This window comes from Schistocerca nitens, chromosome 1 (genome assembly GCF_023898315.1).
Source record: "Schistocerca nitens isolate TAMUIC-IGC-003100 chromosome 1, iqSchNite1.1, whole genome shotgun sequence".
NCBI lineage: Eukaryota > Metazoa > Arthropoda > Insecta > Orthoptera > Acrididae > Schistocerca > Schistocerca nitens.
In genome coordinates this window covers 1058639843-1058928200 of record NC_064614.1, presented here as the reverse complement: position 1 = coordinate 1058928200, position 288358 = coordinate 1058639843, and the positions used below count along the sequence as shown (strand labels likewise).

Sequence of the window (288358 nt, the reverse complement as noted above, 5' to 3'; positions counted from 1 at the left end):
ATTTTAGGCTTATGGTTATTTGTTTTGTTTTCTCAAAATTTTGAAAAATTAATTTTTAAATTTAACTTTCAAGCTTGAACACTGCGGCCTTTTGCCTTTAAAGATTATGGTAATATATTTTGAAAATTTCGAAGTTTAATTATGGCCCTCAGCCATTGGTATTGCACCTTGCATATGTTGCTTCTTTAAATTATTTTATTGCTATCTTAATTGGATTTTAAGATTTCTTGTTGTTAAACAATTTAATTGTGGGCCTCAGCCAATTGTGTTGCACCTTGCGTATGTTGTTTTTTGAATTATTTTATTGCTATTGGATTTTTATCTTGTTAAGACTTCTTGTTGTAGGCCTTCAGACGTGAAAGAGTTGCATTCTGTAAAGATTCGGCTATGTGCCGGTTTGGTTGTAAAGGTTATTAAATTACAATAAATGACAATTAGAAGCAGAAACTATCCTCAACCCCTTGGCTCTTTCCACAATCCTATTACCTGTTCTGACCAGCGGGTTTAGCAGGCGTCTCAACATTATTTCAATGGTACAACGGAGTACCGCCACCAATATACGGCGCATTAGCCGTCAACTCGATATTCCGCAAACTCGTGTGTGGCGTATGCTACATTCCGAGGGATTATTCCCCTTTGCATGTGCAGCGCGCCCAACATCTGCAGCCAGGTGACTAAGTAAGCAGAGAATAGTTTTGTGAAGGGTTGGCTGGACACGGAGATGTCGTGCAATGCACCTTCTTTACAGGTGATGTTACATATACATACAATAGTATCATAGACACCCGTAGTTCTCATTCCCGGACGATCAGGAACCCACGCGAAGCTAGGGATACAGCATTACAAGTTAGGTTATCAGTGAACGTCTGGTGTGGTACGACTGATGATTTATTGGGCTTGTGTTCCTGCAAAACAGCACGACAGACGCAGCAGACGCACATTACCTGATAGACATATACCTCCACTTTTGGAAGATATGATATTTGAGTAACGACGGTAAATGAACCTGCAACACGCTGGATCACCGACTCACTGTTTCGGAGACAAGTTTCCCAGCATCTTGTAACGACAACTGTATCTATAATAATTTTTTCCTCTATGAATTTAGATAAGTTAATGTTGGCAGGGTTTTGAACTTCTTTTTCGGCTCGTATAGTGATGTTAAAGAAACTGCGAGTAACTTTTGTAATGAATATTATTATTTATGTTAGATTTCAGAGAATGTGATAATCAAAAGAAAGTGTACTTAATGTTAAAAATATTGTAAAATGTGGAAATTGTAATTTAAACACTTGGTCCATACGTAGGTAATGCATAAGAATATGTGTAATAGAAAACCTGTGGTGAATACCCTACCTGTAGGGGAGCGGGAAAAGGTGGAGGCAGGCGAGCGCGGGAAAACGCACACTGGGCGCGGTTCGGCGCAACGGGCACACAGCAGTCAGTCGGAGGCGAGAGTCAGTAAGAGTCGGAGTGGTAAATTGATCTGAGGAACAAGTACTGTACCGAAGAGGCTACCTAGGAAAAGTGGATTACATTGAGCCTCGGGTACACCGATTCCGACGACTACCTGGCATGGCTATATTCTGAGGCACAATATTGGAAAGATTACGACGCTAAGAAGATGGAAAGTGCCTATGTAGCGTGAGCCTTAGCCGCGCTTGTATGTGTGCCGTGCTGCCCGCTATCTCGCTGCCGTCCAACCGCCGCACCGACTTGCACAGGTCAAACCTTTATTTCATCTTTAGAAGTGTAAATGTGTGGACCAGTGTCGAAACTGTTTCTAATTGTGTAATAATAACGTGAATTTTACCAGAATTGCTTTAACCATGACTTATCCTGATCACTGACCTAGACAGGATCCTTACCTCGTATTGTGCAACCCGAGTATCCTGAACTGAAAGTTTATAATTAGTGCAAATGAGAATTATCAGCAATCAAACTTTTGCTATAAAGAAATGCAATAGTTCTGTGAACTATTGCAAATGTTGGTAGAAGTATAAATAAACTGAAAGATAGTCTTTTGAATTGAGTTATCGATGCTATTTAATTAACTTGAGACAGGACTAATGACAGTTAAATCATTCAGAAGTAAAACAAAAGATGGGTTATCCATTGATTGAGAATTTTGAGTGTTAATTTGACTTTTAGTAATTAACAGTTTCAGTATAACGACCATAACAGTTTCAGGGCCCCCCCCTTTTCTTGATCATTCTTTCAAACCTTGAAATGTGTTGATCAGATTTGACCAGTAAAGTTAAGTTCTACATTAATCCTAAGTGCATTAGTGTTATTTTTCCATTTTAATAGTGACATTGTATGTGGGTTTCAAAACTGCTTATCCTAGGGCAATCTATGCCCGATTTCAGTCTGATTAATATACTAAATGCAGTTCGTAGTAATCATTGCAGTGTGGTGTTGTGTGAATTTAGCTCGTCCAAATTAGTACCAAGATAGAAAGCTTTAGTTCAGTGGATTTTTCCGGTCCAAACTTTGCCATATAACGCATCATTACTACGCGTGACTATGTTTGTACATGTAACAACTTGTACAAGGAAAAACTCACTCATTGCCTAAGTAGGCTGGCGACCGAATTATTAATTATAGGTAGCATCTACTGTGTATACTTCTTGTCCATGCGAACGAGCAATTGTGCTTCACATATGTTTGACGCATCACTGTAGTTATTTACTGATTACAAGTCCGATCTTGCTTCTATTAGGTACACGCGGTCAATATATGTACTAAAATCCTTGTTTATAAGGTGAAGCCCGTGAACTTATTACAGTACAGGCTTTATACAGCTAACGTACGTCCGTTAAAGGGCGGTAGCGTTACACGTGGCGACCGTGACAGGACATCCAGTTGTTGTCGGTTACAAATTAAGGTAAAGATCGAACAGTGGATGTTCAGTGGCACGAATAGCAATAAAAGTTAGTAAAATAAACTACAGTGGGAGTCAAGTATAATAGTGTGGTATAGTTGGCATTTAATATGGACAGGAACGTAGGCATGATAGATGCGCCAAGCGAAATGGAGAATGCGGCTGGCAGTAGCAGGAGTTTACGCGGCCAGATAACAGATGGCGTTAGCGGAAGACAGTTGGCATACATACAGTACCATGAACACGTCAACGAACAGATTGAAATGTCGAGATCGTCTCGAACACAGCAAGGGACAAAACAGGAAGTAGAGGGTGACTTGGTAGATGATAGTGGGTACGTGAACGAATCCACTGACATGTTTGATTCACCACAGATAAAGAAAGAACCGAAAGAAACTTCTGAAGTAGAACCGGAACACACCGATCCTGTAGAACAAAACAGTATAAAAATTTTAAGCATGAACGACTTATTTGAACAATTAACCAAACAAATTGCAGGACAGAGTGAACAACTCAAAACACAGAATGAACAGCTTAAAACGCACGTTGACGAGCAACTTAAAACACAAAATGAGCAGCTTAAAACACACGTTGACGAGCAGCTCAAAACACACGTGGATCGAATTGAAGGACAGGGAATTAAAATTAGTAAACAAATAGAACAGGTAGAACAAAAAGTGGGTAATTTAAATTCTGTGGTAAATACTCTGAAACTTGAAGTTGATACCATTAACAAGAATATGGATACTATGCAGGGGGAAATTGTTAACATTAATAGTAGGTTCGATGTAGAAATTCTCAACATCCAAGAGAAAGTAGAACCTCTGGTTGAAACTAAGGTAGACGAAAAAGTTTTCGGTCTTAAAACTGAGATCGTAAACGAATGTCAGCACGGAATATCACAGTTGGAAAAGGTAGTTTTAGAAACTGAAAGGGATTTAGATAAAAAAGTAATCGGATGTGTTAAAAATTGTGAACAAAATACTACGAAAATTCAAGGCAAAATTTTTGACCTTGAGAACAAAATTAAAGATAGGCCTGGTGTTGTCTGTAATAGCACACCGATTACGAAGCTGTTAGAAGGCGAGGAACGCTTCGATCCAGCCAAAAAACATAACGGGTGGCATCCGTTAGATTTTATCAAAAATTGCGAGAGAATATTTCCTGAGCACCTGTCTGATCAGGAAAAGATAAACGTTGTAATTAGCGCCTTAGCCGGTGATGCTAAGCGCTGGGGAATAAATTTAAATACCGAACGAATGACGTTCGAAGAATTCAGGCAGAAATTTACGGAAGAATATTGGTCCGAACAAAAGCAGGACCACTTATGGCGGGAGTTCATCATGGCCAAACAGCATGATAACAGGGGCAGAAATTCTTTGAAAGATTTCTGCGAGTATTGGTACCGAAAATTGACACATTTAAGAGGCCGAAGGTCAGATTCAGAAATTATCTGGGAGTTATATAAAAAGCTTCCAGAAGATTCAAAGAGGTATGTAGGAAGCAATCATCGTAGCTTCCAAGCATTTCTAGAAAGGGTCGAAGACGAAGACCATTGGCGCGCAAGTCGTGCCAACTATCAAAACTTTGGTAACCATAATAACCGACACAATGACGAACGAAATGACGGCGAAGGATTTCGCGTCAATATGTTGCAAAGAGGTAGGGGCAGAGGTAGAGGAAGAGGAAATTATTCAGGTCGCGGTAGAGGGTATACCGCGCAAAGTAACAACGACGCGGGAAACTAATTTCCGCGAACGTTGCGGGCCAAACGGAAGCGGACGATACATACCGGCCCCGATTTGAAAAAAGATACCGGACCGACCGTAATGTAATGAGACAGGCTAGGGACAGGCACGGAACGCCGCGACGTGTTGTGGCGAAACAAGCGTCAGCTGCGAGCCAGAATGAGTCATTTCTGCCGCACAGAACGCTACATGTTAACAGGCGAGTGGAGTATCAGAGGACAACGGCCCAGCCTAGCAGAACATCTGTTAAGAAAGAAGCCGCTGGAAATACGGCAGCGGTAGATACGAACATAGCCGTCAGGGCTAATGAAAATCTTACGAGTGATACTTCCGTGGCAGAGGAACCGGCAAAGGAAACTGTGAATACACAGATAGGTGCGGTTAGCAGTGTTTGCAATGAAAGAAAAGGCGAGGATGAATTAGCAGAAGTAACTGATTGGCAGGTGCAGATCGACGATCTGTACAAGGGCCTGAAGCAATGTGAGTGGGAGGATTTTAAGAAGGAGTATGAGGCAAAGAAATTAGTTAGTGAAAAAGGAGATAGTAGGGACGTCGATAAGGGGACGTGGCCCGAATTGGAAGAGGAGAGAATAAATAGCGCCGCGCAAAGTACGCGTGCCGCCAATAGGACGCAGATTAAGGGTAGGAAAGATTTGGAGGATGAAATCCTCAGCATTGACGAAGAAATAACTTCTGCTAACAGTCCGCAAATAGTACAAACTGCTACCGAGAGGCACCGTGGAGAAGGGGCAGATGATTACATGAAAGTAATCAAAGTCCACGAGGATTATACCGAATATGAAGTCACAGTGGATGTGAATAAAGCTGAGGATGAGGCCGTATTGCCTAAGGAGGAGGTTGAGTTAAAATCCAAGCCTGACGACAATACAGAGGAGGAACTTAGTGCCTGTCTCAGAAAAGCTTTTATGTTAGAACCTGAAAGCGATCCGGAATGGTCGGATTCCGACGATAGTTCGGATGATGAAAGGTACGCAAATACGGACGGAAATGAATGTACTAACTCTCACTATTGTGCAAAAGTAGCGTACTTAAGTGAATCTGATGTTGAGGGAGAAAGTAGTGGTGATTCTAGTGAAGATGAATTTTTAGGTGTAGACGAAAGTAAATATACTTTTACTGAAAGAGGATATGAGAAGATCAGTGAAAATAAAGGGGATGCAGTTAATGTCGATATTGTACCTAACGATGACAACGTATCAAAACAAAATCCAGACGTTGAAACAGAACAAAGAAAGAAAGAACCACCAGACGACTCAGGGTTTATTTCGCAAAGAGTTCAGGTAATTAATAACTTTGAACTTCCGGAACCCAAGAAACCGCCCGATATATGCGAAGTGAATGTTAAAAGCATATCTTGGGACGATGTTATTGTCGACCCGGATTTGCTCAAGGAAGACAACGGTAATGAAAAACATTCGACGGTTAAACAAACTATAATACCGGTTGAAATTTATAACGTGAAATTGCAAGTACTTCTTGATACTGGGTCTCAGATAAGTGCAATTTCTCAGTCATTTTTCGAACTCATTTGTGATAAGCCTGGGCTAGTAATTATGTCAGTGACAGGTGTAAAAATTGTTGGTGCAACTGGTAAGGCTAGTAAGCCGGTAAAGAACCAGGTTTTGGTTGAATTTAGCATAAAAGGACAAAAATTTGAACATGATTTTTTGGTTGTGCCAGACTTGAGTACTGAAATGATTTTGGGGATAGATTGGTTGGATAAAGAAAAGGTTATCATTGATTGTAGCCAGGGAGTGATCAAAATTAATAGTACATTTAGGAATGTGGAATTAAATTTTGAGGAAAGTGGGAAAGTGTTTGAGTCTGAGATCGATTCTTTGTTGTTGGAAATCGACCAAGGGAATGATGGGTTGACAAACAAGTACGAGGTGTACCATGTCCAGAGAATATTAAATGAGAGTAACGAGCAGGGGCATGAATTTAAGGGGATGGTGGAAAATTTAGAGGGAATATCTCCCGAACAGAAAGCAGAATTGCTTGAAATTTTAGATAATAACAGCCCCGTATTTTCGGACAAACCTGGCCTAGTTAAGGATTTTGAATACCAGATTGAAACCATAGAGCATAAACCTTTTTTCGTAAGACCGTTTTCGATACCCATATCAAAGAGGCAGGCTGTTCAAGTAGAAATAGAGAAAATGATAGAGTGGGGGGTAATCGAACGAAGTAGCAGCGAGTATAATAGTCCCCTTATCATAGTGAACAAAAGGGATGGGGGAGTGAGAGTAGTTATCGACGCCAGGACTTTAAACAAAATTGTAAAGAAGGAAATTGACAGACCTGAAAATCTGGACGAAATGCTCCAAAAATTTTATAACGTGAAATATTTAACCAGTCTGGATATGACAGCCGGATATTGGCAAATCCCATTAAGTAAAGAATCCCGTAAATATACTGCTTTTCTATTTGCCGGGAAATGCTATCAGTATAAAGTAGTGCCGTTCGGGCTTAGCACATCTGTGGCAGTATTTATTAGGGCACTGGACTTTGTGTTAGGGAGAGAACTGAGTTCCCGGCTAACCATTTATGTAGACGATTTACTGATTGCTACAGAAACATGGCAAGAGCATTGCGAGTTATTGCGAAAAGTTTTTGTTGCTCTACAAGCAGGGGGCATGACACTTAAGTGGAAGAAATGTGAATTAGTAAAATCGGAAATAAAGTTTCTGGGGCACATTATTACTACAAACGGCATTGGGAAAGATCCGGAAAAGTTAAGTGCAATATCAGGGTGTCCAGTTCCTAGAAATAGAAAACAATTGAAAGCCTTTTTAGGTTTATGTGGATTCTATAGAAAATTCGTCAAAGGGCAAGTTTTTAACAGTCCTCATTTGAATAATCTACTTAAGAAAAACAGTGCTTTTGTGTGGACTGAAGGGTGTATGAGGGATTTCGAAAAATTAAAATACAAACTTTTGAGTGACAATATTTTGCATCACCCCATACTCTCGGAACCTTTCCATATGAGTACTGACAGCAGTGCGTATGGAATTGGGATAGAAATTTTCCAAGAAATCTGTAATGGCGAAGAAATCGAACACAGGACTATCGCGTTTGCAAGTAGAACTCTAACAAAATACGAGAGAAACTACACAATTTCGGAAAAGGAAGCTTTAACCATTATATGGGAGCTAAAGAAATTTAGAAATTATCTGTGGGGCCATAAGCTTGTCATACATACTGACCACAAAGCTTTAACTTTTCTTAAAGATTGCCGTTTACTAAACGGTAGACTAACTCGTTGGGCGTTATACCTACAACAATTTGATTACGAAATTTATTATGTCAAAGGTACTGAGAATTATGTGGCAGATGCTTTATCTCGATTGCCTAATGGTATGAGTGAAGTGCCAAATGAAAATGGGGAAGAGGGTACTTTTCAGATAAGGTATATGAATGAGGTTTCAGGAAAGAGGAAAATTGAGCAGATATGTAAAAATATGAGATACCATCAGAATGGGGATTCAACCTGGAAATCAGTGAAGGTAAAATTTGACAGTGTACAGTATCCTCAAATTAAGAAGTATTATAAAATTTATAAGGGCATTTTATATAGGAAGAAAGATTTAGTTACTGAGGAATGGAGGGTATGTTGGCCAACCCAGTTTGACACCTATGTCATAGATTATTTTCATTTAGCATTGGGGCATAGTGGGCCAAAGAAATGTCTAGATAAATTGAACAATGTAATAGTGATTACTGGTAGCATGAGTAAGAAGGTAAAGGAACGAATTAAGTCATGCGATGTCTGTCAAAAGGCCAAAGTGCCGAACAAAACTAGTAGGGGACTAATGCAAAGTACGTTGCCTGAAGACACCCTAGACTTATTATCGGTGGATTTATATGGTCCCCTCCCAAAGACTTCGGGAAATTGTGCATATATTTTGGTGATTTTGGAAGTATTTTCAAAATTTGTAAAATTATACTCCTTGAAAAAAGCGACAGCAAAAGCTGTATTTAGTAGGATGGTCGAATACTTCAGGACCATCGGGAAACCCAAAGCAGTACTATCTGACAATGGACCCCAGTTCATATCCAAAATTTGGAAGGAGGGAATGGAGAAAGTTGGTGTGGAGGTTAAATATATTGCCGCTTACCATCCTGCAAGCAACCCGGTTGAAAGGTACATGCGAGAAATCGGGAGATTGTGTAGAACATACTGCAGTCACAATCATAGAGCCTGGGGCAGATTTATATCGGATTTTGAGAATGTCATGAATACATTACATCATGAAACTACAGGGTTTCCACCGGAAGAAATTTTGTTAGACAGAAGTAGTAAAAGTTTAATTGAAGAAAAACTAGAGTTTCCACCTTGTACAAGTTTGGGGTTGGATCAAAAGAAAGAGTTGGTGAAAAAAAAAGGGCAAAGCAAAAAGCTGAAGCTAGATCTAAAAGACACCATAAAAATTTAAAAGTTTCAAAATTTAAAATTGGAGATTATGTTCTTTTAAAAACCCACGAAAAGTCTAGTGAACTAAACCATGAAATTTCAAAATTTAAATATATTTATAATGGACCATATATAATACAGAATATTCCACACGACAATGCTTACTACCTGATTTACCCAAAATCCAAAAGACCTTTAGGTGTAAGAAATATTGTGGACCTGAAACTGTATGTTCCTAGAAATGAGTGAAATAAGAATAATCAGAAAACGACTGGCAATAAATGTGCTGTATCTTATGCTGAACCCAAGTTATTCTAAAAGTAACTAATCTTTGTAAATGTCTGTATACCCTTGAAAGTGTGCTAATGTAGTTATGTAAGTTTCAGATTACCACTTGTACCGTAACTGTAAAAATGTATGGAGAAAGGATAAAGGCTATAAGCCAGATAAAAGATGGGCCTGTCAAAAAGGAAAATGGGCAGTGTATGAACCATGATATGAAGGACTGCCAAATACTAATGAGGGCAGATAAATAGTCGATGGAAAATTGTAAATATGATCCAGAAGAAGTGACAATATGAAGTGAAAAGGACTGCCCAAATCCGCATAATAGGCAGCAAATAGGTGTATTTAAATTTTTTCAATATGTGTGTGTGTACTTTGTTTAGCAAGTAAGGAAATGGACTGCTATTCAAAACAAGCAGCGACAAATTATTTTATAGTGTGTACAAAATATGCAATTGTTTTGTAATTAAATGTTTGTATTCCATAATTTTAAATCATTTCTTTGATAAATTTAGGAAAAATAATTAAATTACTATTTTTGTAATGTTATGATGATAAGTTGGACTGTGCAAAAGGCACTTGAGTAAATGACAAGTAAATGTTTTTGGTATGTTAAAAAATATAGACCTATATAATGTGAGTGAAAGGAAGTAGGTGGTATAAAATTTTGGACATTTACGTAAAAGGATTCAGAACAACTGTATAAATGTAATATTTAGTGTTCCCATTAAATTTACACGTTGTGAAAATTACTGGAAACAGGGGCATGTGTAACGACAACTGTATCTATAATAATTTTTTCCTCTATGAATTTAGATAAGTTAATGTTGGCAGGGTTTTGAACTTCTTTTTCGGCTCGTATAGTGATGTTAAAGAAACTGCGAGTAACTTTTGTAATGAATATTATTATTTATGTTAGATTTCAGAGAATGTGATAATCAAAAGAAAGTGTACTTAATGTTAAAAATATTGTAAAATGTGGAAATTGTAATTTAAACACTTGGTCCATACGTAGGTAATGCATTAGAATATATGTAATAGAAAACCTGTGGTGAATACCCTACCTGTAGGGGAGCGGGAAAAGGTGGAGGCAGGCGAGCGCGGGAAAACGCACACTGGGCGCGGTTCGGCGCAACGGGCACAGTCAGTCAGTCGGAGGCGAGAGTCAGTAAGAGTCGGAGTGGTAAATTGATCTGAGGAACAAGTACTGTACCGAAGAGGCTACCTAGGAAAAGTGGATTACATTGAGCCTCGGGTACACCGATTCCGACGACTACCTGGCATGGCTATATTCTGAGGCACAATATTGGAAAGATTACGACGCTAAGAAGATGGAAAGTGCCTATGTAGCGTGAGCCTTAGCCGCGCTTGTATGTGTGCCGTGCTGCCCGCTATCTCCCTGCCCGCCAACCGCCGCACCGACTTGCACAGGTCAAACCTTTATTTCATCTTTAGAAGTGTAAATGTGTGGACCAGTGTCGAAACTGTTTCTAATTGTGTAATAATAACGTGAGTTTTACCAGAATTGCTTTAGCCATGACTTATCCTGATCACTGACCTAGACAGGATCCTTACCTCGTATTGTGCAACCCGAGTATCCTGAACTGAAAGTTTATAATTAGTGCAAATGAGAATTATCAGCAATCAAACTTTTGCTATAAAGAAATGCAATAGTTCTGTGAACTATTGCAAATGTTGGTAGAAGTATAAATAAATTGAAAGATAGTCTTTTGAATTGAGTTAGTGATGCTATTTAATTAACTCGAGACAGAACTAATGACAGTTAAATTATTCAGAAGTAAAACAAAAGATTAGTTATCCATTGATTGAGAAATTTGAGTGTTAATTTGACTTTTAGTAATTAACAGTTTCAGTATAACGACCATAACAGTTTCAGGGCCCCCCCCCCCTTTTCTTGTTCATTCTTTCAAACCTTGAAATGTGTTGATCAGATTTGACCAGTAAAGTTAAGTTCTACATTAATCCTAAGTGCATTAGTGTTGTTTTTCAATTTTAATAGTGACTTTGTATGTGGGCTTCAAAACTGGGTATCCTAGGGCAATCTATGCCCGATTTCAGTCTGATCAATATACAAAAATGCAGTTTGTAGTAATCATTGATGTGTGGTGTTGTGTGAATTTGTTTCGTCCAAATTAGTACCAAGATAGAAAGCTTTAGTTCAGTGGATTTTTCCGGTCCAAACTTTGCCATATAACGCATCATTACTACGCGTGACTATGTTTGTACATGTAACAACTTGTACAAGGAAAAACTCACTCATTGCCTAAGTAGGCTGGCGACCGAATTATTAATTATAGGTAGCATCTACTGTGTATACTTCTTGTCCATGCGAACGAGCAATTGTGCTTCACATATGTTTGACGCATCACTGTAGTTATTTACTGATTACAAGTCCGATCTTGCTTCTATTAGGTACACGCGGTCAATATATGTACTAAAATCCTTGTTTATAAGGTGAAGCCCGTGAACTTATTACAGTACAGGCTTTATACAGCTAACGTACGTCCGTTAAAGGGCGGTAGCGTTACAATCTGAACAATACTTTTCCTCAACGGTGGATTGGCCATGGTAAACCCACCAGATCACCCGATCTAACACTATTAAATTTCTGTTTATGATGTGTACGCTAAGAAGGTGGATACACGTGAAGAACTTGACGCTCGCATTACCGACGCTACTCTCACATTAAAGCCCACCGAGATGATGTTCGATGTACAACACAACACACCATCCGACGCGTTGACAAGAGCATTATGACGGATGGGGGACTTTTTTAACATCTCATGCAGGGTGGATCAGCCATCTGTCCCGCCATTATTCTGTCGATCAAATTACCTGTACAGCATATCGGTAAGTAATATTCACACTTGTCCTCATAATCATTCATGGATGTGTGTCTTCTTCAACCCGCTCCAGTTCCATAGCGGTCGAAAATCGGATATATGCCCATAGGACTTGTTCAATTTATTTTCACATTATTATGTGACATTCCTCCTGAATTCTCCCGTATTTCTTGGTGTGCTTCCAGTTTTGAAAATATCAAGCACAATTATATGTTCCATCGGGCAGCGACTCACGTTTCCTGGACGTTAATGAATCATTAAAAAAATCACCAGAGTGACAGCTGAGATGTGAAGGCTCATCGTTTGCTCACCAGGGAATTGGGTCGCCATCACTGTTTCTCTCTTCAGGCTATACCCCTCACTGTGACCGAGTTTCAGTGGGATTCTACTGTACACGACCAGAGGCCACAAATAAGATAACGTAAAGCGCGAAGTGAGGACAATACCGCAGCACTAGCAGCCAGTATTGAGGAAGACACAGTGTGTCAGTTTCAAGACGATCTCAACGGTTGCGGTTATCGGAGACATCAACTTCTGAATCTTGCGAAAGGATTTGGCTCTGCATTCAGAGTTGAGTTAACAATCATATACAACCGCTCGCTCGACGCAAAATCCGTACCTAAAGACTGGAAAGTTGCACAGGTCGCACCAATATTCAAGAAAGGTAGCAGGAGTAATCCAGTAAAGTACAGGCCCATATAATTAACGAGATATGCAGCAGGATTTTGGAGCCTATATTGTCTTCGAACATTATGAATTACCTCGAAAAGAACGGTGTATTGACAGAGAGTCAACACGGATTAAGAAAACATCTTTCCTAAATTGATCCCGTACTTCTAGATTTCCAGAACGCTTTCGGCACTGTGTCAGACAAGTGGCTTGTAGTAAAATTGCGTGCCTGTGGAAAATAGAACCAGTTATTTTACCGGATTCATGACTTTCTGTCAGAGAGGCTATAGGTCGTAGCAAATGACGGAAAGTTATCGAGTGAAACAGAAATGATTTCTGGCATTCCCCAAGGTAGTGTTATAGACAATCTGCTGTTCCTTATTTATATAAATGATTTAAGAGACAATCTGAGCACTAGTCTTAGATCTTGATGCTGTCGTTTATCGTCCAGTAAAGTCATCAGAAGATCAAAACAAATTGTAAAACGATTTAGAAAAGTTATATGCATGGTACGAAAGTTGGAAATAGACCCTAAATAATGAAAAGCCTGAAGTTATCCACATGAGTGCCAAAAAGATTGCGTTGAACTACGGCTACACGCTAAATCAGTCAAATCTAAAGGCGGTTAATTCAACTATATACCTAGGAACTACAATTTCGAACAACTTAAATTGGAAAGAACACACAGAAAATGTTTTGGGGAAGGCAAACCAAAGACTGCGTTTAATTGGCAAAACACTTAAAAAATGTAACAGATGTGCTAAAGAGATTGTCTACACTAAGCTTGTCCGTCCTCTAGAGTCACGTGCTATGTGTGGGCGAACATAGTCCTATTGGAAAATTGCGGTCTGTCCGTGACGTACCGTTGTGCCGACACATTTCTGCTGTGATGTGAAGTCACACCCGATGGCTGCTCCCGCCATTAAACCAGCGCCTCTCCAAAATGTTGGAAGAATGAGACCTCTATCAAGGTGGCCGTCATATTCTCCGACGATATCCAGTCATCAGCAGACCATGCTTCAAGAACACGGCACGACTTTAAACGACGCAGTTTGTGTTGTTGTGTTAACTTCAAGCCATGGGACGCTTATTTAGTAGCACATTTGCGGCTAGTCTTCGGCGAAAAGTACGAAATGGCACTAATTATTGCAGGCAGTTCGTTACTTGTTCTCGGATGGCAGGCGAAGACGTGAAGGTGTTAGGATTTGCCTCCCTCACATGCAGTTCAACATGGGGCCAGCCATATCAGAACGCCCCACAAATCTGAACATTGCACGAATCTGCCATCCGGCCGAGTGGAAACTGGTAATAAGGCTCCTTTCAATTCTCTCAGGTGCTGCCTCACACAAGTAGCTGGCTTTCCCTCAGCATGTGAGGCTGTTCACGTTCCTTATCTACCCTACCGAACACGAACAGCACTAACGCGCCCTGGTGGCCGTTCTACCTGTCACAGAGAATTGCAGCTCTAATCATTTACATACCGTGTACGTGTTCGAAGTTACAATGACATCCGTCGCTGTGTTCTGTGTGCTTCATGTTTTTGGCAGATAGCGTAAACATACCGTGATCGGTGTTCGCCGGCTTATGTTGACACGGTAGGAGATCTTTTGACGTACGCGAGTAATTTTTTAACGTGTATAGCTGCCAAATTCTGGTACTGACGTTTTTGTAACGCAACTATATACTTTTATCTGTCGCATTGTGAAGAGACTTCGAAGTGTACCTCAGCGCTGCAGCAGCTGTGAACCTTGATCAATAGTAAAGAGACTACAGCGCCACACACCACCACTGTCCCACTGTCAGGATATAGGAACCCCTCAAGGTGGGTCCTATTGTGAAAAAATAAATAAAATAATTCCTTACATTTCGGGCATGCGGCCTCGCAATTACTACTTCTACAATTGACATTTCGGCCACGCATCGTCCAGACACCCTGTAGCGACTTATTCTCAGGATGAAATTACAACGAAATCCAGACCTTTAGCTGCTTACAACGGGTACAGTTGAAAATGTGTGCGCCCAGATCGGGACTCGAACCCGGGATCTCCTACTTACATGGCAGACGCCCTGTCCGTCTGAGCCATCGAGGACACAGAGGATAGTGCGACTGCAGGGCACGCTCCCCGGGAGACCCACATACCCATCTTACTGTCCACACACTACTACATTTGTAGTGCCCCTGCCCACTATACTCATTACTCGCGGCAGTCAATCTACCGATTCCCGTAAGTGTTCCGCACTGAAGAAGATCATTGGCCTGTAAGCCTTATCTACATGAAGATGGTATACGTTCTTTCGGACAACAAGTAGTGAAAGAAATACAAGTAATATTTTTGAATGTGATGATGATGGAGAGGGTTGTATGGGTGCACGACGGCAAGGTCTTCAGCGCCCGTTCAGTAACAGATTGAGACGGGTGCCAACAAAATACTCAGAACAGTAAGTTAAAACAGAACGTAAAACACAGGTAACAAGGTTGGAAAAATATATGCCTACCCACACCGAAACGTGGGACGAAGCATGCCGTCAGCAGTAAAACATGGACAACACAAGAAGAGAGTGGTAGAGGGAGCTAAAACAATATAGCAGATGGAAGTGGCTGGCTAACCGCAAGGAAAAAGGGAGGAGCCAGCCACTGTGCAATACATTAAAACCTCCAGCATAAAAGTTTAGGCCAGAGTCCAGACACATCACAAAACTTTAAAACCCTAGACACACACGTCTCATCATTAGCTAAAACACGGGGCAGATCCCCATCAACTTGTGCTTCTGCCCTTGTATCACGGTATAAAATGCAGTCTGTTAAAATGTGGCGGACAGAGAGGTACACACCACAAGCATAAACGGGGGATCCTCCCGCCGTAATAGAAAGCTGTGTGTGAGAGGACAGTGCCCGATCCGAAGACGTGTGAGGGCCACCTCTTCCCGCCTGAGCAACCGGCAGGAGGAACGCCACGGCCGAGTTGTTGACTTCGCCAACCGCAGTTTATTGGACGTCACCGCCAGCCATTCTTCCTCCCATAACTCCATGCACTTCTTGTGGTGTGCAGAAATGACAGACTGCAAGGGAATAGGACACTGGACCACATCCTGCTCTGTGCAGGCTTCCTTGGCAGACCGATCGGCCTGTTCACTGCCCCATATTCCTACATGACCAGGCACCCAGAAGAAGGACACCTCCTTACTCCGCCGTTGGAACAAGTACAGTTGGTCATACATCAGCTGGACCATCTCCTCAGTTGGGTACAGAAGCGGTAACATTCAGTCCACCTGTTACCATAGGCATTTCTTGATGTGCGAGTGTTATCAGCCGAAAGTGTCTTCTGCGAATAATGCAGTCCAACAAATCTCATTCTTTCTACATTTCGCCTCAGCAACAACCTCATGGTAACGTGTATTAAAATCTGTTACAGTTTTCCATATAGTGTCTACGATAACTGAAAAGTGATGCGGCATTTCTACACAAAATATTGTTTACCAATGTAGTATCGTTTACCATCCAAGGCATAACCAATTTTCGCTATTTGCACTACTGGGCTGTTGAAAATCTGAGCTGGCTGAAAGAAGCTATAAGCAACATCTCTGTCGTGTGGTGTGGGCTTTTCAGGCGTCGAATCATCGGACCATAACATACGCTGCCCCAGTCGCTGGAAGACAACTCTGGACAACAGGCTATCCATGCGGTACGATGAACGTGCATATACCATCCATTTCGTACAGATAATTACAGGCCTTAACTGAACATATGGAGATCGTCAGATCTGCCTTCGGGAACAGAAAATGGCCTGCCCTCTCACCAGACTCAAATCTCTGGAGTTTTATCTGGGAGGAAAATTATAACAAGAACTCCACAAGGAAGCATATATGCCTCTCAAAGATGAAATGCCGTATAGTAGGGATTAGTCTAGGTATAATTCATTGTGCAAACTGTTTTTCCTTAATCGCTTTATAACTTTTATGGGATTGATTTTATAGTCAGCCAATGGATATTGTCATATCTAATTGGAAGAATGCAGGAAGTTGTTCTCAGTAATTCAACCAATGTCATCGAGAGAAATTATTATGGCTGGGGAGAAATCATGTGTGGAGTTCCTCAAGGCTCAATCTTGAGTCCGTTATTGTTCATCATATATGTAAACAGTTTTTTTTTTGTGTATGTCACTAGAAGTATAATCAATCCAATTATACATACAGAAACGTATGAAATAGTAAACAGTGTTCTTAAAACTATCATTGACTGAATTTCTGCGAATGGTTTCTCTCTCAATTTTAAAAAGACACAGCATATTCTGTTCTGCACACCTAAGGCTACTAACCAATGGTTAGTGTAACACATGGGGAAGAAATAATAAATATGGTGAAACCTTCAAAGTTTTCGGCGACCATATTGATGAAAATATAAACTGGAAAAAGACGCATTTTGGAGCTCCTAAAACAATTTAATTCAGTCACATCTACACATAGAGTCATTGCAAATCTTAGGGAAAGACAAATCTGCAATTTTACATGTTTTGCATTTAGCATTCAACAATGTCATACGGAACAATCTTCTGAGGTGGCTCATCTTCAAGAAAGGAATTCTTCGTAAGAATAATAAGTGGTGCTCACTCACGTCTTGTTGACATATTTTAAGGAGTTAAGCATTTTGACTACTGCTTCACAGTATACTTATTCCCTCGTGAGGTTTGTTGTAAATAATGCACTGCAGTTCAGAAGGAACAATGATGTACATAATTACAGTACCAGAAGAAGGAAAACATGACAGTCATTATGCCACATTAGTGTCCTCGTTATCACAAAAAGGAGTTCACAGTGCTCCAACCAACTCAATTGTACAAAATGTATACTTACAGCAAGATAAAACTGGAAAACAAACTGAAAAAACCTCTTTTTGACAACTCCTATTTCAGATAAGAATTTACATTATTGAAATGTGCAAAGAATGGTTAGTAGAAATTACTAACTCATAATAACTCAGCGATAAAAGTCAAAATTTAGACGACTTAACATGTAATAATAATATGTATGACTCCTACCTGAGTCTCATATTTGCTTGCATTCGGTATAGCAGAGCAGAGATTTGTGGGAAGTCTTCTCCTGTTGGCTGGACAGTGGGCTGCAAAATTTTTATCTTGTTACTTTCTGACCAAGTTCCACAGGTAATATGTTTAAGAAGTCAACTTCCAATGCACATTCCAGCGCCACGGTAAAAGTATAGAGTTCAGTTCAAAAAGTAGTCGTTTTTTGTAATAAAGTAGATCCAAGCGTTAAAAATTACTTGCGTACCTCAGAAAATTTAACGCCTCATAGACGATAACATAACGAAAGCCGCGCTTCGATAAATTTACTCGTTTCTAAAATATTCTCGGTAGTCTATTTTAGCTGATTCGAATTGTACACGCGCTCATTGAACCCACCTCTATGGCTAATGGCTTGCGGATGAATAATGATCGGGATGACTTCCCTGTATCGTCGCTGCCTCGCGGAGTATACGACGCATTGTAAAAGCAGCGTCCATGGCTATCTTCCTTTTCTTCTTTCACTATCACAATACTACTCAAGTACAATGAAGGTGCTACTGGCAGCTATCGTGGGTTTTAACAGCAAAAATGCTAGTCTCGGTGCAGGGCAGTAGATCTTTCCCCAATTCAGTGATGGGATGGTTGTCGTTCACGGTTTTCGCGCCGAGACAATCCTGTATTTAAAAAACTAGAAGTACATCTCCAAACAAGCAAGACCGCTACTGTACAGAAGTTATGGTGACGACCGGTTTCAGTAGAATACGTTGCCATCATTAGATATTCTGCAGAAAATTTTACTGATTCTTGACCAAATGCACCTTATATCTTGTCGTATCACAGAACAATATTTCATGAACATGAGAACAATAGTATATCTGCAAGTGAAGCATAAAATAACTATTACATACAACAACGTACATTTTGCACTGATTATACAAACTCACATTCGCACATTAGCCTGGGTCTTGATCGTGCGCTAACAACCCTAGCTTGTGAGGGTGTGGCTGGCCAAGTAGTCGTTATGGGATGCAGGCAGCTGGAAGGAGCAGGGGAGGACATCGTCTGGTGACAGCACCAACTGCCACTGTCGAAATGGTGAACAAGTCGCGGGACGGTGTCGGGGCCTGATGGTCCTTTGTCCGGATCTGTCTTCTATCGGCATGGCTGGCAAGGGGGTTGGCTGCACTTGTCTGCAGAAAAGGGGGGGGGGGGGCTACTTGAGAACAGTCTCTTGCGAAGAGCAGCTATTATTGTACAATATGGTTCGTGGAAGGAAGCTAGCAACGTCTACGATGTTTGCCGCTGTGCAATCACGCCACTTGTACCTCACACGTTTGGTATCGTGACTACACCAGCAGTAATGTGGTAAGCTGTTTCGTGGAGCTCCTGCCCTTACCATTGCTTCAGAACTCATAACTTGCAACTCTCCTTTTTCGCACTTCACCTGTTATAACCAGATCTCTCTCTCTCTCTCTCTCTCTCCCTCTCTCTCTTTCTCTCTCTCTCTCTCTCTCTCTCACACACACACACACACACACACACACACACTCTTGGGTCTGGGCTAAATTATTGATTGTTTTCTGTGTGCATTTGATGTGTTTCTCTGTTTACTTGCCAGTCCTATAGGACAGGAGGTTGGCTGCTCGACAACTCACTGAAAATTGTGAGAGCTCTAGAAATAGCGTGTAACAATGCTACCTCACATTTCTGTTCCTTTTTTTTTTTGTTTTAGGGTTTCGTGCCTCAATCTGTAGAACGGAACACTTATGGTATCGCTTTGTTATCCGTCTGTCTGTCTGGCTGGCTGTCCGTCTGTCAGTGGGACGTTCAGATGTAGGCCGCACCTTAAGATCTGCGGTCCCTTGCAAATGTACAAATTTCAAGCTTCTAAGTCAAAGCAATCGATACGGCCATTTACGTAAAATTTTTTGATAGAAACTAACACATCAAAACCCATAGAGTGTTCCCGTTGACCTTTAATGGTATTTTTTTATCCATCTGTCTGTTTCTTTGTCCGTCTATTCAGACCCTTTCTCTCTGGAACAGTTGCGAGTATCAAGCTAAAATTTATGTCAAATATTAAGGTCTACTGTTCATTGGTGGCATAAAGATTCTAATCTGAGTCAACGCAGTCAAAAGACATGGCCATTTATGTCACATATTTTGACACTCTACAACTCAGACATGAAAACCTGTAGGGTTCTACCCGTTGACACCTAGTCTCATGAATTTTTTTCAAGAAGCGAAGTTTCATAGTACAAGTAAAGGATAATACCGGAAAATTGTTAACTTGTAATTATATCACACGAAAAAATATTTATTTACCTTTTTTCCGTTTGTCTGTCCGTCTTTTAAGACCCCTTTCTCTCTAGAACAGGTTGGCGTATTAATCTCTATTGTCCCTTGGCGGTGTAGAAAAGCTTCTAAGTCAATACAATCAAAAGATTCGGTCATTTATATCACATATTTTCACAACCGTAAACTCACTCATTAAAATCTATAGGGTACTTCCCGTTGAACCAGAATCATGAAATTCGGCAGGAACCGTTGTTTTACAGTACGAGCAAGAAAATCTGAAAATAGTTAAAGTGTAAAAATAACAATAAAAATATCTTTTCCCGTTTGAACACGTTTTTCAGTCATCATCTGTAAAAAGCATAGTAGAAGAACGTTACTGCATGCAAGCAGTAAATGTTTTAGTATGTGAATAAAAATGATTTATTAAATCTTCTCTCTCTAAATATTCATATTAAGTGCATTGTGCTGCCACCCACTGCCAGGTACTCCATATCAGTGACCAAAGTAATCGTTAGACATCATGAGAGAGCGGAAGAGGGCGCTCTGCTGAACTCACGGATTTCGAAAGTGGTCAGGTGATGGGGGTCACTCGTGTCATAGGTCTGTACGCGAGATTTTTGCACTACTAAACATTCCTAAATCCATTGTTCCGATGTGACAGTAAAGTGGAAACGACCTTGTCTGTTGACTAACAGACCACCGACAGTTGAAGAGTGTCGTAATGTGTAATAGGCAGACATCTATCCATACCATCACACAGAAATTCCAAACTACATCAGGATTCATTGCAAGTACTATGACACTTAGGCGGGAGGTGAGAAAACTTGATTTCATGATCGAGCGGCTGCTCATAAGCCACACATCACGCCGCTAAATTCCAAATGACGCCTTGCTTGGTGTAAGGAGCGTAAACATTGGACTATTGAACAGTGGGAAAACGTTATGTGGAGTGACAAATTACGGTAAGCAATTTGGCGATCAGATGGCAGGGTGTGGGTATGGCGAATGTCTGGTGAACGTCATCTGCGTGCGTGTGTACTGCCAACAGTAAAATTCGGAGGCGGTGGTGTTGTGGTGTGGGCGGAGGGGGGGGGGGGCGAGGCTTGCACCGCCTGTTGTTTTGCGTGGCTCTATCACAGCACTGACCTTCATCGATGTTTTAACCACCTTCTTGCTTCTCACTGTTGAAGGGCAATTCTGGGATGGCGAATGCATCTTTCAACACGATCGAGCACCTGTTCATAATGCACGGCCTGTGGTGGAGTGGTTACACGACAATGACATCCCTGTTATGGAATGGCCTGCACAGTCCTGACCTGAATCCTACAGGACACGTTTGGGATGTTTCGGAACGCCGACTTCGTGCCAGGCCTCACCGACCGACATTGATACCTCTCCTCGTGCATGACTGCGATTCCCCAAGAAACCTTCCAGCACCTGATTGAACGTATGCCTGCGAGAGTGAAAGCTGTCATCAAGGTTAAGGGTGGGCCAACACCATATTGAATTCCAGCATTACCAATGGAGGGCGTCAAGAACATATAAGTCATTTTCAGCCAGGTGTCCGGATACATTTGATGACATAGTGTATAAAACTGAAGCCCCCCGCTCGCTTCTGTTTGTACGACCAGGTTAGTCTGAGGAACTACTGTAGAGATTTCATTCGGTCTTGGAATTCCGGGACCAGTGTCTGGCTTGTATCGATGCAGATAACAGTCAAAAACCGTTGAGACTCTCTATTTCCAGGATGGATGAGGTATATACATACGGAACTAAGTTTATACGGAAACCTCAGTGCGCGAGTCCTACTTGCACTTGGAAATTCTTTTTAATTTCGGTATACTCAAGTTAACTTTGTTTACTGTTTTTCGTTGACTGTAGCTTTCCCTTTACTAATTATTTCATTAACCATACCTGCAGTAGGTTATGAAGGCAGATGCCTTCATAGTCCAGAGACAGGAAGATTAGGAAGTGGGTGATCCTCTCTGCTTGATTGAAAAACAATCTTAGGCAACAAATCATCCATCTTATAGTGAAGGTCAATTATACCATATTACATTCTCCAGTCTTCTGTCATTCTGAAAACATTAACTAGGTGAAAGGAATTACTTGTTGTACAATAAAAGAACAAGATCCCTGGAAATAAGATGAAGACTGTACAGTGGATGATCAAAGAGCTCCCAGCCGATTTCCTTTCGTTGTTGTGCGTTGAGCCGTATTTGGGTGAGCATTGTCATGGACAAGTACAATCCCATATCGGGACCCTCATTTTGAATGGCCGTTCGAAATTCCCTCAGTGCTTCGCAGTAACAGTCAGTGTTGACTTTTTCACTTCTGGCTTGAAGTCAATGAGCAGAAAGCAGTTCCTGTACCAGAACACTGCACGTCACTTTCAGCACACAGTCTCTCTGAACTTGTATTGTATTGAATGTTAATCGGGGGCCCAGAAACGACGGAGAGGCTCCGTCCCCGCCGCAGTGGTCCACAACCCCACGACGACTACCACAGTCCACTTCACCCCTTCCCCGCCCCACACCGAACCACTCTTTCAGGGTTATTATGTGGTTCGGCTCCCAGTGGACCCCCCCTCCCCAGCGAACATCTCACACCAGACAAGTGTAACCCCTATGTTTGCGTGGTAGAGTGATGGGGCGTACGCGTACGTGGAGAACTTGTTTGCGCACCAATCGCCGACATAGGCGAAATAAGGGGAACCAGCCCGCATTCGCCGAGCGAGATGGAAAACCTCCTAAAAACCATCCACAGACTGACCAGCTCACCGGACCTCGACACAATCCGCCGGGCGGATTCGTGCCGGGGACCAGGCGCTCCTTGCCGCCTGGAAAGCCGTGCGTTAGACTGCACAGCTAACCGGGCGGACTGTTGGACCTTAGTCTTCACATACATTGTGACATCAATGGCTCGACTGCCGCTCTTCACCCATGACAATCCTGTCAAGAAACTCGTCGTCGTCAGGAATGTCAATTCTCCTCCTACGCGATTTATGTCTTCTAATGTCAGGTTTTTCGTCACCCATCTAACAGCAAATTTCTTGAACATCAGGTATTCAGTGGCAATTTCTTGGAATAAGGATCGCTATATATGCGGAAAATGGCTGCGAGATACATAAACGTGGAGCCATAGTTCTCTCAAATGTTATTGGTGTTCACTGGGTGTGACTCCCTTCGAGGGTTCAAGAGGGTTGAGCGAGCAGGCGATGGGAAGACCTGTGTCATGGCCAAGGCGTCAATGGCTTCGTCCGAAGAGGCCTCGGAAGGCTCAGTAGTACCGGAAGACCACAGTGTCATCCTTAGCCTGTCAATGAGACGCCATTAAATTAACATCTATTTATTTGTGAGAGTTATACAGTGATTGTCTCCTCCTTGGCGCGGCCCGGTAGCATCTGTGCTATGTCCACGATGCAGGAATGTTCTCTGTGGCGCATCAGTGCCATCCTGGAATCTGTGGTCAAAGCACCTGGTTTTTCCTGCTGTCAGTTCCATAGCTTTGTGCAGGGCAGAGCGATGGTTGGCATATCCTCAAAGCCTAACGGGACTGTGGAGGTCCGCCAAAGGTTCAGTGCTGTCGTTGAATGTAGTTGCACTTAGGCTAGCCCCCAGTAATATGAATACCCTTGATGATGGATGTCGTGTTGATGTGAAGATTGAACTCCAAAAAGCAACATGAATAGCCCAAGGGCAGTCCCTGTACATGGCCTGTAAGGTGATAGAACAGAACAGAGCAGAGCAGAATCGATGCCTTCGAGATGTGGTGCTACCAAAGAATGCTGATAATCAGGTGGGCTGAAAAGTAAGGAGATCTTCACAGAACCGGCGAGGAAAGGAACATATGGAAAACACTGATTAGAAAAAGGGAGAGGAGATCTGTTAAGACATTAGGGGATGACTACCGTGGTATGAGAGGCAACTGTAGAGGACAAAAACTGTAGAGGAAAACAGAGATTGGAATACTTCCAGCAAATAATTGAGGATGTAGGTTGCAATTGCTACTCTAAGATGGAACGGTTGCTACAGGAGAGGAATTGTGGAAGGCTGCATCAATGCACTTATCTGACTACATGAATAAAATAAAAGGTGGAACACACATTACCAAAGAGTGGCGGCATTAGGCATGTGGCTCCCGAGTTGAATAGCTTGCAGTCAGACAGATCAGTTCTTCATCCACAGGATGATCTGTCTGGCTCTCATATTGTCACCTTTTGTGACCAATGGCGATAGCAGCTCATAGAGCTGCCAGGTGGCTACAGCCAGATGGCTATAGACTTGTAGAAAGATACTCCAAACTGGCAGTGGCTAGCAACGATTCATTGTATGCCATCAGGTCATCTTGTAGCTAATGGCGCTGTCCTTTCATCGGTATGAGTGATGCAAACAAAATGACCAGACTCTGTGCCACGAGTGGAAAGAAGGAGAGGGTTATACAGTGGTCATGACCTGATTGCCCTTGTACAGGTGACCTAACGTGTTCTAGCTTTTTGAGCCTGTCAACCTCCTCTGCTGGACTAAAGTTTAGTTTCAGAGCTTTAGTGCATTTATTTCTGCAAGGTTCGCAGCCTGAAAGGCGTTCTTGCTTAGTCTTTAGGTGTAGTTACTCCACACTTCCCCATTAACAGAGTATCATTATGCCTCCTTTGCAATGATGTCACGGTGCTGAACCAAGTGTGCTGTCTCTCACACAGTCTGTGGCAATGTATGCCTTACTTGTTTGTGCTCCAGCACTCGCTAGTGTCTATATTCGTTACTCAACCATTACCTGCCATGCAGGCTGGTTCAACTCAAAACATTTTATTCTTCGCTGTAATAGTGTTGTGCTGGGCAGCAATGTGCTGTTCCACCAGCTCTGCAAAGTCGCCGTTGACAAGGGACAGTCGCCCACAGTCCTCGTCTAAAAGAACCTTCAGAAAATTTCCTGTACCAGCGGAACGTCTTAAGTTTGATCATGAGATTCGGCCTATCCATCTGACATAGCTAACGATAAATTTCGTTTGAAGCTCTAATTTACGCACATGCACTATCTGATAAAGTGAAGCAACCAGAAGGAGAGGAGAGAAAGAAATGAAACTTCATGTTATTTCAGCAATTACAAAATAGAGTAAAATTTACAAATAATTTGGCAGTATGAGCTCACTTATCCATATGATGTTCCACCCCCTTTGGCCTGCTTGCATGCACTGACTCGGTTGTGAAGGAAGTCATAAAACCGTTGTATCCTCTCCTGAGGCAATCCATCCCACAACTACTGTAACCGGTCCTTGACATCTTCAATACTGCCACTGAAACGCAGCTGACAACTTAGCTGGTGAACTTCTACAGAAGACAGATACAGAGATCTTTCTGGCCACGAGAATACCACAACAACATGTAAACAGCTTATAGAGACATGTGTCACGTGTAGATAAGGATTATCCTGTTGAAAAATGGCACCAAGATAACGTCATACAAGACGAAAAACTCGCCGACACAGCATGTCTGTGACTTACCGTTATTCTGTGACAGTTCTCTCAGCCAGTACCAGCGGTGGCCTGATGTTGTACGTGATGGTTTCTCACGCTCAAACATCACAAGTGACACCACCGCGTATCTCTACAAAACACTGGAAGAATAGGACCTCTCTCCAGGATGCCGACATGCTAGCCAGCAATGGCCATCAAAGGGTAGTATAATACCACGATTCATTGCTGAGCGAAACATAGCCGCATTCATCAGCAAATCATGTTTCCCATTCACGGCACCACGCTATATGCAGCCGTTTGTTTTATGGTGTTAACCACAGCCTTTGCACGGAGTGGTAATTTGTTAGCCTGACCATTGGTGTAGGGTGACACAGAATGTCGCAATATGTCTGCCCTCACATTCCCATGCAGTTGAATATCGAGCCACAAATCTGAATACTGCACGACTCGACCACCTGGTCAAAAAGCTAAGACGACCCTTTCGAACTCTGTTATGCGCTATTAAATGTGTCTCAAGCAAGTATGCGTCATCTACATGTCCTTCACAGTAGGGGTTCAACACATGACACGCCCTTGTATATCTTACCAGACCTTGTAATAACACTAAATCCCAAATAAAGCCAATGAATTCTGGTGGCATTCCTACCTACAACAGTGAATTTCAGCTCTATTCCTTTGTATACTTGCTGCATTGTGTACGAGTACCAAGTTACAGATGACTATATCGTATGACTAGTTCACTTTTTTCGTCTGGCAGTGTATGATAGTTGAATCATATTTTGCGCATGCGTTATATTTCAGGCTAAATACGTTTAATTTAAATAAGAAGGGAAATGTAATTTGAGGAAGACTCTCCTAACACCTACTTACACTATGCTTACCTCAAGTACAAGAACATTATGCACAGTCGTATGAGGCGACCTCTGCCGCTGGACGGAGCTCAGCTGTCAGAGAGCTGCCTGCCAGTGCTCACCCTCATAACGGCCCACACTGACGCTATCTCAAGGGCAACCGCGCCAACTCACTGGGCGCTCAGCCACCCCCGTCTCCTCCTCCGCCCTCCCCCACCACCCCCAGCCGTATTCCTTATCGAGATCCCGGGTAACAACTCCCACGCCTTCCTCTGCACTCTCCCCCCACTCCCCGCCCTTCCACCCCCCCCCCCCTCGCCGTCTTCCTTATCGGGATCCCGTGTAACAACTGCCCGCCTGTCCCCCGCCCCCCCCCCCTTTCCCCTAGGCGCCGCCCACTCCAGCGCCTCGTTACAGCACCTATTTCCATATTTGCATATTCATTGGCTAGCTCTCTGCCACCAGCTATTTCTAGTGCCTTTCAGAGCCTTCCGAAGGATCTCCTGGCGCAGTTCCTCCGCGTCGATTCTATGTAATATTGCCATGACAAGTACCCAATTCTCGGAACGCACTCCATTTTCGAACACCAAACAAACTAAGGAATCTCTCATTTCTTACGCAGAAAATGAAATAATTCCCACACTTTTGCAATATTTTGACAAAAATCACGCCGGTCCTTATTGAATTCCTTGCAGAATGTGCTTCTCACAGATTTTTGTAAATAATTGGTTTTTAAATGAAAACCGCCGAACTACATTTGCTTCCATAATACGAAGGTTATTCGGAAAGTAAGGAACCATCGGTCGCGAAATGGAAACCACAGTGAAAATCCGATGAAGTTTTGCACAGGTGTATTGGGCAACGTCTCTAGTAAGCCTGTCGAGCGCGTTACGCCGTTCTTTTTAGTTCTGAACACACAGGAAGCACGTAAAGATACCTAGAATAATAATGTCTACCGCCAAGTACGAGAGCCTAGTGAGAAATTTCGCATGAAGCTATGCAGCCAACATTACACAACTGTCGTGCGGTTTCTTCTTCACGACAATCCTCAGCCGCATTCTGCAGGGGCAATGAAGAAGTTCCTGCATCGTTTTCAATTGTAAATATTTGATTACCCACAATACAGCCCCTAATTGTCTCCCTCTGAGTTTCATCTCTGCTCACATGAACCGCTGGCTGTGAAGACAACATATTGGCACAAGACAACGAGCTGTAGACCAGTGTAGAGAATTGGCGGAAAGCACTGGCGGCTGCCTTCTATAACGAGGGTATTGGAAAGGTGGTACAACGCTACGACAAACGTCTAAGATCTTCGACTATGGAGATAAATAGCTGGGAGTTGTAGCTAACTGTTGCAAATAAAACAGTTTTGATTTTCACTGTGGTTTCCATTTCGCGACCTGTCGTTTCTTACTTTCCGAATAGCCGTCTTATAAGGGAGAAGCACAAAAACAAGGCGCCAAGAAACATTAGGCACATGACACAACATTTCAGTTGGATTTTATTTCACTGGTGACGCGCAGAATCATTGCATACCAACTAGCTGTAACTAATCAGCTAGTTTCGGTTGTAGTCAGTAGGCTTCTGCCAGCTCCAAAGGAGAACTTCCGTTATTGCTCTAAAGCCTCTTTTATACCGCGAAGTGACCGAGCGAGGTGGCGCAGTGGTTAGCACACTGGACTCGCATTCGGGAGGACGACGGTTCAATCCCGTCTCCGGCCATCCTGATTTAGGTTTTCCGTGATTTCCCTAAATCGCTTCAGGCAAATGCCGGAATGATTCCTTTGAAAGGGCACGGCCGATTTCCTTCCCCATCCTTCCCTCACCCGAGCTTGCGCTCCGTCTCTAATGACCTCGTTGTCGACGGGACGTTAAACGCTAATCTCCTCCTCCTCCATACCGCGAAGTACCATTGTCAAACATTTTTTATAAAAGCCCTTTTGCAAAATCTTTGACAATACAATGGATTACTCGTATACAGGGTGGTCCTTTGATCGTGACCGGGCCAAATATCTCACGAAATAAGCGTCAAACAAAAAAACTACAAAGAACGAAACTTGTCTAGCTTGAAGAGGGAAACGAGATGGCGCTATGGTTGGCCCGCTAGATGGCGCTGCCATAGGCCAATGGATATCAACTGTGTTTTATTACATATTCGTGTAGTACGTAAAGAAATATGAATGTTTATTTGGACCACTTTTTTCGCTTTGTGATAGATGGCGCTGTAATAGACACAAACGTTTAAGTACGTGGTATCACGTAACATTCCGTCTGTACGGACGGTATTTGCTTCCTTCTTCCAGCGGTGCCTGAAATATACTCCTAGAGTATTTTTTCCTGCAAAACAAGCTATACGTATACTACGTTCAGTTGGGATTTCTCGTTGCGTTCCAAAGTAATGTTTATATGTCACCCATTCCCTCCCCCCTACCCCGTCGCTATCCCTAGCAGTAGTAGGAGCATCCTAGTCCTTCAGCACTTTCTTCCAGGTAGTAAGTGATCCTCATATCAAGTTAGGCTGAAATTTTGTCGAGACATTCAAGACCCACGCCGAAAACCATACACACGTAATTTTTATATAGTTACGTAGATTGTGCGAAGGTCTACCGTGTTGCAGTCACAACCTCTAATCGTCATGACATATAATCAAAAGTAGTCTGGATTCGTTCTCCATCCACAGGCATCGTAATTTAGTCAGCAGAGCGTCAGCAGTGATTTCTGAGCGACTGACATGAATCAGTTGCCTATCAACTATATTCTAGACATGTTCGTCGTGTCTTTTCCATCTCTGACAACCTAGTTACGAACAGATATGGCTAAATCATATTGCACAGTACTCCTGAGTTTTATGCATTGATCATATTATTGCATCCAGCAAACAATGTTTATCTGTTTCTTGCCGCATATGCTAAGTAGAAATATTCGCATTACAGCCCTCTCAATCATTACGTCGCCGATGTTAACTGTCCCTAAAAGTCTGTGCCTGTTAGTGACGACAATCTCCCATGAATCCCTGCCCCTCGCATCTGCTTGAATCATCTGAGTCTCCCACTCAACACTTTTAAGGTAAAATCTCCTGCTATTAGCAACATATGGGTCGGCAATTCAAGCTCGGTGTTGCCCATGTCTACTCTGAAGCATTCTTCATCTACAGGTTTTGAAACAGGTGGGCTGTAAAAGCATCCGCTTACCGTTTTCATGTATTCAGTGGAGTAGCTACACTATTTATAGCCAAGTTTCTGTGAGAAGATGGTGTCTTCTACACATAGCGCTCACCTGTTTACGTAGGCGCACCTGAAAATACACTATTTATAGCTATGTTTCTGTGAGAAGATAGTGTCTCCTACACATAGCGCTCATCTGTTTACGCAGGCGCACCTGAAAATGTATTAATCTAATTATTAATCTGAGATACTGACATGGAGCTTCTCACTGGCTACAGGAAGGACCGAAAGACGGTGAAGCGTGCAAAATAGGCGCGTTTCCGTATGCACCAAAATTTACGATGGCGGATCTGTATTTGCATTATACGCCTTTATTTTGGTTTCGCTGGACAAGGTACATGAGGTCATAATTTTTTTTACATCCAGAAGTACTGTTGTGGAAGGATTAATAATCCATTGTTCTGCCGCCAGCTTTCAATGATTGTGAATATCAAATCATAGGCCCGAGTATCTAATGTTCTCTAACTCCGACGATATCAAATCTCAAACACCGCGTCTGGCTTCTGAGCACTGACTTTCAGGTCGACTATCACTGATAGGGCTGCGATTTCATCTGCATATGTCACCACAAGACTTCTCCCATCCTAGTTGCCAACTTTCCCATCTCCATTCACTTCTTGAATGATATTTCGAAACACTATTAAACGGTCTTAACGAAAATGCATCACCTTGTCATTAAACAGTAAACTCGCTTTAAATATTTCCCTGTATTTCACCTTTGCTCTTTTCTTTATAGAGCAGCTCTCAACACGACTCTTTCATTTCCTTGGCACCCCACATCCCGTCGGTATTATACAGGCTTAGCCTGTAGGCACTGTGTTGAACTGGACAAAATAACTGCGGACAAAACCGCCTTTTTTTCGGAACACTGTACCTCGACTACCGCCAACTCTCCGCGATTGACGAGTGCGTATCCAAATACGTGTTTCCAAAATGCTTCACATACAGCCCCTATGTTTTATGGCCATTACGGTACACACGTCGCGCGAGCTGAGGGCTATGCACAACCGCTGTTTGCACTTAATTATATGTACAACTGTATTAACATAAGGCATAAGATCTCCGAAGAATTTGGCGATCATTCTGTTCAGCACTTAATCACAACAAAGTCCTCATCACGCTACGATAAAATCCTTATCACACAAACAATTTATTTGACATCATTTAATGCATTTCAGTTCGTTAACCGCCACCAGAATGTGAGATACATCGAGGTAACAAACAAACCGCACATAGTACTTAAGTGAGAATAGAACACTGTAAAGGAAATGTGTTAATAAACACATAAAGTAAGACATTAAGAAGTCCTGTCTGCACAAACAATCTCAGAAAAATGTGACATGTAACTAGGGTGTCCAGCCAGCGCGGTGCACGAATTTTAACTGTCTTTGTGTGTCATAATGTTCAGAAAAGAATGCACAGCGTACTCCAACTTGCAATATGAGATTAAACTCGCCAACAATAACAGTACAGAATTGTAATAAAAATACCACTCTGAATAAGGTGCAGTAAATGAGCTTACCAAGAAACAAAGAAGTAAAGGAAACTTACGTTCAGAAAAAGAGCTCTGAACCAAAGTGCAGGTACAAGTTATGCGTCAAAGAATATTGAAGACAATTGAAGATAAAATACTTAATGTCCATAAAAGACATTGCCCTTCATGAGGATCACGGTTAACGACTTAAACACGTACATTTTTTTCAAACGCGTATTTGCAGTGCCGGGAGTTAATAACGTGGCGACTGCCACTACAAACTTATCGTCGAAAGATAAGCATTGCAACTTTCAGCAAAAGATGGTTACGAAATCGTGCCTACGTAGTGGGGGCTGTGCGTACGCGGGAGACGGCGGAGTGACGTGGTCTCACCTGCCGAGCGGCACCTTGAACGCGACAAGCAGATCGAAGCAGAGCCGGCGCTCGATATTCGCTGCTGTCTTGTTTGTTCAAGTGCTTTGGCCTTCACATTCGGTCACCTCAACTCGGCCGGGGTCATCACGTCTCCTTTATGCCCGCCGAATTACAGAGGTGTGCGACTATGCAGCTCAAGCGGTATACCAGCCAATTCCCTCTCGTGGCTGAATGATAAAAAGATTTACCTAACTTGGTACATACCTTTGCCACACGAGTGTGTGATATTTACAGCTGTCATCCACTATTAAAGCATCACTTGATGCACTAAATGTATTCTTCACATACAATGTTCTGTATTTACAGAAGTACATTTCCATTTAAGACTTTAATATCTCTCTTGAATATCTCTCGATGATGCTCTCCGATTCAGCTGACGTCACGAACTATGGCAGAGCGCTTCCTAGCTCAGCTCTATATTGACCTCCGTGCGAGGGCGCTGCTCTGCTGAGTGAGAGAGGACGCATCTTCTTCAGCCTCTCCCATTCGTTTGTTACAGATTGCAGCGAGACATTTCTAATGTCTGTGGTATCAATGAGCGTTGTCGACTTTTGTGTGGCACCGTGATCTCTGGACGATACCACAGAACTGATATCAGATGGCCGTGAGGCCTTCCACAGCTGACATGTCATGGCAGTAACCTAGTGTGTATTTGATAGTCGGTTGCATGGAACCAGCACAGCAAAATGGGTCGTCATGACATGTGGCAGGAAGCTACTATCGTGTTTGGACGTACTCATAAACACATCTTGAATGCAGTTACCTGACTTGTTGGAGTCAACACGTCCTGTCCACTATGTTTACAACACGACGTAAGAACAGTGCTCATAAGAACATCCTAACCGACAGTGCCTGGACTTCAGTGCCACGCATTGTCGACAGCAATCGGTTTCGAACTCTACATGAATTGTTGCTGCCAGTAGTTGCTGGTCTTTCTCAACCAGTTTCCAAGCGAACGTCGCGAATGGCACTGCATTCAGTGAACATTTAGAGTAGAGTATCTAGCAAAGGCCATTGCTGAGAGTGGCTACAAAGCTGCACGTCTTCAGTTAGCCAAGCAGTACATAAGCCGAACGGTAGTTAACTGAAAGCATGTAGTAGTGTGGTGCGAAGAGTCGCAACTTCGAACACTTTTTTTTTTTTCAAATGAAGCAAAGTGTTGCGTCAACGAACGCCACAATGAGGCGTCTAACCTGCTGTGTGTGATTGTGGGGAAGGGGAGTGGGGGGGGGGGGGTGCATATCGGGCCGAAAGTGGTAGGTGGTTCTGTGATGTCTGTTTTGCTCCCCAACTATGTTAGGTTACTGTGAACATGAATGAGAATGTCACTTCTTTGAACATTCTCAGTGATCAAGTGTTGTCCTTTCTTGTATATACTCATGATGGGTATGATGCGGACACTCTCGACTTCCAAAAAGACAAACGCCGTTTTCACAGGGCTGCATACATACTTTCCTGGTTTCACAAACGCTAATATAACCTATAGCAGCTCGACTGGTCGCTATGTTTTGCCGTTCTTAATTCCATAGAAAGCATCTGGAGCTACGTGGAACAGATGATGTAGCACCCTGGCAATTTGGTAGACCTGGGAACCCGTGCGAAGCCTTCGCACATTCATAGTTTTAAAAAATGAGAGTATTTGGAATAAGTGTAATGCTTGGGATAAGGGAAGTTAAGGGAATGGAGCCAAAACATTTGAAAAATGAATGGAACGACGTGAAACGATAACCATGAATTTGTAATACATGTTTGTAGATACATTTCCAGACACATAATTTAGAACAAAATTCTTTACAGAGCATTATAATACCTCGACGTAAACCATATTTGACGTAATCTTCTTGTGCTTTTAGTTTTTCATTTTCTTTAAGGGATACAAAAACGTTAGTTGATTTAGTTACCCTTCAGAAGGCTACATACAGTTGTCCGTGAGTGAAGATAGGATTTGGTAAATACAATCCTGCTCTTTGAATCGTTTGTCCCTACGACTTATTTATAGTGATTGCAAGTGAAATTTTAATAGTCAACTGTCTTCTTGTCAACTGAAAAGGCTGCTTGGATCAGATGGTGTTAAGTTTATCTGGGGTATTACTACAGTTCTCCCGGTGTCAATCAGCTGATCATTAATTGTCAATTTATTGTTTTTTTTTTTACAACCATGGGTGTTCCATTGCCTAACCCTGTTTAGCGTTCATGTTTATTATCCACACGACAATAGCGTTGTTCTTTAAGTTTACGTGGCGGTGATCCTGACGGATCTAATAAACGTAAGAATTCTATAGGATGTTCCTCGTTTCGGAAAGTATATACGTTTAGGAAAGTCAACCCGTACGACGGACAGAGATATTGAACCACCGCAGTGGTCATGCTTATTATCTATGGCAATGCTGTACGCAAATTATCCAGTTAATAAGTACATTAAATCACGTAAAATGGTATTTGTAATAAGGTAATATGAAAAGGAAGTCTGTTATTCGTTATTAATAATTTAGCTTCGGAAAATATAGGTACGATGGCCTCTTGTCTATGATAGTTAAAGGTTTCCACAAATACTAGGTTTTAGCGCAAATTCGATATGCAGTGTCAGAAGACGGATAAGAAACCTTTTTCATGGCACCTCATTCACACCTGTACGATTGGTGTGCGTTGGGATATTGACAGCGTCTAATAATCAACGGTGTGACATACCAAGTGGTTATAATTCCAGTGTGGGTTGTAATTATCGTCAGCGAAACTTCATACGTATGCTAATGCGTTAATGTGGAACCAATTCACATAGAAAAAAATTAATTCCAAATTTAGATACCAGGTGCAAATCTGGCGCTGTATAGCATCTCTTCGACGTCTCCATTGCCCGTATTGAACAAATTGTTTAAGTGGCAGTTAAAAATAAAATCAAAGTTATGCCTGTCTCACGTGTTCGAACTTTTATGCCCATGTCCCGTTTCTAATTCATTACGTATGGAAACATTTCTATACATCTTGTGTGCATTAACAGCGCCACATTTGTACCTGGTGGCCAAAATTGGAACTAATTTTTCCAGCCTAAATCGGCTGCGCATTAAGTCATTAAAATATCCACCAAGATTCGCTTTCATACGATAATTACAGCCAACAGTGCACCTATATGAGTAGCTCCACTTTAATTATATCCATTTGGTTCCTGACGAATCTAAAGGACTCTGTTCCTTGCCCAAATGAGGACTTTATCTAGGTTAGAGACAGTGTTATTGGTAGCAGTGTGATGTCTCCTGAAGCTGACTGATTTTTTTGTCCATTGTGCTTACATACACACGCCCATACCCACAGAGTAGACTTATTTAACAGCAGCTTATTGCACTGAATACGTGGCACATGTCGTAAGAGTAATGAAAATGTTAATACGGTGCAGAAACGTAGTTCCATCTGCTCAGCAGCACTCGAGGCATGATAGTGCAGGTCAATTTGTGCAGAGTGGGCTTTCGCTTCCCAGTCTGTCTATCCACGTATAAAATTTCTGTTATATTTTCCCCATTAACGTCTTTCCTCTCATAGCGGAAACTTCGTCAAAGCTGCAGATAGGTTCTGCTTTTGCTGTAAGTTCTCTGAAGTTCTAGTCTTTCGGCACAGTTAGGATGGAAAATTCAAATACCCACTTCCATAGCGTTTGGTGGTATCTTCAGGAAATTTTTCTTAGGGCGTAAAAAATATTTACCATCGCAGAAGTAATACCGAAAGCGAAAGTCAGCATTCTACGCTGCTGGGCACTAAAAACACATGGAAGGTTAGCGAACAATGAAATTTTACGTATTTTGCGTATACAATATGTAAGGAAGAATACATTATTAATTTCTAGATGACCTAGGAGTATATTGTGATACATCCAGCGCTAGCCACTTTCGCCGACCCATGCCGCCAGCGGCCCAGGATGAAAAGCGGCGAGACACTAGAGCCATTCTGCAACCACACAGGGCATTGCTGGGAGGGTGCCCTCGCTTCGCTTATGAATGAGGACCTTCCGAAGAGCCTGGCGGACAATGGCAAGTGTGCCAAAAACCGATGGACCCCAGTAGACACAAAAGCGTCAAGAACGTACGACGAGTGGAGGCGGGTGAGTCTTCTGGCTCGCAGAGACCCTTTTTACCTGCCTTAGAAAGGCAGTGCCCCACAGGCACTGGGAAGCAGAGTACTAAAAGAGACAAGAATTCGCAAAGGGAGGCTTGTGAAACTAAAAGACTGCGAGACAAGTCAGCCTGCTTAAAAAATTTCTGGAGCTTGTCGCAGAGATAGCCGTCACAAGGAAGTGTTATGTGGCCGCTTTCACAGCAACTTAGGAATGAAGGAAACAATGTGCGGTCACAGTTGGGAACAGCATTGACAATGAAATCGTGACAAAGAAGCCAGTTCCCGAGTTGCACACCAGCCCATGCAAGACAGAGAATTTCCATCCTGCACTTGAAGATGTGGACATGAAAAGGCTATCAGTCACTGGATAGCATTGCATATTTAGTCCCCCAGTGACAATGTCGAGAGCAGAAAAATTTCGAGGAGTCGTGGAGCTGAGATGATGGAAGAAGGGGTCGGTAAGCAGAGGAACAAGAGCGCTCTTCCATTTGTCACCACCTTCTTCGTGTCACAGGATGTCGGCCTTTTGCCCAGGCCCGCCAGACCACCAGACTTGCGCCAGTCGAAAGTGTGTGTCATATGGTTAAATGAATGGTGCAGCGCTGTGACCCAATGCCAAATACCACAGATGATCATTGGAACCAGGTGAATGCAACATGGATGGCTCTACCATCGGACATCTTTCGTGCTTTACACGCGTCGATACCATCATACAAGGAACAAGTTATCAAGGCCCATGGCGGATTCTGTGCCTACTAGGCAACGAGACACATGCTGAATCAAGGTGACTGAAATGCTAGTCATTTCTGCAGAACATACTAATGTACATCCCTTTAAATGTGAACGTCCTATCACCAGTCATCCAAAGTGTCCCGTTTTTTCTGAATATGAGTCTATGTCGTTACTCTAGGCCGCCAGTCTGGTTTTCCTAAACAATTAACGTCGCAAATTTAAAGAACTGTTTTTTTAGCCTTTGATGGTATCTCCTGCAACAGGATATGAGCCATTATCAAGAAAATTGATACTAAGATCCAAAATATGAGTCAACGAGGAAGTAAATACTGGCCTTAAAAGCAGGCTTTATATTTCTTTTCTTTCCCTCAGTTGCCACTATTAAACACTGGGATGGTTCCTTCCATACGATTGCTACCAATTCCTCCCGATATCGTTGATCAACCGAAATTGTGCTCCGAGTTGAAACGACTTCGATATCGACGAGACGTTAAACTCAAACCTCGAAATCTTTAGTTCACAGATGGGTGTTGTGGCTTTTTCCTGTTTATCACACTTCTCGGATAACTCAGGTTTAGGTATCAGAAAATGGATGTGAAATCCTAGCGAAATAACATATGATGTTCTGTGGCTCTTGGAATTTTCCGGGCCCAAAGAGTATTCCATGAAGTTTCGGGATTGCAGCCGGATGATGTCGACTACTTGCCACGATATTTCGGCTGACAACCATTCAGCCATCTTTAGGTGAGTGTTTTGCACTGGAGATTGCTATTTCACATTGCTAACTTTATATCAAAAATTGTCGTTCATGTAGTGGCTGCCTATGGCCATGCGTCTTCGCGTCAATTTTTTGTATAAAGTTAGCGAAGTGAACTAGCAATCACCAGCGTAAAGCATCTGCAGAATTGCAGCTCAGAGTGAACCTTATTTTCTAATTCTTTACTGAAAATCGTAGATACGAAATTTACTCGTTAGCGTTAGGCTGTAACGTATAGGATTATATTTGTAACTGACTGATTTAGCTTTCAGAACCCGTGAATGTGTGAATTTATACTTCACAGGAATGAAAAGTTGTTCCATAATTACTACACACGTTTCCTGTAAGCCCACGTAGCGTATTACAGAAGTCTGTGTTGAATCACGATAAGAATATAGTTTTCTTCATTGATTGCAGTGTACTGCGTGCCGATTTGTCGATCACATATGAATCTTAACATGATTATTTTTTCATTGTCCTAGGTGAAAAATCGTCTCATATGCTCCGTTCACAAACATATAAAACTTCAGTTTGTACAACGGTAAGTCAAATATAAATCTTAAATATATGATAACAAAGCAAAAAAGGCAAAACTAGCTTGTAATTGGGTATTCTTCCTTCTGAAGTGTACCAGACGTGCAGTAGATTGTCGTGTATGTGTACAAACAGTGACACAGTGAAGATGGTTGCTTCACGAAATACTTGCTTCAGGTAAGGAACGCGTTCTGCTACTCTGTTTAGACGCTGTGAAAGCGAGAAAGACACTGAAATTTACCTCTAAACTAAGGTCTAGTATAACGATGCATGTTTGTCACAGCAGCAAGTTTGTTAATGGACTAGGAAATTTGCAAATAGTTTGAAGTCCATGGTCGATGCTTCTAATCTGAGTTATGCTACGAGCCATTTAATTCCAGGAAATACTGCAGTCATTGAAGATATTATGTCTTTGGAAAACGGCCTAGTGAAAATAGATGGTTCAGCACACCGCAGTGTGTATGATATGCTTAAGATTCGCAAGTAGATGAATATAGAATCCAAACAGCATTTGAACTTCAGCGGCTAGTTGTAGAAGATGACCTCCTTCTAACAAATTTCGCTGGCGAAGGAATCCGACTCCACTCCCAAGAATGGGAGAGCGTGAGATATGTCGCCTTTCTTCATCATCTACCTCAAAGAAATTTTGAGCGTAGTGATCTGCAATAGAGATTAACTTGGCCATTTTAAAGGTAAAAAAGGGGATCGTCAAGCAATACACGACGGGCGGGACCACTGTCAATAATACATCACTCAGATCTCCTAAAACAATCAACGTTGGCCTTTAATCAAATCGAAATGGAGTAGATTACTGCCTGTAGGTCTTCGACTGCTATATGGCAAAGTACGTCCCGATACTGACCTTGCAACAACTGCGGCGATAACACTGAAACTGAGTGTTTTCCAAGTCAATCATACATACCTTACCTTCTCCCAAGTAATTTACATATGTTTTAACCACTCAAAGAAACATAGGAGACCAAGAAGTTGCGAAACGAAGAGGCGCACATTGTTGCACTGACTTCTGAAACAAGTTCTTGTTAACGGGAAAAAGGCAATTTTGTAGTCCGTAGCGTAGAGGAGATTATATCGGATGCAGCTTGCAAGAGATAAATGTATTTTTCATTTGGCTTATACTCATTTTTCAACGAATCTTCTTCCTACACTTGCAACAGCGACTTTATCCTACACCACGATATTCTTTACCTTCCTAGCCAAACGGGACGCAAACATAATGATGTGTATAACAGTTCATCACGTTTTTATGAACAATATAGTCACTATGTAGGAGACACTCTGTTGTTCTAATTATCTTAGCTTTGAAACGGCGGATGAACAACGTATATACAACGATCTCACGTTGCTGATTACGTTCTTTATAGCGACAATGTATAAAGGCTCATGTTTCGATCATAAACACTACGCAGATTATTTCAATACGTTTCGCTTCTTAATAGAAATTTCAGAAGGAATATTACTGACGCTCTATTTGTGTCATATAGCCGTAAACAGACCTCTGAATGATGTATAGATCTTTGGGTGACATACGAGTATAAGAGTACAATCTTTTTTCACTCTTGTGAATTTTAAGCAATCGATTACAAATCAGTGATAACATTTTTCTGTGTGTTTCCAGTAAATGATCACATATAAATGTCTCGAATAGTATAAAGTTGAGAAATGGAAGACTGATATCTCAGCAAGGCGACATCACAAGGACATGGCAAGACGATAGGCGAAATTATGCAGGAGACTGAATATGAAACATTGTCACTTAACGTCGCCTTGCTGACAATTCTTTCATGTTTCGCGATTTTACACGTGTTTTCAGATCTCAGTATAATCATTGATGACCAAAATCGATAACCCATAGATATTTAGTACGCTAATTGATTATAAATAAGGAGATAAATTTCTTATGTGTTTTACATCACACTCAAAAAAAGTATAATAATGACAATAGCAGTTACATTTGATTCTTTGTCCAAGACAGACGATTTGTTGACAGGCTCCACGAGAGTATTACTAGCGAAATTGTCCACAGTATTACAAAATTGTGATGAAGTCATACAGCTAAATAAAGACGTAAAGAAGTGAGGTGAGCGACAGAGTTGTTAGTGCAGGTGCCGGTGGGAGTGTAGAGCGTTACCTGCGCGGCAGCAGCGGCAGGCGGCTCCCCAGCAGCCACAGGCGTCGCTCGGACAGCCAGCGCTCCATGCGGCGGCCGCAGGCACACTGCGAGGCGCCGGCGTCCGACGCCCTCCGCTAGGCAACCCCCACTACTCCGCTGTCGCACGGGCTGACAGTGCGAGGCGCTGTCGACGGCAGCTGCTAGCTGAGACCGAATTTGCTCACCACTCGCTTAACGACATCCCGTCTGTTATGCGTTTAGTATGAGCTCCTAAATGGCCACTGGAGCATATCTCTTGACACTGCGCTGTCTAATACATTTATTTGTTCAATATCGTCGCGTTCAAGTCGGGCTCATCCCGATACACGATATGTTCATGTAACATAAGAACTGTGTTCAAAAAGTAACGGAATTTTGAAGTTTCGCGTGTTTTACTACTACTATTCGGGGGATTGTTTTTGTTGTGTTGGTAAACAAGTATAAAATGTAGCTTTCAGTGTTAGCCATGTTTGATATATTGACTGTGACAGCTGTCAAAAAATTGACTTGTGCTTTGGTAGCCTCAGAGACTATTTTCCGTAAAAATGGATCAGAGAATGTGTATTTCATTTAGCAATAAAAGTGGAATAAAGTGCAGAAAAGTTTTAGAAATGTTAAGTATGGCTTTTAGTGAGTCTTCTATGAGCAAATTATCAGTTTACGAATGACATAAGCATATCGAAGAAGATTGAACATTTCTTGAAAGCGATTGCCAGCAGCTGTCACATATTATTTAAAATAATGATATGCAGCTGTTTGATCGTTTTCTGTTATAATTACTGGTTTCAGTTTACCCCGCCATCGCTGTCTGTATAGATCAAAACAAATCTTGAAATAACTATAAATGCATGAAGTCCAATCAATTACGTGTATGTGGTATAAAATTAGTACTAACAAAGCTCTAATATTAATGATATGTCATAGAATATTATATCAATGTGGCGGTCAATATAATTACGGTTACATCTGAACTACCAAACATTTAAAGAATCAAATTATAACAAGAGGTGGTATGTCCAATTTGAAATATTTATAGCTTATCAGAAAGGTGTCTAACCAAAGATGTTTGTTATGAAGAACAAACCAAACCAAAGATATAACTGACGATTCTTTTTACATTTGGTGTTAAATTAACGTACGAGATGTTACTGTTTTCTTTGCCTTGGTCTGTGCTTCATAAGAAACGTCTGAGGTTGGATACTCTTTGATACGTTTACACTTACCTGAAGATCAATTGTAGCTGTCATTTCAAATCGGACGCAGCACTCCTTATTTAAAGTCATCTTTTTGCTTCCGTAGATGTTTAATAGTTCATATGAAGCAGTAATTTTATGGTCTCCCATTTTGATGTGACATGCTGTGCCACATTATTAATACCTGACTTTTTTTAAGTATTAATTAACACCACCTATGTACAATTGATTGGACTTAAAGCATTTCTAGTTGTGTCAGGATTTGTTTCGATATCATTATTAAATGCGTCCGAATGTAACCAAAAGGCTGTTCTTATTTTCTTGCCTGCCGAACTACAAACACCGGTAAACAGCTATCGGCAAACAAGGAATGTGTTGCATCAGGCAGCATGACCTTCACTTCCTGCACTAAGAATGGAAATCGGTATTGACGGATATGAGCCAATGAGTGCTAACTCAAAATGTGAAGCTGTTGACTGAGTGGTACCGTGATTGTCGCGTGAGAGATTTTTTTTCTAGACACCAGTGAGCTGAATGCACCTTCTTGCTGGACAAACAAAGACATGTTAACATGTTGCAATGTTTTTTGAATAAAATTTATGTATGGGTATTTGTTTGGTTCGATTGTTTTTGGTCCGTTATTTATAAATAATATATTATTGTTCATGGCTCAGTCCGACGAGATCTTACTTGCCACGAAAGGAAATGTCGACCTTTGTCAGGCTGATTTAATTGACATAACTGGATATTCCAAATATAATTTGAGGGATAAATGCGTACAAGGGGAGACAAAAAAGTTCCTGTTTGAGGACTTTGCTGCAACACTATGCAACGTAGTGCGACTCCGATGCAGGTACACAAACACCGACGTGCAGCGAGGGATTGGTGTCTCATGTTAGTATGATATATTGTACGTGTGTCAATGGTATGAATATCAGCTTTGAGTGAAAGCGACTGCACAAAACGCGGATGTAGAAAAAAAAGGCAAAGGAAAAAGCGTACTTCTTTAAAAGAAAGTATTGTTCCGTTATCTCACCAACTTTTAAATATAAGCCGTTTATTTTTTCACGTGGTTGTTAGCATAGCATGCGGCAGGGCGGCTTGTTCTCACATTTTCCTATAAACAACCAGTCCGCCTACCTGGATAGGTTTCATGTTTTCTGCTCCTTCACTCTGCGGTGATACATATTAGTTCAGCCCACATAAGCAGCCTTGACGAAAATTCGACTAAATACCTACCACGCAAATGCCACATAACTCCAGTCCACGGACAGTAACTGAAAGTCTGTAAAACTATAGAGCGTTCGGGATTCTTGCATGACTCGTTTGAAAAATGTCTAAAATTTCCTTTAAGTCGGTTTATTGTCTTTAAAACACGGAAAACGGCTATCAAATCCGTATTTAATATTCCGACATCGATTATGCAATGTTACTGTCTCTATTGCAAGTTCAAAGTGGCTCTGAGCACTATGCGACTTAACTTCTGAGGTCATCAGTCGCCTAGAACTTAGAACTATTTAAACCTAACCAACCTAAGGACATTGCACACATCCATGTCCGAGGCAGGATTCGAACCTGCGACCGGTGCGGTTGCTCGGCTCCAGACTGTAGCGCCTAGAACCGCACGGCCACTCCGGCTATTACAACTTCACATCCGGAAGGAGTCAGAAGATATTTAATCCAACCGGATATTTTTAATGTCGTAAACAGTCACTGACCCATGACTACTTGCGAGTTAAGACACTCAGTCGTTCAGCATTCTTCCTGTAAAGAAGTTCTCACCGTAACGACTCGTAATCTGCACGAAACAGCCCACGCGGTGTTTATGTACGACATGAACTGTTCACACGCGAATATCTCCCCAAATAAACCACTCACAAGGCTCAAAGTTTCACAAAATACTCATTAATATAGTCGCTCTTCGTCAATGACACGAGAACCGATCAATATGGCGATTTTTTTCATTTTGGTACAAACTTGATTTAACGTAGGTGTATACCAGAAGACGGCTCCCGAGTGACTATATCGACACACAGATCTGACACACAAAGCCCTACTCAAATGCGCAGGAAATTCTGAAGTCCTATTGGCTAGTATGTTAAGCAGCTAATCAGATCATCTCGGGCACTTCTATAGTCGTGGTATTTCTACAGTTAGCAATCACGTTACCACAATTAATTAAGAGGAGAAGTTTCGTAATTCCGAAACAGAATACAATTGAATGAAAACAAAATACGATTCTTTTCCACACAATAAATTACTACTAAATTTTATACTAAACGCCCCTTCTGGCAGTTTTTCACAAACTCCAGTTCACTCAGACATACACTATGTGATCAAAAGTATCCTGACACCTGGCTGACAATGACTTACAAGTTCGTGGCGCCTACCATCGGTAATGATGGAATTCAACATGGTGTTGGCCCACCCATAGCCTTCCACTCCCGCAGGCATACGTTCAATCAGGTGCTGGAAGGTTTCTTGGGGAATGGCAGCTCATTCTTCACGGAGTGCTGCAATGAGAAGAGGTACCGATGTCGGTCAGTGAGGCCTGGCACGAAGTCGGCATTCCCAAACATCCCAAAGGTGTTCTGTAGGATTCAGGTCAGAACTCTGTGTAGGCCAGTCCATTACAGGGATGTTATTGTCGTGTAACCACTCCGCCACAGGCCGTGCATTATAAATAGGTGTCGATCGTGTTGAAAGATGCAATCGCCATCACCGAATTGCTCTTCAACAGTGGGAAGCAAGAAGGTGCTTGAAACATCGATGTAGCTCTGTACAGGGATAGTGCCACGCAAAACAAAAGGGGTGCAAGCCCCCTCCATGAAAAACACGACCACACCATAAAACCACCGCCTTCGAATTTTACTGTTAGCACTACACACGCTGTTAGATGACGTTCACTGGGCATTCGCCATACCCACACCCTGTCTTCGGATCGCCACATAGTGTACCATGATTCACCACTCCACACAATGTTTTTCCACAGTTCAATAGTATAATGTTTACACTCCTTACATCAAGCGAAGCGTCGTTTGGCATTTACTGGCGTGATGTGTGGCTTATGAGCAGCCGCTCGACCGTGAAATCCAAGTTTTCTCACCTCCAGCCTAACTGTCATAGTACTTGCAGAGGATCCTGTTGTAGTCTAGAATTTTTGTGTGATGGTCTGGATAGATGTCTGCACATTACACATTACGGCCCTTTTCAACTGCCGGTGGTCAAGAGACGAGGTCGGCCTGGCCGCTTTTGTGCTGTAGTGTCCCTTCACGTTTCCACTTAACTATCACATCCGAAACGGTGGACCTACAGATGTTTAGGAGTGTGGAAATCTCGCGTACAGACGTTTGACACAAGTGACACCCAATCACCTGACGACGTTAGAAGTCCGTGAGTTCCGCGGAGCGCCCCATTCTGCTCTCTCACGACGTCTAATAACTACTGAGGTCGCTGATATGGAGTACCTGGCAGTAGGTCGCAGCACAATATACCTAATATGAAAAACATTTGTCTTTGTGGGTGTTCGGATAATTTTGATCACACAGTATACGTCAGACACTTCCCTATTGCACAATAAGTTTCTCACGCATACGTTTACATAGTTTTAATAAAATATCACATTCTCACTTTGCGTATGTCCTCCATTCACTCTCTCAATCTCTCCAAAACTCTCTCACAACCAAAACACGATTAAATAATAATTTTCCACTGTAATTTTAACTATGTCAAATCTGTGCTAATGAAACTAAAGAAAATTCCAGAAAATTATATTATTTGAGCCTATCCTTTTGGTTGTAGTTTCAGTGGATACTGTAAATAAAAACATTACAGTCCGTAACTGAGTTTCACAATGCCACCACGATTAGCACGGTTATTATATGTTTCAGGTAAAAATTTATTTCTCCGGAAGCACTGAAGTTATTGATTTGAAATTTTAATAGTATGGTTGCGTTATCCATAGAATTTGATGGTACACTAAGAAAGAAAAAGACTATTTTGGGTTGAGAAGTGAAGGGAATTATGTTCAAAGTTCCATTAGATTGATAGCTTCAGCAGAAGCAGAACTGCGTTTTAAAAAAATGTAGCAGTGAATGTACTCCAATTCACGACATTTTATCTACGATGCGCAACGCTTACCGTTATACTACTAGCTGACACATAGTTACAGCCGCTCCAGAAGTGAACACCAAGTCCTCCAGAACTTCCGCATTTCACAGTGCTGTGAGGTAATGGATATGGCCGGATCTAGACTTCTGAGAGACAGACAGTTACAGCTTTTCTTTTGCACTGCACGAAGTTTTCAACAAACGTATAGCGTAATACAGTAGCTCAAGTGGAAATGAATGCTTCCTATTGAAATTTCTGGATCCTACACTGTTGGCAGTAACGTGATTTTATTTCGGTGATTACAAAATAGAGTCGAATGTACTCGTATGCGCTAGGTAGCCAATTCAATTCTATTTCATGTCGATTCGGTCAACCAAGTAAATGAATGTACTGAACATGCTGCAAACCACTACAGAGAGCCTGTGGGTCAGAATTCTCATCCAGTGTGGCGCAACAGCGTTATGATAGAAAAACTGGTCACAGAGAAGAGGATTTGGTGGTCTGTTGGGTTGATGATAGTTTCATATTCTTATGGTCTGGGTTCGATTCCAATTTCTGCTGATGATTTTTGATAGGGAGAGACAGATTCTATTCTCTTCTGGCTACGCCAAGTGAACAAGGTATAATGTCATTATGGGCTGAAATTCACATTAAACATGATATTCCTTCTCTACCAAGAAGACACTAGGTTGAACCACAATAAAGTCAGGAGTGAAGACATGTAGAAACTCTATCACCAGTAACCTTTCTTACACTAGTTATTTATTTCTAGTGACGAAACAAACGCTATGTAGGGTCACAGGACACTTATTCCACCTTTTATTTGAACTTCTGCATGTCGATAGAATTGGTTCTGAACTGGGAATGCAACTCAGACCGCCCTTAACGCGGAATTTGATCCCTTCGTGACAATACAGCTCGACTACAATTTGTTGTTTGCTCAAAACTACAGATTCCTCGACATCTCCACATATTGCGCATGAATGGGTTCGAATCTTGGCACCTCACTAAAGTATTCACTATGTATTGTCAAGCTCTAGCATGATAACACCTATCTGCTGATGGATAATAATTTTGATTTTTAATGTATTTTCATTCTAACGATATCTGATGTTTTTGACTCCCAGTGAGACACAGAACTATTTTAGAGATGTTCAGCCGATGTTATTCTGAGCTGCTGGTGGAGAAAAATTCGGTAGCTAGCGTCTCTTTGTGTGTAATCAACAACGATATGTGTGGGGTTCGATTCCCAGTCAGCACTGAACACATCGTCATATTATTTCTAGTTCAAACATACTCACATGTCGCTGTTTGTGTAACAAACCCATATTTAACGTTCGTTTTCTCTAGAATATAACAGCGAGGTGCAGGGCTGGAGTCGTGAGGAGGAAAAAATTAACGTTTCGTCTCGTCATTTCAGTCAAAACATCTAGCTACTGCCGAGAAAATCCGAAATGTCACAGTTGATTGTGCTTCGATAACAATACGATTAGGTTCTGGGTTCGAATCCCTGTCCAACACAAAGCTTTACCTCAAGGAATTTCAAGTAAGTTACTTGTGAAGAAGCAATATTTAACATCTCTCGTAGTTCATTAACAGGGACAATAGATGCTGGCTAGGAATTCGCGTCCGTTAAAAATATTTACGTTATGTAATTTAAAGTTGATGTTTGCTAACTGATACTGTCTAAAATCGAGGTATATCACTCTCTGTATGCCTAGTCAGGAATGATTGTTAAGTTTCCGTCAGTCACGAAATCTTTGCTTAGTCTGCATGACCTGGGTTTGAATCCATATGCAGAACGAGACGGTTAGTCGTGTCATTTGAAGTTCATACATATTCTCAACTAGCTGCTCGTGAATAACTTAAATTTTTGATGGAATTTTGTGTTAAATAATAAGTACGGTATGTTACTTTGAAGAGGAAGTCCTGAATACGACGAACTTACTACGTGCATTACCTATCTGACGTAATAATGAGAGTGGTGACATCTCAGGTATGTCATTTATTGTAATAAATGTGAGCTTACAAGCCTTAAGGACAGTCTTATCTGTGATAAGGTGTTGCCTGATATTTTTTGTATCGTGGTATTACTTTACATCTTGAGTTTTGCGATACAGTGCAGTGTTTTCTAATGGTGACTTGTTGGAACCATTTTCAATAGTCAAACGACTGTACCGAGGAGCGATTAGAGGACCTGCTAGACAGCTGCGATACGCGGGTTGCATGCGAATCAGGCGAAATGCAAACAGGTCATTCGGATACTTTTGAGCACGACTGTACAAGAAGAAAGACTATGGAGTTCACTACAGAAATCGGAAACAATGATTGCGTCAGAAATGAGTGTTAAAAGATATTCATAGAATTTTATCATTTAGCCAAGCATCGTGGATGAAGTAATACAATGAAATTAATACCCAAAATCCTATGAGGGGCAAGCAATAAGTTTTAAAAAATTTCAAACTGACGAATAATAGTCTGTTTGGTAGAACCATGCAAAGTGTTTGAAAGAGAAGGGACATAGAACTAGCGACAACCTGGGAAGGTAGAGGAGCTGCTACATTGATTGCAAGACACAGTTTCCAAGTGAGTGACATTTTTAGCGAAAATTAAGTTGCTGCTTGAACTGAAAAAGTTTAATGTAGTGTTTGATAAATCCATTTCAGTTGGAATGGCTATTTTGTACATTTCAGAGACCCTTTTTATAGTTACTAAATAAGTTTCGAACAAAGACATAAATTTGGGTTACGCAGACAGCGGTTGCTTAATTTATCATAAACTCCTACTGTTTACAGAGATATCAGAAGTGATATACATACTTGCTTTAATACTTCAGGTTTCCCTGTAAAACAACATTCAACTTCCGAATAAAAATGAGGTAGGATATGGGCTAAAATATATGCACTCAAGACTAAGTCAGGAGACGTAATGTGCAGAGCAAAGGGTGCAAAACAGTATTCTGTTAAGGAGTTAACCATCTATTATTACTGACAATATGTGTTGGATTATAAAATTTAAAAACATTGTTCAGCATATAACACAACCAAAGTTCAATGCAGTTTTTACTGTTAAACAGCACAGGCTAGGTTTATCAGTGCAGGATGATAAACGTTTTGTACATACAGACAAGGTGAATACCTTAGCTTGGGGTCACTAACACCTGAAAAATGATGATAATTATGGTGATGATAACTAATGTGAATACCTTGGCTTGAAGGGGTAACTACCACCTGAAACATGACGATAACTGATTTTGTTATGTATGTATGCGAACTGTAAAATGTGATTTGTAGCTGCTTTTAGTATATGTTTGGAACATGTAAATTGCAACTGATGTGAATACCTTAGTTTGAGGTCATTGCCACCTAAAAAAATGTGAGAAACATTAAATGTTATCTGTAATTATTTTATTGTATGAAAATGAACATTCATATCAAATATGCTTTTATTTATTTCATATGAAAGTTCCTTCTGCATTTAAAGTTGCTCTATCTTATGACACTGAAAGTAATGAAAGAGTAAATTTAGATGGCCCAGAATTTTAGGTGCTCCAGTATTTCTGGTAAATAATACAGATGTGGAGATATAGTACGTTACACTCATTACGTAATTTTTGCTTCTGTGTGCGCATATGTGAAATGAAAATATTGGCATAAGTATTTTTGGTGAAGTGTAAAAACAGAGACAGAGAGAGAGATTAAACGCAGAGGTGTACGAGTATTTCGTTTTGGATGGTTGGGGTCTCTCGTACTGATTGTGCCTTTGTTCCATCATAATGTTCACATCCTTTTAACCAACACGGTTTCACGAGAACTACGTTGTAATTTCTTCAGAGAATTCCGTTTAAGTTTCTCAAGCACTTGTCTCACACTTTCGTGGAGGCTGTATCGACCGGTTAAGATCCTATCAGTGGATCTGTGAAATCGATATCTATTATCATACCTTCTTCATATGGGCTCCAAACAAAGTAACAGTAATACGGAATTGACAGTTCTAGTGCCTTGTGCGTTATTTACGTAAAATGCTCATTCCTTCCTTAACTGCACCCAAAAGGACAACTGCGTTTGGGTGTTTCAAACAACAATATTCTATCCTTCTGACATATATTACAACCAGTCGTAGTACTAATAGTGGATAGTTTTCCTAACATGAAGTAGGTCGGACAATCAGAGTAGTGCAATTTTTGTGCACTATAAACAGAGTTAGTCAGAGGCAATGGCTTGGCGGAGCGTGCTGCTGAAAATAGCTGCCATATCTCTTACATAGGGATCCTTCCAGCACAGTAAGCTGCTACCCAGTCGCTCACAACGTCAGCCTAGATGCCGAGCTGTACGTTGATGGGAGGTCTGCATATTTAGAGAGTGACTGCCGTTGATGGAGAAATAAGTGACACATCGCGGATTGTTGTAATACTCTGTATATCAATCGCTTTTGTAACTTACATGAGCATAGTGTTTTGAAGTTAATATGACAAGTCAGGTCTTGGGTTTCAATCTTAGAGTAACAATTATTTAGGTTGCAATTTCAAGGAGGGGCAGGAAATTGTTTTAACATAGCACAAGTGAACTTTTGTTTAGGGGAGATGAACTGCAATGTCATAGGACTCGGGAAAACCAATGATTTTTGAATTTCCCACCATTTTAAACTTAGAAGTGGATTCTACACTTCGCACAGTCGATCTGACAGCCATACAGGCTATGGCAGTATCCAACAAGTCCACAATTTGGATTCTGACATCACAGAAGCTGTACTAGTATCTTCATGTCCGCCATCTTGGAGCGCCACCTTTACTTGATATAGATGCTGTGCTATTAGCCCCAGATGTACCAGCTCGGATTCTGATGTCTTTGAGACTGCACCAGCATCCCGAGGTCTGGCATCTGTGATCGCTATTTTGGATTATAAAGTCATAGAGTCCGTAACAGTATCACAGGTCCGTTGACTTGGGTTCTGGCGTCATGACAGTATTCCCATGTCCACCATATTGGATTTTCAACCAACAAAACAATGCTCCCTTTTTATTTTTTTTAACATGGCGCCAGTTAGGACAAGCAGCCGACATCCACAGTCACATCATAGGAGTGGGGGGTAAACCATGCCTATTTTGAATTTCCCACTAGTTTTTGAATTTCGCACCAATTTAGGAATTTCCAACCACTTTTTTCGGAGGGCAATTGGTCTATCAGAGCGGTTAGGATGCAATCTGGCAATAATGTACGAAGTCATAAGATCATAGGAGGGAGAGGGGGAGAGGTTGGCGGAAACCTGGCAACAATGCAGCTGTGCCATAAAGCCCCCCGTTATACTACTGGCATGTGACAGTATTGAATGTGATCTGTCTGAGGTGGCAACGTTGAGCTTGGCAGTCCACTTGGTGCTATTAGACAAGTAGACTATGTGCAAGCACCAGGTCTGACCCTCTGTCTACTCTCATCATCCAACGCAAACATGACACCACATTGCACATTCACACACACACACACACACACACACACACACACACACACACACACACACACATTTACATTTATCTACACACTTCAGACACAATTATGACAAACACATTTCACACTTTGAGAAGAAAAGCTGCCATTGTGTGCAAAGGTAAGAAAACCCTTTCCAATTAGGTGGGGTAACTGGCCCTTCAGGATCTCTCAGTCAATAATGTCAAATGAGAGCTCACAGAGAATGATTATAGTGATTATAGTATTTATTACACTACATATCCTGGCAATGATCGTGTTTGTTGACTGTAAGGAGTTAAGCCATTTTTCACATTCCTCTGATTCTTATTGTTATTATTTTCAGTCGTGACATGTCACCTGTACATGATACTCATTAGGTTTCTTTCAGTAGAATTCAAAAGTTATTTCTACAGCTCCGAAATCCACTGTATTTCAATCTTTAATTCTGAATCATACCTCGCCACTACTGGCCTAACCACGAGTGGCCTACTGGGATCATCCGACCGCCCTGTCATTCTCAGTGGAGGATGCAGATAGGAGGGACGTGGGGTCAGCACACCGCTCTCCCGGCCGCTATGAAGGTACTCTTGACCGAAGCCGCTACTATTCGGTCGAGTAGCTCCTCAATTGGCATCACGAGGCTGAGTGCACCCCGAAAAATGGCAACAGCGCATGGCGGCCTGGATGGTCACCCATCCAAGTGCCGACCACCCCCGACAGCGCTTAACTTCGGTGATCGCACGGAAACCGGTGTATCCACTGCGGCAAGGCCGTTGCCGTACAACTGCCATGTAAATGGGTGAATCCACAATCTTGTAACCAGTTGGTGCTGCAGGCAAGGACAGATGTAACGTTTGTGTGGGAACAGCTTTGTGAAATGATCCTCCACAAATGTCACAGCCAATGTTCAGGATGTTCACGTTATGAAATTTACTGGACGTTCTGCTGCCTTTAAGCAGTGCTATTGAGTCTTTGTGGTCTACTTTGGAGAGAAGGGAGCGTCATCCTTCTCCATCACCACTAGCCACTGTTTCGCAGGAAAAATGGCATAAGATTCCCTCAAAAACCATACAGGACCCGTTGTATCCATTTCAAAACACCTGGACGCTGCTTCGAATGCCAACGGCTTCCCTACACCGCATTAGGCGTGGTAATGCGTTGTATTTCTGGTGTTTCCGTATTTTTGCTGGGCTCAAATGGCTCTGAGCACTATGGGACTTAACATTTGAGGTCATCAGTCCCCTAGAACTTAGAACTACTTAAACCTAACTAACCTAAAGATAGCACACACATCCATGCCCGAGGCAAGATTCGAACCTGCGACGGTAGCGGTTGCAAAGTTCCGGACTTAAGCGCCTAGAAGCGCTCGGCCACACCGTCCGGCTCCGTATTTTTGTCTATCCATGTGTGCCTGACCTATTAGATTTTGTGACTAAAAATTAAATGTGTCCGGATCTCAGATATATACGGGATGTTCGAGGAGGTTTACTAATAATTTTACGATAGTACAGACTTATCGAATAAAACGTTCCACATAACATGTTTCCCAGTTTTATTGGTTAGAGGGGTACAGCTTTTAAATTATAACCCAAAACGTATACTCACAGACAATTTTAATCAAAGACAAATGATTAAGTCCGAAGCTGATTTACATGAATTCCACCTCCGACTTCTCTGTAAATGTGAGATGTGGCATGATAGGCAATCGGTTGGTAGGGTCTCTTGTGTTACCTCATCGTCTTCCAGTCACTTCTTTGCCAGACTTGTTTGGAAACGACCTTCCAGCGTTATTGGAAGAGGTTCCTTTGGCTACAAGGGTTTGCTCTACCAGCATAACGGCCTGCACATTGCAGTCGACAGGTGACAAGTCATCTAAACCTAACATGTTCCGGAGTACGGATCCACAGAAATGAGATGAACTGGTCGTTTGGAATATGAATAGTGCTGCCCTTATAAAAGGACGCCAAGACGACCTCACAAGAGCTGCACGCTGTGTTGTAAAGTCTGCGTTGAATGCATTGAAGTCTGAGATGCAATTTCCGATAATCACCTTTGAACTTAATCGTCTGCCTTTGATTAACGCTTTCTGAGAGTATTTGTTGGGGTGATATTCTAACATCTGTAACTCGGTAACCAATAAAAGTTTTATTATTTGGGGAGCAAAATAACTGATGATGGTCGAAGTAGAGAGGATATCAAATGCACACTGTCAATGGCAAGGAAAGCGTTTCTGAAGAAGAGAAATTTGTTAACATCGAGTATAGATTTAAGTGTCAGGAAGTCGTTTCTGAAAGTATTTGAATGGAGTGTAGCCATGTATGGAAGTGAAACGTGAACGATAAATAGTTTGGACAAGAAGAGAATAGAAGTTTTCGAAATGTGGTGCTACAGAAGAATGCTTAAGTTTAGATGGGTAGATCACATAACTAATGAGGAGGTATTGAATAGGATTGGGGAGAAGAAAAGTTTGTGGCGCAATTTGACTGGAAGAAGGGATCGGTTGATAGGAGATGTTTTGAGGCATCAAGGGATCACCAATTTAGTATTGGAGGGCAGCGTGGAGGGTTAAAATCGTACAGGGAGACGCTAAGCAGATTCAGAAGGATGTAGGTTGCAGTAGGTACTGGGAGATAGGATAGAGTAGCATGGAGAGCTGCATCAAACTAGTCACAGGACTGAAGACCACAACAACAACAACAACAACAACAACAACAACAACAACCAATAAAAACGGACTCACGTTAAATTGAAATTTTCATACGAATTATTCTAAACCACCCCTTCCTAAAGTATTTATTAATCTTTCTGAAGCGCCCTCCATCGGGCTTTCACTGAATCTGATGCTCATTTAAATGTTTTAATAGATGATGTTTTTCACAGACAAACCCATCAGCCTGAGAATAGGGAAACTGCAAAGGTATTTTTGGCTGAATGTTACTTTTAATGACTTTACTTGGAGTTTTAAAGGACGGCGATAAACCATAGAAATCTGATGCCATTACGTAGGGCTCCCATAGTATCTCTGAAGAGTTAGTTGGTATAAAGAGTTCAGTAATACCATAATGTCAATAAGAACTACTTCTCGAGTGCATCGTACAGCTACCGCCCCGGTCCAGACACCGTCTAAAGTATACTTACGTTGTCCTCGACGAATGTGACGAAAAGAGTGTGAGGAAAAACTTAACGCCTAACTTTATTAATACTTACGACCGGCAGGAGCGTGAAAAGAGCACTTATTTGGCGGTGCGGGAAAGAATTACGATAAATGGGGGATCAGAATCTACACTTTCTCAAAATAGTTCTCTGAGCTCTGATTGTTTAACAGCATACGACTCACCGCGTTGTCAATACAGGATTGTGTGAGGCGCTTTTAGAATCTGTTAAAATTGATGGCTACGTGGAGCGTTCATAGAGACAAAAATGTAAACGTAATCTCAGGGATTATATTTCGTGTTATCAAATTAAAATATTGCTGCAGGATATCGTTACCGTAGCGAAATTTAATTAAAAGAAACCTTTGAATTAAAGAAAGTATTTCCTTTTTTAAACGGAGTAATCTTTGTTTTGCCGTGAAAGGATCAATGTATGTATTGAACAGAATGTTCTTACTTTTAACTTAAATACGAATAAATTAATTTATGTACTTTCTTTTCTTTACTTATTATGATGAGAGTCTTTTCAAGTGTCCCTTGAGGACGAAACGCAATGAAATTATAATGAAATTATTCCTATGCAAAATGTCGATCGTTCGGCCTTTCTTGTTGTTTATCCAGCTTACTGGAAACTTTGAAAATAATATTTTAACTTCCGCATGAAGGTCACTATACACATGAAAGAAAAATGCACAATTTCATGAATTACCATATATTATTTAAAATTCACAACTTACGATGCGAAATGGCCGCCATAGAGTGCGTTTTCTTCAAGGTTAGCACTGAGAGTGAGTGTAATAACGCTGGTCTTTCTGGTTTCTTGGACCAGTGACTAAAAGAACAATTACATTGTTAAATAGATTCTAGACAGTTATCTCATAAAGTATTTTGCTTCGTTATCATTTCGTTTCATTACAAATTACCGTTCTGACAGTTAATTAAACGCGCATTTTCTGAGGTTTACAATTTTCATTTTACTTTGTTTTGTGTCTGACTTGTCGTCGCACGATTTAATATTTTGTACCGCGTATCATTACAAGGGCCCCCTGGTATTAATGGGCCAAAAACACCCGTGGTTTGCGAACAGTCATACGAACTTTATTATAACACATGTCACTTCTCACATATATATTTTTATAGACACAAGTCACTTTATGTCTCTTTTGTTTTTTACACATATGTATATATTCAGTATATATCACTTTACAGTGGCAGGTAATTTACATTCATTTTGTTACAAATAACAATTACCTTTTTTAAAGGTTTCAACTATTTCTACTACGGGCATTGCTCTATCTTTCGCCCTTACGCTACACGGCGCGTGAGAACAACTTGGTATGACTGAATAGTCCCGGTGAACAATAGCTTTACTCCCCAATTTAGGTTACGAGCGGCGGGAAAAAACTGGGTTAAAAAAAACGTCCGAAGTCTTCAAACTGTTCACACTCCAGCTACTATCAAGTATTGATTGTCAATGATGTTATCATGTTATCATTTGATTACCTTGATCTGCAGACGATCATTTTTACAGTAAACAGTTTTACACAAAATTTACAAGTTACATATTTAAATCATTTCATCGGGCATACATTACAAAAATATGCAATTGATGGTTAATTTTACTAAGTTCGTTCACTCTTCTAGCGCAGCTTTCAATGTACGTCAACTTTACATATGTAACATAGCTTTAGAAGATACATGCAAAACAAAAACTTTTTCACTCATATCTCTCGCAATCAATACTGCAGAATATTTCAATAATTTGGGGTTACAGAATTTTACATAGTTCTCGTAAGAAATTATTACGATGCTCATCGTCGGTTGACTTCGATGTTTGATGCCGCTGAAATGCTGGGCAGATGATCGGGAACTCGCGTCCGGTCGTTGAACGCCGGACAGTTGCGCATCGTCGTCGTAGTAACGGGTCGCACACACCGCGCGCTGATCAGCTGTTGGACGGTCGGCCGGCACCGTCATCGCGCCACCCCGAAGCAAGCATGAAACAAGTCCACCGCGCATCAGCTTTCTTATCATGAAGATATATGAACATATAAGCTGAAAAGACGTTTTGGTTAGTCCACAATCACTCTTCAGCCACACGTGTCTCATTCATGTTGTTTGTGTATGTACTTTGTTTTTGATGTCACTGTTGTTGTTGTTGTTGTTGTTGTTGTTGTTGTCTTCAGTCCTGAGACTGGTTTGATGCAGCTCTCCATGCTACTCTATCCTGTGCAAGCTTCTTCATCACCCAGTACTTACTGCAACCTACATCCTTCTGAATCTGCTTAGTGTATTCATCTCTTGGTCTCCCTCTACGACTTTTACCCTCAGCGCTGCCCTCCAATACTAAATTGGTGATCCCTTGATGCCTCAACACATGTCCTACCAACCGATCCCTTCTTCTTGTCAAGTTGTGCCACAAACTCCTCTTCTCCCAATTCTATTCAAAACCTCCTCATTAGTTATGTGATCTACCCATCTAATCTTCAGCATTCTTCTGTAGCACCACATTTCAAAAGCTTCTATTCTCTTCTTGTCCAAAATGGTTATCGTCCATGTTTCACTTCCATACATGGCTACACTCCATACAAATACTTTCAGAAACGACTTCCTGACACTTAAATCTATACTCAATAATAACAAATTTCTCTTCTTCAGAAACGCTTTCCTTGCCATTGCCAGTCTACATTTTATATCCTCTCTACTTCGACCATCATCAGTTATTTTACTCCCTAAATAGCAAAACTCCTTTACTACTTTAAGTGTCTCATTTCCTAATCTAATCCCCTCAGCATCACCCGATTTAATTTGACTACATTCCATTATCCTCGTTTTGCTTTTGTTGATGTTCATCTTATATCCTCCTTTCAAGACACTGTCCATTCCGTTCAACTGCTCTTCCAAGTCCTTTGCTGTCTCTGACAGAATTACAATGTCATCGGCGAACCTCAAAGTTTTTACTTCTTCTCCATGAATTTTAATACCTACTCCGAATTTTTCTTTTGTTTCCTTTACTGCTTGCTCAATATACAGATTGAATAACATCGGGGAGAGGCTACAACCTGTCTCACTCCTTTCTCAACCACTGCTTCCCTTTCATGCCCCTCGACTCTTATAACTGCCATCTGGTTTCTGTACAAATTGTAAATAGCCTTTCGCTCCCTGTATTTTACCCTGCCACCTTCAGAATTTGAAAGAGAGTATTCCAGTTAACGTTGTCAAAAGCTTTCTCTAAGTCTACAAATGCTAGAAACGTAAGTTTGCCTTTTCTTAATCTTTCTTCTAAGATAAGTCGTAAGGTTAGTATTGCCTCACGTGTTCCAACATTTCTACGGAATCCAAACTGATCTTCCCCGAGGTCGGCTTCTATCAGTTTTTCCATTCGTCTGCAAAGAATTCGAGTTAGTATTTTGCAGCTTTGACATATTAAGCTGATAGTTCGATAATTTTCACATCTGTCAACATCTGCATTCTTTGGGATTGGAATTATTATATTCTTCTTGAAGTCTGAGGGTATTTGGCCTGTCTCATACATCTTGCTCACTAGATGGTAGAGTTTTGTCAGGACTGGCTCTCCCAGGGCCGTCAGTAGCTCTAATAGAATGTTGTCTACTCCCGGGGCCTTGTTTCGACTCAGGTCTTTCAGTGCTCTGTCAAACTCTTCACGCAGTATCGTATCTCCCATTTCATCTTCAACTACATCCTCTTCCATTTCCATAATATTGTCCTGAAGTACATAACCCTTGTATAGACCCTCTATATACTCTTTCCACTTTTCTGCTTTCCCTTCTTTGCTTAGAACTGGGTTTCCATCTGAGCTCTTGATATTCATACAAGTGGTTCTCTTTTCTCCAAAGGTCTCTTTAATTTTCCTGTAGGCAGTATCTATCTTGCCCCTAGTGAGATAAGCCTCTACATCCTTACATTTGTCCTCTAGCCATCCCTGCTTAGCCATTTTGCACTTTCTGTCGATCTCATTTTTGAGACGTTTGTATTCCCTTTTGCCTGCTTCATTTACTGCATTTTTATATTTTCTCCTTTCATCAATTAAATTCAATATTTCTTCTGTTACCCAAGGATTTCTATTAGCCCTCGTCTTTTTACCTATTTGATCCTCTGCTGCCTTCACTACTTCATCCCTCAGAGCTACCCATTCTTCTTCTACTGTATTTCTTTCCCCATTCCTGTCAATTTTTCCCTTATGCTCTCCCTGAAACTCTGTACAACCTCTGGTTCTTTCAGTTTATCCAGGTCCCATCTCCTTAAATTCCCACCTTTTTGCAGTTTCTTCAGTTTTAATCTACAGTTCATAACCAATAGATTGTGGTCAGAGTTCACATCTGCCCCTGGAAATGTCTTACAATTTAAAACCTGGTTCCTAAATCTCTGTCTTACCATTATATAATCTGATACCTTCTAGTATCTCCAGGATTCTTCCATGTATACAACCTTCTTTTATGATTCTTGAACCAAGTGTTAGCTATGATTAAGTTATGCTCTGTGAAAAATTCTACCAGACGGTCACTAGTCCAGCGCTTTACAACATTTAGGATTACGCTTCTACTGCCTCACTGTCTAATAAAGTGCATAGCTCATAGCTTGTCAACACCTCATGTCCCACACGCACTGCATTTCCACTTCCTAGAGCGTTCATACAGTCGTCGTGTTCCGTTAGGATTATGCACGTGATATTTCAACGTTTTGTACATTCCATATAACTATTTTGTACGTGAAACTTCATATTAATGTTTGGACATGTCCACACGCTACGGATTTTGGCCATAAATTTACATACTATTTACAGATTCACTATCGTGTATCACAGTTATTCCTTACTGTGGTCATCCTCACCGCTTTTTACTCCTACACAGTTCGTGGATTTCTCTTTTGTTTGTTAAAAGATTTTGGCCTTTTACTGTCGCTACTTTAGCGTCCAGGACGTTCGACAGTTAAAATGCACTTTTCGCACATGTGAAGAGTCCATTATAAGCACTTTCAGTTTTATATTATGTAGCACACACGGTACATTCCTTACCAAAAAAAAGTCTTTATATTTCGGTAGAATCATTTAGCCAGTGTCCCCTCATGCAGAAAGTTCGACTAATTGGTCACCTAGACTATTCAGTTCAGTATATTAACCATCATAGTTGCTCTCAACACTGATCCATTCCCTAGTGGTTACCTTGCATTCTGACAATAGGATCCGAGCACATTACTCCCAAGTATCTAATGTGTGAAGGATTTATACCTTCCACCGTGATAGAAGTTTAATATCGATACTTATGTTTGACAATCCTGTCATTATGGTTGTTAAAAAATTCTTTGATATTGGTTTATGATTTGCAGGCGCACATTAGTCAACCAGGAACCATGCAAATTGTCTTCATTTCCTTACTCACACTGTGATTTTATGGAATTTATTAATTCACTTTTTGTTGCCATTGTTCATATGCTCTCTCATGTATCGATGCAGACATCCCGCTTTCATTCATAGACACATAAATGTACATATACATAAACATTTAGACACATATTTACAATACACACACAAGAAAAATGCAAGAATAAACCTAAAACTAATGAAATAACCTTACGCTACTGTAACTACTTTAGCCTCGTGATCTTCACTTTCCAACGAATATTCTTATTCATTAGTTTGACATAAAGGGTTTCAAGTCTTTGTGCGGGTAGAGACCACGCACCTTTTGTGTCTCAGAATTTGCCAAAACATAACATCCCCCATGAGGTATGCTAATAATCCGATGTGGATCTGTATACAACAGTTGCCACTTTTTGTTAACCCTTTTTTTACTTGATATTTCTACAAACATCGAGCACTAACCGCATACTCCCATCTGCTTTCATGACTGCGAGCAGAGAGCTGCTACATGGCGACAATGAAGTGTTCTATTATTTGTCATTCAAGCAGTTGTCGAATCGCTTTAGATACGGCTTGCTTTTTACTCCATGGCACGGAATACATGCCGCGGCAAAACGTATCATGCGGTTTAATTTGCATAAGTGCATCCACTTATTATACCAGGTTTCTCGGAGAATACCTGACTACACTCATTCAGTCAGTTCATTCATTTGGTTACGGTCGAGGTAACTCGATTCTGACACCTTTACTTCAATATCTTGTCTTATTTCTTTTGTTTCAGATTCTGTTAAGGCCCCCTGTAGCAGTCATTTTCTACGTGCAGTACCTTTTGGTCAGAGATATCCACCTGAACCTGACTACAGTTATTATTATATGTGGCAGCAGTCTTTATTAGCGCTAGTTCATTAACCCTATTGTAGTTTTTCAAGGTACATGTCGCACGAGGGAGGTCTATCTTTGCGTTCCTCTCATTCAACGTATCCAAACCCGGGATAAAGGATGCCGCTAAGTTTATAATGACCAAGAATGAGCATTTCATAGCTTCTTTTTCTATGTCTAGGACGGCCTGTACCTTATTTTTAATTATTTGCACCCGGCCACGTATGGCCCCACAATTTTACAGTTTTGCATTGGCAAAATTGGCAGTCTCTTAACCTGGCCTACGTGTATATACACTCCTGGAAATTGAAATAAGAACACCGTGAATTCATTGTCCCACGAAGGGGAAACTTTATTGACACATTCCTGGGGTCAGATACATCACATGATCACACTGACAGAACCACAGGCACATAGACACAGGCAACAGAGCATGCACAATGTCGGCACTAGTACAGTCTATATCCACCTTTCGCAGCAATGCAGGCTGCTATTCTCCCATGGAGACGATCGTAGAGATGCTGGATGTAGTCCTGTGGAATGGCTTGCCATGCCATTTCCACCTGGCGCCTCAGTTGGACCAGCGTTCGTGCTGGACTTGCAGACCACGTGAGACGACGCTTCATCCAGTCCCAAACATTCTCAATGGGGGACAGATTCGGAGATCTTGCTGGCCAGGGTAGTTGACTTACACCTTCTAGAGCACGTTGGGTGGCACGGGATACATGCGGACGTGCATTGTCCTGTTGGAACAGCAAGTTCCCTTGCCGGTCTAGGAATGGTAGAATGATGGGTTCGATGACGGTTTGGATGTACCGTGCACTATTCAGTGTCCCCTCGACGATCACCAGTGGTGTACGGCCAGTGTAGGAGATCGCTCCCCACACCATGATGCCGGGTGTTGGCCCTGTGTGCCTCGGTCGTATGCAGTCCTGATTGTGGCGCTCACCTGCACGGTGCCAAACACGCATACGACCATCATTGGCACCAAGGCAGAAGCGACTCTCATCGCTGAAGACGACACGTCTCCATTCGTCCCTCCATTCACGCCTGTCGCGACACCACTGGAGGCGGGCTGCACGATGTTGGGGCGTGAGCGGAAGACGGCCTAACGGTGTGCGGGACCGTAGCCCAGCTTCATGGAGACGGTTGCGAATGGTCCTCGCCGATACCCCAGGAGCAACAGTGTCCCTAATTTGCTGGGAAGTGGCGGTGCGGTCCCCTACGGCACTGCGTAGGATCCTACGGTCTTGGCGTGCATCCGTGCGTCGCTGCGGTCCGGTCCCAGGTCGACGGGCACGTGCACCTTCCGCCGACCACTGGCGACAACATCGATGTACTGTGGAGACCTCACGCCCCACGTGTTGAGCAATTCGGCGGTACGTCCACCCGGCCTCCCGCATGCCCACTATACGCCCTCGCTCAAAGTCCGTCAACTGCACATACGGTTCACGTCCACGCTGTCGTGGCATGCTACCAGTGTTAAAGACTGCGATGGAGCTCCGTATGCCACGGCAAACTGGCTGACACTGACGGCGGCGGTGCACAAATGCTGCGCAGCTAGCGCCATTCGACGGCCAACACCGCGGTTCCTGGTGTGTCCGCTGTGCCGTGCGTGTGATCACTGCTTGTACAGCCCTCTCGCAGTGTCCGGAGCAAGTATGGTGGGTCTGACACACCGGTGTCAATGTGTTCTTTTTTCCATTTCCAGGAGTGTAAAATTCATGATGCATAAGTGAAGCGCTTGCTCCTATATCAATAATCACAGTTACGGGTGTTCCGTTTATCTGAGCCTTAAAAGCAACTTGTACTAACTCAACCTTTTGTTGCTGTGTCTGTCTCGGTTCGGCAGTTAATTCCTCCCTGAGCTTTTCACCTTCATTATACCTCAACATGAATGCTTGTACGCTTTGCCGGCCTTCGCCCTGTGCCATACCGACGCTATGTGGAAGGCTTACGTGGATCGGTAGTGGCTCTTCAACAACTTCCACAATGCGTACTGTGTCACTTTGTTTTTGTTGTCGCTGTTTTGACATATATTGCGGCTGTGGTGTCCAGTGCTGCCGCGTAGATGGCGGCGGCACTGGTATAACATTTATGTTATTCCCTGGCACGTTCTGGTCGGCGGGAGCGTGCTGTGTCTGCCAATTTGCAGGGCCAGATTTGTATATTTTTGTTAGAAAAGGAAGTGTTAAAACTTACTTCGTTCCTCCGTTTCCTATTAAAATTTCCGTTTCCGTTTTTATTGGGGGAACGGTTACTACTTCCATTGTATTTGCAGCCAGCCGAACGACTGCGACTATTTTGTTTGTTGCTACTGTGGGCGGCGTGGTAATCACTTTCTCAATTCTGTCAACCTTTTGTGAGTCTGCTTCCATTCGGGTTTCTTTGCTTATTGTTACTACTGTTCATCCTGGTCTACCATTGCCAAATTCGTTTTGCCTGGTGTCTTCTCGTATTAAATCCAACGAATCTATGGTGGCCATAAATTGTTCGAGTCCGTATCGGGCACATGAGCGAGCTTTTCCCTGATTGAAATTAGTAACTTGCCCTTTAAAATACGCAATTAATCTCTCGAAAGCATGGGTTCATCCCAGTATCGTGTCTTGTATAAATATCTTTCGAAGTATTTCCGAAGATTGCCTTGCCGGGGATTGAACGGCTCCGGGTTATACTCCTGCTTTCTGAGTCGTTCTTGTTCACAAGATGACCAGATGCGAGCTAAAAACATCTTCTCAAAGTCTGAATATATCTACAATTCTCTGCAGCCTCCATTGCCCAGAGAGCTGCATCTCCGTTTATAAAAGAAATCACAAATTGTATTTTCTGTTTCTTCGTCCACGAAAGAAGTAATACATTTCTAAAACTCTTGATAAGTATCACTGGGTGGATTGACTTTCGTTCGTCAGTGAATATTTGGAACTGCCTATGTTTAATAAGCTACTCCTCGTGTTTTACCTGTGCGACAGTGAGCAAAGTTCCCACATCTGTCGCACCAACAATACACCCATAACTGCACGGGCTATACTGCTTGGCACTATTGCAAGCCAACTGCTCACCGTTTGATATATTCACAGGTACGTTTCCGTGCCGGATACTAACATGTAATGGGCTGTCATGTTCCCTACGAGCACTTTCCCTTTCTAAAGCGGAAGTGCGCTGCTGCATCTCACGTAGTTCAGCGTTAAGGGCGTGTTCGAGTCTTGGTTCTCACACTCAACACCTATATTTAATCTTTGTAACACATTCGTTACTTTTTATTCTGTTTTTGTAAATACACTGTCAGCTATTTGATCTAGATTTTTAGCTAGCGATTTCATCTGACCCTCCAGTGCTTGTTGCACTCTGTCGAGTTCGGATACCTTCTCGTCAAGTTTCTGGACTTTCGTTGGAATACCTTTGCTTTGTACTACCAATCCGGAAACTTGTTCCCGCAGACCATCTATTTCTCCATTAAGATGTGAGACGATGACTTTATCTCGTTCATCTAAAATCTGATTTAGTCGACCGACTAAACGTTCATCCAGTTCCACTTCTTTCCTTTCCCTTTCCAAGCGTTCTGTTTTTTCTCTTTCATCCCTCTCTAAGCGTTCTACGGTTCTATAATTTTAACTTGATTAATTATCCATTTTTCATTTTCCGCACGCTCTATTTCTAATATACTCTTCACTTGAGTTATTAGAGCCTCTTCTCTTCCGAGACGCTCCTCTTTTTTCGCGTTTCTCTCTTTCCGTTCTGTCAACTCGATATTTGCTAGAAAATCATGCGTCGATGCTGGCTGTGGTAGCACATCAGCTGTGTCTACAACTGATGTTTTGTTTGAGTCGTCAGCTGAGCTGACGCCTGTCTGCTGTTCCAGCTATTTACCGTTATCAGCAGGCAATATTTCTTCTACATTTCTCTATTCAGTTTCCAAATTGTGGATTGCTGAAACAGATTCGTCATCGATCTCTGTTGTGTCGTCCAGTGCCTAATTTTCTCTCTTCGCGCGTCTTAACCATACTTGTATTAATACTGTTACCCTCAAAAGACACAAAAACACACTGCTTAGTCTAACACAAACAAATACACTGTACACACAATAATACAGTACATCCCAACCAACTCACACTGAAAAACTCAGTCGTAGCACATTGGCAAGAAAAATTAAAATTACTCTTAAATGTAACTTTTAAACGATCTGTAGCCACACAGCTGATCGTGTAGCTTATCACACAAAATATCTACGTCCGTTGAAACAAGTGGTTACACTTGAACTTTAGCACTGTAATCAAACAAACACATTTTAAAATTAATGTAGCCGGTTGCGCTAACCAAAGTACTAAATGTCACACTTTATTTAATCAGTAAGCACTCTGCACGGTCCCCAGTTACCTACTGAGTCATATCCTTACCTTGGCAAGCAATCTCTGTTACTCGTCGTTCCACATAAAGGTTGCGACGTCTATTTTGTACAATAATATTATGGCAGCTGCAGCCTGTCCCAATCCAGCAGCTCGAGTTATTTATTTTCCGTGCTCAGCAATGGATTGTAGTTGTTATAAGTACATGGAACAAAACATTTACAAAATTACATGCTGTCCAAATTTTTATTATATATACATAAACATAAATTGGAACTATTAATTTTTTCAGTAATATTGTGCCGCGTATTGGTGCAGTATGTTAATCTGAATTTGATAATTATAACAGAGATTATGTTTTTATTGACTCTTTAGGTAATGAACTTAAAACATTCATGCATGTCTATACAATGAGCAAAAGTTTACGAATAGTATGTTCGCAGTCTGTGACCTATACTGAGTCAAGACTACCATTTCATAGCGACCTAGGAAAGTTATTAACGGACAGAAACCACATGTGTCGTTGTGACACTTGTCAGACTCTGCACACTTCTACACATGAAAGTTTAATAAAGCTTTATTTTTAATTTAAACCGTTTCCTGTACGCTATCATGAGTTTTTCGGAGATGGCAGTTCACGTTTGGAGAGTCGTCGTACAGGTCTAAAGGTTATGTGTGCTTTGAACAGATGTCTCCAAAAACAGGTTTTAATTTGGATGCAGTTTTGAGAAAAGTCAGTGATTCTTATTTGGCGGTGCGGTTTTCTCAATGCATTTACAGATATCGTCTGTGACACCGAAATCACTGATAAGAGATTTTAGAAGTGATCATAGAACGCTCTTTACGTCACGAAGATAGCCCAGGTTGTGATTCGCTGTATTTCTTACGCTATTTATGACAGCTGGCTGAGTGAGAAAAATGGTTCAAATGGCTCTGAGCACTATGGGACTTAACTTCTGAGGTCATCAGTCCCATAGAACTTAGAATTACTTAAACCTAACTAACCTAAGGACATCACACACATCCATGCCCGAGGCAGGATTCGAACCTGCGACCGCAGCGGTCGCGCGGTTCCAAACTGTAGCGCCTATAATCGCTCGGCCACCCCGGCCGGCGCTGAATAAGACTGATTCAGTTATCACATACGTGGCTAATATATAACAGATGTAGCAGTTACTTCTCTTTAACTGCCCAACCATATTGGGTTATTTGATGCAACAGTTGCTCACAAATACGATTAGAGTAATGGGAGTACCTTCAGTGTGTGGTGAGCAGACGGGGCAATAATTTGTTCTGTGCATAAAAGGCGTTCTTCAGTCAAACGTCCGCTTGCCTTTTACTCTATTCATGCTCACAACACAATCGTCACAATTCCGAAGAACATTGAGGTTATTTGGCGTCGCACATTTATTTGCTCAAATTATTTTAGAACACTACAATGTTCACAATTCAGAACTACTACGTTGTTTCCATTGCGGTGATTAGAACTTTGAAGGTTACGCTAGAACTAAGTTACAGTACCAGTGCAGAACTATTGAAGTGACAAAACCGCTTAGCGATCTCTCACAGTTAGCAGAACTACGTCACGCTACACCGACATGACAGTTAATCACACATGAGACAGTTACGACAGGCACGGACCGTACATCTTCGTTAACTAATTAATATCTGCTCTCCTCGTCTATAATTGGTATATTGCTCTTTGCAAATGACACTGCCTCTACTTTGTTACCACCTAGTCTTCCACCTTTATCCATCTCCACAACCTGTCTCACTCACTGATGATTTAAACTGACGACGAGATTTCATGGGAAAAAGGTCTAACGTCAGATAATGGACTTCATTTCCTGCAAGTTGTAAACGGTGTTAGATGAAAACAAAGAATTAATTTTCGTACCAAGAATTTTTGTCTCTGTAATTATGTGATAATTATTAACCTGTATAAATATGCACCTGATTGGTATTTCAGAGTACATATTGTAACGTAATTACATACCACGTAAAAATTTGAGTATGAAACTTCCTATATTATATTAATAGACCCCTATTAGCTTTTTAATCAGTATATGAATGAACTTATATGGCTGTGCTCGTTCCAAAATAACCCTGAAATCCCTGGAGGAATTTTAACTGAAGTTGGAGCACATACAGGGTGAAAAGTATTTCAACCGACAAACTCTGTGAGGTTGTAGGGGACAACAAAACAAATATTTTTCCCTAATTTCATTTTTTCCTATGAGGAGTATTTAAACCGGTAGAGGAAGATTTCTCTGGTGGCAAATTAATTGAACCAACAAACACTTTTCCATTTTTTTATGATCAAGAGACAACACATTAACACAACCCAATTTCAATTACAGTAGATTTTCAAAAACGCCTCCATTGACACATAAACAAAGGGTACACCGTCGGATCATGTTACGTGTGACACGGGCAAAAACCCCAGGAGTACCCTGAATTGTTCCTGCTGCTGCTACTATCCGGGCAACCAGATCCTCTTCTGATGCAACAGGAGTTGCGTAAACAAGGTTGCTCATCTCTACCCACACAAAAAAGTCCAGAGGGGACATATCTGGGAATCGAGCAGGCCATGGTACAGGACCACCTCTGCCAATTCACGTTTATGGGAACCGTCGGTCCAGGAATCGACGCACACAGCGACTGAAATGTGCCGGCGCCCCGTCATGTTGGAACCACATGCGTGCTCTTGTAGGGAGCGGGACGTCTTCCAGAAATTCTGGGAATGATCTGGCGAGAAAATTGTAATAGTGCCTGCCATTTAATGGCCTAGGTAGCAGATATGACCCAATTAAACAGTCCCCAACAACACCGACCCACACATTAATGAAGAACTGCATTTGATGAGCGCTAGTAACTGGCATGTGGGTTATCCTCACTCCAAACATGCGAATTGTGCATGTTGAAGACTCCATCACACCCGAACGTTGCTTTATCGGTAAACAACACAGAGTATGGAAATGTAGGATGCATTTCACACTGTCCCAGGTACCACTGCGAAACAGTGCTCTGGGTGCATAATCAACTGGTTCCAGGTTGTGGACACGCTATATGTGAAATGGACGTCGCTCCACATGCTGCAGGACAGATTCCTCAAATTGCAGCGTTCATACCGTGCGACGGCGTCCCTGTCCAGGTAATCTGCTAAATGACCCGGTCTCACGCAGACGTTGGTACACAGCAGCAAAGGTCGTATGATGCAGGATACGGCGATGAGGATATTGTTGTTGATAAACCCGCTGTGTAGCTCGTCCGTTGTGGTGCGCTACGTAGTACGCACCAACCATATGAGTGTACTCACTCCAGGTGTATCGCTCCATTAGTAAACAGAGACAATGCACTACTACACTGGTGGACAGCAGTTGCCTACAACCGAAGAGCGTAATACGCCCTCTAATAATTGAAGATTGTAATACGGCCTCTAACAACTGAAGAGTGTAACACCGCCTCCACCGGCTTAAATGATCCTCATACGAAAAAATGACATTAGAGAAACCTCCCAGAGTTTGTCGGTTTAAATACTTTTCACCCTGTATAATTTACAAGCTGCAAAAAAAGTATCTGAGTTTAACAATTTGTGTGGATATGAAATGGAATGAAGAAACAGGCTTAATGACAGGTAAAGCAGGTGTTATACTTCGTTTCATTGGTAAAATACTATGAAAATACATTCAGCGAAGGAGACTGCTTATAAAACTTCTAATCACTAAGTTTCAAGAATAAGTATTCAATGAAGACTCTAGAAATATAACACAGCCCCCACGTCTCAGCCGCGCGGGGTAGCCGCGCGGTTTGGGGCGTCTTGCACCGGTCCACGCGGCTCCCCCCGTTGGACGTTCGAGTCCTCCCTCTGTTATGGGTGTCTGTGTCGTCCTTAGCGAACGTTAGTTTAAGTTAGATTAAACAGTGTGTAAGCTTAGGGACAGATGACCTCAGCAGTTTGGTCCCATAAGTTCTAGCCACAAATTTCCAAATTCCACGTTTTACTGACGTAGCGTCCATGAAAATGTGATTAGGCTAATTTCATAAATGCAGCAAGAAGAAACTTTGGCCAGCCGGGGTGGCGGAGCGGTTCTAGGCGCTACAGTCTGGAACCAAGCGACCGCTACGGTCGCAGATTCGAACCGGCCTCGGGCATGGATGTGTGTGATGTCCTTATGTTAGTTAGGTTTAAGTAGTTCTAAGTTCTAGGGGACTGATGGCCTCAGAAATTAAGTCCCATAGTGCTCAGCGCCAAGAAACTTTCATTTGTAGTAAAATGCGAAATATCATCTCACATGCACTTGACAGTGGTTTGCCTAGGTGTAAATATAGACGTAGATGTCGAATCCAGAGTTTTCGCCATCGCTAGGCTGATTAGTGGTAGTCTTGACTACATTCCATCGATTGGCGTGGGACGGACGATGAGAAGGGGTTGTCATGCAGAATGGCTCGAAATGCAATGTTAATGTCGTATTCAGGGTCACTTGTGTCATTAGGCTGATTGGTGGACGTTGCAATGATGTATAAGCTTAAATACGAGGGCAGTTCAATAAGTAATGCAACATATTTTTTTTCTGAAACAGGGGTTGTTTTATTCAGCATTGAAATACTCCAGGTTATTCCCCAATCTTTTAGCTACACAACACTATTTTTTAACGTAATCTCCATTCAATACTACGGCCATACGCCACCTTGAAATGAGGGCCTGTATGCCTGCACGGTACCATTCCACTGGTCGATGTCGGAGACAACGTCGTACTGCATCAATAACTTCTTCATCATCCGCGTAGTGCGTCCCACGGATTGCGTCCTTCATTGGGCCAAACATATGGAAATCCGACGGTGCGAGATCGGGGCTGTAGGGTGCATGAGGAAGAACAGTCCACTGAAGTTTTGTGAGCTCCTCTCGGGTGCGAAGACTTGTGTGAGGTCTTGCGTTGTCATGAAGAAGGAGAAGTTCGTTCTGATTTTTGTGCCTACGAACACGCTGAAGTCGTTTCTTCAATTTCTGAAGAGTAGCACAATACACTTCAGAGTTGATCGTTTGACCATGGGGAAGGACATCGAACAGAATAACCCCTTCAGCGTCCCAGAAGACTGTAACCATGACTTTACCGGCTGAGGGTATGGCTTTAAACTTTTTCTTGGTAGGGGAGTGGGTGTGGCGACACTCCATTGATTGCCGTTTTGTTTCAGGTTCGAAGTGATGGACCCATGTTTCATCGCCTGTAACAATCTTTGACAAGAAATTGTCACCCTCAGGCACATGACGAGCAAGCAATTCCGCACAGATGGTTCTCCTTTCCTCTTTATGCTGTTCGGTTAGACAACGAGGGACCCAGCGGGAACAAACCTTTGAATATCCCAACTGGTGAACAATTGTGACAACACTACCAACAGAGATGTCAAGTTGAGCACTGAGTTGTATGATGGTGATCCGTCGATCATCTCGAACGAGTGTGTTCGCACGCTCCGCCATTGCAGGAGTCACAGCTGTGCACGGCCGGCCCACACGCGGGAGATCAGACAGTCTTGCTTGACCTTGCGGCGATGATGACACACGCTTTGCCCAACGACTCACCGTGCTTTTGTCCACTGCAAGATCACCGTAGACATTCTGCAAGCGCCTATGAATATCTGAGATGCCCTGGTTTTCCGCCAAAAGAAACTCGATCACTGCCCGTTGTTTGCAACGCACATCCGTTACAGACGCCATTTTAACAGCTCCGTACAGGGCTGCCACCTGTCGGACAATGAAACTATACGAGACGAAGCGGGAATGTTTGAAAATATTCCACAAGAAATTTCCGGTTTTTTCAACCAAAATTGGCCGAGAAAAAAAATGTGTTGCATTACTTATTGAACTGCCCTCGTATTATAGGAAAAAAATTAGGACGTTCTAAGCATCTAAAGAGAGAACTAAAGTTGCAAAAAATAATTCTCCGATGCCTTTATTTTCTGTGAAACAGAGATAAATAAGTAACGCGTTTTAATTAACTAGTTCACTATGAAATTGGAAGGCGTAGTAATGGACAACATATTAGAACTGCATATGAGAAACAGTTGACCTGCTGTAAAATATGTAAAGTTCACTGAATAAAAAATATAAGGGGCGATGACAAAGTTTGCGTTTGAGGACGCTTCTGCAACGTATACGCAACGTAGTGCGACTCCGATGCGGGTATACAAGCACCGACATGTAGGAAAGAGCATTACGAAGTGCATGCGGCAAATGCGGAAACGTGAACTGTGCCGATGTTATTACCTAATGCGTCGAAAGAGGACCAACATGCTACTACTCTTTTCTCGGCAGAAGTCCATTTGAGAGTGAAGAATGTGTATGGGGCAGCACGTCTGTCGAAGACCGCCGCTGTGAAATGGTGCGCCAAGCTTCGACAAAGGGCGCTGCTGCTTCAGACAACACAAATCCCCGTATCACAAAGGTCTCCACTGCTATCTTGTGGGTTCAAATAATGTTTCCCAATTAAGTATACTTGAATACATAGTGTTATGGTAGTTCCAGTGTAATATTTGGACAAGTGATGTTGGATTATCATTTATTTTGTCATAATTTTTTTGTAGTATCATTGCCTGTGGCAATCTAAACCTCAGATTATCAGAGATTTCTTTATTTTTTCACTGTGGAGGCTGGCTTTTCAGGCACCAGAGGTGTTGTCTACGCTTGACTAATCTCATAATACTTGCAGTCTTGGAATATAGAACATGTGACAGTATTGTGGTTCTATTCTTCCCGTTTCACTCATGCGTCTAACTATGCTTCTGTGCACATCAGTTTCTGGCGTATCTCTGTGGCTGTCTTTTTTATCGTTTGCTGTACAGTATCAATATGCATTTCAGCGTGAATGTTCATAATCTTGGGGTGTCTGCTGATCTATGAAGGCGTTTAAAGACTTTATTTTGTGGTATCACATATTGATGCCACCCCACAGGTGTCGTTACGTTGGTACCGGAATTGCAAGTTTCCATTCGACGTCAACAACTGTCGCGGGGGCTCGGGCGGGCCCAATGGTGCGCATCCGCTAAGCCATACCTCCAGCAGCTCTGTATTTCAGGCGCCCTCTGCCGAGACAGTACAGGCAGCGTGGCGCCTCAATCGAGCTCGGAGTCACTTCTCTATGGGACACCACGCAGACGCCGCCTGGTCGTGGCTATGTCTTCACCTCCCTTGCTTCAGTACAGAGAGACTTTTCCTTGTGGACATTGTGATAGTTGGACTCCATTTCTTTTTGCACGAGATGCAATGAGTATTTGTTCATTTGGAGAGATACACGTCAAGTAAATCTTCTATTCGCTGTGTTACTTGTTCACTAATCGTTTTTGCTCCTGTCCAGCTTTCCTACGACGACAGTTACTACACCACTCTGCCCACCTCTCCTTACTGTTGTGTATTAATACAACAGTTGTCTCGATATGTACTTTGGTGGCTAGTCCCCATGCTGAGCTACCGTAAAGGATCGTGGAAAGCATCCTTGTTTTACACAGTCTGAGTTTTGTCTGTTTATTTATCCCAGAGCTGCTAAAAAAGATCATAAACTCTTCTAGTTGTTTGTAAAAGAACAGTTGTTTACCCAAACTGAATCCTAGGTATTTCAAAGACTTGTCGACAAATGTAGGCGTTTCTTGCTGAAGTAAAGTGCTGTTGTTTTCTCCGGTTTCAGCTCGATTTTATTGTCCGCGCACCAAACGCTTGTCACGTCTAGTCGGTTTTGTAGTCTTTCGGATTTTATCTTTGATCTGTCTTCCATTCGTAATAAAAACCGAGTCTTCAGCAAACTGAAATAGATGGACATTTCTTAGTTTGGGCATATCATTAACGTGATACCACCCCACAGTTGTCGTTATGGGAATAAAACCGATCTTTTTGTCAATACTGCGCTGTCAATTTACGTTTCATGTTTCTCGTCTTCTATCAGTCATCAAGTTTTCAAAAAGTTTGCTATTAGTTTCAAAAAATGGTACAAATGGCTCTGAGCAGTATGGGACTTAACATCTGTGGTCATCAGTCCCCTAGAACTTAGAACAACTTAAACCTAACTAACCTAAGGACATCACACACATCCATGCCCGAGGCAGGATTCGAACCTGCGACCGTAGCGGTCACGCAGTTCCAGACTGAAGCGCCTAGAACCGCACGGCCACACCGGCCGGCTATTAGTTTCACACAGCAGACCTGAATACTAGTGTTCTCGTCGATTTTTCTAATGAGTTGTTCCCTCGAGACCCTGTCATAGGCCTTTTCATTGTGTAAAAAAGGAACTGCTGGATTCTGCAGTGTTCAAATTCTTCGTCACTTGCTCTGTCAGTCTAAATAGTTGAAATTAAGATCATTTTTTTATTCAAATTATTCGGGTGGAATAATATGGTCCACTGTCAGTAGTTCGCTTTGTGTGTGCATCTGTGTGTATGTGTGTGTGTGTATGGTTCTCTCGAGTGTTTTACGTAAGTCAATTAAAAGCCAGATCGTCCTTTAGTTCTCTGTGATGTCAGGTCCTTGCCCCCTTTTGGTATCCTTGCGATCTACCAATTCTGAGCAAACTATCTATTTGTTAAGCATCCGATGTAAATTCTTGTAAGGATAACTATAGGTTCGTCAGAAAGGTTCTTCAGGTGTAAGTTAAATATCTGCTCTAGTTTCTCGTTTATTTACTTATCCTTCTTTCGCTATTCAACAAATAGTCTTTCGCACTTTCCTAGACATTGTTATTCTTGGAATTTCAACGTCAGTGCTACCATAATTCTGTCACCGACTTCGCTGGTAGTGAGCTATGTAGTTGATTAAACTGTTACCTTATCAGTGTTGTCTGTTCTTCGAAGGTTGTTATAATCGTCAGTATCTGAGTAGTTTGAATAGGTCTTCTTGGAAGTCTTCTCAGTACGAATGTTTTCACGTCTTCACTGTTCCCTTACTTGGAGCAGAATGATTGACACTGAGGCCGGCCATTACCCGTCTTACATTCGAGGAGTCGTTCCATTATTTGCATTTTTCGCGTCTCTGAACTCTTCGCGTGGCCTCCTGTACCCGTTATTCTGTCTCTTGAACTTGTGTAGTAGCAGTTGAAGAGACTCGTGTTGTTGAGAAGCCTCTATAACGGCGCACGATGAGATGTTGTGGCCAAGATAGACACGAAGCCCACGCCTGCTACAGTAGTACAAGTTTATATGCCAACTAGCTCTGCAGATGACGAAGAAATTGAAGAAATGTATGAGGAGATAAAAGAAATTATTCAGATAGTGAAGGGAGACGAAATTTAATAGTCATGGGTGACTGGAATTCGATAGTAGGAAAAGGAAGAGAAGGAAACGTACTAGGTGAATATGGATTGGGGGGAAGAAATGAAAGACGACGCCGCCTGGTAGAATTTTGCACAGAGCATAACTTAATCATAGCTAACGGTTCAAGAATCACAAAAGAAGGTTGTATACATGGAAGAATCCTGGAGATACTAGAAGGTATCAGATTATATAATGGTAAGACAGAGATTTAGGAACAAGGTTTTAAATTGTAAGACATTTCCAGGGTCAGATGTGGACTCTGAACACAATCTGTTGGTTATGAACTGTAGATTAAAACTGAAGAAACTGCAAAAAGGTGGGAATTTAAGGGGATGGGACCTAAATAAACTGAAAGAACCAGAGGATGTAGAGAGTTTTAGGGAGAGTATAAGGGAAAAATTGACAGGAATGGGGGAAAGAAATACAGTAGAAGAAGAATGGGTAGCTTTGAGGGATGAAGCAGTGAAGGCAGCAGAGGATCAAGTAGGTAAAAAGACGAGGGCTGGTAGAAATCCTTGGGTAACAGAAGAAATATTGAATATAATTGATGAAAGGAGAAAATATAAAAATGCAATAAAAGAAGCAGGCAAAAAGGAATACAAACGTCTCAAAAATGTGATCGACAGGAAGTGCAAAATGGCTAAGCAGGGATGGCTAGAGGACAAATGTAAGGATGAGAGGCTTATCTCACTAGGGGTAAGATAGATACTGCCTACAGGAAAATTAAAGAGACCTTTGGAGAGAAGAGAACCACTTGTATGAATATCAAGAGCTCAGATGGCAACCCAGTTCTAAGCAAAGAAGGGAAGGCAGAAAGGTGGAAGGAGTATATAGAGGGTTTATACAAGGGCGATGTACTTGAGGACAATATTATGGAAATGGAAGAGGATGTAGATGAAGATGAAATGGGAGATACGATACTGCGTGAAGAGTTTGATAGAGCACTGAAAGACCTGAGTCGAAACAAGGCCCCGGGAGTAGACAACATTCCATTAGAAGTACTGATGGCCATGGGAGAGCCAGTCCTTACAAAACTCTACCATCTGGTGAGCAAGATGTATGAGACAGGCGAAATACCCTCAGACTTCAAGAAGAATATAATAATTCCAATCCCAAAGAAAGCAGGTGTTGACAGATGTGAAAATTACCGAACTATCAGTTTAATAAGTCACAGCTGCTAAATACTAACGCGAGTTCTTTAGAGACGAATGGAAAAACTGGTAGAAGCGGACCTCGGGGAAGATCAGTTTGGATTCCGTAGAAATGTTGGAACACGTGAGGCAATACTGACCTTACGGCTCACCTTATGAGAAAGATTAAGGAAAGGCAAACCTACGTTCCTAGCATTTGTAGACTTAGAGAAAGCTTTTGACAATGTTGACTGGAATACTCTCTTTCAAATTCTATAGGTTGCAGGGGAAAAATACAGGGAGAGAAAGGCTATTTACAATTTGTACAGAAACCAGATGGCAGTTATAAGAGTCGAGGGGCATGAAAGGGAAGCAGTGGTTGGGAAAGGAGTGAGACAGGTTGTAGCCTCTCCCCGATGTTATTCAATCTGTATATTGAACAAGTAGTAAAGGAAACAAAAGAATAATTCGGAGTAGGTATTAAAATCCATGGAGAATAAATAAAAACTTTGAGGTTCGCCGATGACATTGTAATTCTGTCAGAGACAGCGAAGGACTTGGAAGAGCAGTTGAAGGGAATGGACAGTGTCATGAAAGGAGGATATTAGATGAACATCAACAAAAGCAAAATGAGGATAATGGAATGTAGTCGGATTAAGTCGGGTGATGCTGTGACGGAATCAGATTAGGAAATGAGACACTTAAAGTAGTAAAGGAGTTTTGCTATTTGGAGAGCAAAATAATTGATGATGGTCGAAGTAGACAGGATATAAAATGTAGACTGGCAATGGCAAGGAAAGCGTTTCTGAAGAAGAGAAATTTGTTATTATTGAGTAAAGATTTAAGTGTCAGGAAATCATTTTTGAAAGTATTTGTATGGAGTGTAGCCATGTATGGAAGTGAAACATGGACGATAAATAGTTCGGACAAGCAGAGAATAGAAGCTTTCGAAATGTGGTGCTACAGAAGAATGCTGAAGATTAGATGGGTAGATCACATAACTAATGAGGATGTATTGAATAGAATTGGGGAGAAGAGGAGTTTGTGGCACAACTTGACTAGAAGAAGGGATCGATTGGTAGGACATGTTCTGAGACATCAAGGGATTACCAATTTAGTATTGGAGGGCAGCGTGGAGGGTAAAAATCGTAGAGGGAGACCAAGAGATGAATACACTAAGCAGATTCAGAAGGATGTAGGTTGTAGTAGGTACTGGGAGATGAAGAAGCTTCCACAGGATAGAGTAGCATGGAGAGCTGCATCAAACCAGTCTCAGGACTGAAGACCAGAACAACAACAGAGATGTTGTGCCCTTTTTGTATTTTTGCGTTAGGTATTCTCTTGAGTGGTCTGGCTCTTCTGGAGTGTGAACTGTAACCATTGGCCTAAAGCAGTTGTTTGAATATCTTGCGAACTGGTCCTAGTTGTCTTTCCTACAGAGACTGTAGGTTTTCTGTCTTTGAGAGAGCACCTAGTGCGGGATTGTGACCGAATGACATCATAAACTGTTTCCAGTTTGGGATCAATTTCAAGTCCTTTAGCTACAGCAATGTCAAGTACATCAGGTTGATGATTAATAGGCCTGGAAATATGAGCTGGTTTAGTAGGCCAGCCGATCAAAAGATTGAGTATTTTTGCGAGTCAAATTTGGCAGACGGTTTCTAAGATAAGCTGTATTAGAGGCAGTACTACTAGTACTAGTTTTATCCATCCAAGGATGAGTTTTACAAGGATACTGAACACGTCATGATTGTTGTTGTTGTGGTCTTCAGTCCTGAGACTGGTTTGATTCAGCTCTCCATGCTACTCTATCCTGTGCAAGCTTCTTCATCTCCCAGTACCTACTGCAACCTACATCCTTCTGAATCTGCTTAGTGTATTCATCTCTTGGTCTCCCTCTACGATTTTTACCCTCCACGCTGCCCTCCAATGCTAAATTTGTGATCCCTTGATGCCTCAAAACATGTCCTACCAACCGATCCCTTCTTCTAGTCAAGTTGTGCCACAAACTTCTCTTCTCCCCAATCCTATTCAATACCTCCTCATTAGTTACGTGATCTACCCACCTTATCTTCAGCATTCTTCTGTAGCACCGCATTTCAAAAGCTTCTAATCTCTTCTTGTCCAAACTGGTTATCGTCCATGTTTCACTTCCATACATGGCTATACTCCATACAAATACTTTCAGAAACGACTTCCTGACACTTAAATCTATACTCGATGTTAACAAATTTCTCTTCTTCAGAAACGCTTTCCTTGCCATTGCCAGTCTACATTTTATATCCTCTCTACTTCGACCACCATCAGTTATTTTACTCCCTAAATAGCAAAACTCCTTTACTACTTTAAGTGTCTCATTTCCTAATCTAATCCCCTCAGCATCACCCGATTTAATTTGACTACATTCCATTATCCTCGTTTTGCTTTTGTTGATATTCATCTTATATCCTCCTTTCAAGACACTGTCCATTCCGTTCAACTGCTCTTCCAAGTCCTTTGCTGTCTCTGACAGAATTACAATGTCATCGGCGAACCTCAAAGTTTTTACTTCTTCTCCATGAATTTTAATACCTACTCCGAATTTTTCTTTTGTTTCCTTTACTGCTTGCTCAATATACAGATTCACTCCTTTCCCAACCACTGCTTCCCTTTCATGCCCCTCGACTCTTATAACTGCCATCTGGTTTCTGTACAAATTGTAAATAGCCTTTCGCTCCCTGTATTTTACCCCTGCCACCTTCAGAATTTGAAAGAGAGTATTCCAGTTAACGTTGTCAAAAGCTTTCTCTAAGTCTACAAATGCTAGAAACGTAGTTTGCCTTTTCTTAATCTTTCTTCTAAGATAAGTCGTAAGGTTAGTATTGCCTCACGTGTTCCAACATTTCTACGGAATCCAAACTGATCTTCCCCGAGGTCTGCTTCTACTAGTTTTTCCATTCGTCTGTAAAGAATTCGAGTTAGTATTTTGCAGCTGTAACTTATTAAACTGATAGTTCGGTAATTTTCACATCTGTCAACACCTGCTTTCTTTGGGATTGGAATTATTATATTCTTCTTGAAGTCTGAGGGTATTTCGCCTGTCTCATACATCTTGCTCACCAGATGGTAGAGTTTTGTAAGGACTGGCTCTCCCAAGGTCATCAGTACTTCTAATGGAATGTTGTCTACTCCCGGGGCCTTGTTTCGACTCAGGTCTTTCAGTGCTCTATCAAACTCTTCACGCAGTATCGTATCTCCCATTTCATCTTCATCTACATCCTCTTCCATTTCCATAATATTGTCCTCAAGTACATCGCCCTTGTATAAACCCTCTATATACTCCTTCCACCTTTCTGCCTTCCCTTCTTTGCTTAGAACTGGGTTGCCATCTGAGCTCTTGATATTCATACAAGTGGTTCTCTTCTCTCCAAAGGTCTCTTTAATTTTCCTGTAGGCAGTATCTATCTTACCCCTAGTGAGATAAGCCTCTACATCCTTACATTTGTCCTCTAGCCATCCCTGCTTAGCCATTTTGCACTTCCTGTCGATCTCATTTTTGAGACGTTTGTATTCCTTTTTGCCTGCTTCATTTACTGCATTTTTATATTTTCTCCTTTCATCAATTAAATTCAATATTTCTTCTGTTACCCAAGGATTTCTATTAGCCCTCGTCTTTTTACCTACTTGATCCTCAGCTGCCTTCACTACTTCATCCCTCAGAGCTACCCATTCTTCTTCTACTGTATTTCTTTCCCCCATTCCTGTCAATTTTTCCCTTATGCTCTCCCTGAAACTCTCTACAACCTCTGGTTCTTTCAGTTTATCCAGGTCCCATCCCCTTAAATTACCACCTTTTTGCAGTTTCTTCAGTTTCAATCTGCAGTTCATAACCAATAGATTGTGGTCAGAATCCACATCTGCCCCTGGAAATGTCTTACATTTTAAAACCTGTTTCCTAAATCTCTGTCTTACCATTATATAATCTATCTGATACATTTTAGTATCTCCAGGATTCTTCCAGGTATACAACCTTCTTTTATGATTCTTGAACCAAGTGTTATACTATGATTAAGTTATGCTCTGTGCAAAATTCTACAAGGCGGCTTCCTCTTTCATTTCTTCCCCCCAATCCTTATTCACCTACTATGTTTCCTTCTCTCCCTTTTCCTACTGACGAATTCCAGTCACCCATGACTATTAAATTTTCGTCTCCCTTCACTACCTGAATAATTTCTTTTATCTCGTCATACATTTCATCAATTTCTTCATCATCTGCAGAGCTAGTTGGCATATAAACTTGTACTACTGTAGTAGGCATGGGCTTTGTGTCTATCTTGGCCACAATAATGCGTTCACTATGCTGTTTGTAGTAGCTAACCCGCACTCCTATTTTTTTATTCATTATTAAACCTACTCCTGCATTACCCCTATTTGATTTTGTATTTATAACCCTGTAATCACCTGACCAAAAGTCTTGTTCCTCCTGCCACCGAACTTCACTAATTCTCACAATATCTAACTTTAACCTATCCATTTCCCTTTTTAAATTTTCTAACCTACCTGCCCGATTAAGGGATCTGACATTCCACGCTCCGATCCGTAGAACGCCAGTTTTCTTTCTCCTGATAACGACGTCATGATATTACAGTTTAAAACATTAAAACGGGCTTAATTCTTATGTGCAGGTATTTACATACTTAGCTATCTACTTTGCCAACAATGGGCGGATAGTCGACCATAACCTTAGAGTAAGAACCATCTAGGAATTTGCTTGAAGTAATTTAGGGAAATCAAGGAAAACCTAAATCACGCTGGCCAAATGAAAATGGAACATCTAACGCAATACAAGACCAGTCTGTTTAAAACAATGCTACCTCATTCGGTTTGTCAGTAGTGCTACACTGTTCATTTACTTCTCACTATCGGCCGAGTGGTTCTAAACGCTTCAGTCCGGAACCGCGCGACTGCTACGGTCGCAGGTTCGAATCCCGCCTGGGCTCTGAGCACTATGGGACTTAACATCTTAGGTCAGCAGTCCCCTAGAACTTAGAACTACTTAAACCTAACTAACCTAAGGACATCACACACATCCATGCCCGAGGCAGGATTCGTACCTGCGACCGTAGCAGTCCCGCGGTTCCGGACTGCAGCGCCTAGAACCGCACGGCCACCGCGGCCAGCAATCCCGCCTGGGGCATGGATGTGTGTGATGTCCTTAGGTTAGTTAGGTTTAAGTAGTTCTAAGTTATATGGGACTGATGACCACATATGTTAAGTCCCATAGTACTTAGAGCCATTTGAACCGTTTGAACTTCTCACTATCGTTCTCTGCAAACACAACACAGGCTACAAATATTAGTTGGTGTTGTAACACTACAGATAAAATCAATACATAGCAGAACCATAGTTTTGATGTTTAGTTTCGTTTGTTTTTGTACTGCAACTGCCCATTTGCTAGTCCGAGAAACACAGTCAGTACCCCGTTGCAATGAGATATTCCTCTCAGTATTCGTATTATACAGTGCGTTGCTTTAGGTGTAAGGTTTCCAAGAAGCTTAGGAACAAAATTAACTTTCGCATGATGCGTCACCGCCAAGTAACATAGCTCCATGAAACGTGGACCATGCATAGAAGTAAATGATACAGTATAGTAAAGAAGGTAACTGAAATAAATATGGAATAATACTAACACAAAAATCACTTTTACTTAAATTAGACTGAAGTAACCGCGATTTATGACGGTCCCTTGAACATTATAAAAGGCGGGACATAGTTCTTGATAGAGTGAATGATCACCACGAGCAGAAGTTCGTGCTCTACAACGCGCGCCGGCCGTTGTGGCCGAGCGGTTCTAGACGATACAGTCTGGAACCGCTCCATGCCTCGGGCATGGATGTGTGTGATGTCCTTAGGTTAGTTAGATTTACGTAGTTCTAAGTTCTAGGGGACTTATGACCTTAGATGTTAAGTCCCATAGTGCTCAGGGCCAGCCAGCCAGTCTACAACGCGCACCCATGCTGGCCACAAGGTTGGTAAGGAGTACTTGTGGTAGGACGTTCTAGCGCGGACGTGCTGCAATACCGAGCGAGGTGGCGCAGTGGTTAGCACACTGGACTCGCATTCAGGAGGACGACGGTTCAATCCCGCGTCCAGCCATCCTGGCTTAGGTTTTCCGTGATTTCCCTAAATCGCTCCAGGCTAATGCCGGGATGGTTCCTTCGGAAGGGCACGGCCGACTTCCTTCCCTAATCCGATGAGACCGATGACCTCGCTGTTTGGTCCCCGCCGGCCGAAGTGGCCGTGCGGTTAAAGGCGCTGCAGTCTGGAGCCGCAAGACCGCTACGGTCGCAGGTTCGAATCCTGCCTCGGGCATGGATGTTTGTGATGTCCTTAGGTTAGTTAGGTTTAACTAGTTCTAAGTTCTAGGGGACTAATAACCTCAGCAGTTGAGTCCCATAGTGCTCAGAGCCATTTTTTGTTTGGTCCCCTCCCCCAAACAACGCAAAAAAAGCGCTGGAATACGTCACTTCAACGCATCCCACACGTGCTCGATGGACTTTTAAGTCGAGGGAACGGGCGGGCCAGTTCATTCGCCGAACATAATCTCGTTCCAAGAGGTCCTTCACCTGTATTGTTCGATGCGGTCGCGTATTGTCATCCATAAAAAATGAAGTCGGGGCCGAGTGCACCGCTGAAGAGACGCACTTGGGGAAGGATAACAGTGTCACAATAACACTGAGCGGTGAGTGTACCGTGTGCAAAGATTTGCAGTTTAGTATGTCCATGCAGTATTATGCTTCGGCACACCACAACACCTGGACCACCAAAACGATTATGTTCGACAGAGTTGTACGTACCCTCATACGGCGAGAGGTGACAATGCGTAATGCATCTAGGAACACTGTGGAACATGGTCGAGGATCGTAATACGCTACGCTGAGGAACTTCTATATTGATGTACGAGGGGCGATTGAAAAGTCGATGCAAAAATAAAAACTACTTACGCGTTTGGGGTAAACCGTTTTTATTTTTCGGTATAGTACCCTTTTAGACTTATACACTTCGTCCAACGCTGTTCTAATTTGTTGATACCTTCCGAATAATAGGAATTGTCCAAATCCGTAAAATAGCTATTAGTTGCTGCAGTCACCTCCTCGTTTGAATAAAATCTTTGTCCCGCCAGCCATTTCTTCAAATTGGGGATCAAATAGTAGTCGATTGAGCCAAGTCTGGAGAATAAGGGGGATGTCAAACGATTTGGTATCCTATTAACATTAATTTTGCGAACACAATTGCTGAGGTGTGTACTGGTGCATTGTCGTGATGGAAAAGGAAATTTTTGCGGTCCATTCACCGGCGTTTTTCTTGCAGTCCGGTTTTCAAACGGTCCAATAACCTTGAATAATATGAACCTGTAATAGTTTTACCCTTTTCCAGATAGTCGATGAGGATTATCCCTTGTGAATCCCAGAAGACAGTCGCCATAAACTTTCCAGCCGAAGGAATGGTCTTCGCCTTTTTTGGCGCAGATTCGCCTTGGTAATCCATTGTTTAATAAGTTCTTTGTTCTCAGGAGTATAGTAATGTATCTATGTTTCATCCACAGTGACGAAACGACGCTTTAAGTCCTGCGGATTATTCCTGAACAGCTGCAAACCATTCTTGCAACACTTCACAGCATTCCGTTTTTGGTCAAGCGTGAGCAATCGCGGAACCCATCTTGCGGATAGCTTTCTCATGTCCAAATGTTTATGCAAAGTATTATGTACCCGTTCATTCGAGATGCCCACAGCACTAGCAATCTCAGGCACCTTAACTCTTCACTCATCCATCACCATATCATGGATTTTATCAGTGATTTCTGGAGTCGTAACCTCCACAGGGCGTCCAGATCGTTCAGCATCTTGTGCACATATGGCCACTCCGAAAATTTTGAAACGGCTTATAAACTGTTCTAATCGAAGGTGCAGAGTCACTGTAATGTTTGTCAAGCTTTTTAGTCTCTGTAGGTGTTTTGCCTTTCATAAAGTAATGTTTAATCACCATATGAAATTCTTTTTCGTCCATTTTTTGACAATCACTCAACTTCCTTGATTCACACGAATGCCAAACACAAAGAAATAGATCAATATGGCTGAAACTTGGTATGCGTTCTTTCCAAATATGCTACTAACTAAACATGACCTCGATACGCGCCGGTGGTGCCATCTCTCAGACATTGCACGGACTTCTCAAAGGCCCTTCGTATTTTGGTTCTGATGTTTCTCTAAAAGTTTAGCTATATTTGAGGTTTGTGTTGGCTCTAGTCTTTCTAGCCTGTCTGATAGGTATGATCGGATCCAATCATTAGTTATGCCTCCTATTCCCTATGATTCTAGCTCACTTGGTAGCATCTTAGATCAACAGCATCAGCAGCATGTGATTTTACTCTTTCTAACCACGTATGCTGCTTCAAAGGTTCTCGGGTATACTGCTGGATTCAATCGTCGAAGGTCTACTATATTTCGGCGGACAAACGTTCCGCCATCATCAGGTGGTGTACATGGAATGAAGTGTCTGCTGCTTGCTGGCCAGCAAGCTCACCTAAATATTGTGGATCTTCGATGATTGAATCCGGCAGAACACCTGAGAGCCTTGGAAGCAGTGTCAATAGCCTTAGAAAGATCTAAGAACACGCCTGTGATACGCTCATTCTTATAGAGAGTATCAAGTATTATTCGTGAGAGTTGTAGGCAGACTGATTCCGTACGTCGAACAGTTTGGAACACAAAATGTGATTTCCTTATGTTTCATTTATTCAAGTATTTATCAACCTTCACCCTGGGTTGTGGTGCATGGCGCCACTGTTTACACAATTTGCGGCTAACCAACAACAGTTTGTTGTATGGGTGCAATGCTGACTACGTCTGAATCGTGCAGGTTTGTTTCATGTCTACTCGTACCTTTATGCATTCTTTGTATCTAACATCATAATTGGCGTCGGATTTGGTGTGTTTGGGTAAGGCTTCTGCGTATACAAGTAGCGAAATCAGCGTCCCTTGTTCTGGGTTTTTGCGTTTGAATTGATGAAATTCTTTGACAATGAATGCTTTCTGCAATTCGTCTTCCTGGATATATTCGACAGGCTCAGTACACGTTAAGTGCTTACGACAACTTTCCTTGCCTTCTTGGTTGCATCATGTATTGGAGAGTGTCATATAACGTACAACTGGGTTCCTAGCAGAGCAGCGAGAAGACATCTGTTTCGTTCCCACTGCCATGAGATCGCTATTACGAAAACGGCGGGATGGTTCAAAATGGTTCAAATGGCTCTGAGCACTATGGGACTTAACATCTGTGGTCATCAGTCCCCTATAACTTAGAACTACTTAAACCTAACTAACCTAAGGACATCACACACAGCCATGCCCGAGGCAGGATTCGAACCTGCGACCGTAGCAGTCGCGCGGTTCCTGACTGAGCGCCTAGAACCGCTAGACCACCGCGGCCGGCTACGGCGGGATGGGGCCTGATCTAATACAGGGCGTTTAACAAATACAGTATATGCCTATGATTTCACAAGACTAAATCTTCTACATGAATAAATTGCACATCGAGAATGAAAGTTTACTTTTGCGCCAGTTGTAAGGTGCCGTTTTTATTTATATTGGCTTTTCCTGTCTGGTTTAAGAATATCGAAAAAAAATAATAATAAGTAATGACAATAGTATGTGATCAGTTTATACAAACTTTGCACGCTTGACAATGGCTTTTTGCGTAAGGTCCGTTCATATTAAGTTTGACCGTGAGTGATTTTTCTGAAAATTTTTCTTTATCGGACTTCGTAGATTTAATAATTCCAAAGCTTTGGTTCGTACTGGACCTTTGATATAATTTGCAACACGGAACCTTTAGCCTTGCCAAGGCGCCGTTTAATTGGAGCAATAGCTTGCAACATAAGTGAAGCACAAGATTAAATAATATCACTGTATCCACAAAATATTATACTAAATTAAATTACATAGACACTTACATTAATTCTGTTGCTGTGTGCATCTATGAGTACGCCTAGTGAGATTGCGTCTCATAGAATAATGGCGTTGTGCCAAATAATTTTCTGCAGCGATGGTAGATATGCATCCGATCAGGACGGCTTCCAGAACAAAAAGGTGCCTTCTTCTCGGCAAGGCAATTGAACTGCGTAATTATTCTAATGTTTCAGCGGTTGCACGCCACAGTCGATACAATCGCTCATAATAATTAATATCTTAAGTAATTCTTTATTTATACTCTGAACTTGTATCTACGTTTTTGCTGTATATCCACGCGCATCCTGCAGATCTGCCTGATACGCGCTGCTACACCCGCAGGACAGGACAGTTAGTTTAAGTTATGGAAAGGGGCCAAAATAAGCGGCTGTCAGTTACACTCAAACACACAACTTTTTATTTGATCAAATATAACAAGAGCCAAGAAAAATTTAAAAAAAAACACAGCTTTAGTTTTGGAACTTAATTAGCGGCTGAATGCGCCGTACAATCTCATGCCTTAAGGGCAAGACCACTTTAATTTATAAACGGCTGAAAGCCCATAACTTAAAGCTCAACCAAAATCAGAAAGTTAAAAGGCAAAGCTTTATCTTAAAACAATTCCTTAATTAGGCTGAAGACCCAAATAATCTAACACTTTAAGAGCAAACAACTTAAATTCAAAATCGGCTGAAGGCCCAACACTTAAGACTAACATTAATTTTAAAAATGCCAAAGGCTTTACGGAAACAGTTCTTTAATTAGGCTGAAGACCCAAACCATCTGACGCCTTAAGGGCAGAACAACCTTAATCTAAAAATCGGCTATAAGCCATACAAGTACAAACAACAAGAAGAAACTAGAAAAGGCAGTACACCCAAGGGTTCTCAGAAGTTCCGATGGTCGGACTGGAATTCAAACACTAACGCTCGCTTAGGTAAGACAGGCAGTCGGGCCAACCATTGTCGATCCGACGACAGCCCAACCGACAGACAATCAACGGACCCACCGACAAGATAACCTCGGCTTCACCCGACCAGCACACAACATGGAGTTGAATTGAACAAAGTAGAAGGTATAGGCGCCCAAAATCAATTATACATTGAGCTGTCAATCTACACACCATGTTGGAAAGCGACAACAAGATGAGGAAAATACACTGCCTGAATTTACGTCAACGGCCAGGGCAGGTAAACAAAACGTTAACGGCCACAAGGCAGAAGATTCCGCTGGTGCACTTCAATTCAAATAACCAAGTACAGTTGAACTCCACCGGATGGTGGCTAAAATTTGCCAACTAAAAACACACGTTGTTGCTCGCAGGAATATCTCAACAGACGACAACGAACTCCAAACGACACAATGTAAACAGTCGTGACTTGCTGGTAGATTAACTCAAAACTCAACTTCCATGTCCAGGATCGCTGAGCCACGAACCTCGTAGCAATGGGAACAGCACCACACACTCCGAAACTGCATAGAGACCGCCAGCGGGCCCGGCCAAACGATGCGCCATGGAGATTTCCTCGCTGCTCCACATCAACCGACCAACTGCCAGGTCCCGAAACGGTGAAAGGATCAAGTATACGTCGGCCGATAAATGATCAACCGAACAACCAAACAACGGTCGTCCCACTCCAATCTCCCTCCGTCGGACAGTTCACGAGTGTCGCCAGCGGCCGGCGAGCACTGGCTGTCGGCGCCTCACCGGCTTCACTTCTACTGCTAATCCGTCTCCAAGTGACTGCCAGACACACGACGACCCGAAAATACTATCGAGCGCTCCAGAGATGGTACGACAGTGCACTTACCGATACGCGCTGCTGCTGCCGCTCACGGGCAAGTAAGGCAAGAAGGTAGTGACGCCAGTAAATGGAATAAGAAAACGAGGCGGCAGTACCGTAATGGAATAAACGCGAACCGTGCACGGTTCGGTGCCTTTAAACGTTCCGTGTGGTTACCTGGAACGGCCGTCTTTGTTCAGGTAGCAATGTGCGTCGAACTGAGAAGCCGATGAAACACAAGCAAAAGGCACTGCATTTCAGTTATAACTGAGCGGCGTGATTTTCGACTAGACTCTGGTGCTGCACCCCATACAGCTCAGAGTTATCGGCGGTGGCACAAGAAGTTTCACGATACTTTTCGGTTACATAAGGATAAACCTACAGATCGCCCAATGCGTGCTCGTTCAAGACGTAGGGCGCATCCAACAAATTTTCGAACGTAGCCCACAGAAATCTAGTAATTGTGCAGCCGAGAACTAGCCATTCCTTATGCGTCTGTCAGCCGTATTTTGCGACGACTTTTGTATTTTAAACCGTACAGAATTAAATTGCGGTAGTTGTCCGTAGTGCAGTTTTGAAAAGTTAGTAAAAATGTTTGTCTTAAAAATAATTGAAAAACTACCACAAGAAATACATAGCCTTGTAAAATCAGATATTTCTTTTGAAAGTAAAATCTTTGTAGTCCTTTGAATAAATTGAAATCCACCCCAAGTCTCTGTCTTCGCTGATGCAGAAGATATCTTGTTACTAGCACTAACAGGAAACGTGGGTGGCTAACTAATGGAATAAGGATATCATGTAGCACAAAATGGGAGTTGTATCAGAACGCTAGAAATAGTCACAATCGAGCTGCAGTAGCCTGCCGGAAATGTTTTTGATGGATTCTGATTGGCCGTTGCTTTGAAACTGCATACTTTTATAATATGGAAGTACAATAATTCTTTAATCACTATTATAACGTTTCCTGTCATTTTATTACAACAAATCGTGTAATAAAAGACGGGTGTTCGAGAGATTTTCAATTTGCTGGTGCTTACAAGCAGAATATATATGTATATGGGCTTCAGGTGAAAGCCAACGTCTCGCGACTCTTCACTGAAGAGAGAGGGCGTCGTGTGACGTAGGTGGCGTTCTTCCATCTCATTGGTGTACTTTCCAACACACGTTCATAATATCTGATATGCTTAAAGCTACAAGCTCAGACTACAGAAAAATACAGCCGCACCCCCCCCCCTCCCCTCCTCCCCCCCCCCCTCCGTCTCTCTCCCGTGTTCATCTAAGTCGTGTGACGGTAAAAAGCCGACTTTCCGTCATTACACACTATGTGAAGTAGAGCCGACATTCACAGTTTTTCTTCTTTATACCTGACTTCAAGCATTAATTTCAAAAATAGAACGACTCTTATTAGTATTACACATGTAGCAGTACAGTTCACTTAGTTTCTCTTAAATTCCCGATGTTAGCGCGCTGATTTTCGTTTTTACACACATCAAAAAAAGTTTAGCATCACCTCGCTTCCTAGAACTCCGGAACCTGTACAGAAAATTGGAATACAGATCAACATAAACGTCATTTCCGCCCTTTTTATTGCTCATGAAAACCACACATTGCATGTAGTACCATCATACAGCGAGACCTTCACAAGTCGTGGTCCAGATTTTGCTATAAGGTCCATTCGGCATGTTGTTGGGCCCATCTGCACCGCGCTGCATGGTGTCGTGGTTGCAAAGATGGACCTCACCGTGGACGTCGGGAGTGAAGCTGCGCATCATGCAGTCTATTGCGCACAGTTTGAGGTAACACGACGTCCTGTGGCTGCACAAAAAGCATTATTCAACATGGTGGCTTTGCTGTCAGGTTTCCTCCGAGCCATAATCCGTAGATAGCGGTCATCCACTGCAGCAGTAGCCCTTTGGCGGCCTGAGCGAAGCATGTCATCGATAGTTCCTGTCTCTCTGTATCTCTTCCATGTCCGAAAAACATCGCTTTGGTTCACTCCGAGACGCCTGGACACTTCCCTTGTTGAGAGCCCTTCCTGGCACGAAGTAACAATGCGGACGCGATGGAACCTCTGTACTGACCGTCTAGGCATGGTTGAACTACAGACAACACAAGCCGTGTACATCATTCCTCGTGGAATGACTAGAACTGATCGGCTGTCGGTCCCCCTCCGTCTAATATGCGCTGTTCATGCATGGTTGCTTATATCTTGGGGCGGTTTTAATGACATCTCTGAACAGTGGAAGCGACTGTGTCTGTGATACAATATCCACAGTCAACGTCTGTCTTCAGGAGTTCTGGGAACCTGGATGATGCAATACTTGTTTTGATGGGTGTAGATATTTTCCTTAATGACGTTTGTTGTCAACAATAAGAGCTTATGCCCAAGAATTAACAGCTTTCACTTAGTTAATACTAGACAGAAATCAAATCTGCATTTAGATCGCACCTCCTGGAGTCTTGTGCAGTATTCTGCTGTATCCAGGTATTAAAAATCTTAGCAGTAATCAACGCACACTCACGTCTCAATTTGAGAGTTCCCTCGTGGCTCACTCCTTCCATTCTGTCGGGGAATTCCTGGAAAAAATTAATCTAATTCTTGTGTGTTGATTACGCTAATATACATTAGTAGACTTTCGTCCGCAAAGAATTCTCAAACATTTTATTTTATTTATTATTTTTTCCTAATGTTAATTTCATGTACACTCGTTTCGTAACTATGGAGATTTGCTTCTCCATTTGGTTCTACGAAAGTAGACGTGTAAAATAAAATAAATAAATCGCATGAATCTTTTTCAAAAATTCTGTGCGTCTTAAGTTTAATTTATGTATACCTTAAATCTTCAGAAAACCTTCAATAATTTGTATAGTATAAGTTTCAGATAGTTGTGTGACAACAGCAGATAAGGGTAACTAGGTTATGGAACAAGTTGGTCATTTGCTAAGGGATGGGAATGGTGAGAGGGGTTTAAATAGTACAAAACCCAACAGTTTTTTTTAATGTAGTTACTGGCCAAGGCGGAGACAGTAGAAATTACATCACAGACATATGTGTATATTTCAGATTTGCACAGGAATGGAGAAGCCTGCAGACACCAGCACGCTATGGGGGCGGCACCCAGCCGCCTAGGGCTGCCTCGATCTCCTGGGCCACAGCCAGACACAGCCGGTCCTGATCCGGTCCCGCGACCACCTGCAAAAGGCACACAAATAATTACCTTCCATGCGCCAGTTTTCGCACCGTTCACAGACCAACATTCATTGTCACTTCCGTTAAAGGCGCGTTGAGCAAATGAGTCATGACGTGTCCATATGCTGGTCGTCTGGCGTCTCAAATCTCTTTGCTAACACACTCAAACACAAAACCTCAGAGGGTATAGGACGAGTGGGTACTGCTCATTACTTGGAAGTTGTTCTCGGGATAGCATGTCTTGTTAGATTCCTGCACAGCATCACACCATTCGGAAATGTGAGAGATAGGTACACTTGAGTCTCTCGCGAATTATAATCACGAAGGAGGCTTAACACGATCTCTGTAACGGCAGTGGCTTCTGGAATAGCTTAGCCATGGAGAGTTACGAAATTATGAAACAACACAAAATTTTTCCTTTCGTCATGGTATGTAGTCAAAGAGGTTCTTAATTTATACCTGTGACTTTACATGTCAGGTTACCTACCAGACTTATCGGAACATTATTAACTGCAAGCTGCAAGACTCGGATGGACCACTTTCGCCAGCCACTGTGGCCGAGCGGTTCTAGGCGCTTCAGTCATCTACATCTACATCTACATCTACTTGGATACTCTGCAAATCACATTTAAGTGCCTGGCAGAGGGTTCATCGAACAACCTTCACAATTCTCTATTATTCCAATCTCGTATAGCGCGCGAAAAGAATGAACATCTATATCTTTCCGTACGAACTCTGATTTCCCTTATTTTATCGTGGTGATCGTTTCTCCCTATGTAGGTCGGTGTCAACAAAATATTTTCTCATTCGGAGGAGAAAGTTGGTGATTGGAATTTCGTGAGAAGATTCCGTCGCAACGAAAAACGCCTTCCTTTTAATGATTTCCAGCCCTAATCCTGTATCATTTCTGTGACACTCTCGCCCATATTTCGAGATAATACAAAACGTGCTGCCTTTCTTTGAACTTTTTCGATGTACTCCGTCAATCCTATCTGGTAATGATCCCACACCGCGCAGCAGTATTCTAAAAGAGGACAGACAAGCGTAAAGCGTAGTGTAGGCAGTCTCTTTAGTAGGTCTGTTACATTTTCTAAGTGCCCTGCCAATAAAGCGCGGCCTTTGGTTAGCCTTCCCCACAATATTTTCTATGTGTTCTTTCCAATTTAAGTTGTTCGTAATTGTAATACCTAGACATTTATTTGAATTTACAGCTTTTAGAATAGACTGATTTATCGTGTAACCGAAGTTTGAGTTCCTTTTAGCACTCATGTGGATGACCTCACACTTTTCGTTATTTAGGGTCAACTGCCACTTTTCGCACCATTCAGATATTTTTTCTAAATCGTCTTGCAGTTTGTTTTGATATTCTGATGACTTTATTAGTCGATAAACGACAGTGTCATCTGGAAACAACCGAAGACGGCTGCTCAGATTGTCTCCCAAATCGTTTATATAGGTAAGGAACAGCAAAGGGCCTATAACACACCTTGGGGAACGCCTGAACACACTTCTGTTTTACTCGATGACTATCCGTCAGTTACTACGAACTGTGACCTCTCTGACAGGAAATCGCAAATCCAGTCACAAAACTGAGACTATATTCCATAAGCACGCAATTTCACTAAGAGTCGCTTGTGTGGTACAGTGTCAAAAGTAGTTCTAAGTCTAGGGGACTGATGACCTCATACGTTAAGGTACGTTAGTTCTGCTTGCCCTTGTTTTGAAATTATATGCACTTTCCCAGTAGCCGTATTCCGTAATTGAGTGTTCATGCCAAGGAGTAAACAGTATATAGCATGATGAGAGAAAAGTTAGGCTACGACGGCAATGTGCGGTAAAGAGTTTGAAAGGGTCCAGTACATCATAAATCAACTGGTTGCCATTAGTATATGGAATTTTTGTACAGCTTATTGGCGACAGATAAATGACAAGTCAGATTCGACTAAGAAAGGTTTCAAAGCTTCCACGCTTTACTTTTGCATTCGCGCCATAGCCAACCATCTGCTAGAGAAGTCTTGACTGTGGCCGAAAAGATTCCAACTAGCGGAAACGAATTACAGACGAATTCCAACTAGCGGAAACGATTACAGACTAACATGGAGACTACACCAGCAAGACATCAATGTCCCTTGCCATCCAGGAACCGCTCCTCCTCCTCCTCCACCTTCTCGGTCAGGGAAGATATCCTCTTCTCTGGCTCCTGCTACGGATGGGGTTCCTTCTCGGAACAGTCCTCCATGGTATTAGGAGATCGGGACGCCTGAGAGACCCACGTTCCGAGGGCCCCAAAGCCGCTTGCTCTCTGTCTGATCCCGACATCGCTACCACCTACTCCCTGACTGATAACCCCTTCCCTCTCCCTCCGAGGTAGCAAAAGAAGCAGCGCAAGTCAAAGGACGAGGCTTCCCCGGCTTCCTGGGGTGCTTCGCCCCCTCCTCCTCATTTCGAATCAGACCCAGTTTTTATGGATGTCGCCCCATCCTCGTCGGTGACGATCATTGACCGAGAGACATGACCTTGCCTCGGCTTCTTTATGTATAACCTGGACGCTCGCCATACGATAATCCAGTGGAATTATAGCGGATATTATTGTTAACTACCGGAAATACAATGCCTTATTTCCTCCTACTCTTTCTGTCTTGCTCTTCAAGAAACGCACTTCCCGGTGACCGCTGTCCAACGTTTCGTGGTTTCCCGGTGTTCTGTCGGAACCGTGCCGGGATAGTGTCTGGAGGGTCTGCACTTTTGTTCGCGCCAATGTCATTAGTGACTGGATCCTCCTTGATACTAATCTGGAAGCAATTGTGGTTAGAGTGGGAACGACTCCGGCTGTTACCGTTTGCAATATCTGCCTCCCTCCAGGTCAGCTACTTCCTTATGTTCAACTGTCTATCTTAATAGAGCAACTCCCGTCCCTGTGTCTCCTCTCGGAGACTTCTATGCACACCACCCCCTGTGGGGGAGTGCAACGTCTATAAGTAGGGGTCTTCTAATTGACCAACTTATTACAGACTTTGATTTGTGTCTCCCCAATGACGGTGCTCCTACCCACTCATGCTCATGGCACCTTTACTGCTATCGATCTCACGATCTCCTCCCCTGCTCTCGTGGCTTCCCGACATTGGTCACCCCATGATGATGACCTTTAGGACAGTGGCCGCTTTCCGGCGATTCTATCGTTCCCCTGCCGCCACCAGGCAGACAGGCACTCACATTGGGCATTCCGCAGGGCCAATCGGCCTTTATATACGTCCGCTGTGCACTTCGACACCTCTCTCTCGAATTGCATTCTTGTGAACGTGCCACTTTTCTTCACGGTGCTGGCACTGCTGTTCCCCTATCCATGGGTCCCCCTCATCGTCGACCGGTACCGTGGTGGATCAACGACGTAGCAGTCGCAGTCCAGCACCACCGACGGGCGCTGCAGCGTATTAGACGGCACCCTTCACAGACCAATCTCCTCGCTTTTAAGCGTCTCCGTGCTAAGGAATGCTGGGAGCTCTGTGTTTCCTGCCTCTTCATCGCAGGTCTGGTCCAAGCTCCGTAGCCTTCTGGGCCACCAACGACGTCAACTGTCCTGGGGCCTTATCCTCCAAGGTGCTCTGTCTACTAATCCATTGGTCCTTGCAGAACACCTCGCGACACATTTCGCGACGGTATTGGCGTCCTCTTCCTATCCTGCTCCCTTTCACCAGCAGAAACGCAGAGTTGAGCAGAGCCCCCTGTATTTCAAACCCCACCAAGCTGAACCCTATAATGAACCGTTAGCTGAACGGGAATTCTTGCAGGCTCTTACCTCTTCACATAACACGGCCTCAGACCCGGGCTCTATCCACAACCAGACGATCCAACACTTGAACGTTAGGCAGAGGCAAATCTACTCAGGTTCTTCAACCGCATTTAGCTCGTAGGTGCCTTCCCCTCGCAATGGCGAGACAGTGTAGTTATCCCCGTGGTCTAGGGGTAGCGTTTTTTATTCATAATCAAAACGTCTTCGGTCCGGGTTCGATCCCCGCCACTGCCTAAATGTTGATAAATAATCAGCATTGGCGGCATAAGAAGTCAGCCTCATTCTGCCAACGGCCTTGTCAAAGAGGGCGGAGGAGCGGATAGAGGTTCAGGGCACTCTCTTGTCCTAGGGGTGGGAAATTGCCCCTAAAGGCGGAAGAATCAGCAATGATCAACGACATGAGGATGCAGAAGGCAATGGAAACCACTGCATTAAAGACACGTAACGTGTATCCACAGGACATGTGGCCTGTATTTGAAGAAGTGTCATGATGATCTCTCCATTGGCAAAAGATTCCGGAATAGTCCCCCATTCGGATCTCCGGGAGGGGACTGCCAAGGGGGAGGTTACCATGAGAAAAAGGTTGAATAATCAACGAAAGGATAACGTTCTACGAGTCGGGGCGTGCAATGTCAGAAGCTTGAACGTGGTAGGGAAACTAGAAAATCTGAAAAGGGAAATGCAAAGGCTCAATCTAGAAATAGTAGGGGTCAGTGAAGTGAAGTAGAAAGGAAGACAAGGATTTCTGGTCAGATGAGTATCGGGTAATATCAACAGCTGCAGAAAATGGTATAACAGGTGTAGGATTCGTTATGAATAGGAAGGTAGGGCAGAGAGTGTGTTACTGTGAACAGTTCAGTGACCGGGTTGTTCTAATCAGAATCGACAGCAGACTAACACCGACAACGATAGTTCAGGTATACATGACGACGTCGCAAGCTGAAGATGAACAGATAGAGAAAGTGTATGAGGATATTGAAAGGGTAATGCAGTATGTATAGGGGGAAGAAAATCTAATAGTCATGGGCGACTGGAATGCAGTTGTAGGGGAAGGAGTAAAAGAAAAGGTTACAGGAGAATATGGGCTTGGGATAAGGAATGAAAGAGGAGAAAGGCGAGTTCTGTAACAAGTTTCAGCTAGTAATAGCAAATACCCTGTTCAAGAATCACAAGAGGAGGAGGTATACTTGAAAAAGGCCGGGAGATACGGGAAGATTTCAATTAGATTACATCGTGGTCAGACAGAGATTCCGAAATCAGATACTGGATTGTAAAGCGTACCCAGGGGCAGATATAGACTCAGATCACAATATAGTAGTCCTGAAGAGTAGGCTCAAGCTCAAGACATTAGTCAGGAAGAATCAATACGCAAAGAAGTGGGATACGGAAGTACTAAGGAATGACGAGATACGTTTGAAGTTCTCTAACGCTATAGATACAGCAATAAGGAATAGCGCAGTAGGCAGAACAGTTGAAGAGGAATGGACATCACTAAAAAGGGCCATCACAGAAGTTGGGAAGGAAAACATAGGTACAAAGAAGGTAGCTGCGAAGAAACCATGGGTAACAGAATAAATACTTCAGTTGGTTGATGAAAGGAGGAAGTACAAACATGTTCCGGGAAAATCAGGAATACAGAAATACAAGTCGCTGAGGAATGAAATAAATAGGAAGTGCAGGGAAGCTAAGACGACATGGCTGCAGGAAAAATGTGAAGACATCGAAAAAGATATGATTGTCGGAAGGACAGACTCAGCATACAGGAAAGTCAAAACAACCTTAGGTGACATTAAAAGCAACGGTGGTAGCAGTAAGAGTGCAACGGGAATTCCACTGTTAAATGCAGAGGAGAGAGCAGATAGGTGGAAAGAATATATTGAAAGCCTCTATGAGGGTGAAGATTTGTCTGATGTGATAGAAGAAGAAACAGGAGTCGATTTAGAAGAGATAGGGGATCCAGTATTAGAATCGGAATTTAAAAGAGCTTTGGAGGACTTACGGTCAAATAAGGCAGAAGGGATAGATAACATTCCATCAGAATTTCTAAAATCATTGGAGGAAGTGGCAACAAAACGGCTATTCACGTTGGTGTGTAGAATATATGAGTCTGGCGACATACCATCTGACTTTCGGAAAAGCATCATCCACACAATACCGAAGACGGCAAGAGCTGACAAGTGCGAGAATTATCGCACAATCAGCTTAACAGCTCATGCATCGAAGCTGCTTACAAGAATAATATACAGAAGAATGGAAAAGAAAATTGAGAATGCGCTAGGTGACGATCAGTTTGGCTTTAGGAAAAGTACAGGGACGAGAGAGGCAATTCTGACGTTACGGCTAATAATGGAAGCAAGACTAAAGAAAAATCAGGACACTTTCATAGGATTTGTCGACCTGGAAAAAGCGTTCGACAATATAAAATGGTGCAAGCTGTTCGAGATTCTGAAAAAAGTAGGGGTAAGCTATAGGGAGAGAAGGGTCATATACAATATGTACAACAACCAAGAGGGAATAATAAGAGTGGACGATCAGGAACAAAGTGCTCGTATTAAGAAGGGTGTAAGGCAAGGCTGTAGCCTTTCGCCCCTACTCTTCAATCTGTACATCGAGGAAGCAATGATGGAAATAAAAGAAAGGTTCAGGAGTGGAATTAAAATACAAGGTGAAAGGATATCAATGATACGATTCGCTGATGACATTGCTATCCTGAGTGAAAGTGAAGAAGAATTAAATGATCTGCTGAACGGAATGAACAGTCTAATGAGTACACAGTATGGTTTGAGAGTAAATCGGAGAAAGACGAAGGTAATGAGAAGTAGTATGAATGAGAACAGCGAGAAACTTAACATCAGGATTGATGGTCACGAAGTCAATGAAGTTAAGGAATTCTGCTACCTAGGCAGTAAAATAACCAATGACGGACGGAGCAAGGAGGACATCAAAAGCAGACTCGCTATGGCAAAAAAGGCATTTCTGGCCAAGAGAAGTCTACTAATATCAAATACCGGCCTTAATTTGAGGAAGAAATTTCTGCGGATGTACGTCTGGAGTACAGCATTGTATGGTAGTGAAACATGGACTGTGGGAAAACCGGAACAGAAGAGAATCGAAGCATTTGAGATGTGGTGCTATAGACGAATGTTGAAAATTAGGTGGACTGGTAAGGTAAGGAATGAGGAGGTTCTATGCAGAATCGGAGAGGAAAGGAATATGTGGAAAACACTGATAAGGAGAAGGGACTGGATGATAGGACATCTGCTAAGACATGAGGGAATGACTTCCATGGTACTAGAGGGAGCTGTAGAGGGCTAAAACTGTAGAGGAAGACAGAGATTGGAATATGTCAAGCAAATAATTGAGGACGTAGGTTGCAAGTGCTACTCTGAGATGAAGAGGTTAGCACAGGAAAGGAATAAGAATTCGTGGCGGGCCGCATCAAACCAGTCAGTAGACTGATGACCAAAAAAAAAAAAAAAAAAAAAAAAAAAGAAGAAGAAGAAGCGCAGGAAGCAGCCAGCAAGTTGAACTGTTCACTATGGCACTCGCTTGTACGTATCGTGTTATCTTAATTCGCCTGAAAAATGTTCAAATGTGTGTGAATTCCTAAGGGACCAAACTGCTTAGGTCGTCGGTCCCTAGCCTTACTACTTAAACTAACTTATGCTAAGAACAACACACACACACACCCATGCCCGAGGAATGACTCGAACCTCCGGCGGGAGGGGCCGCGCAGTTCGTGACATGACGCCTCAAACCGCGCGGCCACTCCGCGCGGTATACGTCTGAAAGAAACTGTTTATAAACATGAGCGTGTGTAGTGCGATAAAGTGTGTAAACAAGAAGTAGACATCACGTTGACTGTTGCACCGTCAGAGGTGACCAAATTTGAAATGCCACGTAATTAATAATTACCAGTAAAAATTGATTAGCCTTATAAGCATAAAACATCATCAACACCGAAAGGAGAAACGATACAACTGTTTGATAGAAACGATGCAACTGTTTGATTAGTCATGAAACCAAACCTGTCCATATACTGCCATAAAGCTCTTGATCCTGCGGCGTGTTTCTGGCCATTTGACAACACAATGTTTTCCTCTACGTCAACTCACTGATACACTGGTTCAGTGCTAGCACACACATGGCTGTGACTCGTTATCTCCGTGTCACTACTACTCCGCTGGGACGTGGCCTCCCCCAGCACACAGAAGGTCAGGGCACATCTGGCACCCCATATTGACATTCGGCGATAACGCTCTCTGGCGGTTCATTCCATTTGGAGTAAGAAGAAACCCTTGAGACGTCTCTGGATTGGAAATTGCTTTACCACTATAGTTAACTAACGATTCTCAAGAGCAAAAAAGGTTAGAACTCCATAATTTTAATGGAATCATTCATATAGCGACTTTTTTATAAAGTCAAGTATGATTTAATTGTCCCACTGACTTGATGAACTTATACGGCTTGGACAAAAATGTGAAAATACCGTGAGAAATGGAGGCTTGAATGTATGTGCTGGTGTTAACCAAGCCTGTAGCCTGCGCTATTGTCACTGACCAAGAACTGCACCTGTGCACTGTTCTCAATTAGTTGAAATTGGCCGCGCGGGATTAGCCGAGAGGTCTCAGGCGCTGCAGTCATGGACTGTGCCGTGCGGTTAAAGGCGCTGCAGTCTGGAACCGCAAGACCTCTACGGTCGCAGGTTCGAATCCTGCCTCGGGCATGGATGTTTGTGATGTCCTTAGGTTAGTTAGGTTTAACTAGTTCTAAGTTCTAGGGGACTAATGACCTCAGCAGTTGAGTCCCATAGTGCTCAGAGCCATTTGAACCATGGACTGTGCGGCTGGTCCCGGCGGAGGTTTGAGTCCTCCCTCGGGCATGGGTGTGTGTGTGTGTGTGTGTGTGTGTGTGTTTGTGTGTGTGTGTGTGTGTGTGTGTGTTTGTGTGTGTGTGTGTGTGTGTGTGTGTGTGTGTGTGTGTTTGTTTGTTCTTGGGATAATTTAGGTTAAGTAGTGTGTAAGCTTAGGGACTGATGACCTTAGCAGTTAAGTACAATAAGATTTTACACACATTTGAACATTTTTTTGTTGAAAGTGTCAGTCGTGGTTTGAACAGTGCTCTGTGTATTTGTGAGTGCATTGCATCGAAGCTAAGCGAAATCGAACGTCGGCGAACCGTTGGTGCTCGTCTGGTGAGTACTGCCATAGCCAGGGTACTTGAAATGTTAGGGGTTACAAGAGGCACCGTGCCGAAGATTTGTATCGGATACAGGGAAAGCGGAAAAATATCATCTGCTAAATCGCAACGTCGGTGTACGTGTGTGCTGAGCGATCGTGCTAGAAAGCCACTGAAAACGAATATGACGAAAAATAAGAGGACGACATCTGCAATGGTCACTGCAGAACTGAATGTCGCACTCGCAAATCCCGTCGTCAGCACGAATTCAACATAAAGGGAGCTCCTTTAGCAGGGAACTGCAGGGCGATTTGGAATTCCAAGCCGGCCGGAGTGGCCGTGCGGTTCTGGGCGCTGCAGTCCGGAGCCGAGCGACTGCTACGGTCGCGGGTTCGAGTCCTGCCTCGGGCATGGATGTGTGTGATGTCCTTGGGTTGGTTGGGTTTGATTAGTTCTAAGTTCTAGGTGACTGATGACCTCAGAGGTTAAGTCGCATAGTACTCAGAGCCATTTTTTTGGAATTCCAAAACCACTCATCACTGATGCAAATGCCTGTAACAGGAAAGCCATGAAAACTGGACTACAAAGCAATTTTTTAATTTAATCGTATGGCTAGGTGCCCCCCGTCGGGCAGGCCGTTCGTCGGGTGCCGGTCTTTCAATTTAACGCCACTTCGGCGACCTGCAGTCGATTAGAATAAAAGGATGATGATGAGGACAGCACAACACCCAGTCCCTGCGCGGAGAAAATTCCCCGACCCAGTTGGGAATCGAACCTGGGCCCTGAGGACTGACAATCCGTCACGCTGAACATTTTTTTAATGTCACAAAAGGAAAATCATATATAAAAAAGAAGGGAAAGAAATATAGGGCTGAAGTGACATCCTCGTCACTTCACTGGGAGTACATCCTATCCCTCGAAACAACGTAAACCTGGGACTCCCCACCGCTTCGGGGGTTATGAAACATGCTGCCTAGAAAGTTCGCAAAATGCGTTTTATATTTAGAGTGGCGTCGGATGATTTCGTGTTGTTCTAGTAGATAATGCTAATAGTCCATGCCCGATATCAAGGTCCGCGAGAGCACGTAGTGCGATGCGTGTCCTCCAATCCATTGGATTGCCGAAGTTTTTTGTGAGGGGAAAAAGACAGCGTCAGGGAAAAATAAAGCGTCCGTCGTGATCGTGGATTCGTCGATTCGTCGGTGCGTCGGAGGAGGGCCATGATGCGTTGCGTCAGCCGCTAAACATCCCTTGCCCCACCGCACTGCAGAGAATGTTCGTCGGCGTCCTGCATGCCACATATAAGGCAGAGCGGGAAATCTACCATGCGAATGTCGTACAATCGTTGGCGGTTGACTGTCTTGCGGTTGATTAGTGTATACCATGACGATCGCGCTGCTGTGGTGAGGAGAGGTGTATGGACAGCTCGCCAAATCTGTCGCGTTTCGTGTTGGGTATTTAAGTTCGACAACATTGCTGCCATGATGACGCCGCAAGTATCGATATGTCTCACGGGTAGTGGGGATTCTTGTAGAAGGTATCTATAACTGAACATAACTAAAATCAACAAAAAATCGCGCGACTTGAGAAAAAGAGGGCGAGATTTTGCCTACCGCCACCGGTGGTTCAAAGGACGTGGGAAGAAGCACATCCAGGATGGCCGACATGATGGCGTGTTGCCGTTGGTTCCAAGTGCGTGGCGTCGCTCGCAGGTATAGAGCTAGAGCAAGGCTTCACAACATACGTGCTCGCGGAGCAAGCTGTGAGCAGCAAGGCGCGAGCACGGAGCAGCGCGAGCACGCTACCCCCACTACCGGACCAGAGCGGAGAGTGGGGAAAGTCACGTGGGGCACACAACAGCTGCCGCCAGTCAATGTAAATCCGCGGCCACCTGCAGGGATATCACTCACGAATTATTACTGCGACAAATGAAACAAATAAAGAAGAATGTACACATGCCACATAATTTTATTAGCTTCGCATTAATTTGTGAACTGTTACACAATAAAAGGTGTCACTGAAGTGTGTGATTCTCGGTTATCTTGTACTTTTTGCCCTTTACAATTGCGTCTATGTTCGGAGTAATTGTTCTTGTGCATTTTAGGCGGAGCGTGCAGTTTAAATTTCGATCAGACAATGCGTTTCTCAGGCGCGTCTTGTTACATTTCATTGCAGAGAACAGTTGTTCACAAACATACGTGGAACCGAACATTGATATTATTGTCGCCACCAGTTTGTGCAAACGAGGAAATCTATCCTGAGGGAAGTGTCTGTAGAATTCCAAAATTTTTTTTATTGTTCTGAAAGTAGTCTCTGTATTCTCTGTCACACTGCAGGTCAATAATTTCTTGCTGCAGCTCAGGACGAATCTCTTAAATATTCGCTGAATATGGAGAGAACAGATCAAAATCACTGTCTAGTGCTGTCGGATCTTGAAAGCGCTGATCAACTAAACTATGTGAGTAACGTTCACAGTCTTTGTGACATCTTGCATGGATGATAATTTAGGAAAATGAGCTAGGTTTCCTGCTTCCAGCTGACTCACCCAAAGTGTCAATTTCATTTTAAAACCTCGTATTCGATCTATGAAATGAGTAATTAGCAGATCTTTACCTTGTAGTAAAATGTTCAAAGCATTCAGATGGCTAGTTAAATCTGCTACGAACGCGAGATCACATTCAAACGTGCGCGCGCATTTCCCCTCCCTCCCTACTCCGCGACCTTGCTCCTGCTCGCGAGCACGTGCCTGAGCAGACGCGAGTACTCGCGCTCAAAACCGGCCAGTTGTTAAGCCCTGAGCTAGAGCCTTGTTCCGCACATCCGTGAGGTTAAGTCCTCCAGAATGGTGTGGGAGAGTTAAAGTTTCGTATTTGATCTTAAACAACATTCCTTGGCTGACATAGTATCCAAAGGCCGCCATTAATCTGTCAGCAACACCATGTGGCATTGGCAGTACCTGTGCCAGGTGCGGCAGTCGCGAGGCCAGGTGAACATTAGTGTAGTCCACCCTTTGGAGCAGGTCGTGCGTTCGGAGTGAATTGTTGCGTATGTGCAGTCGGACGTTCTGGAGGAGACGTCGATAGCTCGCCGCCGCTGATTGCCGTAGCGATCGGGTGAACAACACACCTAAGCATCGCAAGATGTCCACCGTCGTAAACGGACTGTGCAGAGCGTCCAGCCCCCGACCGATGTGCATGATCTTGGTTTTATTCATGTTGACCCTGCTTCCCGCAGCTACTCCATACGTAGTAAGAAGGGTAACCACCTGACTTACTTCGTTCTCCGACCGGACGAGTATCATCAAGTCGTCGGCATATGCACGACACGTGAAGGAGCTCGCACGGAGTCGGACGCCTGTCAGAGTCCGTCTAAGAGTCTGCATCAATGGTTCGAGCGCTATTGTAAACAGTATCATCGACAAGGGACATCCTTGCCTAACTGAGCTGCAGACAGGAATCGTTCCTACCTCCATGCCATTGACTCTCACCGTCGAAGAAGCGCCGCGAAGGAGGCGCGCCGGCCGCGGTGGCCGTGCGGTTCTGGGGCTGCAGTCCGGAACCGTGGGACTGCTACGGTCGCAGGTTCGAATCCTGCCTCGGGCATGGGTGTGTGTGATGTCCTTAGGTTAGTTAGGTTTAAGTAGTTCCAAGTTCTAGGGGACTTATGACCTAAGATGTTGAGTCCCATAGTGCTCAGAGCCATTTGAACCATTTTTTTAAGGAGGCGCTTGTGGACTGTAATAAAATCCTGTGGTATTGAGCATCGTGAGCGGTCTAAATTGATGGGCGCTGACACTCGCTGTCGATTTCGGTATTGGTATGGGCAGTCCCGCCGTGAACTGCGACGGAACGTCCGTGTCAGGGCTCAATAACTCATTATACATCAATACCAACTGGGACATCATTAAATCCGCAAATGCGCGATAAAATTCGAGTGTCAATCCATCTGGCCCAGGGGATTTATGCACCGCACCCTTCGCGAGTGCGCCCCGGATGTCGTCTTCCGTTAGGGGTTACAATAGCGCCTCTGCATCCGGACCATCCGCCTCCGTTTGCATCTGTCGCAAAATTTCTTCTCCTGTCCGATTGTCCGTCGGCGTCCCAGTGAAAAGGAGGCGGTAATGCTCCAGAAACTCAGCAGCAATGTCCTGATGTGACGTCAAGGGCCGACCATCGTCATCATGGAGCACTGTGATTAGGGATCGGCGATTACGCGCATGTCCCTTGGACACATGATGCATGCCAATACGTTCTCCATCGACGTTGTCCAAGCACCGAGCACGGATCGAAAGTCCCTCCAGTCGACGTCTCGTGATCGATAAAATGCTGCCTGAATGCGATGGACTTCCGCTTGACGCTCGGGCGATGGGGCCCTGGAGGACAGGTCGCGGAGCACAAGTGTATCTCGGAGCCATTTCGCTTTTTCCTTGCCATACGTTATGAGAGCTCTTCGTATCGCCGGTTTTGCACACTGCAGCCACCACGAAAGAACCGTACGGTGCAGCGGCAGCCATGTTTCTTCGATCCGCTGGCGACATTCGAGAACCACCAATAAGGATGAATTAAGTTTCCAGGAACTACGACTCCGCCAGACCCGCTGCCGTGGGAGGGTTAACGTGCATAAATATGCAAGGTGATCCGTAAAAGCTGTGGGCCAACGTTCAGCAGCCAACACGTGATCTCTTAATCCGTCAGAAACATAAATCCGATCCAGCCTGCTCGCCGTGTAGCCCTCTCGCTGCCCATGGATCTTTTCCCACGTGTCCATAAGGGCCATGTCCCGGCAGATCGTGTTCAATGCGTGGCAGGAGCTGAAATTAGGAGTTTGATCCTTCGGTGTGAGTACACAGTTGAAATCCCCCCCCCCCCCCTACCAAGATGTGGTCATACCTCCCATGGAGTAGGGGGGCAATCTCCTCCGAGTAGAATCGTGCACGCGCCTGTCGATTGTCAGATCAGGAGGGTGCATAGATGTTGACGATACGAATGCCGTTCACGGTCATAGACAAACCCCGAGCCGAAGGAAGGTAATCGAGATCACACATCGGAATCCCTTCCCGGACTAGTATCGCTGTGCCACGTCCTCCATCTGGAGTCGGCGCTAGGTAAGTGTTGTATCCATGCACGTCGGGAAAAGCAGCATTGCAGGTTTCCTGCATCAGCATAATATCAACGTCTGTGGCGTAAATCATGTCCCGGAGAAGTTGCATCTTTGCAAGCGAACGTGCGGTGTTAATGTTCACTGTGCCCACCTTATATGCTTGGTTCGTTGTCGTTGTCATGCTCGTGTCATGTCATTGAGAACTCCAAGGCCTGTAGTCCACTATTCGTGCTCAGAGGGGGTGCCCGCCAACGGGCTGCCCTCCTTTGTTGTCGTTCCGTGGTGTGCATCCTGTAGGTGAGTGGTCATCATTTGGGGGTGGCAATTCCTGTATGTCTTCGACTGGTTCCGCCCAGTCGCAGTGGTCATCCATCCGAGAAACGTCCTCTGATGTATTTCGACGTGGCTGCCGGGCCATTGGTGTCCCTGACTCCTTCGTCGGCAGCGCTGGGTCAGTCGGTGTCAATGAAGAGGGACCATCTGAAAGGCAGGACATCCGGTCACCATCTGACGGAATCCTGTCAGCGTCCTCTAAAGGCACGTGTTCTGTGTCAGACAGTTCTTCGGCTAGGATACCTTCCGTGTCCCCTAGGCTAGGGGGGGACGTGTCACCCGAACTATGGCGACGCTTTTTGCGACGCTTCGGCGATCGCTGTTTGCGTGCCCTACCCTCTGCTGCCTCACTGTGTTCGTCGATCGTTCGTTGGTCCGTTGCCGGCGCCACTGTCTCGACCTCTACTTCCACGCCGCGTGCTACATGTGAGTTTTCGGAATGTTCCTCCCTCAACTGACGTGACGTGGGTGTAGGGACATTCTCCGAGTCACTTCCATGCTCCCGTAACTCGGTCTGCTCTTGCATAAACACGTCCTTGTCACGCTCCGAACTTGGCAACACCTCCCGGCGGGCCACCGACACGTACGTCATCGGCAGTTGCGTGGGAACTTCTCGCTGTGACGCTTCTCCATGTGGCAGTTGCACGACGCGGCGTTGTATGCACTCCGAGCGGATATGTCCTTCTCCACCACAGCCAGAACAGGTGCGTGGCTGGCCATCGTAGATCACAATAGCTCGACATTCGCCAATGTATAAATAATACGGGATATGTTTAGTAAGGACGATCGGCACCTGTCGCACGCCGTTTAGCACAGGATAGGTACTAAAACTTGCCCAGCGTTCAGGCGTATGACTAAGTACCGTTCCATATGGTCGCAACGATTCAGTAACCATCGATTCTGGCACCTCAAACGGCAATTCAAAGATCCGAATGACCCTCACACCCATTCCTGAAGGAGCTACTGTTACATCGCTGATATGGCCATCAGAGTGTCGAAATTTAAATCCTCTTTGAGCAGCGGAGAGAGTTCTTTCACACGCAGCTTCATCGGTCATCTTTACGTACATTGTACTGCTTACAATGGACAGGTGTATTCCAATTATGTTTGCAGCAGGTAAACGAACTTCTTCCCTCAAAAAACGCTCTATTTCGAAAGCTTTGGGTCTGGCAAATTCGTTGTCTAACGTAAATTGGAGCGTAGTCTTTCGAAAATTGTGTGCCATGGCGATCGAGTCAGACAACACGCGCGAGTACCGGCGGTGTAAACACTTCCTCGTCCACGCGCGCCCGGGGCCGGGGCAGCAGGTCCGTGCCGCACCACCGCCTGAAACAGACTGTGGACCATTCAGCTACCGGGGGCGGACTTTCGAAGCAATGAAAGTAAATTATGTGGTGGGGTAAGACTTGTTACACATTGTTTGCAACTTCTGACCAGGTTTAAGTGCCAAGAGTTAAATACGACGGGGATTCGATGATAATTTGGCCAGCCATTTCGTGGTATCCCATGAGTCCACATGCTCACTCTGCTAGGACGCATTACTGCCGAGTATCATATTATTTGACAATTTGGCTGATCAGGCCCATAGCATGGCACAATTTTTGTTCCCCGGTGGTGATGCTGTGTTCCAAGATGACAGCTCGCATCTTCCAGGATTGGTTTAGTGAACACAAGGATGAATTGTCGGTTCTCTGCTGGACAATACAGTCACCAGATCTTAATATTATTGAACCTCTGTAGTCTAATTTCGAGAGAATAGTGCTTGATCGGTATCCACTTCCATCGCCGTTATCTAAAATTGCCACTACTTTGCAGGAAGAGGGGTATAAATTCGTATTAAAACCATACACGACCTGTACTTATCCATTACTTTGAATGCCAATGGTTTTCCTACACCGTTTTAGGCTTGGTAATGGTTGTGTTTTTGGTGTTTCCATATTTCTGTACAACCCTGTGACTGCTGTTAAACATTCATTATTGCAGAAATGTGTATCTATTAAGTTCGATACTGTAAAAAATAGAGGTTCACAAGAGAAAAAAATGTCAGCTTTAGTAACATTTCTTATTAAATTAGAAGACGAAATCATTTTTTGTGTACAAATAGGTTTTGTGGAAATCAGCTCTAGTGAGTTAATTGATAAATTCACCGTTAAAGAAAGGCTGCGTCTGTTACAATACAATTCACACAAAAGTGTGTTAATTATGTGTGATAGGAGGAAATATTGCTACTTTTAGTGTTTTAAAATTGATTGCAACTCTGTTATACTGTGTCAGATAAATCTATAAACTTCGATGTATTCAAGTAAAAAATTTTAAGTTATTTGTGACTGTACGCCTACCTTGTCAGATATAATCAAAATAACTGTATAAGAAAATAAATTAAGAAATAATTTGAATAAAATAAAAATGGTTCAGTAAATAGTATACACGTACAATATCTATGACAATAATGTACAAGATACTCTGTTGTAAGAGTCAGTACAATAACGTTGCATAATGAGTAGACGTTAGTCAGCAGGAACAGCTGGTTAGATCGGTTGGTAACACCCAACCACTATGTACGTAATAGACTGCAGTTTGTGAACAAGAAAATTTTCAGATAATGAAATAAGGAAACGTTTTATAATTAACGCAAAAAATGGAGAAGTGCGAGCAAAACTCACGCACTGAGGGTTCCGTGAAAGCTTTATCATGTATTCATGTATTCATCCTTCTTGGGAATCGAGGACCTCAACGATTTTTGCTGTTTTCGATGTAAATAATTAAAGATTTCGGCCCTGGGAGTTCGAAGACTGCATCAAATCTCTAAATTAGATCCTCAGACTATCCCGGACACACAAAAGAAAGCGAGCAGGAGACGTCAGTTTACATATGTAGACACAGAAGATTTAATAAAATGTTTTATTTACTTATTTAAGTATGACTACAACTTACATTTTATGTTTGCATACAGTAGCGGTCGTATATTATGCTTTTGACGGATGATGAACGCAATGTATGTTCTAAATGGCAAAAATATATTTTTGTGTGACATAATTACAATTTTTTTTACTTTATTTGTTCAACGGGAAGTACCTTATAGGCTTTGATGAGTAAGTTTGTGAGTATCGAAATATGTGACGTAAATGATCGTATCTTTTTACTGAACTGACTTAGGAACTTAAATTTGTTACGCCGCCAAGGAACCATAGACCTTAATATGTGACATAAATTTGAATTTGATGCGTCTATCCGTTGCTGAGAAAAAGGATTCTTAAGAGTCAGGCAGACAGACGGATAACAAAGCGATTCGTTTATACAGAAGGAGGCACATAAACCTGAAAGGTAGCCAAATCAAGTATTTATTTTCAGAAACAAACCTGAGCAAAAGAATAAATTGCGCAATACATTTATTAGTCACAACGTTATGACCACCCACCTAATAGCCGGTAAGTGCACCTTTTGCACGGATAACAGCGGCGACGCGTCGCGACATGGAAGCAACGAGGCCTTGGTACGTCGCTGGAGGAAGTTGGCACCATAACTGTACACACAATTAACTAACTTCCATACGTTCCGCGGAGGGAGGCGTTGAGCTCTGACGCCACGCGCAATCACATGCCAGATGCGTTCGATCAAGTGCAGATCTGGTGAGTTGCGGCGGGGGGAGGGGGGGAGGGGGCAACAACTTTATCAATTGGGACTCGCCACTGTGTTCCTCGAACCACTGCATCACTCCTGGCCTTGTGACGTGGCGAATTATCTTGTTGAAAAATGCCACTGCCGTCGGGAAACATGATCGCCATGGAGGGGTGTACGTGGTCTGCAACCAGCGTACCATACTCCTTCGCCGTCATGGTGCACGGGCTCCACTGAACCTGTGAATGTCAACGTGGATGTTCCCCAGAGCTTAATGGAGCCACCGACAGCTTGTCTCCATCCCACAGTACAGGTGTCCAGGAGCTGTTCCCCTGGAAGACGATGGACTCGCGCCCTCCCGTCGGCATGATGAAGAAGGTATCAGGATCCATCAGACGATGCAACGCTCTGCCACTGCACCAACGTCCAGTGCCCATTTCAGTCGTAGTTTCCGTTATTGTGGTGATGACATTGCCACATGCATGGGTCGTCGGTTGCAGAGGCCCACCTTTTGGAGTATTCGGCGCACTGCGTGTTCAGACACAATTACATGGTGTCCAGCAGTGAAGTCTGATTGTTCCACCACAGTTCACCGCCTGTCCTGTTTTACTAGTCTCCAGCCTACCACGTCCAACGGTTTTGGCACGTGTTGAAGACACTCGCCACGGCACTCCTCGAACACCCGACAAGTCGTGCAGTTTCCGAAATGTTTGTGCCGAGCCCTCGGGCCATCACGATCTGCTCTCGGTCAAACTCGGATACGTCGCGCGCCTTGCCCATTCTACAAATATGCCGATACTAGATTGCTGGTCATAGTCTCCTGACTGATCAGCGTATACAACAACAGGGGTATTTTTCATTCTCACATGAACTTTAGTTTATATTATAAAAAATAAATTCTTACTGAATAAAAATACTCTCAGGTTAATGCTTTATTTGAGCCAGAGTGTAGTGGCTAGTTACGCAGGCTTACATCTGACATGAGATGAGACAGAACTATGTGTGTGGAGCAGTGGCGTTCGTGCCCCTTGAAATGGATATGGTTCTGTATGGTACGGATGCTCAATAGTTGTTGACAACAAGTGATTCCTGCCCTGAATCTACCAAGTAACAACTGAATCCAAAAACATCATCTAAGTTTAAGAGGTTATGAAAATCTTCCCTGCTTAGCAATAAACTTACAGAGACAGGAGTATTTTAAGACACAGATTGTGTACTGCCTGAATATCGCATATTGCGTCCAGCATTCACAGCCATGCTAACAGTAATTTCTTTAACAATCTGTGGCGCAATTGGTCGTCGGTCTCTCCTAGGAGCAGTTCCTAAATCGCCAGTTAATTCGAACTCCCGAATCAAATTCTTCAAATCGTTTGCGGAAAGTGATCCTCTCCGTATTTCTTTGAAGCATAGATACACGCGATGTGCAGCAGTACTATTGCTCCCAGAATGAAATTTTCACTCTGCAGCGGAGTGTGCGCCGACATGAAACTTCCTGGCAGGTTAAAACTGTGTGCCGGACCGAGACTCGAATTCGGGACCATTGCCTTTCAAGGTTACTTGCCCGCGAAAGGCAAAGGTCCCGAGTTCGACTCTCGGTCCGGCACACAGTTTTAACCTGCCAGGAAGTTTCAGCGCTACTGCTATTATTTTTATAAAACAGCTTTACGAGTAAAGCCCAGTTCACCTTGTCCGGACCCACGTTCACTGTCTCCAACTGTAATGCACAATGATGTTTGTGTTTCACGCGTACGTCGGCGTACCTATACCGGCGCCTAACGTCACTCATGGCATTAACACTGCTAAAAACGCAAATCTTGCAGCGCACAGTCTGAACATCATTCCTCTATGAAGTTGGGCACCGATACGCCAAATAGTCTACCGTCTACACTGGATCAAGTAAGGAAAGTTTAATTATAATCACCCTGTATTTTGCTTCCTTACATCTGCATCTACATCTACATGATTAATGTGCAATTCACACTTAAGTGCCTGGCAGAGGGTTCATCGAACCATTTTCATACTTCTCTAACATTCCACTCTCGAATGGCGCGTGGGAAAAAGGAACACCTAAATCTTTCCATTCGAACTATGATTTCTCTTATTTTGTTATGATGATCATTTCTCCCTACGTAGATGGGTGTCAACAAAATATTTTCGCATTCGGAAGAGAAAGTTGGTGATTGAAATTCCATAAATAGATCTCGCCGCAAAGAAAACCGCCTTTGTTCCAGTGACTACCACTCCAACTCGCGTATCATATCAGCGACACTCTCACACATATTGCGCGATAACACGAAACGAGCTGCCCTTCTTTGCGCTTTTTCGATGTCCTCCGTCAATCCTACCTGGTAAGGATCCCACACCGCGCAGCAATATTCCAGCAGAGGACGGACAAGTGTATTGTAGGCTGTCTCTTTAGTGGGTTTGTCACATCTTCTAAGTGTCCTGCGAACAAAGCGCAATCTTTGTTTCGCCTTCCCCACAATATTATCTATGTGGTCTTTCCAGTTTAAGTTGCTCGTAATTGTAATTCCTAGGTATATAGTCGAATTGACAGCCCTTAGATTTGTGCGATTTAGCGTATACCCAAAATTTATCAGTTTTCTTTTAGAACCCACGTGGAAAACAAACCTGTATTCCTAGAGGCAGCCCCTCTCGGCTGAGGCCTGTGGGACAGTGCGTGGCCGGCAGCCCCAGCAGGTTGAAGATGGCCGTGTAGACGGAGTTTACGAGGTTGCCGTACATGTTGTACAGGTAGCCGGCCGGCGCCACGTATGTGGGGTACAGCAGAACACCGTCATCGCGCAGCAGCTCCTGTACCGTCAATAGAAAATATTTACTGAATGATTGTATATGCAGTAACGACCAAAAAGTAAAGAACGAAATAAACTACACGCACAGACACACACACACACACACACACACACACACACATGCATACGCAGGAAATGGTTCAAATGACTCTGAGTACTATGCGACTTAACCTCTGAGGTCATCAGTCGCCTAGAACGAAATAAACTACACGCACAGACACACACACACACACACACACACACACACACACACACACACACACACACACACACACACACATGCATACGCAGGAAATGGTTCAAATGGCTCTGAGTACTATGCGACTTAACCTCTGAGGTCATCAGTCGCCTAAAACTTAGAACTAATTAAACCTAACTAACCTAAGGACATCACACACATCAATGCCTGAGGCAGGATTCGAACCTGCGACGTAGCGGTCGCCCGGTTCCCGACTGGAGCGCCTAGAACCGCACGGCCACTCCGGCCGGCGCATACGCAGGAGAACTCAATATACACTACTGGTCATTAAAATTACTTCACCAAGACGAAATGCAGATGATAAACGGGTATCCATTGGACAAATATATTATACTAGAACTGACATGTGATTACATTTTCGCGCAGTTTGGGTGCATGGATCCTGATACGCCTGGCATTGAGTCAAACAGAGCTTGGATGGCGTGTACAGGTACAGCTGCCGGTGCAGCTTCAACACGATGCCACAGTTCATCAAGAGTAGTGACTGGTGTACTGCGACGAGCCAGTTGCTCGGCCACCATTGACCAGACGTTTTCAGTTGGTGAGAGATCTGGAGAATGTGCTGGCCAGGGCAGCAGTCGAACGTTTTGTGTATCCAGAAAGGCCCGTACAGGACCTGCAACATGCGGTCGTGCATTATCCTGCTGAAATGTAGGGTTTCGCAGGGATCGAATGAGGGGTAGAGCCACGAGTCGTAATACATCTGAAATGTAACGTCCACTGTTCGAAGCGCCGTCAATGCGAACAAGCGGTGACCGAGACGTGTAACCAATGGCACCCCATACCATCACGCCGGGTGATACGCCAGTATGGCGATGACGAATACACGCTTCCAATGTGCGTTCACCGCGATGTTGCCAAACACGGATGCGACCATCATGATGCTGTAAACAGAACCTGGATTCATCCGAAAAATTGACGTTTTGCCATTCGTGCATCCAGGTTCGTCGTTGAGTACACCATCGCAGGCGCTCCTGCCTGTGATGCAGCGTCAAGGGTAACCGCAGCCATGGTCTCTGAGCTGATAGTCCATGCCGCTGTAAACGTCGTCGAACTGTTCGTGCAGATGGTTGTTGTCTTGCAAACGTCCCCATCTGTTGACTCAGGGATCGAGACGTGGCTGCACGATCCGTTACAGTCATGCGGATAAGATGCCTGTCATCTCGACTGATAGTGATACGAGGCCGTTGGGATCCAGCATGGCGTTCCGTATTACCCTCCTGACCCCACCGATTCTATATTCTGCTAACAGTCGTTCGAACTCGACCAACGCGAGTAGCAATGTCACGATACGATAAACCGCAATCGCGATAGGCTACAATCGTAACTTCACCAAAGTCGGAAACGTGATGGTACGCATTTCTCCTCCCTACACGAGGCATCTCAACAACGTTTCACCAAAAAATGCAGGTCAACTGCTGTTTGTGTGTGAGAAATCGATTGGAAATTTTCCTCGAGTCAGCACGTTGTAGGTGTCGCCACCGGCGCCAACCTTGTGTGAATGCTCTGAAAAGCTAATCATTTCCATATCACAGCATCTTCTTCCTGTCGGTTAAATTTCGCGTCTTAGTACGTCATCTTCGTGGTGTAGCAATTTTAATGGCCAGTAGTGTAATTTGAACGTATGAAAGACATGCCAGACGCCAGGAGCAATGTCACTCGTGTAGTGTTCGCTTCCTTGTTAGTTACGTGATCCACGTATGATTTGAACGATTCTTTTATCAAAGTGATGTGGAACGAGTCAGTTTACAGAATGTGAATAAATGACTACTGTTAACATTAGTGAACACGTTATTGCTTTAATCCTACTCATACAACTACAGATAAAGACAAGAATTTTTCCCTCTGGCTAGGTTTTTAACAATGGAATAGAAGGAATAGTCCAGGAGAAATGATCTTAAGTTAGATTTAAAACTTGCTTTGCTATCTGTCAGACATTTTGTATTGTTGGAGAAATAATCAAAACTTTTTGTTTCTGCATATTTAACGCGTTTCTGAACCACTGAAAGCTTTAGAAATGAGCAATAAAGGTTCCACCGACTTAAATCCCATCGAACACGTGTGGGGTACGTTATACAGACGTATTGCAGCACATCCGCACGCACCAACCACCATCCAGCAGTTGTCGACCGTGCTGGTGCACCACTGAAACGCCTAAAGTAGAGAGGATATATAATGTGGACTGGCAAGCCCAGAAAAGTGTTTCTGAAAAAGAGAAATTTGTTAGTAAATTTAGTGTAAATTTAAGTGTTATAAGGTATTTTTCTGAGAGAAAAGTGAACGATAAGCAGTTCAGACAGGAAGAGAATAGATTCTCTTAAAATTTGATGCTGCAGAAGAATTCTGAAGATTAAATGGGTAGATCGCATAACTATTGACCAGGTAGTGAACGAATTGGAGGAAAAAGAAATTTATGGCACTTCTTGACAAAAAAATTGGATTTGTTAAGACACTTCCTGAGTCATCAAGGGATCGTCCATTTGTAATGGAAGGAAGTATGGGAAGTAAACTGAGTAATGGGACACCGAGGACTGAGCACAGCAAACAGGTTCAGATAGATAGAGGTTGTGTTAGTTATACTGAAATGAAGAAGCATAGGACAGACTAACGTGGAGGGCTGCAATGAGAACACAACAACGTCTACAATTTAACTACATTGCCATTTCTAATATTGTATTTGTAGTACGGGGGAGAGTCTTTCAGTACCTGAAACTGCTGACCCCTGACACCAGATGAATTACTATTATCATTATTACTATGTACAGCTATTGTACTATGGTCATTGCAATGTTAACTGAAAATAGACACTTTGTGGATGTCTTGTTAATCGTATAACATGACCTGCTGATCGTATCTTAAAATGTAAAGTGTACTGCCTGACCAAAAAAAAAGTGAAGCAACCCGAAAGGTAGGAGGAAACGAAATGGAACTTCACGGATAGGGTGTGTAATGTTATTTCAGTGATTACAATACCGAGTCAAATTTATAAAGAACCTGGCAGTATGAGTCCAGTTATCAGTGTGGAGTTGCACTCCCTCTGGCCTGTGTGTATGCACTGATTCGGTTGGGAATGGCGTCATATATAACCTCTGCTGAGGCAAGCCGTCCCACAGCTGTTGTAAATGGTCCCTGTTATGATGAAACTGAAACTTGGACGGAGTTGACCCCTGAGCGTATCCCAGATATGTTCTGTTGTGCACAGATCTGTGGTCTTGTTGGATACGATACTACCTAAACATCACGCAGACACTTCATAGAGAAGCGTGCCATAAGTCGACGAGCATTGTTCAAAAATAGAACCACGATACTGTTCCACGAGAGGCGACACACGTGTTCGTAATGACGACAAAGTTCCCTCAGTCACTATTAGCCGTGACCCGAATTCGTACCCGACGGCTCTCCACACCAAGACGTCAGGAATAACACCGTTGTGCCTCTTCAAAACATTGGAAGAACGAGACCTCTTCCCAGGTAGCCGTCATATTGGCAGACGATTGTCATCCGGGATAGCGCAGAACCACAATTCATCGCTGGAAACAATACGTGCTACCATCAGACCGAAGGAGGTGGCGCAGTGGTTGGCACACCGGACTTGGCCTCGTGAGGACGACGGTTCAAACTCGCGTATGGCCATCCAGGTTTAGGTTTCCAGTGATTTCGCTAAATCGGTCCAGGCAAATGCCGGTATGGTTCCTTCGCGCAGCCGATATCGTTCCTCTCCTTGACACAATCCGAGCTTGAGCTCCGTCTCTAATGACCTCGATGTCGGTGCGACACCAAACCCAATCTTCCTTTTTCCACCATCATCAGCCGCCCATGCTTTCCAGACATGGCACCACTCCCAACGATTCGGTGGCTCTTGTAGTGGAAACGGCAGCCAGCCCGTGGAACGGTAATTGCTTCTGGTCGCCGACCAATGATGGAGGATTACACGGAATTTTGCAGGGAGTCCCTTACTTAATCTCGGATGGCAGGGACTGATGTGCATAGGTTATAATGTGATTAGTGCACAATACTACACTCTCCGTTGTGGCTCCGTTGTGGTGATCAGACGTGGTCGATCGCATCCTTGACGACGAGTGTGCCTGCCCACCAGTCCCCATGTAGTCCAATTTTGGGACATTGTCACATCCTAATACCCCAAACATCTAGATACTGCACGATTCGATCAGCCGGCCAAATGGAGATCTACACCGACGCGGCTTTCAAACTCTGTTAGGTACTGGTAACGCTGTGTCACATGAGTAAGCGGCATTTCTTTGTCCTTCACAGTGATCACTCAACACTTGACACTGTGCACACCTCTTATATACCCCACCCGAACTGGTAACAACAGTAAACAAGAATAATGCTATTACAGTCTGATGGCCATTCTACCCGTCACAAATAATTGCAGTATAATCAACCACAGGCTCGCCAGTGGTATGTGCGTGCTCGAAGTTAAACTGACTTCCGACCGTGTCTTCTGGATGCTCCATTTTTTTTGTCAGACAGTGTAATGCATAAATCAAAAATAAATTATTGACAGGTCTGCTTTGAGCCGTGGCGGGACCGGCGTCATTAGTATCTCTGACATGAGTACGATCGATTTCCTAGTAGCGAGGTTTGTCTTGGGGCTTCGGCCGGCTCGGGATATAAGCGAGTGCCGACCGCGAGTAAGGAGAACAACGCTTTGAGAACGGAAGGCGGCGGTGCGTGAGTTGGCTATTGGCTGGCGGGCAGAAGTGAAGACGGCGTGCCTGAGGCCGGGCGGCGGTTATCACGTGGTTACACTGGAGGCGGCTGGAGTTGGCCGACGCTGTGCATTCTCCGGCAACCTCGTGAGCTGTGAAGGTGCCCAGGTACCCTCTTCCTTGGAGGGACAGGCTGAAAGGTCTTGCGAAGTGATGGTCTGACATCTTCGCAAAATCCCACCAGCATCAAGACACCCAGTTAAGTACTCTAATTACTAAGAGCGCATAGTTAACTGTGATTGTGATCGCTCTTGGTGTAGTAAGACATTGCCGGACGCGTGATGTTACGTGTGTTCGATTTCATTTGATGCCTTTTACTGAGCGTGTGCTCTGCTTCCGCATAATATTGATGTATTTGCAGAATGTAAGTTCATTAGCTATTATTAGCAAGTGTTTAATTTGCTTACGATATCGATTAATCCATATCAATATGACCTCTGCGGGCAATCTGAGTTTTTATTTCTACAGGTTACCGTGTTGAGCTTTGCAGGACCACTTAAGGTGGCCAATATGTGTGTCATTAAGTTCTAGTGAGTGTCGGTTCTCGTGAGCCAATTCATTTCCCACTCAGCGTTTGTTTATCAGGTACTGTTTCACTTAAAGAAAGGATTTGCGAGTGAAATTAGTTGCTGTTTAGCCTAGATTTTATAATATTAATTTACTGGTCAGTCTTGAATGTTAAAGTTAATATATATATATATATATATATATATATATATATATATATATATATATATATATATATATATTTTACCTGATGTTGTCGGGTGAGGCCTGTGTTTCTTACGGGCGATGGACTTCGCCTGAGTTCTTGTGTTCCTCTTCGGTAGAGTTTTCTGGGTTCACATTTCGGTGGCCTACTCGACGTGGGGTTGCAAACGGAGCCACGTCTTGGTTCGAAGTTAAGTATTACTTCCCTCAGTCGGCTCCACAATTCGTGATTAAACTTCGGCCTTACAAGCTTGGCCCTTACTTCTGTTGTTACACATTTATGATTGTACAAAGTTGTAACTTTCTATGCCCTAAAAGCCCATCTTACAAGCCAATGGGCATTTGAATAATTTTGTGGTTCGCTCTGCAAGGTTCTCTAGTCTAGTAATTTGAAACATTGCCCAAGTTACGTTTTAATAAATTAGTTCTAAGTTGTTGTTGTGGTCTTCAGTCCTGAGACTAGTTTGATGCAGCTCTCCAAGTGTTAGCTATGATATGTTCTAAGTATTCGTGTTAAAATTGAGGCTGTGTGTCCACTGTTATTTTACATGTAATGTTAAAGTATTGGAATTGAAAGGGTCTTAAATAACGTCTCTTAACTAGAGTTTTGTTGTTAAAGTTATGGCCAAATTCAGCCTTAGTGGCGTTTCTCAATGTTTATTGGAGATCGTTGCCTAATAATTTATTAACTTGCTTATGATTTTATGTAACGAGTGTTTCGTAAATAATCTTTCCTGAGTGGCGTCTGTCAATTTTTATGTGAGATTGTTTTTGGTAGTTAATAAACACGTTGGAATTGAAATGTTCACTTTATTAGGTCAGCCCTTCCACTCCCTTTAGATATAAAGGTTAAACAAAGCAGGTGTTAAGTAAAACTGTTCCATGCTTAAATCTAACACAATGAATGTTCATGTTACTCTACGTTCAAGAGAAATAGTAAGAAAAGTAACAAGCAGGCACTAGCAGGAACAGTTAGGTACTAACTTTAGAGCATATGTAATTTTACAATGACTTTTAGCAGCCACCAGCAGCTGAAAGCAATCTGTACATACACGCATGTAGAGTTTGAAACTTGCGGTGGCCTTGTTCAGCGTCGCCTTCACGTCGTCTGGAGTCAGCTTCTGCAGCCTGTAGCCCAGCTCATATGCCAACACGTAGGCGTTGTGTGGCAACTGCCCCGTCATGAAATGAAGTAGCGTCGTTCCGAGACAGTCCCTATACTGTCAACAAACGTAGAAAAGTCTTACTACAGCCATATAAACATCTTTCAAAAACCTCATGACAATGAACTGCGCTAACTGGATTTTATTAGTACTATTTGTTTCGGCCGTAAGCCATCATCTGGTACCTAACAACACAACATTCCAAATTTGTAGAACAACATTAAGACAATGCAAATAGGCGCCTAACAATCACATAATTTACTTACTAAAATCACTTAAAACATTTCATATGTCATGAATATTTAAACAGAAAGCACTGAATATTTTAATCCACATGAAACACGCAATACAAAAACTCATTCATAGCATTTACAATTGCAGCAATCTTCCTGTTCATATCAGATGACAACAAATACAAAGTGACTTGGTATCGCACCGGAAGATCTTGTTACGCTGAAGATATATCAACGAAGATATATCGATGCGTTCACTATTCAGTTACAAACTGTCACAAATAACGTACAGAAAGCTAAATCTTATCTCCATTATCGTTATGTAGCACAGTAATTTTTTTTGTACAGTCATGCCATCCTAACACACAGAAAAAGATACAGTGTCTGAGTTGATGTGGTCACTATGTAAATTGCAGTGTTGCAGTATTGTACAAATTATAGAGTAGGCTATAAACAAAAACGAGACCTAATACAAAAACGATCCAATAACTATCACGTACTAAAAGTTAGTGACAGGATAAGGTGAGATCTTGTAATTGTGTGACTCATCCGAGTAATTACGTATCCCTGTCCATAGGCCTTTCCAGCTCTATATAACTTGCTGATGATGCAGAAGATATATACAAGATTCATTATTCTGGTAACGTAGAGTAAAAGTACAGAGAGTGAAGAAGTAGGGCACTGGAATTGCTGAACTCATGCTAATCAGATCAACAAACCACACTTATCTCCAAAGCATGTTGAAATAGTAAAAATCTGTAGATGACTATGCATTTGAGTCACATCAATAGGTTATTCATCAATCAACCTGCACTAAAAATACAGAAATTCCAAGAGTAAAACTCTACCTATATTAAAATCTGACAACAGATACTTTCACGTAAAAAGCGTAACTTACCATATGTCAAACCGGTTTTATTCGTACTCATAAATTTAAGTGATTTTCGTAAGTGTATTATTATGTGATTGCTAGGCGCTAATTTGTGTTGTCTTACTGCTGTTCGATAAATTTGGAATGTTGTGTTGTTAGCTGCCAGATGATGGCTTACGGCTGAAACGTACTAACAAAATCCACTTAATGCATTTCTGTATTTTTTTAAACACATATCGACTGCTGAAAACTGCCTGAAAGAAAACCATATAAACATGGTCGTTTCAGCCCGGCAAGCCCAAAATGGCCACCACGACTTAAACTAGACGCTCAGTGTTTTAAGCTAAACGACCTGTCACACCGCAGTCTAAATGAACCAGATGCTTGATGTGAAGTTCACATCAACAATCTTGTTTAAATTAAAATGTTGCACCATATAAAAACTATTTTTCTAATTCCACATTTTTCTTTACAGATCAAAATTAATCAGACAGCTGATGAATTTCATATACCTGGTTCACTAAAAGTCCGCGTCACAGCTAGTGAAATACAAAAACAGTAAAGCAACAAGCCGTTTTGTATAATCCACGTCACCCACTTTGTTGTCACACAGTGCAATCTTCTCAGAATGTCTAATTAAACAGAACAGTGGTACTACGTGAAGAGAAAGTAACACTTGAATATCATAATAATAAATGACTTATTTAAACATTATTAGTTACTTTTAATGGTTTAGTGATACCTTCAGCAGCCATTCTCTTTATTTAAAATACTATTGTAGAATTTCAGCCTTAGGTCGTTTTCAAGTATTCTGTGAACGATGTGGTATATTATGCAATGTACGTCTCGCTCCTATGACTGCACGTAGTTGTTGCAAAGTAAATTAGAAATAGTTTTCACTATTTTAGAAGCACATAAAGTAAAGAGAATGGCAGCTGAAGGTATCACGAAATCGTTCAAAAAATTCATCGCAGTTGAAGACTATCACTATGAAGATTATATCATCCGTTATATTCGAAAATAAAATAGAACAATGGAATCTCGTTTATCCAGACTGTGGGAGCGTAAATCATCAGTATTAGCGAAAATCCAGCAACTGCGAAAATTCTGAAAAATGATTACTTAAATGCCTTAACGACACACGCTATACCCACTTCCACAAAACGACTCAAATTGTACCATTTTTCACATGTTCTGACTGGAGATAAAAACACTGAGTTCCACACACCGTCCGTCCAAAAATTCCGACAAACGAGGTTCCATTGTAGAAATAAACAAAAAAATTAAAGATATTTTTTTAAGGTAATTTCTGAAAAATCGGTAACAGATATACAGTAGAGTATTTGAAAAACTGGTCATGGTTTTTAAAACTAAGCATCCGATTAGTCTGCTTGAAAAGGAAACTCTACAATCAGTATATATCACCAGTTTCGACTTTTGAACTTGGAACCTGGAGTTTCCATGCAAAAAACTGAGGGTTCCTCGGCAAGCAACGAATGGGTGCATGTTGGAGGGTACGAAGACAGACAGGAAGACAAATAAATGGATCAAGGAGGCTGTAATTGCGACAGTAATGAAAATGAAATGAGGAAGGGCGACACATGTGAGCATACAAGTACGAAATGTTGGCAATTGTACCAGGTACTTCCAAATTCAAGAACAGACCTGACAGAAGTTTGATGTCGGATGAAAAACATCTAGGAGAAATATGGATGTGTATAACTCAGGACCGTTGTGCATGGAGAACTCTCGAGCACGCCTTTATCAAAAAGTTGAAGTGAACTGATTGACAATAGAAGTAATGTTGTTGTTGTTGTTGTTTTGATGATGATGGTGGTGGTGGTGGTGGTGGTGGTGGTGGTGGTGGTGGTGGTGGTGGTGGCGGTGATGATGGTGATGGTGGTGGTAATAATGATTATGGTGATGATGGAGACCATCATCATCACGGAAGTTATGATAGTGGTGATCATAATTACGTTGATGATGATCATCGTCACCATGGTGAGATCATGCTGGTTAGAGAGTGTCTCATGTTATCAGTACACCATTAAAACAGAGTGTTTCAGGAGGAATGGTAAATATTTTAGGAGGTGATAGTACAGAGTAATTTAAGTAACACATACCTACAACATGCGTACCCGTTTGACTGGTTACAAAGGAAAAGCTGTTTACAGAGATATGTTTCCACTTCGTATGTTGGTATTCCAGTTCCTGTAGATTTATTTATCGATTGTAATTTTAATTTTGAATTTAAAGTTGTGATGTTCTCCTTGAGTTTACATAACTGAACTTTTCAACAGTTATTGTGATCATGATTTATTGACCAACTGCATGGTATCGTTTGAGCATGTCGCACATATCTACAAATGTCGATTTGTGTTTATGTACGGATTTTGTAATTGAAACACTGCTGTTGCTGCTGCTGTGCGCCTGTAGAAAATAGATAATTTCCTAAGCAGATTGAATAATGTTTACTCATGTTTAAAGCAAACTGTGTGAGACTCATGAAGTGGTTGGTTGGTTGGTTTGGGGAAGGAGACCAGACAGCGAGGTCATCGGTCTCATCGGATTAGGGAAGGATGGGGAAGGAAGTCGGCCGTGCCCTTTGAAAGGAACCATCCCGGCATTTGCCTGGGCGATTTAGGGAAATCACGGAAAACCTAAATCAGGATGGCCGGACGCGGGATTGAACCGTCGTCCTCCCGAATGCGAGTCCAGTGTCTAACCACTGCGCCACCTCGCTCGGTGAGACTCATGCAGTGTCCAGCGGCCATCTGAACATGCGAATGAACAGAGTGCGAATCACTCGCTTGTTAGAACGTGGTCATTCAACAGATACACAGTCGGAGTTCCACATACAAGAATGTGGCGTGCGTTACATAGGCACCGCCCCTAATCATTTACAGCAGGTTCAAATAATCCTTGGCAGATAGGGAGCACCATCACAGATTCGTGGATTAGTGACCACAAGGTTGTTGTAGCAAGACTGAATATTGGAATGTCCAAATCTACCAAAAATAAACACAAAATAAATTTATTTAAAAAACAAGTAAAATTACGCTTACGCATCCTAAGAGACAGTCTCCACTCCTTCCAATCTGACTACGTAAGCGTAGAGCAGATATTACTTAAATACTAAAAAAAAGCATCGACGGCAACAGAGATATACATCAAATAAATTAATACGAGATGGTACTGATCCCCTATGGAACACAAACAGGTCAGAACACTGTTGCTGAAGCAGTGAAAAAAGCGTGCCAAGTTTAAAAGAATAGAAAATCACCGATTGGCAAAGGTTTATAGAAACTCGACTGTTAGCGTGATTGTCAATGTGATATGCTTTTAATAGTTTCCAGAACGAAATTATATCTCGAAATCTGGCATAAAATCCAAAGAGATTCTGGTCATACATAAAGTATACTAGTGGCAAGGTGCAATAAATAACTTCACCGTTAACCCCAATCTTCCTTCCCTTCCTTACCTCCACTGTGCGATAGCAATGGTAATGTTGCTGACGAGAGTGCCACAAAAGCAGAGTTGCTGAGACAAGTTTTCCAAAATTCGGTCACGAAACAAGACGAAGTTAATTTTCCAGCATGATGAACTTAGACGTAGATATTCTTGATGCACCGAACTCTTGAAAACGAGCTTTCAACATTATTGGAAATGGCTCCTTTGGCTACAAGAATGGGTATTTTCTTGCAGTATCGGGGGACTCCTGCACATTCTAGTCATTATTTGACTCGTCATCTAATGCCAACATTCCCTGGAAGATGGACTGGCAGCAAACGGTCACTTTTCTTGGCCAACAAGATTTTTTTTGCCTGTGGCAATGGTTGAAAGGCGAAGTCTTCAAAGAAAAAATAAGCAGAAATGATCCGTCACAGTATGAATAAACTGCCTCCATAAAAGATTGTCATAGCGACTGCACAAATCGAAAGCGCGTTGAAGTCGGAAGCGGAACTTAAAAAATAAACTTTCAACTCAATCATTTGCCTCCTCTCAACACCTATTTGTTTGGGTTGCAATCTAACTTTTATACCTTCTGTGAACAAAAAAAAAAAAATAATTGTATGTATATGAAATGTTTTATTCGAATTAGTCCGTATTTGTAATTAGTCTGTTTCAAATTAGTCTGTATTTACCAATCCTCCTTAAGCACTGAGTATTTTATAAAATATTCAGTGTATTGTTACACGATTTTACTACGAAAATCGTACCTATTTTTCTGTGCGATCATTCCTCGTAACCTTTTTATACCCCTGGAAACAAAAGAAATTATGAATATTTAACGTGATAGTCTGGTCTTTCGTAATAATCTTCCAGGGACCTTGAAAATAGAATGAGATTTTCACTCTGCAGCGGAGTATGCGCTGATATGAAACTTCCTGGCAGATTGAAACTGTGTGCTGGACCGAGACTCGAGCTCGGGACCTTTGCCTTTCGCGGGCAAGTGCTCTACCAACTAGCTACCCAAGCACTTGGGCAGCTCAGTTGGTAGAGCACTTTCTCGCGAAAGGCAAAGGTCCCGAGTTCGAGTCTCGGTCCGGCACACAGTTTTAATCTGCCAGGAAGTTTCACCTTGAAAATATCCTACGATTACGATGCTTGTTTATAATTTATAGTGAAATTTATCAAAAAGGAGGTGGGTATATGCCAGCTGTGAAGGCAAAAAGTGTGACATAACACGGGATCTGTCCAATAACGTGATATTTACATGGTGCAACAGATGAAGCTGGCGTGTGTCGAAATGCATTGATTTCATTTTTTCCCCGAAATCTTTCACCGGAAAAGTGTTCTCTCTCTCTATATTACAGTCTTCCATTTGGTTCAAATGTGTTTAAGCCCGTTTTAAAAAGACACTCGGTAATTAGAAAAGTCACGAATGTTGACGAAAGAGCAAAAAAAATAACAGCTGGATATTGTCATGTTGTTCTGCAGAAGATAGGCTCATAATAGAAAAGACAGCGCCGTCGTTATCTGAAGACATGAAGAGGTTTCATTGAGATGATGAATGTTCGTTACGTTTTTAAGTCGACTGACACGTATGATCCGCTCTGCTAGTAATGATTGTGTGTTAAGGTACATAAATACGAAACATGTTTGCGGAATTACGACGAGTGGACACCCATCTTAAGCAGGCATAACAGACTGCAGCCCTTTTCAGAGCTCTTCGAGACACACACACACTTCTTATGTTGTAATTATCGGTTGGACAAGTATAACATGTCACTCGTCTTTCCACTTCTCCATACTTTTTTTCAAGGGTGACACCTAAATGCATCATTTCCTGAAAAAGAAAATCTTACCTTTGGCGCCATTGGATGCTGAAGACCCTTAACACTCACAATCGTCGGTCCTGTTAGCTCAAGGGAATGTGCGAAGCCCTTGATTTGTACCTATAAAAAAAAACAATGTTGCAGGTAAATTCTAATAAAATTGAAGTATTTTAGAATTGACTTACGTGAATTAAAGTCATCGATTTTTCAGATCCCTACCTATGTATTCTACATATAGTGTATCACAATACGTTCGAGTAAGATATAACGTCAGAAATAAAAATATAATGTCAGCAGGTAATTCTTGTACACTTTGCCGTACTCAAGAAAAAAAAATGGTTCAAATGGCTGTGAGCACTATGGGACTTAACATCTGTGGTCATCAGTCCCCTAGAACTTAGAACTACTTAAACCTAACTAACCTAAGGACATCACACACATCCATGCCCGAGGCAGGATTCGAACCTGCGACCGTAGCAATCACGCGGCTCCGGACTGAGCGCCTAGAACCGCTAGACCACCGCGGCCGGCGTACTCAAGAGGGATGTTAAAGTAAATTTCTCCTTTGTATCTCTACTCAGTCGTTCTATTAATGAAAACAGAGTCTTGAAGTATAATGAAGTGAAATCTGTTGTGGGTTGGCAGGAGAGCCAACACCGGGTTACAAGAGGAAGCCGAAAGGCACGCGTTTTAGCTCACGCAGGCTGGCGTGAGGTCTGGAACAGGACAAGGAAATTAGAATTTAGAAAAACGGACGTAGCTGGTGGAATACTTGACTTTAATCCATAAATGGTGAACGTCGGTCTTGACGGTACATTATTACAGTATCAATAGTAACTGGTACTGGCGCCTTGCTAGGTCGTAGCAAATGACGTAGCTGAAGGCTATGCTAACTATCGTCTCGGCAAATGAGAGCGTATTTTGTCAGTGAACCATCGCTAGCAACGTCGGTTGTATAACTGGGGCGAGTGCTGAAAGTCTCTCTAGACCTGCCGTGTGGCGGCGCTCGGTCTGCAATCACTGATAGTGGCGGCACGCGGGTCCGTCGTATACTAACGGACCGCGGCCGATTTAAAGGCTACCACCTAGCGGTGACACCACAAAATCAATGTCAGTCCCGTTCAAACCTGCGAAATTCACTTTACAGGCAATATAAAATGAAAAAATGTTCAAATTTGTGTGAATTCCTAAGGGACCAACTGCTTAGGTCATCGATCCCTAGACTTACGCACTACTTAAACTAGCCTACGCTAAGAACAACACACATATACACACCCATGCCTGGGGGAGGATTCGAACCTCCTGCGGGAGTGCAATAAAAAATGATACCAGGTAAATAAGTATCACGTACGTTGCTAATAACCCTGGCAGAAAATCTGATGGCAACATCTACAGAAAACAAATTTATAACGCTCCAACATAAAGATCCAACATATTGTTGTCACGGTAACATATCAATACTGGTAAAGAAAGTTTGGAAACTGAAGTACTGTAAACTATCTTTTGCTGTGGATACAGGAATTGAAATATTTAAATACGAGTAATCCAAAACGGATAACCAGTTCGTTTAATGTTCTGAAGTTTAATGCAATACCATACACTCTCATCTTGCTACACCTAATACATTACATTACATTATAAAATGTAGATGGAACTATAATACTGCTGAATTTTAAGCAACAATTACCTTCTCGGCTCGGATATTCTGCCTCTCATTCAGGGTCTGGATAACCTTATGCATAGCCTCCTTCAGTTCAGGTTGGACCCTCGAGCTTGTCATGCTACCATTTTCTTCCATGTAGAGCACGCGCAGTGTTTTAATGTCCACCTAGATAATAGATTATGCAAAGAGACACATAAGATTTATGCAACACATAATATTTACGCAAGCAGTCAAAAAAAAAAAAAAAAAAACAGTTCACACATTCGTACGAGGAAGTTTTGCTCGTCGCCAACAAGACGTTACGTATTTTATGATATATTGTTTTTTGTTCTTGCATTCTGGATTCTGTGCAAGGTTCTGATTTCAAATTTCGCTACATGACTTCCGTGAATCGTTTTACCACAACATGCACATAAGGGGCAGAAACGATTTGAGGAAATTGGGCTTTGAGGTTGCGTCAACGAAGTGTGAGTGCTGATCACCAGAAACAACGTTTCCTTTATTCTAGTGAGACAAAATGGCGATAGGAGCCGAGAAAGCGTATGTCGTGCTTGAAATGCACTCACATCAGTCATAACAGTGCAACGACACTTCAGGACGAAGCTTTGCAGGTTTCTGATTTCTTAGCCAGGATTATATGCGAGTGCTGTGTCGTTACAACATATCTAATGCATAGTTATGATGGTACCACTATGAAACATAATTTGGTTTTAAGGAGTGTAGTAAGTCCAACATGACAAATTGAATGAGTTGGTTTCGATTCGCATTCCGTTACTTGTGAAAACCTTGGAGACTTTCAGCAACAAGGTCGTCTGGACAAGAATTTTTCAGGCGTCCTTCAGGAACAAGAGCAGCGCCACGTGCTACTCTCTCTTGCTAGTTGATTTACATGTTCGTGTATAAAAATAATTGTAACGAAACAAGTTTGGCTACATTCTTTTTATTCTTTTCAATGCAATTTTAAGTTAAAGTTGTGTGACATTTCTTCCGATTTCCGATTGAATTTGCTGTCTTTGGCTACCTAATAATTGCCCTCCTGTCATACAACGCCTGGGCGTAATTACAAGCATCATTTCAGACCATCTACTCAAAGTTTTTGCCTTTTTTGTGATAGTCGCAACAGGTGAGCTCCTCACAATGACGGTATTACTGGAGACTTCAGCGCCACTGTTAATGATATGGATATGGAGTATCAACACTGAGCACTGCGTATTATTTTATGTTTTGTTTGACTCAATTGAGAGAATAGTCTTTAAGCTGGAAAGTCAGAACGGTAGCTATTCGAAGAAGACTGCTCGTTATCGCATGAAAATATATTTAGAAACACTAAGGAAACTGTTGTGAGGAGTTCGTGCATTTCCTGAAGATCCCTACATAAGATTAGGATAGTTACTGCTTGCACGCAGATATATAACTTTCCTATAACCGATCTGTAAGCAGGAAGAGGAGAGCTTCTTTAAGTTTTGCTTAGTAAAAAAGCCTAGTGGCACATAGCTTACAACGATTTGCAGAGTGTATTAATACTGATTTATCAATGAAATTCTAGTTTCTAGATCATGTAGTTAGCTTTCTCCACCAAATATTCGCCAGTTAATTACGTAGATAGTTCTCATATCCAAATTAATTGTAATTAAAGAAATTTGTAATGTTATCTATAAAATTAGATAGTAATAGGGAATTTACGTGTATTTTCGTGTCAATAGAGAGCCAAAGATATAGCATGTTATTCCTTATGTCGTGGCGAAACGCCACTTTTTTTCGCAATATCGTTTCTGAAGTATGAGATCCTAATTTCTCAAAGATGTCAGACAGCTTCCTACGTCTTGCTCCCGTCCTGCACACAGATACAGACTTTCAGTGTTCCATTCTTTGCTGTTACCTCAAAGCTCGTTGCCTAAGGGAACTTTTTCCTTGGTACGCTACGACGGCTGTTTGTTTATTAAGGTCCGATTGGTCACGAAATGGAAACAGCAGCGAAAACCCGATGAAGCTTTGCACAGATGTCTTGGAGGTCTCTTTAGTATGTCCTACGATCGCGTCACCCCGCTCGTTTCAGTTCTGAGCGCACATTGAACAACGAAGATGCTTAGAATAATAGTGTCCGCCAAGCATGAGCGGCTGCTGAGAGATTTCGCCAAATTTCGTGTAGGCCACGTAACGTAACTGTCATGCACTTCCTTCTTCATGACAATTCTCGGCCGTACATTGCAAGAGCAATAAAGACGCTCCTGCAGCATTTTCGACGGGAAGTGTTTGATCACCCACCATACAGCTCGGACTTGGCTCCCTCTGATTTTCATTTCCGCTCACATGAACCGCTAGCTATGAAGACAGCATTTTGGCACAGACAACGAGCTGCAGACGAAGCACAGGCGGCTGCCATCTATAACGAATGTATTGGAAAGTTGATACAACGTTATGATTAATGTCTAAATCTGAATGGCGGCTGCATAGAGAAGCAGCTGGAAGGTGTAATTAACTATTGCAAATAGAACATTTTTGATTTTCGCTGTGGTTTCCGTTTCGCGACAGATGGGACCTTAATAAATAAACAGCCCTCGTATAAATAATTTGGCCATAAAATTTGGACCTATTCCGAGTTTATTGTGTTATCAGGTGACACAATAAAATCGGAATAGACCAAAATTTTATTTGTGTTCTGAAAGTATTTGTATGGAGTTTAGCCACGTATGTACTGTAAGTAAAACGTGGACGATAAATAGTTTAGACAAGAAGAGAATAGAAGTTTTTGAAAAGTGGTGTTACAGAAGAATGCTGAAGATTAGATGGGTAGGTAACATAACTAATGAGGAGGTATTGAATAGAATTGGGGAGAAGAGAAATTTGGGGCACAACTTGACTAGAAGAAGGGATCGGTTGGTAGGAGATGTTCTGAGGTATCAAGGTTTCACCAATTTAGTACTGGAGGACAGCGTGGAGGGTAAAAATCGTAGAGGGAGACCAAGAGGTGAATACACTAAGCAGATTCAGAAGGATGTAGGTTGCAGTAGGTACTGTGAGATGAAGAAGCTTGCACAGAATAGAGTAGCTTGGAGAGCTGTATCAAACCAGTCCCTAGACTGAAGATCACATCAGTTGACACAGAAGAGGTATATGGAACCAGCAAGATCAGCTAACTCTGCATCTACACACGTTTTCCCCAAACCCCTTTAAGGTGTATGACGGAGGATATTTACAGTATTTCTATTATTTCGCCTCTCTGCAATTCGTGACTGACAGGGGAAAGAAGGGCAAATTGGCCAGGCTGGGAATTGTGGCCACTGCTTATTCGATGCCTTCAGCAATGCTGCTTCCTACCGAGAAGTGGCCAGACTAAGTGTAATCGAGACTTTTAGTGTTGTCAGTGACTTTGACAAAGGAAGCTTGCTATGTTTCATCTACATCTACATGGATACTCTGCAAATCACATTTAAATGCCTGGAAGAGGGTTCATCGAACCAACTTCACAATTCTCTATTATTCCAATCTTGTATACGCGCGGAAAGAATGAACACCTATAACTTTCCTTACGAGCTCTGATTTCCCTTATTTTATCGTGGTGATCGTTCCTCCCTATGTAGGTCAGTGTCAACAAAGTATTGTCGCATTCGGAGGAGAAAGTTGGTGATTGGAATTTCGTGAGAAGATTCCGTCGCAACGAAAAACGCCTTTCTTTTAATGATACCCAGCCCAAATCCTGTATCATTTCTATGACACTCTCTCCCATATTTCGCGATAATACAAAACGTGCTGCCCTTCTTTGAACTTTGTCGATGTGCTCCGTCAGTCCTATCTGGTACGGATCCCACACCGCGCAGCAGTATTCTAAAAGAGGACGGACAAGCCTAGTGTAGGCAGCCTCCTTAGTAGATCTGTTACATTTTCTAAGTGTCCTGCCAATAAAACGCAGTCTTTGGTTAGCCTTCCCCACAACATTTTCTATGTGTTCCTTCCAATTTAAGTTGTTCGTAATTGTAATACCTAGGTATTTAGTTGCATTTACGGCTTTTAGATTAGACTGATTTATCGTGTAACCGAAGTTTAACGAGTTCCTTTTAGCACTCATGTGGATCACCTCACACTTTCGTTATTTAGGGTCAACTGCCACTTCTCGCACCATTCAGATATTTTTTCTAAATCGTTTTGCAGTTTTTTTTATCTTCTGATGACTTTATTAGTCAATAAACGACAGCGTCATCTGCAAACAACCGAAGACGGCTGCTCAGTTTGTCTCCAAAATCGTTAATGTAGATAAGGAACAGCAAATGGCCTATAACACTACTTTGGGGAACGCCATAAATCACTTCTGTTTTACTCGACGACTTTCCGTCAGTTATTACAAACTGTGACCTCTCTGACAGGAAATCACAAATCCAGTCACATAACTGAGACGATATTCCATAAGCACGCAATTTCACTACGAGCCGCTTGTCAGTAATAGGAACTGAATAACAGTACAGTTGAAGAGTGTAATCACTGCTCAACTTGTAGGACTGCTATATACTTATATGGATATGGATATGTCCGAAAGAACAGACACCATTGATGACCTGCAGCCGTCTAGAACGAAATTAGAATTATATTAAACCTTCAGCTGCTAACAGGCTTTGATATATATCAACGGGGACAGGTGAAAATGTGTGCCCCGACCGGGACCCGAACCCGGGATCTCCTGCTCACATGGCAGACGCTCTATCCATCTGAGCCACCGAGGGCACGAATCTTTCTGTGAAAGCGTTTAGGTTTCGCGATCTATTTATATTACTTTAGTTGCTTCCACTTTTAAGTAGAGCAATAGATTTTTGTGATATCACGATTCACGCAATATCTTTTGGCTTACAAATATAAGTCACTTTCGTTTCCTTCAGTTGTATTGTACCACGTGTGAACCATTGATATAGACATGGCGTCCGATCGGGAATATTGCCCACTCTACACGTCGGGAAAAGAGGCTATAGTGGCCAAGGTGACCACTTTTCGTGACGGTTGGCCATTATTACCGACAGTTCATTTTCAGTTTGTTTATCCCAAAGAGATTTAGCTAATTTCACATTTTATGCATTGTATAAAAACTGACGATAATGCATTACAAACGGTTTTATACACAAAACTAATAACCGTTTTTCTGCTCTTCTTCAAGGGTTTGAAAAGAGCTTCAAGATAGAAAGAAAATACATCTGGAAAGTAGAGTAACAAACATGAAACCTTGTTGCGATGCAAAAGGGAATTGAAGCAGTAAACAGTGATAACCTGCCTTTTTCAGCAGCAGCAAAACAAATCAGTATTCCACGTAACAAGCTAAAACGAAGAGTTTTAAGAAAGATAGAGACGCAGCTGGCAGTAAAAAGGCTATGGGCAACTTAAGGGCAGTGTTCAGTGGAGAACAAGAGAAAGAAATCCTTAATTACATTTTAGAAATGGAAAAGTGATTTCATGGAATTACAGTGAACGACCTTGGCGATTACCATTCCTGTTGGTAGAGCGTAACAAAATACCACGTCGTTTTAGTAAAGAGTCTGAAATGGCAGGAAAAGTCTGGGAGGCGTGCTTTGAGAACACCATTAGGAAGCAAGAATTTACCTCTGTGGCTGGAGCACAAGCATTTAACGAGGTGAAATAGACATGTTTATTATATCCTTAAAACCTGCAAGATAAACGAATGCATCCTGCTCGTCGTATTTAGTCGTATTTAGTCGTATTTATAATGCAGATGAAACCGATCTTCTGACAGTTCAGTCCAAGAACAGCACTGTGTTTCCACACAAAGGAAGATGACAAGTCGGACCCCCTATTTCAGCTGACAGGGGTTTTCTGACGACTTTTGTAGTGTGCATGCTTGCAGGAGGAAATTTCATTCCCCCTTTTGTGATCTTCCCTAGGTGAAGAATGAAGGTTAAACTTAAAAACGGGGTTCCGCCAGGAATTGAATTTGCGTGCCACCCTTGCGTGTGGATGCAGAGTGGAAGATTTTTAGATCGGTTTGCACATTTTTAAAATACGCAGAACCAACTACTCAGTATCCAGTTCTACTAATCTTAGATGGTGACTCTACTCATATTAAGAACAAAGGTTTCATTGATAAGGCCAGAAAAAATCTTACAATTGTAGTGTACTTGCCCCCACAATGTAACCACAAGCTGCAACCTTTACATGTGGTATTTATGTCTCCTTTTAAAACCTTCTACACATAAGCTTGAGGAAAATTTCTTCGCAATAATCCAGAAAGAATTATTACACAGTTTCAAATAAGTGCACTCTTGGGTGAAGAGCTTCTTCGTGCAGCCGTTCCAATGACAGCAATGAATTGCTTTAGAAAGCGTAGAATTTTTTTTTTCTAGCCCCTAACGTGTTTACCGATGACGACTATACTGCGGTTGAGGTTACTTCCTTTGGACAGGGACACTACTATTATGCCTTGGTCAAGTATTGGTTCTTGTTCATTGTGAAACTGCTGAGTCTTCTGCGAGTGCTGGTTCGTCTGGACGCCAAACTGCTGTACTCCTTCAAGCAGGCCTACCGGTTCATTTCCGGAACCAGTTTACGAGCTGTCTTCAAGGCAGGCTGCCTTCAGATTGTATGATAAGTCTTCTATAGAACAAGATTTGTCTCAGCGTCCGAGCACTGAAGAACGTCCCTCTGAGTACCCAACAGGTGGCTTCCACATAAGCCCAAACGATGTAAAATCTTTTGCCTAAGAAACGAAGTGTGAATCAAAGACAAACTTGGTAAGAAATGAGTAAGAAAGGAAGGACTGCAATAATCACTTCAGGCTCTTATAAAAATGTTTTGGCTGAAGTTTAAATTAAGAAAGATAAAGAGATTTTAATGAAAAAAGGAAGTTCGAAGAAAAACAGGCAAGTAAAGCCATTATTCTACAATGCAAGGCAACACAAAATAAAGGTTAGAAGCTAAAAGTGGGACTAAACGCTAAGAAAGTTTTTGCTAAAAAGAAACTTTTTCAAGAAGAAATGGAAGACGAAAAATCCACTCACAATGACAGTGACACAGATTGATTTTACTGCAAGGAAGCGTTTTCTAGATATAAAGAGAATGAAGGATGGATAAGATGTCAGAGCTGTAAACTAGGCTGATGAACTGTGCGCTGGATGTGATGAGGACGATGATAACTTTACGTGAGAATTTTGTACATGACTTAATGCTGTTTCTAAGTGGATAAATTGTGAATGAATTATACTGAAGTAATAACCCATAGTTAGTCGTTTATTTGTCTGTTTACATCATTATGAATAATTAATACTTCTTATTTGTTGACCTTTTGCGCCAACAATGCATTCATTTATATTATAGTTCTCCTACTAATAATTAGCGATGAAACATAAACTATAAGCCTACCTATTATTTAAACTAAACAGTCCACGTTTATATATCCTATAAAATATACTTTTGCCTTAGCTATAAATATTTGGTACGATACCAGGGATCACCAATTTAGTATTGGAGGGCAGCGTGGAGGGTAAATATCGTAGAGGGAGACCAAGAGATGAATACACCAAGCAGATTCAGAAGGATGTAGGTTGCAGTAGGTACTGGGAGATGAAGAAGCTTACGCAGGATAGAGTAGCATGGGGAGCTGCATCAAACCAGTCTCAGGACTGAAGACCACAACAACAACCTTACAGTATTTAGACACGATATATATTTGCGACAAACGTGTGTTGATAGCCATGGTTTCATGAATTTTACGTTTTTTGCACGGTATTAATATATCTGTGCAGAGAACACGTATTGCGGATTCTGTATCTTGGTCCTCTTTATAATGTCTTTTTTTCTTTCGTTTTATATTGTACGTGTGTTCAGTTTAGCAGTGACTTACTTAGTGTCTTTTTTTCTTGGGAGTTGTCCCTCTACCGACTGAACAATGGGTGTGTCCCTCTCCTGGTGCGGTCCTAAAATACGTATTGTTTCGAGATTTAAGAACGCCTTTCGTCAGACATCATCAGTCGTATTCGCATGTGAATGGGCATTATGCGGTACATTTGTTCCACAACCTGACTAGTTGCGTATGACTCTCAGTTTGCTATATTTCTGGCTAGATTATGATTGTTTCTGCCATTAGGTTTTTCTTCTGTCAGTAGCACTGGACAAGTAATCTCTTGTTCTGGTCACTATTTTTTCGTTTCTTCCATTCTGTTCGAATACCTACGTCATTTAAGTATAAAATTCATCAAATATATGCTATTTAAGATATCAAATTGTCATTTTTATGACAAATGCACATATTCTTGTTTCTAATTACATATACTGTACAAAAATCATGTTTTCATTGCAAATAAAAATTTTTAATTGCCAATTTTTTATAAAAGTTGCTTTAAAGTTTAAAAAATTAAAAAAAATTTAACGTGAGGTTTTTGTACTTCAAGGAATACTCATGGATCATGCACCTTCGTTTAAAATTTTGCCATGGATGGGAATCGAATCAGGACCACTCACCTAGTAAAGAGCCACACGGTCCTTTGGAAGGACGACTGCGGTGTAGAACAATAAGGAATCTCGAAAAACGGCAAAGTCGATTTCCTTCAGACTTTTTGATGGTTACATGGAACTGCTTTGGCTAATTGATATTTGAGTTCTGACCTTCATGTACCAAATTTAAAAAATACAAAATAATCGACAGCTATGTGGTGTTCTTGTAAGATTTGTACTGTTATCACTATGTGCCCTTAAGGCTGTATGCCCAGTCTGTGTAAAATTGGAAATATGTATTCGGAGTCTACAGCTGGCTGTAAAGGAGATAACGGAGCAAAAATATGAAATGAATAAATCAGCTACAACTGGAGATGCGAGGATGCGGGGATGCGAGAAAGCAAAACATGTCGGTGCGGCGTAGGTACTAGGCGACCAATAGGGGACAGAGCGCGGACAACAACAAGTTATGCAATGAGAGGCTCACCGGTTCCAGTAGACGCAGCCTGGGGGCGTGTTTGCCCGCCATGGCGTGCAGCACGGCCGGAAGGTCGACGGCGTAGCGGCACATGGGCGACACACTGAAGAAGTCCGGCCAGCGCGGGTCCGTCGCCACCGGCAGGTGGCCCTCGTCTGACACCACCCCTGCCACAGACCACAGACGCACTCGCAAAAACTCTCCAAAATAATATTACATTACTGGCCGTTAAAATTGCTACAACAAGAGGAAATGCAGAGGATACACGGGTATTCATTGGACAAATATATTATACTAGAACTGATATGTGAATACGTTTTCACGCAATTTGGGTGCATAGATCCTGAGAAATCAGTACCCAGAACAACCACCTCTGGCCGTAATAACGGCCTTGATACGCCTGGGCATTGAGTCGAGATTGGATGGCGTTTACAGGTACAGCTGCCCATGCAGCTTCAACACGATACCACAGTTCATCAAGAGTGGGGTATTGTGACGAGCCAGTTGCTCGGCCACCATTGACCAGACGTTTTCAATTGGTGAGAGATCTGGAGAATGTGCTGGCCAGGGCAGCAGTCGAACATTTTCTGCATCCAGAAAGGCCAGTACAGGACCTGCAACATGTGGTCGTGAATTATCCTTCTGAAATATAGGGTTTCACAGGGATCGAATGAAGGGCAGAGCCACGGGCCGTAACACTTCTGAAATGTAACGTCCAATGTTCAAAGTGCCGTCAATGCGAACAAGAGGTGACTGAGACGTGTAACCAATGGCACCCCATACCATAACGCCGGGTGATACGCCAGTATGGCGATGACGAATAAACGCTTCCAATGTGCGTTCACCGCGGTGTCGCCAAACGCGGATGCGACCATGATGATGCTGTAAACAGAACCTGGATTCGTCCGAAAAAATGACGTTTTGCCATTCCTGTACCCAGGTTCGTCGTTGAGTACACCATCGCAGGCGCTCCTGCCTGTGATGCAGCGTCAAGGGTAACCGTAGCCATGGTCTCCGAGCTGATAGTCCATGCTGCTGCAAACGTTGTCGAACTGTTCGTGCAGATGATTGTTGTCTTCCAAACGTTGTTGTCTTCCCCATCTGTTGACTCAGGAATCGAGACGGGGTGCACGATCCGTTACAGCCAGGCGGATAAGATGCCTGTCATCTCGACTGCTAGTGATACGAGGCCATTGGGATCCAGCACGGCGTTCCGTATTACCCTCCTGAACCCACCGATTCCATATTCTGATAACAGTTAACGGATCTCGACCAACGCGAGCAGCAATGTCGCGGTACGATAAACCGCAATCGCGACAGGCTACAATCCGACCTTTATCAAAGTCGGAAACGTGATGGTACGCATTTCTCCTCCTTACACGAGGCATCACAACATCGTTTCACCAGGCTACGCCGGTCAACTGCTGTTTGTGTATGAGAAATCAGTTGGAAACTTTCCTATGTCAGCACGTTGTAGGTGTCGCCACCGGCGCCAACCTAGTGTGAATGCTGTGAAAAGCTAATAATTTGCGTATCACAGCGTCTTCTTCCTGTCGGTTAAATGTCGCCTCTGTAGCACGTCATCTTCGTGGTGTAGCAGTTTTAATGGCCAGTAGTGTATTAAAATTATTACGTGTTGCCTAGATCATATGCTGCATCATCACTTCCAAACTTGTCTCCTGGGGAGGGAGAACGTGGATGTTAACGTTTCTGTCTTATCTGAAATGCGTCCTGGAAGTCTTTCTTCGTTACGTGTTCGGTATCCTCCACGATTACGCTTGATTGTCCGTCAGTACATCGAAACCCTCACTCAATTTCATTTTTATCTTGAGGAAGGAGTATTGGTATGTGACGCTGGCGAATCATCCATACTGATTTCGATTTCATCATCGGCGTCTAAATATGGATGGCGGATAATATCATAAGCTGCACCTTTGTGGCAAACAGCCAATCGTCATCGACCGACTGCCGTGTCGTCCTCAACCGATGGTATCATCTGGATGCGATACGGAGACGCATGGCAGTCAGCAGCCCTGACCACTCACAAGGAGACTGTGCCTGCCCATTATCATTGATTTCGTCCAAATTTATGGTATGTCAAAGGCTTGGAGAGAATTGAAAGTGACAGAAGTGAGAGTTCCAGTTGGCAAAGAATCTGAAAGAAAATAGCATTTTTGGTGCAGGTCGGGTGAGGAGTGAGCCATTTATGTCTGCATAGCTTCAAGGCACAGCAGCGGAAAAAGTACAGAACGGTAATCCGAGGATCGAGACTATACCGAATTTTTTTTTCAATTTTTATATTAACCACTCTGCACAGAAAACGTAGATAATGTAAATACACTCCTGGAAATTGAAATAAGAACACCGTGAATTCATTGTCCCAGGAAGGGGAAACTTTATTGACACATTCCTGGGGTCAGATACATCACATGATCACACTGACAGAACCACAGGCACATAGACACAGGCAACAGAGCATGCACAATGTCGGCACTAGTACAGTGTATATCCACCTTTCGCAGCAATGCAGGCTGCTATTCTCCCATGGAGACGATCGTAGAGATGCTGGATGTAGTCCTGTGGAACGGCTTGCCATGCCATTTCCACCTGGCGCCTCAGTTGGACCAGCGTTCGTGCTGGACGTGCAGACCGCGTGAGAAGACGCTTCATCCAGTCCCAAACATGCTCAATGCGGGACAGATCCGGAGATCTTGCTGGCCAGGGTAGTTGACCTACACCTTCTAGAGCACGTTGGGTGGCACGGGATACATGCGGACGTGCATTGTCCTGTTGGAACAGCAAGTTCCCTTGCCGGTCTAGGAATGGTAGAACGATGGGTTCGATGACGGTTTGGATGTACCGTGCACTATTCAGTGTCCCCTCGACGATCACCAGTGGTGTACGACCAGTGTAGGAGATCGCTCCCCACACCATGATGCCGGGTGTTGGCCCTGTGTGCCTCGGTCGTATGCAGTCCTGATTGTGGCGCTCACCTGCACGGCGCCAAACACGCATACGACCATCATTGGCACCAAGGCAGAAGCGACTCTCATCGCTGAAGACGACACGTCTCCATTCGTCCCTCCATTCACGCCTGTCGCGACACCACTGGAGGCGGGCTGCACGATGTTGGGGCGTGAGCGGAAGACGGCCTAACGGTGTGCGGGACCGTAGCCCAGCTTCATGGAGACGGTTGCGAATGGTCTTCGCCGATACCCCAGGAGCAACAGTGTCCCTAATCTGCTGGGAAGTGGCGGTGCGGTCCCCTACGGCACTGCGTAGGATCCTACGGTCTTGGCGTGCATCCGTGCGTCGCTGCGGTCCGGTCCCAGGTCGACGGGCACGTGCACCTTCCGCCGACCACTGGCGACAACATCGATGTACTGTGGAGACCTCACGCCCCACGTGTTGAGCAATTCGGCGGTACGTCCACCCGGCCTCCCCCATGCCCACTATACGCCCTCGCTCAAAGTCCGTCAACTGCACATACGGTTCACGTCCACGCTGTCGCGGCATGCTACCAGTGTTAAAGACTGCGATGGAGCTCCGTATGCCACGGCAAACTGGCTGACACTGACGGCGGCGGTGCACAAATGCTGCGCAGCTAGCGCCATTCGACGGCCAACACCGCGGTTCCTGGTGTGTCCGCTGTGCCGTGCGTGTGATCAATGCTTGTACAGCCCTCTCGCAGTGTCCGGAGCAAGTATGGTGGGTCTGACACACCGGTGTCAATGTGTTCTTTTTTCCATTTCCAGGAGTGTATATTGTATTTGATGTGCTGAAACCCTATGTGCAGAAGAAAAAATTTCTTCTGTTAATTCAGTCTTGGGGAGGCGAATCATATCCACAATTGTACGACGAGTTTTTTCAAGCTGGAGAAGGTCTGCCATCGTGCAATATAAAACTTCGCCCCTCTGCCCCTCCTCACCTCCAAATGCAATCTGCTAGTGCAGTTTTATAGTCAGCTAAAGACTTTGAACAAAAAGCTTCAAAACTTCTCATATCTTGTCCAGAGGGACGTGAATGTAACTCCATCCTCTGTCTGGAGTGTGGAACTATATCCAATAATACAATACCAATCGCCGTTATTTAGTTTTTATTTTTAGGCTACCAGTTTCGACGATACATTACGTCATCTCGATTTAAGCAGGCCTGAAGATGACGTAACGTATCGTCGAAACTGGTAGCCTAAAAATGAAACCTAAATAACGGCGATTGGTATTGTATTATTACAATTCAACGTGGGACGTACGACGAACGTACCCATGAGGACATAGCGTCGAAATTTAGGATTAATGGCAGCAGACGACCAACGCGAGTATCTTTTCTTAACAGCACGACAGTGCCTGCAGCGCCTCCCTGAGCTCGTGACATATCGGTTGGCCCTAGACAAATGGAAAACCGTGACCTCGTCAGATGAGTACCGATTTCAACTGGTAAGAGCTGGTTGTAGGGTTAGAGTGTAGCGCAGACCCATCGAAACCATGTACCCAAGTTGTCAACCAGGCACTGTGGTAATGGCTCCGTAATAGTGTGGGCTGTGTTTACATGGAACGGACTGGGTCCTCTGATCCAACTGGGCCGATCATTGACTGGAAATGGTTATAATCAGTTACTTGTAGACCCTTTACAGCCATTCACGGACTCCGTGTACCAAACAACGATATGCTTTTGATGGATGTCAATGCGCCATGCCACCGGGCCACAAGTGTTCGCAATTGCTTTGAAGAACGTTCTGTACAATTTTAGCGAATGATTCGGCCACCCAAATGGCCAGACATGAATGCCATGGAACATTCATGGGACTTAATCGAGAAGTTAGTTCGCGCACAACATACTGCATCTGCAACACTTTTGCAATTATGGACGGCTATAGATGGAGCATGACTAACGACTTGGCGCGTCCGTGCAATGCCGAGATGCTGCACCACGTGGGGCAAAAGCAGGCCCGACACTGTATTAGGATGTATCTCATGACGTTTGTCACCTCATTGTGGACGTACTACCTAAAGCGACACATGAAGAACTACAGTTTTAAATCGGAAATCACGAGATGTTCGAGTGTGGGTGAATGAGAAGAAATAGATATGTGTGTGACATATGAAAGGTTGGATCGGTCCAGAGAGCACACTCGGACAGCCTTAGTGGAAGGCGACCGCTCGCGATAAGTGAGACATCCGGGTTCAGATACTGGTGCGGCACAGATTTTCATATGTCACTTTAGGTAGTACATCTATACCTATTAAAGTTGAATTTCAGAAGTAAATTTCATCGTCGGCGAATGATCTGGCGTCAATCTAGGAAGAGATCCCATCTTCCTGGTGGTTTGGAAAGGGATAGTGATGCTACTCCTGGCCTCATGGTGTGGGGAGCTATCGGGTATGACTTCAGGTCATAGCTGGTAGTGACTGAAGGAAATCTAATGGGATAACGGTACGGAAAGGACACCTATGTCCTCATGTGTTACCCATCCTGCGAAGCATCGTGGTAATACTTTTCAACATGACAATGCTGCTCCACACATGACATGTGTCTGTATGAACTGTCGGCATGATGTTCAGGTACTGTCATGGCCATCAAGATGCACAGATTGTCCCCGATAGAAGATGTACGGGACAAGTTTGGGAGTCTACTCTCTCCCAGTCCCACTTCCAGGAAATCAAGTACCAGTTTCAACAGTTGTAGGCCAGGTTGCTTCTGGAGATCACAAACGGATTTTTACCATGCATCCAGGTCAGAGAGAGTGCAACGTCATACAGATAACGGCTCATTCTCTCAAGTTCTTTGTAAATTTGATTCTATTTTATAATCAATGAAATAACAGCATAGAACCTCTCAACCTGCGAAGCTTCATTTCGTTTCCTCGTCTCCTTCTCGATGCTTCATTTTTTTTTTCGGTCAAGCAGAACAAGTATAAAAAAACTCAACCCAACACGCTGCTCTTTCAGTTCAGCCATCGCAAACAGCAAACTGACAGATACACGGTAATGGAACCATGCTCATCAACAACAAACCAAACCTCCCAGCTCGCAACCTGAGCGCAATATTCAAATGTCGGTAAAACATCCTCGTATTATGTGCACACCCTTTTCACAAAATACGCAAACGTCTCCGAAAACTGCACCTCCAAATGGCATACATGGGGTGCATGTGACTGAAGTGATTAGGACTGCGGAACTGTACTTTATATCTACTTTTGGAATTCAGTGAAGTAAAAAGACACCATACGCTCCCATCAGATTCCATGAACGTCGCGGCACGAAATCAGAGAGGACCTGGACAGTGGTATTTTCCCTAAAATCTCCCTCAAAATCGCTCCTTTTCCTGCCTAGAGTCAGCAATAATCATTGGCAGTCCATGACGAACAAGAATTCAAGATACCCGAAACATAACATTATTCCACAGCTGCCTCGTTTCACAACATACGTTGTTCCACACCTGGCTGATTTCACAACATTTTATTTGTTGTTACTGGCAGTCTCGGCCTTTAAGTTGATATTTAACGTACGACCTACGAGTAAACAGGTATCATCATGACAAAACTTTGTGAAAAATACTCAGTGCCTTATGTAAAGCCCGTCTGATCGTATTGTTAAGATGCATGAGTAATAATCAATTGTACAACTACTATGTGTAAAACATAGCAGATTAAATGGTACAGCAAACAATCAAGGCAGCAAGAAATAGCACTGATTCGTATAACTGAAGTCATTCATGTAGGAACAAATAAAATATAATTACAAAATCAGTCAATCTGTAGAATAATGTTGTCCTTTGGAAACCATATATTGGCTGGGGACCCAGAAGCAACAAAACACATTTCAAATATTTTTGATGAGGTGTAAGTCAGGCGAACGTGCAGACCAAGAAAACAGGTGTAAGCGGCCTTCCACTTTTTCTTGACGTATATAGCTGTGCATTGCCTTACTGAAATTTGACCTACTTTAAGGATATGCAGTACCTTCGACTTTATAACCTTCCTACTGCCCAAGTTTTCTTCAGTACATAGTTTATCCAGTGGAGCCTCAAATAAGCACATCTAGCGTTCGTCCTCCATGCCACTCAACAATATAAGCTACAAGATAGAGTCTATAACTTAAGTTCCTACCACTTCTTGTCATTTTAAGTGGGAGTAAGACAAAATAACTACTTTTCGCAAACTATCATGCCACCGATGGCATTTACGAGCTCGGGCCAGTATGGGGTTTGCGTGGTTTCTAGACAGTGGAAGCTGGCGGATGCTTGTCATTAGCACATTCCACAAAAAAGTGTCAAAATATCAGTGTAGACCTGTAGGACAGAGCTGTAATGTCAAGCAACATTGTAGGCGAAGCTTTATGGTGGCTCACGGGTGTCCAGGCAGTATGACAGTGATCCCGTATTGTAGTGACGTTGCATGATCTATTACTCGCTCGTTGTTGCTTAATACCATTTTGTTTCCAATGTTTCCATCCTGTACATGAGCCCAGACTTACCATTACTCAAGTTCGCTTCCTGGAAGTCAGTAATCTTGGGGGGAGCTTATCCGAAACGGCTAAGTTTGTAAATTGTTCGTGTGCAGTCGTGGATAAAGACCAGAACCGGCACCGACGCAACTATGGAGCACCAAGGGCCGTAGACGAAAGGGGTGAAGACAGCTGCGGACGGAGACGTACGAGATGCGACAATAAAGTAATGAGACTGATGTGAAAAAATATGTTGCTTACCGTTTTAGTCAAGTTTAGTGTTGTCTCCTTCAAAGTAGTTCCCTTCTGATGGTTGGTTGGTTGGTTGTTTGGGGAAGGAGACCAGACAGCGTGGTCCTCGGTCTCATCGTATTAGGGAAGGAAGTCGGCCGTGCCCTTTCAGAGGAACCATCCCGGCATTTGCCTGGAATGATTTAGGGAAATCACGGAAAACCTAAATCAGGATGGCCGGACGCGGGATTGAACCGTCGTCCTCCCGAATGCGAGTCCAGTGTCTAACCACTGCGCCACCTCGCTCGGTAGTTCCCTTCTGATTGCACAAATTTTTCCAGCGCTTCTGCCATTAATGGTAACATTTCTGGAACTCATCTTCTGTAATATCCTCCAAGATCTTCGTCACAGCTTTTTGGACATCTTGCGTTGTTTGAAAATGGTGTCCCTTGACCGCCGTTTTGACTCTTGGAAATAGAAAAAAGTCGCACGGAGCGATATTTGGTGAATAAGGTGGCTGTGTTAGTACTGAAATTTGTTTTGAGTTTAAAAATTGCTGAACTGACAGAGCAGTATGGGATGGCGCGTTATGGTGATGCAGAATCCAATTATCAGCAATGTTGGCACGGTCACGAAGAACTCTTTTTACGAAGTCTTTCTAAAATTTCTTTATAGTACTATTGGTTAGCTGTTTGTCCAAGAGGCCCCCACTCTTTATGAACAATTCCCTTAGAATCAAAGAAGCACACAAGCATGCATTTCACTTTTGACTTTGACATGCGAACTTTTTTTGGTCTGGGTGATCCCTTTGAGCACCATTGCGATCTTTGGTGTTCTGTCTCTGGATCGTACTGAAAAAAACCAACTTCCATCACCAGTGATAACACGGCTCAACAATTCTGGATCGATTTCCGTTTGCTCTAACAGATCGGCTGCCACATTTTTCCGTGTTTCTCGCTGTTGTGGTGTGAGATTTTTGGGGACCATATTTGCACAAATCTTTCTCATACCAAGATCTTCAGTTATTATTAGACAAACCATTTCTCGATTGATTCAGTTCTTCTGCGATCATTTTCACTGATAATCTTCGATCAGATCGTACGAGTTCACGCACCCTGGCCAAGTTGACATCCGTCCGTGAGGTTTATGGTCGTCTACTGCAGTCTTCATCTTCAACATACGTTCTGCCTTCACTAAACATTTTATTCGAACGAAAAACTTGAGCTCTTTACATAACCTCCTCTCCAAAAGCCTTCTGAAGTTTACCATTAGTCGTCGTCAAGTTTTCAGTCAATTTGATGCAAAAAGAAATGGCATGCCATGGCGCAATATTATTTGGTTCCATTTCCATGACAAGAGACACAAACACCTGTTAACGTATTATAGCACAACTCACGACTGAGCAGTTGCATCGATGTGCCGCTTGGACTAGAAGCAGTTTATAGACCAAGGTCAAAGATATTGTACCTATGCAAGCCTACAGGGTTGCCACATCTTGCAAAGAAAATCAGTCTCATTACTTTATTGTTGCACCTCGTATACGGGCGAATAGACGTGCAACTGCCGAGAAACTGACCACCCAGATGAACTAGGGAGCTACCAACAGTGTCTCCTAAACTACCGTGCAGCGAACGTTGCTGAATATGGAGCTCAGCAACAGGCACATGGTTCATACACCCATGCGGCCTTCTGTTCGCGGCGAAGAAAGCTGCAATTTGCAAATATTAAGGCAAATAAAGGTCCACTGAGTGGCGACAGGTGACATTTTCAGATGAATCACGTTTTATGCATCATCGGACAGATGTCAGTTGGCGTGTACAACGTGGAACATCTGAAGGAAACACTCTGTAACAATCATCGGGAGGACACATGCCGGAGGAGGGAGCGTTATCGTCTGGGGAATGTTTTCGTCGCGTTCCCTGAGTGATCTCGTCATTCTGGGAGGCACAGTGAGTCAACACAAGTATTATCTGTCCTTGGGGGACCATGTTCACCCTTGGATGCTATTTGTTTTTCCTCGACACGATGACCTATACCAGGAGAACAATGCAACGTGTTACGCGGCTCCCAGTGTACTTGAGTGGTTCTAAGAGCACCAGAATAAGTTTACCGTACTTCCCTGGCCACCAACCTCTCCGGGTTCAAACCCAATCCAGAATCTGTGAGATCGCCGTGATCGAGCCACGGATCCTCAAGCGAGAAACCTAGCACAGGAGTCGACGTGGCTCCAAATGCCTTTAAATACCTTCCACAATCTCATTAACTCTCCTCCCACCCGTTTCGCAGTGGTCCGAGCTGCAGAAGGTTGTTATTCAGGATTTGACAAGTAATCACATTAGTGTGTTCTGGGTATTACAGTTTTCACAAACGTCTGTGGGTTGAGACAGTACATAGGTCAGAACTGGAGATAGGAGCAAGCAGCTACTCACCAGCCGTCGGTTTGTGGCCGAAGACTCCGCAGAAGAGCGCCGGCAGCCGCGCGGAGCCTCCCACGTCGGAGGCCAGACTCACCAGCGATGCTCCAGCGCCCAGCATGGCAGCCTGCAAACAGTCGCTCACGTCATCAGGTCTGCAACGTCATTGATATACAGGCTGTTTCAAAAATACATACATTGGGGATGGGTTCCGCACACCAGATCAAGGACAAAAGTTCACATAAATATATGTTCGAAAATCCATAGTTTTCGAATTAATAATGAAAGTTTACAATTTAGGTGACTGGAGCGCATCAACATATTAACTCACAGTAAAGTCTCGAAATCTTCTCTTCTTGCTTCTAAACACGCATGCACTCGTCGAATCATGGACTGTCACTACCTTTGAAATTGTCCCTGACAATCTCGAATGGTTTTACAAGCTTCCATGAACCATCAATTAAGAGGTTCTACATCCAGGTGGTCCACAGCATGGACCAACTGTTTACGGCGCCCTCAGACATAATAATCCAAAGTACTGAGGTTCTGGAAACTATATTACTACAAAGAAATTTTAGAAAGACTTCATAAAAGATTTCTTCGTGTCCATGCCAACATTAATGATAATTGGATTATGCATCACGATAATGCGCCATCCCATGCCGCTCTATCAGTACAGCAATTTTAACCTCAAAACAAATTTCAGTAATACCACAGCCACCTTATTCACTAGATATCGCTCCGTGCGACTTTTTCCTATTTCTAAGAGTCAAAACGGCGGTCAAGGGACACCATTTTCAAACAACACAAGATGTCCAAAAATCTGTGACGAGGGCTTGGCGGATATTACAGAAGATGAGTTACAGAAGTGTTACCATCAATGACAGAAGAGCTGCAAAAAATTTGTGCAATCAGGAAGGAACTTCTTTGAATGAGACAACGCTAAACTTGACTAAAACAGTAAGCAACATTTTTTTCACATCAGTCTCATTACTTTATTGTCGCACCTCGTATTTGATGACGAAATATGTATTCACGCTGCAGTGGCATTCCTTGCACAGACTCGCGTATGGACGACATAGTAGTAAGCATCCCTGAAAACAATTAAGTCGTCATTTCCGGATGGAATGCCAATTCGGTTTTACAAAGAGTACTATGCAGTATTGGCCCCTTGCTTAACTTGCATTTATCATGTTTCTCTTGCCCAGCACGAAGTCTCTAGCGACTGCAAAAAGTACAAGTGAATACCGTGTGTAAGAAAGCGGAAAGAACGGACCCGAAAAATTACAGACCAATATCCTTAACATCGGTTTGTTCTCAGTTCGAATATAATAAATTTCCTTCAGATGGAAAAGTTTGTTCACAAAGCAACACGGTTTTGGAAAGCATGCCCTCTTCTCACATGATACCTTGGGAACCATGGATGAAGGGCAACAAACGGATTCTATATTCCTAGTTTTCCGAAAAGCTTTTGGCACGATACCCCACTGTAGACTGTTAACGAAGATTCGAACACACGAAATAGGTTCCCAAATACGTGACTCGCTTGAAGACTTATTAAGCGTTAGAACCAAGTAGGTTGTTTTCCACGGCGATAGCTGATCAGAGACAATGGTATCGTCAGGACTGCCCCAGGAAAAAGTGATAGGAGAATTCTTGTTCTCTGAATACATGAATGATCTGGCAGAGCAACAATCTGTGGCTTGTTTGCTGATGATGCTGTGGTATAAGAGAGCGTGTCATCGTTGAGCGACTGTAGGGAGATACAAATTGAATTAGACAAAACTTTTAGTTGGTGTGATGAGTGGCAGATATCTCTAAATGTAAATTAATAGCGATGAGTAGAAAAACAATCCCGTAATGTTCGATTACAGCATTAGTAATGCGGTGCTTGACAGACTCACGTCGATTAAATATTTAGGCGGGACGTTGCAGAGCGATGTGAAACGGGACGAGCATGTGAGGGCTGCGGTAGGGAAGGCGAATAGTCGACTACAGTTAATTGGGAGAGATTTAGGAAGGTGTAGTCATCTGTAATGGAGACTACGTACAAAACACTAGTGCGACCCAGTCTTCTGCTCGAGTATTTCGGATTCTCACCAGGTCTGATTAAATGTAGACATTAAAGCAATTCAGAGGTGAGCTGTTGAATATGTTACCAGTAACTTTGATCAATACGCGAGTATTACGGAGATGCTTCTAAACTCAAATGAGAATCCCCGGAGGGAAGATGACATTCTTTTCGCGAAACACTGCTGAGAAACTTCAGAGAACGGCATTTGACTGCAGAATGATTCTACTGCAGGAAAGTACCACGAAGATAAAAGGCATTGGGGCTTATACGGAGGCATATAGAGACTTCCAGAATGAGATTTTCACTCTGCAGCGGAGTGTGAGCTGATATGAAACTTCCTGGCAGATTAAAACTGTGTGCCAGACCGACACTCGAACTCGGGACCTTTGCCTTTCGCGGGCAAGTGCTCTACCATCTGAGCTACCCAAGCACTAGTCAGGCTCCGTCCTCACAGCTTTACTTCCGCCAGTACCTCGTCTACTACTTGGTAGAGCACTTGCCCGCGAAAGGCCAAAGCCCCGAGTTCGAGCCTCGGTCTGGCACATAGTTATAATCTGCAAGGGTTTCATATAGAGACTTGTTTTTCCACCACTCTGTTTGCGAGTGGAACAGGAAAGGACGTGACTGTTAGTGGTACAAGATACCATTCTAATATTTCTAGCTTGGCAGTCATCATATTTAGCTACTAGAAGCTCTTCTTAAAGCACTTGAGAAGGCAGCAGCGGGAAGATGTAACGTGGTGAGAGGTACCGGTGACAGAAGGCTTACACAGTACGAGTATCGTGAGAAAGACCGCCTTAATTGTGGTCCCTCTCCGCCATTGGCTGCTGTGTTCGGAAGTAGCGCGCCAAAATGATAAACTTCTGTTATTAACATTAGAAATACTAAACAGTGAATTTACTTGCAATTCATATAAGAGCATTTGTCAACATCAGACTATCGTTCCATTATTTTAAAATTGTTAATTATCAGCAGAATAATAAACAATAGCTAAACGAAAAGGCAGACGAAGCACTTCGGAGATCTTCGGGCCGCTCTTAACGTGGACGGCGGACGAGGTGGTTCAGCTGTCAGATCAGAATTCGATAGACTGTTTCGCAGAAAAGGCATGTCTACCGCGGTTAATTAGCAATCTCTGGATTTTGCACATGTAATTGAGAACTAGTTTGATAGTAATTACGCAAACCGGCAGTTCATTATTTTGTTTGTTCTCTCTGAAAATGTGAAGAATGGAAATTATTTGTGATTCGTAAAGTGGGCAATAACAGTGCAGTTTCTCGTATCCCGCTAATAAAAAGCAGCCACAAGATAGCGGATTCACAAGCTGCGTGCTGTTTTCTGCTCAGGGGTCAACAACTATAGAAGAACATTTTTCAGAGCTTACGCTTTCCATTCAGCGCTGTGGAAGAAACTAGGCACATGGCGTGTACTGCAGTCTTAATACAAATGACATCACTGACACGTCATCGGTGGTAACTCAGAGCAGGTATGAGGGGAGGAAATTTTCGAGGGAAGTAATTTATCATCTATCTATATCCGAATCCCGCTCCAGCTACTGCCGGGTCTGGGCGCTGACGAGTCCTCTCCATTTGCCTCGGTCCTCCCACCACTTTTGCCGGCCAGTGTGGCCGAGCGGTTCTAGGCGCTTCATTCTGGAACCGCGCGACCATTACGGTCGCAGGTTCGAATCCTGCTTCGGGCATGGATGTGTGTGATGTCCTTAGGTTAGTTAGGTTTAAGTAGTTCTAAGTTCTAGGGGACTGATGACCTCAGATGTTAAATCCCATAGTGCTCAGAGCCATTTGAACCCACCACTTTTCTTCCTCCACTTGCTGCCAGGTCACACCTCTCCTTTCTACAGATATTCTCACTCCCATTTTCCACCGTGTTCTTGGGCGCCCTCTAGGTCTTTTCCCATCCATCTTTAGTTCTTCCATAATTTTGGGGAGTCTCTGCCCATGCATCCCCTTAACATGCCCATACCATCTTAATCTCATTTTTTTTTTCAATTTCTTCTCTCATACTTTCTTGTTTAAGATCCTTTCTAATCTCTACATTCCTTACTCTGTCCGTTCTTGGTCCGCAGCTCGTGGTCGTGCGCTAGCGTTCTCGCTTCCCACGCCCGGGTTCCTGGGTTCAAAATGTTTCAAATGGCTCTGAGCACTATGGGACTTAACTGCTGTGGTCATCAGTCCCCTAGAACTTAGAACTGCTTAAACCTAACTAACCTAAGGACATCACACACAGCGATGCCCGAGGCAGGATTCGAACCTGTGACCGTAGCGGTCACGCGGCTCCAGACTGTAGCGCCTAGAATCGCACGGCCACTCCGGCCGGCGTTCCCGGGTTCGATTCCCGGCGGGGTCAGGGACTTTCTCTGCCTCGTGATGACTGGGTGTTGTGTGATGTCCTTAGGTTAGTTAGGTTTAAGTAGTTCTAAGTTCTAGGGGACTGATGACCATAGATGTTAAGTCCCATAGTGCTCAGAGCCATTTGAACCATTTGTCCGTTCTTGTTTTTCCCTTAACTGCTCTGATAAATTTCATTTCCCCTGCTTGCAGTCTGTTCCAGTCCCTTTCTGTCATTGTCCATGTTTCTCCACCATAGGTGACAACAGGGAAGTAATAATTCTTATACATAAGGACTTTTGCTTTTTCTGGAACTTCCTTATTCCAGAATGAAATTTTCACTCTACAGCGGAGTGTGCGCTGATATGAAACTTCTTGGCAGATTAAAACGGTCTGCCGGACCGAGACTCGAACTCGGGACCTTTGCCTTTCGCGGGCAAGTGCTCTACCAACTGAGCTACCTAAGCACGACTCACGACCCGCCCTCACAGCTTTAATTCCTCCAGTACCTCGTCTCCTACGTTCCAAATTTCACAGAAGCTCTCCTGCGAACCTTGCCATGTCTCCGCAATATCCTTTCTGCCAGGAGTGCTAGTTGTGCAAGGTTCGCAGGAGAGCTTCTGTGAAGTTTGGAAGGTCGGAGACGAGGTACTGGCGGAATTAAAGCTGTGAGGACGCGTCGTGAGTCGTACTTGGGTAGCTCACCGTTTTAATCTGCCAGGAAGTTTTCCTTATTCCAAATCAGGTGTTTTATTGTTTGGTAGAAATTTGGGAGGAGTTAATCATACACTCGTAAATCCCTCTCGCTATCTATATCCCTCTCTCTCTTTCAATTGCCGTACCCTCCGCCATGTACTGTACGGCGACTTGCGGAGTATGTATGTAGGCGTAGATACAGACGTAAATCTGTGAGGAACACTCACCTCTCCGCCAGAGGAGCCGCCGGGCGTGCGGCGCGTGTCGTAGGGGTTCCTGGTGACGCCGTGCAGCTGCGAGTAGGTCTCGAAGAAGAGGCAGTACTCGGGCGTGGTGGACACTAGCAGCGGGATGGCGCCCGCCGCGCGCAGCTGCCGCACCACCAGTGCGTCCTGATCGGCGCGCACGCCCGCCCGCGACACGTTGGCGCACGCGTGGCACAGCCCTGCACGAAAACATAGAACACTGCCGAGTCCTGTGTTTGGTTTTTTTATCGTTACTTCTAGCTGGAAGCGGTTCACCATGCCGCTTTTCGTGCCGCACTTCACCTTCAGCGAATACGTTCGCCGTACGTTCCACTTCGATTTCTGCAGTTATTTCACGCTGTGTTGCTTCTCTATTAGCACTGACGAAATACGCAAAAGCCACTGCTCTCGGTCAGCACTTTCCACCCTAAGCCCGTACGCAACGCATTCTCGCAAACGGAGCCCGTATGCCGTATGTTGCTTTGTTTCCCGCGCTTTCCAATAAGACGAAACTGTACTGTCTGCCATGGGGTTCCCCTAAATGGCAGGCAGCACCGCATAACAGCCACGCTATGAGGGAAACAAACCAACAGCCAAACAGGCGAAGACATCAGGTAAACACGCCGAAGATTCCAGTCGATTAATAGGAACCTTTCCTTGCAGAGGTCGCCGCGACATATCCGGCCACGGATTCCTACGCCGGGTTTCTGTTGGCTCCAGTTCACTATATAGGCCCGGCCGGTCGAAGGCAGACCAGTCTTCGACCGCTGCTAATGGCAACCGATATAGCAGAGTCTCCGAGAAGATATCACCGAAGCCGCTGTACTGCACCGCCGATCGAAGTACCAGCCGACCGAGAGGAACCACATCTCCGGCTAGATCGACGGACGTCTACATCTATTGTACAGCCAGCTATTGTATTGTAGAAGAAGTTACGTTCAATAAACTGTTGGAGAACACAACAGAAACGTACGCTGTACGGCAAGCGTAGTCATGTACTTCCCGGCAGAGGCCACTAAGAGTCTGCAGTTTGTGTGATCATGCTCGCCTAACCTCTGGTTTGTGCTTACGAGGGGGCCGTACGAACTCCCCCTCACCAATTGGATTCATACTGACAGAATGCGTAGACCACGACTAGGGCCTTATATACGTAAATAGGAAAATGCACGTTTCACCCGTTTCTGAGAAAGGGTATAAGGTGCCTCTTATGTGAGGAAGACATTTTTACCAGTTTTAATCAATTATTGTCTCTTATTGATGTATTCATGATAGGAAGTGCTGTAGTCCGTAGCTGGCCATGAGTCGGAGAGCATTTTCCTCGCTGGATGGTAGCCATGCTCTCGGTTACGAGTAGTTTGTGACATGAGTGTTTCATTATTGATCTAATAGGAATAAAAATGATATTACGGCATTCTGAATGTTAATTTCGAGTAAATAGACACCCCAAAGTTGATCGACAGCATTTTCAGATAATTAGCTTCAACCGACAGAGGTATCCAATGCGCGAATGAAGAATCTGCACGGGACGACATTTACGAGAGCTGCACCGCGCACAGGTAGGAGGAAATCCGACGACACGACCCACCAAGGCGGATCAAGGAAGTTCCGACTTACACTCGCAAATTCCGGGTGGAAATGCTGACCAGTTATACTGTACGTCACATATACCACTCTCTACGGACTCGCGGCTAAGCTGAGTAGTAACAGTATCAGTTTAGAAGCGAGGGGATCTTGTAAGACGAGTTTGAAAATCAAAGGCGTGCTTATGCTGTAAGCTTAGTAAGGGCACCAGTGTTCAAGGAATCCGCTGCCGGGCTTGTGGCGTCGATAGTTACGATGCCACAACGTAGGTGCACGCTGTCGTAAGTTGGCACTACGAGAGAAGACTAACTACGCCGACCACAGCGCCCTCTGGCCGACGCTGAGGAGCTCAGCGAGTGCCGTCTTGATTTCGATTTTCATTAAGAGCAGACTGCCTGAAAAGATCGCTTCTACTACCGAATGTGCTAGCTTGCTATTGAGACTTTGTATTAGATTAGACATGGACTACGGATTCACGCCTACGTGCTCATCCTAGCCAAAGTTATGTATGTCTTTGATATTTACTTGTGTTTTTTGACTCTAGTAAAAGGTGTTAAAGTTACATGCAGTACCGAAGTGCTTCACCTCTTCTGTTCCTACTCGCTTCCTTCACTCTAAGCCTATATTACAGAAGCAGACCCACGCGCCACCTATCCAGGCGGGATACAAAACTGATAGTAAGCGCTTCGAATCATATGCACAAGATCTCTAGATGGACTCTCGCTGCGTGTGTTTTTCATTCCCAAGTAATACTAACAACATATTTATTACAAGGGTAGAAAGTATCAATAATCATTCATTTACTATTTTCCTAATCTTTAAAAAAAAGGAGAACAAGTTTTCTAAAGATATTTGAAATGAAAAAATGATACACGAGAACTTTCAGTCAAATCAGTGTACTCATTTTATTCACATTACTGTATCTACATTTGTGGAAAGAATGATGATACCGATCGTCGGAATGTAAAGAACAATAACTATCGGGACGCATGGCAGATGTAAGAAACGCAGTATTTTTTAATGTCGATCGGTTTTTTTTTCCAATTGTGTCTTGTAAAACAAACTTGGTTTGCTTTCATAAACGGTTCTCGGCTGTCACGCACTTTCGCGGCGTATCGCGCATATCGAAGCATAGCACCGAATATTAGTGCAGATGATAATAACCTACAAAGAAAATAGTATCGGCAGCGAAATTCGATCTATAGCCCACGCCCGTAAGTTAGCACACTCGACTCACATTCGGGAGGACGACGGTTCAAACCCGCTTCCGGCTATCCAGATTTAGATTTTCCGTGATTTCCCTAAATCGCTGTAGGTAAATGGCGGGATGGTTCGTTTGAAAGCGCACGGCCGACTTCCTTCTCCATCCTTGCCACGTTTCGACCTTGTGCTCCGTCTCCAATGACATAGATGTCGACGAGACGTTACACCCAACCATGCTTACTTCTTCCTTCCTTCACGCTTAGGACATTAAGCGCTTACTCGCTCCGCTACAGACACGTTGTGTATTAGCTACCACACAAAGTGTGTAAGCACGCCTAATATTTTCAGACTCGATTTTCTCAAAAATGTTTCAGAGTTACGTCTGCCTGTTCACACATGTGGAAGTCCTAGTGGTGTTCTAGACACCCTGTTAATACGAATGAAATCGCTGAGGGGAGACCACTTTGCGTGTTTGTGCTGAGTCAAGATCATGGGTGTCTTTGGCGGTTCTTCCGGATCGGAGGAGAAAAACTCTGATGTGGATGTTGATTATGAACCTTCAGACGTATTTTGCAAAAATACCAACAGTTTAGGTAATTAAAACAGATTAATATTATTGAAAAACGCTTTTACGAATAGTATACACATTACCATAAAAGCAAACATTGCCTCAAAATATTTTATACTGTTCTTTTAGCTGCTTATATGTGTATTTATTTATTCATGGACAGATGAAGTTGAGAGTCCTAATACTGCTGCTTCTCCTGATACATCACAAAATGTGATTACTGAAGGGAGCAACTGGGCCAGAGTTGACAACCAGCCTGATTTACCAGTGTTCAATAGTGTTAGTGATGTAACTTTACAACTGGATGAAAACTGTGCTGAATTTGAATGTTTCTCAGCATTTTTTAATAATGTGACAATAAAAACTCACAAACTGATACAAAATGGTATGCAGAACTGTAAATTCATGAATTGAATAAGAAGATTATGAAGACAAATTCCATGTGGCATTGATGGTCAACAGTAAAAGTACATGAAACATATCTGCTTTTCTCTATTATTTTACGTAAGACTGTAGAGAAATTGCCAAAAATAAGTGACGTTAGTCAAAGGATGCATTTCTAAATACTCCATGGCAAACAGACTAATGAGTACAGACAGATTACCGTCCATTTTTTTAATGGTATATTTGTGTGACAACACGAAATTCTTAAACCTAGGTCAGTCGAGACAAGATCCACTGCACAAAATTAGGCCTTTCTTCAGTTCTTTTCTCACAAAGTTTAAGAACAGCACACGAATCTAACCATCGATGAAGAAGTATGCTCTGTCAGACGCAGAATAACATTTAGAGTTTATATGAAGAACAAACCAAATAAATACAGAATCAAACTTTATTTACTGCGCGACTTAACAACAGGTTATGCTCTGAATTGTGAAATTTACACAGTTAAAGCAAAAAATGTAAATAACTCTGCCTCGTCTGTAATTGGGACCTTTGTGAAGGTTATTTTGGTAAAGCACACTGCATTTACATGGACTGGCTCTACACAAGCCCTGCTTCGTTGGACTACCTGTGGTAGACTGAAACCTTGATTGTAGGCACTAAAAAGAGGAAGGGTCTACCAAATGTAATGAAGACTGTGAAGCTTAACCAGGTGGAAATGATGGTTTGGAGGGAGCAACGTTTACTTGCGGTAAAATGGAAGTCAACCACGCGACTAGGTCGAACTAGCATTACGCGATCAAAGTCGTGCGGCCTTAATGGCATCGGACACCTTTTCACATCAGTCATCTGTCTACAAATGATAGCTCCGCCAGTGCACTGCTCTTTTATACCTTCTGTACGCCATATTGCCGCCGTCTATAAAAGTGTATCCCATGACGTTTGTCGCCTCAGTGTATGACTGAATCCCAGTATGTTGATGCACGAGCCAAGACTCTCCCCTTTGTGTCCGTTTTGGAGATAACGCTCTGCTATGGCCTACTTGTCGAGCTCCCTTTGTTAATTGGTCGCTTGTGTTCGGTACAACGCTCCACAACTGTGCCGATTGTTTTAGATGCTGCCGCATTCGCAAGGGACACCACATACGCGCAGGCACCCACACACACACACACACACACACACACACACACACACACACACACACACACGCACGCACGCACCAGGAACGAGAAGAGCTATGTCATCTTTAACAGGGCTCAGACTCAGATATCTCGTATCTTGGGGGCAGGCAAGAACGCTGGTCTCAGTCTATGTCTCTCCAGCACACGTCTTAACTTGCAGCTCGTTGCCCCACAGTATGGTACCATGCCAGCCTTCGGACTGCCATCGGGCTGGAGACTAAAACAACGTACGAAAAGTTCGTGGTTGTATTTTGAGAGCATTAGTAATTGCGACGCCAAACACCACGGTACCCGTGATCCTGGGCTAGCGTCCTTGATTCTACTTTCCGGCACGGTAGCTCTGCGTGTTAGGTCAGAGAGTTAGCTTCCCCCTGTAATTAAAGAGCTGAGTTAATGGATCACCGAAGAAACTGAACAAGCGTCATGGTACGTCCGCCCCGAACACATATAACGAACACTAACGAACACAATGAAAAACAAAATAATCAAAACGTCTACAGTTCCGGGTTAGAATCCCACCACTGCTTAAATTTTGATTTATGATCAGCATTGGCGGCCGAAGACATCCAGCATAACCAGTCACCCCTCATTCTGCCAACGGCCTTGTCATAGAGGGCGGAGGAGCGGACAGAGGTTTAGGGCACTCTCTTGTCCTAGGGGTGGGAAAAAGCCCCTAAAGGCGGAAGAATCAGCAATGATCAACGGCATGAGGATGCAGAAGGCAATGGAAACCACTGCATTAAAGACACGTAACTTGTATCCACAGGACATGTGGCCTATAACTGAGGAAGTGCCATGATGATCTCTCCATTGGTAAAAGATACCGGAATAGTTCCTCGTTCGGATCTCCGGGAGGGGACTGCCAAGGGGGAGGTTACCATGAGGAAAACATTGAATGATCAACGAAAGGATAACGTTCTACGAATCGGGGCGTAGAATGTCAGAAGCTTGAACGAGGTAGGAAAAACTAGAAAATCTGAAAAGGGAAATGCAAAGGCTCAATCTAAATATAGTACTGGTCAGTGATGTGAAGTGGAAAGAAGACAAGGATTTCTCGTCAGATGAGTGTAGGGTAATATCAACAGCAGCAGGAAATGGTATAATGGGAGTAGGATTCTTTATGAGCAGGAAGATAGGGCAGAGAGTGTGTTACAGTGAACAGTTCAGCGATAGGGTTGTTCCTATCAGAATCGACACAAACCGGCACCGGCAACGATAGTTCACGTATACATGCCGATGTCGCATGCTCAAGATTAAGAGATAGAGAAAGCGTATGAGGATATTGAAAGGGTAATACAGTATGTAAAGGGATATGAAAATCTAATAGTCATGGGAGACTGGTATGCAGTTGTAGGAGGAGTAGAAGAAAAGGTTACAGGAGAATATGGGCTTGGGAAAAGGAATGAGAGAAGTGAAAGACTAATTCAGTTCTGTAACAAGTTTCAGCTAGTAATAGCGAATACTCTGTTCAAGAGCCGGCCGGGGTGGCCGAGCGGTTCTAGGCGCTTCAGTCTGGAACCGCGTGACCGCTACGGTCGCAGGTTCGAATTCTGCCTCGGGCATGGATGTGTGTAATGTCCTTAGGTTAGTTAGGCTTGAGTAGTTCTAAGTTCTATGGGACTGATGACCTCAGATGTTAAGTCCAATAGTGTTCAGAACCATTTGAACCATTTTTTCTGTTCAAAAATCCGAGAGGAGGAGGTATACTTCGAAAAGGTCGGGTGATACGGGAAGATATCAATTAGAGTACATCATGGTCAGACAGAGATTCCAAAATCAGATACTGGATTGTAAGGCGTACCCAGGAGCAGATATAGACTCACATACAATATAGTGTGATGAAGAGTAGGCTAAAGTTTAAGACATTAGTCAGGAAGAATCAATACGCAAAAAAGTGGGATACAGAAATACTAAGGAATGACGAGATACGGTTGAAGTTCTATAAGGCTGTAGATACAGCAATAAGGAATAGCGCAGTAGGCAGTACAGTTGAAGAGGAATGGACATCTCTAAAAAGGGCCATCACAGAAATTTGGAAGGAAAACATAGGTACAAAGAAGGTAACTGCGAAGAAACCATGGGTAACAGAAGAAATACTTCAATTAATCGATGAAAGAAGGAGGTATAAAAATGTCCCGGGAAACTCAGGAATAGAGAAATACAATTTACTGAGGAATGAAATAAATAGGAAGTGCAGGGAAGCTAAGACGAAATGGCTGCAGGAAAAATGTGAAGAAACTGAAAAAGAAATGATTGTCGGACGGACAGACTCAGCATAGAGGAAAGTCAAAACAACCTTCGGTGACATTAAAAGCAAGGGTGACAGCATTAAGAAAGCAACGCGAATTCCACTGTTAAATGCAGAGGAGATAGCGGATAAGTGGAAAGAATACTTTGAAAGCCTCTATGAGGAGGAAGATTTGTCTGATGTGATAGAAGAAGAAACAATAGTCGATTTAGGAGAGATAGGGGATCCAGTATTAGAATCAGAATTTAAAAGAGCTTTGGAGGACTTAAGATCAAATAAGGTAGAAGGTATGGACAACATTTCATTAGAATTTCTAAAATCACTGGGGGAAGTGGCAACAAAACGATTATTCACGTTGGTGTGTAGAACGTATGAGTCTGGCGACATACCATCTGACTTTCGGAAAAGCATCATCCACACATTTCCGAATACGGCAAGAGCTGAAACGTGCGAGAATTACTGCACAATGAACTTAACAGCTCATGCATCCAAGTTGCTTACAAGAATAACATACAAAAGATTGGAAAAGAAAATTGAGGATGTGTTAGATGACGATCAGTTTGACTTTTGGAAAGGTAAAGGCACGAGAGAGGCAATTCTGACGTTGCAGTTGATAACAGAAGCAAAACTAAAGAAAAATCAAGACAGGTTCATAGGATTTGTCGACCTGGAAAAAGCGTTCGTCAATGTAAAATGGTGCAAGATGTTCGAAATTCTGAGAAAAATAGGTGTAAGCTGTTGGGAGAGACGGGTAATGTACAATGTGTACTAGACCCAAGAGGGAATAATAAGAGTGGGCGACCAAGAACGAAGTGCTCGGATTAAGACGGGTGTAAGACAAGGATGTAGTCTTTCGCCCCTACTGTTCAGTCTGTGCCTCGAAGAAGCAATAATGGAAATAAAAGAAAGGTTCAGGAGTGAAATTAAAATTCAGGGTGAAAGGATATCAGTGATACGATTTGCTGATGACATGGCTATCCTGAGTGAAAGAGAATTACATGATGTGAAGAATGGAATGAACAGTCTAATGAGTACAGAATATGGGCTGAGAGTAAATCTAAGAAAGATAAATGTAATGAGAAGTAGCATAAATGAGAACAGCGGGAAACTTAACGTCAGGGTTGATACGGTGTAGCTGAAGTTAAGGGATTCTGCTACTTAGTCAGCAAAATAACCAGTGGCGGGACGGAGCAAGGAGAACATCAAAAGGACACTAGCAACAGCATAAAGGACATTCCTGGCCAAGAGCCGGCCTCTGTGGACGAGCGGTTCTAGGCGCTTCAGTCCAGAACCGCGTGACTGCTACGCTCGCAAAATGGTTCAAATGGCTCTGAGCACTATGGGACTCAACTACTGTGGTCATCAGTCCCCTAGAACTTAGAACTACTTAAACCTAACTAACCTAAGGACATCACACACAGCCATTCCCGAGGCAGGATTCGAACCTGCGACCGTAGCAGTCGCACGGTTCCTGACTGCGCGCCTAGAACCGCGAGACCACCGCGGCCGGCGCTACGCTCGCAGGTTCGAATCCTGCCTCGGGCATGGATGTGTGTGATGCTCTCAGGTTTAAGTAGTTCTAAGTCTAGGGGGCTGACGACCTCAGAAGCTAAGTCCCATAGTGCTCAGAGCCATTTGAACCATTTTTTCTGGCCAAGAGATTACTAGTCTCAAACACAGGCCTTAATTCGAGGAAGAAATTTGTGAGAACGTACGTCGGGAGTACAGCATTGTGTGATAGTGAAACATAGACTGTGGGAAAACCGGAAGAGAAGAGAATCGAAGCATTTGAGACGTGGTGCCACAGACGAATACAGAAAATTAGGCGGACTGATAATGAATGACGAGGTTTTGCACAGAATCGGAGAGGAAAGGATAAGGGACACTATGATAGGATATCTGTTAAGACATGAGGGAATGACTCCCATGGTACTACAGGGAGGTGTAGAAGGAAATAACTGTTGGGGAAGACAGAGACTGGAATACATCCAGCAAATACTTGAGGACGTAGGTTGCAGGTGTTACTCTCAAATGAAGAGGTTAGCTATGGTTCAAACGGCTCTGAGCAGTATGGGACTTAACATCTGAGGTCATCAGTCCCCTAGAACTTAGAACTACTTAAACCTAACTAATCTAAGGACATCACACACATCCATGCCCGAGGCAGGATTCGAACCTGCGACCGTAGCGGTCGTGCGGTTCCAGACTGTAGTGGCTAGAACCGCTCGGCCACTCCGGCCGGCAGAGGTTAGCACAGGAGAGGAATTAGTGGAGGGCCGCATCAAACCAGTCAAAGGACTAAAGACAAAAAAATATGCCAAACAGTTGCACTTCAAACAGGCATTTCGCCAACAAACAACTTGCCGCAAAAATGGTTCAAGTGGCTCTGAGCACTATGGGACTTAACTTCTGAGGTCAGCAGTCCCCTAGAACTTAGAACCTAACTAACCTACGGACATCACACACATCCATGCCCGAGGTAGGATTCTAGCCTGCGACCGTAGCGGTCGCGCAGTTCCAGAGTGTAGCGCCTAGAACCGCACGGCCACTCCGGCCGGCTAACTTGCCGCAGCCCTCTCACAGTTTGCCAAGAACGGCAGGCGTGCCTGCTGTCCCCGCTGCCCGCCATCCGATAATCTTGTTTGCCGGCAGTCGCCCTTACGACGAAGCTGGCAGAGTGTGAGTGCGGTCCGTGGCCTTACCCTTGACGGCGAGGCTGCCCTTGACGGTGAAGGGCACGCCGAGCAGCGGCTGCTCGTGTGCCGGCGGGGCGTCGCCGCGGGCCACCAGCTGGTCCACGTGGCGCGCCTCCTCCAGCGCCTCCTCCAGCCTGTGCTCCACCACGGCGTTCAGCATGGGCTGCACCACGCTGACGCGCTCGCCGTACGCCCGCACCACGCTCTCACTCGACACCTGCGCACCGAAAACACTTTCTGTGCACAAGGTGGCTAACGTAAAAGTCATTCATAACAAGAGCCACTCCTTGCTGTTACGCCAGCCTATGATAGGCAACATTGTCACCTACAAACACGACGTTAAAGTTTTATATATAGGATACCAGTTCCATTTTACACAGAGTACGCGAAGAAACTTGCCCCCCTTCTTGCAGCGATGTACCGTAGGTCTCTAGAAGAGCGTAGCGTTCCAAAGGATTGGAAAAGGGCACAGGTCATCCCCGTTTTCAAGAAGGGACGTCGAACAGATGTGCAGAACTATAAACCTATATCTCTAACGTCGATCAGTTGTAGAATTTTGGAACACGTATTATGTTCGAGTATAAAGACTAGAAATCTACTCTGTAGGAATCAGCATGGGTTTCGAAAAAGACGGTCGTGTGAAACCCAGCTCGCGCTATTCGTCCACGAGACTCAGAGGGCCATAGACACGGGTTCACAGGTAGATGCCGTGTTTCTTGACTTCCGCAAGGCGTTCGATACAGTTCCCCACAGTCGTTTAATGAACAAAGTAAGGGCACATGGACTATCAGACCAATTGTGTGATTGGATTGAAGAGTTCCTAGATAACAGAACGCAGCATGTCATTCTCAATGGAGAGAAGTCTTCCGAAGTAAGAGTGATTTCAGGTGTGCCGCAGGGGAGTGTCGTAGGACCGTTGCTATTCACAATATACATAAATGACTTTGTGGATGACATCTGAAGTTCACTGAGGCTTTTTGCGGATGATGCTGTGGTATATCGAGAGGTTTTAACAATGGAAAATTGTACTGAAATGCAGGAGGATCTGCAGCGAATTGACGCATGGTGCAGGGAATGGCAATTGAATCTCAATGTAGATAAGTGTAATGTGCTACGAATACATAGAAAGAAAGATCCATTATCATTTAGCTACAATATAGCAGGTCAGCAACTAGAAGCAGTTAATTCCATAAATTATCTGGGAGTACGCATTAGGAGTGATTTAAAATGGAATGATCATATAAAGTTGATCGTCGGTAAAGCAGATGCCAGACAGATTCATTGGAAGAATCCTAAGGAAATGCAATCCGAAAACAAAGGAAGTAGGTTACAGTACGCTTGTTCGCCCACTGCTTGAACACTGCTCAGCAGTGTGGGATCCGTACCAGATAGGGTTGATAGAAGAGATAGACAAGATGCAGCGGAGAGCAGCGCGCTTCGTTACAGGATCATTTAGTAATCGCGAAAGCATTACGGAGATGATAGATAAACTCCAGTGGAAGACTCTGCAGGAGACACGCTCAGTAGCTCGGTACGGGCTTTTGTTGAAATTTCGAGAACATACCTTCACCGAGGAGTCAAGCAGTAATTGCTCCCTCCTGCTTATATCTCGCGAAGAGACCATGAGGATAAAATAAGAGAGATTAGAGCCCACACAGAAGCATACCGACAATCCTTCTTTCCACGAACAATACGAGACTGGAATAGAAGGGAGAACCGATAGAGGTACTCAAGGTACCCTCCGCCACACACCGTCATGTGGCTTGCGGAGTATGGATGTAGATGTAGATGTAGATATATTTTAGTGATAAACATCGCAAGATCAGACGTTAATCTAAGTGCTTGATAAATCACTGTAAGTACGAAATGCTGCTTGTGGATGACGTAGGAGTGTTCGTCTCATGATTCCCATGTGTGCTCGACTGGAGACAGATCTGGTGATCGTTCAGGCCAAGGCAACATGTCGACACAGTGTAGAGCATGTGGGCGAGCGTTATCCTGCTGGAAAACACCCCCTAGAATGCTGTTCGCAAATGGCAGCACAACAGGTCGAATCACCAGACTGACGTTCAGTTTTGCAGTCAGGGTGCGTGGGATGACCATAAGAGTGCTCCTGCTATCATACAAAATCGCATCCCAGACCACAACTACAGGTGTGGATCCAGTGTGACTAGCAAGCAGACAGGTTGGGTGCAAGCCCTCAACTCGCGTCCTCCTAACCAACACATGGCCGTCATTGACACCGAGGTAAAATCTACTTTCATCAGAAAACTCAACAGACTTCCACCCTGCCACCAATGTGCTCTCGTTTGACACCAGTGAAGTTTGAAGTGGTGTGGAACGCAAGTTACAGGGCGTCTGGTTCGGAGTTGTCCTTGAAGTAACCGATTTGTTCCAGTTCGTTATGTCACTGTAGTGCCAACTGCTGCTCAGATTGCTGCTGCAGATACAGTATGATGCGACAGAGCCATACGCCGTACACGATTGTCTTCCCTCGCGGTAATGCTATGTGGCCATCCGGAGTCTCGTCTTCTTGCGATCGTATATTCTCGTGACCACCGCTCCCAGTGGCTACATTCCTGCCAATTCATCGCAATATCACAGAAGGAGCATCAAGCTTCTGTAGTCCTATTACACGTCCTCGTGCAAATTCAGTGAGGTGCTGATAATGGCGTCTTTGTCGCCTTAAAGGCATTCTTAACAAACATTAGATCACCATGTCGAATCTCAAAGGTAACTAACGCTCACGAGCATTACAGCGTGTATTTAAAATACGAGGGGCGTTCAGAAAGTAAGCTCCGATCGGTCGCGAAATGGAAACGACTATGAAAATCCGATAAAGCTTTGCACAGATGTGTTGGGTTGTGTCTCTAGTATAACCCCAGTTAGCATCACGTCGCTCTTCTCATTTCTGAGCTCGCAGTGAGTGCGTAAAGATGTCTAGAAAATAGTGTCTGCCGCCAAGTACGAGGGCCTGGTGAGAAATTTCGCCTGAAGCTATGCAGCTAACATTACATAACTGTCGTGCTGTTTCTTCTTCAAGACAATTCTCAGCCGCATTCTGCAGGGGCAATGAAGATGCTCCTGCATCGTTTTCAAATGGAAATGTGAGATTACCCACAATACAGTCCGCAATTGTCTCCCCCTGAGTTTCATCTCTGGTCACATGAACCGCTGTCTTTGAAGACAACATTTTGACACAGACAACGAGGTGTAGGCCAGCATGGAGAATTGGCGGAAAGCACTGGCGGCTGCCTTCTATGATGAGGCTATTGAAAAGTTGGTACAACGCTATGACAAAAGTCTAAGTCAGAACGGCGACTACGTAGAGTAGCTGAAAGGTGTAGCTAATTGTTACAAGTAAAACATATCTGATGTTCACTGTGGTTTCAATTTGGCAATCAATCGGAGCTTACTTTCTGAACAGGCCTCGTATATTTGATTTACACCCTTTTGCATGATTTTCAACATATTCTAGTAAGCAATCGCACAGCATTGCAAATACAGCAGAGCTGCAAGCACTCGCTACAAATCGACTCTCAGCAGTTGCTCAAATAAAAGTCTGTTTGGTATTCAGAGATTAGTTTTTGTGTCCTTGAGTAATGTTCAGAGCTGTTACAGATTACACAAATTGCTCAAACATGAGGAGTTTGCATTATATTAAATGTAACCATGACCGAATAAGATTGGGTCACTCTAAAAACTCACTGTGGACTACGTTTATTCAGAAACTAACGAAAATTAGAAATACTTGGTAGTTGTTTACAACCTTATACCTTTGAGATGAACATGGTTAAAATGCAGACACACTGAAAAATACGAGGCGTGTTTTTTAAGTAAGTACCGTTTTGAAATTTAAAAAAAAGACTTGCTAAGATATCTCATAATTTTATTTTTACATGAAAGCCTGTATCTTAATCTACTTTCCTACATAATTTCCGTCAATATTGAGGCACTTCTCATAACGTTGTAACCTCCTGATAGAAGCCTGCCGCCTGACTTGTTAACCACTGTATCACCACTGTTTTGACTTCGTCACCGTCTTGAAGACCCTGACCGCCCAGGTGTTTCTTCAAGTGCAGGAACATATGGTAGTAGTCCCTGGGCGCAAGATCGGGGCTGTACGGAGGGTGATCTAGAGTTTCCCATCGAAAAGATGTGATGAGATCTTTGGTCTGATTCGCCACATGCGGACAGGCATTGTCTTGCAGGAAAACGATGCCCTTGCTCAACTTCCATGGACTGTTGCTTTGATTCTGGTGTGACGTAGGCCACCCACGTTTCATCGCCCGTAACAATTTGGCTTAAGAAATCATCACTGTCGTTGTGGTACCGCTCAAGGAAAGTCAATGCACTGTCTAAACGTTTGGTTTTGTGCACATCCGTCAACATTTTCGGTACCCAACGTGCGCACAGTTTTCGGTAATTTGAGTGCTCGGTCACAATGCCATACAAAACACTACGAGAAACATTAGGAAAGTCATCCCGCAAAGAGGAAATCGTAAAGCATCTGTTTTCGCTCACCTTATTGTCCACTTCCTGCACCAAACTTTCATTAATGACAGAAGGACGCCCACTCCGTTGTTCATCATGCACAATTGGCCATCTTTAAATGCTCTCACCCACTTTCTTACCATTCAATCGCTCATAATGTTTTCTCCGTAAACTGCACAGATCTCAGGATGAATATCGATCGCTTTTAGGCCTTTAGCACTAAATCTTATAACAGGCCGTACTTCACAGTCGGCGGGACTCAACGATTATCGGAGGCATCTTAAACACTCAGTACACAACGTAAACAAGAAAGAATCAGACTGTAATGGCGTCAGTGCGTAGATTAAGGTATAGGCTTTCATGTAAAAATAAAATTATTGAGATATCTTAGCACGTCTTTCTTTACTTAAAAAAACACGCCTCGTAGATAAGATCACATTTGTTCTACCCCACTTTTTCTCATATTACCATACGCAGTCATCCGCAATTGAACAAAAATTAAAAACTGTTAACACAGTCTGTCTTAGATACAATTTTAAAATATGACTACCACAAAAACATCAGAACAGCCGCGAAACAGCGAGTCTAGAAATGGTGGTAGGCTTATCAGTTACGAGACAACCATTCTCTGCAGGCAGTAAATTAATACTCGCCTTTCATTTTAGATAAAAGACCGACACAACACAAAAATTAGAATACGTGCCGTCTTCATCCCATCGTCACTCAAAATTGAGACCAGATCTGCTCTTAAAGTCGCTTTACGCTCTTGTCACGATATGACACACCCTTTGTTAAAATGGCACTGTTACAACGAGTTTGTAAGATCATAGGACAAAACTTAGTCACCCCTAGAGAAATAATTACAAGAATCGTTTATTACTGTATAATTCGGCCCCTGGACTTGATAACCACCTAGATTCGGTTAGGAAGTGAGTCCAGAAGGTTGTGTAGGTACATCGCATCCAGGTTAAGCCACTCGCTAAGGATTTGATATCGCAATTCCACCACATTGCGTGGATGGTGATGTCGGTGTTTTACCCGCTGTTCCAGCATGTCCCACAGATTTTCTGTGGGGTTCAAGTCAGCTGATTTTTCATATAGAATGGGGAAGTTCCCAAAAAACAAGTTACAATTCTTCCAGTCCGATGAACTTCGCTGTTGTCGTCTTTATGTGCTATGTGAGCAATGGCCTCTTGCGCTGTGACAGACTCCAAACATTCATTGCACGCAGTTTCTGTCGAAGTGGGGATGGCATTTCATTCACTGCCTGCAGCAGTTTCTCTCAGGTTTGGAGGCGATTTTGATTCACAAGCCGCGAAACGCGTCTCTGGTAACTCTCAGTCAGGATCTTTGTCCGACCACAATTCTGACGTCGTGTTTCGTGACTACGTGTGTTACACCCCTGCTTTTACACACGCTGAAGAGTCAACCGCGAAACACCAACAAATCCAGCAACTTCTCACAACGTATGGACATGGGCAAGGCCAAACACGGTTGCCCCTTTTTGAAAATCTGTCATGTACTTACATTTATTCATGTTTTACGTACAATGACCACTTGAAACATGAATTCCTCACTGACCACTACTGTCTTAGGCTCACTTAGAGGCAGTGCGTGCGCGGTTGAGCACGTGACCCGATCGCTGCCCCACATGTAAAAGCTTAACGAGTTCATCTATGCTTCCGCACTGGGATGAAAAACTTTTTGTCTGGTTGTCTTATAATGCATTTTGTTTATACTTTGTGCTGAAACAAAAACTCTAATATCACACATAGTTGCTCTGCTTCTAGACATTTCTTTATTGGTAACAGCAACAGTTAATAAATGTTGCTGTTGCAGATGAAAATTCAAATACGCCAAAGGGGGAAAAGTTACTTTTCATAGATAAGTAACATAATGTTCGAATTATTGTTATCGTACTGTGGGGTGGCGGGTGGAAAATTTTGAATTATATTTATATTTGTTGCCGTTCTCAACACAGGCTCTCTAACTACAATGTTGGCAACCAGAAAGTAATTAGCAAAAGCGTGATGCCTGCAATTAAAGTTCACTGTGCCCACTCTGATGGAGAATAAAAGTTAATGATTATTGATTACTGAAGTTCATTACTCTGAGGATATAGGATGATGCCTGGGATTCATAGAAAATGCATTTTCAAAAATGGCTCTGAGCACTAAGAGACTCAACTGCTGTGGTCATCAGTCCCCTAGAACTTACAACTACTTAAACCTAACTAACCTAAGGACATCACACACACTCATGCCCGAGACAGGATTCGAACCTGCGACCGTAGCAGCAGCGCGGCTCCGGACTGGAGCGCCTAGAACCGCACGGCCACCTCGGGCGGCTAATGCAGTTTACTATAGCAAATTACACTATAGTCTGAAAACTACAAAGCGTAAAATTCCAGACAAATGACTACCCATATCAGTTATTGTACTTTCAGAGCTGTTCATAGTCTATTGTGCGGACCCTATTATCCTTAGATAACGAAACTGTTCAATAAACGTTATCGATGTAAATGTTAAAAGTGAATGCTCGCCAACATTTGATGTTAATGCTCATCAAACGTCACGCTAGTAATGGTAGAAAGTCTGTCCTACGGCGACGCATCAAAATACGACATACGAAAACTGAGACTAAATCACTGGAGTCGTTCCATAATTAACACTTTATCCTAATGCGAACTCATTGTTAAGTGCATATCGAGTTACGTAATACGGCATCCAAGGCTGTTCCTGGCAACTGCACAAACGCGATGCAGCTTCCGACACGGAGTGCGCACTGATGCGAATCTGCCGGCCGGTGAGGTCGAGCGGTTCTAGGCGCTTCAGTCTGGAACCGCGCGACCGCTACGGTCGCAGGTTCGAATCCTGCCTCGGGCATGTGTGATGTCCTTAGGTTAGTTAGGTTTAAGTAGTTCTCAGTTCTAGGGGACTGATGACCTCAGATGTTAAGTCCCATAGTGCTCAGAGCCATTTGAACCATTTGATACGAATCTAGAAGAGAACTGGGGCCTTACTCTAGCTCGCACGCTCTTATTTATTTAGCCGCGGTGCGGACTGCCGAAGGCACAGCCGACATTTGCCTTACTGACTAGCCGCTGGGCTAGCAAAACACCACTTCGAGTTATTAAATAATTGATTGCTTCATTTGCTGAAGGCAAATGAAGCTCTCGATTTAATTGTGCAGTCAGCACACAGGTAAGTATCTATAATAAAATTCTAATGTGGCTAGGTTAAATACTTTTGGCGACAGAATTATTTTAGTTGTACTGCACGCAATAGATGAGTTCTGAACTTGCCTTAGAGAGACAATACAGCTATAGTTTTATAGCTACCTTTTTGAAACTTCTCACACCTTTGTTATTATAGCGTATCTCCATTCTACCAAAATTTAAACATCCTAGCTTCATCTTATTACTTACTTAATCTATATTGCTTCCTAACTTTTATACACAAAAACAGAAAATCATTAATTTCAACCAAAATATTACTTTTTGAGATCCAGCATGCTGTTTCCATTAAATTACAATGAAAAAGGAATCCGAATATAAATTTTGAAGTTTCCAGCTCCTTCCTGTTGCGCCGATGATTTTTGCGTAAAACGTCCAAATTTCCAAAACTGTTAAAGTTACTAAAATGATACTTAACGTATTATTATTTTAGCATCACTCCTGACATGCTACCAACTTTTCAGATTATTTACTTTATTTTTAAAGTATTGCGCAACATTCGTGACGTCATAGCTAGTTAGAGCGGACTAAGCTGGCACACAACGGAAAGCATATGAATTCTATATGGCGTGAGTAGGCTGCTTCCCTACAGTACCAATAACAGACGTTTTATATATTGAAAGACATCGAGACACAAAATATCACAGTGCTGATATTGGAAGGCTAATTTATGTGACTGCATTCAGATATATTTGTGAGTGAAGTGCAGACGACAGCGTTGGTGTGCACTGCCAGTCAATCCGCTGATTGTATAAACATGTCGAACAATGCTCACGTGTAAATATTTCTATATCTAAGCCTGAGTCCTCTGGATTATGCAGCTCACCAAGTCATTATTCTTGTCTTAAATTACTCGTACAAGGAAACTGAACAACTGGTAACTATGACTTTGAGAATAATTATGCATGAGTAATATTCCAAATCCATAAAGACGCACGAAGATTGAAAAGATTGTACCAGAAACAAACAAACAGATGGATTTCGCCCTTAAAAATATTTTATAGTGCGCTAAATCGCTAATTTGCGGCATCTCATAACTCAAAAATTGGTATTTTTTGGGACATTTTCATTTTAGCACACTAATAAGCCACTTCGCAATCCCGCCAGAACATAATTTATTACAACAGATATTAGGCAATATGTTAAATTGCACTAAAAACTTGAAAAATAGCGGTGACTACGTCTTTCTTAAAACACAGAAATAGCGGTATTTGAGCTGTAACACCTGTCACAAGTAAGTGAAATACCTTTGCATTTGCACTGAAGCGCCAAAGAAACTGGTACAGTTTCGTATTCAAATACAGAGATATGTAAACAGGCAGAATACGGCGCTGCGGTCGGAAACGCGTGTATAAGACAACAAGTATCTGGCGCAGTCATTAGATCGGCTACTGCTGCTACAATGGCAGGTTATCAAGATTTAAGTGAGTTTGAACGTGCTGTTGTAGTCGGCACACCGGCGATGGGACACAGCATCTACGAGGCAGCGATGAAGTGGGGATTTTCCCGTACGACCATTTCATGACTTTACCGAGTCTCCGACATCGCTACGGCCTGAAAAAGATCCTGAAAGAACGAGACCAACGACGACTAAAGACAATCGTTCAACGTGACAGAGGTACAACTCTTCCGCAAATTGCTGCAGTTTTCTGTGCCGGGCCATGAACAAGTGTCAACGTGCGAACCATTCAACAAAGCATCATCGATATGGGCTTTTGGAGCCGAAGGCACACTCGTGTACCTTTGATGACTGCACAACATAAAGCTTTACGCCTGGCCTCGGCCCGTCAACACCGACGTTGGACTGTTGATGACTGCAAACATGTTGCTTGGCCGGACGAGTCTCGTTTGAAATTCTATCGAGCGGATGGACGTGTACGGGTATGGAGACAACCTCATGAATCCATGGATCCTGCATGTCAGCTGTTCAAGCTGGTGGAGGCTCTGTAATAGTATGAGGCGTGTGAAGTTGGAGTGATATGGGACACCTGATATGTCTAGATACGACTTTGACAGGTGACACGTACGTAAGCGTCCTGTCTGATCACCTGCATCCATTCATGTCCAGTGTGCATTCCGACGAACTTGAGCAATTCCAGCAGGACAATGCGACACCGCCGGCCGGAGTGGCCAAGCGGTTCTAGGCGCTACAGTTTGGAACCGCGAGACCGCTACGGTCGCAGGTTCGAATCCTGCCTCGGGCATGGATGTGTGTGATGTCCTTTAGGTTTAAGTAGTTCTCAGTTCTAGCGGACTGATGACCTCAGACGTTAAGTCCCATAGTGCTCAGAGCCATTTGAACCATTTTGAATGCGACACCCACAGGTCCAGAATTGCTACAGAGTGGCTCCAGGAACAGTCTTCTGAGTTTAAACACTTCCGCTGGCCACCAAACTCCCTAGACGTGAAAATTATTGAGTATATCTGGGATGCCTTGCAACGTGCTGTTCAGAAGAGACCTCGACTCTCTCGTACTCTTACCGATTTATAGACAGACCTGTGGGATTCAAGCTGTCAGTTCCCTCCATCACTGCTTCAGATTTTAGTTGAGTCCATGCCATGTCGGGGCACTTCTGCGTGCTCGCGGGGGCACTACACAATATTAGACAGATGTACCAGTTTCTTTCGCTCTTCAGTGTATCTCTTCAATTCAGCCAAGTTTATTGGAGATATCGAATATAAACTGTTAAGATATCAGTGAATCGACAGTACAAAAATCATGGTACATTTGAACGGAATCTGTCTGTACTAGCTGTGTAATGGTACTCAAGAGCTGCAAGAAGATTACCGTTAAACAACACCAAAACTTTCTGAATTTAGAGGCAATGTATATTAGCGACAAAAATTCTGTTCTGCGCTTCTAAATTTTTACTTCTAAATTTTTGCTCCGTAGAGACGTAAATATTTCTTCCCTGAGGAAAAAGCACGGAATAACGTAAACTTGGACAGCCAGACGGGGATTTGAACCCATCTCCTTCCCAACATGAGTCCATAATTGAGTTCACCACAGCCAGTCATTTCGGTCCCCATGGCTTCCAGTTTCATCCGACCCTCGGATGCGAGTATAATTTTCAGCAAGTCAGCTTTCCTCGATGGTGGTAAATTCAAATACTTCTTTCCGAATTTTTCGACCGTTTACTGATATTCGAAGTGCCTCTAATTTTGGCACGATCAGATACGCTCTCTCCCACTATTGACTGGTTAGCATGTGGGTAATCCTTTAGTTCTCCACATCATAACGCAGTCCAGAAATCTGCACCATAGACCGTCACAGATTCGACGAAGTCTCTGGCTGAGACACTCCATTCGGCTCGAAACAAAAGGACCCCTATCAACTCTGTGTACGATATGCAAATTGTAAGCTCTGTTTGCACTCCTTTAGCAAGGCCAGTAGTCTTGACTTCGCCAGCTGACTGAAGGAGGCGAGGAAGGCTTAAGAATCGAAGCAACCTGAGTGAACGGTGCCAAATGAGCCACAAGTCGATGATGATTGCACCCTGAGACGTGGCACACACTTTTCTCAAACTTAATAAATTTTAGTTTCAAATAAGGAATCAGGTGGAAACATACGTAGAGAGATGTAAAATTTTATTGAAGTCAGATTGGTGAAAACTGCATCATGATCCATGCTAGGAATCACAATATATTTGAATTTTACTTGAACTTAATGATCCGAATTCATGGTAGCCGCGTCGAACAAGAGCAGCCATTTACACGCAGGAAGGTGTAGATGACCACAAAAAATGCAAGTGAACATGACAACAAATCAGTGGTGTCTAGAAGTCGAGAGGGCTGGGGTAAGAATACTAACAGTGACCAAAAGTAAAAATGCAGTTTAGTTTGCAGCGCCGAACAGCCCTCAGCTACAGCATGGTGGAGCAACTCAGTAGAGATGGCGGTTACCGCTGAAACAACCGGTTTTCTATTACGTTGGTTTTTTTTCAGTCTAGCTTAACCTGAGTGCTGAAATCGCTCAAAATAATTGGTTTTTTCCTATTACTTCCTGTAACGAACGTAGAAATCAAACAAAGATTGAAACATTTACACTCTTTCAGTTTCAAGATACATAGAATCAAAATATTAAATTAAATAGGCATATGAAAGAAAATGTAGTCCGTCCACGATTAGCTGCTTTCCTCGAAAAGTGATAAGTGGTAGAATACTAAAAAAATCGCCAGTATTCTCCTATTGATTCCAATTTTATGAAATTCTGCTCAAAAATACATATTGTAATTAAGGGATCATACCATTGTTTGGGGCTTGAAAACTGAGAATGTAGAGCTCTGTTTTAAGTGTTAATTTGTCCGTTTTCAAGGGCTACAAGCAGATAGGGGCACATTATGTACACACAGACAGCGGATCAGCTATTTCTGCATTTATTCTACACTGTGAATGAACTATTATAAGTTTTTAATTTATTACTGTTACCACAGTTTCCCTCCTTATTATTATTTCGTGGAAATTGCAGACAGATCTTTAATCTTTTAAAGCAAATGAAACATGGTACTTCGTTGCTACTTCGCATCGTAAAAAATATTTCCCGACTAGGATTGGTGCAATTCTGCAATACAACGGATTTCCGGAACAACAGCGAGAAACTACCGTACAGGCCGGCCGGAGTGGCCGTGCGGTTCTAGGCGCTACAGTCCGCAACCGCGCTACTGCTACGGTCGCAGGTTCGAATCCTGCCTCGGGCATGGATGTGTGTGATGTCCTTAGGTTAGTTAGGTTTAAGTAGTTCTCAGTTCTAGGGGACTGATGACCTCAGAAGTTAAGTCCCATAGTGCTCAGAGCCAAACTACCGTACAGACCAGGGGGGACAAGTTTTGTACGTTACACTCACTTAAACCACGGCATACAGTAACAGGGACATCACTGTCTCAGCAATGTTCGTTTCTCGTTTCTGTCGGCATTGTTTTTAAAGTTGTACTGATGGCTTTTCCCATTTTCATATTCGTATATTTAACAAATAAAAATTACTCCTTTTTTAAAAATTGTTTATTTAAAAACGAAAAATTTTAGCACTACTGCTATGCCTGTCCATATTATGTTTTTTTACTAGTTTATTAGCAAAAAATAAAAAAAAGCATCTGTTATAACCGAGAGCAAATAAATTACGAAAAATACTTGTTATTCATAACTATAATACCTCTATCTGTTTTAACGGTCGGTTTTTCCCGTCCCTATGGAACAATCCAATGGAAGGCAAAAATGGAAAGGAAAAAATAGTCCTTCATTATATTACTGATTTTCAGAGTTGGGAGGTAGGAGAAATTATGTAATGTATCATAGTCAGAGTGTCTCCATTAGAGCCCTCGATGCGTTAATGTTGTTATAGTGGTTGGTGTGATGGCGCTACAGCCCAGAAAGGTTACCAGTGGAGGTGGTAAGTCAGTCTTCAGGAACAAAGCAGCTGGTATTACAAGATATTGGACGTGCGACGAATGTCAGCTCGACCATTTTGAGTTAGTAACGTCTAACTACACAGAGGTGACTAAGCTCATGGGATAGCGATATGCATATACAGATGGTGATAGTTTCGCGTACACAATGTATAAAAGAGCAGTGCATTAGCGGAGCACTCAGGTGACTCATGTGAAAAGGTTTCCGACGTGATTACAGCCGCACGACGGAAATTAATAGACTTGGAACGCAGAATGGTAGTTGGAGTTCGACATATCGGACATTCCCTTTAGGGAAGTGTTAGCGAATTCGAAATTCCAAGATCCACAGTGTCAAGAATGTGCCGAGAATATCAAATTTCAGTTATCACCTCTCACCATGGATGACGCAGTGGTCGACGGCCTTCACTTAACGACCGAAAGCAGCAGCGTTTGCGAAGAGTTGTCAGTACTAACAGACAAGCAACATTGCGTGAAAAAACTGCAGAAATCAATGTCGGAGGAATCACGAACGTATCTTAGGACAGTGCGCCGAAATTAAGCGTTAATGGGCTGTGGCAGCAGAGGTGAGTGGCTTTGCTAACAGCACGGCATAGCCTGCAGCACCTCTCCTAGGCTCGTGACCGTATCGATTGGAACTGGGCGACTGGAAAACCGTGGGCTGGTCAAATGAGACCCGATATCATCTAGTGAGAGCTAATGGTAGAGTTCGAGTGTCGCGCAGACCCCACGAAGACATGCACCCAATTTGCGAACAAGCACTATGTAAGCTGGCGGTAGCCCCATAATGGTGAGGCCTGTCTTTATGTAGAATGGACTGGGTCCTCTGGTCCAAGTGAACCGAACATTAACTGGGAATGATTACGCTCGCCTATTTGGAGAAGATTTGCAGAGATTCGTGGATTTCATGTTCCCAAACAACGACGATGACAACGCACCACGTCACCGGGTCACAATTGTTCACGACTGATTTCAAGTACATTCTGGATGATTCGGGTGAATGATTTGGCCACCCAAGTCGCCCGACATGCGACGTAATCGAGAGGTAAGTTTGTACAAAAAATCCTGCACTGGCAACACTTTCGAAATTTGGACGGCTATAGAGGCAGGATGGCTCAATATTTCTACAGGGGATTTGCAACGACTAGTGCAGTTCATGCCACGTTGAGTTGCTGCACTACACTGGGGAAAAGGTAGGAGGAATCCCATGACTTTTGTCCCCCCTGTGTCGTTTTGCTATCGTAAGGAACTTTCTGAGCAAGTGAACATAATGCAGTTTTCGTAAATATTTTCACGGAAGTTTTTAAACCTTCGTAAATTTCATAAGTAATTAATGATAAGCCAATGTGAAATCACGACTTCGGCACTGTTATAGCTAGTAGAGGTACGTCGTGTTTACATTTATCATTTAAGGTCACTTGCTAGTGAATCTGCTTCAAAAATTCGAATTCGTTTTTCGTCTTAATATTTAGAGTTTTGTGAACAAAATGGTAGTTAAATGAATCGATTCGGACATAGGGAACATCTATAAAAACAAACAATATGTCCGCATGTGAAGTACCTTGGAGACAGAGACTCCAAAGGGTTTGCAAATATGTTGGAAAATATGCCTTATGGAAGAACTGTAAAAATTGAAAAGTTTGAGTGTGTTGGTCATGTCCAAAAGAGTATGGGCACACGTTTACGTAAGCTAATAAAGCATATGAAAGAGAAAAATCTCAGTGATGGCAAACCAATTGGTGATCGATCGGGGTCGTCTTACTAAGGAAGAAGTCGACAAACTGCAGCTCTATCATAGTTTAGCCATAAGAAGGAATCGAGACAATATTGAAGCCATGACGAAATCAGTATGGGCTACCTTTTTCCATAAAGATTCTACGGATGACCATCCGCAGCATGCTCTCTGCGACAGTCGTGCAGATACATGGTGTGGATACAAAAAAGCAATAGCAAATGGTGGTACATATGCACACCATCACTTCTTGCCATTTGAGGTATAGAAGCAATTAAGCCCATATACAGGGACCTAAGTGACACTAAACTATTGTCAAGGTGCTTACATGGAAAGACACAAAATTTTAATGAATGTTTCAACCATGTGATATGGGAACGCCAGCCTAAAACTGTGTTTGTCGGTTTCAGTACCATGAGATTAGGTGTATTAGATGCAGTTCTTTGCTTTAATGATGGGGCAATTAGCAGATGTGATGTTTTAGAGTTGTTGGGACTAACTCCTGGTTTCATGGTAATTGATTCCTTGAGAGTGACCGAAGGCGAAAAATGGGTTCTTGAGGCAACTAAAGAGGCCACAATAGCAAAGAGGAGCAAGAAAAGGAAGAGAGAAGATGAGCAACACACAAACTAAGAATATTATGCAACTGGAGGGTTTTAACAACAACAGAGGTGAGTAACAGATGAAATGCACCTTTAAACTGAATTTTCCAAGAATAAAATCTTCTTACGTTTATTTTATGCAAAAAAAAAACTATTGAAATTTTTTGTGATATTTCAGGCTACCATTTGGATAAAAGTAGACTACAGACACCAGCTTACTATCACCAGGAGGAAAACTATGCCCTTATTAATTATAAAAAAATTACCTTAATTTTGATTGTCTAATTTATGTATTTATAGTATAAAAACTATTGACTGAAATCGTTTGATTGTAGTCCACTATTTAGATAACAATGTCATAAATGTGAGCAAAAAGTTTTAAGCATCTAAGAAAAGTAGTTGATAAGTCTATAGACTTCAAATAGGACTGGCAGGAAAAATTTTAAATTACTGACCGACATAAATGTTTATATAATAAAGTTTATATCACAGCTATTCTGATTATTCTTACACCAAAATCTTCATCCTTAAAACACTTTCATTGCCCTAAAATTTCTTTGTAGTCAGAGTTTATATTATGTAGTTAGACCCTCATAAACTTTATGAAAGTTCTTATTCTTTTCCCAGCCGTTCACTGGCAAGTTGCCTTAAACACGCTGCGGCAAGATCTTGTACGAGTCTATAGTTCGGGTCTAGTACTCTTGGAGCGCTTCAGTAGATTATAATCTTTCTTGAACACTTATATGTCGCGTAAGAAGGTCATATACAAAAATTCGAAATAAAACAATAAATGAATACCGGCCTTGCTCTTTTACACACGACTCTGACCAACCAATTATTTTTAAGATCACAAACGCAAGTAATTCAAACTTTGTGCATGTCAATGATACTATAGTTCCATTAAAATTACTTGTCAGTTGATACCTGTCATTTACCCTTAGAGAGTTGCCACATCGGCTGCCGCTCGGTTAAAAGCGGCACGCGAGCACAGCGAGCTACTTCACAAGTGCTGAATGAAGTGCCGTTCACATAATGGGGCGCAATGTTGGAAGCGGCTGCACTTCGGCATGGCGGGAACGGGATAAACTCTACCCACAGCTGATTTTCAGTGACCAGTGCCTGAACTGCGAGAGAAGGCACGTCCCGAAGCACCAAATTTACACACGTGTCGTATCCTAACGACAACCTCGTTATATACAATGTATCTGAGAAAACGGCGGCCACCAACCTGCAGCAGAACTATCAATCACGCTCTCTTTGTTTTTGGCAGCTGTTTAAAGCAGACCTCTACGTGCAAACAAAAGACAGAAAGAATTCCGTTTCAGCACTAACAGTAAACTGTAAAATTTCACTTCTATCGGTTTCCTGAAACTCCCTACTGGCTCTAGAAGCTGACGCGATACCAACTGATTAGCAGTTCTGGTTGGTACTCGCTTACGGGTTTTGGGCGATACAGCCAGATTCCAAACAAGAAAAGAATGTTAAGGAGAGAAAATAAGAGGAGGATAGTAACTGAATATGTGACGCCGAATCGCGTCCTTTGCGAAAGCATCCAGCAGAATTTGGCTAGTTTTGTGTATGAAACGTGCGTATTTCGTTACCATCGTATTGTGTGCGTTGCTTTTGAATGGTTATTGTTGTGTCGTTTAGTGTGGGACACAAACAACGAAGAAGAGAAGTTGCAGGATTCCAAAATGATCTGTACGTAACACCTGCAGGTTGATAGAACGCTTTATTTCTAAAAAGGACAGAAACATAACTTCTCGTTATGAGATGGCTTGATGTGTTTCCTGTGCAATTACTTTTACACACTACTAGTACTACTCGCAGAACGCAGGCTAAGTACCGTCTACCTATCACTCAGTATTGATACTCTCGAAGTCTGCGACCGAACTGGCCCAACCGGCGATGGGCGGCTGGTTAAGTCAGCGTTGATAGGAGGCCCTAAACTCTGTTCTACTGGAGATCCGCTATTTCCATTGGCGCACGGGTCAGCGCCTTCTTGATGCTGTGTCGTGGCGCTGTGCTGCGCTGCTGTGTGTGCAGTCGATGCTTTAGGACTGCACAGTTACCGTGATTGATGAAATGCGAAACAAAAGGGCCAGACTCATAATTCGGCACTCAACACACCGAGAAAAAATGCCAGACAAAAAGCCTGACAATTTGTTGTGGCAATTTCGCAATGGCGGACAATTCGCCCATGACGTTGAAAGCTCTGACTGCAGAAAGACAGCTCCATCGCGTCAACTATCAAGTAATTTTAATCAGACTTCAGCTCACTGAACACGAAAATGGTTCAAATGGCTCTGAGCACTATGGGACTTAACATCTGAGGTCATCAGTCCCCTAGAACTTAGAACTACTTAAACCTAACTAACATAAGGACATCACACACACCCATGCCCGAGGCAGCATTCGAACCTGCGACCGTAGCAGTCGCGCAGTCGCGCAGTCGCGCCTAGATCACTGAACACGCTGGCAGAGAAGGAAGAGATGACTTTCACAGAGTAGGCGTGTAGCACCAGGTTTCTTTTCTTCATGTTATAATAGGATAACAAGGCCGCGCTTTGCGCACAGTAGCGCTGATGCCCTTCGACTATGAAGCCGGTAGCTTTTCCAGTAATGGCTGTCACTCCAACGCTGCCGCTCATCGCGCGCCGCGCACGCGAGCCCACATTCGTGTCGAGGTCGCTCAGACGTTCGGCAGTTTTTCTAGCGCCAGAATGTCGCATCAACTACCACTTTACATGTGAGTAATTGCTTCGCGTATAGAGGCACTTTGTACTCTCGTGCCCTTGTGGGTGTTTTTCCACGAACTATTTTTGTTCGGAAATCGTAAAAACAACATCGTGACCACATCGGGAAGAACTACCTTTTTTTTCTTTAGCCATCGTCTTTAGTCCACTATCATGACACCGACTTACCTGCAGCTTTACACATAGTGAAAGTCCGATTGTTGATTAATTGTGTTAAAGGCTTGAGCGAAGTACACTGATCGAATAAATCGAAACACAAAGAAGCAGTTGTGCGACATAAAAGAAAGTTGGTAGCAGTGTTCAAATTTCATTCCAGTCGCATTACAATGCCACTGCCGGCCAGAGTGGCCGAGCGGCTCTAGGCGCTACAGTCTGGAACTACGCGACCGCTACGGTCGCAAGTTCGAATCCTGCCTCGGGCATGGATGTGTGTGATGTCCTTAGGTTAGTTAGGTTTAGGTAGTTGTAAGTTCTAGGAGACTGATGACCTCAGAAGTTAAGTCCCATAGTGATCAGAGCCATTTGAACCATTTAGAATGCCACTAGTACCGCCACTATGAGGCTGCAAAATAGGTTGGCTTTAAACGCCGGCTGTAACGGTCGTGAGCGCTCGTTACCTTTGTGATTGGACGTGGAGGGCTGACGTTAGTCAAGAACGCCTTTAAGGGACAAAGACGCCCTTATCACCACCTCACTATGTTTTAACGAAGGCGAGTAATACGGCTACAAGAAGCTGGATGTTCCATCTGTGATACTGCAGAAAGACTCGGCAGAAAAGTGCGCCACTACAGATGATTTATGTGAGCGGTGGGCACGATAACGTGCGGTCGCCAAAAGACCGAGCTCCAGACAGACACGTGGCATTACCGAGAGGGAAGACCATCCTGTTCGGCGAATGAGTCTGGTGCATCGTACTTAATCTGCAGAAGCGTCTACGTCTACGTGTACGTCTACGTCTACGGGATTACTCTGCTATTCACAATAAAGTGCCTGGAAGAGCGTTCAATCAACCACCTTCAAGCTGTATCTCTACCGTTCCACTCTCGAACGGCACGCGGGAAAAACGAGCACTCAAATCTTTCTGTGCGAGCCCTGATTTCTCTTATTTTATCATGATGATCATTTCTCCCTATGTAGGTGGGTGCCAACGGAATGTTTTCGCAATCGGAGGAGAAAACTGGTGGTTGAAATTTCGTGAGAAGATCCCGTCGCAACGAAAAACGCCTTTGTTTTAATAATCGCCATTCCAATTCACGTATCATGTCTGTGACACTATCTCCACTATTTCGCGATAATACAAAAAGAGCTGCCCTTCTTTGTACTTTCTCGGTGTCATCCGTCAGTCCCACCTGATGCGGATCCCACACCGCACAGCAATACTCCAGAATAGGTCGGACAAGCGTGGTGTAAGAATTCTCTTTAGTAGACCTGTTGCACCTTCTAAGATTTCTGCCAGTGAATCGCAGTCTTTGGTTAGCTCTAACCACAGTATTATCTATGTGATCGTTCCAATTTAGGTTATTTGTAATTGTAATCCCTAAGTATTTAGTTAAATTTACAGTCTTCAGTTTTGTGTGACTTATCGCGTAATCGAAATTTAGCTGATTAATAACGTCACACTTTTCCTTATTCAGGGTCCAATGGCTCTGAGCACTATGGGTCTCAACTTCTAAGGTCATCAGTCCCCTAGAACTTTGAACTACTTAAACCTAACTACTTAAACCACACACATCCATGCCCAAGGCAGGATTCGAACCTGCGACCGTAGCGCCTAGAACCGCTCGGCCACTCCGGCCGGCTATTCAGGGTCAAATGGTTCAAATGGCTCTGAGCACTATGGGACTTAACATCTATGGTCATCAGTCCCCTAGAACTTAGAACTACTTAAACCTAACTAACGTGAGGATATCACACAACACCCAGTCATCACGAGGCAGAGAAAATCCCTGACCCCGCCGGGAATCGAAGCCGGGAACCCGGGCGCGAATATTCAGGGTCAATAGCCACTTTTTGCACCATACAGATATCTTATCTAAATCATTTTGTAAGTCGTTTTGATCATCTGATGGCTTTACAAGACGGTAAATGACAGCATCATCTGCAAACAAACTAATACGGCTACTCAGATTGTCTCCTATATCGTTAACATAGATTAGGAACAGTAGAGAGCCTATAACACTTCACCGGCCACTGTGGCCGAGCGGTTCTAGGCACTTCAGTCTGGAACCGCGCGACCGCTACGGTCGCAGATTCGAATCCTGCCTCGGACATGGATGTTTGTGATGTCCTTAGGTTAGTTAGGTTTAAGTAGTTCTAAGTTCTAGGGGACTGCTGACCTCAGATGTTACGTTCCATAGTGCTCAGAGCCATTTGAACCATATAACACTTCCTTGAGGAACGCCGGATATTACTTCTGTTTTACTCGATGACTTTCCGTCTATTACTACGATCTGTGACCTTTCTGACAGGAAATCACGAATCCAGTCGCACAACTGAGGCAATTTGAGCATGATTTGGCACCACAGTGGCACAACGTATTGTTACATATCGGTTACTTCAAGGACAGCTCCGAGCCAGACGCACTGTATCGTGCATTGCACTGGCCCAAAACAACCGTCGTTTACGACAAGTGGAGTCGAGCGTGAGTTCATTGGAGCGCAAGATGAAGGTCAGTTGAGTTTTCTGATGAAAGCTGGTCCTGTCTCGGCGCCAGTGATGGCCATGTGTTGGTTAGAAGTAGGCCAGTTGAGGGTCTCCATCCAACCTGTCTGCGTGATAAACACACTGGACCTACATCTATAGTTATCGTTTGGGGCGCGATTTCGTATGACAGCAGGAGCACTTTCGTGGTTATCCGAGGTAACCTTACAGCTCATTTGTACGTCAATTTGATGATACGACGTGTTGTGCTGCCTTTCATGAACAATTTTCCAGGCGGTGTTTTCCAATAGGACAACGCTCACCCACATACCGCTGTTATAACCAAACATGCTCTAGAGAGTGTCAGCATGTTGTATTGGTCTGGTCGATCATCAGATCTGTCTCCAATCGAGCACATATGTTACGTCCTCGGACGACAGATCCGCCATTAACCGTCCCTGTATTGTACTGACCGATTAACTGTAACAGGCATGGAACTCTGTCCAACAAACTGACATCTGGCACCGGTACAACAAATTGCATGCACATTTTCATGCTTTCATTCAGCATTCCGGTGATTTAACGGTTATTAATGTACCAGCATTTCACATTTTAATGCGTTATCTCGCGGTTACATTAGCCTGTGATCTTGCAATGTTAATCACTTAAATATGTTATCTAGCCAAATGTATTCCTGAAATTTCTTTACTCTGTATTAATTATTTTTTGCTACTGTAATTTTTTTCGTCAGTGTGTTATACACACCATATTACTTTTTCCAAAACTTGGCTGCTTTCAATGCATTTTCTGCTCTTTGGTGAAGTTATCTTGTATGCAGGAGACTGGACACAGCCAGCGTTGAAACATACGACGAGTTTGTTGATAAGCTAGAAATGTGCTGTAATTATTAGCAACTGTGAAATATTGTAATCTTCAAAGGTGATTTTTATGCGTCGCCTTGCTTTAGTTGATTTATGTCTGGCCACCCATCTTCAGATCATATAAGTATGAAGAAAATCAAGCAAGATATTCACCACAGCCTCGACAAGCGCACTAACTGAGCTGTTTATGGAATTGCTTGGTATTCATGTCCCTGATACCAACGCGATTACTGACACACACCAAGTCTATCAAGCCCTAATCGCTCTAGATACTGCTGTCCATGGGGTAATATCCAACGTCACATAATTGTTACACCACACCATCATTGAAAGGTGGAGACCCAAGAAGTCGAGGGTAAAATGACTCTGGAAGCAATGGCAGCACACCAGGCATCCACTGTAAAGGTAGAACATTAACATTCTCCAGGTAAAAATTCACGAAAACGTATAAACACAGAGAAAAGCATAGTGGGATCCTCGCGGACAGGCGAGTGGAATCCCATTCGTCACTTCAGTATGGAGCAACATCACACACTTTACGGGAATCTGACAACCCATTATACTCCACTGAGGAGAAGACGGAAACAATGGGCAGACCATTAGCAGCCTGCTCCATGCGTAACACGGACTGTGAGATGACAGACATGCGTGGCTAAAGTGAGTAGTTCTTGCGCAGTTCCTAACCCAGACTACTCGTGGAATCATCCTGGGGCGTGTAAACACTGTCTGCCAAAAGAGTCAAGCACCCAGATGTCATGGTGAGATGGCAATGTAACTAGTTACACGTGCACACCATCGGCGGGTGCGTAAATAGTTGGAGCTGCAATTCTCTGTGACTGTTGTGCATTAGTATTGTTCGTTCGTGTGTAGTGTTGTTACCAGGCCTGCTAGGCTACGTAAGGGGCGTGAACACTGTCAGATGTTGAGTGATCAGTCTGAATGACATAGATGCTGCGCACCCATTGAGACAGCGTTATCACCATCCGACAGAGTTTGACAGGTGTTTCACTTTGCGTTTCCATTTGGCCGTCTCTTCGAATCACGTAATATTCAGATTCTGGGGCATTGAGAATTGACAGTTCCCCGATCTTGCACTGTATGGGAACGTGAGAGCAGGCATACTGGATGTCAAGATTCCAGTCGACCACGTCTGTACACGACATGGGAGGATCGTCTTATTTTTCACCAAGCACATGGTAATCCCTTCACATCTGAGCCTGCGATCTGATAACAGGTAATAGATTCTCTGCTACAACATTCTGTGTCATCTCGCATTGTTGGTTGGAGACTATCAGCAGGAGGACAAGGGAATTTCCGCCGCACGTGTAGGCGCGCGGGGTAGCCAAGCGGTCTTGGGCGCCTTGTCACGGTTCGCGCGGCTCCCCCCGTCGGAGGTTCGAGTCCTCTCTTTGGCACGGTTGTGTGTGTTGTCCTTAGCATAAATTAGTGTAAGCTAGATTAAGTAGTGTGTAAGCTTAGGGACCAATGAGCTCAGCAGTTTGGTCCCATAAGACCTTACCACAGATTTCCAAAATTAACACCACAACACACTAGACTACGTGATTGCGTAGGCTTTCCCGGCGTAATAAGTCTTCAAAGTCTCTTCGGGTTTGCTGCCGGATCTTAAAATCAACTTGACTCGATATTTCGGCGATCCAACTAGTCGTCATCTTCATGAAAATGCTGCTTCTGCTGATGAGTCCCACTGAGAACTGGCGCCAGGCTGCAAATCGACGTCCTATATAGGCCACCGTTCAGTACACGGTTGCTGCCCTCCAAGACAGGGAGGTGGCACCGCCCTTAGTGGAACACTGCTGGTAACGATATATCGCACTCAGGGCCGCACCGAAGAACGTTCAGTTTTGATGCGAGACAATACAGGATTCCACGTCTTGCTAAGAGGAAACCCATTGTCTCTGTTGATTAAATTATCCGCCAACCTAATTTCAATCGCCTCTTCATAGATACTGTTCCAAAAACCGGAAATGTTGGCAACTACTACAGTTTCATCAAATTTATACGGGGTCCGTCATTTAAGCAGTGTTCTGGTACTGCCAATTTTTCCGGCTGTTGTAGCCTTGTATGACGGCGATGTTCCACACACCTGTCATGCACTGTGCGAATCGAACGGCCAATGTAAGCTTTCCCACATTGACATGGAATTTTGTACACACCGGGTTTCCTAAGCCCCAAATCGTCTTTCACAGAGCCGAGTAGTGCCCTAATCTTAGAAGGTGGACGGGACACAGTCTTAATGTTAAAATTCCTTAAAATTCGTCCAATCTTAAACGATATGCCTCCAGAATAAAGAAGAAAGGCCACCGATCTATGTTCCTCTTCATGCACCTCCGGAGATTGTCTAAACTCCATGGCCCGACGAATCTGCTTCTCGGAGTATCCATTTTCCTTTAAAACAGCCATCAAATGCGCAAGTTCTTAAGTTAAGCTGTCCGCGCCGGAAATGGCATATGCTCTCCATACCAAAGCCCTAAGGACGCCACTGCGTTGGTGTGGTGGATGACAACTCTTAGGATGCAGATACCAATCTGTGTGCGTCGGCTTTCGGTGATCACTGTGTCTCAAAGTACCATCTGGTTTTTTATAAACCATAACGTCTAAAAATGGAAGCATCCCATCATTTTCAACCTCCATAGTAAATTTGATGCGGGGATGAAGACAGTTAAATTGGTCCAAAAATCTATTAAGAGCATCACGTCCATGTGGCCAGACGAAAAGGTACATGTATCTTCCACATATCTCCAGAAGCTCGTTGGTTGCAAAGCTGAAGTCCTCAGTGCCATATCCTCGAAGTCCTCCATAAATAAATTGGCGACTATGGGTGATTAAGGAGTAGCCATAGCCATTCCGTCATTCTGTTCAAAAATGTTACCGTTAAATAAAAAATATATCAGCACATGACGACAATGACGACAAAGCTTCACCAGCTCTTCATCCAGTTTTTCACTGATCAAACTAAGGGACTCTTCCAGAGCAACTCGTGTAAAAAGGGATACCACATCAAAACTCACTAACAGATCTGAAGGACTCAACTTCAAAGATCCAAATCGTCGAATAAAATCCACCGAACTGGAGATATGGTGTCCACACTTGCCAACAAATGGACTGAGAACAGATGATAAATACTTTGCCAGGTTATGAGTGGGTGCACCCAAATTACTAACAATAGGGCGTAGAGGAACCCCTTCCTTATGCAACTTAGGCAGACTATACAACCTAGGCGGAACGGCAGCACCAGGATGAAGTTTCTTACGTAAATCTTCCGACACGAACTCTTTTTCAACAGTGAAAGTGTCTTGCGCTTTATCTTTTCTGTGGGGTCACTAGATAGTCTTCTGTACGGCGGGTCGTTGAGTAGTAAATCCACTTTTAGGACACAATCATCCCGCGTCATTACAACCGTGGCATTTCCCTTGTCAGCTGGTAAAACTACTACTTCATCATCATTCCTTAGGGAACGAATGGCTGCTCTCTCTGCTGAAGAGATGTTATCCCGCGGTCGTCGATCCCGACGTAATGTGTGCGACACTTCTTGCCTTATTTCCTCTGCTTGATCCTCGGGTAGGCTGTGTGCTGCTTGTTATACAGAGCATATGAACTCTGTGACAGGAAGTCTCTTGGGAGTGAGCGAAAAATTTAAACCTTTCTCCAACACCGCCACTGTGGGCCCATCCAACGCCTTGTCAGAAAGATTAATCACAGTGCACCGACGTTTATCCGCTTCTGATGCTGTAGAACGAGAAAGAAGCCGTTCAAATTTCGAAGATTGTCTGGTAACGGCGCTTAATCTGATAGCGCCCATAGGAGCTGTGAGGACGGGGCGTGAGTCGCGCTCGGGTAGCTCAATAGTAGAGCACTTTCCCGCGGAAGGCAAAAGTCCCGAGTTCGAGTCTCGGCCCGGCACATAGTTTTAATCTGCCAGGAAGTTTCATATCAGCGCACACTCCGCTGCAGAGTTAAAATTTCATTCTGGAAACATCCCCTAGGCTGTGGCTGAGCTATGTCTCCGCAATGTCCTTTCTTCCGGGAGTGCTAGTTCTGCAAGGTATGCAGGAGGGCTTCTGCGAAGTTGGAGACGAGGTCTGTCGGAATTAAAGCTATGAGGACGGGGCGTGAGTCGTGCTTGGGTAGCTCAATGGTAGAGCACTTGCCCACGAAAGGCAAAGGTCCCGAGTTCGAGTCTCGACCCCGAACACAGTTTTAATCTGCCAGGAAGGTTTACGGTAGATGAAGCTTGACTCGCTGTGACCAGTAACGCTTAGTTAACGTAACCTCTAGAGTGGAAATAAATGTCGCTGGTTACCTGCCCGGAGCGTATGCGAGCGGCGAGCGTGGTCGCGGGCAGCAGCAGCAGCGGGTCCTGTGGGGGCGGGAGGCGTCGACGCGGAGTCATGAGCGCCAGCACGTGCGACCACGCCCAGACGACGGCGCGCACCGCCCATTGGACGCCCAGCACCGCCCAGAAGAGGCAGCGCAGCGCCGCGGTTCGCAGCATCCTGGCGCCTAGTAGCCTGCAGAACGGAAGCAGATGAAGCCAATGCGTTCTCTGTTGGCCATTTAAGCGAGCGGTTCGTGTAGGCACTATTGTTTGTGCGAAGATTCTGCGGATTAGTCCTCGCTTTCCTATAAACTTCCAAACACCAAAACACAATTCCCTTAATAGTTTCTTGTTGTAGTGTTTATATGTTTGGAATGAATCGGTCCCGTCTGCACAATCGAATGCTGGCTTTCCAGCGTCAGTCGCTTTACACGATTCGCTGGGAGACCGATTTAGTTTACTCGCTGAAGAGAGACTGTCTAAACTCGTGCAGTGGACGTAATAAAGAAGCTGCATTGTGGTCTTACGTATGTCAATGAATTCTTCACGAGAAGGAGGAGGAGGAGGAGGAGGAGGAGGAGCAGGAGCTGAAGGGAGATACGTATTGTACAGGAAAACCTGTTTCAATATTTTATCCACACCAATTAATGTATCTGAAACTGTTTTGCCAAGATCACGTGCATTGTGGAAATAAGTGTCAAGAGGTCATTGGTAGTTGCAACAAAAACCTCATGTCTTTAAATTTTGAAGATCCGCTTACATTTTCTATTTCCACTCTTCATTTGTCTCATAATAATTTTATACAGATACTGAAACGTAGAGCAGTCACAAACGTGTCCCTATTCCTATAAAGAAACGTCGCTAGCAATGTCCAGATGGTCGTAGTCCATTAAGAGGGGTAACACGTCAAACGGGCCGACTTGGAGCAGGAGAGGCACCACGGGACATTTTAATTTTCACTGTCTATACTTTTACAAGTAAATTCATAAAACTTTGTCAGCATGACCAGTAAGAATTCAGGATTCACACTCGTAGCAGCCGAAGTTCAAAAACATAACAAAATAATTTTTTTTAGATGTGAAATTTCATCATTTTTTCACTTACTATTGGCTACATTGGTTGCTATAGGTACACTTTTCTTCATAATTAAGAGAGACTGTTCGATGAACTTTGCACAGCATACAAACCATACTTACAGGTGTCTGAAATCTAGAATCTCATTAATTTATGAAAAAATGAATGAGCTGTTACGTTTTAAACTTCAGGTTTAGAAAAAAAAATCAAATTTTGTAGTTGAAACTTCCTGGCAGATTAAAACCTTGTGCCCGACCGAGACTCGAACTCGGGACCTTTGCCTTTCGCGGGCAAGTGCTCTACCAACTGAGCTACCGAAGCACGACTCACGTCCGGTACTCACAGCTTTACTTCTGCCAGTATCTCGTCTCCTACCTTCCAGACTTTACAGAAGCTCTCCTGCAAACCTTGCAGAACTAGCACTCCTGAAAGAAAGGATATAGCGGAGAACATGGCTTAGCCACAGCCTGGGGGATGTTTCCAGAATGAGATTTTCACTCTGCAGCGGAGTATGCGCTGATATGAAACTTCCTGGCAGATTAAAACTTTGTGCCCGACCGAGACTCGAACTTGGGACCTTTGCCTTTCGCGGTTCAAATGGCTCTGAGCACCATGGGACTTAACTTCTTAGGTCATCAGTCCCCTAGAACTTAGAACTACTTAAACCTAACTAACCTAAGAACATCACACACATCAATGCCCGAGGCAGGATTCGAACCTGCGATCGTAGCGGTCGCGCGGTTCCAGACTGTAGCGCCTAGAACCACGGGGCCACTCCGGCCGGCCACGTTTAGATGTATAAACGCAGCAAAAATAAGGCAGAAACTCAGACACTTGCACAGAACAGACAAGCGTCCAGAGGTTTCTAAAGCCAGTCTTCTGACTAACGTCAACAACAATCGTAATTACGTGATCCATTAGCAGCTCGTTAAGTCCACACGGAAATACCTGCTTATTTGGCAGCGAGGAGAAACAGCAACACGGTATGATCGAACTGTAATTGCGAACTGTAGTTGCATTTGGGCACGTCAGACATCTTAAAAACGTAAGTGATATCTGATATAAGGAAACTAATGACTGAGACAGTGATCGCGGTTCTAGGCGCTCAGTCCGGAACCGCGCGACTGCTACGGTCGCAGGTTCGAATCCTGCCTCGGGCATGGATGTGTGTGATGTCCTTAGGTTAGTTAGGTTTAAGTAGTTCTAAGTTCTAGGGGACTGATGATCACAGATGTTAAGTCACATAGTACTCAGAGCCATTTGAACCATCAGACAGTGAAAGAGGAAACTCTTTCCTCCCACTGTTGATGTATTGCTAAAAAAGATAAACAGATGAAAGAAAATCTATCGCCAGGAATGAGGAGAAAGAGAAAAGCAGAAGAATAACTGAGAATTTTCTTTGTGTAGCAACAGTCAGTAGCGTCATATCTACATAAATACGGATCATTTTCACCAGCAATAAAGAGAAGAAATTTTAACATCATCACACACTATAACTAATGGTGCGCATCCGGGTACACAGACGAGCTGTAGTTTACATTTTATTTGCAATATTTCGAGGACCGCCCCTGTCGTCCTTTTTACGCGGTGTGAGGTGCGCTGATTGTATACTCGCCGTGTGGACTCCAACCTTAGTGTCAACTTTTGTTCCGTCTTGCACCGCTGTTCGATTCCAAACGTCCTCTAAGGTCTTTGATGCCCCTTGTTTTTCACAGTCCGTACTAATATTCCCTGGAACGGACGCTCTCTTTACTGTTTCCGAGCTTTGATGGCTGAGAGGGTCGGCAAAATCTCAATAAACTGAGTGGTGGACACCAAACTGTTTGAGGCATCATGTCAGGGACTGCGTGGCCCCTCTCGCCGGAGACTCGAGTCCTCCCTCCGACATGGGTGTGTGTGTTGTTCTTAGCATAAGTTAGTTTAAGTAGTGTGTAAGTCTAGGGACTGATGACCTAAGCAGTTTGGTCTCTTAGGAATTCACACAAATTTGAACATTTAAACAATATCCGCCGCGGTTTATCAGGTTTTCCAACATTTTAAAATGGCTCTAAGCACTATGGGACTTAACATGTTAGGTCATCAGTCCCCTAGACTTAGAACTACTTAAACCTAACTAAACTAAGGACATCACACCCATCCATGCCCGAGGCAGGATTCGAACCTGCGACCGTAGCAGCAGCGTGGCTCCGGACTGAAGCGCCTAGAACCGCTCGGCCACAGCGGCCGGCTCCCAACATTTTAATTTCGATAAACTCCTCAGTTACACAGTCCTAGAAACTTGGTGTTGGTGCAACGATACAGAATTATGGACTAAAGTGTTCGTTTTGTGTCATACTGGTAAAATCGAATAATTACCGTTTTCTTTTCCGGTCAGGTGTGCCGCGATACACCCAAATAAAACAACCAACCAAGTCCGCTGTGAGTGAGCATCGCCCCAAACATAAAGCCTCGTTGCACGACACACCTAATGTGCTCAAGTTATGTGTGGACAGCCTGCCACCAAGAGGCAGAAGAGATGAAGCTGTGATTTCAGCAGACGGTTTATCCGCCGGGTGAGAAATAGGAACCGCGCTATTCCGCCGTGGATCCGCACATGCGCAGTAGGTATGTGCGCACATCCGCAAAACGCAGGATTTTGAGCTAGCTTTCTGCTTGTTATTGTTTCCACGTGCGGTCAGCCCACTAGAAGTACGTGAGCGCTTGGGCACTCTTTTGCTATTGTGGGAGATACTGTACACATTTTTCAGTCAGTAATTTTTTATAAATACGGTAATAAAACAAACGAAAATTCTCTTTTTTGTGTTGCCGTTGAGTAAAGTTGTATATCTAATGGTAGCTGTACCATAGTAAGGTACGTCTACATAGGTTTAATCCCGAATTTATGTGTTTTACTTAAATGTGAATAAAATTTCACTTTTTATATGTGTACATTAATTAGTGAAAGTATCGCATGTGTTTGATCTGAGTGCATCTTTTGTATTGTTTCAGCATGGCAGGAAGGACAGTGTAGAGAGAATATGCACAGCATTAGGAGCAGACGTGCCGGCCGCGATCAGTGAGGAGTGTAAAAGCGTTTTGCATCTTTGCGATCGCACTATTGTGAAACAGTTTCTCTCATTACGGTACCACTTGCGTGAATCCAGTCATGTAAGCATCGACAGGGCACATCCATTCTGACGAAGTTCCTGTAGATCTTTGTGCCTCATCTCCTTTATTAACAAGGAGCATATGTCCCTGCGTTCACCCCTTCTTCCCAGCCAGGGCGAACCCAATTCCTACTACTGACTTTATGTCTTCGTTCTGCCCTTCTCCTACTGACTTAGGCACACATTGTTACAGCAAATGCTGCATAATTGGTTTCTCCATGACTAAAATGTTGTGAAACGTAAACATAGATGCGGTAATCATTTGCTTTAACCAGAATGACATAAAAGGAACACCTTTGTCCACAATTCTGTATAATCATAAAGTAATTTCATTAAAGCTGCACAAGATATGTTATTTAATAAATACGAAGCTAGACGTTTTAATATGAGTAAATAGCAGCTTTACAAAAATAACAACTTTCACACACAACGACGTAACCGACGTATACAAGCTTGTGGTTCTGAATGTGTACTCCTGGGGCGCTAGTACACACTTACAGGTTAGTTGCGCTGTGTAATAGGGCTAACCAAAAATTTGGCACCTCCAGACTTGTACAACTGGAGCACCTGGTGCTGACTTGCCGGCCGCGGTGGTCTCGCGGTTCTAGGCGCGCAGTCCGGAACCGCGCGACTGCTCCGGTCGCAGGTTCGAATCCTGCTTCGGGCATGGATGTGTGTGATGTCCTTAGGTTAGATAGATTTAAGTAGTTCTAAGTTCTAGGGGACTGATGACCACAGCTGTTAAGTCCCATAGTGCTCAGAGCCATTTGAACCATTTTTTGGAGCTGACTTGTATACGACAAATGTGTAATACGGGCTTCATCATCATGAAATGAAACAGGACAAGATCTGTATCGTGGAGTAAACGCTTCAGTTGTAGGACAGTGCAGTTAATGAGTCAAAAAATGTTTAAATGTGTGCGATTTGTTAAGGGGCCAAACTGCTGAGGTCATCGGTCCCTAGACTTACATACTACTTAAACTAACTTATGTTAAGAACAACACACACACCCATACCCTAGGGAGGACTCGATCTCCGGCGGGAGGGGCCGTGCAATCCGTGATATGGCGCCTCAAACCACGCGGTCGCTCCGCGCGGCTGTTACAGAGTCTATCGAAACTAATGTCTCGGGAAACCTAATAAATTTTGACAGAGGTTTCAATTTAAACCCGGTCTGTGGACGGATATTCAGTTTATCTTCAGTCATATCACCGATAAGCACGAGAAAACGCTGACAGAATGTGCGTTTCACGGAATTGCAGTGCGGCCTCTGTAACGGAAATGTGTAACGAAGGGCGTAGCAGGTAGCCAACAGCAAGCAGTACTGTAAGCTACACTTCTGTATACGATGTCGAGTGAGTAAGAGTAGTGTCGTTTATATTGATTTGTAACATAGTTTTTACAAGAGGCTTTGCCGTCAGACCATCGAAGTTAAGCGCTATCGGACTTCGCTAGTACTGGGATGCGTTACCGACCGGGGCTGCCGAGGCTATTGGCAAACAGGGTGCATTCAGCCCTTGTGAGGTCAATTGATAAGCTGCTTGACTGAGAAGTAGTGGTTTCGGTCATGAAAACTGCCGACGGCCGGGAGAGCGGTGTGCTGACCTAATGCCCTTCCACATGTTAACGGCTATTGATGACACGGGGTTTGGTTAGCACTGTAGGGCATTTAGAGGTTTGATCGGACTGATTTTTACTATAAGAAGCGCTTGTAGTGCCATAAAAATTGGCAGTAACTGCAAAAATTACGCTACATTTGTCTTTCTTTAGCTTCCTAAGGACTTTCAGAGATGTGAAATGTTACATTACAGGGCAGTTTATTTACGATTTTCTTCTAATCTACAGATGTTTAATGAGGGCTGTCGTTCTCTTCTGAGAACAAAAAATGGCAAGTAAACAGCAGAAGATCCTAGCTTTACAGGAAGGCATCGTATGAACCTGGAGTTTTACTCACTACACTTCTACCCAAATCACTGAATGTGAAAACTTGTATGGACGGATAACCCAGCTCTAGATAGCAAATAAGCCATCACAACCTTAATTGACGGGGAAACCACACAGACGTGATAATAAAACGTCAAGAGCGATAAAACTGTTTCCCAGCACAGAACAAACAAGTTCCACAAGTGTTGCAACATCTGAGCCACGAATGGCAAGAATCTTCGACATATTCGCTTTTAAAGCAAAAGTAATTACATTTACAAAAATATTCCTTTATTAGAAAGTCGAGTGAAGTGTAAGAAAGTGCAATTCATTAGACGCCACACAAAATTGTTACGTGTCAAAAAAAGTGCCTATCATAATAACAACACACAACAACAGAAATACTGTATATGCTCCTCACGCATGAAATGTGTTTTTATATTCACTTTCTTTCAGCGGAGTAAGCTGCAGTTACCCACATGTTCGAAAGTATTTCCTCATGAATAATTTGTAGATTACCTATCAGTGAGATTCGGCTGTTTTTACATTTAGTTCACGATCATTCATATGGCTTGATAATTTACTAATACTTGAAACGCAAAAATTTAATAACAATTTCGTTAATTAAAAAGAAAAATTATTAAAAATAAACATTAACCTTACGGCTGCCTTTCTCGCCGCTAGGGGCGCTACTGTCGAAACAGCTGTCAGACTGTAAGAATATTTATAGCAATGAGTGACGCGACAGTAATAGGCAGGCAATCCGACACGCGGAAGAAATTCGCCAAGTTATTTCTAATTGTTCGTCAAATGGGATCGCCTATCCCATTGCCGTTTTTTGTTTTTCTATTCTTTCTTGTATTAACATTACTAAATAATTCTTATCCGTTATGGACGTATTATAACACTGCAACTTCTGAAAGTTAAGATAATTTTAATGAATTAACTGTAACCAGTAGCTTTTATAGGCGTTTTTTCCATAGTGACGTTTAAAGATGCCTGGCAACCTATCTTCAGATGTTTGCATTTTTTTACGTGTCTTGAGCGTTTTCTTTATTAACGACGTTTCAGAATTTTGCGACGAAATATTTTAACACAGCCATTGCAAAACGCCGTAAACAGAGATACAATGTTTACGACGCGTAAAGAAAGACAAACATCTGAAGATGGGGTGTACATAAAATGAATGTACTCTCAAAAACGTTCGGTTTGAGGCATAATTTGTTGGCGTGGCTTGTCAAGGAAGAGATGCCACTCATATCGTTGCGTTACGCTCTAAACCAGGGATTCCCAAAGTGGTCGATATCGACTCCAAGGGGTCGATATCGGTTTCCCAGGGGTCGACATAAATGAAAACTGATTTTGGCGGTCGGCGAGGTCTAAAAATCGACCCCTATTAAATTAACACAAGTTCTTATTTAAAACTTTCAGGATAGGTAGGTACTGTATTGTTTATGTTGTGTTACGTGTACTAAGAATAATTAATATTTTTGTCGGAAATAGCATTGTTGTAGTAATGTAAAGTCTCAAGTTCGTACAAGATGAAAAACTCGGCAAGTCTGTGTGGACAAGTTTGTGCAAGATAATGAGTTCGAGCGTACGCCTCTCAGGCGCGTTTTGACTTGCTCTCTATTTGACGCTTACGCGATGTAACACGAACGAATTCATGATCAAGTCCAAACATGTTCCAGATATTTTATTATTTAACGAGCTTGCACTTAGGTTGAAAGTTCATTTGCGTTTTAAAATTCGTTGGAGCTTGAACGATAATAACTCATATAAGTACTCATTTATTTTAAGAGATTACAAAGTTATTACATAGCTAAATTAAGTGAAGTGACCATTATGAATAAGGGGGTTGACCTTAAAAGTAGGTAATTTGGCCATGGGGGTCTGAGGTAACAGTTCATTTTGGGAAAGGGGTCACATGTCCAAAATAGTTTGGGGATCCTTGCTCTAAACAATGCCACGGACGCCGTAGCTTCGACTTTAAGCACTCGGCGCACTGCTGTCGCGTCACTCGACGAGGTGGCCCTCGAGCTTAAGTAAGTACAGGGTGTTTCAAAAATGACCGGTATATTTGAAACGGCGATAAAAACTAAACGAGCAGTGATAGAAATACACCGTTTGTTGCAATATGCTTGGGACAACAGTACATTTTCAGGCGGACAAACTTTCGAAATTACAGTAGTTACAATTTTCAACAACAGATGGCGCTGCAAGTGATGTGAAAGATATAGAAGACAACGCAGTCTGTGGGTGTGCCATTCTGTACGTCGTCTTTCTGCTGTAAGCGTGTGCTGTTCACAACGTGCAAGTGTGCTGTAGACAACATGGTTTATTCCTTAGAACAGAGGATTTTTCTGGTGTTGGAATTCCACCGCCTAGAACACAGTGTTGTTGCAACAAGACGAAGTTTTCAACGGAGGTTTAATATAACCAAAGGACCGAAAAGCGATACAATAAAGGATCTGTTTGAAAAATTTCAACGGACTGGGAACGTGACGGATGAACGTGCTGGAAAGGTAGGGCGACCGCGTACGGCAAACACAGAGGGCAACGCGCAGCTAGTGCAGCAGATGATCCAACAGCGGCCTCGGGTTTCCGTTCGCCGTGTTGTAGCTGCGGTCCAAATGAAGCCAACGTCCACGTATCGTCTCATGCGCCAGAGTTTACACCTCTATCCATATAAAATTCAAACGCGGCAACCCCTCAGCGCCGCTACCATTGCTGCACGAGAGACATTCGCTAACGATATAGTGCACAGGATTGATGACGGCGATATGCATGTGGGCAGCATTTGGTTTACTGACGAAGCTTATTTTTACCTGGACGGCTTCGTCAATAAACAGAATTGGCGCATATGGGGAACCGAAAAGCCCCATGTTGCAGTCCCATCGTCCCTGCATCCTCAAAAAGTACTGGTCTGGGCCGCCATGTCTTCCAAAGGAATCATTGGCCCATTTTTCAGATCCGAAACGATTACTGCATCACGCTATCTGGACATTCCTCGTGAATTTGTGGCGGTACAAACTGCCTTAGACGACACTGCAAACACCTCCTGGTTTATGCAAGATGGTGCCCGGCCACATCGCACGGCCGACGTCTTTAATTTCCTGAATGAATATTTCGATGATCGTGTGATTGCTTTGGGCTATCCGAAACATACAGGAGGCGGCGTGGATTGGCCTCCCTATTCGCCAGACATGAACCCCTGTGACTTCTTTCTGTGGGGACACTTGAAAGACCAGGTGTACCGCCAGAATCCAGAAACAATTGAACAGCTGAAGCAGTACATCTCATCTGCATGTGAAGCCATTCCGCCAGACACGTTGTCAAAGGTTTCGGGTAATTTCATTCAGAGACTACGCCATATTATTGCTACGCGTGGTGGATATGTGGAAAATATCGTACTATAGAGTTTCCCAGACCGCAGCGCCATCTGTTGTTGAAAATTGTAACTACTGTAATTTCGAAAGTTTGTCTGCCTGAAAATGTACTGTTGTCCCAAGCATATTGCAACAAACGGTGTATTTCTATCGCTGCTCGTTTAGTTTTTATTGCCGTTTTAAATATACCGGTATTTTTGAAACACCCTGTATATGCATCGGGCACACGGTTCGCCGAAGGTTTCCCTGTGAACTCCGCTATAAATAGCGACGCGGCACAAACGATACTTCATAATCTGGTTTGGGGCGTAGGCGGCAAGTCACAGCCTCTGGGTCGGTTGTCAAAATATTGTGCATAAACAGAATCAACATCTCGGCTGAACACTCAAAAGCACAACATTAATCAAATACGTTGTGAAAACACACTACAACTAGTTACACTTAACTGCTTGTGGCAACAAAATATTAATATCTAAGTACGAACCTGACCACTAACTGCATGCCCTTCCGACAGACACAAGTTCCGCATCCGCTCGGCTTAATAACATACCTGGCCGGACACGGCGTCCTCAGTTTCTCTCAGCTGCCTCCGGTTTGAGCATCCCCACCAGCAGAGTATCGGAGAAACCGGAGAGAGTCGCTAGTCATAAAACCCGAGTCATCGTCCGCTAACCGCATCCGAGGTCAGCGCTAGAGCATCAACAGATAGTCGCCAGCCTCTGTCGACGACGGCGGACAGCGGCTGAGTTTTTGAAACGGTAGCCCATTTCATCCCACACATTAATCAGCAGGTCCCTGTTTATTGAATCGACAGCTTCAAGAATTCGATTTCTCAGAACTCAAAGAGTATCCATCACAGGTGGGACAAAGACTGTCTTTTATGCATCTCCACAGAAAAACATCGCAAGGTGTGAGGTCTAGTGATCTGGGAGGGCAAAAAAAAATGCACAAGATCTTGTTGTCCACCTCTTTAAACCCAACATTGTGGGATGGTGTTGTTAAGACAACGCCGCAGCTCAAGGGGAAAGTGAGGCGGGTGCCGTCATGCATAAAAATGAAATCATTGGACTCTTCGTGAAGTTCAGGAAACAAACCATTTTGGAGCCTGACCTGGTATGACGTTCCTGGCACAGTTTCCTCCGCAAAAAAGAAAGGTCCATAAACTCTGTGAACTGAAACGGCACAAAACACATTCAGTTTCGGTGAGTCTCTTTTAATTTCGACGACGACTCCGGGATTTGGTGACCTCCAGATTCTTACATTATGGCGGTTTGCTTTGCCTGACTGATGAAGCGGTTATTCGTCCTGAAAGATGAGTCGTTCGGTAAAAGTGTTCTCTGCCACATCTTGTAGAAAGCAAAATTCGTATCTTCTGTTACGCTCGCCGGGACGCAATTGCTGCAATAACTGCATCTTCTAAGGCTTCATATACACGCGTCGTTTCAGAACACGTCACACCTTTCTTTGGGGAACTTGAAGTTCCTCGACATTTTCATCAGACATGTGTGGCCGACCTGTGCTTTTCCCATTTCATATGCAACCTACTTCCAAGAATTTTGTGTGACAGTCATAAATCTGCTTCCGCAAAAGCGGCTTCTTGCTGAATCGACGGTGGAATACATGTTGCACTTGAACAATGGACTGACTTCGCTCAAATTTCAGCAAACATAATTATTTCTCTTGTGGTGTAGTAGCCATGTTGATACAAACAACAGCGCAGCTTAGTCAAAACTATGAACCTTCATCTATTCAGCGACATGTAAAATGTGTTTTAATCTTTTCTAGTTTGTCTGCAATAAACAACTGAATTCTGTTCTATCTTTTTGAATCATTCTGTGTAACTTTCACGTGAAAGACCTATCCATGCACATGCATTGCTGGCTATTAAAACAGCAGTACCAGAAAAAATAAGAAATTATGAAACTTTGTTTATTGTGCTTAAACTGTATAATAACAAGAACACATGATTAAATTGCAGGTGATTTGGGGGTGTATAGGGTGCGAAATGTAGTACAGACAGCTACAGTGGCGTTAATCGTTAATCTCGTTGGACGTCGAGTCGATCTGAACTTGAACGACATATGGGTACGTCTCCCCACTCTGTTTCAGCTACAGATGATCAATCGTAGTGGCTGGCGACAGGTGACATGCCCGTCTCTCGATAACCCAGGGTGACATGTTTTGAAGTGACGAGAGGTTTAAAGAATGTGTTGGTCAGGACAACAGTCGAGCAATCTCTGTATCAAGGTGAGTCAGGACAGCTCGGGCAACATACCGTCTTGCGTTATCTTGTCGAAAGGTAACATCACGGAAACCTCAGAGATTAAGATGGCCAAAAACGTAACGGGGCTGCTGTCAAAATTAATGGCTGTGAGAAGTAGCGGTGACCATGTTGTACAAACAGTAGCAGTCTATACTTTTATGCCAGCTGCTGAGCATGTATGACGACAACGAAAGCAGTCTAATAACGTTCGTTCTCCCCAGAGCCTCCACAAATGTGTGCATCCGAAGTGATCCTCCACACAGGGCCGAAACTCGTATGAAGGCAAGCGTAGTCACTGGGCGCGCCACTGTCGGCGCACCTCTCTCTGACTGCTTCACGTCAAGGATGGTTTCACCGATGGTCACTGTGCTGACATTCCGTTCTGCTGCAGGCATCGTCGCTCTGTCCGTGTACTCTCTCTCCTCTCTCTTCCCGTTCGAAAAGGCCTCGAAAGTCCCAACGGTACCGCCCGATCACCGTGTCATCCTCAGCCGATATCACTGGATGCGAATATGGACGGGCAGGTGGTCAGCACATGGCTCTCCCGACTGTGCCGCTATTTCTCAGTCAGGCATCTCGTTAACTGGTCTCGCAACGACTGAATGCACCCCGCTTGCTAGCAATGCTCGGCAGACCGGACGGTCGCCCATCCAAGTGTTATCCAAGCCCGATAGTGCTTAACTACGGTGATCTGACGGCAAGCGATGTTACCACTGCGACAACACCGTTGGCTCTAACCATATACTTGTCTTGCTGGAAACAAGCCCATTTCCTTAGTTTCAATTTTGGCCACCAGGTGCGGTGTACAACATCTCGTCGATATCACCAGTGCTCATAGAGAACAAATTGTGTAAGCGGCAGTTAAAGACATCATCAACATTATGCCTTTCACACTGGTCTGACCTTTTCTGCCCACGACCCGTTCCTAATCCATATCAGAAAGTCGGTCGGAGTGGCCATGCGGCTCTAGGCGCTACAGTCTGGAACCGAGCGACCGCTACGGTCGCAGGTTCGAATCCTGCCTCGGGCATGGATGTGTGTGATGTCCTTAGGTTAGTTAGGTTTAATTAGTTCTAAGTTCTAGGCTACTGATGAACTCACAAGTTAAGTCGCATAGTGCTCAGAGCCATTTGAACCAACCATATGAGAAAGTTTCTGTAACTCTTTCTTGGATTCACAGCGCAAGGTTTGCACCTAGTGGCCAAAATTGGAACTAAGTTGTTTTCCAGCTTTAATCGGTTCCGCATTAACGCTTTAGAATATCTATGCAGCTGTACGATGATTACAGTCAACACTGGACCTCTGTGAGTAGCTGCTCTTTAATTATAACCAACCGGTACAACTGAACGGACAATATGGGTTGTCTACACCGAGATGTCCTATTTTTTGAGGCGGTTTAAAAATATTAAATCTTTCTGTGTTTCAAGGCGTACTTGTCGGTTGCGTGCAGACGAAACTGAAGTCGTTCGGCGCATTTTCATTGTTTCTTTGCTGTCCATCCAAGCGTCATTTCAGGAGAAGGCACAAACTGTGCATTGGTATGTAGAATTTAAATCGACTGTTACGGTGCAAAAATGGTTTCGTTCTGTTTACAAGAAAGTGTCACCATACGTCAAGAGGATAAATGCATCGCATAGGCACCTTCTGGACACTGGCAGCATTCTGAAGCAGCAATAGCGGCGACGGTGTGTGTCTCTGAAGTACAAGCTGGCGATGCCCGCCAGGAAGTTCCAACGAAGTCCACGCAAATCAATTCGTCAGGCTTAACGGCAACTTTAGATGTTACGTGCAACTTTTCGTGAGGTCCTCAAAAAACGGTTGCGTCTTTATTCGTACAAAGTGGGGATGCTGCAGGCCATAAAGCCCGATGACAAGCAACGGCGATATGTATTTGCATGTAAAATGCTTAACCGAATCGACAGGAATCGTGGTTTCTTGTCAAGTGTTAAGTATTTGGATGAGACACATTCCAGGTCTCTGGATCTGTACATAAGTATAACGTTCTCATTTGTGGTCACAGAGTCCAAACAGTATCAGGGAAAAGGTGCTAAATGGCCCGAAGTGAAAGTCTGATGTGGCCTCATCTGCGACAAGGTAGTTGGACCGTTCTTATTTGCCGAGGAGACTGTCACAGAGGCGACGTACCTAGACATGTTGGAGCTGATTGCTTTTCCCTAGGCTGAAGACCTGCAAACAGTCTTTGGTTTCAACAAGATGATGCTCCACTTCGCTGGTCGATGGATGCTCGGAAAACTCTAAATCCGGACTGAAGGGCCTAGAACCTCTCGGCCAACGCGGCCGGCGAACCCGACATAGTTTACGTATGGAACAGTACTGATGCATTACAACAGCGGCTCGATGTGGCGACTATCAACGTTGTTGTAGATACTGTACCTAAGACGCATGCTCCGGTACGCACCCTCTATCTGGTGTCTCTTCGGTTTCCATAGAATTAAATACACCGTTCGCGACGGTCAAGCGGTTGGATCACCTCGGCCTATCCATCTTTCACAATATCGTCTGTTGAGATATCTCCAAACCGCACGTGGTAACTGAGGTGGTGCACCATCATGCGGACACCACATTTCCTGACGGGACCATCAGTACCACAGCTTCCATGAATCGATACGTTTTGTAAGAAGATGAAGTACGAAGGACCAGTTATCTTGACTGGAAGGAGGTATGTCCCAATCATATGACCATCCAGAATACCTACTCACACCTTAATACCAAACCGGCGCTAAAGCTCCTGAACATGTGTAGCACGAAGGTTTCCGTCTGTCCAGACATAGGTGTTTCGCCAACGCAGAACACAGTCTTTAGTGCACTTACACTCATCTGTGAACAGAACTCGACGTTGAAACAGGGGTGTGTCGATGAAGCCTTGTAGGAATCACGTGCAGTAGGCAACGCGTTTTGGAAAATCGACTAGACCCTTAGCGTGTACCCTTTGTAAGTGGTAAGGATGTAATTGTTGCTCACGCATAACGTCCCAGAAGATACCGTGATTTACACCCATCGCACGTGCAATTGTTCGAGTACTCGTTGACGAGTGCTCTTAAACACGATGCAGTATGTCTTCTTCAAATTCGAGCGAGAAACACCACAGTCCTGCCTCTTCACGGTGAAGGTACCTGTTTCTCGGAGCCGCTGCATAACTTGGGCAAAAAATTTGTGCGATTGTGTGGCACGTTGGAGAAGACGTTTCTGAGAGAGCCGATTAGCAGTTCTTCCGTTACCTCGAACTTCGCCAGACACAAGGAGAACGTCTATGCATTCCCAAAATGTGTACCGAACCATGTTTATGGTATCAGAGGGATACGTAGGCATTGAACAGGTCTCGCAGTAAGGCAGACCGTCTGAAGTAGTACACTTCATCCTATCTACCCTACTGCATACGGGACTTTTCTCTTTCTCTCAGCAGACGTGGACTCGTTACACGTCTGAACTGAAAGCATCGAAAAACGGAAACAGTACGTTTCCGGGCACGGGTTCCTTTTCAAAACATTCTGTACTCACTCCCCTCTACAACTCCTAGAAATTTGTAACGGGGATTTCCGAACACTCTGCATGTAGTTAGAACAGCAGTAGGTTCAAAATTGAACCCTGTGGAACGCCGGTAGTAATTAGTCCCCATTCAGAAAAAGAGTCATCACGACAGCTGCAGTAATTATCTAACACGATCATTTGCTTTCTAACATTTAAATATGAAGTAAACCACTTACTGATTACATCTCGAAAGGCATAATCTTAAGTTTCTTCCAAAAGAATGTCAAATGCCTTAGACAGATGACAAAAGTCCCAGTAAGTGAAATATTGTCGTTCAGATATTTTAATACAAGGCCAAGTTTTGTGGAATAAAATGTTCCATGAAGGAATATTAAGGCGTGTTTCCTGCTGAAGTGTCTATTTATGTGCATAACTGGACTTGCTCAACATGCGCATTGTACCTACCAGCCGCTTAGAGCGCCCTTTCAGTGGTCGCACAAACTCTAAAATGACAGAGATAGAGATAAGTGATTGAGAGGTAGATAATCAACTAAAATTACAAATTTACAAATTACTCAACACAGAGAGGCGAGTGTGAGACGTGGGACTTAGGGAAAGCAGGAAAGATGTGGACGGGCCTAATCAGTTACCGCTGATTGCACAGAAAACACATACACTTTCTTAAAAAAAACTCTCAACAATCATTTTTAAAAGATTTTACTACACTGGCGTCTGAAAGCCTTATTAGAAAAATTTCAAGTTATTGTCGGCTGAAGGCCACAAGCAATGTTGCACACAATCAACGGCTGAAGACCTGATTAAGAAAGTTCAAAATTATTCGTCGGCTGAAGGCCACAAGCAATTTCAGAATGCACAAGGGCTGAAGGCCTGAATTACACATAAGGTGGACAATTACACTTTAAAAATACTAAAACATTTTCTAATAATCTTAATAACTTGTAACAAGCTATAGTGACGGATGAAGGCTTAACTAAAACAGGATTGAAAATTATTTGTCGGCTGAAGGCCACGAGCAATTTTACAAACAATTAACGGCTGAAGGCCTGATTAAGAAAGGATTCAAAATTATTGGGGGCTGAAAGCCGCAAGCAGTTTTCAGAATACTTAGCGGCTGAAGGCCTGAATTACAAGTCAGGAAGGCAGTTGCATGTTAAAATACTAAAACATTTTTTTAAAACAATCTTAACCAACTGTAACAGGCTATAGTGACGGATGAAGGCCTTATTAAGAGAAAATTGAAAATAATTTGTCGACTGAAGGCCACAAGCAGTGTTATAAGCAATTAACGGCTGAAGGCCGGAATTACAAATGGGGAAGGCAATAACATGTTAAAACATTAGGGTAAATTTTAAAGAATTATGACAATTTGTCCAAATAAGACGGAGTGATCCGCAGACAGTGCTCCCTGGATCGACCTGAGGAAGGTGACTACAGCTGTAAGCGGTGAGACAGACAGCCAAGAATTGTACTCACGTAACAGAATGGCAACTCACACTAGGGGTAGCTTAAGTGCCGACCGACTAAGTAACCAATCCGCCTATGCCCTCGCGCTGCACGGACCTACTCGTTGCTGCGCCCCAACCGAACAGATTTCCGTTCGCGACTCCTCACCAAATCCAGTACGCAGACAGCATAAAAATAACTGCTCATTCAAAACCAGAAGATACACACGGATGCGGGAAAAACAGTTCCACTAATAACTCAACAAATCTAAAACCAGTCATTGTGAAACAACACGGACGAATTATAAGTCGGCACAAACACAGAGAAGCCAGAAGCGGTCGGAAGACCAAATGCACGTCGTCCGCTGCGGCGACCGATCGAACGACCAACAAACGGTCGTCCCCACTCAAGTCAGACACGGGAAAGACCCCAGTATAAATCGTCGACTGACAACTTATTGCCATGAGGTCACTTCGACGGGCGGACACACATACAGAGACACACACAAGTGAAAGTTGCACTACTCAGATATCACGGTCCATTCAACTAAAACTCGCTGAATCCGGTCCTTGACGTGGTCGTGCAATCTCGCGACCACATCCTTCCGTCGGACAGTGCATGTGTGTCGCCAGTGGTCGGGCGACTACTGGCTGTCCGGACCTCACTGCTGCCCATCCCCAGCTCTCCTCAGTCGACACACGACGACCCTGAAATACTAGAGGCCGCTCCAAAGATGGTACCACAGTACGCGCTATCGATAAGAGCTGCTGCTGCCACTCACGGAGACACAAGGCGAGCAAACGTAGTGGCGCCAGTGAACACACTAAGAAAACGAGACGCCACTATCGCTATTACAAGATGCCAAGCAATGAACGGCATCAACGCGAGCCGCACACGGCTCAGAGTGGACTTGATAGGATTCTTCATAGAGTATGCGATATAATGTGCTGCACGTACAACAGTAGTTAGTCGTAGGTCGCAGGAGGAACGAAGCGTTACAAGTGATTGGAAAAATGCACCAGTCATTCTGGTTTTCACGAAGGGCCATCCAAAATGATAATTCGTTGATGTTAGTCTGTTGTACAATTTTAGGACACGTTTTATGCCCACATATTATGCACTGAGTGGAAACCGATTCAATATGAATTCAGCAAACAACGATCTTGGGGAACGCAGCTCGTCCAAAACACCCAGAAGTTAGTAGATATTGGCGATCAGATTGATTTCGCATTCCTTCACTTCATCTATGGATTCTATGCAGTTCAACAATATCGCACAATTGTGCAAAACACGAGCATACGAAATCAGACCAGCTTTGAGACTGGACTAAAGAGTTTCTAGAGAATAGAGGCCGAGCGCTTCTAGACGCTTCAGTCTGGAACCGCGCGACAGCTACGGTCGCAGGTTCTAATCCTGCCCCCTCGGGCATGGATGTGTGTGATGTCCTTAGATTAGTTAGGTTTAAGTAGTTCTAAGTTCTAGGGGACTGATGACCTCAGATGTTAAGTCCCATAGTGCTCAGAGCCATTTTTTTTTTTTTTTTTTTAGAAAATAGAACACAGTATGTCGTTTGTAAATGAGACGTCTCCAGATATAAAAAGTAATTTCAGGTATGTCCCATTGTTGTTGTATACTGTATAGGACCATTGCTGTTCGCAATACACTCTCTGATCAAAAGTATATGGAAACCCCTCATTAATGAATTGACCACCAGATGTCACGATAGGTGACCCGTCAATATAAAAAGAGGCGGGCAGTACTGTGTTGTCGTTAGAGAACGTATAATAGCAGAATATCAATGACTTCGAAACTGCACTAGTCATTGGATCTCAACTGCCGGCCAGGATGGCCGAGCGGTTCCAGGCGCTACAGTCTGGAACCGCGCGACCGCTACGGTTGCAGATTCGAATCCTGCCTCGAGCATGGATGTGTGTGATGTCCTTAGGTTAGTTAGGTTTAAGTAGTTCTAAGTTCTAGGAGACTGATGACCTCAGAAGTTAAGTCCCATAGTGCTCAGAGCCATTTGAACCATTTTGATCTCAACCTTTCCAAAAGTTGTCCAAGTCGACAGTTGGCTGTATGACTGAAAACGCGAAGGAATAACCATAATAAATCAAGACCAGGTAGACCTCATGTGCAGACGGACAGGGACTGTCGAGAATTGTGTAGTATGGCGGTAAAAAATCGCATGAAATCAGCGGAAGGAATCATTCGTGATTTCCAAAGTGCCACTAGCAGTCCAGCCTGCGCAGTGATTGTGTTTGGAGTTAAAAGGAATGGAGTAGAATGGGGTAGCGGCTTCTCATAAGCCACATATTTCTCTAGTCAGTGCTAAACAACGCTTGAGGTGGTGTAAAGAGTGATGGCACTGTACAGTATATGATTGCAAACGAGTGATTTGGAGTGATCAATCACGACTAGGAGTCCGGATACTTTTGATCAGATGTATTAGATATAAATTGTAAGTGGGCTGCTTCTGTGTTGGCAGCGCTGTGTAGCGCTTTGCATTGGGTCTCTGACTGCGCATTCTTTGTAAGACACTCTGTGGCTGGTCGGACTCGTTGTTGGAAGTTAATCGCCAGTACTGTTGGGCAGTTGGAAGTTAGTCGCCAGCAGTGATGGAAGTACTGTTGGGCGGTAGGAGGTAAACAGCCAGCAGTGATGGATATTAGATGTGATAAGTTAGCATTGATGGAGGGTAGAGGTCTGAGGAGTTAGCGTAGGCTAACGATCTGTACATGCTCGACTTGGAGGTTGAATATTATTCATGATTATGTAGCTTTGTACTAGATGTCAATGACGATTTATATTCGTGTCTGAAATGGACGTCACGTTATTAAGGTAAAAAAATACATTATTTGGTTTGCAAGAAAATCTTTCTTTTGCTAACCACATGCCTATTAGTAGTTGATTGCTTTAGTAGTTAGAATCTTTTATTTAGCTGGCAGTATTGACGCTCGCTATATTGCAGAAATGTATAGATTATTGTTAGGATTTCTTTTTAGTCAGGGGCATTCTTTTAAATTAATTATTTGAAGTCAGGTTATCTTTTTTTGAGCAGTCAGATTGCGTTGCGCTAGGAAATTGTGGGTCTCAGTCATTCGCCAATTTAAGTACAGCCACACTCATTTAAATAAATAAGTTTCAAAGTGACCGAATGAATAATGTTAGAAGCTCCATGAGGCTTTTTGTGGGTGATGGTGTTGTATACAGCGTGTACAAACTCTAGGAGTGAAAAAGGTCTAATGAGCTTATGTCTGGAAATGCATGGTTTCCGTGCTAGAGACCATTTATTCAATCATACTTTGGTACAGAGACAGCGGTCTAATACGCGCTGTACCATGCAGCCACAGTTACAGAATGCACTGTTTCCTCCTAGATGGTCATACTGTTCCTCATACGCCATGCCCTAGTGCCCTCTCCAGCCATAGAACTTGGTACTGTTGTGTCCGATTCACCTCTCTTGCTGACTCACCTTTTAGTGGGCGTGATACAGCGTTGTACACAATGGTTCCGTATTCGAACCGGGAACTTGCTGACATTTTGTTTTCTTACGGAAAGGCAAAGGGCAACGGGCGGCGGAAATCAAGGTTGTATCAGGAGACCTATCCTCGCCGACAACAACCACAGCATTCAGTGTTTGCATCAATGTTTCGCCGTTTATCCGGAAGGGTCGTTTCAGAAGCAGAAAATCATGAAGGACGTACTCGAAATGTTCGGACACCAAATTTGGTCGAAAATGTGATTAACACTGTGGAAGGCGACAGCCGTGACAGTACCAGGCAGTTGCCTCCCCCCCCCCCCCCCCCCCCAACGCAGGGTAAGCAAGACGATTGTGTAGAACATTCTCCATGATACTTGTTACTATTCCTTATCACTTACAGCGTGTGCAGGGCTTGCTAGCAACAAACATTCCAAATCGAGAGCAGTTTTGTCACTAGTTTCTTCACCAGACGACCACGATTCCGGGATTTGTGTCATCCATCCTATTCACGGATGAGATCATCTTTACGCGGAGTTGTATCTTGATCTTCTATAACAGTCATCTGTGGGATAGTGTGCAGAACCCCCAGGTTATGGTGACAGTGACTCATCAGCATCAGTGCAGCCGGAATGCGTGGGCCGGGATAACTGACGACCCTAATTTGGAACCGGTCTTCCTTTCACGTCATGTAACAGGCCGAAACTATCGGCGTAGCTTGCGGGTGACTTTGCCCTCCCTGTTGTAAAAAGTGCCATTGATGATTCGAGGGGTTATGTGGCTGCTATATGATGGTCCTCCAGCCCACTTTGCCCTTAACTTCCGGACGCATCCCAACCATGGATCGGACAAGCGCATCCAGTTGCATAGCCTCCTCTTTCACCGAATATCAACCCGTGCGATTTCGGGATATGGGGCCCTCTCAAAAGTATCGTGTATGCAGAGCCCATTCCAGATGTGGAGACACAGGAGCAGCGTATTCATGTTGCTTTTGACACTGTTCGGATTCGGTCTGGCCGATTTGAACGTACGAGACAGAACATGGTACAGCGCGTACACACATGCGTTGAGGCACATGAAAATTATTTTCAACACATACTGTATGTAACTGTGGCTGCATGGTACAGCGCGAATTAGACCGCAGCCTCTGTAATAAAGTACCGGTATGACTGAATAAATGGTCTCTAGCATGTAAGTCATGCTTTTCCGGACATAAGCTCATTATACCGTTTTTGTTCCTTATCCTCTCATCGATCAATCTCTAGAGTTTGTACACGGTTGAAAAAATCACCCTGTATAGAATGTCACAACCCAAGAAAATTGTAGTGAAACGCAAGAAGATCTGTAGAGGATTGACGACTGGCGCCGGCATTGACAGTTGATCCTCAATACCAACAATTATGTCGTAAGTAGGCGGAGAGAGATTCGTTATACGGTTTCTTAACTGGAAACATTCACAACCGTTAAATATCTGGTGGTATGTGTACAGAGCGATTTAACGTGTAGTGACCACGTAAAACTAATCATAGGAAAGGCAGAAGTCATGCTGAATTCATCGAGAGAATCCTCAGGTATTGTAGTTCACCCGAAGGAAGTAGCTTACAATATCCTCTGCTTCTCAGTCTGAAACTTTAGAAGAAATGAGGAATTGCAGAAGATTCAAAGAAGACCAGCACATTTCATCACGGGTTCGTTTAGTGAGTGCGAAAGCGTCGCAGAGATGCTCTTCATCCAACTCCACTGGCAGACGCTACAAAGATGGCGCTGTGCATTGTAGCGTGACTTACGGATAAAATTACGGGGACGTACGTTCCTAGGAGAGTCAACTAGCATATTGCCATCTCCTACACACACCTCACGAAAAGACCACAACGAGATTGGAGCTCATACGGAGACTTCCCAACAGGCTTACCAATTTCCCGCGCAGCATTCAGGGCTGGACCAGGAAAGGGGAAATGTAATGATACATAATTGGTACCCGTTGCCACACACCATAAGGTGACTTGTGAAATATAAATGTAGATATAGATGTTAGTAAACTTACTTGCGATTATTTGAATGGTTAAAAGAACAGAAAATAATTCGTAAAGTAGTCAAACAGCCGATATTCAGCAACGACTTTCAACGGCCAAATCATAAGCACATGAACTGCAGTGAAACGTGGGCGTTATCTCGTAAGGGCAAAGTCGAAACCTCATTATGTGACAGCAGAAAGTAATCGTGACTTATTAACCGAGCTTGGCTGAATTTTCCTACCATGATAAAACCTGACTCATATCGCTTGACAATACAATGATATCTCACGGTGAGGAGGCCAGTGTATTTTAGGTTATCAGATTGTTTATGTAGGACAGGTCAGAGGCCGTGCTGCGAATAAGCGTTCCGCCAACGATTGGAGAAAGGAAAGCACTTCATGGACGATACGACCTTGTGTACTGGGCAGATAAATACATGAAAATGTGGCGCTCTCGCTTCTGCAGTGGATGTACCCAAATCCGTGCCCCAGGCTAGAAGCCTCGGACATATGCTGCCTATGTAAAATGCAGTCGTGAAAGCACGTGTTTAGACGCCCAAGTCTAACGGAAGACGAGCCGGTTTTGAGTAGTTTGTTTGTTGCTCGTTCCTCAGATAAGATGCACAGTGTGGAATAAATCGGAACGTTGCAAAATCAACAGATCATACAAATTTCTCAAGAGATTTCATTCCTACATCCTGGGTAATTACACAGTACCACTTAAGCGTATTTATTTAGTCGTTGTCAAATATTAATTTTAAAAGTAAATTCATCAGTACTGTACAAGGACTTGTTGAACAAATGTGAGATTACTTTATTTCTAAAAGTATTTTGATTATTACACAACTCATGAACACTGAATGTACAATGGTAGATTATTATGGTTGCGCCAATTCACCCCTTTCTGAACCATGTTAATGCTGTGCAGCAGTAGTGTAGACAAACCTCCCATATCATATTACGTTTACTAAAATTACTCTAGTTTTTAAACTGTGATTGACTGTTGACAAGATACTTCATAAGGGATTAAGTGTAGTGTGAGGCAATGACACTTTATTACCCATAATGAGCATTTTCGTCCATAGAAAGGAGTTATCGCAGACTTTAAAATTATATATCATGATTTAGAGCAGGGCCGACCAGAAATTCTGCACGCGTGCGGTGCTCCTGCACATGTGCAACTTCCGGGTCACAGCGTGCACGCCGCAGCCGTCAGCGTTCATGTAGTGCATGTTTCTGCGCACAGATGTCGCTTTATCCACTTGCTGGGATTGTACCAGCGAATTCTAGTGCTCTTTCCACAGCTTGCAAGCCAACCATGGGAAGGTATTCCGCGTATTAAACATTGCTGTCACTGCTCATTGAGACGTCTACTTTTATGTTAACAGTTTGACCCAGTAAGACAAGCATTACAGTTAACAACCGTGGGTTTTTATTAAGGCAGCTTGACTGACGGCACGTAAATACGTGTAATGTTTCTGAGCTAGTATTTAAGAAAGAGAGCAATGACTTCGTTAGTGTTTGTGCCCAGTGCCGCCGTTTTTTCTTGTTGTTTCGTCGAGTGTGAACGGCTTCATTTTTTTTTTTTTTTAACTATTGTATCTCCTGTTTTTTAAACCGCCATTCTGTTACTTGTCTGTCTCCCTTTCTTTTTTATTGTACTGCCTATGGCTGAAGAGCGGAGTACACTGTTCCGCTGCCAGCCCACCTTTGTATGGGGTGTTAAAATTACAATAAAGAAAAAAAAAATTAGCGACTTCCAGCGAACCTTATTCATGATTTCAAATAACATTAAACTAATGCAAGGTCTCCTATAACTAATTCTCGGTGCCCTGAGTTACACCCACATAATTTCTGTCTCACTGATCTTTGAACAGAATGATAACCGCAGACCTCTCGATGATGACCTGTTATTTCAGTACCATTATTGCTATATCTTTCATCAGTTCCGTCTGAAATGTGCATAATAACCGACAATTAGATGAATGTTATGTTTTATCGACTTCAGTTGAGCGTAGCCCTTCACACATTAATAAAAAGCCCTAAATGTAAGTATACATTGGAACAATCGGTTTAATGACCAATTTTCCTTATAATAATGTAACATGGAGCAGAATGAGGCAATAATGCACAATTAGTTAACAGTAATTTTTAATTATGAAAGGAATAAATCCGAACACGTTTATCACTGGTCATGGGAAATGACATAGTTAAAATCGTGCGCAAAAGCATGGCTCATTGACAAACGCAAGCAGTTGCGAAGATTTTCATCACTTATGCTTCATCGAAACCTTGATTTATTCATTTTCATCACCGAGAAAAATCTTTCACAAACAAGCTCTTGCTTGTACCACATAAACAGGGAAGTGGAGCCGCCGCCGTTCATTTAGGACACATGTCTACCTGTAATAACAGATGTCGCTGTTGCTCGCTGTCGCACACGTGCGCACATGTGCAGCACTTCCGCACGTCTGCACACTGTGCAGCGTTTGGCCGGCCCTGATTTAGAGGAATGAATCAAGTTACTGTTTTATTCAAATTTAGCGACTGCCCATCTGCAAAGAATAAATCAAAAATTTTCAACACGTTTGTGTTTCCGGTATTGTATTACATCCTGTAGGTTTCATTGCATTTCCAGGGTCATAAATGTAGGTAATTCATGTCTTGAATAAATTATGTAGAATTATTTTCTGTAACAAAAGTTGGCATAATAGTAACCCCTGTGGCACAGCAAGAATTATTTCCACGTATAGTGTATATTCTGATTCCTTGTGAACGTTCCGCAATTATCTTAAAGTCTTTGACTGGCTTTTACTAAGCAGGCAAAACTAAAACGAAGGACTCATTACATGTCAATGCAGTGTTTCAAATTACCGAATAGAATACTTTGGACGATTCATAGAAAAATCTGTCAGCGACGTCTGTCATTTAAATGCTTACTGAATTCGAAATTGGAGTCTTCTTGGGAGACATGGTTCTGAAATTGAAAGTGAGTTTGACTAAGTAGCTCTAGCGCAGGAAATGACATGTTTTGGTGGTAAGGTCTTATGGGACCATACAGCGGAGGTCATCGGTCTCTAAGCCTACACACTACTTAAACTAATTTACGCTATGGACAACACACGCACCCATGCCCGAGGGAGGACTCGAACCTCCGACGGAGGGAGCCGTACGGACCGTCAGAAGGCGCCTAAGACCGCGCGGCTAACAAGTTTTATTTCCTAGTGATGCCTTTGGGTCTTTGCCGTGACAACTATATGGCTAAGTGCACCATCGTCGATTAAAAAGCAAGATGACCGAAGGTCTCATGATCACGGTTAAAGCTTCACCACAATTAAGTTGTCTTTCCGCTGCATCGGCCCTAAATACCGATTAGCAAGTCACGTTCAGCTAACCGTGAATTTGACCACAGTTAAGTTCGTGTGTTTCAAAGGGAAGAGTCCATTACACATTCAGTCACTCTCTGTGGAACATACATGCGCTATTCAGTTTGTTGTCGTAACGAGATTATTGTTACTGCGCTATGGAGAGCAGGAAAAGGAATCCTAATTTCTCAAAATTTGAAACTGGCATCTTTTAGAGCTGGCCAGCTGTAATGCTAAAATTTTAGAACGCAAAAGAAAGAAAAAACGGACAAGCGTAGCGTTAAGATTTTGGATTCATCGATGGCTGGAGCAGCCAATAATGCTGTACAACGATCTGACATTCATGCCAGAAGATGTTATTCGGTCACTCAATTATATCTTCATCCCATTTTTGGTTTTAAATGAATGCAGTTAAAATGCAGTGTCTAATGTCATTTTGCACATGCATAATATCAACATTCCCGAGGTTGCATTAGCTACTATCTCTCTGAAGTAAAGTCTCCATCATGTAAATTTTATGAAAAGAGGTTCGTTTCGTAATTTCATTTGATTGGAAGAGAAGATTTTTTTCGTAGTTGCTCTTCATCACTGAAAAATATATACGCCGACAAGATACAAACATGAATCTGTCCATAAAACCAAGAGACAGGTGTGTATATTTTACACGAAGTTTCATAATAACAAAAAGTTCCAGTGTGTAATTTGTGTTTTGTTTCTGACACAGACTGACAGTCACGTTAAGATTTCTGGCCACTAGGATAATATTCCATACGTTGGTCTTTGCATCAATAATTGCAGCAGATACATTATTTATAATAAACAATATCGACTACTGCAGGTAATGCTTCTATTACATTAAGAAGAAAGATACATAATCTATTAGAAAACAGAAGGTGAAAATAAATAATTGGAAGGAAATGGACGCGAATCTGCTACCTTCACCTTTGCAGCTGTAAAAGCGATCAATAAACCTACGGCTTCAACAGAACAGCCCCCTCTCCGTATCGGTATACACTGTGTAAGGACCTTATCTGAAAAAGTCAACATTCGATATTTACCTACGACACGCTTTCGATAGCATTGAAATGCAGTGTACGAACGACTCAGGAAATCCATCCAGTACGCTGAAACCATCCATGATGGAGTGTAATTCTGCTAAAGAAGGAAAATCTTTGTATTGTGGAGACGCTGATGGTATGATCCCCGATACATCACTGACAGTTCTTCGTGCTGTTGTACTATGTATGTTAGCACTGACACCAGTAACTAATTCAGCAGTTGCATATGTCCTTATGTCGATACACGTCTGTTCATGGACGATACGTGGTTATTCATAAGTCGGAAATTCCAACCTCTGGCTGATTTGACCTCATATCCACACACTGTTTCTTTTGAACGGCGAAATCTCTCTTCAAATGTCCTGTTCCCGTAATATTCGAAACTATTTCCCCTTTCCACAATTACACCTCTACGGTCGCGGCGACAATTTACATGGTCAAGATACAACATTTTTCATCTTCTGTGTCATCTAAAACATCAAAGCGTGCCGCCATTTTAACACTTACGTGTTTATTTTATTCTCAAATGGTTCTGAGCACTATGGGACTAAACATCTCAGGTCATCAGTCCCCTAGAACTTAGAACTACTTAAACCTAACTAACCTAAGGACATCACACACATCCATGCCCGAGGCTGGATTCGAACCTGCGACCGTAGCGGTCACGCGGTACCAGACTGAAGCATCTAGAACCGCTCGGCCACACCGGTCGGCTATTTTATTCTCACCGCGATCAGTTCAAGATAAACGAGTCTCCGACCTCGGTCAACTTTAACCGTCGTCAACTCGTTCGTCTAACTGCAAATTGGTTTGATGCAGCGAATTTTGCATGTCCAGGGTTAAATGCTCACTTCAGTGTGGTTAAGATTTAATCGACGTTGATGCAGTCGGCCCTATGCACTCTAAGAATGCTGCACCGGTCTAATCTGTGCGCGGAAAAAAATATAGTACTGTGCTGCTTAAGTTAGACAGGGGAAGTGGAAGGTGAATGTATTCTGGGAGCCGACCAAGTACACAACTACCATGTTTATGGTGCCATGATGAAGAACGAGAAGAGACCCATGGCCCCGGTGGCTAACTCCCCCTGCCGAGTGTTGGAACCGTCCTCGTCTAGATTCTACAACGAGACCGGTCTACACTCAAGCTCATAACTCGACATTAGTATGGGATATGATCACCATGCACACGTACACAGGCCGCACAGCGGGTTGGCATACTCTGGATCAGGTGGTCGAGCAGCTGGTGGGGTATAGCCTCCCATTCTTGCACCAGTGCCTGTCGGAGCTCCTGAAGTGTCCTAGGGGTTTGAAGACTTGCAGCGATACTTCGACCGAGAGCATCCCAGACGTGCTCGATGGGGTTTAGGTCTGGAGAACAGGCAGGCCACTCCATGCGCCTGATATCTTCTGTTTCAAGGTACTCCTCCACGATGGCAGCTCAGTGGGGCCGTGCGTTATCATCCATCAGGGGGAAGGTGGGACCCACTGCACCCCTGAAATGGCAGACATACTGGTGCAAAATTACGTCCCGATACACCTGAACTGTTACTGTTCCTCTGTCAAAGACATGCAGGGGTGTAGGTGCACCAATCATAATCCCACCCCACATCATCAAACCACGACCTCCACGCAGGTGGCCGGCCGGAGTGGTCGAGCGATTCTAGGCGCTACAGTCTGGAACCGCGCGACCGCTACGGTCGTAAGTTCGAATCCTGCCTCGGGCATGGATGTGTGAGATGTCCTTAGGTTAGTTAGGTTTAAGTAGTTCTAAGTTCTAGGGGACTGATGACCTTAAAAGTTAAGTCCCATAGTGCTCAGAGCCATTTGAACCATTTGAACCTCCAAGCAGGTCCCTTTCAAGGACATTAAGGGGTTGGTATCTGGTTCCTGGTTCAAACCAGATTAAAACCCGGCGAGAATCACTGTTCAGACTATACCTGAACTCGTCCGTGAACATACCCTGGGACCACTGTTCCAATTACCATGTACTTTGTTCTTGACACCAGGCTTTATGGGCTCTCCTCTGACCAGGGATCAGTGGAATGCACCTTGCAGGTCACCGGGCGAATAAACCATGTCTCTTCAGTTGTCTGTAGATTGTGTGCCTGGCGACAACTGTTCCAGTGGCTGCGGTAAAGTCCTGAGCAAGGCTACCTGCAGTACTCCGTGGCCGACTGTGGGCACTGATAGTGATATATAGGTCTTCTTGTGGTGTTTTACACTGTGGACGTCCCATACTGTAGCACCTGGACGCGTTTCCTGTCTGCTGGAATCGTTGCCATAATCCTGAGATCACACTTTGTGGCACACGGAAGGCCCGTGCTACGACCTGCTGTGTTTGACCAATCTAGAGGCGCGCTAGTATTCTACCCCTCATAACGTCATCAATATGTGTTCTTTGAGTCATTTTCAACACACAGTCACCATTAACACGTCTGAAAACGTCTGCACACTTACTCGCTGCACCGTACTCTGACATGCACCAACACACCTCTGCGTATGTGGACGGCTGCCAGTGCCACCGTGCGACGACCGCAGGTCAAATGCACCGCACGGTCACACCCCGAAGTGATTTAAACCCGCAAACCGCCCACTAGAGCGTTATTTCACTATGTATCAGCATTATCCTTAATTTATGAGCATGAGTGTAGTACGAGGAAGCGACAGAGAAAAACTGAGCGACACTATTCTGACAGTGTTCTGCAGAGATTGTAGAACGACGCCGAAATCACCAGCGAGTCAAACGGCATAATTTACTGCAAATACCGTGACAAGCAAACAAGCTAAATTTTATAGCAATTGCGAAGAACGTGGTTTTTCGATCACACTCTGCAGCGCAATGATAGAATACACTAAATCTTTAGCAGCATCACAGATAATCATTGCTAGAATCGTGTGAAAATGAATCGTGTAATGAATAAAAAGTATGTTTTTCAGACTCCAGAAGGGGGCAAGTGTACCCTCCTGTCTCCCTCCTCCCCCACTCCCACCGTCAATCCCCTCTTCCCCACCTTCCCCTCCTTGTAAATGACTCTGAATCACATTTCTGCTACAAAACAACTGTGCAATACAAGCTAATGTTTCATTTCACATAACCTCTATGTCGATACGATATTAAATTCTGAACTTACCGGTGCTCGATTTGGCTGTTGCCCGCCTTCGCTGGCTTCCAAAACTGCACGAACCGTTTGCTTTATGGCTTTAAAGGTAATCTGTAAGGAAACGATTGCGTCAAGTGAACTAAATGTATTTAATGTACTAAAATGGCCTCCCATTGCATGCCATCTCACAATACATTATTGTTTTACCTAAAAGTGCAAGGAAACAGAAGTGTGTGCAATCTTACTGTCGGTTCATTACGTCTGATACAGAAATTATGCGAAAATCACATAACGAGTTGACCTAAGAATAATTGTAAGCAACAGTTAACTACTAGTGCGCCTTTCATTGCGGATAATTTAAAAAGTTGACTGATAAGCCACCTACCAAAACGTGGATAGCTGTGTCTCAGGGCTATGAATACGTGCCATACATTACACCACTACAATGCACAGCATCGTAATTTGGTCCCCACAGTCTAAAGAACTTATTCTAGATTAAGCTGTTGCATGTGACGTGAACAGCAGAGGTAACTGGAACAGTGACTGCTTGGTGTGGAAATGTAGATGTGCAGCTTAGCAAATGTCGTACATAGGTCAAAAAGCACATTCCAGCCCGATAAACAAATCGCGATGTTGTCTTTCGTGTATCTTCTAATTAAGTTCTATTGAGATGGGAATCTTCGACTTTGGACATCACTGATAAAACTGAAGACTGGTTCAAAGTTCACTCAGCAATATTCAGATCGTATATGAAGTTCGTCAGGTTGTGCGTGAGTCTCTATGCCTATTGGTTGCTTTAAAAACTAGGCATACCGCACAGAAGTGAGTTAGAAACTCATTTAGCCTCTCGTAAATTTTCCGAAGCGAATATATTTCAAGAAGAGAACAGTAATCTCTCACAGAGTGAAACAGGTGTCATATTTAGTGTTTCCCTAGTCAGCTGAGTCAGGAATATGGAGCTCAATATACCGCTATTAAAATTACGAATAAAGGATAAGTCAACAAGGTGGATAAAAAAGTAAAATTTACGGCATTCACAATGGGGCACCGAGACTCGAAGGGATAATGGTGCCAAAGGACGAGAAAAGTGATAATGTACACTCAGTGTGTACACCTTGTGGGCTCACTCAACAAGTTGAAGAAGCAGTAACTGCAACCTGAGAGTCCTCGTTGGAATAAGCAACAGCTGTAGCCTGCGCCTTGAGGTAGGCCCATCCCTATATCCTTCCTGCATCTGGCTGAAAATATTGAGAAGGCCACATTTCATTGCTCCTGAATCCTGGTTTCCAGCTGCGTGCAAGACTTTAAGCTAAGAATTTGGCGATTCTGTGACAGTGGGGCGTACGCACAACTATCATCCACCCACTCCCCCCCCCCCCCCCTGCCCGTCACCCTCCACCCCTCTTCCACACTACTACGTCTGTTCACGGTTATTGCGTGAGAGGAACGACTTCCAGGAGGACCATTTTTCTGTATTTGACATTATTATCATATAGTGAAGTTATCCTTGGCTCTTCCAATTTTAATAGTGACGTCTGCCTCTAAGGGTTATTGAGCACTTCTGTAATGCTCTAGCGCCAGCTAAACGAGCCCATGATGAAACACATAGCTCTTTTCGTGTCTTCTATATCACCTCTACTAATCTCAGTTGGTAAGAGTCGCAAACTGACAATAATTATTCGAGCGAAGGTTTCGTAATATATTTCCTTTGTGGGTGAATTGCTTTTACTCAGGTTTCTTCTAATGAATTTCATTCCAGCACTATATTTTACTACAATTAGTTTGATGTACTCCTTCCATCTTACATCGGTATGAACACGTATGTTGTGTGGCAGCGATGCTGAGACATTGTAGAATCTCTGACCAGAGCAGTTGCGCACGACTCGCAGTAGCGAGCGGTCAGTCAGTCTGCAGTAGTCAGTCTTCAGTAGTGCTTGGAGTCGGTTGCTAGCAGTAGCGGAGAGCAGTCGGCGGGCGCCGGCATCGCAATGGTCGAGATTCAGGACGAGGTATAATTTATTTAAATAAATAATCATGCAGCTTTGCGCTCATCAGATAATATGAAACACGTATGTTGTGCGGCAGCGATGCTGAGACATTGTAGAATCTCTGACCAGAGCAGTTGCGCTCGACTCGCAGTAGCGAGCAGTCAGTCAGTCTGCAGTAGTGGAAAATTTAAAGGACAATACTTAATAGAAATGGAGCCAAGTGTAACCTCCCCACAAAAATTTTAAAAAAGAATAATATTTATTAGAAATGAAGCCACAGCTAAGTGTGACCTTCCCACAGAAATTTTAAAACCAATATTTATTAGAAATGGTGCCACAGCTAAGTGTAAACTCCCACAAGAATATTAATGGCAAAGACAATTAAATGAAAGCTCGCTATCTGACTCAAGTACAAGTTCCCATTAAATAATGAACGCTAATCCCATGATAATGAAACTGTAATGATAACCTAAACTCAATTCAACCGAAAAGTCGGTGTTTGCCCTGTGCGAATTCAGAATAAATTTCTTACCTTATTAAAACTGCATGTCAAAATTCTGCTCTTATTGTTCTCTGGCGGTTGCATGAAAAGCATTGGAAGTACCTTTTAAAAATCTTTGTTAAAAGGAAATGGAAGGAAATTTGAATGATTGTCTCTAAAAATTGCTTTTAAATCAAAATTATTATTGGGGGCGATTTTTGAAAGTTAAATTACAATGACTGTTCGTTACATTATCTGATGAGCGCAAAGCTGCATGATTATTTATTTAAATAAATTATACCTCGTCCTGAATCTCGACCATTGCGATGCCGACGCCCGCCGACTGCTCTCCGCTACTGCTAGCAACCGACTCCAAGCACTACTGAGGACTGACTACTGCAGACTGACTGACTGACTGCTCGCTACTGCGAGTCGAGCGCAACTGCTCTGGTCAGAGATTCTACAATGTCTCAGCATCGCTGCCGCACAACATACGTGTTTCATAACCCTCCACTGGGGGGGCAAAAATTTGGCAGCGATGGTGAGTCATTTGGACTTGCCATCGTAACAAATTTTTCCTTTAATTAATTAACATTTACAAAATATTTGGATGTAATACATGAATTAAATGTTGTGCGCATGCACCAATTACAAAACATTACAGACAAGACAAAATATAAGTACAAAACAAATCAGGAAAAATGTATATACAAATTATTTGACAGATAATAAAATGCACACACACTGAAAAATTCTTTAGCAGTTTCATAACAGGCAAAAAAAATCATGTTGACAAGTGTCATGAGTGCACATGCACTGCAGTGGAGAACATATCAGTAAAAGACGAAATGTATATACAATGAGTAACAAATGACATAAATCATAAAAGGTATACAGAAAAACACAAATCATGTTGAAAAATAAGAAGAGTGCACAGGTACTGGAGTTCAGTTGAAAACATATTCACATAAGTGCATATGCACTGAAAGCTTTTGAACATTTTTTTTATAACAAATAAACGCAAGGGTAGAAAAATCATCAAATCACAAAAAGTATATACAATATAGATGACAAGAGTGCACACATACTGCACTTCAAAACAAATCGAAAATGTCTTTAGTATTTTGACAACAAATGGCAAAAATCATGTCGACAAGTGACACAAGTGTACTCGCACTAGAGTTCAATAAATCGAGAAAAAATGTATAGGCCATGAACATAAATGGTGTTAGTAAAAAATGATTTTCACTATTAGGATAGGAAAGGAAGGATTGCATCATGGTTGTAGCACTTTAGTTTGCACATAGCTGCACTGAAAGTCCATATCTTTCCACAGAATCACAACTAAGTGATACAATCTGCAGTTCCGTTCCCAGAAGTATTTATCAGCGTATCAAGACAGTGAAACGTCGTAGTAGTATTCCATACTATCATTTGGCAGTATACCAGGTACACCAAACAGTGGGACCAGAATAACGTCTTCTTCGCTTACGGTGGTGGACAGCATGTCGTGTCAACACCACGCTCTTAAGAGGCGGCACACAGTGCTCCATAACAAAGTCTTGATTAGTGATTACATAAGTAGTTTCTTCGCCTACAGTGGTGAACAGCATGTCGTGTCAACACCACGCTTTTAAGAGGCGGCACACCAACGTAGAATTAGTGCAAAAACCAAATATAGTGCTCCATGATAATGAGGATGGACAAGACAAATGGATGTTACAATAATTTCAGGTAGTTAGGTCAGAAGGTGAAGGACATTAACTAACACACAAGTCTTGATTAGTGATTACATAAGTAGTTTGCGGTATCCATACTCTAGTCATTGAACATTTCTGTACCATGAATGTAGTATTACAGAAAAATGTTCATTAATTAATTTAAAGACAAGAGTGGTAATCAATCGCCATCAAGTATTGAGTATTACAAAACATTTTTCCTCATTCAAATGACATATTTACAAGTAACTATTAACACTCAGTGGCCTAGCAACTTTCGATTAGTACAAAATATTTATCATCATTCAGTATTAATATGGGAAGTCGTCATTGAAAACACTAACAAAACGTTAAGTTACATTAATTATTGGCACTCAGTGGCCAGCAAGTATTGAATAGTATAAAACATTATTCATCATTCAGTATTATTCATATCATTAAGAAATCATTATTAGAAAAATCAGTTAATTACAGTCATAGCCTTAATAATCATGGGCATAATAAGTAATTACATTAATTATGGGCACTCAGTGGCCAGCAAGTATTGAATAGTACAAAACATTAGTAGCATTAATAAGCATGGGCATTATAAGTTACATTAATTATGGGCACTCAGTGGCCAGCAAGTATTGAATAGTATAAAACATTAGTAGCATTAATAAGCATGGGCATAATAAGTACTCTCATTACAATAGATAGTGGCAATTATGTTTAGGTATCATTAAGAAGTCATTATTCAAGTGACATACTATTCAGAGCTGATCAGTGTTATTCAGAATTATCATAAACTAGTGACATTATCTGGGACTGTTAATACATTTTGTTTTTTCTGCTAGCAATGCATTGCTTTGGGTAATTATAAGGGAAAGCAAGAAGAAATAAGAGAAAAAATTGCTTCTAGGTTGTTCCTATAAATGAAAAGATTGTGTAACGTCATTCGTCATGAGTCAGCTGTAGCAAGGTTATCACATTTATAAATGATAGACACAAGTGGGTAAGAAAAATGCAAGTACTAGAACAGGTATAATAAGTAACAAGTTTAGTAAGTATCATAAAAAGCTTCTCCTGAAAGAAAAATACAAAATGGATTATTGAGCTGAAAGAAGAAACGCAGACTATGCTGAAAAGTAGTGAACTTCGAATTAACAGGTAGTGAAATGTGTATAAAAAATGTGTTCCATAGCTGTCCTTTCCAAAACCTTCAGTCATCCTACTACGCAATATAACACCTGCTGTCAAAGTAAACTGCAACAAATACTTAAATAACTACATAGCATAAATACATAACTTCAACATTATCCTCATCTGTAAAGAAAAACTTCATTATTCATATCATCATAACTCCATCATTATCATCACCTGTAAACAAAAACTTCATTATTCATAGTACCATATTCTTCATCATTGTTCATTATCAGCATTCATTATCATCTGCAAAAATCATTTCATTATTCATCACACAACTATTCCTAATCCCTAGCATATTTCATCACTTAAAACTAAAATGTGTAGTTCTGTCTGACAGCTTGCATCAATCGCTTTGTATTCTGAAAGAAAAAATTAGTTAAGACTGCTATTCTGCGATGTGTATAATATATTCTGGTTAATGCTTGTTAATTCTGATCCATTTACTCGTCCTCATTAGCTTATTGCATCTTCTTTCGTTTATTCCATAGGTGAAATTCCCACTTCTGTTTAATTCATTTCCTGTACGCATCATTTATTTCTGAAATTGATGAACAAAGATTAATGTCTTGCATTTAAATCATATACCCATTAAATAATGACTGGTTAATGGTGACATAATTAAGCATACAGCATAACATGACAGAAAAACGTAATATGTCAAAAGCATAGACAGTGTTCAAAGGCAAAGTGTACAGAGAACAATTAAGCATACAGCATAACATGACAGAAAAACGTTATATGTCAAAAGCATAGACAGTGTTCAAAGGCAAAGTGTACAGAGAACAATTAAGCATACAGCATAAAAAAGGAAATGTAAAACAGTCACAATGTTGAGATATCATATGGCAAAAAATGTCAAAGTCAAATGGTGTGTGTTACACCTTAACTAGTTCACAGTACATATAAACAAAACATGAAAACAGTCGTACATACATAAGAAAGACAAAATGTGACATTCGTTGTGTTCAGCTTATATGTAGTATAGTTAATAGATGCGATAATTAAAGACTTCAATGGAGAGAGAATTTGATAAAATTAATGCGTCATTATAGAGAATTGCATAATTATTCATAAAATGCGTAAGTTCATCTGAAAAAATGCACGGTCTAGTGTGTAACGACAAGAAGAGCGACCTGCTAACCTTACCTTGCCGGGCACTTGCCAAGAAAAAATACGATAATCATCAGTAATTAGTAATGTCAATATAATTGCATAAGTGGTCATAAAATGTGTAAGTTCATCTGAAAAAATGTGCACGGTCTGATGTGTAACGACAAGAAAAGCGACCTGCTAACCTTACCTTGCCGGGCACTTGCCAAGAAAAAACACGATAATCATCAGTAATTAGTAATGTCAATATAATTACATCAGTGGTCATAAAATGTGTAAACGGCCTCATAGCATGTTACATCGTAAAGTGGTTTCATTCGATAAAGGGTTTAATGTTTGACACATGATGGTTGCCTTTCGATTTTCTGGTTCTCATAGTTTCGACGTGTACAACATTGGGGTGAGGAATGCTGCGAATCCGATATGGACCTGCGTATAGAAGTTCAAATTTACTGCACTTACCTTTTAATTTGCTGGATAAATAGTGTGTACGTACTAATATCTTCTGTCCAACGTGAAAATCTCGGTGTCTACAAACCTGTTTTTGCTGTCTTCTCCGGCGCTCTGCGGCACGTTTGATGTTGTTCAGCGCAATGTCAATTATTTCGTGGTGTCGTAATCGACGAGATGTAGGAAAATTTACTAACTCTTTGATTTTGTTTGGTGGTTCAACGTTTTTCAGTATAACAGACGGAGATAGCATAGTGGATTCATTTGGAATGGAATTAATTACATCTTGGAATGAGTGTATGTGTGTGTCCCAATTAACATGTCTTTTGTGGCAGTATATTCTACACAGTTTACCAATTTCTTTCATTAGTCGTTCACAAGGGTTCGAAGAAGCGTGGTACTTGGATATATAGATCGGAGAAATGTTTCTAGCTCGTAACATGCGTATCCATATAGCAGAACGAAATTGTGATCCATTGTCAGAAATTACTTTCATCACATGCCCTACATGAAATAAGAAATGCTTTACAAATACTTTCGAAACAGTTTTAGCAGTAGCTTTGCGTAACGGAGTGAAGGTAACAAATTTTGAAGTTAGTTCAACAGCGACAAAGATGTAGCAAAAACCTCTGTTAGTTCTCGGAATTGGACCAAAAATGTCTACTGCGGCCATATGTCTTAATTTAACAGGTACAATGGGGTATAATGGAGGAATATGTGAAGTGGTGTCAGACTTAGCTTTCTGGCAAATTTTACATGACGCTAAAACTCGTCGTATACGTTTTTCCATGCTGGCAAAATAACAGTTCTGTCTCAGTATCAGAAAACATTTTCTTGCTCCATAATGTGCGTAGCTTAAATGAGTGTACCAGATTAATTTGTTAACCAGTTCGTCAGGAATGCATAATAACCAATTGTTACTGTCTGGATGAGAGCGGCGAAACAGAATGTCATTGCGTACAGTGTAGTGGTTTCTAATCGTAACATTATTCTTATCTTGCCAAAGGTGTTTAATTTCTTTCCACACATTGTCTTTGCTTTGCTCTCGTGCTATGTCCTGTAATGACGAGGAAATAAAATTTTCAAATGCTACTTGCTGAATGTACATGACGCTGAAATTTGCTTTGCAAAAGTTGGTTGCGACGTCTTGCTGATTGTTGCTGAGAGAACGGGATAATGCGTCTGCTATTACATTTTGTGTGCCGGGAATGTGAACTATTGTAAAATTAAATTCCTGTAAATAAAGTTTCCATCTACTTAACCTGTCGTGAGTAAATTTAGCTGAAAGTAAAAATTGTATAGCTCTATGATCTGTGTAAACGGTCGTGTGTCTTCCATAAAGAAAATGCCTAAATCTCGTGAAAGCCCATACAACACATAATGTTTCTAGTTCAGTAACGGAATAATTTCGTTCAGCAGGTGAGAGAATGCGACTTGCAAATGCGATGTTTTTAATTACTGTTGTACCATCTTCTTCAATTTCCTGAAAAATATGTACGCCTAAAGCTGTGTTGGAACTGTCGGTGGCAATAGAAAAATTTCTGCTAAGATCTGGGTGCGATAAAAGTGGAGCATTCAACAAAGCATCTTTCAGGTTCACGAATTCAGAATGTGCTTGTTTATCCCAAGACCAAATAGTATTTTTACCTGTTAATTGGCATAATCTAGGCGTGTCTAAAGCAGAGTGATGAATAAATTTGCGAAAAAAGTTAATTAAACCCAAAAAACTGCGTAATTGTTTCTTCGTTGTAGGAACAGTAATGTCACGTAGAGCTTGAAGTTTTTCTGGATCAGGCGCAATGCCTTTTGCTGAAATTACGTGTCCAAGAAATTTTATAGAAGTTTTGCCAAAATGCGATTTACTGAGGTTAACTGTAAGTCCTTGTGCATGGAAAGTTTGCAACAGTCGTTCAAGAATCAGATTGTGTTCAGACCAGTTAGCTTCTGCGATTAGAATGTCATCTACGTACGTCGTGATTCTATCTTTAAGTTCTGTCGGAAGTATTGTGTTCAAACCGCGAATAAAAGCTGCAGAAGAAATAGTTAAGCCGAATGGTAATTTGCAAAACTGATAACAGTCACCAAAACAGAGAAAAGCTGTATACTTTCTGCAATTCGGATGAAGTTGTATTTGCCAAAATCCCGATTTCAAATCTAATGTGGAATAAATAGCTGTACCGTGAAATTTCTGTAGTAGTTCTTCTAATGTCTGTGGTCGATCTGTTTCATTAATAATAATGTCATTAATGTGACGTGAATCAAGTACGAGGCGAAGTGAGCCATCTTTTTTCTTAACAATATGTAGTGGGTTTATGTACGGACTAACTGCTGGTTCAATAATTCCTTGATCGAGCATATCCTGCAATTCTTTTTTAACTTGTTCTCTGTGGATATATGGAATGGGATAATGCTTTGCTTTAAATGTGTCGTGCTGTTTGACTTGAAATTCGTACATAAAGCCGGACATAGTACCAGGAATGTTGTCGAAAACTGGAGCTTGTTGTAAAAGAACTTTATGTAATTGCGTTCGTTCGTCGTCTGTATTTGCACTGCTTTGTTTAACTTTATCAGAAATCATTTGCATTACATCGTAGTCAGTTTCGTCTGGAGTGTTATAGTTGTGTACGTACGTATCCGTAAACAATGTGGGATTACAGTCTATGTTACGTGTTGCGGAAATGACCTCTGTGCGGTTAATTGTTTGTTCTTCTGCAGATAAGGAATGCTGAAATTCTAAAGCCAATTGCACATTTTCGTCCTTCAACATTAAATAGGAATTTTGAAAATCAACCACTGCATCGTGTTGTACCAGAAAGTTCGTGCCTAAAATTACGTCTGTTGTCAATAAAGGAACAATCCAAAAATTTGAGTGAAAAGTATGACCTCCAATACAAAATGATAAATGCGTCTGTAATTTTACATCCACTCCTTTACTCGATACTGCTCCTTTCACTTTCGTTTTGCATAAAGGAAATGTAGGATAAATATTCTCTTTGTTGCACTCGTTGAAAGTTTCCTCATTAATAACTGACATAGGTGATCCGGAATCAATTACTGCTGAAAATTTCGATGAACCTATTTTAATTTCGATGACAGGATGTGAAATAATTTTCTGAACAACTGGTCTTTCCTGCAAAAGTGTGTCTCTGATGTCGTCAAAAGTAATTACATTTTCATGAACAACATTTTGCGTGTCAAAACTAGTGCTTGTGTTATTGGAAGATGCGATTTTTACAGTATCTAGTCAAATTCTATCTGACGTGTTACTATTATCAGGAGGACGTTGTGGCATTTCTACGATTTGAACAGTTCTATTACTTCTTCCAGACGCATTACGCTCTGGATGATACCTACTGTCGGGTTCATTTACTAGAATATGTTGTTGCTGATGATTTTGTTGCTGGTAAGATCGACTATTATTATATGTACGTTGATAATTTTGCTCGTCATTTTCACGTCTGTCGTGATAGTTATTCCTATACGGTGCATTGCGATAGGAATTAAAATACTGTCTTCTTTGTACGTAGTTGCTTCCTTGCTGCCGTGCGTTACTATTTGTTGTATCAGGGACTACACGTGCACGCGGTGAAACATTAAAGCCTGGTTGACCTTGTGCATTCCATTGTTGGTTAGGTACGCTAACCGGCTGACCTTCATGCTGTTGTGGTGCAAAACGTCTATTGTTACTAAAAGGTGGCTCCTGTTGCTGAAAGTTTTGATGATGTTGATAATGTGAATTTTGTCTGTTATTAAAGCTTTGGTGGTTTTCATTCCTAAAACGTCTGTTACTTTTCCTATTAAAATTACGTGTCTGATCATAATTGCTATACGTCTGTTGGCCTTGGTTGTTATACGAAGAATTTTTGTTCACAAAAGAATAATCAGATTGTTGTACCTCCAACAGCTGTAACAGATCTCTGAATGCTGAAATATTTTCTTTTTGCTGGCCGGTTAAAAGTGAAACTCTTAATGATCGCGGTAGCTTAGAGATACATAATTGAATAAGTGCAGATTCACTGTACGGTTCACTTAGGTACTGGTTCTGTTGCACCATGTGCTCAAAAAATTGCGTCACACTGGAAAAATTCGTGTTCTCATAATTTGGTAAGCTAATTAACTGATCTTTAATTCCGCGCTGTGTCGTCTTTGACCAATACGCAGATAGAAACGCATTCTGAAACTCTTCCACTGAATAACATTGCCTCGCGATCGGCCTCATACGAGTTGCCGGTTCGCCTTCCAAAAAGCTGCAAATAAATTCAAGCTTATGCGTTACAGGCCAAGTCGGTGGAAAAGCAAAGCTAAATTGTTGTATCCAATCTAGCGGGTGAATCTGTGTTCTGTCGTTTTTAAACACTTTAAACTTTCTCACTGACAGAAAATGTTTGTAATCGAAATTATCGTCTCTGTGTGATGGAACAGGTTCAGGATTGTAAGAGAATCTATTGAACTGTGGTTGTTCGGCCTCTAAGTCTCGTACTCTCTGTAGATTACCCAAATTATACGCGTTGCGCGAGTCTGGCAAATGTTCGAAAAGTGGCGTCTGCTGTGATGTGTTATTAACTGAAATGTTTTTTATCTGTGTTACCTCCTGCTGTAAACTTGACAATTTTCTATGCAAGGTGTTATTAGACGAATCAATCTCATTAATCGTCTGCTGTAAATTTTGAAATTCCGGTGTTTGATTAAATGCAACCGGTGAAGTATCGTCTGATTTATTGTCATTAGTATTTTCGATGATATCAATACGACTGGCCAATTCATCACATTTTTCAGTCAGTATCTTAACCTGATCATCGGTTTTAGTGTCAGTGGCCTTAATCTGTTTTTGCAATTTACGTGTAGTTTCGTTCAGTTTTGTAACATCGGAATCCTGTGTTAGTTCTAATTGTTCGAGTCTGTCGGTCACTGTTTGAAAATCTGTTATGTATGTGTCTGTTTTCGATTTCAGATCAGAAATTTCGTCACGTAATTCTGTGTTTGACTGTTCGATGGTGTTAATTTTGTCGGACACTGTAGCAATATTGTTGTCTACGTATGTTTTTGCTTTTGCAAACATTTTACGTTTGTCTTCCTGTCTCTGAGCAGTGATTGTTTCCATTACTTGACGTTTTACTTTATTTTGATCATCAATAAATTTACGGAAACGTGTATCACTGTTTTCTATGTGAAGACTAAGACGTTCGTTAATTTGTGTGTTCTGTTGTTCGAATTTTGCGTCAATCTTTTCATCCATTGTGCGCGAAAGTTCTACCGTCATTGCTTTAAACTCGTCGCGTAATTGTGTAGCTTTTTCAGAGCATTGTTTAGCGACTGTACTGATTTCCGCTCTAAGTGTTTCTGTTGCAGCTGTTTGCAATTCCCTTAATTCCTGAGCAACAGACTTAATTTCTTCGCTACTTTTTCGTGAACAAGCCTCGATTTCCTCGCGTAACTGTTCCTTAGTGTCATGGCACTGCGCGGCAACGGCTCTAATTTGTTCACTTAACTGTCTGGAATTGTTATCTAATTTTTCATTTAACTGTCTGGAATTGTTATCTAATTTTTCATTAAACTTGTCTTGTTTTTCGTTCTGTTGTTTGACCTGTTCACTAAGTTGCTTGAAATTTACATCATTGTTATCTAATTTTTCATTAAACTGTTTGGAAGTGTTGTCTTGTTTTTCAAGAACTTGTAGCAATAATGCCATCAATTGATCCGAGGTAACATTACCTACTTTATTCACTGTGCTGTTTAATGGTGGATCTAAAATTGTCTCGCTTTCTGTAGCCATTTGGTTATTCTGAGATTCACAAAAGGGTTTGTCAGTCGGATGTACACTGTCAGACATTATTTCGGAATTAAATAAATCCGTCGTACTTTCTGTGTCCCGTTCATTTTCATTTGAAATATTTGCCTGAACGTTACTTGAATTTAGTGAACCGGTCGTGTTAGGCTGGGCAGCGCTCATTACAATAGAGCTCCCCGCGTCATCGATTGTCGTCAAACCAACAGAGGACATAACCAAGTTCGTTTGTTCATCATTAAGACAAAAGTCATCATTAGTGGTTGGAACGCACTGACTGTTAGTGAACGCAGGATTGTCATCATTACACTGCGTGTCACTTGTCCTATCGGTAGAGTTGTTCGAATCGGTGATTTCATTCACAATACCTCGCGATACACTATTCACAGTCTTTCGCGGCATTTTTACAACAGACAAAATATTCACAAAAGAAATAATCACAATGCAAAAACAACACACAAATTCAACAGAGCAACGAATTGCCGTTGACCTGTAGAAAGAAAGTCACAAGATTAGTAAAAGCGTTGCGCAAATTATAATTATATTTAAGCAATAAGAGCAGATATCTGACTTTTTTTTTTTTTTTAAAAGATTCTCACGAAATACGATCCTGGACTGGGTGTCGCCAAGTGTAACCTCCCCACGGAAAATTTAAAAGGACAATACTTAATAGAAATGGAGCCAAGTGTAACCTCCCCACAAAAATTTTAAAAAAGAATAATATTTATTAGAAATGAAGCCACAGCTAAGTGTGACCTTCCCACAGAAATTTTAAAACCAATATTTATTAGAAATGGTGCCACAGCTAAGTGTAAACTCCCACAAGAATATTAATGGCAAAGACAATTAAATGAAAGCTCGCTATCTGACTCAAGTACAAGTTCCCATTAAATAATGAACGCTAATCCCATGATAATGAAACTGTAATGATAACCTAAACTCAATTCAACCGAAAAGTCGGTGTTTGCCCTGTGCGAATTCAGAATAAATTTCTTACCTTATTAAAACTGCATGTCAAAATTCTGCTCTTATTGTTCTCTGGCGGTTGCATGAAAAGCATTGGAAGTACCTTTTAAAAATCTTTGTTAAAAGGAAATGGAAGGAAATTTGAATGATTGTCTCTAAAAATTGCTTTTAAATCAAAATTATTATTGGGGGCGATTTTTGAAAGTTAAATTACAATGACTGTTCGTTACATTATCTGATGAGCGCAAAGCTGCATGATTATTTATTTAAATAAATTATACCTCGTCCTGAATCTCGACCATTGCGATGCCGACGCCCGCCGACTGCTCTCCGCTACTGCTAGCAACCGACTCCAAGCACTACTGAGGACTGACTACTGCAGACTGACTGACTGACTGCTCGCTACTGCGAGTCGAGCGCAACTGCTCTGGTCAGAGATTCTACAATGTCTCAGCATCGCTGCCGCACAACATACGTGTTTCAAGTTATATGTTTCATAGATCACTGGAACGATTCCTCTATCGAAATGATGTGAAACGAGTCAGTTTACAGGACGTATACGGTTTTATTTATAGCCTGCCAATTTTTAAATAAAAATTTGTAGGAGGAGTTGTCTAGGAAAAATGATTAAAACTTGCTTTGCTACTTGTCAAACAATCTATGTAATTGGGCAAAAGGTCAAACATATTTATTGCTGAATATTGAACTTCTTCTGTGTCAAAGATAGCTTTAATCATTGATAATAAAGTTCCTTTTCCCCTCTAGTGTTGTGGGTAAGAAAATCACTATTCTTCTCAAATTGTGATGGATTATTTATGACGAATTTTATTAACGAAGTTATGTATCGTGATGGAGCAGTTAGACTGCCCAGCTCCTTGTAGAGGTACCTAGATGACGACCGCGGATGAACACCATATCTTATATTTCTTACTGATCGCTTTTGTGCAATCAATACTTTCTTTCTAATTGATGAGTTAGCCCAGAAAATTATTCCGTACGACACTACTGAGTGGAAATAAGCAAAATGTATCACGAGGTTGTTTCCAAGATTAGCAGTTATACGAAGAACAAAAGTAGCTTGCTTGTTTCACAAGTCAGTAATATGCTTCTTCCAATTCAAAATTTTCATTAATATGCACACATTAAAACTTGGAGCATTGTATCGTTTACGGTAGAATATCACAACGTGAGAACCCTCTATTGATATCAGATAGCAAGAGTGTATTTCAGTTATTATGATTGTTTTCTGGATGTCGAGCAAGAAGTGAAAAAAACTGAAAGACGCATAGCAACTGGCCAACAGGGCCAGTAACCATATAGGCTTAATATTTAATGAAAAGTGGATAGACAAGCAAAAGAGACAATGAACGTCCAACGAACATATTATTTATAATCATGACGAATTGAAATTAACAGTATCACGGAGAAAACGATTCCTTGAAGAATGGGACAGCACGTGGAATCGATCTAAAAGTGTAAGAGGTAAAAGACTCAATAAATTCATATAAATCATAAAAATGGATGTACAGTCGTGGACAAAACGAGCGAGACCCCTCGCCTTTTCGTTATGCTGATCCGCACGGCTTTAAAGTCTGCTACACAGCATAACAGGCAAGGCGACGAAGTGCTACCAACATACTATGCGCAGGCGTGAAATTGACAAATTATCTGAACTTTTTTAGACTGTATTCCATAATTTCTAAGACTATATTAATGCTGATTAGTGTGTTAAATACAACACGTAAACATAAGACAGAACTGAAAGAAGAAACGCTAATTTGTATGAAACGGACGAATAAAAATGAATTTCAGCTTATCCAGATAACAGACAAAGAACCCCAGACCGTTACGAATTAGCAAAATATTATCCGCATTCGCCCGCGAAACGGTCTGTGTCAACGTTCAGACCAGTCATACTGGATTACCATTGCTGACCTACCATGAAAGTGTGCAAATTTAGCAATGCGTGAAGATTCATAACGAAATTCACTTAAACATCATTCAGTGCCACACTTAAGTCAATTCCATTATTGACAGAAGCGGAAAAAGGAGGCAGTATCATGTATGAAATTCTACAAGAGTGTCATATTGACATCCACAGAGCGCCAGTACAGAATAAAGGTAGCGATAAATCGTATTGGGTGCGCGAGAATTTCTTAAAATTGCTTTACTGATATTCTACCTGCCTCCATAGAGATTAGAACCGAAAACAAACCAGACCTTCCTTTCACTATGCTAGCAGACAACCTAGGCAAACAGCCCTCTATTATTACCCCAGACATGAACAAGCCGGCAATTTCGCAATAAAAATCTGCAGTTTCTGTTGCATAGAGCTTTCTGGACTCAAAAACATGAATTTTCTTCCTTTATGTCACCACTTATGCGACAATCATTCGGGATGATTATAGAAATAACAAATTACTGTTATTAGAGAGTAAATTTTGTAGGATAATTCTGCACCACCCCAGGAAATAAACGGCTACATAGCTGCCAAACGTATTCTGCATTGTTTCGAATTCTCCACTAGACTCGCCACAGCCAGAAAACGTTCATTAGCAGAAGTGTTTCTTAAGCTAGCTAGCAATGAGAATGTTCGTACTTCTAAAACGCGGTGGCATTAATACTGGGATGTGAATTACCACGTGTATAGGCAAATACATTCTATTTGCATTCCTGTAAACGTGATTTGGATCGAAAACGTAGCTACGACTAATATGCTTATGTATCGACAGCAACTAGAACATTTCGAATAAAGAGTAGCGGGTGTTATTTATGCGGCCCTCATCGTCAGTGTTTTCGTTGTTAGGATTTCGTCACCTAAACCGGTAAAAACGGAACCCTACTAGTCTCACTTTCTTGACCGTCTATCGGTCTACCCAACCCTTAAAACCCGTTTACCTCCAGAACGGGTGGACATAATAAGCGGAAATGTATCGCACTTCTTGCTGTAACCGGTCCCTTGCTGGTGTAAAAAAGTGAGCTTCTATGTCAACGCAATCAAAAGATACGACGGTTTATGTAAAGAAAATTTACGCGAAAGGTCAAAAAATGGCTTCAAGAACTATGCGACCTAACTGCTTAGGTCATCAGCCCCTAGACCTAGAACTACTTAAACCTAGCTAGCCTAAGGGCATCACAGACATCTATGCCCGAGGTAGAATTCCAACCTGCGACTGAAGCAGCCGTGCGGTTCGTCACTGAAGCGCCTGGAACCGCTCGGCCACCGCAACGCGGCGAAACCCTACTCACCTCATGTATAATGATAATATATACTGTCTAGTGAGGATAAACTGTATTCTCCAGCAACTCAGATCGTTTGATCACGGAACTTTTACGAAGCTACATTCAAACTTTGTCGAAGTCGTCTGCAATATCCATTACAAACACCCTAGGAACTTCGTATGCGATATCCACTTCTGAATACGCTGGCAGATAATGCAGTACTATAACAAGTAGGTGGGAACTTATTGTTATTGGTCCATGCATGACACTTTATTTCAATATCACTTTACCGCGCCTAGGTGGTCGTATATGGCTGAAATTAATGAACAAAAAGTAAATAAACAGTAAACAACTTCGATGTTCAGATCAAGTGAAAGTCACATGTCGTAATTACAACATAATTTCGTTGTTACATCTACATGACTACATCAACAGGATTTCTTTGCAATCCGGACTTACGTGCCTGGCAGAAGGTTCGGATTATTTCTCTACCGTCCCACTCATTAACAGTGTGCGGGAAAAGGGACTACTTAAATCTTTTCTTGCGAGCCTTGAATTACATTATTACTATGGTTTCTTCTTGTGTAAGTACCCTAGGAAATAATGTTTTGGCATTCAGAACATATGGTGGTGATTGAAATTTCGTGAAAAGATCTCGTGGCAACGAAAAACGCATATGTTTTCATGAATGTTACCCCAACTCGATTATCAAATCTGGGATCCTCTCTCCCCTATTTCGTGACATTACAAAGCGTGCTACCGTTCCTTGGACGTTTTTACGTGCACAGTCAATCACGTCTGTCAAGGATATTATAGCAGTGGACGGACAAACGTAGTGTAGGCAGTGTTTTCAGTTGGCCTGTTGCGTATTCTTAGTGTGCGGCAAATAAAACGCAGTCATTCGTTTGCCTTCCCCACAAAAGTATGTTTTCGATCTTTCCAGTTTAAGTTTTACTGGGTACTGAGATGAACTGACAGTGCTTCGACTTGTGTTTTGTCATGTAACCGAAAGTTAATTATTGTTATTGGACGCAGCTTTCGTGTTTAATGTATTCCTCAGTCAACAACAGTAGACTCCTCGTACACCACACATAACTGTTTCAAAGTATTAAATTGTTACTGATCTTACCATGTTGCAGTGGTCATCTTAACTTGCCGTTTTGAAAAAAAGGAAAATATTTTAGCGAAATGTAGCAACTAAGAAGCGGAGTATCCAAACAAACAAACGTTTCCGGTTTAAGTAGTTGCAGTAGGTCTACTACACAGTAACGTAAATTAGGAGCAAAGTCCATAAGTAGATCCTCATCAGGAAAACCAGCCCTCATAATGCAAAGTGCAACTACAACAAAGAAAGTTTCCAAACATGTCAATGAGTAGTCGAGGAAAGTGGACGCATTCTGTCTACTGAATCCCAACGCACGCAATTTACGAGGGGGCACGCCAAGTGTCAGACCCCGATCTTGCTTTTAACTACGCTCATTGAAAGAGGGGACAAAATAAGCTTAAACTCTACCGCTTCTGAGAAAACGACGGTCAAAGTGTTCAATGCGTTGTTGCTATAGTGTAGATACCGCTTAGCGGTTAAGGATTCAACTGAAGCGGTGGCTCTGCGGCTACCATAGCGACTTCGGAACTTTGCGCTGCGAGTTCGAAACCCGGTTTTTCCTTTTTTCCCCCCTCACTCTCTGAATTATCTACGAATGTTTATTCCAATTTATGATGAAACACTGTTGTCGTTATTCCTCAGTTAATTTACTGTGTAAAGAAATAAGTTAAAAAGGGAACACACAGTGCGTAGTGGGGCGATCACTCTGTTGTAGAAATAATTCAGAAGCCAAGATCGCTTAAATACTGTCTACTGGATAACCGGTTTCAACACACTAAAGGTGCCATTATCGGATCTAAATGTAGATTAACATTGATAAACCATTTGGATATAACGATACATGAGGCAGACGAGATGATTTTATATCAGCTTGTCTCATTCGTTTATTATTTTTTTAATTCATTAATTACACATAAAGTTAATTGTCGAGTAATGACAACATTATTTCAACATAAATTAGAAAAAAAACATTCGAAGATAATTCTGATAGAGAGGCAGGAAAATAAAATAATTAAAAAACCCAATATGGTCTCGAACACGGGAATCAATGCTAAGAAGGAACGACGGTAGCCACTGAGCCACCGCTTCAATTGTGTTCTCGGCTGCAGAATGTATCTACACTAGAGCAACAGCGCGTTGATAACTTTGGCCGTCGTTTTCTCGGAAACGGTCGAGTGTCTGCAGATAAGCCGAAACACAAGTTCGCTTATTTTGTCCTCTCCTTCACTGACAAGGGGAGGCCGGAGGCCGCCAATTGTGAAATTCAGATTCGATTCATACTGCGCATAATAAAAGCTCATGGCCAGAGGTGTAATGTGGCAAAGCACCAAGATGCACTTCTCAGCCGTTGTCGAGAAAATCGACAGTTAGAAGAAACCGCTGCGGTGAAATACTCTCTACGATTCATAATTTCCTACAGCGTCGTGGCGCAGCGGTAAGCGCTCGAGTTCGTAATCCGAAGGTCGGCGGATCGAATCTCGCTCCATGCAACTTTTTTTTTTTTAGTATTTGTTTTTTGTAATTCAAATGTGTGTATAAACACACACACACACACACACACACACACATATATATATATATATATATATATATATATATATATATATATATATATATAATTCCCGGCAACAGGTTGCAACAATTATGCATATAATAAGTTGTTGAAAGTCGTTTGTCGTGGAAAAACTGGCGACTTCGAACATCATTATGTTTTCCGCAAACAAATTTGTATTTCACAAATGTTATTAATTGTCTTCATAATGTTAACCACGTATAGTTAGCGGAAGACGTAGAAACGATATTCCGAAACGAATACGTATAGCGTAAGTCAAACGTTCGAATTAGAATAGAAACCCCACGAACACAAATTTGCTGTGGCAGGTATGAAATATAATCGCTCGTTACACTTGAAGGACAGATGTTGAATGGGCCGAAACGAGCCGCCGCATAACAGCGTAGTTGCCTGCTAACTTCGAAAGAAGGTAGATGCGGTCCCTAGCACAACTTATAACACCGTCGAAAATCAGTGCGGACGTGAGAGCTTTGGTACACCCTGTTAAACAAACGGTAAAATGGAGGCGGTACAATTGGAGAGCGATCCGCCTTCACCAACATGCATAAGCAATTCATTAATAGTTTATATATATATATATATATATATATATATATATATATATATATATATATATATATTTGAATTACAAAAAAAATAATAATAATAAAAAAATGTTGCATGGCGAGAGATTCGATCCGGCGACCTTCGGATTACGAACTCGAGCGCTTACCGCTGCGCCACGACGCTGTAGAAAATTATTAATCGTAGAGAGTATTTCACCGCAACGGTTTCTTCTAACTGTCGATTTTCTCGACAACAGCTGAGAAGTGCATCTTGGTGCTTTGCCACATTACACCTCTGGCCATGAGCTTTTATTATGCGCAGTATGAATCGAATCTGAATTTCACATTTGGCGGCCTCCCCTTGTGAGCAAAGTTTCGGGACAATCAGCCTATGACACTTGGCGAGTTCCCCTCGCTCGTCGAGTCGCTTCTTACGCCCGGCGAGAATTATGTATGCCTCCGAGTAAACTGCGCCACCTGGAAACACGGCGAGCGGGGATAAACACGTTTTCCTTCTTATAAGGCAACCCTCTACAGATAAAATTCATGAAGTGTTCTTCAGGTTGCCTCAGATATTTCAGAAATGTTTCTTGCGTCAGGCCTGCCGCATATGCAAAACGTAAACATTTCATTTCATGTAATATTTATCAGGATAAGACATGACAAGAGTGGACCAGTCCCTTCTGAGAAAAATTAGAGATTTTAAGTTGCTCCACTATGTAATGACACGGGTATGGGCTTGCGATCTCTCTTTTATGCCATCGATTTCCGTGTTACACATACTTGGCCAGTGCGTTGTGGCTGCCATCGTGGAGGAGGCAGTCTGTTTCCTGCCAGCGCTGTTTCCGCAGCCAATATTAACCGCGACGAATCATTCAGTCAACGCTAAATGGCCCATCTGGCTGAGGCAGACAAGGGCGCTATAATAGAACTCCATGCAGAGGGATCTTCAAATGCCGACATAGCGAGAACTATGGGTCTTCACAAGTCGACGGTAGCCAGGTGGATCAGACGATAGGAAAAGAGTGGTAACTTGAATGGGAGGCCTCATGGCCGTCGCCGCAAAACAACAGCAGCTCAGGATCAGCAGATACGCCGTTTCAGTTAGAACCACCCATTTGTCAACGCACGACAAATTCAGCAAACTTTCGGTCTCAATGTTAGCAGTAAGACCGTCACTCCTCGTGTAAGGGAAGGTGGACTGAGAGCAAGAAGCGCTGCTGTGAAAGAGACATTGACTGTTTCCCAAAGAGAAGCTTGCCTTGCTTTTGCTACTGAAAATGGCGACAAACCTCTCCAGTTTTGGAGGCGAGTGATTTTCACGCACCAAAAAGTTTTCTCTACGGCATCATCCGGAAAAGTACTAGTTTACCGGCCTAAATGTGCTAGGTATAATCGAAAATATATTTACAGTTGCCGAAGGAGTGGCAGGTTGTCGGTGCCGGCCGGTGTGGCCGTGCGGTTCGAGGCGCTTCAGTCTGGAACCGCGTGACCGCTACGGTCGCAGGTTCGAATCCTGCCTCGCGCATGGATGTGTGTGATGTCCTTAGGTTAGTTAGGTTTAAGTAGTTCTACGTTCTAGGGGACTGATGACCACAGATGTTAAGTCCCACAGTGCTCAGAGCCATTTGTAGTCGGTAACGGTATGGGCGTGGATATCGGCCGAAGGGTGTGGGCTCCTGTGGGAAGTGGAAGGAAGATTCGATGCGCGCAATTACATATCAATTCTGGAGAACGTGATGTTGCCTGCTGTGGCTGCAAGATTTGGCGATGATCAGATCATGTTCCAACAAGATCGCTCGTCTATTCATATGGCACGTGTGGTTAAGAGGCGGGTCGACGACCATAGTAATATTACTGTAACGGAATGGCCACCTAAAGGAGCTGACACGAATCCCATTGAGAATATCTGGGCAGAAATGGTCAGAGTAATACGAGAAAAGGGCAGTCACCGTCGACTCGCCGACAGCTTTCTGATGTGATTCATGACGCTTGGAATGAGTTACTTGAATCTCCTAGTTATGTGGCTCGAGTTGTGGGCTCAATGCCCAACAGATTTCGAGCTGTTGTGGAAGCCAAAGGAGGCTTCACCAATCAGCTGTTTCAAGCTTTGTTTCTTTCTTCTTCGTCTTTTTTTTTTTTTTTACTTACAGACGTATATTTTATATAATTTCAAGGAAACGCAGTAAATGGAATGTGGACTGATTTTTGAGGCTTCATTTTGTGACGGCTAAACAGTGCTGCATCATGGGACCCGCTATTTGTCCACATGTGGCTGAACATCAGAGGTGTAAAAAATTTTGAGGTGCCGAAGTTCTCTGGAAGAATAACGTCTTTTAGACAAGGAGATGATTTTTAGTTCATTTCATTTTAACCATTCACACTATGATTTGACATTCTAATCTTTGATTTCATTTTATTATTATGTATCTTTTCTCCAGTGAAAGTCAACGGTAGTAAGTTTCAAGATATGAAGAATAACTGGAAGTTTCTAATTTGTGGAAAGCGTATTTAACAGTTAATATTTTCGACAAATCTGTAGTTATAGGACATATTAAGAAGCAAGTAAAAATGGCATTGTGGAATGATCAGGTTGGTCTCTAAAGGGTAACGACATAAAATAGCAAATATGAAACTATGGGTAACAACTATTGTTGATGGTGAGGAGCCATAATCGATATGTCACTTTTCCGTAATTGTATTTCTGAAGTTTATCGTCAATCCTAGGACTGACACCGATACTCTGTTTTACGTAAAGAATACAACCTTCAAAATTTATTTAGCAGCGCAGAATATTAAATCACAGTTTATAGATCAGGAACCTAATCCAACTGCCTTTAATTTTATTTTCACGGATGACATTGAGACAGTAAATAACAAGAGAAATAAGAAAACTCTCAGAATCAATATAGAGAATTCAAGTATCATGTGAATTCAAAAGTTTGCTATAATAGCGATTAATTGCTTTTTACAGACCCCTTCATGCCTACGTTTTCCGTCAGACAGATAATGTTTGAAACTAGGACTAACGAGGTAAACAATTTTTCCACAAATTGTCAAATTGGAAGTCGGAGAGCCAGTTACATAAATTACGATGACAACAAACGTTTTTCAAGTAAACTGATCACAGGAGGCATCCAACGCATTTATTGTGAGTTACATCCACAGTATGTAAACTGGCAACGCCACCAACACACAATACCACTAACAAGGGAACATCCCCATCGCACCGCCCTCAGATTTAGTTATAAGTTGATACAGGGGATAGGCCTTGAAAAACTGAACACAGATCAATCGAGAAAACAGGAAGAAGTTGTGTGGAAGTATGAAAAAAATAAGCAAAATATACAAACTGAGTAGTCCATGCGCAAGATAGGCAACATCAAGGATAGGGTGAGCTCAGGAGCGCCGTGATCCCGTGGTTAGCGCACGCAGCTGCGGAACGAGAGGTCCTTCCGTCAAATTTTCCCAGGAGTGAAAAGTTTAATTTTTATTTTCAGACAATTATTATCTGTCCGTCCGTCCGTCCGATGCGAGGTAACCGCGCCGTAGTATGATGACGCTACACCTAAAAAACATCGAAAGACATGACGTCAGTCGACTATAGCGCACGGAAGAGAGAGTATTCCTGCTAATGAGGCTCCCTGGCTGGCAGTTAACTGTTCGCTACTTTGGACGAGAGTGCATTAAATACGTGCGATGCATTGCGTGGGCAATATGAATCCAGCAAATATAGCTCGTGACTCCAATAACAATGTCAATGAATATTTTCCGAACTGTAAGGCATCGGAAAGTTCCTTAAGGGATCGAACGATTGTCGAACATTTGTATGATTATTTCCTACATTTGTTGAATAACAGTACGTGTGGTGATGATTGTCTGAAAATAAAAAAAAATCAAACAACTAACCCGAGGGAAGCCTTAAACCAACGACCTCTCGTTCTGCAGCTCCTCACGCTAACCACGCGACCACTGCGCTCCCGTGCTCAAGCTATCCTTGATGTTGCTTATCATGCACACGGACTACTCAGTTTGTTTGGTTTGAATATTTTTTTCATAGGTCCACACAACTTCTTCCTGTTTTTCGAATGATCTGTGTTCAGTTTTCAAGGCCTATGCACTGTGTCAACTTATAACTAAATCTGAGGAGGGTGCGATGGGGAGGTTCCCTTGTTAGCTATGAAACAACTGTAGCAAAACGGAGCATCCTCGTTATCCATGTGATGGATAAGACGACTAATTCGCAACATAAATGTCAATGTAAGCATCAGTTTCTGTTGGAACGTGCTTCCCGGACCAAATAACATACATTTCCTACGTCTTCAATGCGAATCATGTAGCAAATGTAATTTAAAGGACATAAAAATATCGAGTGAATTTACTAAAATAATTATGAACCACTTGAATTTGCATTCAACAGGCAATGTTCATAAGTCTGGTGTAGGAGTACTGCATGCTCTAATTCGAAACAACAAAAATCAACAGAGTAACTATTATTGAACGTCATCAGGTCACTCATCGAGCATTCCTACGCAGTACTGTTACTGGTGACGTGTTATGATGCCTTTATCGTTAACTTCCTAAGAAGAAATGAAAGGCTGAGCCCCACCAAAAGACGTAAACTCGAGGAGAGAGTTGCGTGAACATATTATTTTACATCTGATAAATCCAAAAGTGTGTTTTGGGCTACGAATTCTGCCCCCAGGGTGTGTGCAACACAGCTGGAATTTGTTGCCAACAACTGAGTCACCTTTCGGTCACAGTGTAAGAAAATCGAGCAACAAAACTACATCACCTGTGCTACTGCATGATAACGCACTATGTTGATTTGAGAAACAAAACTATCCAGGAGATTGATAGGAAAGTCGTCTCTCAGGCACATTTGTATTGATAGGGAAGTCCTCTCTCAAGCACTTGTCCCTCTCGTCATATATTTGTAAAATTTTACCTTTCCCACTCTAGATCGATCAACCGTCAAGGCAATTCATTTCTAGACGAAAATACTTTTAAAACTACTCTTGTTTATTGACATCGTTAGAACAAGTAGGTTTCTACAGGCGTAGAATTTGTAAACAACTTTAGCATTGTCATATCGTTTTAGATATCGTGAAAGAAAATTCTGCTGCTAATTAATTTCTCTTTGATAATTACTGTTGCGTTTAGTAAACTAATGGAAAATGCAATTAAAATATTCACTGTACTAATACAAACTAAAGTCAGCTTAATACAGAAACATCACGACGGCAGTCTATCTTAATAAAGCATTAAGTTTCTGTGAGACAATTGGGCTTATTTTAACACGAATTAGTAGGATATTACAGACTTTACACTTAGAAAAGATCTGTATTTATTTCATTTCCTGTACCATTCGTAAGTGTTATGAAAATGGGGCTTTTCATAGATAAAATTATGTATTCACAACAACAAAAAAATGTCGGCAGAAAACAAAAGTGGCATTATGAATCTGGCAGTACCGTAAGGTTTTCACTCTGACACTAAGAGTTACTGAAAGTAGCAAGAAGAATTTTGCTCGAGCGTTGTCTTACGATTCCCTTATTAAGTTTTTATCTGCCTGCTTGTAGCTGTGCTACAAAAGAATTAAAAATCTGGCTTTCAGCAAGTCTCGAAAGGCGAACAAAAGCAGCTTGCACCTGGTTACTAAGCATGTTACCTGGGGACTGGTTTTTTCTTAAAGCGGGAAGACATCCTTTTGTGGTTCAATTGGCAAATGTCAGTCAGACGTGTGACGTTAGTCTAAGCGTTTCGGTGTGTTGAATTTGTACCAATGATTTTTCTACACGTTTTTTCTGTCCCAAATAGAGTTGAAGTCTCCCATTAGTATTTTCACGTCATCTTGGTGAATTTTGCTCATGGTATTTTCGAGTGTGTTCCAGAATTTTTCAACATTGTCGGTGTTTTTCTTATTTTCGATGTTGGTGGGTTCAAATGGTTCAAATGGCTCTGAGCACTATGGGACTTAACTGCTGTGGTCATCAGTCCCCTAGAACTTAGAACTAGTTAAACCTAACTAACCTAAGGACATCGCACACATCCATGCCCGAGGCAGGATGCGAACCTGCGACCGTAGCGGTCGCGCGGTTCCAGACTGTAGCGCCTAGAACCTCTCGAACACTCCGGCCGTCGATGTTGGTGGGGACACGTGCATTGATGAGTGTATATGTTTTACTGGGGCTCTGAATGACCATAGTCATAAGTCGCTTGTTGACGGGCCAGCCGCGGTGGCCGAGCGGTTCTTGGCTCTTCAGTCCGGAACCGCGCGACTGCTACGGTCGCAGGTTCGAATCCAGCCTTGGGCATGAATTTGTGTGATGTCCTTAGATTAGCTAGGTGTAAGTAGTTCTAAGTTCTAGGAGACTGATGACCTCCACTGTTAAGTTCCATAGTGCTCAGAGCCATTGGAACCTTTTGATTGTCGATCGGTGTGATTTCTTTGACAGAGTTGATAGATCGGTGTTCGAGAAATGCAATGCCGAAGATTGGTACGCCTTTCGTTACCTTTTGTTGTATTCTGCTCTTGAAGATGCAATGGTTTCCCTAATACACGGTTTCATTGTCAGTTAGTCGTGGTTCTTGAAGTGCAAGGATGAGAATTTTTTGTCGGTCCATTTCTTTTGTGAAATTATTTAGTTTTCGTGTTTGGATCAAGGTATCGATGTTTACTTTTAAATGCATGTTTTTTGCTTGTAGGGAAATTTACCAGAGATCTTCGGCCGGCCGCGGTGGTCTAGCGGTTCTGGCGCTGCAGTCCGGAACCGCGGGACTGCTACGGTCGCAGGTTCGAATCCTGCCTCGGGCATGGGTGTGTGTGATGTCCTTAGGTTAGTTAGGTTCAAGTAGTTCTAAGTTCTAGGGGACTTATGACCTAAGATGTTGAGTCCCATAGTGCTCAGAGCCATTTGAACCAGACATCTTCGATATTCTCTGTCGTGCTAACCTGGACTCCCCAGAATCCGAAAATCCAACTGCCGCCTGTCGACAGCCGGGTTGTGTACCACCTGGGATAAAGTTGACTTTGCTTGCATAGTTTACGTTTGCTTGTGTTTCATTGGTTGTGCTTGGGTGATACCAGGACCGGACAGGACCAGAGGGTGTTGAAGCCTTTGAAAGCAAATATTTTCAGCCAAGCTCATTGAGCTAACACGGTGACCAGAGTAACAGTGATTTTCACTCAGACGTGTCTGGATTTTGCGTTCAACGGATTGAGTAGCCGTTCAGGATTGTGTTAGTATTTGGTTCACCCCTAGTATTTGATTTCCTCGGTACCACCCATATGGGGGAGGGTTTCCACTATCCGCCACACGCGATTATTACTATTATTATTATTATTATTATTATTGTCATTATGTCTCAGCAAATCCCATATGGTGTATCTTCCCACCACTGAAATAGATGTGTATTGTTCGATTCAGTATTTCCATCACATAAATGTGGTTTATAATTACGTTACATTGCTACTAGTAGACATATTTCTCACTTTTTCTTAGACAGTTGCTACCTGTTACTCCATCATAGGAATTTATGTGCGAAGCATTGTTGAAATACAGACGTTCAAATTATCCGATTTCTGTAATTTCATTTCGATACCAGATCGTTCTAATCGGATTCAGCCAGGTAGTCTTAATGTGGATATCCGACCACGACTGTCATCATATGATAGACTGTGTAAACCACATTCTTTATCGGACTGTTGAATATAGATCACTTATCTATGACAGGACCTGAATTCTTAAACACTGTGGAAAATAATAATCCGATGTGCTTATTACAAATACGTTATTCCAATATAAATATGTGAACTAACGAGATAACAGTTTATTTACAGGAGCAGAACTAATGTTCAAATGTGTGTGAAATCGTATGGGACTTAACTGCTAAGGTCATCAGTACCTAAGCTTACACACTACTTAACCTAAATCATCCTAAGGACAAACACACACACCCATGCCCGAGGGAGGACTCGAACCTCCGCCGGGATCAGCCACGCAGCTCATGACTGCAGCGCCCCTGACCGCTCGGCTAATCCCGCGCGGCTACTAAAAGTATACTCGTCCACAAAACCCATGTGGACAATTATCTGATAATCGGTCAAGCTTTGCTTTGTCGCAGCTCTTTAGGATACAAGTCCATTTACTTTCAGGCTCTTACATACAATTCTTGCAATGCAAGGTAATTGAAAAAACTCATCCACTCGACGCCAACTGAGGAACTGACTGGTGCATGTGTTGTTCAACACACAGTAGTTGTCACCCTCACTGGAATCAATGAGTGTGTGCGTGTGTGTGTGTGTGTGTGTGTGTGTGTGTGTGTGTGTGAGTGAGTTTTCGTGTTAATGCACAATCTGAATCAATACTATTAACATCAGACAGACAACCGGGCATCAAATATGACTGTAAAGTATGTTAATGCGATGGGAAGTTACAAACTGAATTTTCACCTAACCCACGTCCTGCATATTACGTTAAGTAAGATGTATTAACTCCATAGTATCGTTAGCAGAGAGTGCGCTCTTGTTGTCGAGGCCTGCGACAAGCGCAGCGATCAGCACTGCCCAATGCCGCCGCGATTTGTTTATGTTGGCTGAGCGTGGACACTGCAGCAGACGCTTCGCCATAAACAGAAATAAATCACCTTGGCTCTGACTGCAGTGAGCGGATATCACTGCCTGCGTGTTCTTATAGTAACCAACGTGAGACTCTACTCACAGGTGCCATGGAGCAATTGCAACGGGTATCATGTCATTAGTCATGAGAATATTAACCAGTGATGAAATGTCCACTCTATTTGAATCCTAAGAAAATAGGAACCTTCTCACAAAGGAATGTGAGGTGATATCAAAATTTATCCAACATACAAAAATTAACTGCAGGGCTTTCATGTATGCAGTAGTAGCACACAAGGAAATAATATGTCTTGGAAGCGTATATTTCATTTCCTCTTCTCATATTAACGTCCTTGTTTTAGAATGAAGTGAGAAAATTAACGCGAAAAACTTAAGTTCCTGAGAAGCATATAAGTCATTTCCTCTTCTCATATCATAGCTTTTGTTTTAGTATGAGGTGAAAAAATAAACAGTTTACGGCTCTGAAACATAATATGACACCAGATTCTTATCGTAGGCGCTATCGGAAACGCAAAAAGCAGGGAGCTGTCCATTCTTTTGTCCTAAAGAGCTGCGACAAAGCAAAGCTTGACCGATTATCAGATAATTGTCCACATGGGTTTTGTGGACGAGTATACTTTTAGTAGCCGCGCGGGATTAGCCGAGCGGTCAGGGGCGCTGCAGTCATGAGCTGCGTGGCTGATCCCGGCGGAGGTTCGAGTCCTCCCTCGGGCATGGGTGTGTGTGTTTGTCCTTAGGATGATTTAGGTTAAGTAGTGTGTAAGCTTAGGTACTGATGACCTTAGCAGTTAAGTCCCATACGATTTCACACACATTTGAACATTAGTTCTGCTCCTGTAAATAAACTGTTATCTCGTTAGTTCACATATTTATATTGGAATAACGTATTTGTAATAAGCACATCGGATTATTATTTTCCACAGTGTTTAAGAATTCAGGTCCTGTCATAGATAAGTGATCTATATTCAACAGTCCGATAAAGAATGTGGTTTACACAGTCTATCATATGATGACAGTCGTGGTCGGATATCCACATTAAGACTACCTGGCTGAATCCGATTAGAACGATCTGGTATCGAAATGAAATTACAGAAATCGGATAATTTGAACGTCTGTATTTCAACAATGCTTCGCACATAAATTCCTATGATGGAGTAACAGGTAGCAACTGTCTAAGAAAAAGTGAGAAATATGTCTACTAGTAGCAATGTAACGTAATTATAAACCACATTTATGTGATGGAAATACTGAATCGAACAATACACATCTATTTCAGTGGTGGGAAGATACACCATATGGGATTTGCTGAGACATAATGACAATAATAATAATAATAATAATAATAGTAATAATCGCGTGTGGCGGATAGTGGAAACCCTCCCCCATATGGGTGGTACCGAGGAAATCAAATACTAGGGGTGAACCAAATACTAACACAATCCTGAACGGCTACTCAATCCGTTGAACGCAAAATCCAGACACGTCTGAGTGAAAATCACCGTTACTCTGGTCACCGTGTTAGCTCAATGAGCTTGGCTGAAAATATTTGCTTTCAAAGGCTTCAACACCCTCTGGTCCTGTCCGGTCCTGGTATCACCCAAGCACAACCAATGAAACACAAGCAAACGTAAACTATGCAAGCAAAGTCAACTTTATCCCAGGTGGTACACAACCCGGCTGTCGACAGGCGGCAGTTGGATTTTCGGATTCTGGGGAGTCCAGGTTAGCACGACAGAGAATATCGAAGATCTCTGGTAAATTTCCCTACAAGCAAAAAACATGCATTTAAAAGTAAACATCGATACCTTGATCCAAACACGAAAACTAAATAATTTCACAAAAGAAATGGACCGACAAAAAATTCTCATCCTTGCACTTCAAGAACCACGACTAACTGACAATGAAACCGTGTATTAGGGAAACCATTGCATCTTCAAGAGCGGAATACAACAAAAGGTAACGAAAGGCGTACCAATCTTCGGCATTGCATTTCTCGAACACCGATCTATCAACTCTGTCAAAGAAATCACACCGATCGACAATCAAAAGGTTCCAATGGCTCTGAGCACTATGGAACTTAACAGTGGAGGTCATCAGTCTCCTAGAACTTAGAACTACTTACACCTAGCTAATCTAAGGACATCACACAAATTCATGCCCAAGGCTGGATTCGAACCTGCGACCGTAGCAGTCGCGCGGTTCCGGACTGAAGAGCCAAGAACCGCTCGGCCACCGCGGCTGGCCCGTCAACAAGCGACTTATGACTATGGTCATTCAGAGCCCCAGTAAAACATATACACTCATCAATGCACGTGTCCCCACCAACATCGACGGCCGGAGTGTTCGAGAGGTTCTAGGCGCTACAGTCTGGAACCGCGCGACCGCTACGGTCGCAGGTTCGCATCCTGCCTCGGGCATGGATGTGTGCGATGTCCTTAGGTTAGTTAGGTTTAACTAGTTCTAAGTTCTAGGGGACTGATGACCACAGCAGTTAAGTCCCATAGTGCTCAGAGCCATTTGAACCATTTGAACCCACCAACATCGAAAATAAGAAAAACACCGACAATGTTGAAAAATTCTGGAACACACTCGAAAATACCATGAGCAAAATTCACCAAGATGACGTGAAAATACTAATGGGAGACTTCAACTCTATTTGGGACAGAAAAAACGTGTAGAAAAATCATTGGTACAAATTCAACACACCGAAACGCTTAGACTAACGTCACACGTCTGACTGACATTTGCCAATTGAACCACAAAAGGATGTCTTCCCGCTTTAAGAAAAAACCAGTCCCCAGGTAACATGCTTAGTAACCAGGTGCAAGCTGCTTTTGTTCGCCTTTCGAGACTTGCTGAAAGCCAGATTTTTAATTCTTTTGTAGCACAGCTACAAGCAGGCAGATAAAAACTTAATAAGGGAATCGTAAGACAACGCTCGAGCAAAATTCTTCTTGCTACTTTCAGTAACTCTTAGTGTCAGAGTGAAAACCTTACGGTACTGCCAGATTCATAATGCCACTTTTGTTTTCTGCCGACATTTTTTTGTTGTTGTGAATACATAATTTTATCTATGAAAAGCCCCATTTTCATAACACTTACGAATGGTACAGGAAATGAAATAAATACAGATCTTTTCTAAGTGTAAAGTCTGTAATATCCTACTAATTCGTGTTAAAATAAGCCCAATTGTCTCACAGAAACTTAATGCTTTATTAAGATAGACTGCCGTCGTGATGTTTCTGTATTAAGCTGACTTTAGTTTGTATTAGTACAGTGAATATTTTAATTGCATTTTCCATTAGTTTACTAAACGCAACAGTAATTATCAAAGAGAAATTAATTAGCAGCAGAATTTTCTTTCACGATATCTAAAACGATATGACAATGCTAAAGTTGTTTACAAATTCTACGCCTGTAGAAACCTACTTGTTCTAACGATGTCAATAAACAAGAGTAGTTTTAAAAGTATTTTCGTCTAGAAATGAATTGCCTTGACGGTTGATCGATCTAGAGTGGGAAAGGTAAAATTTTACAAATATATGACGAGAGGGACAAGTGCTTGAGAGAGGACTTCCCTATCAATACAAATGTGCCTGAGAGACGACTTTCCTATCAATCTCCTGGATAGTTTTGTTTCTCAAATCAACATAGTGCGTTATCATGCAGTAGCACAGGTGATGTAGTTTTGTTGCTCGATTTTCTTACACTGTGACCGAAAGGTGACTCAGTTGTTGGCAACAAATTCCAGCTGTGTTGCACACACCCTGGGGGCAGAATTCGTAGCCCAAAACACACTTTTGGATTTATCAGATGTAAAATAATATGTTCACGCAACTCTCTCCTCGAGTTTACGTCTTTTGGTGGGGCTCAGCCTTTCATTTCTTCTTAGGAAGTTAACGATAAAGGCATCATAACACGTCACCAGTAACAGTACTGCATAGGAATGCTCGATGAGTGACCTGATGACGTTCAATAATAGTTACTCTGTTGATTTTTGTTGTTTCGAATTAGAGCATGCAGTACTCCTACACCAGACTTATGAACATTGCCTGTTGAATGCAAATTCAAGTGGTTCATAATTATTTTAGTAAATTCACTCGATATTTTTATGTCCTTTAAATTACATTTGCTACATGATTCGCATTGAAGACGTAGGAAATGTATGTTATTTGGTCCGGGAAGCACGTTCCAACAGAAACTGATGCTTACATTGACATTTATGTTGCGAATTAGTCGTCTTATCCATCACATGGATAACGAGGATGCTCCGTTTTGCTACAGTTGTTTCATAGCTAACAAGGGAACCTCCCCATCGCACCCTCCTCAGATTTAGTTATAAGTTGACACAGTGCATAGGCCTTGAAAACTGAACACAGATCATTCGAAAAACAGGAAGAAGTTGTGTGGACCTATGAAAAAAATATTCAAACCAAACAAACTGAGTAGTCCGTGTGCATGATAAGCAACATCAAGGATAGCTTGAGCACGGGAGCGCAGTGGTCGCGTGGTTAGCGTGAGGAGCTGCAGAACGAGAGGTCGTTGGTTTAAGTCTTCCCTCGGGTTAGTTGTTTGATTTTTTTTATTTTCAGACAATCATCACCACACGTACTGTTATTCAACAAATGTAGGAAATAATCATACAAATGTTCGACAATCGTTCGATCCCTTAAGGAACTTTCCGATGCCTTACAGTTCGGAAAATATTCATTGACATTGTTATTGGAGTCACGAGCTATATTTGCTGGATTCATATTGCCCACGCAATGCATCGCACGTATTTAATGCACTCTCGTCCAAAGTAGCGAACAGTTAACTGCCAGCCAGGGAGCCTCATTAGCAGGAATACTCTCTCTTCCGTGCGCTATAGTCGACTGACGTCATGTCTTTCGATGTTTTTTAGGTGTAGCGTCATCATACTACGGCGCGGTTACCTCGCATCGGACAGACGGACGGACAGATAATAATTGTCTGAAAATAAAAATTAAACTTTTCACTCCTGGGAAAATTTGACGGAAGGACCTCTCGTTCCGCAGCTGCGTGCGCTAACCACGGGATCACGGCGCTCCTGAGCTCACCCTATCCTTGATGTTGCCTATCTTGCGCATGGACTACTCAGTTTGTATATTTTGCTTATTTTTTTCATACTTCCACACAACTTCTTCCTGTTTTCTCGATTGATCTGTGTTCAGTTTTTCAAGGCCTATCCCCTGTATCAACTTATAACTAAATCTGAGGGCGGTGCGATGGGGATGTTCCCTTGTTAGTGGTATTGTGTGTTGGTGGCGTTGCCAGTTTACATACTGTGGATGTAACTCACAATAAATGCGTTGGATGCCTCCTGTGATCAGTTTACTTGAAAAACGTTTGTTGTCATCGTAATTTATGTAACTGGCTCTCCGACTTCCAATTTGACAATTTGTGGAAAAATTGTTTACCTCGTTAGTCCTAGTTTCAAACATTATCTGTCTGACGGAAAACGTAGGCATGAAGGGGTCTGTAAAAAGCAATTAATCGCTATTATAGCAAACTTTTGAATTCACATGATACTTGAATTCTCTATATTGATTCTGAGAGTTTTCTTATTTCTCTTGTTATTTACTGTCTCAATGTCATCCGTGAAAATAAAATTAAAGGCAGTTGGATTAGGTTCCTGATCTATAAACTGTGATTTAATATTCTGCGCTGCTAAATAAATTCTGAAGGTTGTATTCTTTACGTAAAACAGAGTATCGATGTCAGTCCTAGGATTGACGATAAACTTCAGAAATACAATTACGGAAAAGTGACATATCGATTACGGCTACTCACCATCAACAATAGTTGTTACCCATTGTTTAGTATTTGCTATTTTACCGTCGTTACCCTTTAGAGGCCAACCTGATCTTTCCACAGTGCCATTTTTACTTGCTTCTTAATATGTCCTATAACTACAGATTTGTTGAAAATATGAACTGTTAAATACGCTATTCCACAAATTAAAAACTTCCAGTTATTCTTCATATCTTGAAACTTACTACCGTTGACTTTCACTGAAGGAAAGATACGTATTAATAAAATGAAATCAAAGATCAGAATGTCGAAGCATAGTGTGAATGGTTAAAATGAAATGAACTAAAAATCATCTTCTTGTCTAAAACACTTTACTCTTCCAGAGAACTTCGGTACCTCTCAAAATTTTTTCAGCTCTGATGTTTAGCCACATGTGGAAAAATAGCGGGTCTCATGATGCAGCACTGTTTAGCCGTCACAAAATAAAGCCTCAAAAATCAGTAAATAAAACTATTCTTGTACAGTTGCTCCGAATCGCATATACCAACCGCCCTTTGCTGCGACAACTACTCAAAGTCTATTGGGTATTTGATTTTGTTCTGCTTTTTCGGGCCTCCTTACCTCTCCTTCTAGCCCAACCTTTGTTCTGCAATTACGTCTTCATCGGGGAGCTTCTCCTCAACATTTTTATTTTGTGCTGAACTGTTTTGTACCCTTCTTGCATACACACGTGTGTCACGTATTTTATAGAGACTGAATGAATATATAAGGTGAGTATTTCTTCTCTTATCAAATTAAATATTACATATCTTGCTGTGAATTAATTTGTTTGTCCCCATTCCACTTATTGCGTTTCCTTGAAATTATATAAAACATAAGTCTGTAAAAAAAAATCGCGTATAGCCTCCTTTGGCTTCCACAACAGCTGGAAGTCTGTTGGGCATTGAGCCCACAACTCGAGCCACAGAACTAGGAGATTCAAGTAACTCATTCCAAGCTTCATGAATTTGCTGATTTGTCGTGCGTTGACAAATGGGTGGTTCTCACTGAAACGGCGTATCTGCTGATCCTGAGCTTGCGTTGTTTTGCGGCGACGGCCATGAGGCCTCCCATTCAAGTTACCACTCTCTTCCTTTCGTCTGATCCACCTGGCTACCGTCGACTTGTGAAGACCCATAGTTCTCGCTATGTCGGCATTTGAAGATCCCTCTGCATGGAGTATTATAGCGCCCTTGTCTGCCTCAGCCAGATGGGCCATTTAGCGTTGACTGAATGATTCGTCGCGGTTAATATTGGCTGCGGAAACAGCGCTGGCAGGAAACAGACTGCCTCCTCCAAGATGGCAGCCGCAACGCAGTGGCCAAGTATGTGTAACACGGAAATCGATGACATAAAAGACAGATCGCAAGCCCGTGCCCGTGTCATTACATAGTGGAGCAACTTAGAATCTCTAATTTTTCTCAGAAGTGACTGGTCCACTCTTGTCATGTCTTATCCTGATAAATATTACATGAAATGAAATGTTTACGTTTTGCATATGCGGCAGGCCTGAGGCAAGAAACATTTCTGAAATATCTGAGGCAACCTGAAGAACACTTCGTGAATATTATCTGTAGAAGGTTGCCTTATAAGAAGGAAAACGTGTTTATCCCCGCTCGCCGTGTTTCCAGGTGGCGCAGTTTACTCGGAGGCATACATAATTCTCGCCGGGCGTAAGAAGTGACTCGACGAGCGAGGGGAACTCGCCAAATGTCATAGGCTGATTGTCCCGAAACTTTGCTCAGTGAAGGAGAGGACAAAATAAGCGAACATGTGTTTCGGCTTATCTGCAGACACTCGACCGTTTCCGAGAAAACGACGGTCAAAGTTATCAACGCGCTGTTGCTCTAGTGTAGATACCTTCTGCAGCCGAGAACGCAATTGAAGCGGTGGCTACCGTCGTTCCTTCTTAACACTGATTCCCGTGTTCGATACCATATTGGGTTTTTTAATTATTTTATTTTCCTGCCTCTCTATCAGAATTATCTACGAATGTTTTTTTCTAAGTTATGTTGAAATAATGTTGTCATTATTCGCCAATTAACTTTATGTGTAATTAATGAATTAAAAAGTAATAAACGAATGAGACAAGCTGATCTAACATCATCTGGGCTGCCTCATGTATCGTTATAACCAAATATTTTATAAATGTTAATCTACATTCAGATCCGATGATGGCACCTTTAGTGTGTTGAAACCGGTTATCCAGTAAACAATATTTAAGCGATCTTGGCTTCTGAATTATTTCTACAACAGAGTGATCGCCCCACTACGCACTGTGTGTTCCCTTTTTAACTTATTTCTTTACACAGTAAATTAACTGACGAATAACGACAACAGTGTTTCAACATAAATTGGAATAAACATTCGTACATAATTCAGAGAGTGAGGGGAAAAAAAAGGAAAAACCGGGTTTCGAACTCGCAGCGCAAAGTTCAGAAATCGCTATGGTAGCCGCAGAGCCACCGCTCCAGTTGAATGCTTACCCGCTAAGAGGTGTCTACACTATAGTAACAGCGCATTGAAAACTTTGACCGTCGTTTTCTCAGAAGCGGTAGAGTGTAAGCAGATAAGCCGAGACACGTGTTCGCTTATTTTGTCCCCGCTTTCACTGAGCGAAGTTTCAGCAAGATCGGGGTATTTCCTCGGGAACACAGGAAGAAACCATAGTAATAATGTAATTCAAGGCTCGCAAGAAAAGATTTAAGTGGTCCTTTTTCCCGCACACTGTTAATGAGTGGGACGGTAGAGAAATAACCCTAACCTTCTGCCAGGCACGTAAGTCCGGATTGCCAAGAAATCCTGTTGATGTAGTCATGTAGATGTAACGACGAAATTATGTTTTAATTACGACATGTGACTTTCATTTGATTTAAACATCGAAGTTGTTTGCTGTTTCAAAATGGTTCAAATGCCTCTGAGCACTATGGGACTCAACTGCTGTGGTCATAAGTCCCCTAGAACTTAGAACTACTTAAACCTAACTAACCTAAGGACATCACACACATCCATGCCCCAGGCAGGATTCGAACCAGCGACCGTAGCAGTCGCACGGTTCCGGACTGCGCGCCTAGAACCGCGAGACCACCGCGGCCGGCTCGTTTGTTGTTTATTTACTTTTTGTTCAATAGTTTCAGGCATATACAAACACCTAGGCCCGTTAAATTGATATTGAAATAAAGTGTCATGCGTGGACCAATAACAATAAATTCCCACCTACTTGTTATAGTACTGCAGTATCTGCCAGCGTCTTCAGAAGTGGATATCGCATACGAAGTTCCTAGGGTGTTTGTAATGGATATTGCAGACGACTTCGACAAAGTTTGAATGTAGCTTCGTAAAAGTTCCGTGATCAAACGATCTGAGTTGCTGGCGAATACAGTTTATCCTCACTAGACAGTATATATTATCATTATACATGAGGTGAGTAGGGTTTCGCCGCGTTGCGGTGGCCGAGCGGTTCCAGGCGCTTCAGTGACGAACCGCACGGCTGCTTCAGTCGCAGGTTGGAATTCTACCTCGGGCATAGATGTCTGTGATGCCCTTAGGCTAGCTAGGTTTAAGTAGTTCTAGGTCTAGGGGCTGATGACCTAAGCAGTTAGGTCGCATAGTTCTTGAAGCCATTTTTTGATCTTTCGCGTAAATTTTCTTTACATAAACCGTCGTATCTTTTGATTGCGTTGACATAGAAGCTCACTTTTTTACACCACCATGGGACCGGTTACAGCAAGAAGTGCGATACATTTCCGCTTATTATGTCCACCCGTTCTGGAGGTAAACGGGTTTTAAGGGTTGGGTAGACCGATAGACGGTCAAGAAAGTGAGACTAGTAGGGTTCCGTTTTTACCGGTTTAGGTGACGAAATCCTAACAACGAAAACACTGAAGATGAGGGCCGCATAAATAACACCCGCTACTCTTTATTCGAAATGTTCTAGTTGCTGTCGATACATAAGCATATTAGTCGTAGCTACGTTTTCGATCCAAATCACGTTTACAGGAATGCAAATAGAATGTATTTGCCTATACACGTGGTAATTCACATCCCAGTATTAATGCCACCGCGTTTTAGAAGTACGAACATTCTCATTGCTAGCTAGCTTAAGAAACACTTCTGCTAATGAACGTTTTCTGGCTGTGGCGAGTCTAGTGGAGAATTCGAAACAATGCAGAATACGTTTGGCAGCTATGTAGCCGTTTATTTCCTGGGGTGGTGCAGAATTATCCTACAAAATTTACTCTCTAATAACAGTAATTTGTTATTTCGATAAACATCCCGAATGATTGTCACATAAGCGGTGACATAAAGGAAGAAAATTCATGTTTTTGAGTCCAGAAAGCTCTATGCAACAGAAACTGCAGATTTTCATTTCGAAATTGCCTGCTTGTTCATGTCTGGGGTAATAATAGAGGGCTGTTTGCCTAGGTTGTCTGCTAGCATAGTGAAAGGAAGGTCTGGTTTGTTTTCGGTTCTAATCTCTATGGAGGCAGGTAGAATATCAGTAAAGCAATTTTAAGAAATTCTCGCGCACCCAATACGTTTTATCGCTACCTTTATTCTGTACTGGCGCCCTGTGCATGTCAATATGACACTCTTGTAGAATTTCATACATGTTACTGCCTACTTTTTCCGCTTCTGTCAATAATGGAATTGACTTAAGCGTGGCACTGAATGATTTTTAACCGAATTTCGTTATGAATCTTCACGCATTGCTAAATTTGCACACTTTCATGGTAGGTCAGCAACGGTAATCCAGTATGACTGGTCTGAACGTTGACACAGACCGTTTCGCGGCCGAATGCGGATAATATTTTGCTACTTCGTAACGATCTGGGGTTCTTTGTCTTACTGAAACAGTTAAGTCATCTCGATAAGTTGAAATTCATTTTTATTTGTCCAGTTCATACCAATTAGCGTTTGTTCTTTCAGTTCTGTCTTATGTTTACGTGTTGTATTTAACACACTAATCAGCATTAATATAGTCTTACAAATTATGGATTACAGTCTAAAAAAGTTCAGATAGTTTGTCAATTTCACGCCTGCGCATAGTATGTTGGTAGCACTTCGTCGCCTTGCCTGTTATGCTGTGTAGCAGACTTTAAAGCCGTGCGGATCAGCATAACGAAAAGGCGAGGGGTCTCGCTCGTTTTGTCCACGACTGTACATCTATACACAGAGGTGACGCAGGTCATGAGATAGCGACATGCACATATACATATGGCGGTAGTATCGCGTACACAGGGTATAAAAGGGCAGTGCGCTGGCGGAGCTGTCGTTTGTACTCAGGTGATTCATACAAAAAGGTTTCCAACGTGATTATGGTCGACGGGAGTTAACAGGCTTTGAACGCGAAATGGTAGTTGGAGCTACAATCATGGGACATTCCATTTTGCAATTTGTTAGGGAATTCAGTATTCTAAGATCCACAGTGTTAAGAGTTTGCCGAAAATTCCAATCTTCTGCATTAGCTCTCGCCACGGACAATGCCAATGGACGACGGCCTTTACTTAACGAACGAGAGCAGCAGCGTTTGCGTAGAGTTGTCAGTGCTAACAGACAAGCAACACTATGAAATAACCGCAGACATCAATGTGTGACGTGCGACGAACGTATCCGTTAGGACAGTTCAGCGAAATTTCGCGCGCCGCGCGGAGTGGCCGCGCGGTCTAGGGCACCACGGAACGGATTGCGCGGTCTCTCCCGCCGGAGGTTCGAGTCCTCCCTCGGGGATGGGTGTGTGGTTCTTAGCATAAGTTAGTTTAAGTAGAGTGTAAGTCTAGGGAGCGATGACCTTAGCAGTTGTGTCTCTTAGGAATTCGCACACCCTTGAATATTTTGAAATTTAGCGTTGATGAGCTACGGCAGCGGACGACCGACGCGGGTACCCTTGCAAACAGCACGACGTCGCCTGCAGCGCCTCACATGGGTTCGTGTCCATATCGGTTGGACCCAAGACGACTGGATAACCGCGGCCTGGTCACATGAGTGACGATTCCAGTTGGTAAGAACTGGTGGTAGGATTCGAGTGTGGCGCAGACCCAACGAAGCCATGGATTCAGGTTGTAAACAAGGCACTGTGCACGCTTGTTGTTGCTCCATAATGGTCTGCGTTTACATGGAATGGAGTGTGTCGTCTGGTCCAACTGGACCGATAGTTGACTGAAAACAGTTATGTTCGTCTACTTAGAGGCCGTTTCAAGCCATTTGCGATGGAATTTTAATGGACGATAATGCGCCATGTCACTGGACCACAACTTTTCGCGATTGGTTTCGAGCACATTCTGGACAATTCGAGCGGTTGGTTTGTCCATCCAGATTGCCCGACATGTGTCCCCTCGAACATTTGAGGTGCATAATTGGGAGCACAGTTCATGCACAGAATCCTGCATCAGCAATCCTTTCACGACAATGGACAGCTATAGAGGCAGCATGGCTCAATATTTCTGCAGGGAGCTTCCCGCATCTTGTTGAGTCCAAGTTACGTCTAGTTGCTGCGCTAACGGAGGGCTGACGCGATATAAGGAGGTATCAGATGACTTTCGTTACCCCACTGTATGTATGTATGCATTTTCCATATCTGCTCCTAAACCACAGGTCACATATCACTTACTCTCTGGAAATCATCGCTGTGGGGCCTAGGGGGGCGGGGGGCGGGGGAGATACCTATTAAAGAATCGTGGGTGGGAATGAGGAAGTAGTGTAGCTCACGACGCGCGAATTCGCAGGCTTTATTCATCCACTATTTTAGAATGCGATCATTTATAGCAAACTTTACACATAATTTCAATCCTGATGCTTTTTTTCGCGACAACTCCCACAAAGTGATGAAAGGAAAAAAATATATCGCTTACTACATTTTTGCTGTTCATACAATAAAACTTCCGCGTCAGTCACGACGTTTTAATGTATTACTTATTTTACTACTAATTTTCTTCACGACACGTTATGTAGACAATATTCCGAAATACCACTGAATGTACCAGAAAAATTATGTCATTGAACAACGCGTAGTTCAGGAGATATGACGTCATAAACATTGAGATGCGTGAAAAACTGCCGCATCATGCATGGCGTTTAAGTTTACTTCTTCACTACTAACCCTGTTGACAGCAAATTTCGTAGACAATATGAAACATACACCTGCATGAATATCATTGTAGGATACAGTATTCAGTGCATAGAACGTCATAACGATTGAGCTGCGTGAAATCAGACGACATTCGCTACAGATACAGATGAAATATGAGCATTGTTTAAACGTGTGTGAAATATGTTACATTCATGTGAAATATATGTGACATATGTGTGGGTAAAAAGCTCCTGCTAAAACCCTGAACCGATTTCAGGCAAACGTGGCACATGTATTACTGTGTGGAAAGAAATACTTTGGGGATAAGAATCAGCAACCTCCTATTGTGGTGGGGGTGATAACGAGAAGAGAGATGGAGAGAGGAAGAGTTGGGCAGACAGAGAGGGGCAGAACGATACAGACAGAGAGGGAGGGGGAAGACGGACATGGACACAGATGTGATGGAGGAGGAGATGGACATAGTGAGGGCAGGAGGAAATGGACAGAGAAAGGAAAGACGATGGACAGAGACAGGGGGATAGGATGGATGAGGTGAGCAGTAGAGAGAGGGAGGAGGAAATCAACAGAGAAAGGGAAGAGGAGATGGACAGAGATAGAGGGGGAGGAGGAGATTGATCTAGAGAGGTGGCAGTGGGGGACATGGACAGAGGGGAATGAGCAGATGGACAGAGAGAATGAAGAAGAGCAGATGAACAGGGAGAGGGGGTATAGCAGATGGACATAGGAAGGGGCAGGGGGGGGGGGGGCAGACAGTGGGCGGGGGGGGGGGGGAGCTAGGTGAACAGAGAGAGGAGAAGAAGGAGACAGATGGGGAAGGAGGTGGAGGAGATGGAGGGTGTAGGACAAGATAGGCTAAAAAAATTGGAATAAAAACTGGGCAAAGCCGGGTATTCAGCTAGTAAATAAATAAAGAAAACAATTACATTTACCGACTGTAAACTGCCAGTCCATGCCCCAAACGTCGATGCTTTGCACGTTCTCTCTCCATGTCAGTTTTATGGTCGACAACAAATAAAGACGGGCATTTCATATATGACACAACCTGGGAAATCGATTGAAATATACAGACTAAGAGTTCTCCAGGATGCTTGGCAAAGAGTGTCAGAGAATCACCTAGAAAGGAAGTAACTGCTGCACAAAAGCAAACAGTAAGAATAAAATGTGGTGTTCACCGGTTGTTGACAAATATGTACGCCTTTAGGGAGTCGGGCATTTAAAAAAAAAAACAGTTCGCCAGAAAAATATGTACACATTCTAAGGAACGAGAATTATTACTTATGTGTTTATTTTACATTTAATAATTGATCGGACATGTTGTACAGCCTTCACTTTAGTACACAGTTACTTTAAATGTTCAAAATGTTCACCGTTGGTGGTTATGCACATAACACAACGGCGAGTGGGCGCCGCAACTACGTCAGTCAATGTTACAGTGGAGATTGCTGCTCGTGTATCTGTAATCTCCCGGCCAAGTTCCTCCAGCGTGCGCGACGTACGTCAGTAGACGTTATCTTTCACAGGTATCCACAAGTAAAAGTCCATGGGTGTTAGATCTGGCGACCATGGAGGGAACTCAATGGGCCCTCTTCGACCAAGCCAATGCCCCGGAAATTTGTCATCCAGGAAAGCTCGTACGGCTAGGTGGTAATGTGGGCGCCCTGTCCTTTTGGTATAGGACCTCTTCATCAGCTTCATAAAGCGCATGTTTACCTGGCAAAATTGATGTGCGTAACATTTCCAAGTACACTTCTCCAGTGACAGTAGCATCAAAGAAAAGGGGTCCTACTAAGTCCACACCACACATGAACCCCTGGTAGAGTGACCGCTTTATCCACATAAACATGCGGATTTTACGGTGCCCAGTACACACTGTTATGCCGATTCACGGTTCCAATGAATTTAAATTGTGCCTCGTCACTCTACACTACCTTCGTCACAAGTTGTTCGTCATCAGTTACCATTTGTCGATACCATTCGCAAAATTGCATTCGGCGATCAGGATCGTCATCATTAATCGTGAGCAGTAATCGTGGAATGTATACTTTCCACTTTCCAACTTTCAGAATTCTTCGTACACTTGTACTGCTAACCCACACTTCACGTGCACATTGTGTAGCAGACTTCTGTGGAGAATTAACAAACGTTTCCAACACGAGAGTCGACGAAGCAGGACTTGTAGCTGTACGCTGTCTTCCTGATCTTCCTTTGTGAATATCACAAATCGTTCCATGCAATTCAAACTTGTCACTGACGCGTTTAATTGTTAGGTGGGTTGGCGGTTCTGTTACATACTTCCGCCTCCACTGTTGGACTTCAGTGGCATTTTCAAATTTGAAAAACCACTCCACAATACATTTTCGTTGCTCGAATGTCACGCGTGCTCCAGCCATCTTGTTTTCTCATTATCGAGATAAGAGTACTAACATCTTTTGATTCAAAGACCATACAACACACTCGTAACTCAGATCGAACGACAATATCGACATCTCGATAGAGCCTAACAAAGAGTGTACACATTTTTCTGGCAGACTCTGTATATACATTCGCTAATAAAAATCGTCATAGATAACCCATCACAATCTGAGAAGAACATTTCATCATTACTCTACTATGTTTTCTTTATTATGTGCGCTTCCGAACAACTGCTCAACATGTGCATTATTTTCTATCTATCTATATCTGGATCTCGCTACAGCTACTGTCGGGTCTGGGTGCTGACGAGTCCTCTCCATTTGGCGCGGTCCTCCCACCACTTTTCTTCCTCCACTTGCTGCCACGTCACACCACTCCTTTCCCCAGATATTCTTACTCCCGTTTTCCACCGTGTTCTTGGGTGCGCTCTATGTCTTTTTCCATCCATCTTTAGTTTTTCCATAACTTTGGAGAGTCTCTACTGACGCATCCTCTAAACACGCCCTTAGCATCTTAATCTCTTTTTTTTTTAATTTATTCTCTCAAATTTTCTTGTTTAAGGTCCTTTCTAATATCTACATTCCTTACTGTGTCCATTCTTGTTTTTCCCTTAACTGCACTGAGAAATTTCATTTCCCCTACTTGCAGTCTGCTCCAGTCCCTTTCTGTCATTGCCCATGTTTCTCCTCCATAGGTGGCAATAGGGAACTAATAACTCTTATACATAGGAGTTTTGCTTTTTCTGAAACGTCCTTATTCCAAATCAGGTGTTTTATTGTTTGGTAGAAATTGCCTCCCTTCTGTAATTTATTTTGAAGGAGTAATATTATTTCTGAGGAACGAGTATTATGTTCAATAACGATTCTGACAGTAAATTTGTTTGAAGATAGCTCTTTTGTTTTTTAGAATTATATTTGTATGGATCCTTTGCAAATGCGCCTGCCTAGAGGGGAGCGTACGATAGTATCACACTACCGCTCTGCAATGACTTTACCCTCCGTACCCTCCTATTGTTTATCAAGTGACATTGTAACGTTTGGTCTTGTATGTAATTTGATGCACGGAGACGAGTGCCATGAATAGATTTTACCACATGAGAGCTGTACATTTCATCTGTCACGTGAAAACGAGTGCGTTCGAGGCCTCTGAGCAGCCCGGAATTCGCTGTGTCACTCGATGTATCCCCCTATACGATGGTGAAAATTTGGGTCGGCTCTAGCGGTGTTCATAGGCAGCATGTTGGTGTAGTGGGTGCTTTTGGAAACCTGTAATCAAGGTGCAAACTCCGAATTACAACTTCAAATATTTAAAGAGACACATTTAGTTTTGCACTAAATACTGATAATAACAATACCGTGAAATATTTTATTTATTTTGTTTTTATTATATTTTATTTAACGAATTATTCAAAGCAGGATTGTGGAATAGTTTGGAACTGTGTGTCGAATGTTTCCATTTGCCTCACCGAAAGCTCTGAAGCATGACGTGGCTTGCTTCCGCCGCGTAGGTGGGTCTTTGCATTGTCCAGGAGACCTGGCCTTCGGTTACTTTCCCACCGTTTCTTGATAAAGCGTGACTGTATATGTGCTTACTGTCAACTGGCTATCCGGAAACAACAGCAGCCTACAGACGTAGTTTGCGTACAATAAGATTTGAGTGTCACTGTTGAAAAAGCTCGTTCACACTACTTGGTAGTACCTGTCGTTAAAAGTTCCTCGACCTAGAAGGTTCTATTACAGTTTACTTCGGCTGAGCGAATTAGCAAAGTAGCAGAAAGAAAGGCACAAAATCTCGTCCTGTCATCTTCATTTATGATTCCATTGTTTCCAGGGCAGAAGTAAATGGTGTACCGCGAAGGAAAGCTTGATACCGGCAAAAAAAAAAAAAAAAAAAAAAAAAAAAAAAAAAAAAAAAAACAGTGCGAATTAAACAAAATAGCGTAGGTCTTGTAAACCGTCAACTTCGGATCCGAAGCCGAATCGTCTTCTGATCAGAAGACGAGCTGTATGGAAAGTAGACTGAATCTCTAGGGCTTACGTAAGCTATCACGTATGTGGTAAAATGAGAAATACTTCAAAACACTGTGACTTGGTTTGCGAGTAACGACATTCCTGAAGCTAGTACGTAAGGAAAAGTGGACGTAGAGTAGTGATTGCTTAAAAACTGACATAGTTGCGCGGCCGCTGCCGCCTGAGGTTCGAGTCCTCCTTTGGCCTGGGTGTGTGTGTTGTTCTTATCATACGTTAGTTTAGGTTAGTTTAAGTCTAGGGACCGATGGCCTCAGCAATTTGGTCACTTAGGAATTCACACACATTTGAACATTTTTTGAACTGACATAGTAATTGTCACCTCCTTATCACTGTTCGGTAATTGTGGCAGATCTCTTTCTTACCTTTCTTCCTCCTAACTTTTTTTCCATTGCCCCGATGTGTCTTACTTTTAATTATCATTTGTTCCTTTTTAATTATTACTATTAGGCTTTGCTCGCTTGCAATATTAGGAAAAGCGTAGTTTTAAGGGACAAATTAGTAATAGTTGCATTTTTCCAGAAATGTCTTACAAGTAATAAGAGTAGAAACACACAGCTAGCTCGAAATGTAGAGAAATGTAAGTTAATACGGATGAGTAGGAAAAACAAACCCTTAATGTTCGGATAGAGTATTAGTAGTGTCCTGCTTGGCACATTCGCGTCGTTTAAGTATCTGAGCGTAACATAACAAAGCGATATGAAATAGAACAAGCAAGTAAGGATCGTGGTAGGGAAGGAGGACGATCGACTTCGGTTTAAAGGGAGAATTTTAGGTAAGTGTAGCTTATCTGCGAAGGAGATCGTATGTGGGGCGCTAGTGCGACCTATTCTTGAGTACTCGTCGAGTGTTTAGGATCCGCACCAGGTCGGATTAAAGGTAGGCATCGAAACAATTGAGAAGCAGGATGCTAGATTTGTTACCAATAGGGTTGAACGACATGCAAGTATTACAGAGATGCTTGGGGAACTCAAACGCGATTACGTGGAAGGAAGGCGACGTTCTTTTCTAGGGAAAATATTTTGAAAATTTAGAGAACCGGCATCTGAAGCTGACTGCAGAATGATTTTACCGAATACATTTGGCGTAAGGAGCATGAAGATAAGATACGAGGAATTAGGGCTGACATGGAGGCCTATAGATTGTCGTTTTTACCTCGCCCTATTTACGGTTAACAGGAAAGGGAATGATTAGTAATCGTACAAGGTACCCTCCGCCATATCCCGTACGGGAGCTTGTGGAGTGTGTATGTAGATGTAGACGAAGATATATATGTATTATGGTCGTCCGCCGGCAGGAAACAAGATCACGACAGTGTAATGGGAAGTTCAGCAAATCACAATAAATATATGTAAGAGTTTTGTGCAATCAGCTAGGGCATAGCCACCTATGGTAAACTAACATACACCAACAAGGGCCAAACGTCCGCAAGCCCCTACATATCAGCAACACTGACTGGTAATTACCAGCTGCCATTAGAGCCGACCAACAGGCCACAGCAGGGACACCGACGAGCTCGCCCACTGACGCACAAACAATTCGCCAACAACACCCTACACTGTGCATCCGATATATGACCTGTCGGACACAAAAACGATAATAAACCTAACTGTTGCAGGTTGCTGACGCTGAACGAGAGCTCTACACCGGCACCCAGTGGCAGCCTCCGAGCAACACCACCGCACAACGTCAAAGGTATCAACATGCATGATACCCACTACTAACAAAGCCTACCCTTGCACGACCTATCGCAGGTAGCAAGACATCCGCTCCTGCTCTTACCACCCGACCTAACTATCGCAGAGCTCTTCCCTTGGCACTTTTTTGCCTCTGCCCTCATCTCCAGATGAGCGCGTATTAATGGTTAACCTTAACCAGACCAAAGCAAACATCGCAGTACCCACATCATGGGACACCTCACTCTAGTGAAAACTAACCCTTATGCAGAGATGGCAGTAGACCTTTTGAGTTGGCCATCATGCCGGTGTGGGCGTGGAGGGGCTCCAACTCTATTTTTAAAAAAAAGTGCAATCAGTATCATAATTTTTTTCATAAACGTACGGTCCATACCTAGATGATGAACTACTAGTGGAGATAAAAAAATTAAAAATCCCTATGTTATTTAAGGTGAATGCTGGGATAATTACTTTAAACATAACACTTCCGCTTTCTTCTTCACCTTTCCTGCAGCCAAGCTATTGTTCGTTTGTGATGGACTAGACGAATATAAGAAGTAAACACGGTAATTCCTCAGAATAACAGAGTAGTAGTGACGACATGCCCGTGCAGTTCGACGGAGAGCAACCATCAACACAAGGTAGTGCGCCTTAAGCAGGCCACAAGAAATACCAGGCGCGACATTTACAGACAGCTGCGTTGGACGGCCCACGGAATGAATATGAGTTAAACTTTTCCTTCGCTTTAAACTCGAACGACGATATGTGCTCAGAAGAGGATCTGAGGAGATGATCATATGCTTGGCACGAAGATAAGCAAGTTGGCCCTACTATTAAGGAATCTGTAACACAACAATTACACAGTAATCATAAAATTCGACTGACACTGACAGATCTCGTACCCACATTTAATGTAGCAACATCCATACACGAAAAAAATTAAAAGCAGTGAGTAACCCTTGGCTTTTACAGGCAGGCATGCGCCATTTGGAATGTCTGTGTACTATTTACCAACTATTGTCATCTGTACTGCAAAATAGGTAGAGAAGCAAAGCCACATATGTGACACACATTCGATAATAAGATAGACATTCGATGCATTCTATGATAAGGTAGACATTCAATAATAAGAATGAAATTTTGATGCAAGTATTCTGGTGTAAACATCTGCAGGGTGGGAAAAATGAAACTGACCCCGAAAATTTTTCATGTGCCTAAGGGTAGGCAACTCAACTTACATCATTTGCTCCAGTTGTGGATGATGCAAGTTAGATTGTCTATCTTAAGGCGCAATAAAAAAATTTTTCGGAGAGTTTTACTTTTCGCACTTCTCCAGCACCACCCTGCAAATTACTGGGAATTGCGTAGCAGAGGGAACTTCACACTACACCAGTTAGGCCTTTTTCTCATTCCGTAGACGTATGAAGCTCAGGAATAATGACTGCTTAAACGCCTCTATTGGAACTGTAATTAGTCTAATCTTGTCTTCACGATTCTTATTGGTGCGATATGTAGAGAGTTGTAGTGCGTTTCTAGATTCCTCACTTAAAGTTGTTTCTAGAAATTTCCTAAGCAGGATTTCACGAGAAAGTTTGCGTCTACTTTCAAGCGTCTGCCAGTTCAGATCCTTCAGCATCTCCACGGCACTCCCTCATGGATCAAACAGACCTGTGATCTGGTTCTTTTTCCCATTAATTTTATAAAAGCTACACGCTGTGCTTTATTACCACACAGACCAAAAATTGCGCCTACATTGATGTTCATAAGAGAAGACAAAACGCCAACTATATGCCAGCTAGGAGTATAATAAACAAGTATTCTTCGACCACCCTCTTTAGACAGGCAATGTATGGATGCCCGTACCACAATACTGTTGTCACATAACTAGCTGTAAACACTCTCAGCCGGCCAGAGTGGCCGTGCGGTTCTAGGCGCTACAGCCTGGAACCGAGCGACTGCTACGGTCGCAGGTTCGAATCCTGCCTCGGGCATGGATGTGTGTGATGACCTTAGGTTAGTTAGGTTTAATTAGTTCTAAGTTCTAGGCGACTGATGACCTCAGAAGTTAAGTCGCATAGTGCTCAGAGCCATTTGAACCATTTGAACCAAAGACTCCCATTCTTCCGCAAATTTTTTTACAGCACAATGTTTCACCGAAAATTTGGTCTGCGCTAATACTCTTTCGGATGCTGTAGCTATTCTTATTTTCTGTTCTCGATAAGGGAAACTGGAGAGAAATTCCGCCTCATTCAAGACACTGTTTTACAGTTTATTTATTACCCAAACATGTTTCAGCACTTTATGTATTATCTTCAGTGATATTTTCTGTTTATTTTCTTTCTCATCCTGGTAGTTTTATATCTACAATACATTCTACAGCTTGTTATGGTTTTTTATGTTCTGGTCTTAATTTCCCTGTTTATGACGAGTTAAAGCACTAGCTATAACAGCACGTGAAATGGTAACAGAAAGTTTGTTCTTATTGAAAAATTATATCAAATGCATATGTAACAGCAAGAAATGACAATAGCGTAAGAGTTAAGTGCCATAAGCAATGGAATCAAGAACACAACATGAAAAAAATATATAAAGCTGAAGAATGTATGATAGGCATAAAACTACTTGCATACAGAACTAATACCGTCATGTGAGATAGTAAATAAACGAAAAATCCTACTGAGAATAGTACATAAAGTGCTGAGACATGGTTGGGTAATAACAAAACTATAAAACGGTGTCTTGTATAAGGCGAAATTGCTCTCCAGTTAGTCTGCTCCCTTGGTTCCGTCACGATCAAGACTGGAACACTGTTCTCGAGCACTGTATCTCGATAACAGAGACGCAGTCGTCCCTAATGACCTCGTCGTCGACGGGATGTTGAGCCCTAATAATAACATCCGCCTCAAGTAAAATTTTCCGAGAGCAACGGACGTCCCTCCTTCACGACGAAGCACAAAACAAGCGACGTGCCGTGACGATTTTAGATAACGGATGTATCTGTTCACGGCGTAAACGACTTCTTAATTATCTATGTCGACTATTCCAATCTTTTTCCCGGTTCGGAATCGTCAAGCGTCATTCGTGTTCCATGGGACTTTCACCACAATCGTGCTGTTACAGACAACCGCGAATCAACAATACATTTCTAGGGTGTCACTGTAGTACCGCTGCGTACTCGTGGCAAATCGTTTTTGCCGGAATCACATTTACTTATTGTTATTACTTCAGTTTATTCCTATGGAACAGCTGCTGGTTTAGTTTGATTCTTAGTTGTGTTTACTAAACCCATATTGAGCTTTAAAGTTATGATCAATTTATGAACAGTGCTGTTTGCGCTTCCTCGCCACGAGTGCTAGAATACTGGACGTCACTGGGTATCGTAAGTTCACCAACCTAAGAATTAGTCACCCCTAGGGAAATCATTACACGCATCACTTAGTATCGTGTAATTCCGCCCCTGGACTTGATAACCGCCTGCATTCGGTTAGGAAGTGAATCCACGAAGTATACTGAATGAGAAAAGTTTAGTTGACAACCTAGCAACCTGACCATCGTCAAGACAGATCTACACAGTTGGGTCTAAACAAAAAGACGAGACAGGAAGCGCGTTCATAGATGGCAAGACCAATCGAGGAGTCAAATTCCTGGAAGTTACATCCGTACTCACTGCAGAAGTCATAGTAATTTTAGAGTGACTTAATTACGAAAAAAGTACAAGAAGAAACGCTCAGCATTTATGCTCTTAAAACGCTACGACGTCAACGATACCAACAGTTATCTAGTATATCGGATTATAGAAGCAGTGCAGGAGCTTTCTCGAGTAAATAAGACGATCATCATGTTGTGGGTGAAAGTGCAAATCGGAATAAAATAAAATGGAAAAGTAGATAGTCTGGCCAAGGAAGCTGTATACATTGTTTCAGTGAATAATGATAAAGTGCCACTCGACGATATTCTTCGTTACATAAGGGAATAATGGAATGAAGATCTCGAGCAGTGTCAAAGGGCGACACTATGCTGCAGTGATGCCTAACACCCCGCTACGTCCTTGGTACCAAAACTGCAGACACAATAGAAACTCTACAGTGACATTGGCACGACTTCGCTCCAGTCACGCGAGATTCCGGCAACATCTTTCCCGACTCAACATAGTCGCATGATATTCAAGTGAATGTGGCAGTGAGGAATATGTTAATCACATTTTCTTCCGGTACCAAAGAAGGTTTAAAGAAAGAACGAAACTATTACAGCGTCTGACGACCTCTGGAAATGCCTTGCCTACAAACGCTAAAACCTACTTAGAAACACAAGACACAAAAGTTTGTAAGCTCCTCTACGATTTTATAATAGAGCTCCAAAAACAATATAGAAGCAGATTTTTTTGTATCATCATATGTGAAATATGTTAATTTTGCCTAGGTCGTTTACTTTAAGTTCAGTTTAAATGCGTGTCAAAGATAATTGTTACGAGGATAATCCAAAAGGTAAGGTCTCATACTTTTTTTATAAGTACAAAACACTGTTTGTGTTGCAGTTGGTCACACTGTTATGAAGAGTGCTTCAAGCACTGTGTGTAAACATGTACACGCCGCGCTGAGGCGCTCAGTCTTGCGTTGGTAGCCGTTGTGAATGGAGCTCCCGTTGGATGTTAATGCGAAGTGCAAATTGGGCGCAGTTATTCGATTTTTGAACGCAAAGGGCACTGCGCCGATTAAAATCCATCGCCAATTGACGTAAGTGTATGGTGAGTCGTGCACGGATGTCAAAAATGTTCATAAGTGGTGTAGAGAATATGCAGCTGGTCGGACCGAAATTCATGATGAACAGCATGGCGGCGGCGAGCTGGTATGACATGGGCATACAAAAACTGCCACAGCGTCTGCAAAAATGCGTCGACAGAAATGGTGATTATGTCGGAAAATAGCTAAATGTTCAAGCTGTAAACCATTGTAGAAATAAACAGGTCTCTGTACTTATAAAAAAAATACGAGACCTTAGTTTTGGGATTACCCCCGTATTTTTTATGGTCTGAGGCTCGTTGCATGGACGATGCCTAAAAGCCATTAATAAGTTTTAAAAATAAGTTCCACAGATCTTCTACGGAGCTCAAGGCAGATGATTTTGATGGCCAGTTGAGATACAATAGAGCGGGGGAGTGTTCAGAAAACCAGTAACATACTCTTCCAGCCCGATGAACGTTGCTGTTGTCGTCTTGAAAAATATGAGTGTGAACAGCTTACTCAACAGGCAGATGTTGACTGAAAGGCAACAGCTGATCATTAAAATGGTTCATCTTAGTGGTCACTTCAATGAGTGGTTCCAAGTCATGACGAGGAAAACACCCTCAAAGCGTCACAGACCCACCTCCGGCTTGAACCTAACGTTGCACTCACATTCAGAATGGAACACTTCATTTGGCCGTCGGCGCACTCAAAGACGTACGTCATCTGAGTATAGACCAAAATGTGATTCGTCAGACCACATTACGTTCCGCTAGTCCGCTACTGTCCACTTTCGATAACTTGTAGCCCACTGAAGACGCGCAGCTGCATGTGCCTGTGTGAGCAATGGCTTCTTGAGAGGTGAACGACTCCAAATGTTCATTGTATTCAGTTTCGTCGGAATGTTCTCTCGCTGACAGATTGCGACGGACCTTCATTCACTGCCAGCAGCAAAGCCTGTCGAGTTTGGAAGCGATTTTGATTCACAGGCCGTGAAACGCGTCTCTCCCTCTCAGTCAGGATCCTTTTCTGTCCGCAATTCTGACGTCGTGTTTAGCGACCACGTGTCTTACACCACTTCTTTTAGAAACACTGAACAGTCCGCCGCGAAACACCAGCAAATCCACCAACCTCACACACCCTATAGCCATGGGCACAGCCAAATACGATTGCCCCTTTCTGCCACTCTGTCACGTTCTTACATTCATCCATGTTTACTTGCAACGTCCGGTTGACACACAAATGTCTCACTGGTCGCTACTTCCTTATGCTCACGCAGAGGTAGTGCACGCACCATTGAGCACGTGATTCGATCGCCGCGCCATTGGGAAAGGCTTAACGATCCACGTATGCGTGTTCACTTGGGAGAGTAATTTTTTGTTTGGTAAGCTTATAAACGATAGAAATACATGCACTCATAAATACATGCACTCATACTTAGTCAGGGTGACAGCGCTTCACTCTAGAGAAATTCCCATTAACTTCGATGCAACATGCCTTGGAATAAATAATTACAGATCAAGTGATTGAGTATAGAAAATGATATTAACATTAGACTACGTAGAACTCCTGAAGCATTAAAATCACTATCGTAACGTTCCTCTATATTATATTAATCCAGTAATTTGTTAGACTTACGTGGTACGAAGAACTGGAACATGAATATTCAAAGGAGTGTTTGACCCATGAGAGAACGTCAGGGAGATGATTACAAAACTGAAATGGCATGTGCTTCAAGATACACGCAAACTATCCCATGAAATCCTGCTTAAGTGAGGAATCTCCCATAGACGATATTGATTATATCAATTACAGCGTGCAATGGGTCGTTTAAGCGATGGGACATATCATCTGCCATCCACTTCACAGTGGTTTGCGTAGTAGAGATATAGATACAGACAAGAGCATTCTTGAGCATTACAAGAAGAACGAAAAATTATATTAAACAATAAAAATCAATTTAGAAAAACACACGTAAAAATTTTAAGACTCTAAGTAAATTTGTTGTCTTGCCCATCACTTACAAGAAAACGTGTGGGGAGAGGGGGGGGGGGGGGGGGGGGAGGCAAGAGAACTTGATGAACCAAACCGTCGGAAAGCGGAAAACGGTCTCAAACTTCTGCCTCATAATTTAGGGAGAGATCCAGGCTCTACACATTCGTTTAAACTATTTCCCTACTCACTTCGTGTACATTTAAAATAGAAAACATAACTGCAAAAAAAAATGGTTCAAATGGCTCTGAGCACTATGGGACTCAACTGCTGAGGTCATTAGTCCCCTAGAACTTAGAACTAGTTAAACCTAACTAACCTAAGGACATCACAAACATCCATGCCCGAGGCAGGATTCCAACCTGCGACCGTAGCGGTCTTGCGGTTCCAGACTGCAGCGTCTTTAACCGCACGGCCACTTCGGCCGGCGAACATAACTGCAGACAAATCCAAGGGAGTCTCTTGTAATAACTGGAGACACAATAAGTTCGAATACAGCGTAGTGAAACAATAGCTCCGAAAGTACCGTACACCGGACGATCCATCTAAACACTGTAAACAGCCAAGCGTGGCAGGGTCGTGTCCAATTCGTGGAGCGAATGACTCGGTTTATTTAATACCAAAGTGACACTGGGATGCTCACAGAATTTAGGCGGAAATTTGTGCAAATAATACGATATCCTTTTCGTCATATGCTGCTGAACAAGATGAGAGGACAAATAATCTAGAAGCTTGTAAACAAAACTATTGCACTCGAGGAATCACTCACTTACGGATCGTAAGAACAAGACGCACTTGCGAAGATGAAAAATGAAATGATCGTATGGTATTTAATGGCCAGGATATCCCCTCCGAGGTTCGGCCGGTGCGCAGCCCCGAATCTTCCCGCGGTCAGAAAAATGGTACAGAATCCTCCCAAGCCCACAAGGGTCTGAAAAACGATGGTACTGAATCCTCCCGTTTGAAGCAGGTAGTAGTTCTAAGCGTTATGAATACGCCCAGCAGGCAAAAGAAAGCATATGAAGTTACAGTAGAAGATGTGAAAAATTTTCGCGTGTATTGTGAGTATGTTTAAAAGTTTTATCTTTTATCTTATTGAGATAAAGTCCAGCCGGCACAGAGCCAGCGACTAAGTCCCGCTCAAGGTCACGCACAAAGCGTGCATAAGTGAATCAATATTTTTTGTTTAAAACATGGGAGGGGCAGGGGAAGGAGATAAGGAACATGGCAGAGATAATTTATTATTGTCTATAATACAATATAAAATGTGTCAGTTTGGGAGGATTCGGTCCTGTTACCTGCTTACCTACCTGGTGTCGGGACAATTCGGGCCTGCGCCCTTCGGCCGCTGTACTGCAAGTCTTTTTAGTTGACGCCACTTCAGTGATGATGAAAGACACACAACACCCAGTCCCCTGCCGGGACTCGAAACCGGCCCCCCTTGCGTGGTAGGCAGTAACGCTACCGCTGCGCTACGGAGGCGGACAATTACGACGATATAAAGACGTTTTTGTAGACGTCCATGAGAGAAGGGCACAAGAAAAGTAGTTTTCATGACTGTCACCCCAAATACAATATACACTCCTGGAAATTGAAATAATAACACCGTGAATTCATTGTCCCAGGAAGGGAAAACTTTATTGACACATTCCTGGGGTCAGATACATCACATGATCACACTGACAGAACCACAGGCACATAGACACAGGCAACAGAGCATGCACAATGTCGGCACTAGTACAGTGTATATCCACCTTTCGCAGCAATGCAGGCTGCTATTCTCCCATGGAGACGATCGTAGAGATGCTGGATGTAGTCCTGTGGAACGGCTTGCCATGCCATTTCCACCTGGCGCCTCAGTTGGACCAGCGTTCGTGCTGGACGTGCAGACCGCGTGAGACGATGCTTCATCCAGTCCCAAACATGCTCAATGGGGGACAGATCCGGAGATCTTGCTGGCCAGGGTAGTTGACTTACACCTTCTAGAGCACGTTGGGTGGCACGGGATACATGCGGACGTGCATAGTCCTGTTGGAACAGCAAGATCCCTTGCCGGTCTAGGAATGGTAGAACGATGGGTTCGATGACGGTTTGGATGTACCGTGCACTATTCAGTGTCCCCTCGACGATCACCAGTGGTGTACGGCCAGTGTAGGAGATCGCTCCCCACACCATGATGCCGGGTGTTGGCCCTGTGTGCCTCGGTCGTATGCAGTCCTGATTGTGGCGCTCACCTGCACGGCGCCAAACACGCATACGACCATCATTGGCACCAAGGCAGAAGCGACTCTCATCGCTGAAGACGACACGTCTCCATTCGTCCCTCCATTCACGCCTGTCGCGACACCACTGGAGGCGGGCTGCACGATGTTGGGGCGTGAGCGGAAGACGGCCTAACGGTGTGCGGGACCGTAGCCCAGCTTCATGGAGACGGTTGCGAATGGTCCTCGCCGATACCCCAGGAGCAACAGTGTCCCTAATTTGCTGGGAAGTGGCGGTGCGGTCCCCTACGGCACTGCGTAGGATCCTACGGTCTTGGCGTGCATCCGTGCGTCGCTGCGGTCCGGTCCCAGGTCGACGGGCACGTGCACCTTCCGCCGACCACTGGCGACAACATCGATGTTCTGTGGAGACCTCACGCCCCACGTGTTGAGCAATTCGGCGGTACGTCCACCCGGCCTCCCGCATGCCCACTATACGCCCTCGCTCAAAGTCCGTCAACTGCACATACGGTTCACGTCCACGCTGTCGCGGCATGCTACCAGTGTTAAAGACTGCGATGGAGCTCCGTATGCCACGGCAAACTGGCTGACACTGACGGCGGCGGTGCACAAATGCTGCGCAGCTAGCGCCATTCGACGGCCAACACCGCGGTTCCTGGTGTGTCCGCTGTGCCGTGCGTGTGATCAATGCTTGTACAGCCCTCTCGCAGTGTCCGGAGCAAGTATGGTGGGTCTGACACACCGGTGTCAATGTGTTCTTTTTTCCATTTCCAGGAGTGTATTTTAACATTAAACCGCCACTCAAAGCACGTTAGCTTCTCTTGCGATTGGCTGGACGTTAATCGCTTCCTGAAAAATCAGCGGCAAGTGAAACACCTCTACAATTCAGGTACCGGTAATAACTTAATGACATTTAAATAACAACGGTCACGTCAGTAATATAACTCACAAAGATAATCTGTTCTTCCGCCTTGGACTCAGTAATACCTGAATCACTTACACATTCGAGTACAGAAATTGTACGTTTTCTGTAACATGGTCCATTGTTTCGCTTTTACCTGCATGCAGTTTCACTGTCTGAACAGAAGTAAATCGTTTCTTCTTTCTCCAGATTTTCCCGGTCGGAAATATTTCATAATATTTGACAGGAGTATGCTTCACAGAGGTAACTCATCAGACCTGACTAATCGACCGATATGAAAAAGAAAGCAGAAAAGCACAGGGACCTTATGAATACCTACACTACGCAACAGCAACGGTCATGTTACTGATGACAGTGCACTGAAGTGGAATTACCAAATATAGTTGCCTCGGTTCCATCACCAAAGAAGCAAATGTATCAGAATTCGAATCAAGAACAGCTGCCAGAATGAGTAACTTAGAACTACATGTCCACGGTGTAGCGAACCAGCTTAAGTCATTTAATATAGGCAAGTCCTTCTGTCCACACTGTATACCAGTTAGGTTCCTTTCAGAGTATGCTGATGCAATACCTCCGTACTTAGTATTTATACACAACCGCTCGCTCGACCAAAGATCTGTACCTAAAGACTGGAAAGATGCATAGGTCACTCCAGCACTCAATACACACATCACTGACGTAGATTTGCAGTAGGGTTTTGGGACGTATAATGTGTTCGAACATTACAGATTACCTGGAAGAAAACTATTGACAAATAGTCATCAAGGATTCAGAAAGTATCGTTCTTGTGAAACACAACTAGCTCTCTATTCACACTAAGTAATGAGTGCTGTCGACAGGGGATCTCAAACTGATTCCATAAGTCTAGGTTTCCAGAAGGCTTTTGACACCGTTCCTCACAAGCTACTTGTAATCTGACTGCGAGCCTATGGAGTATCTTCTCAATTATACGACAGAATTTGCGACTTCCTGTTTGGAAGGTCACAGTTCGTAGTAATTGACGGAAAGTCGTCGATTAAAACAAGATGCCATATTTGGCATTCCCAAAGGAAGGCCCCCAGCTGTTTTTAATGTACATACACGATTTAGGAGAAAATATGAGCGTCCCTCTTAGACTATTTGCAGCCGATGTGTCGTTTACCGTTTCGTAAAGTCATCAGAACATCAAAACTAATTGAAAAATGATTCAGTCAAGATATATGTATGGTTCTAAAAGTGGTAACTGACTGTATATAATGAAAAGTGTGAAATCATCTACGTGAGTACTATAAGGAATCCGCTAAATTTCGGATGCACGATAAATCACATAAATCTGAAGGCTATAAATTCAACTAAATACTTGGGGATTATGGCTACGAATAACTTAAACTGGAACGATGACATAGATGATGTTGCGGGGAAAGCTAAAAAAAGACTACAGTTTTTTGGCAAAACACTTAGAAAATGCAACAGCTCTATTAAAGAGACCGCTTACACTACGTTTGTCCGTCCTCTTCTGCAGTACGGCTGCGCGGTATGGGATCCCAATCATATAGGATTGACGGAGAATATCGAGAAAAATCAAAGAAGGACAGCTCGTTTTGTATTATCGCAAAATATGGGAGAGAGTGTCACGGCTATAATACACGAGTTGGCGTTTTTCGTTACGACACGATCCTTACACGAAATTTCAATCACCAACTTCGTCCTCTGAATGCGAAAATATTTTGTTGGCACCCACCTACATAGGGAGAAATTATCTTTGTAATAAAATAATAAATATCATATACCGCATGCAAAGATTTAAGTGTCCCTTCTTTCGCACGCTGTTCGAATGTGGAAGGGTAAAGAAACAGCTTGGCGGTGGTACGATGAATGAACTGCCAGGCACGAATTGTGAATTGCAGAGAACACATGTAGATATAGACTTTCTTTCCAGTGACCTGCTCTGATCTAGACCGTAGAGTAAGAATGTCTATGGAGTGAATATTCAGATGCGCAGAGGAGAATTTCTGTTGCCAACATAAAGTGCTGCCAAAGTCACGTGACTACATATTGCCTTAGTTTTACCCTAAGGACCCTGCGGATTTTGAATATCATTACACCGCTAGAACAGACAGATCCCATTCAGAAGTACCACAGAATTTGTACACACGATTCATAGGCATCTTAGCATTTTCCAGTCGATATCTAGAGTGAATTTGGCAGAGAGCTTTGAGGAAATAAATGCAAGGTCGTTACACTTGTTGGTGCCAGCTTTCATAGCCCACATGTCGCAATTTTTTGCTGCAGAGTAATGGAGTGTAGCCACCGACAAGTTTTAGATTTTGTACTGAACTTTATCGTGATGCCGAGCCATCGTTTTGAAAAATACGCTGCGGCAACATTAGGAAATGGCTTTTTAGTTATAGCGTCCCGAAAAACTTCGAATATGGAAAGAAAACATGCAGCAAATATCACACTTTTAAATATCTTTAAGGACGAAGTTCTTCTGTTTTTGCTTCCTGTTATAATATTTTTGACTTCGTCCATCCTTAGGGAAACAATATATTAATCGCAACAAATAAATTTTTCCACATATAGCCTCTTATAGTAGTATGATTTTGTACTGAGGTTACTTTAAAGTAAGTAAAATGACCGTGAGATCTGTATAATCCGAAGGAAATGACTCAGACTGGCACATAGTTCTCTGGCACATAGTTCTTCATCTAGTAGACAATACAAACGGCATGCTTGGAACAAGAGTACCATAAGGAACTTTAGCCAGAAGACCAGTTGTTTCAGATATACTCCAAGTTTTCCGTGCCAAAATATTAGCATCTGGAAAAGCTTCAAGGCCACCATAATGTGCGTGATTGCCCCAAACAACAGCCAAGGTCAGCCATGTCGAACCACCAAACACAGCCTGTACATCACATGTAAAGTTCAGGTGCAAACCACGAAAAACATTGGGGCTTCCAATCAACTGCTGTGTATCACAATTAAGTGCTGGCAGAAGGTTTATCGAATCACATTGAAGCTATTATTTTACCATTCCACTCTCGGACAGCGCTTGCGAGAAACGAATCTTTAAACCTGCGAGCTCTGATTTCTTTTGTTTTCTTAAGACGATCATTTCTCTCGGTGCAGGTGGGCGCCAACAAAGTATTTTCACACGCTGAGGAGAAGGCTGGTGATAGAAATTTCACGAAAAGGTCTTCCCGCAGCGAAGAACGCTTTTGTTTTAATGACCGTCGCCCCAGTTCTGGTATCATATTCGTGGCACTCTCCCCCTATTTCTCAATAATACAAAACGAGCTGCTCTTCTTTGAACTTTTTCGATGTTCTCTGTCAGTCATACTTGAATCGCAGTCTTTGGTTAGCTTTCCCCACAACATCATCTATGTGATCGTTCCAATTTAAGTTTTCGTAAATGTAATCCATAAGTATTTAATTGAATTTATAATCCTTAAATTAGTGTGATTTATCGTATAACCGAAATTCAGCTGATTCCTTTTGGTTCTCATGTAGATGATTTTACGCTTTTCATTATTTAGTCAACTGCAATTTTTCGCATCATACAGATTTCTTGTTCAAATCATTTTGCAATTGGTTTTGATCCTCTGATGACTTTACGAGACGGTAAATGACAGCGTGAACTGGAAACAATCTAAGAAGGTTACTCAGGGTCTCTCCTAAATCGTTTATATAGATCAGGAAGAGTAGAGGGCCTAGAACACTTCTTTGGAGAACGCCAGATATTACTTCTGTTTCACTGGATGATCTTCCGTCAGTTACTATGTATCTTATCGGAGGGTGAGCATTCTACGAAATGTGTACACATCTACATCTACATCTACATTTATACTCCGCAAGCCACCCAACGGTGTGTAGCGGAGGGCACTTTACGCGCCACTGTCATTACCTCCCTTTCCTGTTCCACTCGCGTATGGTTCGCGGGAAGAACGACTGCCGGAAAGCCTCCGTGCGCGCTCGAATCTCTCTAATTTTACATTCGTGATCTCCTCGGGAGGAATAAGTAGGGGTAAGCAATATATTCGATACCTCATCCAGAAACGCACCCTCTCGAAACCTGGACAGCAAGCTACACCGCGATGCAGAGAGCGTCTCTTGAAGAGTGTTCCACTTGAGTTTGCTAAACATCTCCGTAACGCTATCACGCTTACCAAATAACCCTGTGGCGAAACGCGCCGCTCTTCTTTGGATCTTCCCTATCTCCTCTGTCAACCCGACCGGGTAGGGATCCCACACTGATGAGCAATACTCAAGTATAGGCCGAACGAGTGTTATGTAAGCCACCTCCTTTGTTGATAGATTACATTTTCTAAGGACTCTCCCAATGAATTTCAACCTGACACCCGCCTTACCAACAATTAATTTTATATGGTCATTCCACTTCAAACCGTTCCGTACGCATACTCCCAGATATTTTACAGAAGTAACTGCTACCAGTGTTTGTTCCGCGTGGCTGGGAGCAGACTCCCACACTACCGAATTTATTTCGCATTTGTCTCTTAAATATACATCCACGCAGTCCCATAAATTAGCCCTACTGTATTGCCACTTTATTACAGTGTGTCTCGATATTTCTAGACACGAGCGCCTCTTACTGGTATGATAACCTTACTTAAACCTCTGTGATACTATACATCTATGAAAACTTTTTGCTCCTCTGACGAGTTTGGATTTGCATTTGTAGCAGCAAAAATTGTTCACCATTGCTGTTACCAATAAGTAAATGTGTAAAAAAACAAAAGTGCGTTGTATGAAATCCACGTTACTGTCGCAGTTTGCTGTTGGTGTCATGCACAGTTGAGTGTGCTAACCCCCTTAGATATTCCTACTCTGTGATCTAGATTGATTTACTTTCGTTCCTCCCTCCCCTCCCTCCTCCCCACCCTTCAGGGGAGAATTTCACTAACAAAATCATCCACAGCCACAGATGAGTAACAGATTCGCAACCATGATATGTTTCACAAGCTGCGACATCGTCGCGAAAAAACAGTGACCCGTATATGTAATCAGTTTCCTTTAATTTACGTCAATGGTCACAGATTGTTTGATAACAGATTACCGGTTTCGGTCTTTAATGACCATCATCAGATCTGTTTCATAAAAACAAAGTGCTAATGTACTGCAGCCGTAGTGGCATCGTCAAATGTCAATGCTGGTGCTGATTTTGCATTTAACATTTGACGGTGCCACTATGGCTGCAGTACATTAGGACTTTGTTTTTATGAAACAGATCTGATGATGGTCATTAAAGACCGAAACCGGTAATCTGTTATCGAACAGTCTGTGACCATTGACGTAAATTAAAGGAAACTGATTACGATGATACGTCTCGACGCGTTTCCGCCAGGGAGATTTCTGTTACGGCGCGCCAGCAGTAGGCAGTGCGGAAGAACACGAGAACGTACCTGTCACGACGTCGCGGCGTAGACTGGCGTGGGGCCGTCCACCTCGCTGGCCAGCTGGCGGATGCTGGCTGGCGCAGGCGGCTTATCGAATGGGAGGCGTCCTTCAGTAATTACGGGCCGCACTTGCTGTGGCCGGCTGCGGCGGCGCTGCGCTGCCCTTCGCGTGTCTCTGGTGCACCTTGATCGCCGCTCGGCGGCGGGTGGGAGGCGAAATGACGGTGCAGCGCCGGGCTGGCCCGTGCGTAACCCAGCCCGTAGGTACACTGCTGGCCACCGTAAATGCAACACCAAGAAAGACAAGAGGTAGCACAACAAAATTTATTTTGTAGATAACATGTTGTCCAAGTATCAAATAATTACGTTTACAGACGTCTGTGACATGTGGTTCCTGCCAGAATCAGTAGCCAGAGTAGCCGCCATTGTTGGAGATCACCGCTGCCACACGTCTCGGCATTTAGTCAAAGAGACGTTGGATGTGTTCCTGGGGTACAGCAGCCCAAGCAGCTTCCACACGTTGCCAAAGATCATCTGGTGTGGCAGCTGGGGATGTAATCTGGGTCACTCGTTGAGCAACCATGGACCACATGTTTTCTATCGGCGAAATATCCGGAGAGCGAGCCGGCCAGGGAAGCAATTCAATCTGGTTATTGTCGAAGAACCTTTGGACAATGCGTGCCACGTGTGGTCGCGCATTATCCTGTTGAAATATGGCTGTGGCCGAGCCCTGAATGTAAGGAAGGACAACTGGCTCCAGCACCTCGGATATGTAGCGCCGGCTATTTAAAGTACCGGCAATGCGTACTAGAGGCGTGCGAGAGTAATATCCAATACCACCCCATACCATAATACCCGGTGCAAGACCAGTGTGGCGGTGCATAATGCAGCTGTCCAGCATCCTCTCTCCACGGTGTCTCCACACTCCAATCCGACCATCGTGGTGCTGCAGACAGAAGCGTGCCTCGTCAGTAAAGACAACGTCATTCCATTCTGCCGTCCACATCCGTCTGTCATCACACCATTGGCGACGGAGACGTCTGTGGTTCTGCGTCAATGGTAGACGAAGCAATGGACGTCTTGCAGACAGACCACTCTGCTGTAAACGGCGTCGAATGGTACGTGCAGACACTGGATGATGCGTTACAGACGCAATGTGCTGTGCTATGGTTCGGGATGTCACTGAGCGATCCGTCACTGCCATGCGCCCAATTTGCCTATCAGCACGTGCAGTGGTGCACCGAGGTGAATGCGATCGACAACGTCGGTCCGTCGTACCCTCCTGCATCCAACGGTCACATATCCGCATTACAGTTGTTTGGTTTCGTCCAACACGACTAGCGATTTCTCTGTATGATAATCCACAATCTCGGTAAGCCACTATCCTTCCTCTGTCGAACTCGGATACTTGATCAAACGATGTTCGCTGTTGTCTACGAGGCATAACTGATCGTCTTCTGAAACAACCACAAGGTAAACACACGTGCCGAACGTACACTCGTCGAAATCGCCAAGCCTTAAATGGCGCTATGAGGTGGCGCCACAGGCGCGCGTGATGTGCGTCTGCGCTGAAATTCTAATCAGTTGCATATCTCATCGCTGCAAACCCATGGTGTAAATTTCACTTGATTCGGATGCTCCCTTCAGGGTGTTGCATTTACGGTGGCCAGCAGTGTATGTTGTTTCAATGGAGCTGCCGACAGAGCCTGAACTACTGTCATTGGCTCACAAACTGCACTACTACCACGCTGAGCAGCAAATTCAAAGGAACCCTTTTTTTGAAATCCTGTAATTCATATACAACTACATGACTACTCTGCTATTGTCTGCCTTCAAGCTGTCTACCGTTCCACTCTCGAACGGCGCACGGGAAAAACGAGCTCTTAAATTTTTTGTGCGATCTCTGAAGAAAAAATGGTGCAAATGGCTCTGAGCGCTATGGGACTTAACTTCTGAGGTCATCAGTCCCCTAGAACTTAGAACTACTTAAACCTAACTAACCTAAGGACATCACACACATCTATGCCCGAGGCAGGATTCGAACCTGCAACCGTAGCGGTCGCGTGGTTCCAGACTGTAGCACCAAGAATCGCTCGGCCACGTCGGCCGGCTCCGAGCTCTTATATTATCGTGATGATCATTTCTCCCTATGTAGGTGGGTACCAACACATTTTTTTCGCAATCGGAGGAGAAAACTGGTGATTGAAATTTCATGATAAGATCCCGTCGCAACGAAAAACGCCTTTGTTTTGATGATTGCCACTCCAATTCAGGTATCATGCCTGTGACAATATCTCCCCTATTTCGCGATAATACAAAACGAGCTACCCTTCTTTGTACTTTTTCGATGTCATCCGTCAGTCCCACCTGATGCGGATCCCACATCGCCCAGCAATTCTCCAGAATAGGGCGGACAAGCGTGGTGTAAGCTGTCTCTTTAGTAGACCCGTTACTCCTTCTAAGTGTCTGCCAATGAATCGCAGTCTTTGATTTGCTCTACCCACAACATTATGTAGTAGTAATAGTAGCTTTATTCATCCGTAGATCTCTTTTTACAAGGATATAGGATATGTATTTAAGTATTTACAAGCTTAGACCAATTTAAAATAAGCTAATTTGTATACACATATATTTACAGGCTTCTAGTTGGAGACAGTCATTAGCTTTACTCCTGGTATACAACACTTTTTACAAATAACCTATTTGATAATGTAATGCCACACCGTTCACTCATATCTCACTATCAATCACTGCACACACTATACACACATTGTTTCATAACACTTCACTCACTAAACACACACACACACACACACACACTGGTGATCTGGTGATCTCTGAGCCATTTTCTGTACCGCAACTTCCCATTTGCTATCCTGAAAAACTGACTCATCATCCCTCCGTAATTAGTGTGATGTTGAGCTCAGAAAGAGGAGGAGGTGTTAGTATTGTGCTATGGGGGTAAGTATTTCTAGAAAGGAAAACAGAAGGAAAAAAGCATAAAGTGAATGTGTTATGTGGAATGTTGGATGTTTTATAATAATAATTGTTATTATTTATTTGTATAACATTTTTTACCAAACTCCTACTCTGTTTTATCTAAGTAATCCTTCAATGTATAAAATGTATTGCAATGCAGGTACTTTTTAGTTGCCTTTTTAAATAGGAGTATTTTTACAATTTCTTTAATCTCTTTTTGTAATTTATTGTACAGTTTTATTCCTTGGTAGAAAATGCAGTTTTCAATTTTATGTTTATTTTTTCTTGGTAAATATAAGTTGAGTCTATCTCTTGTTGCATGGTCATGGACAGAGCTGTTTGTACAGTAATTACCAATGTTATTTTTGATGTGTACAACTGAGTGGTAAATGTATTCACATGAAGAAGTTAAAATCCCCAGAATTTTGAACAGATCTTTACAATGAGCTCGACTAGTATTTTTGGTTATTATTCTTATGGCTCTTTTCTGGACTTTGAAAATTTTGTTCATATTTTGTGCATTTGTTCCCCATAAAAGAATTCCATAGATAAATGAGTGTACACATGAATAACGCCCGCCCGGTTGGCCGTGCGGTCTAACGCACGGCTTTCCGGGCGGGAAGGAGCGTCTGGTCCCCGGCACGAATCCGGCCGGCGGATTTGTGTCGAGCTCCGGTGAACCGGCCAGTCTGTGGATGGTTTCTGGCGGTTTTCCATCTGCCCCGGCGAATGCGGGCTGGTTCCCCTTATTCCGCCTCAGTTACACTATGTCGGCGATTGCTGCGCAAACAAGTTCTCCACCAACGCGTACACCACCATTACTCTACCACGCAAACATAGGGGTTATACTCGTCTGGTGTGAGACGTTCCCTGGGGGAGGGGTCCACCGGGGGCCGAACCGCACAATAACCCTGGGTTCGGTGTGGGTGGCGGAGGGTTGAAGTGGACTGCGGTAGTCGTCGTGGCGTTGTGGACCACTGCGGCTGCGGCGGGGACGGAGCCTCTCCGTCGTTTCTAGATCCCCAGTTAACATACAATACAATACAATGCACATGAATAACATGCAACTAAAAGACACTGCATGTTACACACTGTTGATAGGATTCTAAGGGCATAACATGCTGATGACATTCTGTTTGAAAGTACCTTTGTGTGTTGACACCACTTCAACTGAGAATCAATATTCATTCCAAGAAATTTTGCATTTGTTACGCAGCCTACAGAGGTGCCATCTACATTTAATTTAACATTGTCATTTGTCTTCTTCAAACTGAAACTCATGGCATTACTTTTCTTTATGTTCAATGTCACTTTTTGCTTATTGACCAATTATAAACATCCTTGAGAGTTTCATTTGCTTTCTCGGCAAGGCGTTCTCTTGTTTTCTCAGTGACTATAATATTGGCGTCATCCGCGAAGAGAATGTTTTCACCATGAGTAACACTACTGGGAAAGTCATTGATGTATATCAGGAATAGTATTGGTCCTAATATGCTATCTTGTGGAACCCCTATATTAATGTATTTTGGTACTGATAAGTGTTTTACTAAATGTTTGGATCTATTTGAAGCATGTGTTATCACTACTCTTTGTACCCTATCTGATAGGTATGATCGAAACCAGTCATTAGCTACCCCTCTTATTCCTAATGCTTCTAATTTATTTAATAGAATCTTGTGGTCAACTGTATCAGACACCTTAGAAAGATCCAAAAATATGCCTGTGACACACTCATCTTTATCAAGAGCATCAAGTACAACTTTTGTGAATTCTACTATGGCTTGAAACACGTATGTTGTGTGGCAGCGATGATGAGGCATTGTAGAATCTCTGACCAGAGAGCAGTTGCGCTCGAGGCGCAGTGCAGTACAGTTGTCTGTCGGCAGTTGTAGCCGAGTCGAGTTGCGATGTAGTTGCGAGAGAGTTCAGTAGTGGTAGCCCAGAGCAGTCGGCGGGCGTCGGCACCGCAATGGTCGAGATTCAGGATGAGGTATATTTTTATTAAATAAGTATTCATGCAGCTTTGCGCTCATCAGATAATGTAGTGTATATTCATTGTAATTGACTTTAAAGAATCGCCCCAATAATAATTTTGATTTCAAAACAATTTTTTAACAAAAAAAAATCATTTGATTCCCTTGCATTTCCTTAAAGAAAATTTTCAGATAACTTTAAAAAAAAAAATAATAATTATTGCAATGCATTTCCTCCAAGCCGCGGCCAACAATAAGAGCAGAATTTTGACATGCAGTTTTACTAAGGTAAGAAATTAATTCTGATTTCGCACAGGGCCAAAGACTGACATTCCGGTCTATTTGCATTTTCATTGTCACTGAGATTTTATTATCACTGAATTGACCTTCATTTTGTGAGAAACTTATACTTGGGTCAGATAGCTAATTTTTATTTAATTGTCTTTGTCATTAATGTTTTTGCGGGAAGGTTACACTTAGCTGTGGCTCCATTTCTATTAAGTATTGTCTTTCGAAAATTTTTGTGGGGAGGTTACACTTGGCGACACCCGGTCCAGGATCGTATTTCGTGAGAATCCTTTGAAAAACAGTCAGATATCTGCTCTTATTTGCTTAAATATAATTAGAAATTGGCGCAACGCTTTTACTAATTTGTGACTTTCTTTCCTCAGATCATCGGCAATTCGTTGCTCTGTTGTATTTGAGTGTTGCTTTTTGCATTGTGTTTATTTGTTTTGTGATTTATTGTGACTATTGTAAAAATGCCGCGAAAGACTATTAATAGTACGTCGCGAGGTGTAGTGAACGAATTTACCGACTTAAACAACGTGACCGATAGTACTAGTGACACGCAGTGTAATGATGACAATCCTGCGTTCACTGACAATCAATGCGTTCCAACTACTAATGATGACTTTTGCCTTAATGATGAACAAGCGAACTCAATTGTCTCCACTGTTAATTTGACGACAATTGATGACGCGGGGGGCTCTATTGTAATGAGCGCTGCCCAGTTTAATACACCCGGTTTGGAAAATTCAAGTAACGTACAGACAAATTTTTCGAATGAAAATGATCAGTGTACTGAAAGTACGCCGGATTTATTTAATTCCGAAATAGTGACCGACAGTGTACGTTCGACTGACAAAGCTTTTTGTAAATCTCGAAATAACCAAATGGTTACAGAAAGCGAGACAATTCCAGATCCACCATTGAACAGCACAGAGAATAGAAATGCTGACTTTGAGTCGAATCCAATCATGGCATTGTTGCTACAAATGACTAAGCAGTTTAATGAAAGATTTGATAACAATTCCAAACAACAGAGTGAACAGGCCAGGCAACAGAGAGAAGATTCCAGACAGCTTAGTGAACAAATTAGAGCCGTTGCCGAGCAGTGCCATGACACTAAGGAACAGTTACGCGAGGAAATTGAGGCGTGTTCAAAAAAAAAAATAGCGAAGAAATTAGATCTGTTGCTCAAGAATTAAGGGAAATGCAAACAGCCACAACAGAAACACTTAGAGCGGAAATCAGTACAGTCGCAAAACAATGCTCCGAAAAAGCTACACAATTACGCGACGAGTTTAAAGCAATGACAGCAGAACTTTCGCGCACAATGGATGAAAAGATTGACGCGAAATTCGAACAACAGAACACTCAAATTAACGAACGTCTTAGTGTTCACATACAAAACAGTGATACGCGTTTCCGCAAATTTATTGATGATCAAAATAAAGTAAAACGTCAAGTAATGGAAACAATCACTGCTCAGAGACAGGAAGACAAACGTAAAATGTTTGCGAAGGCAAAAACATATGTAGACAATAATATTGCCACAGTGTCCGACGAAATTAATACCATCAAACAGTCGAACACAGAATTACGTGACGAAATTTCTGATCTTAAATCAAAAACAGACACATACACAACCGATTTTCAAACAGTGACCGACAGACTCGAACAATTAGAACTAACACAGAATTCCGATGTCGTCAAAGCTGACGTTAGAAAACTGAACGAAACTACACGTAAATTGCAAAACCAGATTAATGCCACTGACATTAAAACCGATGATCAGGTAAAAATACTGACTGAAAAATGTGATGAATTGGCCAGTCGTATTGATGTGATTGAAAGTAATAATGACAGCAAATCAGACGATACTTCACCGGTTTCATTTAATCAAACACCGGAATTTCAAAATTTACAGCAGACAATTAATGAGATCGATTTGTCTAATAACACCTTGCGTAGAAAGTTGTCTAGTTTACAACAGGAAGTAACAGAAATGAAAAATATTTCAGTTAATAACGCATCACAGCAGACGCCACTTTTCAAACATTTGCCAGACTCACGCAGCGCGAGTAATTTGGGTAATCTACAGAGAGTACGGGACTTAGATTCCGAACAATCACAGTTCAACAGATTCTCTTACAACCATGAACCTGTTTCATCACACAGAGACGACAATTTCGATTACAAACATTTTCTGTCAGTGAGAAAGTTTAAAGTATTTAAAAACGACAGAACACAGATTCACCCGCTAGATTGGATACAACAATTTAGCTTTGCTTTTCCACCGACTTGGCCTGTAACACACAAACTTGAATTCATTTGTAGTTTTTTGGAAGGCGAACCGGCAACTCGTATGAGACCGATCGCGAGGCAATGCTATTCAGTAGAAGAGTTTCAGAATGCTTTTCTATCAGCGTACTGGTCGAAGACGACACAACGCGGAATTAAAGATCAACTAATTAGCTTACCGAACTATGAGAACTCAAACTTTCCGAGTGTGACGCAATTTTTTGAGCACATGGTGCAACAAAACCAGTACCTTAGTGAACCGTACAGTGAATCTGCACTTATTCAATTATGTATATCTAAATTACCAAGGTCATTAAGAGTTTCACTTCTAACCGGTCAGCAAAAGGAAAGTATTTCAGCATTCAGAGATCTGTTACAGCTCTTGGAAGTACAACAATCTGATTATTCGTTTGTAAACAAAAATTTTTCGTATAACAACCAAGGCCAACAAACGTACAGCAATTATGATCAGACACGTAATTTCAATAGGAGAGGACGCTTTAGAAACGACAACTACCAGAACTTAAATGACAGACAAAATTCTAATTATCGGCATCGTCAAAATTATGAGCAACAGAAACCACATTTTGGTAACAATAGACGTTTTCCACCGCAACAGCATGAAAGTCAACCGGTTAACATACATAACCAACAATGTAATGCACAAGGTCAGCCTAACTTTAATGTTTCACCGCGTGAACGTATAGTCCCTGGTACAACAAATAGTAACGCACGGCATCAAGGAAATGACTACGTACAGAGAAGACAGTATTTCAATTCCTATCGCAATGCTCCGTATAGGAATGAGTATCACGATAGACGTAAAAACGATGAGCACAATTTTCAGCGTACATCTAACAACAGTCGGTCATACCAACAGCAAAATTATCCACAAGAACCTATTCTCATGAATGAACCGGACAGTAGGTATCATCCAGAGCGTAATACGTCTGGAAGAAGTAATAGAACTGTTCAAATAGTAGAAATGTCGCAACATCCTCCAGATAATAATAACACGTCAGATAGAATCTGACTAGATACTGTACAGGACGCATCTTCCAATAACACAAGCACTACTTTAGACACGCAAAATGTTGTTCACGAAAATGTAATTACTTTTGACGATATCAGAGACACTCTTTTGCAGGAAAGACCAGTTGTTCAGAAAACCATTTCACATCCTGTCATCGAAATTAAAATTGGTTCATCAAAATTTTCAGCAGTAATTGATTCCGGATCACCTATGTCAGTTATAAATGAGGAAACTTTTAACGAGTGCAACAAAGAGAATACCTATCCCACATTACCTTTAGGCAAAACCAAAGTGAAAGGAGCAGTATCGAGTAAAGGAGTGGATGTTAAATTACAGACGCATTTATCATTTTGTATTGGAGGTCATACTTTTCATTCAAATTTTTGGATTGTTCCCTTGTTGACAACAGACGTTATTTTAGGCATGAACTTTCTGGTACAACACGACGCAGTGGTCGATTTTCAAAATTCTTATTTAATGTTGAAGGATGAAAATGTGCAATTGGCTTTAGAATTTCAGCACTCATTATCTGCGGAAGAACAAACAATTAACCGCACAGAGGTCATTTCCGCAACACGTGACATAGACTGTAATCCCACATTGTTCACGGATACGTATGTACATAACTATAATACTCCAGACGAAACTGACTACGACGTAATACAGATGATTTCTGATAAAGTTAAACAAAGCAGTGCAAATACAGACGACGAACGAACGCAATTACACAAAATTCTTTTGCAGCAAGCTCCAGTTTTCGACAATATTCCTGGTACTATGTCCGGCTTTATGTATGAATTTCAAGTCAAACAGCACGATACATTTAAAGCAAAGCATTATCCCATTCCATATATCCACAGAGAACAGGTTAAAAAAGAGTTGCAGGATATGCTCGACCAAGGAATTATAGAACCAGCAGTTAGTCCGTACATAAACCCGCTACATATTGTTAAGAAAAAGGATGGCTCACTTCGCCTTGTACTTGATTCGCGTCACATTAATGACATAATTATTAATGAAACCGATCGACCACAGACTTTAGAGGAACTGCTACAGAAATTTCACGGTACAGCTATTTATT

The 288358-nt window shown here is 42.8% G+C and overlaps 2 protein-coding genes across 3 annotated transcripts in view; both read right to left on the bottom strand.

The window, feature by feature from the left end:
* The window catches only part of LOC126238113 (cyclin-dependent kinase-like 1), a 247032-nt gene extending 207025 nt beyond the window's left edge, over window positions 1-40007 (bottom strand). The window contains exon 1 of the mRNA XM_049947768.1: window positions 39938-40007. Within this exon, the coding sequence (XP_049803725.1) occupies window positions 39938-40005 (68 nt within the window). The 5' untranslated portion in view covers window positions 40006-40007. The remainder of the gene's footprint in view (window positions 1-39937) is intronic.
* A 49664-nt stretch (window positions 40008-89671) lies between these two features.
* LOC126197644 (fatty-acid amide hydrolase 2-A-like) lies at window positions 89672-278865 on the bottom strand. Of its 2 annotated transcripts, XM_049934654.1 has the most exons (12): window positions 278713-278865; window positions 215699-215779; window positions 185888-186095; window positions 159831-160041; window positions 149946-150163; window positions 144616-144727; window positions 134520-134677; window positions 125633-125773; window positions 123976-124065; window positions 117452-117619; window positions 110515-110697; window positions 89672-89867 (listed from the first exon to the last, which is right to left on the bottom strand). In XM_049934654.1, the coding sequence occupies exons 3-12, from the start codon at window positions 186077-186079 to the stop codon at window positions 89778-89780; spliced, it is 1563 nt and encodes a 520-aa protein (XP_049790611.1). In that variant the 5' UTR covers window positions 186080-186095; window positions 215699-215779; window positions 278713-278865; the 3' UTR covers window positions 89672-89777. The 2 variants fall into 2 exon arrangements, with proteins under 2 accessions (XP_049790611.1, XP_049790610.1); XM_049934653.1 differs by lacking the exon at window positions 215699-215779 and having other exon boundaries at window positions 278713-278864.
* Between the last annotated feature and the right edge of the window lie 9493 nt (window positions 278866-288358).

Bases quoted from the DNA above. Each gene is read 5' to 3' on its own strand.
- LOC126197644 (XM_049934654.1), bottom strand. From the start codon at position 186,079: ATGCTGCGAACCGCGGCGCTGCGCTGCCTCTTCTGGGCGGTGCTGGGC. The intron at 134,678-144,615 runs GTGAGTAGCTGC...GGTCTGTGGCAG, and splicing joins CGGCCACAAACCGACGGCTG to GGGTGGTGTCAGACGAGGGC. The intron at 117,620-123,975 runs GTAAGATTTTCT...GTTTGTTGACAG, and splicing joins AGCATCCAATGGCGCCAAAG to TATAGGGACTGTCTCGGAAC.